General features: G+C 41.3%; 5 protein-coding genes and 2 long non-coding RNA genes across 14 annotated transcripts; 3 read left to right on the top strand and 4 right to left on the bottom strand.

The window, feature by feature from the left end:
- Positions 1-28,306: 28,306 nt before the first annotated feature.
- LOC128077547 (uncharacterized) lies at positions 28,307-30,294 on the bottom strand. The gene is made up of 3 exons (XR_008205047.1): positions 30,259-30,294; positions 28,953-29,033; positions 28,307-28,419 (listed from the first exon to the last, which is right to left on the bottom strand). It is a non-coding gene; the product is annotated as an uncharacterized LOC128077547 (long non-coding RNA).
- A 3,770-nt stretch (positions 30,295-34,064) lies between these two features.
- Positions 34,065-57,217, top strand: EDRF1 (erythroid differentiation regulatory factor 1). Of its 3 annotated transcripts, XM_052676840.1 has the most exons (25): positions 34,065-34,224; positions 34,557-34,765; positions 35,744-35,810; positions 36,436-36,561; positions 37,069-37,193; positions 37,600-37,759; positions 39,008-39,109; positions 39,401-39,522; positions 40,466-40,577; positions 41,262-41,409; positions 41,485-41,593; positions 41,770-41,881; positions 43,582-43,842; positions 44,555-44,626; positions 44,739-44,889; positions 47,171-47,359; positions 48,336-48,536; positions 48,927-49,145; positions 50,080-50,303; positions 50,881-51,039; positions 51,303-51,452; positions 52,313-52,466; positions 52,731-52,846; positions 53,498-53,661; positions 56,370-57,217. In XM_052676840.1, the coding sequence occupies exons 1-25, from the start codon at positions 34,159-34,161 to the stop codon at positions 56,539-56,541; spliced, it is 3,690 nt and encodes a 1,229-aa protein (XP_052532800.1). In that variant the 5' UTR covers positions 34,065-34,158; the 3' UTR covers positions 56,542-57,217. The 3 variants fall into 3 exon arrangements, with proteins under 3 accessions (XP_052532800.1, XP_052532801.1, XP_052532802.1); XM_052676841.1 differs by lacking the exon at positions 39,008-39,109; XM_052676842.1 differs by lacking the exons at positions 34,065-34,224; positions 34,557-34,765; positions 35,744-35,810; ... (2 more) ...; positions 39,008-39,109; positions 39,401-39,522 and adding an exon at positions 39,577-39,783 and having other exon boundaries at positions 37,645-37,759.
- A 3,012-nt stretch (positions 57,218-60,229) lies between these two features.
- UROS (uroporphyrinogen III synthase) lies at positions 60,230-72,362 on the bottom strand. Of its 5 annotated transcripts, none has more exons than XM_052676876.1 (10): positions 72,307-72,362; positions 68,711-68,800; positions 68,407-68,490; positions 67,384-67,480; positions 66,388-66,462; positions 66,200-66,274; positions 63,985-64,068; positions 63,230-63,315; positions 61,661-61,759; positions 60,230-60,973 (listed from the first exon to the last, which is right to left on the bottom strand). In XM_052676876.1, the coding sequence occupies exons 2-10, from the start codon at positions 68,771-68,773 to the stop codon at positions 60,827-60,829; spliced, it is 810 nt and encodes a 269-aa protein (XP_052532836.1). In that variant the 5' UTR covers positions 68,774-68,800; positions 72,307-72,362; the 3' UTR covers positions 60,230-60,826. The 5 variants fall into 5 exon arrangements, with proteins under 5 accessions (XP_052532836.1, XP_052532837.1, XP_052532838.1 ...); XM_052676877.1 differs by lacking the exon at positions 72,307-72,362 and adding an exon at positions 72,165-72,277; XM_052676878.1 differs by lacking the exon at positions 72,307-72,362 and adding an exon at positions 68,949-69,274.
- BCCIP (BRCA2 and CDKN1A interacting protein) lies at positions 72,361-78,464 on the top strand. Its single transcript, XM_052676875.1, has 7 exons — positions 72,361-72,506; positions 72,660-72,734; positions 72,865-72,945; positions 74,045-74,140; positions 74,661-74,848; positions 76,016-76,190; positions 78,062-78,464. Exons 1-7 carry the CDS (start codon positions 72,390-72,392, stop codon positions 78,230-78,232), a joined length of 903 nt encoding a protein of 300 aa, XP_052532835.1. The 5' UTR covers positions 72,361-72,389; the 3' UTR covers positions 78,233-78,464.
- A 114-nt stretch (positions 78,465-78,578) lies between these two features.
- Positions 78,579-96,246, bottom strand: DHX32 (DEAH-box helicase 32 (putative)). The gene is made up of 12 exons (XM_052677388.1): positions 95,473-96,246; positions 93,526-93,719; positions 91,988-92,360; positions 91,080-91,325; positions 89,017-89,116; positions 88,728-88,886; positions 83,134-83,325; positions 81,804-81,953; positions 80,553-80,743; positions 80,123-80,304; positions 78,748-78,875; positions 78,579-78,583 (listed from the first exon to the last, which is right to left on the bottom strand). Exons 1-12 carry the CDS (start codon positions 95,740-95,742, stop codon positions 78,579-78,581), a joined length of 2,190 nt encoding a protein of 729 aa, XP_052533348.1. The 5' UTR covers positions 95,743-96,246.
- Positions 96,247-109,114: 12,868 nt separating this feature from the next.
- LOC128077549 (uncharacterized) lies at positions 109,115-114,141 on the top strand. The gene is made up of 3 exons (XR_008205049.1): positions 109,115-109,498; positions 110,431-110,541; positions 114,016-114,141. It is a non-coding gene; the product is annotated as an uncharacterized LOC128077549 (long non-coding RNA).
- Positions 114,142-120,080: 5,939 nt separating this feature from the next.
- Positions 120,081-287,758, bottom strand: ADAM12 (ADAM metallopeptidase domain 12). Of its 2 annotated transcripts, none has more exons than XM_052676845.1 (23): positions 287,526-287,758; positions 272,736-272,869; positions 243,552-243,625; positions 194,591-194,669; positions 190,731-190,807; positions 180,487-180,664; positions 175,835-175,900; positions 174,873-174,944; positions 173,777-173,946; positions 172,470-172,554; positions 167,440-167,588; positions 148,784-148,961; positions 143,862-143,951; positions 143,115-143,310; positions 136,099-136,207; positions 135,793-135,991; positions 133,140-133,217; positions 130,910-131,018; positions 128,545-128,680; positions 127,774-127,882; positions 127,461-127,643; positions 123,495-123,622; positions 120,081-121,440 (listed from the first exon to the last, which is right to left on the bottom strand). In XM_052676845.1, exons 1-23 carry the CDS (start codon positions 287,629-287,631, stop codon positions 121,377-121,379), a joined length of 2,769 nt encoding a protein of 922 aa, XP_052532805.1. In that variant the 5' UTR covers positions 287,632-287,758; the 3' UTR covers positions 120,081-121,376. The 2 variants fall into 2 exon arrangements, with proteins under 2 accessions (XP_052532805.1, XP_052532807.1); XM_052676847.1 differs by having other exon boundaries at positions 123,500-123,622.
- Positions 287,759-288,358: the final 600 nt, after the last annotated feature.

Genomic DNA, 288,358 nt, shown 5'->3' with positions numbered 1-288,358 from the left:
TTGGCTGGAGTTGCCATTTCAGGTAACAATTGACAGGTCACAAGCAAATGGCCTCAAGTTGTACCATAGAAGGTTTAGATTGGCTATCAGGAAGAATTTCTTCATGGAAAGAGTGGTTAGGGATTAGGAAGGGCTGCCCAGGGTGGAGGTGGTGGACTCCCCATCCCTGGAGGTGTTGCAAAGACTTGTGGACATGACACAAGGGACATGGTTTAGCGAAGGACTAAGGAGGATGGTTGGACGTGGTGGTCTTGTAGGTCTTTTACAACCTAGATAATTCTGATTATGCCAGGGTGTCCCTTTCATTCTCTCCTGCTTCATCACATTTCAAGTACTTCCATAATAGGAAAGATACAGTGCGAATGCATAAAAAAATTCTCTATGCGTTTCCAAATACGACTCCAAAAGGATGTTGAACCTGCTTCTTTCCAGACATTTACTTACCCAGTCTCCTCTTTGCTTTCAAAGATTCCATTTGAAAAGGGGAGAAAAAGCCAAAAAGCCAAGAAGTTAAAAGTAGAATAGTTTGATCCAACCTAGTATTCCTATCTACCATTTCAGTCTGGTGCCAAAGTGGAGGCAGGGAGGAGGCTGCCCAGGCAGAAGCACGGTATACTCAGGCTGCAGAGTTCTGCAGAGGGTCCCAGTGGATAAATATCTCTGAGCCTGCCAGATGGAGCCCACATCGTGTACCAAAGTCCCCTTGTTCATATTGCAGGGCTACAAGCTGTGCATGTACCTGTTCTTCATAATAATCAATATAAATACTGTCATCTTTTATCTCGGAGCACCCACAGAGAGGTTTTTCTTTACTTGTCCTTTCTCCAGAGCAAGAGCAGTCCCAGACTTCCACCCTCCAACACGCTGTGCTCTACACGAAGTTAAAACTTCCCTGCTGCACTTGCTGACCCTGCAGGCATTTACCACAACTCCATCACATCATTGGCATGCCATGGCCAGCACGCTGGTTCACCTGCACTTCTCTATCCATCACAGAGGATAGGTTGCAAGGAATGCAGCCTCTTAAATCCTTAGTATTTCACATTCACATAGCTATGCAGATGAAATCCTTGTTCTTTCTTTGGTCATTCCCACCCTTTTCAATGGTTGGCCAATGGCTTGCTGAACAATCCCAAGAGCCAGGTGTCCCAAATCAACTCTCAGCTATTACAAGACAGCTTTCTGCAACAGTGCACAAAAAAGCCGCCTAATGTCTGCTGACTCACACTGAACACAGGTTCTCCAACAGATCAGCACTGTCCCAGAATTTGAGAATCACAGAATCACAGAATGGCCTGAGTTGAAAGGGACCACAGTGCTCATCCAGTTCCAATCCCCTGCTGTGTGCAGGTCACCAACCAGCAGCCCAGGCTGCCCAGAGCCACATCCAGCCTGGCCTTGAATGCCTGCAGGGATGGGGCATCCACAGCATCCTTGGGCAACCTGTGCCAGTGCCTCACCACCCAAAACTTCTTCCTAATATCCAACCTAAACCTTCCCTGTCACAGTTTAAAACCATTCCCCCTTGTCCTATCACTATCCACCCTTGTAAACAGCTGTGAGAGCGACCTCAAAATCTATCTGAAATGCTCTAAGTTTTTCATTTAATTAAAGAGTGGAAATTGGAATTTCCCCTGGAAATCTTGATGCAGGAGGCCCCAAAATGAGGCTTGAATTTGCAGCCCAAGTCACGCTCTTCTCTGTTCACAGGTAGGTTTGGGCACCGAGCTCCCGACATGGTGACTGCCCTCGTCCTTACTTGTGCCTCAGCTGGAGCACAGAGGAATGGACAGAAACAGGAGGAGTAAAATACTGCAGTGAACTTTTAAACTAGAATAGCAATAGAGAGTTAGATAATTAAATGGGAAACCAGACCCAAATGTCAAATAAGGAGGGAGACATCAAAGCGAAACAGCAATCTCTGATAAAGATCAAGAGAGAAAACTATAATTTTTATGGCATATGCTGACAAATGGCTGAAGTAAAATATAACAAAATAACTTGGTTTAGCAATATTCCTACAGATTGTCTGAACTGCACTGCTGCAGAGATCAAAGGATAGAGCTGGAAACAAAATACCAGAAGAAATGACACACTCGCCTTCTACCTCCCCTCCTTTTCAAATTCATATTTCAAACCAAAGACGCAGAGGGTAGAAATTTGTAAGAGTCTCTGGAAAGGTCACCCCATCAGCTGAACAAGTGGGAACTTTTTATTTGAAAATTTTTCTTCAGTGTCTTTTTTTTTCTTTTCCCCATTAGAAAGGTGTTCAGAAGGCAGGTTCAGCCTGTCGTGAGCTCAGACCTCCTCTCAGCTGAACACCAGATTGCTCTACAGGATGCACAGTTCTCTCGTGGATGTTGGTGTATGACTCAGCCACACGTCCTCAGCAGATGGGGTGCTGCATTTTTCCCAACAATGCTATCATTGTTACCGAAACTTTTCCTCTTGCACTGAGCACAGTGCTCGTTCTGCACAGATCAATCTGCTGGTTCTGAGAGCCAGGCACTTCCATTGGTAGCTGTAGCTTGTGTGCATCCTCTGCAAAAAGGACAATCTCTTATTCTTCGTCAGCTTTGTTGATTTGTTCACATTATCATACATTCAAGTTAAATATATTTGTCAATTGAGGCACTTTGAACATTGTGTTAATAAAAAAAACCCTGTAATTTACTTAAAGATTATTTGCACAAACGTGTAACCTCTTTCAATTAATATTTGTCCATCTTTTCTAATTATCTGAAAATTAAAAATGAAATTGCACGAGGAAAAGAACACTGTTGTTTTTTTCCCTTTTCCAGTGGAAAGCTCGCCCTCCAGATAGCTGCTTTTCTGAAATACCAAGAGACTGAGAGATAAAGATTATCTGTGACTGTATTCTCCTCCTACACGAGAACAAAGGCTGTTTTAATAAATGGAACTCAGATTCTTCCTCCTAAATGAAAAAGAAAAATGATTGCACTCCAAAACGAGATAGCCAGGTGAAATCCTGGAGTGTTTGTTCCATGCAAGACTAGCCTATATCTAATGACCCTTTCTGGCTTCAATGAAGCAACAGATTTGCTGGAAGCAGCATATGGGCCGTCTACTTTCTGCAAATGCGATGGTTAAATTCATCCGAGGGCAAGGTTTAGCAGTTTGACAGGAGGCACAAATGTTGACAGATAAAGTGGCCCAGCCAGTTTGAAATGCCTATTTAGTTTAAATACAAAATTACTCTTCAGTCAGTTCTTGAGAGCTGGAAAAGAGGAAGACCACAAAACGTGTGCAAAAGGCTACGGAGTCTCAGGCAGAGCTTCTGTCCTTTCCTGCTGGATCGCTGTGTTTCCCTTGGCATGCAGTGAGTAAATACCAATTCCTATCACAGGCTACACGAGAGCAAGACAGCTACAAGCTGAACACAGATCACAAGGCCAAGCTCCTGATAGCAGGAAGAGGATGTTTATTGCATCAAAGCACCTCTGCTGGCAAAAGACACGAATTATATGCAACTCAGGTTTAGATTAAAAAGAAAAATCTATCTACATTAAGGGGGCAATTCCAAACCACAGGCTTCACTTGTTGCAATTCAGAAAATGTATGCATGTGAAAGATGAGGCAATTAATTGCTCTGGTGGAAACTCCCCATCACATTCAATGATTCAATTTTTATTATCTGATGCTAACAGATACCAGGTGCATCTTAACTCTTTTTGGTCCTTCCACTCACATACCTGCAGGAAACAAAGCCCAGCAAAGTAAACTGTTGATTTTAGAAAGCTGTTTGTCCCTACATATAATGCATGCTGACATGTTCTTCCTGTTCAGTCATCTTTTGCCTTTCATTATACTCATCCAGGGCATCTTCCCTCTGATGTCAGCGCTGCTGGCCCTACTGAGTCTGACAAAACATCCTGGTAAGAATCTTTATCTTACTTGAGTGGGATGAGCCTGGGTTTGTGTGAGATCAAACTTCATCAGGTTACTGCTTGATCTCAAAACAACAGAATTTTGAGGAACCCTTAATGGCCATTTTGTTCATTCCAAACCACAAACAGAATAGCGATAGCTAATAGCTTCTGAAGCCAGTCAGCTTCCACACGTGGATACAGCACAATCTCTCCATGAAGTCAATCCCACTGCCTTGAGTGTCTCTCGTCCTGTAGAGTTCTTTATATTCAAAAATGGTTTAGAATGAAGCTTCAAGTGCAACTACATTGGACATGGCACAGTGGGCACAGTACTGACGGGCCGGTGATGGACTTGATGATCATAGTGGTCTTTTCCAACCTTTCTGATTCTGTGATTCTGCGTATTCCAAAACAGACAAAACTCCTACTAATCAAAAAAATACTCTGCATTGTGTAGAAACTCTTCATTCATGGTTGCCTACTGGCAGCCGTTCAAAATTCTAGAAGCAAGAATCTATTTTTGCTGATGACGAGAAATAGGCACTATTTGCTAAACAGAGCTGCTTTTTATTTCAGTTCCCTGTGACTTCAGACACAGCACATCAAGTGATTTTGGTTTCACACTTCACTACCATAGTTGATCAGGAAGCAGAAGAGGCAGCATATGACTGCATGCAGTATTTCAGGAGGTTTCTAATGAACAGATGAATCCAAGTTACATGTCTGGAACTCCGTAGGAAGTTTCCTACTTAATTTCTACACTAAACACGGAGTTCAGTACATGTGCTGTGTTAGGGAAGGAGAAGCGGTGGGAAATTGTTGCTCAGTGGTAACAATTAATGGTAGTAATTAAATTTCCAGACCATGAGGCAAACATTTATGAAATGTGGATTGTTGCAAGTGAAAGAATGAGTTTGGCACTGAATGTTTTGCACCTGAAGCTCTAATGAGCTCAAAACGTCGTAGATGATTTTCTATTCTCTACTTAAAACAACTGGAAAAGAAACCAGCTCCAAACAGACACTGAGTTCCAAACAGATCTCAGTTCCATTAGCATTTAATAACTTTAATACGTAATGAAATCATTTTAAACCAGTTCAATCATTTTAAAACAGTTGAAACAAGTATGAGTAGATTGAAAACTGATCATAAATCTTGTTTTCTGATCAAATGAATCATCAATGAATGTCCATCTGCAAATTTACTTATTCAGTTCAGCATTCACCAACGTTGTATTCTTCCTCTGATTTGCCCATTTTATATTTTAGGGAGAAAAAAAAGATTCTGAAGCTTCTTAGTTTCACATGATGGTTACTATTTGTTGAGGCAGGGATTTATGACTCCTCTCAATGTTGTTCAACACCCAATATTGTATTTCTAAGAAATACATGAAGTTTCAGAACGAAAAAAATACCTGAAAATGAGCAACTCTAAGAAGTTTGGAGGAAAAACAAATGGGAGAAAGGATGACAGGAAAGAAAAGCAACACGGTGTCTCTGGGGGATTTCCCAAGGCCTGACATTGGTCCTTCAGTGCTGTCTAGAGCTACTGCTCAGGGACATGATTTAGCAGAGGGCTGTTAGAGTTAGGGCAGCGTGGTTAGGCTGGGGTCGGACTTGATGATATTTAAGGGCTTTTCCAAGCTGAGCAATTCTATGATTCTGTGACTCTATGGTCCATCTGTACTTACCAAGCTCAAACTTCACCTGGGCACCTTCCAAAGGCGCTGGCCCTCACTTTACATCACTACACCACGTGGTTCCTTCATGGACGAAGAAATTACACTGTGCCAAGCACATCAGTGGCAGCAGCACAGCAGCATGCTGGATGGGTAAATGCAACCAGTCCAGGGCTGGATCTCTAGTGCTACCTAGAGATAGTCCAGCAGAGATGTGCAGATATCAGAAAGAAAGAAGAAAAAAATGGCACAGAAAGTGTTCCACTTCAGCATAGGCACATCTTCACTAAGATTCCTAGCTGTTCAAAACTCTGGAACAGGTCTGCACCAACAGAGGAGTGAATCTGAAGTTCTCCCCTCCTCATCCCCCACTTCTGTTTTATAGGCCTTTACAGTAGACTTTTCTCCATAGCCACAAAGATTTTACCTCCTCTTGCTTTATTAAATAAAAGTTGAGACTCAGAAATAAAGCAGGAATCTAAAAACCTGGAATGTGAGCAATGCAGCAAACAGAGAGAGGCTTGCAATGAAATGTGTTAGCACTGCCAGCAGCGTGATTGTCTTTGAAGACACAACGGCAGGCTGCTAGGCAATCAAGAGGGCACCAAGGCAAACTCAGAGAACACATTCCCTGTGGGAAATAACTCAAAAAAAATAACAATACAGATTTTAGGTCAAGAACTTAATCTAAAAATAAAGAGAACAGTTCACAAGGAGCAACAAAACAAGAAATATTAAGAGGAAACCTTCAGAGGAATGTAGCCTACAGTAGGATTATAGGCTTTTGACTCTGATTCTTACCATGGGTAAGGATTAGCTTTGATTACACAACAGCTCTGTAACTATTAGAGACTTGCTCACTTGCCAGTTGCAATAAAAGCAATGTAAAATACAGTTAGTCAATTTTGACACCAGAAGTGCAGCCATAGGACAGGTATTTAATCACAACTATGGGAAAGGAGACCCATTTTTATCACCTTCCAGAAGTGCATGCAGAGCACAGATTGCATGAAAATCAATATCATTACTCCTATTCTGCCATTCTTTCTAAAGTCTCCCCTACCCACAGCCCAGACAAACAGTAACAACCAGCCCTCTACCTTCCACCTTTCAAACAGTGCTTCCAAAACACATCTGTTGTTAAAAAATCCCTGTTCAGATTAAACCACCTGGTCTTCCCGTGGAATAAACCAAAGCCATTTCTGTCTGTGCACTTCTCACATGGGATTGCCTGAAACTGGACCTTTCCAGCTGCCCACTGCCCTGGTAGGTGGCTAATTCAGCTGTGCTGCAAACACACAACAGTGGGAAGTTGCCTGCCAGCATTCATCCTGTGCAAGAGCTTTCTGTATTCTTGGTCTGATCAAACTACAACAGAAGACCATCAGAAGACAGAGCTCTACACTGAAAATAGTACAGAAATCAGATAAATGCACAAGCAGAGATTCCTCGATAAATGCGTTAAGATCTGAATTGGGGATTGATGGATTTGATATCTCTTCAGAGATAGAGCAACCCAATATATAACAGGTTTTAGATTGCCTTTAGATTATCTCTCTCCTGTGTATCAAGCCAGTCACTGGGCTGAAGACAGATCCCATCCAGCACTTTCCAGCAAGTGCCCTGCGTTCTGGGTTAAAGACTCCCACTTTCACTTGCGTTCGTGGGACTAACAGCTTTTGAACAGGAAAGCTGAGTAATGCTCCTGACCCATCCCTCTGTAACTCAAATAATTCACTTGAGAGACAAGATCTGAATATCCCTATCCAAAGGAGGAAATGGAACATACATCACTCGCTATTTATGTAACACATAACATTTATTTATACAAGTACCATTTATTTGTACAAGTACTCTGAGCACAGCTATTTGCAAGACTTTTTGGGTTCACACCACTTCCTTCCTTCTGCTGCCTCTCCATCCTTCCTCAGCTACAGCTCTAAATCTTTTTGAGACCAGATCTCTTGCAGCTTTTACTTGGTCTTGCCAAAGCTCGTATTCAGATCAAGGAAGATTCTCAGCAGTTAACAAGCAAAGATAAGAAACAAGCATTTAAAGACTTGGGTACCTTCAGGCTCATATAGACAGAAAAGTTTTTTGCAAGCTGCTTTTTAGAGTTAGACAATACATTTTATTCGAGATTTTGGGATGTCCAGCTCAGTTTCTGATAGGTTTGTTCAAAGAGAGGTATGATGGGATCTTAGCAATAGTCAGTTGAAATGAGCAAATTAGGATATTGTGTTGACTTTATCTGTAATAATTATTAAAGTCAGATGGAAATGACACCAATATCTACTTTTACATACATTTCTGTTCCAAATCCATCATTCTTGAAAGCCAGTAGGAAGAACTGGATAGAAGCATAGAATCATAGAATGGCGTGGGTTGAAAAGGAGCACAGCGCTCATCCAGTTCCAACCCCCTGCTGTGTGCAGGTCACCAACCAGCAGCCCAGGCTGCCCAGAGCCACATCCAGCCTGGCCTCGAATGCCTGCAGGGATGGGGCATCCACAGCCTAAATATCTAACCTAAACCTCCCCTGTGATGTGCTCTTGGTGGTGGTGGTGTTAACATCTCCATTGACCATGCTGGATTTTAAGCGAGAGATTCAAATACTGAACTGAAAATTCAATTCTTGAGCCAGGATTTTAGAATCCCCTTCTTCTTTATTACTTCTGTGACCAAGATGAACATCTTGATTTCCAAGTAAATTTCCAGGGAAAAAAAAAAAAAGGAATGCAGGAAGAGAGACTGTTCTAGTGTCACAGACCTCATTGTCTTAGCTTGGAATCAAAGAAAAGCTACAAGTAATTAAACTCAGAGAAATGAGACAGGAGGGCTGTGTGTACGGATGCCCTTCAAGGACTCTGTGCTTTCTTTTGTACTTTGTAGCACAAAGGTGACGAAGTGAAACGTTTTTTCCTGAAGCACTACCACAGATTTATGCACAGTTTGCTAATATTGATTTCATTTCTTTTTATGGGACTTTCTTCCAGCAAAGGAAGTCATTCTTTGAAAGCATCAAGATTTATGTCTTTCTGATCTGAAATGATGGAGCTAGTATATTGCTGAGTAACTTTTTGCACTGTTTTACCAATTAATTGGCATGAGAGGCTAAAATTATAGCACTGAACACACTCTACGCTACGCTACATAAAGGCTGATTTTCTTTTGCTGAGTTTAGTTCAGTTTGAAAGGCCTCCTTGGGAAAGTTGTGATAAACATCCACTTCTGAAGACTGTGCATAAGTACAAACGGCCCCCTTTGTACCTCCCAGTGTAAGAGTTGAATTAAACAAAAGTTTACTGCAGCACCATCTACTGGGAAACTTGCTAAACTTCGTACTACGCAGCCTCCTTTCCTTGCGAGCAGAGTGGGTGAGAAGCCTTGCTTCAACTGCAAGCTGGTGTAGGCTGAAGTCGGTGCGGTACCTTTGTGTTTGCAGGAGGAGAGGGGAAAGTGATGCATCGGATGGTGTGGGAGCACCCCGTCCAGCTGCCGGCGCCGTATGGCTTTGCTTCCTAAGGAGTTCTTGTCTACCGCTTCCCTTTTTTTAAAGGAACACTTTTCTCCACAGTAATATTTGTAACATACCATGAGATGGCCGATTTAGAGCAGGGTCTTCTGACCAGAGACCCTGTGGACAGACTTGAGCTCTGCTCTATCTCCCCCTGAACAGCACACCTGTTGAACTCAGCCACTGAAATACTGGGCCTGAAATTTGCCATGCAAAAAGGAAGAGAGACGATGGGATGTAGATCCCCAAACACCTCACAGGTTTATTAGATAAAACAAGTTGCTAACAGTCTCCTGTTCCAAAGGATCAGTCTGAGAATTAAGACAGACTAAAGAATGTGGGTGGAGACAGAATAGCTATATATTAAAATGTCTTAAGATCTACCCCTATAAATAAATCCCCATTACCTAATTTAAGGGATTGAGCTCTTCTGGAAACGAACTTGCATCCTTCTAGGCCAAAATGTCTTTTACTTCATCTAAATCTCTACCATTAAATTCAACTGCAGGAAGGCTGCTCCTTAATGGCATTAATCTATTTATATCTCTGCTCTTCAATAACTGTAGAAATCTCTTTTCTCTGCAAGTAGGAGCAGAATATTTGTAAATGCATGTGAGCAATACCATGCCTGATTTTGTTTGATGCTTTCTAGAAGTGTCGTCCTCTCAGGTGGAATTAGCAGGATTAATGTAAGGACCACTAAAGGACAAAGCCCTTCTTAAAAATGGAACCAGACCAATTTGTCTTTCGGTTGCCAAGAAATACATTTAGGAAAAATCAGCCACTTTGCATTTAGAACATGAGATAACTTAGTAATGTCAACATCCAGCAAAATGGACTGAAGTGCTGAAGTGACTACTGCCATTGTGTAATTAAGACTTAAGCCTTCAAGGTTACAGAGATACCTGTATTCCACTGAGGTTGACTCCACTGCACAGCCTAATTATTTCTAAGAACAGTGGCAAACCGCGTCAGATGTCTTGCTGCTGATTTAATAGCTTTACACTTCTAGGAGACAACCTGCATCTTTCAGTTACACCTGAAGTAGCAAACAGAGCATTTAAAAAAGAAAAAAGAGCAGCTACTGGACTTTCCTCACACAAATACCTCAAAGCATGATACAAGAATCAACTTGAAGAAGTTTAAGCGTGTGCACACTCACATAGGAACACGCCAAGAGAATCACGGGGTTCTTTTACTAAATTTACCAAGTTTTATTTGAATTCTTTTGAAGGCTTTTTGTTTACTTGAGTTTGTTGTTTATGGTTGGAATTCTGTGGGGAAGTTTTCCCAGAGCTGTAACAATATGTAAACTTCTGTTTCCACAAAATCTTTTCTGATGCAGGCAGGTCAGAAACAAGTAAAGCAATGCAGGATAAGGCACTGCAATGGCTCAGCTCTACTTTCATGCGTTGCTTTGAACAGTCTAACATTTACCCACTGAAAGTTACACTTCTCAGGGTTATCTGCTCTTCTTCCTTCTCCGGACATTTGGAATTCATGTGGAAGCTATCTGTCTTATATCTCTGAGGTTATTTCTAATGACTCCTTTAAATGTGCTTTAATGCAACACCCAATTTCAGTTCTCTTAGGATGCCCAACACTGATGTATGTGGGTTTCCTCCAAGTCTCATCAGCCTCTGTAGCCTACAGCAATTAACCAGCTGGTTTCATCTGTATGTTTTTCATTCACGCCTTATTCTGAATGTTAAGAGATTGAATGAGAGGCAATGTGAGTCTTTGGGATACATACCTGCCTTGAAAAAAATAAAAAATAAAGCTGACAACTGTGATTTTTTTCAGCTTAGGAAGGAGTTACAAAAACAAAAAGAAATTTCGTTTTCTCCTTGAAAATGTCATTGTTTTGTCAACGTGTCACAGACATTTCAAAGTCTGAGTTCATTCTCTCAGTAAGTTAACCATAACAAGGAAAGATAAAACCTGAACCTCTGCTAAGCCAGAAAGAAATAACTTCCAAAGCAGCTGTATTTTACACAGATACCTTCTAATGCAGATAGGCTTACATCTGGCTGGGAACAGGAATTATTCCCAAGAAAATCTTTAAATTCTTTTAAGATAGAAATGTGGTTTTTTCACCGAAAACCCAACGATTAATTTTTCCGTGGAGAGGAGCTTGGTGGTGCTACTGGAAGGTCTGACAAGCATTGGCATTTTCCAATGGAAAACACACTGCTTTGGCCCACATACAGACAAGACTTGGTCAAAAACAAAACAAAAGGGAGAGAGTGGGAAAGAGGGAAAGCGATTTTTCATTAGCAGAAAATTTCATATCATTCCCACTTATCATTTCAAGTTGTTTCCCCATACCAAACACAGGCTTACTTAATCACTTGGATATTTCACTTAAAGCCACACGCAGCTTTTACTGAGCTCTCGTAACACAGCGCTGTGAGCTGTACAACAGACCACGTTTTATTTCACAGTTCCAACACTTAAATGTTGGAGGCCATTTAGCTTAACTTACCTGTTGGTTTGCCATTTTTTGGCTTATCTCAACAGTGTCATTTTACTGACACCAATACCCAGCACTGCTGTAGTCCGCTGGTATATTTGAAATCATTCCTTGTTTATCTTTCTATCTTCAGTTATTTACTTTTCCATTTCCTTCCTCTTCCCGCTTGACTTTTTCTGCAATAGTTTGCTCCTTCTTTCGGATCAATTTGGGCAGGATTTCCATTTTCTCTCTTTGGCTTGAATAACCTCTTAAACTTTACCATCAGAGGAAAAATCTGCTATTCTGATTGAGCAATTAAGATTCTTTAGGCATGTTAATGAAAAGACACTGACAAGTGACTGAGCTATATATAATCATGGCCTTTTAGAAAGTGTCACCAGAAATCCAAGAAAATAAATTCACTAATACTGGGTCTTTCAAACCCCATTAGAGAGCAAAGTCTACGAGATAGGCTGAACATCTCATCAGGTCGCCCAGGTTCTCTCCTGGTTTTATCTTCATGATGAGCTTTTCATTGCCATATGTGAACTTTCCAGATGAGATTCACTCATCTGATTATTTCCCTGGGGGATGGGAAAAGCACGGCCCTAATTAGAGCTCTGCTTTGATATGAAATAAATATTAATTGCCTTTTTTAATATGAAGGTGTCTACAGCTCCTGCCTGATTCTATTATTAAGAATCACTTTCTTTTCACTTGCTTTCAATCTCCAATGTTTGTTCTGCTTTTACTATTAAATAGAGCTTAAACTTGCCCAGCTTGTAACGCTTTGCACTGTGCTATTACTGAGAAAGCACAAAGTTTTTTAGTTCATTTTGAGGCAGTTTCAATGTACAATATTATGTCTCAACCTATAAGAATACAATATATTGTAGCAGTTGCATATCTTCTTCACTCATTACGCTTGCTAAGTTTGCACTGAAGAGAGAGTCTATCCAGCAATCCTAAGTATTCCTGTCAGCAAGAGATGCAAAGCTAGGAGGTATTCAGGTTCAAGGTATTACTCAGCCTGTTGTTTTGATCACTGCTTCCAGATCCAAAAATTCATCACACGTTGTGGCCTTCTTTCAGTATGTGATTTCTTTGCCTGGTGGCTATATTTCATGTTTACATATACATATAAAAATCACCTGAGCAAGGCTATATCACTTCAAATTGTGAAGGGGATAAACAAATTTCTGTAAGAAAAGACAAGAAATGTCTGACAGGTGTCTGTTATTTCACTTAATGTACGACTTGAGAATGCTTGCCATGGTGGCAAGGATGTCAGAAGAGTGACTAATGATAAGAGAATCGAATTGTGTCCTTTACCTCGTTCGACTAGCATGTGAAACTAACATTTATTGGTGAATATCTGTTACTTATATTGAACAAGGGAAGAAAACCTGCAGTCTCTCTAACTGATCCAGCTTTTCTTCCTGTTTTGAAACAGCCTTAACATGGAATGGTATTTATATCATTTTCCAATTTTTTGATTTCCACAGGAATCTGTAAGATTATCCTTGTAAAATAACAACCCAATGCCAACGCTCATTTTGATTCTTAAAAGGCCAACAACAGTAGATATTAGATACAGTATCCATTCTTGACAGTATTTTTAAATACTCATTAAAATGTTTAAGAAACGTGGACTTGCCCTTGTAAAACACAAACCTGGAATTAATGTAACACGGCTGTCACAAGAGCTCGACACGTGATGGTAAGGCCCCACTCACTGGGAAGTCAGAGAGCTGGTTTTCCAAGAAAGCAGTTTGAAGATACCAATGCTGAGGAACATTCATACTGGGGAGAGGAAATAGGTGGGACTTGGCCCTGCTGCGGGAAGCAGGGCTGGAAGAAGAAAAACATGCTGCAGATTGAAAACTGAAGTTCTCATGGCCAGTCCTGTGCTGTTTTTCCTAATGTGACCCTTCTCTTTGTATTTGCCACGCTTTTCTATTTAAAACACTATGGACGTTTCCTTACACAGCATCCATGGCAATCGCTTTCCCATAAGGAACCCCAGGAATACTGTTTGCTTTTCAACTTTCCCTGTTCAGCAGCAGCAGCCTGGCAGAAGTAAGAGGCAGGCAGGAAATCCTGGAGAGGTTTTTTTTTTGTTATCGCACCATCGCATCTGAAATAATTCCAGGATTCAAGCCAGAATCTTTGATACAAGTGTTTGTAAGCTAAAATATCAAACTAAAATGCAGTCAAGCTCTGTTTGCTAAGTAAGAAATCCACTTGTGGGATTTGCAGAGATGTCTGTCTTCAGAAGAAAAAAAAAAAGGAATCCAGAAGTTTTTCTGAACTGATAGAGCTTCAGGATCAAATGTGATCTGTAGACAAAACATTGTGTGAGGTTTTTTGTCCCTGACATTGCAGCCATTATGCTTGGCTGTTCTATTTATGTAGCCATGGGGGATTTTTAAGTTTGTTGAAACAACCAAACACATTCTTCAAAACAATACAGTGGGTCTTTCTTGTGAAAGCGAAGCTAATCAAATGCAGCATCCTGTGCTGTTGATGTCAGCCAGCAAGCCGCTCGTGGCACTGCTAGATTCTTTGCTTTTGGGCCAACAGGCGTCTTGTGGACTGCTTTCTCCATCTGTTCTCAAAGCAAATGCCAGGATGGTCAAGGTGTCAGAACATCCTGCTGGAAACACGATCAAAGAAGTTGCCATGCAAGGATTGGAGTCTTTGCAAACACAAATTCTGTAAAAATTAAAAACAACAGCCCTATAAAACCTTGACACGATACTTCAGTGAGAATAGTTCTGGGTGGGCTCTGAGGCAATCGAGCACTTTGCAACCCACATGGATCAGCAAAAGTAAAGACAAAGAGTGAAATGAACTAAGGCAGAGTTTGAGGCAGAAGTCGAATGCTTATCAGTGCTGACTAGTAAGCTTGAGTTCCTTAAATACATCTTCTATTGCTGTGCTGGTCTGCTGCAGAGGCATCCATCTGCCCCAGTCGCTTCTTAGGGAAGCACATTAGTCTTCCACGGCACTACAGTTGGCTCAGGGGTGAGGAGGGCAGCAGGCCTCCCCCAGCACAGCACAGTAAGGATGCCCAGAGCAGCAAAGCCAAACATTCAGGCCCTGCACCTCGTGCTCCTTCCTTCTGCTCCCCTTAGCACAGCAGGAGTGGCCGGGCAGTGACAGCCAAATTCCATCGCAGCAGTGCTGCCCAACGCCCTGCTTGTAGTCTGAGCCGCAGCGACCAGAAACAAACTGGCTGCAGCTGCCTGATCTTCCTGAACTTTTTGGTAGGTTTTCTTCCATAGCAATAGTCAGCAAAGCCTGTGCACTCTAAGCTTTCATTTAAATGTAAAGCACTGCATTTCCCTGACTGACCAGAATAGGCTATTAGGGTTTGTGTATTAAAGCCCGGTGTTTTCCACCTATTGAGTGCATAAACAACAGTTTAACCTTTATCCCAAGGCATGTGCACCCTTCTACTCCTAGAGAAATGAATTCATGTTAAGCAGTCAAATCGGTATCAACCTGACCTTTAAACACATCAGTGTTTCTTGGAAAAATATTATGGCTGAGATGCCTACTGTGGTAAACAATATTAGCTGCTCCAACCCATTGTCGAGCCATGCTGTGCGGAGCCTTATCAAAATAAGGGGGTGGAAGCCAGCGGGGACCACAGATCTTCTGACAAGCTCCACAGGATATGAAGAACAATGTAAATGTAAGCGTACTGGCAGATATATTTCTATATTACTGTTCCAGAGATAACAGCTAAGGTGAATCATTTCCCACCACCTACAGTACTGAATTATTTCAAATTCTGAAGGGACCATATTTATTTCATTGGTAGGTAGTAATTTACTTAGCTGAAGATCATTATATTTATGTGTCTGTGAAATCCTCACAATAATTATATATTTGAGCTGTCTCAGAAGTGCTATATATATTCTCATTAGTCATGTACTTCCAAGGATATTATCATTTTTTCTTCCTCCAACAACCTTTGCAATCTGAGTGCGAAGAACTGCACTGCCTATGAACCTCAGTTCTTACAGTTTTCTTAAACTCCAGTTTAATCAAACAGCAGGGTGGCCTACATTCAAATGCAAATGCTAAGCGTGCTATGAAATATCTTCATTTCCTTAAATGACTGCACCGCAGAGCTTATTTAAAACAGACTAACAGTGTGCAGCAGAACAGAGACCAGGGAAAAAAAATGTCCTCTGCTCAACAGAACTTTTGCAAAACTCCCAAAAAGGTCATGAAGATGCTGAGAGTGGGGTAAGGAGATAAAGGCAATGGGGATTCCTCGGTTCTAATCCTATCTGTGTCAAGTAGTTAAGTTACACCTCACCAGGGTGGCCAGAGGTCCATTTATTCTCTCCCATGCACTTCAGAAGTCTCACATGGAAAATATTTTAAAAACACAAAATGTTGTGTTAGTCTAAATGTAAGCAGTATTCCATGGAGCTGGAGATTAATAAATCCCCTGAACAACGGTCCGTTGAGTTCAGTGTGCTGAAGTTAAAAACAGTCCTCATAGCTGGACCAGAAGATGGCTTTTCCTTCGCCCCACAGCTTGTTATCCCCTGGCCTGAGGGCCACCATGTAATTTGTTTTTATTCTTTCCTTTTTCAATGCAGCGATGAGAAGAGGTGCTTGGCTGGCTGACAGCCCTGGAGATGAATATCCTTGCTTGTGATTAATGCAAATACTCCACCCTTTTTCAGAAAGTTTGAGCCAAAGAAACCCAAGGGCATTACAAATATTAATCACTCACATCACCACTCCAGTTTCTTATTTATTTGAATACCTCTCACAAGCAATAAGCAAACGGCTACAGTTTTATTTTTCCCTACCATCCCTGCCAAAACCAGACAGGCTGCACAGTTTGTTTTTCCCGGTTTAGTTGATGATTTTTTCTTTCTGACTTTTGAAAATAACCAAGTGTGAACAGTTGTGGTGTAGAAGTGTAGAACGCATCAGGTCACGATTACTCATTATCCTTAGACCTACCGGAATAATGAATTACAGTCAAAATAAACAACAAACACGCTTAGAAGACTACATGTAATGTAATAAGCAAGACTGGGTGAAGCAAACAGGCCACTCAACTCGCAGCGCAGCAGCAATGCACCATTACCAAGAGGAGGAAGGAAAAGGGCAGGGGTTAAGTCCCACCCCAGACTGTGGGAGCCCAGGTCAAAAGAAAGATAAACAGCCCTCACTCTTTTCTGCCTCAGGAAACTGAGCAGGGAAGGAGATACTGAGGAGCACCTCACCACGCTCCAGAGCACAGTGATCCTGGCCGAGTGCACTGCTTGCTGCCAGACTGCTGTCCTCTAAAAAATGGCACGGTTAAAACGCAGACAGGTAGGTCCATATGAATCAAGCACTTCGAAGCAGCACGAAAGCAGTTTAAGTAAGGAAGCAAGCTTCCCTACAACAGAAGACGTTCTGGCTTCAAACACTGGCTCCCCTTGACCATCGACCCATTGCTGCAGAAACCTTTGTTCTTCCCTTTGCCAAATTCATCCCTTAGCACAGGCAATTGCCAGAGCACTTAAAACTCTATGGTGTGACTAAAGGATCGCTGACTTTCAGATCAGATCACTGAAGAATCTATTAAAAAGCACAACAGCATTTCACTTAGCCATCCTTGTGGCAAACTCAAAGCAGCAAGTCCATCACTTTCTGAGGATGTCACTACATCCCTCAGCTTTAAATACAGAGATAGATCTAGATGTAGCTCTATATATTACACTGATACATGCTATCTCTAAATCTATCTAGATTGTCTATATAAGATCATCCTGCTGACTTCTGTGGGGCTGCTTCCATCCGTAGGGACAACAGCTAGAGAGGCAGGACCTCTCTCTTCTTTCCATGTGAGCACACATTCCTGTCAAAGCATAGGAAATACTTTTTTGCATGTTTGTTGTGAAAACAAGCAGTGAGCAAACGTCAATGAGCATGACTTGGCAAAAATACATGCCCATTGTGAAACCCATCCACAGCAAATTAATAAGCCTCAAAGACTCTCAGTTTGCAACCATGCTTCCGAATCTACAATCACTGCCACGTTTATTTTATTATGATATAAAATAAACATCACACCTTTAAACTTTTCACACTGTTAATAAATCAGCACTGGAGAGATGACTCACGAGACGATCGTGCCTGTGCTTAGCAGAGTCCCACAGATACACAAGAGATGCAATTACACCAGAACAGCCAATTCTAAGCTCTGACACAGCTTATTATTTGACTAGCAAACAAGGAACTTTTTCAACTTAATTGCAGGCTGGCTTTTCCACCACTGATCTGTTTTGTCCTTCGTTTCCCTTAACTTTGGCCTTCACAGAATTTCATTTAAGTCCTTTCATTGCTGCTGTTCTTGTTTCTTGGTTCTATTTTACACTTGGTATGGGTACGTGCAGCTTCATAATATATAAGAACAGTTGCTGATATGATTTTCCCCATTTCAACTCAATTCAGATTAAAGGAACTTGCAGAATTAATGTGAGCCATGAATTGAAACTTAGCTACAGCAGTTGACCCTTGACACCAAGCTGAGCAGTTGAGGTGCTAGAGGGAAGGGATGCCATCCAGAGGGACCTGAACAGGTCTGTGCCAACCTCATGAAGTTTAACAAGACCAAGTGCAAGGTTCTGCACACGAGTATGGGCAATCCCAGCAACAAATACAGGTTGGCCAGAGAATGGCTTGAGAGCAGCCCTGAGGTGAAGGATTTGGGGTGTCAGTTGATGAAAGACTCAACATGGGCTTCAGGCTGGAGAAGGCTCTGGGGGGACATTACAGCAGCTTTCCAGTACCTGAAGGGGACCTGGAGGAATGCTGGGGATGGACTTTTTATAAGCATCAGAATAATGGCTTTAAACTGGAAGACACTGGAACAGGTTGCCCAGTGAGGCTGTGGATGCTCCCTCTGTGGAGGCATTCAAGACCAGGCTGGATGGGGCTGTGAGCAGCCTGGTCTAGTGACAGGTCCCTTCCTACAGTGGGGGGGTTTGAACTAGATCATCTTAGAGGTCCCTTCCAGCCCAAACCATTCTATGATTCTATGAATATCTCTAAAACTTACAAAATCAGTGAATTTTTTGTCAAAATGTTTATTTTTGGATGCACCTTCAGATTGTAACAATCCCTGCCTCACAGCATGTATATTTTTTATAAGGAATTATAATCCATACAGGACTGCACTAAGCATACAGCAATAATTACTTGCATGACCCATTAACGTGTGAGAAGATCAGAGTTCCTACCAGATTTAGACCCAGAGATCTGTACATCCCCTCAATGCCCTGGCATCACTCCCAGTCACACACCAAGGGCACAGACCTGTCCTGACCGAGCAGCACTTCTGTCCCCTCCTTATGCAACATCTCCATTGCCCTGCACATAAGAAGCAACTGATTTCTGCACGGTAACCACTGGCCCTGGCACAGGATCAAGGATTCTGACAGCTTGAGCTCTGATACGATAGCAAGAAAGTGCATGGCAGAACGACTGCTTTCACCACGTGCAAAGCTGGGCCTTTACAGGTCAAGTAATTACCAGCCATGCAAATGCACAATGTGCTGTCAAGTCGACAAAGTGAGTGAGAAGTATTTGGAGCGTCCATCTTCTAACTTGTTATCTCTGATACACGGACAAAGTCTTACGCTGTTTGTATAGCAGTGCATAAAATATTAAAATTAAAAGGCTTAGGGACTTCCGAGAGGAGGAAAAAAGCAAAACTATTTTGGATTCAGAAGCATTTCATCAATACGCAGAGTATTTACATACTGGAATCAGAGAGCCTTGATTATGCATGTTTATTGATTTGGGCTTTGTTTTGATTAACGATCAAACTATGCCATGTCTTGTGAGGCAGCAAGGCTTGAGGGAGCTGAGGCACATCTGAGCGTTTGTAGTTCAGGAAATCGCTGTGATGCAAATAAGAGGATATTCTCATGCGTTCTGTCCAAGTGTGATAGTAACAAAGCTCCTCAAACGTTCTCTTTTATACAGGGGATAATGTGGGGAGCAGTGCTTAACACAAACGTGCTGCATAACAATTGTTTTAGTCTTCATTACCAGTGACTTCGCTCCCTCACCTTGGACAAAAGAACAAGCTTAAATTCCCACAGTGTCTAATTTATTGTTACTGCTGGAGATACGGTTTTGTGTCAGAGTGCATATGTTACTTCTAGAAATGCATTGCAAAAATCCTACCGGGGGGAGTAAAATGGAGTGGGGAGACAGAGGGAAGAAGTAGCAGAACGTAGCTGGTTAGAAAGGTGTTTGCTTCGTTGTTGGCATGTTAACCAACAGTAATGCCATTAAGAAAAATGAGAGAGCAGCTTTCATTATACAGAAAAAAAAAAAAGCTTTAAATACATATAACAGCGCGAGGAAAATCTGAAGACAAGCTTCTTATGTGCAGCTCACTAAGGAAATCAGGAGTCGGATAAATTTTCTCCATGTTTGATACCAACATTTAGATCATATGCTGGAGAGCAGGCTGAGGTCATTCTGAATTCACCCGAGGACACACCTGCACATCGAGAAAAGTGAACTAACTGAACATCAGCATTCTGATGTAAGCATTGTTCTTTGGGATTTTGGCAGCACCTTCACCTGTGTAGCAGCTGCCCCATTAGGTTCTCATTTCTACTCTGGCTGGAAGAACAGAATCTACATAAAGCACAACAGCAGCCAGAGGACAGGTGAGAAGGAAGGTGAGGAGGAGTTTCCTCTTTAAGGTGCTCCTTCTATGGCTTGCGGGTCTGGGGACAGAAGAATACCATCCTCCTATGACCTAAGAATATTTGCTGCAGCATGAAGCAATTCTCAACCAACAGCAAACCTGTCTGCATTCCGCCTGCAGATGCTGGGGTGCATTTGGAAAGAGACTTGGCCATTCCCAAATGGAAGAGCTGGAGTCAGCTGAACACAAAGAAGGGTCAGGGTGCCACCTGTACCTCTGTTCATTTGCATGCAGTGGTCTTAGAAATAGTGCCTCTTCATGTCTTCACTATTTAATAAGCCTGCATTTGCTTCAGGGACTTTGTTATACAAGTTAGATCAAACATTCATCTTATTCTTCCAGTAGAAGATGTTAGAATTTTTTCTCCCTTTTCAGCAGCAGCAATATTACCCATTGATAGCCTTCACTCTACAACCAGGAGGTGGTAACAGAGGAAAGCAGGACAGTCTCTGCTTAAGACCTCAGCAGCAGTCTGCCTTTACGATGCTCAGTGCTGGGAACAGAGCCAAGCAAACAGCCCGGGGAGCTCACACCTACTTCCCAGGCTGTTTCTGGATCTGACAGCCCCTCGGTGGGGACCTCAGCACAGGTCTGGTGTTTGGGGATCCCCTCACTGCAGTGGGTTCCCTTCCGATCACTCTGCGAGAAGAGACTATCTGAGCCATGGAAGTTCATACCCTTTTTTTAACTTAAACAATTCCTATTCCTTTTTCCACTTGCTACACAAGACTGAACAGAATTCAAATTCCAGATTTCATAAAGAATTTGTTAACCTAGAGGTTAAAGCTCTTCTGTATTTACGGCTGAAATTAACTTCAAGTGTAAAGAAAACTAGCATAAATTAGCTCCTATTGAAACTTCAAGCTGAAAACATAGCAAAAAGTTGAATTAAATCTTAGTAATAAATTAAAGAACTAATTGTGTTAATTTGCTGAATACTGTCATTCTTGTTAAAGTAAGTTGCATAGATTATTGGCTTTCAAAGGCAAAACAAAATAACCACAGAATAAATAAACTTGAAATTCAGAAGCATCAAAAATGAACAGCTAGAAAAGGGAGTTTAAATCCATGAAGGCATGAAACTTAGTTGTCTCTGTCTGTGTGTGAATCAAGTAGTTGCACTTTGCTGACATGATTCAGAGCCCAGCGAGACCGGTAGAAATTCACTCCAGTAGATCTTAACCTAAAGCAAAAGTCACATTTCAAAACAAAGCTATTCAACACATCTGCCCTCCTATGGTACCTAACTGCATCGCATGCTACAAAAATATTCTTCAGATTAAACATTAATTCTATTCAAATGAGAGTAATATTAATTTAGGATGAAAATTGATACATCCCATGCACAGAAGATCTTCACAGCAATGCTTAAAAGCTACCAGTGTAAATTTTAACAGCACTAACAAAGCCAAGACTAGGCGTTTTGATGGCAAATATTTTGCTTCCCTATCAACGGTCTTTTCCCCCCTCCAGGCCTTTGTTTTATAATTTTTTTTTTTACAACAGCAAAGTCTTTAAACCTGGTACTTAACTCCGTCCATGAAATATTATGCAATATGTTGATCATGCTGTTTTTTAATTTCAACTCAACTGAAGAAGCATTGTTGAAAAGAATCACTGTATCCCAGGGGAATCAGGAAATTAAACTTTATTTATTGGGTTTTGACTTTGCCATAAGTAGATACAGCCATATACATCTGATTACCATCTGAGGGGAGGCACAGCTTGAAAAAGAGCACTGCCAATGTGCCACTGGGCCATTGATTAATTAAGCAATAAGATGAGAAGGTCTGTCGCTCAGGGTCATTAACGCATGCCTAAAATGCCATTTGAGGCCATAATGTCTGGTTAGCATTACAGACCCCGATCCCACAAGAATTTACTTCTGAGCACAGTGCTTGCTACTTCTGTTGGCCTGTTCACAGAAGGCATTGCCATTGGGAAGTATCAGAACATTCTGGACTATCTAAATGTAATCTTTATTGGCTGGGACAGGGGAGGAATGAGAGAGGGAAAGTGCATTCATTTAAATTTAGAATACAGCTCTGTTAGGAAGCAGCATCCTTCAAGTGATGCATTCTGCCTCATTCCACAGAACACTGAAAGCGATCATAAAAGCATATGGTCAGCCACTCGTTTCTTAAAATAATACACAGACCAACAGCACAGCAAACCCGTGCGCAGGGAAAGGAGGCTGCTCACAGCAAGAGCCTGGGAGCGGAGTTCTGACTGTTCATAGTCGAGGCCTCGCTGCTGACTTTGAGACACCAACCTCAGCTCAGCAATTAAGTCGTCTGTGAAATGCGCACCGCTACCTAAATTCTTTGAGGTGCCGCTGTAAGGATTAATTGATTACTGTTAGAGCACCGGTTTATGATTGGCATTTTACTGTTTCTACAGATTCCTTAACAAGAAAAATGTCCTAAAATTGTTCAGTATTTATAAACTGTTTTGAGTAGCCTGGAGAGGAGACCATTCTTTACCCATCTTACCAAGCCTGCTATATTTTGAACTAAATAGTTAAATATCGATTGGCTTGAAAAAAAACACAGGCTTTCTCTAGGTCACTCCTCTGCAAGGAGGCTGACCCAAGTTCCAGTCCTTGCTTCAATCAATGTTTGTTTCAAATTTTAAATCCATGCAAGGACCTTGACTCAGGCAGCCCCTCTCCCAGGGGACGTCGTGACCCCAGGGTTGGATCACTGCGCTCATCCGTGTGCACACATGAATGTCCTCGTGTTGATCTAACAGCTGGCTAACATTACATACATACAAGAGAGGTTCAGCAAGAGGAAAGCAAAGAAAACTTGCACCACCACATATTAAGCCACAACTTTCTGCCTCAAACACTGCAACAGCAGAGGAAAGAACAGAAATTATTTCAAATGGGTGTCACAGTAATTAAGCTCTTGCAAAAAGAAGTGATAATAGCTGCTCATTATGCACCTACTATAAAACTTGATGTGTTTGAGCATTCCTCTTGATGAGATGACATGTGACAATTAATCTGCAGCTCTTCCTTTACAAAGGTTTGTGCTTTGTGCAGTCAAGACTCAGTCATGTTGGACTTCTCCAGGTGCAGCATTTTAAGCATCTGTGGAAGTCTTGTGGGACTTCAGTGTCTGGCATCCACCAGTAGATTAACGGCAGTTTAAATATATTCTCTGAAAGTGCTTCATAATTTCCACTTTTGGTGCATGCAGAAATAGCTACATATTCTCTATAGAAAGAAAAGAAGTTGGAAGTTCACTATTTAAAAACAAAAGACCTGCTTCACAGGCTTTCCAAAGATTATTTCAACTCAAAGGCTTTAAGAGAGGCTGAGACTTTGAGAAGCACTTCCTAGTAGCAGGCTGAGAAATATTATTATTCCCTGAGCAAGGAAGGCTGAACCTAGAACCCTGTTTTGGGCTGCAGACAAATAGAGCAGGATCCGGCAGAGGGCAACTAAGATGGTCAGAGGTGCACAACTTGCAAGGGCAGGCTGAGAAAAAACAGGCTTGTTTGGTCTAGCAAAGAGGTGGCTATGGGCAACCTGCAGCAACTTCAGAGCAGTTACAAAAATGACGCAGCCAAACTCTTTCTGGTAGTGCCAGTGATATGCTAGGAGGCTGTGATCACAAAGCTTTGGGGTAGGAAAATGCTGTTCATTAGGACTGCACTGCAGTGCAGTAGCAGGGAACCTGAGAGGCTGTGCAAGCTTCACCCTTGCTGGGCTCAGATCCACAAAGCATGCTGAGCTAATCCTCTGCTGGCACCAGTCTGGCCTGAGTTGGAAGCTGCACTGGGCATCTCCCTCAGGTCTCCCCTAAGAAACAATTCTTAGGTCATTTCAGAGCAATAGAACTAATCTCAAACTAGGATCCCTTCTGCATGCGGAAATATTTCAGAAAGGATAATCAGAGATATTTCACTTTCGGGAGAATATACATAAGTACAACAAACTGGGATTAGACAAGGCAGCAACCTGACAACGCTTTTCATAGAAGCTGCACAGTTGCCTGACTGAATCATAAATTGGGTGCTTTAATGGTTCCTTCACACCCGTTGTTGCCATACATTCAAAACAGGGTCAGTTAGGATTGCTTCCCTTTTGAATAGACTTCTTTTGAATTCGATATTCCAGGGAGAATATTTTAACAGCTCATTGGTTCAACACTTTGTCAGGGAAGCAGACGTGTTTGGGATGAGGCAGCCCTGTGTAGTCCTTTCCCATCTCAGAGCGGTCTCAGATTTGTCACCTATGGCTCATAACACAGCAGTGACAGAGGGAAGTTGAAGAACAAAACATGAATTGGCAAAGACTCCATTAAATATAGAGATAACTTATCCAAAGATCCCACTTCAGAAATATTAATTCTCATCAGCCAGTGCTGTTCTACTTGACAAGAGATCTGTACTTTTGATTCAGCATTAACACCATCATACAGAGACACCGATATTTTGCTTGGCCAGGGAAAAGTTAAACCAGTGTAAGAACATTTACGGAAGTTCAATATCATCCACAATAAAAACACTGTACTTCTTCACCTGTATCACTGCAAACAAAAAGCACCATGTTTTTTTTACAGATCTCCAGCAGTATTGCTACTGCTTAACTGTACAGCCCAGGGAAGCAAAAACACTCATCTTGAGTACATTTACATCACTCCAACCAACCTTGAGAGCACGCTCTAAGAAACCCCATTTGAGCTACATGAAGTGATTTGATTATGAACACAGAGTGATTGGATTAGCAGCTGATGACTTAGAAGCCAAGCTGCTGCATCCCCACTGAATTACCAACTCCACAAGCAGCACCACTCCACCTTCAATCTAACCTGCCACACAGGGTGAGGGTTTCAGGAATCGAGCATCTGCTTTCCTTGAGCTTCTTTAGGCAGCAAGTAAACAAATATACCACATTTATATGTTGCCTCATACTGAACCAAAAACAAACTCGTGCTGCCACAACACATCAACAGCTCACATATTGGAATCAAAATGACTGTATTTCACAGGCTACAGCATTCATTTTCTAAGTGAAATAATGATAGAAAGAAGGCTGGCATCAAGCTTACCAGAAGGCCGTAGGGTCCAAGCGAAAGCAGCATTTCTCAGATCTAGTAGTCAGCAAACAGGGCAGGGAAAAAAAAGAAAAAAGAAACACTTAATCATGTGGACATAACCATCTAGATACAAACATAAGACCATATTTCAATTCAGTAGAACTGATGCTATGTGAGAAACAGACTCCCTTGTACCTGGACATGGAAAGAGGTAGGGCACAAAATTGCTGCCCTTCAACTCAGACCTATTAGTTACTCAATGCTTGAGCATTGCCAGGCTCAGGTAAGTATCAATTCATTCAACCACAGGAACTTGGAGCCATCTGCCTGTCCCCTTGGTTTAAACTTCTTTGATATATGTCACTTGAATTGTGTGTATTAGCTAACGTACCGAAATAACCTTTAAACTAATGTGAGAGAGATGCTTGAAGAAAGTTGTGTAGACAGCCCCTAATCTGATGCTGGCCGAGGAGAAACAACAACAACGAAGGGTTAGCTGCTTATTGGAAAGGACTGTAGTAGAAGCCTGCTGGTTCTGTACAGGGGTTCTGGCTTGTAAACAGCTTGTTGAAAAATTTGCAAGAAACTGACTTTTTTTGTTTTCCTCCAAAAGAGGGACAAAAAAGCCTGTATTTGTCAGCATCACTTCAAGGTTACCTTCTGCTTCTCCAGAATATATCTGGCTGAGTTAACCTATAGTGTGCTCATTGTGCTGAGCCTACCTCCACCCATCTGATCCTAATTAGCTACCAGCCAGGGCTTTCCTGTGCTGACTGGGAAACCTTTATGGAAGTTAGCAGCCCTCCTACGCTCTCCCCCATCCCCCAAGAAGCAAAGAAATCATGTTGAAAACATATTTTAACTCAGCAGGGATTTCTTCTCAGAGACGTTATTATGACAAGGTGAAATAAAATTAATGATTTTACCCAAACTATGCAAGGCTATGACTTTCTGAGAATTTATCTGAGGCTTTTATCGTTCGGCTCAGAATGCGATGTGTTGTGTTTCATGTTATTTACTGGAGAAATGCAGCCAGAACGTTTGGCACGTGGGAAGCACCAATGTTCAATTCAGCACACTGCTCTTCAATTGGTATAGAGCTTTCATAAGCCCAACAGTTTCTCCTCCAAAATCTTTATCACAGTACCACTGAGAACATGTACCTAATCGAGTCTGCACTTAATTCTAAAACCAATCCGTGTTTGACTCAAAACACGAGGAAAAGATGTGGAAAAATAAAAGTAATCTGGAATCTTCCTACCGGTGTTTTAAGACATAACAAACTACAGCAATTTATTTCACCATATCCAGTTGTAATGTTAAACCATGGATAAACATTACCAATGTAGCAAAGAATGTGTTTCTTCTTCCTGATGGAGGTCCAAGATTGCCCTCTTGAGTATGCCAGACAGCATGGGGTACTTCATTCACCACGTGATTGGCACACGCTTTACTTTTGAATCACTTTGGAGATGAAATTGTTGGCTAAAGCTCTGGAAATTCTGACTGCAGTGTTGTCAGGCAGGCTGCTTTTACTTTGAGAGAAAATAATTCCTTTTAATAGCACTATGTTACTTGGCTTTTTATCTGTTTTTACATTGTTCGATGAGGTTTTGCACCTCTGCATGTTTTGCTGCACTCCAAGAACTTTAGTAAAGGGAACTGCATTTTAAAAAAGTTTGTTGTTTTTTCACGAGCATCAAAAATTGCTACATTTGGGGAAATATTCTAATGCAATCTATTTTGATGGAACACAGAACCGTCACCCCTTGCAGCCAATTCAAAAAGATGTGTCTACTGAAGAGCACAAAGCATTTCTTAACGTAGCTCATCTTCATGGCATCTCTCACAGTGCAGGAAATTCTAAGCGTTTAGGTTTATTTTTCCATTTATCTCATAAACAAAGAAAACATTCTGCATAGCAACAGGCTTATTTATAGCACGTTTTAAGATACACAGTTCTGTTTATTCTTTTATTGGCATTAATGGAAATGATCCAGAAAAGGAAAACACGTTATTTGGAGGTCTGACTCCAATCCCTCTCATGCCCTGCAGTCAGCCAGTATCTCGGGAGCAGCCTTTGAAGGATTGGTTCTGACTGCACCTCCTGAGGGACACATAAGTACAAAAGCACCGGTCCTTCCCAGAGCTAGCCCACCTCAGCCTCCACATTGCAGAGACTTCCACTTCCACCCTGAGCCTTTTTCCTTTTTGCCTTACTGCCATGAGCGACACATACCTACATGCATACGCTTACATTTTCCAGAATTACCATCTTGCACTGCAATCTCACACTCAGGTTCTGTCATCTAGTTTCCCTAACTGCAAGTAACACACATTCATATCCATACAACCTTTCAGAAAAGTTTATCTCATACCTGAACGTGCAGTTTTGGTTCTCTGCTGCAGTGGACCCTCAAAGATTCAGTTCCATTGTACAGTTCTGTCAACACAGATGCTGTCAGCTGCATGAGGTACAGTGATACCATTGATCCTGTGATACCATTGATCCTGAAGTTGAAGGGGCTTTTGTATGAAGATCACCATCAACCAGTATCAAATAACACAACTACAGTCCCTACCTCTGTATTCGTAATACAGGTATTTCTGAAAGTATGTACCATCATGCTGTTCTTCATAGTGCTCTTCTTCACTGCATTTTTTGAGCAAAGCAAGTCTTCCGAGTAGCACAGGAATGCTGATTTAATGAACTCTCAACTGTATTACCACTTTATTCACTTTACACGTGTTTATTTCATCCTTTGAGTGACAAGTAGTTGAGATCTCCAGAAAAGGCTCTGATGATGATAAATCAGTGCTACAAAGATGGTATTGTAATTAAGATGATTTATTTGGCTGCATGTTGTTTTCATTCTGAGGATCAGGCTTTGTCAGTGCAGGATTTTTCTAAGAAGTGCTTTGGGTACTGCCTAGAGATCTGTCTCTTGTCTTTCACAAACGATATCTGATAAGTGGTTAAGCCATCTTCGCTCCTTCTAACCGGTTCTGAAGCCCACTGGAAGAAGTTCTGTGAGTTCTGCTGCCTTCTGTGTGGTTCCACCTTCCTTCGGCCCAAACCCTAGAAAAAGATGGAAAGAAAAAGCCATATAAACATATGACTTTCAATCACAGTTTCACAGATGAAGCTTGTAACAGTCACTACCCCACTGGAAGCTAACGAAGCTGTTACCACAGTGATTTCAAGAATTCATGGTTGATCTTTAGCAAGTTAAAAATAATATTGCCAGACTTGCCTGTACGAACATTTTGGTTGCATATATAATGGGAAATGTGCTGACTTACCATCCAACACTACTAACAAACCACTTCCTTTTTGCACTTCTCTAGCATACTATCTACTCCAAGCTATTTGGCTGTATTTGCCTAAACTAATCTTCAGAGAAACCCAAACAATTAGGTTAACAATTTGATGTTTAGACTGCAATAAGGAAATCGAGACTACAAAATCTGAATCTTCAAAACTATCCCTTGTGTCCAAACACAGAGAGATGGAGCCTGACTTCTGCACTCTGCAGCTTGCAGGAGATTTATTGAAACGATGCTTGATCAGCATACTGAACTTTCTGATCCTTGTTAGTGCTGGGTACTTACCAAATCAAAGTACTCTCCTACATTCTGTAGACAGTGTCTGTTGTCATGAGAGGAAAATGGGAAGTTGTTGTTCACTGCACTCTGAAAAAAAAGAAACCACAGGAAAAAACATGAATTTTCACAACTTGCTTGGAATTCTACTAGTCTTAGTTCTTATATTCTGGCAGATGCCAAACTTGCAGCTGCCTACACTCTAACACAGAAGGCATTCTCATATATTAGATCTTAATTTGCACATAATTTTACTGGGACAAAATGGACCCGACCCCCTGCAGGTTCCAATGGTTTTTATTTCTCATGAAATCATGGAGAAGATTTGTGCTCCCTGGACTTGTTGAACATACACATGATTAATATAAAAGTGTGAATTTTCAAATGAGAAATGCTCCATACTGCCTACAAATAGCAAAATGCAAGAAATATGTCAGGATTGCCTTGTTTTACTCACTAGCAAGCCCAAAGCTAATTAAAATGAACTACAAAAGGGACCTCAAAACTGAACTAATCTGTGATTTATGTACTGAATGGCAAGTGCACTGCTTGTTGCAGGGGAGGTGGAAGAGGTATTGATCACATAACTAATTTATAATCTCATTTTTTAACAGCGTTTATCCAGACTGTAAAGTGGAACAAGTTTTATTAAAAAAAAAAAAGGCAAATGCAAAATTTAACATATTTCTTTAAGTTGATTATATATAATTGCAATAATTTTAAAAGAGCTAAAAAGTGATACACCAAGCATCCTTCTGGACCATCAGATGGCCCCTGTACTTCCTGAAACATTATTTTCCTGTCATGTTGGGAATCTGATTTTTTTTTTTCTGCAAATGCTGTCGTGATTTTCGTGTTTAATGTTGAGGAATGTTGTTTTTGTTTTTCTTACTGTGATATTCACCTCCAAACAGAAGAGGAAGATTTAATTTAATGAAAAATTAAAAATGCTGAGTTTCTGAAAAAAAACCAAAACAGATAAATGTGACTGAAGTGCTTTTACAGGGCTACCTTACACACAGATTTCAGACTGAAGTCAGCCACAGTACATTCTGGCATGCAGGCGTGTCTCATAACTACAAGGGAAAAGTAGCTGATGCTGGAGAGCAGCAGGACTTTGACTATCCCAAATTATAACCGTGTAACAGCAAAATACATTCCTTCCTCAGCACAGCTGGCCATCATCTCACTCCCTGAGGCACAGTCTGCCAGCCTGCTGTAACTACCACAGATACAAGTCTCTTCTTTATAACTCAGCAAATGGTGCCCTGCAAACAGCCTGCCTGTCACAGGCTGCATGTGCACAGCCACCCACCTGTTCCCTTGCCCGGAACGCGGCTGGCAGCCGATCCTCCGCGCTCCGTGCCGCCTGCAGGTCCTGGCCCTGCCTCTGCGCGGAGTGCGTGGTGGACTCCAGCTGGCCCTGGCATTGTCCAACATGTGCAAACTGCAAAGGAATGGAAATGGCGATCGTTGGTATAAAGCAATCCCACCAGAAATGTGGGTAACATCCTATTTTCCCAGTTGTTTTTTTGTATTATTTGTATTGGAGCAGCCCCTAGCGGCCCTTGGCAGAAGCGCGGGGAGCGTCCCAGGCACAGCACAACCCTTCCACATACAACAAACACCACCATTTCTCCAAGAACTTGCTGGGAATTGTTTGTATAATGATACACAGTCTAGTAAAAACATTTATGCTGTAGAGCCCTTTTATTTTTTTTTTTTTCTTTTTTCCCATGCTGACTGTATAACAGTAGATTTAAAAGCATAAAGGTTTTTGGGGACTCAGCCAAGTTTTAGGCCTGGGTGAAGGAACCCCTCCAGTACTGCCAGTCAGGATATGGGATGCTGATGGAGCTGGCAGGGCAGCAGCTGGAGGAAACGTCAGCTGGCAGTCCCAAAGATAATCAATCAGGGCTAAATATTAAGGAAGAGACCACTAGCATTGCTGGAAAACTGTAACTCTAAATAGCCAGGGCATTTTTCCTTTACAAACATCAGGAACACAAAGAAACACAGAATCACAGAATGGCCAGGGTTGGAAGGGACCTCGAGGATCATGAATCTCCAACCCCCTCACTACACGCAGGGCCACCAACCTCCCACTTAATACCAGCCCAGGCTGCCCAGGGTCCCATCCAACCTGGCCTTGAACACCTCCAGGGCACCCACAGCCTTTCTGGGCAGCTGTTCCAGCACCTCACCACTCTCATAGGAAAGAAAACCCTTGCTTCCCCTGCAGGTGCTGGTGTGGCTGAGGGCAGCCCGAGCTCTCTGACTAAAGGACAACTTCACCCTCATCACACCACTTTTCCCACAGATGAAGGATAAAGAATCCCTGTGGGATCAGCAGCCCCACAGCAGCCCCTCCTGCTGCCCTTCCCTTCCCTTACCCAGGCGCCGGCGCTCTCTGTGTTGAGGTTTGGGCACCTGCTCTTTGGCATGGCTCTGCGCCGGCTGCCAGCCCTGGCAGCTCTGAGCCTTTCCCACTCAGAACACTGGTTGCCATGGAGGGTGTTTGTCCCCCTCACACAGGGTCAGGAGGCCCCACAGCTCCTTGGAGACAGTGTGGGGAGGAAGCCTCACACAGAATGCCTTCTGAGCACTGTTCCATGCCACCCTGCCCTGCTCTGCCCAGAGCAGTGGGGAGATGCCCACTGGCAAGTGACTGGAGATTGCATCTCCTTGTAGCAAACACTCTGCACCGGGTAAAGCTTGCGGGATGTATCTGTATCTTCAGTTCAGAAGTCGATTGACAACGGTAATTATTTTGCTTTTTACAAGTATTTTTGCTGTGACTGACGTTTCTCTATTGCAACATTTACTTTTTCAGCAACTGCATCCAAGCAGATTTTGTGGAAAATCATTAATGTTGTCTTTTGAGTCTTCTGCCTTTGCCTTCGGTGAGACTGTTGTGAAGTGGTTCTGGTGTTTCATTAAGATCAACAGATGAGCAAAGAGAACGCTGCTCTCACTGGACCGCTATGCTTGCAAAAACAAGGAGCACTCTTGAGTCTGTCCTCAAATGGGAAAGAAACAGTTTGATTTAAAATGATTCATTAATTCTTCAATCACTTCAGTAACACAGTGTGAATGGTGTGTCAGAAGAAAGGACAGTCATGGGGGAAAAATCACACACGGCACCAAGTGTGCATTATTTCTAAGATGCAATATCACGCTCCTTTCAATACTGCTTTACACAAATGCATGTCTTAAACACCCAACCTGTATTTCCTTATAAAAAAGCTGATATCACTAGAGGGATTTTTTTGCCTTCAAGTCTGAGGGCTGGCCTGCAAACATCTATACTACGTAATTGCTCTGCACTGCTGGGCATGGGTAAAGGAGATGAGTAGGGATGAGTCTGTGAAGGAAGTGGGACCGTTGGGCACAAGTCAGGGACAACAGCAGGGACGGGTCTGTGAAGGGATTGAGATGTAGGTGCCCTGCCGTGTGGCAGTGGCTTTGCAACATGGCGATGATCTGCACAGTGGCTGTCCTGAGAAGTCTCAGTGTGTTCTTTCCTGTTCCCAATACAGTCTCGAAGCTGAATGTAGCAGATGTTTTTGTACACAGAAGGTTCTGTAATATATTTCTGAAGAAATGGAGAACAAGCCAAAATGTAAGGCTTCCTTCGCAGAAAGAAAAACTGAGGCAGAGAGAGTAGGGCCTTGCTTGTCTCAAGGAAGGGGTGTAGCCAAGGCCAAAGTCACAAAATGAAGCACAAAACAGGACTTTGCCTCCTGGACCTTGAGAGACTGTCAAGAAGATGACACTGAAATGGCTCCGGCACCGGCCTGCTTTCCAGCATATTGACATTCAAGGATAAAGTGGGTGGGAATCAGATGCTATAGCTGGCAAATGAAATGAGAGAAATTGTGGTACTTGCATTGGTTAAGTATGAATGATTCAGACAGTCACAGCCATTTATTCTAAAGGAAATTACAAAGTTGCTGCAGGAAATCGAGTTCTCCATCTTACTATCAGACACACATAATGATATTTGGGGATACTAGCTGCCTTGCTGCCACTTCTCAAGGCTTTCTTCTAAATGACCTACTTTGTCTCTCTAGGTTTCCACTGAAGTTTTGATAATAACTTAGATAAGAGTGAGATAAGAGTGATACTTTGGATGTTGTTATTAACAATGCCACGCTGTTAGTTACTTTTAAGCACAAAAGCAATCGACTTCTACAATGATTTACAGAGGTGAATGTAAAGTTGGCTTATGAAAAATAAGCTGTTCCATAATGCAATTTTGGTGGAGAAAACAAATAACCAAAGCTGCAAGCACGCTGTGGGATCAATGTCTTCCGAAAGGCTCAGGTGATCGCGTTGTCCTCTCAGCCTTGAGCATAATGAGCTGCACTGACGTCTGCGTGCGCCGGCATCAGCTGGGGGAACTGCAGAGATAAATCACACTGCTTTTCAGACTGAGGAAGTCAGTGACAAAAATGAGAAGGATAATGCAGAATGGGACCAAGAGAACAAAATTACAGTTTGTTCTCAATCCACGTCATTGCAGATTCAGTAACTCCAGGCTCCTCATTGCCAGCTCAGACAAACAGCGCTATGGTTTGAAGCACCTGCAGGCAGCTGTTTTCTTTTACCTGAACAGTAAAGTACCTTTCGCTGCTGTTTTCAAGCGAGAAATTGATAAAGTCGAAAACAAAAAGTTTAAGGAGGAAACATAGAAAGTTCCCACCCTAAAACCACAGAAAGGCTCTAAAGGAATGTAATAATTAAGGTGTTCTCTCTTCAGTTGGTTGTATGCAGGTATTTCCACACAAATTTACCGCATTATTGTTTCTGAGAGGTGTGCTTTGCACTAGTAAACATATGCAAAGCTAGAGAGGTTTCGTTTGGTTTGTAAGAGAAACAAGACTCGCACAACCACGCCGCGAGCGTACAAACGGACACTCAGCACTTCGCGCCCTCAGCCCGCCCTGAGGAACCGCCCGCCCCGCCTCTTTCCCGCCCATCAGCGCCGCGGCCCCGCCCTGCCCTCAGGCCCCGCCCCACGCTTTCCCATTGGCCGACTCCTTTCCTCCCCGCCTTCCGCGCCCCTGGGACTTCACGGGAAAGCGCGCGAGAAGCGCCGGCGCCGTCGTGACGTCACGTAGCGTCACGTGAGAGCGTCACGTGAGGCGCCGCGGGGCGCTGGCGGCCCCCTGACCCCGCCGCTGCCGTTACCGCCGCAGGGAGCGGGCGGAAGATGGCGGAGCTGTGCGGCCTCGGGGCCGCCGCCTCTCTGAGGGGAGACGCGGAGGAGCCCAAGCAGGTGACGGCTGGGGCGCGGCCCGGGGGTTCTGTGGGTTCCCGCACAGGTGCGAGCGCCGCTTTCAGGTGTGAGGGAGGCAGGAAGGCGCTCGTTGTGATTGAGCTGTAATTGTAGGCAGTATTCTCGTCCTTACGTTTAAGTGCGTTTTAATTACCTAAATGATATGCCGTGGATCTGTTTCTCCTTTTAAGTGTGTCAGTTCAAAGCTTTCCGCGTAGTTTAGCGGCGTGTTTTGTTGCTTGTGTCACTCGCCCTGAAAGCGCTTAGCAGGACGGGTCGTCCTGTGCCTTCAGAGCCACAGAAACGCCAACTGATTCCCCTTTGGAAAGCAGGGCTCGGTGCTGTTCCTTGGAGGCAATGAGGTGAAGAGCAGCGCTGTGGTGAAGTATTCCTCGGCCCCACCGCAGGCAGCCTTTGCCTGGCTGCAGGAGAAGACAGACCTGAAGCTGCCTCCTGCAAATTGGTTACGTGAAAGTGCCAAGCTGGGACCTGCGGGCACGACTGTTCTGGGCAACAACAAGAAGAGCACACCGTTCTCGAGGTACCTCCAGCAGGCTCTGTTGGTTTTTTCCAGATCTTTAAGACTAAATCCAATAGAAGGTTGAAGTTCAGTAAAATTTTTCCTGTAATAGCGAGGTATCACTCCTACTTTTCCATCCTCTGTTTCTGCCTTTATGCTGTCTCCTTTGTAAATGATGAATGATGCCCTTCATGCTGAAGGACTTTATTTTTTCGGGTGCGTAATGACAGCTTCCGTGATGCAGCGATGCTGACTTTGTGTCTTTGTGTTCTTCTCAGGCTGGCTGTTAAAGTCAAAATTTATCAAAATTAAACTAGCCTGCTTGAGCTAGCCACTCTGCTTTTGGTAGGGGCTGAAAGTGGTACAAGTGTGGTTTTCTTGGGCAGTCAAGGATCAAGCTTATGGCTGGTCTGGTTCTGTATAAATTGGAACTGGCTAACTAATAGCAGAAAAAAGCTTTGCAGCCATGTCAAAAGTGAACACAAAAAGGAAAACCTGGGGACAAACCCAGAAAGTGGTGTTATCTTTATGCACAGTTGCTTGCAAAACAGTTGAATGAGGTGAGTTCAGAATGTTTAGAAATAAGGGTTTTAAATCCTCTGCTGAGCAGGCAAATTCACAGTAAATCAACTAGTTAGTGAAATTTAGCAGTTTGCTGAGGGTCTTTGTTTAAATAAATCTTCATAATCAAATTTTAGGTGATAAACAGACAACAGCAGGACAACTTGTTTAATACCTATGATTTTTTGGTTTCAACAAATCACAAACTGGTTTATGGCATATTTTGAACTTCAATCTCAACTTTTCCAATAATAGCTTTGGAAAATATTTTTGTCAGAACAGTTCTGTTAACTAGCCTTAGGCCTCATTATATCTAGTAACATGTAGCTAGAGACTAGTTTTTTTAATTCTGAAAAAGCTTTCGGAGTGTTTCCTTGCTTTGCAAGGCAAGTTATTTGATGTCCCTCCACTTAATGACTTGAACTATTTTCTCTGTAGCTTTGGAATGGCATATGACTTCATTGACTCCATTGGAAATGATGTGGATGTTGTGTCTGATTCAGAGGTTTGTGTAACTTTTATCATTCAAACTTATGCCTTGTATAAACCTTACCATAAACTACTGTCCTGTCTCCTGTCGGCTTTGTGTTTATTGAGGGAAAGCAAAGATCTACTGAAACAGCTCTGCATCATTCAGATAAGATGATTCAGAGGAAAGAAGATGGGTATTGTCTTATGTGTTTCTCTTGGACAGATAACTGCTCTGACTTAGAACTCTGTTCAGGTGCCCTCTGGATACCTGACAAATTGTTATTTCTGTGGTGAAGATAAAACTTTCAGCTCCAAACCATAAACTTTTTCTTATTTGCTTTTGGTGGTACTTGGTTATGATGATCCAAGAGATAATGTTTAAATGCAGTACACAGTTTATACTGGTGACTTGGCACCATCATTTGCCATTGATTATTTTTTTTTCTATTACTGCTGTTCACATTCTCATACCTGACCTCAGCAAATGCAGCTTGTTGAGAGATGGTCTTAAAATTTCTGCCTCTATAAGGCTTTATTTTTCTGGCCATGCCTTTCCAATGTTAAGAATGTGTCCTTTGTGTCCAGTTTCCTAAGAATTCTGTCTTACAACGATGTTTAATAATATGGAAAATAATCTCTGTTCTCTTTTCTCCTACAAGAACATTAAAAAACTTCTGAAGATACCTTACAGCAAGTCACATGTGAGCATGGCCGTGCATCGCATTGGGAGGACGCTCTTGTTGGATGAACTGGATATTCAAGAGCTCTTCATGAGATCATCTCAGGTTAACTTTCCTTTTCTGATGTATACTATATGGTCAAAATGCATTCTTTTGAGAGTAGTGTAGTCAGTGAGAAAGCATATATCAAAGTTCCTGAGATCTGTCTGCTAGTACAAATGATCTACACATGAAGATCATGCGAAGCATATGCTGCAGCAATTGGTTTAGTCACAAACTATGACAGAGAATCTGATGTCTTCATGGTGTTGTAGAATTAAAATTCTATGTTTATTTTTTCTGTAACTGCCTCCACATTGCTATGCAACTTTATTCATTTAACTAATTCATTGTTACTGTGCAGTCTCTTACCACATACGTGATTTTTTTTTTAATGAGAAGTTGACTTTGTGGAAATGTAACTCTTTTAGGTGATATCTTTTCAATAATTAACCAACAGTTTAGCATTGGTGTTTATTTTTGATGTTGTAGTTGATAAGTTCATAAGGCAATGAGGTACTTTGCTTAGTTTGCAAGTGCATCTTGATGTTAATTTTATACCATACTGACTAGACAGGGGACTGGACATGGCTGAAGGAGTTTTATCAAAGGCTAATTGATCAGAAGTGGCAAAGAAAAAAGAAGAGTAAAGAGCACTGGTACCAGAAGGCTATCCTTTCCAAATTCTTGTATTACAGGTAACCTTATGTCTGCATGAGTCTTGAATTCTGCACCAACTTCTGACCAGTTTGTTATTTTGAAGTGAATGTTAGAATTTGTCCATCTTAATTACTGCTTTGTCCTTACATGGAGGAATTTGAGAGATAATATCATGAAATCACATGAATGTGTTTTTATTATGAGTTGCTGTACGTAAAAGTGTGAAATTAAGTAGCATAGCTTAACTTCCCTCAGTATTCCTTCTCAAAAATGGATTTTGCTTACGTGCAAAGTATAGCAGTGCCTCCCATGATACAGTAAAACTTGTCCTTGTAGCACTCTTCTAGCATATTAGCTGAGCTGTTCTCTGAGACTGAAGAATCAAAACAAACTTAAAAATTCTATAGAGGATTCTGTATTGTAAACTTGTTGATGTTTTGTCAGCATTAATGGTGATGGAGCTGCTCAGCCTGTTCCTTCCAGTTCAAAACAGCACGAGGAGGGTGCTGTTCCAGGTGAGAGCGATGAAGCAGGAAGGGCCTCCTGGCCAGCTCCTTTTGAAATGCCTTCTTCGTTATCTGAAGATCCAGGTGCTTCTAACCAGGTTGGTGTATTTAAATGGTGTGTTAGTTTTGGTAGGAAGTGCACATATCCCAGATAAAATGTTGTCTGTGTTAGGTTTTCAAAGGTGCTGCCATCATACTCGTTGTGTCACAGAGGCATGAAGAGTTACAGGAACTTGGCAGTGGGTGCATTTCAACTCATGCTGATGTTTCAGTGCTCAGAACTTGGAAAGTGATTTTTCTTATTTAGTATTACAGTGAACAAAAATACATGTTTTTTGAAAGAGAAAGCTTTTGGCTGAGGGTGGTTATCAGTGACTTCACCTGAAAGCAAGCTTGATATTTGGCTGATGTGTGAAGGAACTTATGGTTTTGAGCTGCTTTTTTAAATTACCTCGAAAACTCTATCATGGCCTTGAATTTATTGGTGAAGAGGAAGATAAGAATCTATGAAAATGTTTGCAAAAACGATTAACTAATGTGTACAAATGCTTGCTTTGGGGTAAAACAAATAGAAGGGAGCAATGTCAGTTATACAACAAGCTACTATTAGTGTTAGGCTCTAATCCAGAGTCTCTCTGTGGCTAGTGTTGTTTATGAATATCAATCCTAGTGGTCTTGAAGTAATGCTGTACAGCCATTGATGAAGTTTCAGAGAGGGTGAAAAATACTGTATTTACTCTACAGTCTGGATTACCTTTATTCTGAACAGTGGTGCTAATTAGTATGCCAGATCCCTTGAATAGCTAACTGCTGATGGTTGGTTCTTACCTGTGTTGACCACCAAATCATAATTTCATGTGTGCTGATGCAGTAACATTTTAAAGTGGAGGTATAATTCAGTTCTTGAATGCTCTTAGAAAAAGAGCTACTCCTTTCTCACTTCCTTGAGTGATTACTGCCAAATCACTCTGCAATGAAGCTGTTGTGCATTTGTTAAGGTGTTGGTTCTTATTTATAAATAAGGCATTGAGATGGCAGGTTTATGCTCTGGAGGTTGATAATCTGGTCCTGACTCTTGGGGAATAAAGTGTTCCTGGAAAATCTTCCTTCCTGAAGATAATGAGGTTATAAGAAATGAAGTACAACATTTCTGGGACCAGCTGTAGCAGAAGAGCCATTCTAGTTGCTGACTGGAGGCTTTTATATTTCTATATGTATTTTAATATGGTGGAGGTAAAAGTTCTTGTCTTCTATGCTTTTGTCATTCAGAATAGAAACGTAACTTTTTTCTATGGCCTAAGTTACCTCAGCAGTGGAATCACTCCTTATCCTTGTGCTCTTCACAGGGAAATGTGCCTCTTGAACCCTCATATATAGTGGGGCATGTGGCCTCAGCCCCCAAAGAACAAAACCTGACTACTTTGTTCAGTGACGGGGAAAAAAGTCAGGTATGCTTTATGTCAAATTTGAGCTCAGCCACAACTTCCCCAATTTAATCAGACACTTCAAAATTTGGTCTGAATTGGAGCCAAGAGAGAAACTGAAATCTCCTGTAGAAGTAGCTTTTGTGGCACCTGTGATCTCAGTCCTTTAAGTTAACATGAATGCGTAGCATAGTTCATTTTGTGCTGTCTTTTATTTGCTGCTTTTGCATCTTGCTTTCTCGTAGTTCTGCAGATAGTCACAGAGAAATGTGTTTATACTGGTGATTTATAGACCAATTTTTTCTCTTAATGAAGGGACTTAAAAATGACTTTGTTCGTAACATCTTGTGGACCTTTGAAGATATCCACATGTTGGTAGGATCAAATATGCCTATATTTGGAGGAGGGAGATACCCTGCTGTGAGCTTACGTCTCAGGTGAATTGATTGCGTATGCCAGCCTTTGACTTGTTGCTTTGCTTTCCTGTTTAGCTATCTGCAAGGTTTTGGTTGGCTCTTCGTACTTACATGCAGTTTAAACAATCAAACTTGTGCTTCAGGCTTAAGTGGCAATGGCATTCTAAAATCCTGGAATTCAGGAAGTCCCATAGCTAAGTCCCATGGTCCTCGTGCACTGGAACTTGAGATGTTCTGCTGCTTTTTCCATCTGAATCTTTATTTGAAAGCAGTGAGCCTTTCGTGAGTCTTCAATGTGCATTTGGTGTTAAGATACCATTATTTTAGTCTGTAACTTTTCTGTATTTCTATTGTAATAAAGGATGGCATTCATATTTCTCTTGATGGAATTTTGAATTTCACTAACTGCTTGTTAGGCACTTCATAAGTATTTGAAATTTATTTTACTAGAAATTGTGCTCTGTTTTCTGTTCGTTAGAACTTTGCTGATTACTTGGTTATGGGGCTCTCTGTTCCTGCCTGTGCACTGGCAGAGAATGAGCAAATACTTAAAACTTGTTTGAAGTATTTGTCATCTTAAGATGCATCTAGAAAATAAGTATTTTGCTTTGAAAGGAATTTTGGAAAGTCTAGGAGAAGGCTTGTGCTATAATTAGGTGCTGCCAGTGCTGCCATTCCTTTAGAACTTCAGAATAGCCTTTTAGAACAGCACTTACTATTTTGGTAATAGGGTGACATCTGGATCTTGCTCGAGTTCCAGTGTCACTGTAGGCAAAACCTCAAACTGCTGAGGAAATGTGACTGTATTCCATTGTTTGCCTCTGCAGAATATAACAATTAACCAGTCAGTGTTTCAGTGCCATCCACTAAGGTGACTTAAGTAATTAAGTCCCATTAGTAAACATCACTTGTTTTCTAAAGAGTAAGCAAAGACTTAAATAACACCAGGAATATTTGTTTCTAGGGATAACAACAAGCCAATAAATGTGTTAACAGGAATTGACTATTGGTTGGACAACTTAATATGCAACGTGCCAGAGCTTGTGATGTGCTTTCATGTTAATGGAATTGTTCAGGTAAGCCTGACTGTTTGTGCCTAGTCCATCAACCATTCTGTACCAGAACTGTTGCAGCTGTAAAAGATCTTTCAAGTCTTACTGCTCTGACAAAAAGATTACAAAATCTTCATTGCAAAAAGAGAAATATCTACACAGATAATCTAAATGCAACAGTAATCTAGAAATATCTGTTCTTTTTTTCTTCCTTCCCTGCATGTAAGATTTCCGTTTGCTCAGATGTACCAAGACAAAAAAAAAATGAAAGAATATGGCTGCAGGAATGCACCAGTTTCTTGCATCTTAAAATCTGTAGTGCATGCCTCTTAATTGTCTCAATTAAGAACCAGTTCAAAGGCCTGCAGATACTGGCTGGGTTTTTCACTTGCACTTGGCAGCATACAGTTGCTGACTAAGTTTCATTGATGTTGTAGGTAGATTTTACACTGCTGCTTTTTCATCTTTTGTTCTCCATTTCCTCAGACATGGATTTCTCTTAGCAGTGGATCTTCTTTACAAGCAGGCATAATTTGATAATACCACTCAATAAAAATCTTAAAGTATATCATAGAAAATAACTGAGTTTTGACACTGTATTGTAGTAGTAGATGATTTCTTTAAGCAGATAATAGAGATTCTGATCTGTAGATGTGTGGTAGTGGCAAAAAACCCTCCTGATCTTGTTATAAAATATATTCCTTGCAGAAATATGAAATGATCAAGACTGAAGATATTCCCAATTTGGAGAACTCTAATTTCTCTACCAAAGTGATAAAAGATATTGCTCAAAATATCTTATCTTTTTTGAAATCAAATTGCACCAAAGAGGGACATACGTACTGGTTATTTAAGGGTAAGTAAACTTAGATGAACATAGATCTGTTCTCAGTTTATGTCATGCTGCTTAATAAAAAGTCTTGCCTTTCAGCAAGTGGGAGTGATATAGTAAAACTCTATGACCTAACAACCCTTTGTGAAGAAACAGAAGACAAATACCAAAACCCTTTTACAATGCCAGTGGCAATTCTTCTATACAAGTGAGTTTTTACATAACTTCTGTTGTAACTTGTGTTATTTCTTTGTGCCAACTGCGTTCTCACTAAGTCTTGTAGACCTGTTAAAACATTTGAAAAGCCTACATTTGTAGTGGTCTTGCTTAAAGCTTTTTTCCTTATAGCCCCAAAAATTCACTATTTTTTTTTTAACTACTTAGAGTTGCTTGCAATATGATGCTGAAGAAAAACCAGAACAAGAAACACTATGGCACTATCAGAACATTGCTTCTGAATTGTCTTAAGTTACTGGACAATGGCAGACATCCTCAAGTAAGAGCATTATGTGCTTGTATCTTTGTGTAAAGGCAATGGAGAAGTTTCTTGGTGGTCAGAACCCTTCCTACTTAGGCACCTAAATCCAAAACTTGAAGCCTTAAAGCTATTACTTAATGTTTGTGTAATCATAGAGACATGTGGAGTCAGTAACTTAAGGTGGACCATAAACACTCAACATAGATTGGTTTGGGCTGGAGGGGATCTTTAGAACTCATCTGTGGAATTAGATGATCCTAACTAGTTCCAACTTAAAATTGCTGATTCCAGTTCAAGAGCCAGATGCCTAAAAGCAGGTCACTTTAATGCAGTATGTGGTCTATCATAGTTTGTTTTTCACTGGATCTGACTCAGATTTCCTAGCAGATTTGATGGCAGTGTGACTCATCCCTGAGTCTCAAAATTCCTCTTGGGATACAAAAGTGACAAGACTTCAAGCTTCAAGTAAACTTATGGTAGAAATCTTAAACCTTGATGTAAGGAATGTTTTTTGTTGTTTTTTTTTCTGACATAATTATCAGGTCTGTTTGTTCATTAATAAGCCTTTCTGCTTTCTGCAAACACTAAAAGTGGGAGGCAAAAATGTTTATATAGAATGCATGTATCTATTTCTCATCCTGCTGTACTAATCTGAGGTGTCATTGCAGTGAAGTTCAGTGAAGCAGTCTTGGCCCCACTGTGTTTCAGGTGTTCATGTTCTCTGTCGTGAGGGGGGAGGTAGGAGGTTATGGAGTGAAGTATGCAGGCCTGAGTACTACAGCAGTCTTCAGGAAGAAATTAGTTTGAGCACTGGTACCTTTTGCCTCAAGACTTCTTTCTATATAAAAAGTAAACCTAAGGGTGAGGAAACAGTGCTGGTTTTAGATCACAGAATCTTAGTTCATCACCAGCGTGCCTTGGATTTGTCCTGCTGTGCTGCTATGTGGCTGAATCTTACTGCTGCTATAGGATAGCTTTTAAGTGCCCAATATTCAGTATTTCTTAATTATAAGTGGTCAGGGTTTGAAAATATGTTGATAATATTAAAGCATGCAAATAAATAAACCAAAGCAGCAGGAAGAAATGAAATGCAGACCTCTGAGTGCTTAACTCTGCTGGGGAGAAGTGAAGGTAGGAGCTACTCTGGAAAGCAGATTACATTTTTCTCCCAAACTATAACTAAAACAGAAGAGATGTGAAAAAAGGTTCATAAAATGGCACTCAAAAGAAGAAAAGGGTGATCAACAACTGCCCTTCTTTATGAATGAAAGGAAGGTATGGGATAGGGTGGCCCTATTTCCTAATTCTTACCTTTGTCCTCTTCTGCAAAACAAGAGGCAACGGCCCTGAAAGGGCTGTCTTCTAAAACAAATTTTAGATTGGTGGAAGGCATAAGGGAGGTTGCTCTTTAGAAGCTTGTAGAGGTTTATAATTCGTTTGTAAGGTGGGTAAAAACAAATGTGGGTGAGCTTGACTGCCTGCTTTGTTTGCACGTACAATGGTTAGCTGGCCATCTCCTTTGATTGTTTCTTAAATATTGTTTAAACATTCAGTGCTCAGGCAAGGTGAGAATACAGGCTGTAATTGCAGATTATCAAATATCTGTATGTACTGTTTGCTCCTTATTCTAAGTGCAAGTGTATTGCTGTTGCCTTTCAAAAGAGAATTTTTACATGGAAATGAATCTCTGGTTTTTCTTTTTCTCCTTTTTTGAAAAGATTATTGCTTCAGCAAACTTCATGCTGTCGGAGCTCTTTCAGTTGGATGAGCCTAAAAAAGAAGACAATACAGACTTCCCTATAAATGGCAATTCTGATGAAAGTTACAGTGAAGAAGAGGAAGAAATGCCAGACAGCGATGAGAACGGTTCTTACAGTAACAGTTCTGATCCACCAGATGACAACAAAGCAGTGGCTATAATAAAATCTGTAGGAGAGTTATCAGTACCAGAAAAATACAAGTCTGTTCATCGAATACGGGTAAGTAAAGTTATGGGTTTTTGTTTAAGGAATTTCTTGAATTGATACTGCAAAATTCGGTTACTTGTTAGTTTTGTCATAAGCTGTCATCATGTGCCTGTTCTTCTTTAGTTGTGGCTCTTCATTTTTGCTTTTTTTTCCTCTGCCTCATGCTTCAATCAGCTTTTTCATTAGCTGTTCATAGAATTTGAGGTCCTCTACAAAAAAAAATAATCTGCTGCTGTGACAGGAGTAAGTACTGCTGCTGTGGCCACATTTAAGAACTGTAGATGACCACAAACACAGCCAAAAAAAATCCCAGCCCTAAGCTATTGAGCCCTTCAAAGGTGAAGTGCTGCTTTCACTAAATAGCTCTTGCACTGACTAAATAGCTTTTGGACTGTGGGTCTGCACTGCAAACAGTCTGTGTGTGTTTCTGTAATTACTGTTATGGTGTAGAAATATCTGTTCTTCCTCCTTCTCTTTAAGCTTCCTGAGAGACCAAGTATAGATGTTAAATTAAATCCTGTAGTGATGACCAGGTGTGAATTGCTGTCTGAAACCATGGAAAGAAATACCACGATGCTTTTCAATGTGGAGATCAAATGTTTTGTTATCAAGCTTTTTTTCTTGCACTCTTTTGTTTCTTAGAACCAGTAGTGTTGGTGTTTCGTACTTTGAACTTCTCTTTCTTCTGTCTTTGTTATTTTTCCCTGCTGTGCCCTCAATCAAGCCCAGTTGTGCATTTCCTGTCTGCCATGGTGCTGAAGAACGTTGCAGGCTTGTGCTCAGCTACGTCCTGGAGGTGAGTTCACTATCAGATCTGCAATGGTACTTCAGCAGCTGTACAATTCCTCATGTGTTGTGTGTTTGTGGAGTATGGATTCGAAAGTGAATTGAGGCACTTCTTCTTGCAGGGCTTGAAGTCTGTTGACAGCAGTGTTAAAAAAGAGAGTGACCTTCCTGCTGCTGACCCCAGCACACCAATCCCATTGAAATATGAAGATGAATCCACCAGTGGTGGTCCCGAGTGTCTGGAAAAACAGATGGCCTTATTTTTAGACAAAAGTAAGTGATATTGTTGTGCAAATAAGACCTTTCCAGTACCCTGCAAACTGCTGCCGCTTCATTTTGATTGACAAAACAGTGTACTTGTGTGCTGCTAATTATGCTGTTGTATAAACAAGAGAAAATACACAGCGTAAAAACAAAATTGGAGGCCATAGGCTGTTCCTCTTTAAACATGAATAGTGCATTTGGGGTGTTTTGCATATCAGAGCATCTTTTGTTAGTAAACACATAATGCTACTGTACCTTATTTACCTCTCACGTGATTTCCACAAGGGCTTGGTAGTTTGTGCTTTGGATGTGATGGGAGGAGTGCTGTGAGCTGTTTGTGGGGGGTGTGTTGGGTTTGTTTTTGTGTGTGTGTGTGTGTGTGTGTGTGTGTTTTGTTTTTTTTAATTTGTTTAGTTTTGCAGTCCTCTTTTTTGTGTGATTTGGAAGCTTTGTGAAAGAGCTTTTCACTTCTGACAGATTTCCCCCTTCTGTTTTCTGCTGGATATTACATTTACGAATGCATTACAGTTATAGGCCACATATACCATGAAGTCAAACAGGATTTCAATGTTAATTTTGCCTACAGCTCTAAATTGTGGAAGGAAGCAGGAAAGACAGGTTTACTTTGTTTAGATATTTGAAGACCAGAAGCTTCTATCTACTTCATGTTGCTGTGGAATCATAAAAGGGAATAAGAGGGACTCCTGAAAGTAACAGTGTTCTGCAAGGTGATGAGTCCTTTGTAGGACTTCACTTGTGCAAATATCAGAAAGAAAATAGAGTATATTTTTGCAATTCCTCAGTCTTTCCCATTTCTCCTTTTCTCATTTATATCCTTAAATGAGCAAGATCAGTTTTGAGTTAAGCATCAGAGCAATTAAATGATTATCTTCCCCTTCTATGATTCTCATGAATGTCAGTGAACTGGAGATAACTTAATATTTTCCTAGGTTTTTTTATCAGATACTTGACCACATAATATAATGTCTCTATTAGAAAGCTGCACTGTGTTGAGCTCCCACAAATTCTGCACAGTCCTGTTAATATGGAGTGTGTGATTCGTTTGTATGGAGATCTGCTGCAAAATTGTACTCGGGTCAGCTCAACAAGAACATGTGCTGATTTCAGCTGTAATGCAGCCAGGCTCTGTCTTCTGCCTTTGCTCTTTGGAGCTGATGACACATTGCAGCTGCTTGCTTTTTTATTTAGAAGCACGAGTTTCTTGGAAAGTGTGGGGGATAAATATTGCACAGATTGCAAAAGAGACTTCACTTCATTTCTGGATCTGCACTGCAGTTTGTGAAATAGCAGTGGTGCTACTCATTTGGGTCATAGTGATTGAACTTGGAGAAAAGTAACTCAAGCTTAAGGGAGAAATTTGAGTTTCCCAAGTATGGTTTTTTGTGCTGGTTTTTTTTGTAATGCAGATTCTGGAGTTTCTCTGTATGTTTATGTACGTATTGAAAAGACAAGCACTCCTTGAATTTTTAGTTTGAAAAGAGCCACTTCTGAATGCTATGTGCATGCAGTATATGAGTATTCTGTAGCTTTAGTTCCTTTTATCTTAAAGAAGGTGCAGTTTTTCTAGTACTCAGCAAGGATTGTCAGTTTGCAGGTCAGGTCTTGTAGGTCCAGCTGTAAGCAAAAGCCTCGATTCTGTGTGCTTCTCATAGTGTGTGCTGCTTATTCTGCTTCAACTCTCCTGATCAGGACAACAAAATTCTGTCCTTTGGCCTCAGAACTTCTAACGTGCTTGCATTCCCTAGCTGCTGCTTTCTGCTTCCATAATCACTGCAGCATTGAAGGCAGAACCATGATCTTATGCTGATGATTATCTTGGAACTGGTGTGAGGAAGTCTTTGGTCTTATTTGCAGGAATGATTAGGTTATCCAGTTCCTATAGAGCTGGATAGTTTGAGACAGTTAATACAGAAATAAAACAAATATCGTAAGGATTTGGCAGAACTCATCACAAATGCCTGCTACCAGAAGGAATAGTCTTGGTTGTTGCACCTGCATTTCAGAAGCTGTTGAGAATGTTGGAGTTTAGCTGCATTGACACTGTGCTCTTTGTATTCAGATACAAGGCATTCAGGTGAGATAAGTGGAAAGGTTCCAAATGTTGGGTCCATTTTGTAGATGAAAAACACAGTACTGTGCAAATTGGCATACTCTGGTGTGCAGAGCTGTAATGTGGCTATTTACATTCTGTCTGTCTGCTGGAGTTGGGTCAGACCTCTGGTGTATTTTATGGAAATGAGATTTACTGAGGAGGCTTTGTTTGTTACAGTGGGCTCATTTCAGAAGGATAAGCATTCCAGTCAGTCAGGAATGATTCCTGGATCGTGGCAATATAAAATGAAACTCCAGCTCATTCTGAAATCATCAAAGGCTTATTATGTCCTGTCTGATGCTGCTATGATTCTACAGAAATACGGGAGGGCGTTACGATACATCAAGCTGGCTCTGCAGTGCCACGGTAAGTTACTGGAGTTGTCACCTCTATACTGACACATTTGACAATATCAAATACTTGTATGCATGATTTACCTTAGTGGCATGCAGTGACAAATCATGTGCCTGTGTAATTAGTTAAACTAAGTGTCTAGCTCATCCTTCTGGAGAGAAGGAGGTGATAAGAATAACTCAGTCATCACCATTTGGGTAGAAGGCTCTGACCAATTTGATGTGGTGGGAGAGCTTAGATCACAGACTTGAAATTTCTGAGCACTGAAGCTGGGAGCATTCAGTCCTGGTGGCAACACAGAGATAGCCTTCTGTGTTTTTAGTGCTGTCATTGCAAACAGATGCTGACTTTCTGGGAATACCTGGTGGCTCCCTTCTCATTTAAATGTTCACCCAAAGTATCAGCTGAATTAGATACACCTCTAAAATGAATTACATCCAAGGAAAGCAAGGGGGGTGGAGGCTATTTAGGATATTAAATAATCAGAAAATGGTGTGCTTAGAGCTTTAGTGCTGCTGTTTTGCTTCTGTGTTTGTAAAGTGTGAGTTGGTGGGGTGGTAAAGCCCTCACAAAGCAAGAATGCTTGATCTGTCAAAATCTACACATACAAAGCATTGGTATGTGTAGATTTTCAGTCTTGGGAGGACTTAAATGTAAACTGCAATGCTTGCAAATTTGGTTATTTCAGACTGTATCTGACTGAAGTTAATCCTGAAATGCAGTTTTCCCTGGCTGAAGTTAGAAATCTGACATGAGCATTTGTAATCATCAGAGTTGATGCACATATTTTAGAAAGTAGTCGCTATTCCTAAGCCATCAGCTGTGTAGAATAAGTGTGATTTTAAAACAGGTTGGTGACTCTGTCTGGATACAGGGAATAAATGTGGGAAGTGACATAAAACCAATTACACTGTCAGTCTGTGTCGAAACTTAAGAACTGCGTTTCTCTCCTTCCTTCTCCTTCACCTGTGGGATTCTTTTCTTTTAGACACCTACTGCTGTCTCTCTGCCAGCATGCTTCCTGAGGTGTTGGTATTTCTTTGTCAGTGCTTAACACTTTGTGGAGATATCCAATTAATGCTTGCTCAAAATGCCAACAACAGAGCAGCCTACCTCGAAGAATACAACTACCAGACAAAGGAAGATCAGGAGATACTGCACAGCCTTCATAGAGAATCCAGCTGCCAAGGTATGGCCCAGCTATAACATAACTTGTAATTGTCTGTATGACAGGCATAAGTCACTTTGCTGTGCTTCCTCCAATCCGTGCAGCAGTATCGCTTCTGGAGGAGAATTGTTATGCCTCTTCCTGTTTTAATCAGAGAAAACACCTTGTGACAGACACAATAAGTTATCAAAATATTGTATGATATGCCTGAAGTTGTAGATGAGCTGAAGGCATTAGTTGTTTGTGTCCTGGGTAGATTCTGCTTGGTGTGAGAACTGTGTGGTGGTTCTGATGAGGCTCTTATCCTTGGTCATCTTCCTGGGTGACTTTCTCTGTACGGTCAGAGGCTTGGATTTACTTGGAAATGCTATTTGACATGGAGACCTTCTGTTTTGTTTTTGTTTTTTTTAGTGTTTGCCTGGGCTACTGATTTATCTACAGACTTGGAATGTCAACTTTCTGTCAGCTGCAAATGTTATGAAGCAGCTTATGAAATCTTACTTTTCAGTAACTTGAAGAAGCAAAATCCTGAGCAGCATATACAGGTGCTGAAGAGGATGGGTAATATCAGGAATGAAATTGGAGTATTTTACATGAATCAGGCTGCTGCTGTGCAGTCTGAGAGAGTGGGTAAGCATTCTTGTTTTGCTTGTTACTGTATGCTGTTCCGTTGACCTAGAAAAATGATTATGTTCACTAACTATGAAGGAAGCCTTGACCATTTCTGAATGTTAAGATGACACTTAAGTAACTTTGTAGTAAGTATTGTTTTTTAGAAAAACAGTGCAACTTCAATGTCCATTGTAATAATCTACAGTTGACTACTATGATTTATGCACTGTTTTAATTGAGCCTAAGCTGAATAGTGGAAACCATAGGTGTGGAGAAATACGTTTGAAGTGCATTGAATGCCCAGGAAAGAAAGGGGGGGAGAAAAAAGGCTGTTTTTCTGAATTTAGTGCTTTTCTTTTTTTAAAAAGAATGTCTTGTCTAGAAGCACTGGTTATTAAAGCTAAAACTAAGTTGATGCTGGTGGTTCAGCGTAAGCAGCTCCAGTCTCCTGAATACTTGCTGTGTTTGTCTGATTAATGGTTGAAGAATTGTGGGTTAGATTTTTAGCTTGGTGCCTGTTCCTCATTTCAGTGTTTTAGTAGGACTGCTGTTGAGCCAGAATAACAGCCTTAATGCTGAGTTTTGCTCGTCTGTGAAAATCACTTTTTGTTTCCTTCTCTAAGTTCAAAGAAGCAACTGATATCCTGAATGTTACCCAAAAGGGGGGAAAAGCACTTACTAATTGTATCTACTTTCCTTCTTGGGTGTGCCATGTTATCACAGTTCTTTCTGATGTATGCTATGTACAACAGGATGCTTCGGGTATTAATGGATTTTCATTTGTTTTGCTACTATTTTCCATGAATTTGGCTGCTCAGAGTATTTTACTACATTTAAATTCTAAAAGGGCACCTTTAGAAATCTGTGAGGAAAAACTGGCACAAGAAACAAACGTTTGTTTGATGTCCTTGAAGTGTTTGCATTAATGGAAAGCCTTGTGTTTTAACTTCAGTGAGTAAGAATGTATCAACAACAGAGCAGCAACTGTGGAAGAAAAGCTTCTCTTGCTTTGAAAAAGGCATTCAGAACTTTGAGGCAATTGATGATGCCACCAATGCTGCTCTCCTTCTGTGCAACACAGGAAGGCTCATGCGAATTTGTGCTCAAGCTCACTGTGCAGCTGAAGGTGACTTCAAAAGAGAATTTTCTCCAGAAGAAGCCCTTTATTATAATAAGGTAACACTCCACTTTTTACAATGGCCCACACCCTGTTCTGTCTTTTGACACAAAATTTGCATAAACAGCGTAGAATCCCTTAAATAATGAAGATGCTGGGATGGAGAAGTTGATTTATGTAGATACAGCAGTTGGCAAGATTGATAAGGGACTGTGGAACTTCTGGCTTCGTGCTAATTAAGTGTAATGGAAAGAAAGTATGGCACACCTGAATGCTTCCTTTTGAGTGTGTAAAAATAAGTCAAGTAGCTAGCACTGAACTTTTGCCCCAAAGTAATGGTTTTCAATCATGTTCATTATGTAGAATAAAGCAGATGCTTAGAATTGGTGCTTTCTTCTGTTAGTACATTTGGGGAATAAAAAGTTACCTAGGGCAGTGTGTCCTTTGGAACTTTGTCTTATTCTGATGGGTAAGTCAAGACTAAAATTCTAATCAGAATGAGTACAAGAAAAATATTGGTGAAGGAGCAAAGGTATTTTGAAACGCTCCCTTTCAGCACAAGTAAAAATAAATGAATTTTTAGTAGTTTATGAATGTATAGTTACTGCTTATATATATATATTTTATGATCTGTAGGCTATTGACTACTATCTGAAAGCACTGAGATCTCTTGGCAAGAGAGAGATGCATCCAGCTGTTTGGGATTCTGTGAACTGGGAGCTGTCTACCACTTATTTCACTATGGCAACTCTACAGCAGGATTATGCTCCGTTATCTAGGAAGGCTCAGGAACAGGTAATGGAGAGGATTTGTGGCATCTACTAAAATAAGCTGTTTTCTTGAAAAATGGACCTGCAAGCCAAGATGATATTGGAACAGTTCATATAAAATCTTTGTAATCTAATGAAAGTTTAAAGTAGCTGTTGCAAATCACAGAATGGTTAGTTATATAAAGATTTTTCAGTCTTCTATTGTGAAAACACGTTTAACCCTTCCGAGTCCGCGTGAAGTGATTACTTTCAACCTGGAACACCACTGCATGGTTTTCTTCCTTGTAGATAGAGAAGGAGGTCAGTGAAGCCATGATGAAGTCTTTGAAGTACTGTGATGTTGATACGGTGTCTCCACGGCAGCCTCTCTGCCAGTATCGTGCTGCAACCATCCACCACAGACTTGCTTCCATGTACCACAGTTGCCTCAGAAACCAGGTGCTAACACAAACTGTTTGGTTTTTCTGTATAGGTTCCATGTTTAACATGTAATACTTGTAAAGGCTGAAATTTATCCTCTTAACTGTAGTTGGAATATGTTTATTTAAAGTGACTTAACTGGGAAATGTGAGCTGACTTGTATTTAAGTCAGTGTGAAGTGCAGTTACTTGTGCATAGAATAGTTCATTTGGAAGAGATCTTCAGAGGTCTAGTCCACCTGCCTGAGATCTTCAGGGCTAGGTGTAAGTTAAAGTGCAGCTGTTAAGGGCACTGTCCAAATGTCTCTTGAACACTGACGTGCATAGAGCATCAGCCACCTCTTCAGGAAGGCTTTTTTAGTGTTTGTCCACCTTCAAGGTAAGGATTATTTTCCTAAAATCCAGTTGGAACTTCCATGGTGCAGCTTTGTATCATTCCTGTGCATCAGCATTGTCCTTTACAGGCTTTATGGTTCAGTCTGTTCCAGGTAGTTCCACATACTCATATTGATGATAAATACTTCGTTTGACTTTGCTTTTAAGTGACTCTCCTGATACTCCTGCTAACATTCTATTGGAGGCTGTCTGATAATGATTAATTAATGCTTGAGTGTAGACTTGCATGTTGCTTCTTGGGGTGTGTTGGGGGTGGTTTCTGGTTCTGCTTAACATGAATTTGTTTATGTTATCATTGAAGTTCCTGTATATTCATAGCTAGGGTAGTGATGGATTCTGTGAGGTTTTGTTGAATCATTTTGAGGTGAGATGAAGAACCATTTTTTGTACCTCTTGTTTTCCATAAGCATTTTTTTTTCTGGTGGATGCTTTCAGAACATATTAATTGTCTGGCATTTACTCTGTACCCTGCTCTGAGACCAGGTTGGTGATGAGCACTTGAGGAAACAACATCGCATACTTGCTGATCTTCATTACAGTAAAGCAGTAAGACTGTTTCAGCTCTTGAAGGATGCACCCTGTGAGCTCCTCCGTGTGCAATTGGAAAGAGTGGCATTTGCAGAATTCCAGATGGCAAGTAAGTCTGTCTTCCTGCAATAGTCTTCTAAAATGCTGTTAAATGTTTTATTTCCTCTCAAAATAAATTTGTTTGAGTAGGAGTAACACGCTTCTCAGAATGCAGTCCCCTTTGGAAGAAGAAAGGTATTTTTATCACAGTGTTCCTCAGTTGCCTAGGGTGTAGACACTTCATGTCAACTCCTGAAATCACTGGGTGGAGATAGAAGTGCAATCCAGAATGAGTTGTTAATAGTGTCCTTGATTATTTTTTTTCCCTTCTCAGGTCAGAACAGCAGTGCTGGGAAGTTAAAGACATTGTTTGGGGCCCTGGATATAATGGCTAAAACCAAGTGTGCGTTCCAGCTTATCAGAAAAGAGCTTGCAGCAGAGAGTGAGCAGGTAAATGAAAATCAAGCTCTTTGATTGCTCCCACAAATCTTGTGCATTCATGTAAGAGCAGTCAGTTGGCAGTTAAGTTATTGCTTGTCTACTTCCCAGTCAACTTAGTTAAATTGTACAGAAATGGAACCTTCTGCAATTCACTTCCAGCCTTTATGGTGGAAGTGGATGAAAAAACATGATCTAGAACTTGCCTTTCTCTGAGTGGTGTCAAAAGTTCCACCTCTTCCCCCAGCACTTCAGAATTAGACAATTCTTGAAGAAATTTTTTTTTGATGCTCAGATCTCTGTATTCAGAGCCTTTTTGTCCCTCTTTATTAAAAGAGGGACATTTGTATAATGCTGCTGAAATGTATAAAAAATTCTAACAGCTTGAGCAACAGATTGTCTATTCAAGTCTCTGTTTTCCTGTTTTTTATGATTAAATATCCCAGTGCATAGATTTAACATAAGCACTTGTCAGATCTTGTGTGCAGTGTGACTACAAAGTAATTACTGAGGCCTCATAACCATGAAGTCACAGTGATTGGGATGTTGGTGCCACTCCTGTGAAGAGTAAGCTAACCTGCAAAGCCTGGTCATCTGACCTGAGTCCCATTCTGCTAATTGTGGAGTCAAGTGACACGTTTTCCTGTGTTTTTCTTTTTGTAGATAAGCAAGGGTGAGAGTAATGCTGAGAGTATATCACCTAATGAGTCCTCCACTGCCCTTAACAAGGAAGAAGTAGTGAAACTGCTTAGTATTTTTGAGTCTAGAATGTCATTCCTTCTCCTCCAATCTATTAAATTGTTAACTTCAATGAAGAAGAAAACTGGGTAAGCTAAACCTTGATATGCATATGTGTGATTTGGATATGTAAATCTGTGCAAACTGTGTACTCTTATGAGTGCAAGGATGTGTGATGTTTATTCCTTTCTGGAGCAGACTTCTGTGTGGAGGAGTTGGGGTGTCCATTGGTGGTCTGAAGCTGGTGGTTTTTAGGTGTAATTGAGGGAGTGACCTTCACTTTGTGGCAGTTTTTTTCTCATATTTGCTGACAGGATTCCAGGACTGAGTGGACAAAATTGCACTATTTCTTTTCAAATAAGAAATAAGCTTGTAATAGTTATCTGAGAAGCACAATACAGTGCTCTGTGGTAGCTAGCTTATCCTTCACAGAATATACTTTCATGGGCATCAGTTGAACAGAATGGCTTGACTTGTACTGCTGTAACCAGCTGTTATACTTGTCACTGTGCTGACTCTATTTAGACACTAATTTAAAATGTAATTGTTCACTATGTTAAGGATCCTTTGTTTTATTCGCATCAGTCTTCATCTGTGACAGGACACTGGAAAGTTAGTGGGGGGGAAAACTGCTGTGTACTACTGGTGATTAGATCTATCTTGATAATAAAATGTGCTAGTGACAGCATAGGTAAGCACAAACAGTTCTCAGTATAAACATAGGCACACCAGTAGTGCTGTAAGCAGAAGGATGTAAATGGGGAAGATGCCTGTTGGCATTAGCTTTCTAATGCCTGATGGAGTGAGCTAAGAAGCAGTCTTCTGTCTTGCTACTGCTGTGATCTGCTGTGACAGTCTTAATTCCTTATGTTGCTGTTCTTTCAATTGGTTAAATATGAACGTGTTTGTTGTTTTTAGGATCCAGAGAACACTCCCCCCTCACCCACATAATAGCAGATATAGTGATTGTAGAGGTTACAGTGGCATACAGTTGTTTTTTCCATTATGACAAAGTTAATCTATGAAAATGAGGCATTAGAGAATTTTTGGCAGTTGTTGTTTGTCACTTTGAAGCAGTGCTGATGCTAACTGCTGTTTTGCAGGAAGTTGTGAAATGGAATAGTCTTGCACAGTAAGTTGCTTGCTGGTAGGAGCCTGCTAAGTGGGAAATGAGACTGAAAGAAAGCCTGTGTGCCTTTCTAGCAGTGGTTTGGGTACGTAGTTAGGTGTATTCGCTTACAGAAAAGCTCCCACAAGGTGGCAGTCTGAATATGTAAAAAGCAAAGGATTGAAGTACAACTCGTATGTAACCATGCAGCTGCCCCAAGGAACTGACTCAGCTATTCTCATCGTTTGGTGATCTGGCTAAGTGTTGTGACAAATGCTTCTCATGGAGTCTCTCGTGAATGATGTTTCCTGCTGAAGTTTTCACATAGGGAACAGGTTACACTGAGGTGAAATGGGAGTGCTGCTGTTGCATCTTACACTTCTTTAAACAGTGGTGGATTGAGGCTCAGCTTAGCACTGTCTTCTGCTTAACCTTTTGTTAAACCTTTCTGGTACCTTGTGTAAGTGGTGTGTGTGTGCCTCCTTAGTTCTGCTTTACAGAAAGAGAAAATGTCTGTCTTCTGTTTTAGTAACAGGCAGACTGAAAAGGGAGGAAATGAGCACCCACAGATGCTCTTGGAGGGCCTTAGATGTGCTTTGGCAGAGAGCAGAACGCGTGGGAAAAACTGATGGTTGATAGTGAAACTTGCAGGCTAGCAATAAAACTGAATGAAATCAGTTTTACCTTCCAGAAGTTAAATGCATAAGAGCAACTGAACTGGGCTGTGTAAATCAGGGGAAAAAGTAATTGAAATTAATACTTTGCTCTGGGAATTCTTGTAACTTATCCTGGAAATACTTTGCATTTCAGTGGCTTTTTATTGACTACCTGTTCTGCTTTATAATTAAATCTGGTTTCTGCCAGATGTCATAAATTTAATTTGCTTTACCTTTTTTGTGACTCCCTGAGTATTCACAATTAACCTGACTGCTGCTTGCACGCATGCACACTTGATTTAATTGTAATGCTAATAGCAGCATTTCCTTTTATTTTCCTGATTCCAGTCATTTATTTATTAGTCTTGGATGTTAAATGTAGGGTGGCAGTGCTGAAGTAATAGGCTAGCTCTTGTTTGATAAATTATTTTCAGTGATGTCTGTTAAATGGAGAAAACTGATGGGACATTAAACTGCAGACTGGCAAAAAGCTCTTCTGTGTAAAGCTATTGGCATGGAAAAGTCTCTAAAGTACAGAAATAATTTAGGTGTCTGGAACTTAAGAAAAGGGTGGTAAAGCCATGGACTTCAGACTTGAACAGGGAAATGTCCGTAGTGGGTAAGCAGGGCTGGGCTGTGGCAAATACAGCAGCAGGCAACTGACCAGGGGCAAATAGCAGCTCAAGGACAGTCAGGTGTCTGCTGGCTTTTAGCCAGATCAGATGAGACAAACTCTGACAAAAGTACAGGGGTTTGGCACAGAGGCACTGACTGGAGGGTTTACAATGTGAAGCTAATAAAATGGCCAGACTGAAGATATTTGGAACTCCTTATCCTTCCTGCAGTAGGAGCAGAGGCTCTGACTGCAGTGCTGTGAAATGCCAGGAAATGGCAGCGAAAGAAGACTGAACAAATCAAAGCATCAGCTATGTGGTTTCAAAGAAACGATGTTATTATTTGATAATTGTTTTGATAATTTGTGGAATAAAAATATTGTGGTCAGGTTAACAGCTTTTATTTGTTTCCTTTTTAGGGGTGTTAACGAAGAAGAAGTCACTCTTAAAACAAACAAGCAAGTTTACTCTCTTCTGTTGCGTGCAACTGCTAACAAAAGCATGACCCTGCTGGAGAGAATAGAGGTAATCTTAAACCTGCTGGAGCAGCTGTCTCAGAATAGTGAAGCCAGTAGTGGTGGAATTCAGTGACTTAAGTGCTGCAGAAGAGCAGAAACAGTGCCTTGTGAATGCATGGGATCAGTGGTATTTTTTTTCCCATGTGATATTTGGATTTATCAAAGGTGATAAGCATATACTGCCTATGGGGTTAACACAGTACACCTGGGAAAGAGTAGGAATTCCCTGTGAACCTGTGATAACTCTGGCATTGTTTGGTTATTAGCGTTTCTTTGTTTGAAATGCAGAGTTTGGGTTGTGGATACAAACTGAACATATATTTTCTTTTATCTTGGAGAAAAGCACAATTTTTCTCTTAAAGGTAATGGGCTTTGCAGCAATGCAAATATTTTGAATAGAAATATAACCTCACAGTTGTTTGGTATTTAATGAGATAGACTTTGTGAGCAAAGCTTTATTGGAATACTTCAACCAGTAACGTGAAAAAAAGCAGTGCAAGGAGATTTCTGTTGAGTGTGTGGATACATTTCTCTCATTACAGTCACTTTTCTGCACAAAATGTGTGCCTTCCTTGCTTTGATGCAAGGTTCTTGCATTTGCCATTGCTGGTATTTCGTTTGCAACAGGAGGGGAATGATCTTAGGTGTGTTGGAATTGATCCGGAATAGTGTTATCTTTTTCAGACTTGAAACTGTGAATAAAAGCATATTTTTAAATAAATATTTATTAAATAAACCTATGAATTGTACTGCATTGTTTGTTGTGCTTCTATATCAGTGAGGTAAACTTCAGAGCTAGAACCATTTGAGAAACACTAGGAGTTAGGAAAAAAACCCTATAAATGCTGCATTTTTTTCCTCTTGTAAATGAGAAGCATAACTCATAGGAGGTGGTAGAAACTGTAATTGTCAGTTAAACATATTACCAGTTTTTGTGTGTGTTATGTGTAAGCCCCCCCCCACTCAGACACATACTGAATTAAACACTTAAGCTGTTTGGAGGCAGTGATTCTTAATGCCAGTGTCATATGCAAGATAAGGGTTTGTGGTGGCTTTTGTATGGGGCGTGTTGTTTTCACCCAGGGGGGAAAAAACTTACAGAAACCTTTAGCCTAACAATATTGGTGTGGTTTTACATTTGTATCTTTGAGTCTGTTTTCAGGAGAAAGCTGAGCTTTCAGATGAAGCACAAAGCCTGAAAGAAGAAATATGCCTTGTGAAGGGGTGAAAAATGAGAGGCTTAGCGTGTGTCTCATTTCTGCTGCTTCTGCTTTTGAATGAGTTGTATGAAATGGCACAGTAGGTGCTTGGGTTCTGGTGTCTTCCCCTGCTTTTCACCTGGGGCCTGACTATATCTACCACACCTTGTGCTGTCCTCGCTTCTCCTGAGCTGAAAGCTGCAGGGAATTGAACAGCAGGTTTCTGAAGCAAGGTAAAAAAGCACTGTGCTTGAAATTGGTATTGTCAGGAAATTTGGCAGTGGTGGAGGGGTGTGAGAAGTGTGTTCATGACAATCTTTTCTTCAGAGCTGAGGGGTAACTGAGCAAGACTGCTGAGATCAGTGACTCTTTGGTGCAGAGAGCAGAAGGATATGGTTTTGGCCAGAGGATTTCCTATGGAGCTGGCCGTGGCAGGTTCCTGCTAAGGGGGAGTCCTGCTGAAACCCTCTGGATCTGATAAAGCAGGCTGTCTCAGTGCAGTTTGCACTTCCAGAGGACAAGTCCAAAAGGTCTGTCCGAGAGAACAGTGTAAGACTAGAATGTACTGATGACATGGGCCGTGTTTAATTGGCATTGCACCAACAGATCTATGCTCAAATGCGGTGCTTTCTCCAGAGCACCACTTACACACTCCTGCATCCTGCTGATTTCAGAAGCAGCAGCTCACGTAAATGTGTGCTTCTCTTCTGTGGGCTTTAAGTATTTGGCACTGTGACTGTCAGCCAGTCTAAGAACCACGGCTGCAGAGCAAGCCCTGTAACTTACTGTGTGAAGTCTGTTACTGTGATGTGGGAAGAAGCTTTGTGAGCTCTTCTAGCTTTCCTGTAACAAAACAGAACTAAAGAATTTCAGCAAGGCACATGGATGAGGTCTCCAATCTGCCAAATGACTACTAAAAGTGTTAAGCCCTCTCTGGTTTAAGAATTCTACAGTGGTTGGATAAGACAGCAGAACATTTCCTGCTTCTTGATACTACAGGCAGGCTTGCAATGCAAAGCTAGCAGCTGGGAGAGCAGTTTGTTCCTTAGATGAACCCTTATCTGCAGGGAACAGTTTTGTGTGGTGCTCTAGGGGCAGGCTGGTAACCAAGGGCCCATTGCAAAGAATGTTATCTAGGCCTTCCAAAAAGATGAATTCCTAAGTTCCAAACAGGGGAGAGCTCAGGGACGTGTGAGCTCTGAGGGAAGGATTGTTTCAGCTGTGAAAGTGTTCCTTGGATAAAACTAAGCCAGGCCTATACATCAGCTGATCTGACTGGAAAGGAATAAAAAGCCACTCCATTGCTGCAACTCTATTCCCTTTTTTAAATGAAATATATCACTAAGTGCTGCACAGTGAACCAAGCTATATATAATATATATATATTTCTGTTAACACAGGATGAATATGTCTGAATCCAAATCCCAGCCATAATGTCACCTGAGTCACACAGCAGTTTGCATGGCCTCCATGTCCCATTAAGTGTGCTAAGTACATACTGTATGGAGGTGATGGAAGCTGATATTTCTGTAGGTGTCTCCACAAGAAACTAGGACTGAACTGAGGAATTAGACATAATTAGATGTGACTTAGGATAACTAAAGAATTTGCCATACAACACGTGGGAATACAAGCTCATGTGGATGCCTTCAGCTTCCAGTCCTTGCTCTCTCCTCTGACAGACCCCATTTCCCCTTCTTCCCCTGCCCCTAGGCACTGGCTCATCTTCTCCAGCTGCCTTCTCTTTCAGCTGTGAGAGGTGTGGGCAGTCCTGTAGGGGACTTGAACTGACTTCCAAGTCCTCAATCTGCTGTGGATTTATTTCTGAATGCAAAGATGAGCACTACTGCACACTATTGTAATGACACTGCTCAGCTGTAGCTGAATGTTCAACAACTTAACTAAAATTGTCCTTAAAAGGGGGAGGGGGGGGGAAATAGTGGTAAAGAAAGTCAGCACTGGCTTCTTATTCATTCTCCTCCTCTTGAGGGCATGTCCATGCAGAGTCCTGCAGCTACATCCAGTTACCATAGTGATCCTAGTATCCTTCAGGAGGTTCTTCTTAATGATGAAATATTCCTCCCACTGCTTAACAGCATCTTCCAGCAATTAGTAGGCTTCTGAGATCCTATTTCATCTCAAGAAACAGAACTGCTCCATAAAGCACAACGGTTGTGTTACTGTGCCTGATCTGACTGATGAATCCTCATATGCAACTTGAAGTTATTTCTGTTTATATTAACATAATTGGGTTCAGTTTTAACTCTTATCCTGGGTACAAAGCTGCTTACCTAATTGGAAATTCAGGTCATACGCTCAGAATTAAGCTAATAGAAACTTACAGCAAAGGAGGGTTTCTCTGTTCTTCCACGAACCTTGTTGTTAGTATAGCACTATGAGTGACTTTCATATGGATTATAACTGAGTGTATTATGATTTACATCTTCCATGAATTTCACAGCATTGGCTGAAGGTAGCATGAGTGCTAAATAGGATTACTTCTCCTTTCACAGATAAACAATTAAAGTATAAGTCGCATTCAAACAGACAACTCTAACACCATTATTAATGGTAAGCCACTTTATTTCTCTGTTTACAAATCCTTCTCTACAGAAATAGAAATGAAACCTTATTTTTTTAAGACTCCATACTGCAAGGATGTGTCAATAACTGACCTCCTGTTAGCTTCACTCAGTGCAACAGTACAAGAATTATCCTACTCCACTGAGAATCTGCAATCATTCCCTTAATATAAATATTTCAGAAGGAGAACAATGAATAAGCTTTGCAACAGAAAATACTTCATAAGTACAATCTTCTTTTACAACAGAAGATGTGCATGGAGAAACTGACTATACACAGAAGTGGAAACCTCACCTTGTGCACTAGGAGATACCTGAGGTGACACATGGAACACAAAATGTCAATATATTACTCTGATGCACTGGTGGCCTCTCACAGTTTGTTTCCTGGGACTGCACACATAAGAAAAAGGGGCTTCAGGACGTGCTAGACAAATTTCTTAGATACGTGCTAGCAGCTCACACAAGGTGCTGCCAGGACAGTGTTGTGTATTCCCAAACAATACTTCATGGCAGGACAACAGGTCTGCAAAATGAAAAAGCCTTCTGTAGAGAACCACCAACACATGCTGTGCTCTCAGTCAGATAAAATGCAGTTCTGTGGGCAAAGTGCTTTTTGGAGCCCAGCAGTGAGGTCTTGAGGAGTGGGACTCTCTGCAGTGCAGCTTACTGGGATTCCTGCTGCCTCCATGGCTTCTGCAGTTGTTGGACCAATAGCAGCAAACTGCAATGACATTGTTTACAGCTGGAATTAGTGTGAGCAAGCATGGGATCAGCTCTTATTAGTTACTTTCTTGGCTAACACTGCCAGAAATCAGTTTGCATGTCTGAGCTCACTGCGTTGTACCATTTTGCACTGAAGACCTTCAGTACAAGTCAGCTACCAGCTGGGCTGTTTAGAAAGTACTTAGGAAAGATTTCTCCCACCATTACAAACCTTCAAAGCTTTACCTTCCCTGTACCAAAATCAGCCTTTTTCCCCACTAGACCTCAATTGGAAGACCAGTAGCTGCCACCAGCTCAGTGAATTTGAATTCAAAGAATGAATTGCAAACCTTAATGTTCTTCTTTGCCATCACAGGGGAATTATGATTTCTTATGTAAACAGAAGATTCAGAAATCCTCTGCAAGACATTTTTATTCCTCTTTATGTTGCAATGAAAAGCATGGTTATATACTCATAATTATGAATGATGTTAGAACCTTCATTATTTGTTTCTCAAATCAAGACTGCAGAACTTTGCAGTGGATGCTGCCTAACGTGTTTTGTTCAGAGAAAGAAGCACAAAGAGCCTGGCATTCCCCACAAGAAAATGAAGGTTTGGAAAGGGTATAACAGCTTTCCTCTCCCTTGGTCTCCCAACCTAGGCTTACTCCCCATTGCATTTCACCATCTTAAAAGAGCAGGTACCTTTATGTGGTTGGCAGAATCACCAGAAAGCTTCTGAATGTGCTGGAGGCAAAACTTGACACCAGATGGACTGAAGAACACGATGCTGGCTGGAATTCCCTGTGTGAAAGTAAGCAGAGGTTAGCAAAGGTTTCTCAGTTCCAGCAGCACATCAGTTCTTTCACATCAACCCCTTTAAACAGATGCTAAGCCAACAGAGGGCTCTCTGTGGTGCAGTCTGCCAAACCTCCACACAATGCTGAAGTTCAGGTGTGGCTTTAACCAAATATTTTGTCGCATACCCACTGGGTGATAAATGTACTGCAACTTTTCTCATTTCCCTGTTTAGCAAGGAAACTCATCAAGTTATTTCCCTAAATCCATTCCTGCCTACGTCAGTTCTGGCCACGTTCAGTTTCCCAGCTTGTGTGGTTTTACCCTAAGTTCTGCCCACCCAGAGGTGCTGTGACAAAGATGAGGTGATGCCTTCCAGCTGCAGATCACACAGAGGGCTTTCTGTCCCACACGAAGGCCTTAAGAGAGCCAAAAGAAAATTCTGCAAGATCTGGACCCAAAGCACGTGCCTTCTTTATCGTGATTTTCTGTTTGAGCAGAAAAATACCCTGCATGAGATGTACCCAAAGCACATCTGCTGTTGTTAGCGTGCGTGACTTGGAAGCTGGCCTGAGCCCCTGGAAAGCAGAGCGATGCTTTAGCTGCTCCCTGTCTCAGTGTGCTGAAACACTTGTATCAGCTAGCTAGGAACAACTAAAAAGCCTATGAGAAACAGATTTAATAGCTTCACACTGAAACCAGCAAATCACATTGTCTGAAATGTGTGTAAGGAGTTCCTCAAAAAGAACTCAGAATGTGGATGTATCCTCCCTGGAAGCACTCAAGGCCAGGCTGGATGGGCTGTGAGCAACCTGGGCTAGAGGGAAGTGTCCCTGTCCATAGCAGGGGTTGGAACCATGTGATCTTAAAGGTCCTTTGCAGCCCAAGCCATCCTATGATTCTATGAAAATGCCTACGTACCACGCCAGAGCCTTTTAGGATCTCCTGAAAACTAACTTGAAAATCAAGATATAATTTAACAAGACACTGATGTATAGATTAAACAGACGTGAACATGCTCAGGCAAGCCAAGCTATCCCAAGAAAGAAAGGCTACATTTTGAACACCATTAAACACAGATACAGGGGAAAATTCAGAAAGTCAACCTGGACAAAATAAAAACAATTTCTGCTAGCTTTAAATCTTTTTCTGTGCACTGCTCCTGGCTTAATAAAGTTTAACAGATACATTTGCTTTATGACCTCAATACATATGTCACTTGGAATTCAAAACACTTAAAATTATATTCATAAGCTGGATAATCAGAGGAGAGAACTCTGAGACTACGGAGGGCAGAAAACCACTGCATTCTGATTCATAAGATACAGCAAAGTTGTCCAGAGACACCACAATAACAACAATAATTAAAAAATAAAGCTGTTTAATAAATATCCTCTGGAAGGGAAGGGAAAGGTGTGTTTTGTTAGGTTACATCACAGACCTCAAAAATTCTGACATTCCAATTTGACCCAATACCTGCTGTGAGAAATAGCTGCTCAGTGACTGCTGGAGATGCTCGTGTTGGGCAGTCTGGTACACAGTCAGGCTCTCCAGCTGTATGCCTGGGATCACAAGAGGCATTCAGAACCAAACAGGATGTCATTGATTTCTATTATGCCAGGAAAAAGTTCTTACTGTATCACTTGCACTTTAAAAGTTAAAAAATAGTTTAACTATTTCAGGTTAAAAAGACACAGGGAAAAGGACATGAGGGATTCATACATCTTTCTATGCATATTATACAAGATTAGAACTTTTGTAACTGGAGGACCTCAAAGCACATGAGGACAACTGTCATGTCTCACAGCACGTCTGTGATTAAGTTCTCTTCCTTCTCAAGATGCCAACAAAGGTGATGAACAAAAGCAAGTAACCTTGCTTGAGCTGCACTACACCAAGTCCTGGAGCTGTAAGCAGCATCCCAACCTCAAAGATCGCCCAAGGAGGCTGTGGATGCCCCATCCCTGCAGGCATTCAAGGCCAGGCTGGATGTGGCTCGGGGCAGCCTGGGCTGCTGGTTGCTGACCTGCACACAGCAGGGGGTTGGAACTGGATGAGCATTGGGGTCCTTTTCAACCCAGGCCATTCTGTGATTCTAAGAAAGCCTGCACTCCCATCCTCCAATGGACATCACAGAAAATTCCATTCTCACTCAAATTTGGTTCAAAAAGGCTAGGTACAAATTGTCTCCTAACAGACTGAGAACAATGAGGCTCAAAGGGAAGTTCAACCTTTTTCTTTAAGTGCTGTAGGAAGTACTTCTCTTTTCAGGGCTCCGCAAGGGAAAAGAAGAGATGATGAACGAGGTTTCTCTCCTGTAAATACACAAACAAAAACTTGTCATTAATTTCTTTTTCAATAAAGATGCATTTAATCCACTTTAAAGGTATCAAATGCTGAATGCTGTTGCAAATGCTGCATGCTTCTCCCCCAACACAGCCCTGCGGTAACTGAAAGCACTCACAAAAACTGCATCCCAATTCAGAGGGCAGAGCTACTTAGCATGTAAATTAAAAAATATTCCATAACCAATACGAATGCATCGACTAAAAAGATCTCATGAAAGATAAACAGCATTTCTATTCCCCGTGCCGTTCCACAAAGAAAAACAAGGACTGTGCAAGTTATCTCTTCCTTCTCAGATACACAATCTTCCTCCATTTTTATATATAAAACTTCAGCCCACTCTGTACACAACAGCTCTCTGTAAGGGAAAGAACTTTCAGGCAGACAAGAGGACAGAAGCACTCTGCTGGAAGCTTCAGGCTATCTATGTGTGTGTTTTCTTGCTTGCCCAAGGAAAAAGGTTCCAATTCCAAGGCTGGAAGACTGGAAGTGGGTGTCCACACATCCTCGTATCCTTTCAAAAGGAACTGGCTTCCAACCTCAATTGCTGTTACACTGCCTGCATGTGAATGCTCCTTGCCCATCTGGGAAGAAGGACCTTTCTGGTTTGTGACCTCAGCTTTTAAGCAGCATTAAAGGCAGCAAACACCATTATCTGTTCTTACACAACAGCTTTTTGCAGCTACTGCCACTAGGAAAGTCAGATGCTCATACGGTGACTGCTTTAGGTGTATTATCTTAAAGTGTTTAATGCTCATTATGTTAAGATATTTAATGTAAAGGCTGTTCTGACAAGAAATGAATGAAAATGAAAATATACTCCAATGCAAACTGAAACCCATATTATCATTAATCCTTCATCACTAAATACAGCCAGAAGTTCAGATGTTTTTGGACATGAACTTAACAGCAGACTTCTTGTGCAGTTTGCCTTTTCTACAGATAAGGGAAATACAGAGAAAATGTTAAGAAGAAAAGAAGAAAAGCAAAGAGAAGAACAGCAAAGACAAAATGGGAAGACCTTACTTGGAGTCAACACGTACTGGCAATTGGCACAAATATTACGTTGCAATAAATCTAAAATTACTTGCCTTGTAAAAAGACTCAATGTGGCTGCTTAATTAGGAGCAAATTCCTTTGTTTTTAATTCCACTTAAGGTGGTATTGAAGCACCTGAGTAACAAAAGGATTACCCTGCTGCAGATTTTATTTTTATTCTGACAACAAATTCTAATGATAGAAAAATTTCGAGCTGTTCCTTTCATTTACCTATCATGTTAAAATAAATAAGAAAAAAAAAGACAGAGGTTCTTACAAACCACTTGATAAAGGGTGAGAGCATCAACAGGCAGCCTCCAATAAACCACCCGCTATGATTGCATCTATCAACAAGCAGTCTCCAATGATTGAAATGTGCTGGATGGTTATTAAAACTGAAGGGTATTGAAAGGCAGTCATTCTCACAGGGATAATGGCAGTGCTACAGCTCTGTGTTAATTTAAATAGCCTGCTGGTGTTCTGGTATGAAACTGCCCTCGGTGTAACGTATTCTATGGAGAAGGCTGTAAAACATACAATTTTCTTCCCCACTGGTGGCTGTCAGAAGCTGCTGCTGCTTCCAAACCGCTCTCTTTGGGTCCAGAAAAACACAATCCTCTGAAACCACGTGTTGGTGCTGAGGAAAGGAGTTGCCCTTATCCACTCTGAATTACGTGGTGGTGAGACACCCCAGCCCCAGCAGTGACATCCCATGCTCACTGGCTCACTAACAGAACCATCTCCACGTTACGACCGAGCAGCAATTTCAAATCCTTACAGCTCTGACCTTTAATTAAGAAAAAACCCAACACCATTTGTCTGCTGGGTCAATTAGTATCCAACTGCAGAGTCTAAGATGTCGGGTGAATTAAGATCCTGGATAGGAATTTCAAAACGTTGTTTATGGCCTTTTAGAGCTATTTAGGTATTCCCAGAATCTGAATCCAGAGATGTAAGATGACACAGACCACATATCCTCCTCTGTTTCAGCATACAGATGACTGTATATACAAGAAACAAGGTACATGAGCTTCATGTAAATAGAAGATTTCAGATACTCACTTGAGCAAATATATTCAGCTAATTTTTCAGCATTTCCACTCTTTTCTCCGTGTGAAGAAAGGCCAATTTCTTCCACTATAAGCAAAGACAGAAGAAAATTCCACTGAATTCAAGAAGAACAACTCAAAGTCACAGAAACACGAGCTGAAATTGGAGTCCCAATTGATCCACCTTAAACTGCAGCTTACCAAGAGAAGCTGTAGCCTTTCCTACCACGTATGTTGGTTTGGTATTCCACTGTTGTTTAAGAGATTTTGACCATGCTGTAAAACATTAAATTAAGTTTAAGCACGTGGCAACAAAATATGAATGCTAAATGAGTATTTGGACTTCTGTGCAAATCTGTGGATACAGCAAATGCCAACAACTAATACAGCAGGACACTTCTCAGCAAATCTGAGTTCACAGAATGAATTTTTAATGTATTTTTCATCGTGTAAATAGCAGCCAAAAACATGTGTTCAAAAGCTTGATTTGAGTAAATAGTTCTTCTGTTAAATAGTGTTCTTAATGCATGCTTCACCTTCACATCGTATGCAGCTTACGTTCATTTCTACTTTGGCATTAATGTAGAAGTTTAAATGGCAGCAAAGCTTCTAGGGAAGAAGAGTACACTGCAAAGATCTCAACACACAAAGTGGGGAATTTGAAATAGAAATGAGTTCTCAGCTCTGAAGAACTCAAGAGTGGTGAGGTGCTGGAACAGCTGCCCAGAGAGGCTGTGATGCCCCGTCCATCCCTGGAGGTGTTCGAGGCCAGGTTGGATGGGGCCCTGGGCAGCCTGGGCTGCTATGAAATGTGGAGGTTGGTGGCCCTGCCTGTGGTGGGGGGTTGGAGCTTCATGATGCTTGAGGTCCCTTCCAACCCAAGCATTCTGTGATTCTATGATTCTATTCTATGAATCTTAGCATCAGCAAATGTAACCACAACTGACTGCAGAAAGAAACCCACGCTGATTAGCAACTGATGCCAAGAGCTTTTTCCATTCATTTCTAAGAGCAGCATAAAGCACAGAAAAGCCAGACCCCTGGAAGCTCCATTCAGCACAAGACTTTTATGACGTCAAAACAGAATGATTTTTTTTTTTAAGGCATTCTCCAAACACTGCTGATGGATGAAATAAAAAAACCAAACTTCAGAAAATACCAAAAGAGAAAAACCAAGGAATATGAATGGGCACTTACCTTCATTTTTACTATTCTCTCTTAAACATATCTTGATGGCTTCTAATGCTCTTGGACTGGTAAAAACGAGGCCCCTGTAACGCTCTGGATGAGAAAGCTGCTTGGAAATAGGAAATGTAGGAAGCACATTAAGAATCGAGCAAATATGTGAAAGAAATAAGTCAATCAATTCCTTGTAACCTTGTGAACAACAAAACAGCACCAACAGATAACAGAAACGGGCAATTATTTACACTTATCAGCAGCCAGATTATTTATAAGAGGAATGTATAACAACTACTGGATATTTTCCTGTGTGATATTAACGCTGAAACTCTGCAGGAATAGGTAAGGCTTCCTGTCACTGCCACGAGCTGAGGGATGGACGAATGACATAGGAGATACTCCACATTCATGTAGGAAAAAACAACTGCCATTTCAAGCAGTAACACAGAGGATTGCTTGCTGCTTCTCCCCTACCTGATCAGAAAACAGTAAGACCACAAACATGCTCTAAAAGACTGGTTAAAAAAAAACAGAGTGTTCCCAGGTCAATTGTAAATGCTGTGATACACTGCAAGACCTACTAAAGAGAAATGCTGCTGGAGATGGGCACTCGAGGTAGGCTCCCTCACAAAAGCTTTCCAGCACAGGAGAACTAAATAAACAGCTGAAGAAAGAATGGGAACAGCCATTACACAGTTTGACCCTACGAGATGAGGTACACAACTTTGGTGCAATGGAAGGGTGAACTTCAGGTACGCTTTAGTTGGTACAACAGTCCTCTTTTCTTTTGCTACAATGCCTGTGACTACTGCTTGTAAGCTTTATTGTCCTATCTAACCAGCCTATGTCTTTAGGGAGTACAGACAGCATCCTTCTCATTGTGTGTAACATCACAGGACAGACTTCTGTTAGTGGAAAAACAACACGAGGTACTAAAAAGGGCAGCAATATTATTAACTCAGTGTAAGATGCTGCACCTTGGCAATCATGGCCTAAACTCTGCTGGAAATAAGGCAACTGGAATCCCTCCAAACTTACCTTTTCAAACAAGTCTTCAAGAGATACAAATTCAAATGACAAAACTGGAATCAAAGTTGCTTCAAATCCATACAATCCTAATTCCTATGGAAAAAAAAAACCCACAATTCTTGAAATACACTTGCAGCAGTTTTTGCTTCAAAGAAACGACCAGGTCAGTGCAAGTATATTTTTCCTCAGCTAAAATACACAGGCATCTTACTCATTAGTGAATCTGGTTAGGTTCACCTATCTTGCTGAACAGAACAATACTGTTACTTAATAGCAAAATAACACAACCATTTACTTTTTCGAGTTCACTCACTTTCACATACGGATCTGGTCCCGACTCTTTGTCTTTGGGGTCCTTCAGTAACAGAACCTTCATCGTTTATCAAATAATTGCAGAAGAACTCTGAAATACAATAAAAGAATTTATCTAAATTAGATCTAGAAGCCTTTTTTGCTGAGCAGTGCCTTTAATGGCTCAACTCGAGCTGGAGCAGGGCTCCCTGTGCAATGAGCCAGCAGCTAACGCACGTTCTCTGGGAATGAATACCCACCCTGATAAGAGCAGCAAATAACATGCTGGCTTCAGATAATGCTGCTTAAGGGAGAAGCTGCAAGGAAAGTCATCAAGGAGAACGCTGCAGAAGGAGGAACAACCCCTACAAGGCAGTCATGTTCAGTAATGTAAGATGTAACCTGCTTCTGGCTGAAACAGCTTTATCCCACTCTGTTCCACCCTGTTCTGGGCCAGGCTCACATCTGTTGCCCATACACAGAAGGGAAGGTTCTCCATTCCTTAAATGCTGACGTGCTGAATTCAATGACTGATTCCAACACTTGGGCAAATACAACAAGCAGCAAAGCAAACAAATAGCTGAACACAAACAGAATTTGCTAACTGCACACTGACCCTAATTACTCACGTGCTCCTTTCTGATATTAACACAGCAGCCAATTAGCTTTAAAAAGAACAAAAACGAGTACTCAAATGTATGGAATATCACTGGTTTGTTTGCACCAAATGCATTGAAATCCTCCAAGTTTCATTGAAGACCAAAAGACTGTTTGGGCAAATGTTTGTCATCACAACATTTTTAAACATTTTTCTCCAAAGAGAAAAGGCAGCTTTGGACCAAAGCAGGCACTGGCACCAAGTGTTACTGAGGAACACCTATGGCTGTCCAACACAACACCTTACCAACATCAGCTTCCCCAACGAGCAATTCCACTGAATCATTAATACAAAGCACACAAGACATGTGGCAGCTTCAGTAACTGATGGTGTATTTTGAAGTACTAGCACTATGGGAACATATTTTAGATGTCATTAAATTTAACCAAGAGAGGAATGCAAAAACTTCTGAAGAGCCAGAAGATGTTTCCATATAGAGCAGTGAATGGACTGACAGAGTCCAGCAGTGCTCAGTTTACATCTGCAAACGAGACTGTGTTGTGAATAACCTGAGCTCAGTTTTGCACTGCCAAGTTTATAGGACGATGTTGGCCTCCCACTTTTGGCTCACAAAACAAGCACACTGTTTGCATGCCAATAACTGCTCTGTGATGATTGCTCTTCAGCTGTTAAGAGAATACCATTTAGAACCCATTAGGCTTGCAAACAGCTAATAAGAGGACCACGGATTTTCTGACTTGAGCACAAACGCACACTCAGATGAAGAAAAACTTGTATGAGCCATTCTGGGGTTTGGGAAGCATCCAGTTAGCTCTGATAACAAACCATGGGAGCAAGCAGAGCTCCCAAGGCATTCCTTTGTGGCCAAAGGTACAAGCAGTTTGGTGCTATTTCTCTTAGCCCGCATTACCTAAGTCAGGAGAGGGGTAATTTTGGGTCGTGTTGTGCATTCAGGGACATATTAATAGATGTAACTGAAATGCTTCCTATTCACAGCATTAAACAGTGAAATTCACCATTGCTGTGCCTTCAATTAAAACAGAAAGCTGATTACAGTGTGTGTCTCCAGTCCCCCACTCCCCTGCATTGGAAAAGTTGTCCCCAAACTAATTGCAAACCACTTCTATGATGGAGGATGGCTTTGAGAAAGAAAGAAATGGGTCCTTCTGTTTCTGCTTCTAAGTGACACTGAAAGCTGCAAAACACATCAAACTTTAATAAAACTCCAGCCCCTCTTTTATTGCAAGAAAGTGCATGGGTCACACAGCAAGGATTGATTGCCAAGTGTAACAGGAATGTCATAAACTGAAATGGAGATGAATTACAAGACACTACTGACATATGCTAAAAAATATTAAAGAAAAACAACCACTCTGAAAAACCCTGGGCTGAGATTTTTGATGCTATGTATTTCTTACCAATATTCTTTCCTAGCGAATAGCTGGGTTTAATAACCAGAGAAGGAAAGAAAGATTACCTGTGAGGCTGCCATGACTTGTTTCAAAAGCCTACCAAACTCACAGATAACATTATATATACACCATTCAACACGAGCAATTTTTCTAAATAATAATTCCTGTTACACAGGAATCCCAAAATCCAACTGCAAAACTAGTTCCCTGACCTGGCAATCCCCTGCAGCTGCAGGACTTGGACCTTCATAGAATCATTCAGGCTGGAAATGACCTCTCAGATCCCCCAGACCATCTCCAGCCACCCATCCATCCCACTGCGCCCACTGCCTACATCCCTCAGTGCCACATTCTCATGTTTCCCAAACACCCCCAGAGATGATGATCCCCACTCTCTGGGCAGCCTGTGCCAGTGCCAACCACTCTTTCAGAGCAGAAATTGTTCCCAATCCCCAGTCCAAATGTCTCCTGGCATAACTTAAGGCCATCACCTCTTATCCTATTGCCACCTGGGAGCAGAGACCAATCTCTACAACATACTGCAGCTACATATGGCACAAATCCCCACAGAAGGGGTTTTACTGCTTCATTGAAGAATTCTGTCAATCCATCTTGCTCCAATCTCTCCCTAAGCATCAATGTTTGTATTTCAGCAGTGCTTCCAGAGCAAATACAGCTCTCGACTTCCAGCAGCCCTAACCCAACCCAACCAACCCAACCAACCCCACCTGACCCAACCCAACCTGACCCAATCCAACCTGACCAACACAACCTGACCCAACCTGACCAGCTCAACCCAATCTGACCCAATCCAACCAAACCAACCAAATACGACCCAACCCCACCTGACCCAACTGAACCAACCGAACTTAACCCAGCCCAACAAACCCAACTAACCCAACATGACCCAACCCAACCAACCCAATTTGACCCAACCTAGCCAGCCCAGCCCAACCTGACAAACCCAACCAATCCAACCTGACCTGACCCAACCCACTCAATCAACTCAACCTGACCCAATGCAACCCAACAAGCCCAACTTGACTCAACCCAACCAACACAACCTGACCCAACCCAACCAACCTAACCAGCCCAGCCAAACCTGACAAACACAACCAACCTAACTTGACCTGACCCAACTCAACCCAACCTAACCAGTCCAACTCAGCCTGACACAATGCAACCCAACCAACCCAACACGACCCGACCCACCCTAACCCAACCAACCCAGCTCGACCCGCCCTCACCATCCTAACCCAACCTGACCCAATCTAACCAACCCAACTCAACCCAAACCAACCTCAACTGACCCAACCCAACCATCCCAACCTCCCCAATGGAAGGCAGCCCCCATCCACATGGCACACACAGCTGACATCTCCCCCCCCCCATGCCCGCACTGTAGCTTGTCTCAGTCCTTTCCTAGCGACTTCATTAGCACTCACTTAACGACACGCAGGGCCTTAAACAGAACAGAGTGCGCACGTTCAAACATCAATGTAACCCGCAGTTCGGTGCAGCCTGTGGGAGCGGACAGGAGCCCCAGCTGCCCCGCACGGCTCCCCAATGCGCTGCCCCCCCACTCACCCGCCCCGCGCCGCTCCCGGCCCGGCTCCGCCCCTCCCTCCGCGCGTCCTTCCGGCTCCGCCGCGCATGCGCACAGCGGCAACATGGCCACGCCGGCTAAACGCAGAGCGCGGCCTGCAGCTCCGGAGCGAGATTCGGAATCGGATTCGGAGCCGGAATCGGGCGACTCAGAGTCCGAGGAGGACGAGCAGGTCGACGAGGTGAGCGGCGGGTTCCGTTTGGCTGTTAGGAGAAATTCCCCTGCAAAAGACGGGGCGGGGGAGCAAACCTTCGCGTTCCTTACAGCCTGGCTCGGTTTTACTCCAGCTTCTAGACAGTTACGCTTAACTTTCTGCATTCTGCTTTTTTTGTAGGAAGTGAACGTTGAATTCGAAGCGCATTCGATATCAGACAACGACTACAATGGGATAAAGAAGCTGCTGCAGCAGGTGCTGTGCGTTGCCGTTAGCAGGGCTGACGCCTCGGTTCATTAATGGAGCTGTATGCAGCCGTCAGCTCACGCCGCCGCACGCAACGCCGGGTCTAAAACGTCTGTAATCCCTGCTTTTTATTTTCCAGTTGTTTCTAAAAGCTCCTGTTAACACTGCTGAGTTAACTGATATCTTAATACAACAGAATCACATTGGAAGTGTTATCAAGGTAAGACAGAAATGGCTCTTCTGAATTAAGTACTTGAAATGCAGTTATGTGCTTCTGGATGCGAATCTTGTCCTGAACGTTGTTTGTAACTTGCTTGTTTGTTTTGGGAATAATTCTCTTGTTGGACCTGATATTTTCCATGCTGGATTTGAACCAAACGGTGAAGTTGGTTGATTATTTTGGTTGCTTTCTTTTCACATATGAATTCTCTTCAGTCTTCTTCTTGAACTTATGACCAGTAGAGCAATTATGATGAAAAGACCATGGAGGAGATTGTTACTCTCAGTAAGAAGCAGTGCCATATAGTTTCCCTGCAATCTCAGGAAATAGATGTAGATGAAGAACACCCCCATGTGCAATTTATAGAGTCATAGAATTACAAAATGGCCTGAGTTGAAAAGGCCCACAGTGCTCATCCAGCTCCAACCCCCTGCTGTGTGCAGGTCACCAACCAGCAGCCCAGGCTGCCCAGAGCCACATCCAGCCTGGCCTTGAATGCCTGCAGGGATGGGGCATCCACAGCCTCCAGTTTCCTCTTGTGGTTTCCTCAGTACTCTGCAGAGCTCTGTGGTCTTAGGAATGGACCCTGAAATGAGTCCTGAATTTTTCTGCCCAATGTTAACGTGATTCTTAGGTAACAAGTGCATGATAGCCTCTATTCTTTGGGCAAGTGTTTTCTGTGCTTGTTTCTACACTCTGTTAAAGCTCTACTTTTTCAGACTTTGCAGGTATATCTCCCTGCATTAAAAACTGAAGAAAATCGGTTTTGCGTAAGATAGTGCCATCCTTTGTACAAAGATGCTGCTTATTAAACGCAACACTCAAATGTTAATGCCATTGAAAAGATAGTGCTATAGAAGGTACATGGCCTGGCTCTATGTACACCTGGCTCTAAGTGCATCAAGCCATTCAGTGCTGTAGCACTCTCATAACCATAACCAGAATTTGTAGGTTGTGTGTTGGCACAGGTTGCCTACATAGTTGTCATCTGAAGAGCATCTTCTGAAAAAAAAGAACAAAACAAAACACAACAGATTTTGGTGCAAGGAGTGAAAATGGAATGTCAGTATGCATTATTTCTCTTTCTTTCATTGAACAGCAAGCAGAAATCCAAGAAGACAGCAGTGATGATGACGATGTTGATGATGATGAAGTCTTTGGTTTTATAAGCTTCTTAAACTTAACTGAAAGGAAGGTTGGTATTCCTGATTAACTTCTAGGCAGATGTAAGTGTGCCTATGTTCTGCTTTTCTGCCTGGAACAGCATGCTGAGATAGTTGGATCAGGATTCTGAATTCTGCCATGGAGAATTATGGTCTCAGAAGTTCTGCATCACTTAGTTTGCTTTTGCATCCAGTCGTGCATAACTTGCTGAAGGTCAGAGGATTGAAACAGAGAATCGGGGCTGGTTCTGTCAAGTATTTCCAGGGCAGCTGAGCTGTCAGCCTCTTACATTTCTGCGCTTCCATCTTGAGCAGCTTTTGAATTTTGCTTTAAATGTCCTGGTGTCCAAACTGCATTCCTGTCAGTTAAGGACTTTTGTTTGCTCTCGGCTTCGGGGCTGGTAAATAGCAGAGGAATCGTACAGTGCTTTAGGGACCGCTTAAGGAAATAGTCTGTAGGACTCTTGGATGCTCCCTTGAAGTTCACTTTGACGATTTTCTTGTGTAAATAATTGTTGTGTAATGCAAAGGAAGCATACCTTTTGATTCTAGGGTACACAGTGTGCTGAACAAATCAAAGAGCTGATTCTGAGTCGGTGTGAGAAGAGCTGTGAACAGCATGTAGTTGAACAGCTGGATAAGCTCCTGAAAGATGATACTAAGCCTGTGGGTCTGCTTCTGAGTGAAAGATTCATTAATGTGCCACCACAAATTGCTTTGCCCATGCACCAGCAGCTCCAGTAAGTGGAGTTCTCATTGTGTTTTATTTGATGTTTTATTTCATGTTTAACGTGAAGTTGAACAGTACTTTTTGCTTCATATCTTTTCAGAATTCTTATATAGCACTGTGTTAAGAGAGCTGATACTCTAAGAAAGACATAAAAACAAAGCGATGATTTTCATCTATAAAGTCTGTGGTTTCTGTAATTTTTTTTAATACCCTTGGGCTTTCAAACTATACTCTTACAAATATGTGCTATAATACTGTTAGCTGATTTTCTCTAAAGTAGCAGCTATATTATAGTTTAACTTTGTGTTACAGTCTATTTGCATTTTCACCTAGGAAAAGTAATTTTTTTTAATAGCAAGCTTGTGTTAAGCAACTGGGATATTTCTGCTTATATGTTAATGTCTGGCTCAGGAATGGAAAATTTGGCTTGAGGGATGGGCTTTTAAGGTTGATGAGTTCAGGCCCATGAAAACCATATGCAGTGTTTTGGTAAGTTCCAGATAAAGAAGTGAAGTAGATCAGGGGCTAGCTGATCTCTTCTGGATTCATGGATTTACATCATAGATGGGATGGCAGTAAGTAAAGGAGTTGGTTATATGATGCTTATGATGTTATACTAGTTTAGTGCCACACTGGAAACCAGGAGATTGTGTTGGTTACAGAGCTGCAGTGATTGGATGGAGATGACTTCTTTCCCATCAAGTGCTTCAAGGCCTGACTTTGACGTTTAGTGCTAGAATGCAGCTGTCACAACCCAAATTCGGGTCTCAGCCTCTTTGTCTTAATGTTTTTGGAGCATTGCAGTGGCAACTCATTTAACACAAGAGTGGGCAAGTGTATCTTCTGTCTGTTCAGTAATAGCTCCGTGTGAGAGTGATGATCTGATTTGTTTCCAGGACAGCTGCACTTTGACAGGCTTTTTTTGTTTGCCGTGAGCAAGATTCTGGAGAAGAGAGTTGGCAGAGGAAAAGACATCCTTATTTTTACTGTTCAAGAGTGCAAGTAGTGTGTTTAAGTACTGGGAATGCAAAATTTGTATTTTAAATCACCAGAAAACAATAGGGTGCAGCACAAATGTGCCTACTAAACCAATGTGAGATTTACACTTGCTGAGGCTTTTAATTGTGTATGTGGACACATGATTAAATGGAACATGTAAACATCTATTTCTCTTCAGGAAAGAATTAAAGGAGGCACAGAGAACAAACAAACCTTGTGGAAGGTGTCACTATTACCTTCTTATCAGCAAGACCTTTACAGAAGCCACAAAGAATTCTAAGAAGAAGGAAGGAAGAAATTGGCAAAAGGAGGAATTAATGTTTGCAAATGCAGAGGAGGAGTTCTTTTATGAGGTAACATACACAGTTCTATTAATTTGAGATGTTTGTTTTCATTGCAACACTCAAAAAGGTGTTTCACCTAAACTTCAAGGGGTATTTTTGCAGGGATAGCTGCATATCTTTAATTAAGTCCATCTTATAAAAAAAAAAGCTTGCTTGTATTGAACACAACTCCTTTTGTCTTTCGTGAACCATTGAGAGGTAGATGTAGGAACAAAATCACTGTGGTTGGAAAAGACCCTTAAGATCAAGTCCAGCTATTAGTTGGACTTGAGTTAATGCTACCAAGGCCACCACTAAACTGTATCCTTAAGTGCCACATCTGCACAGCTCTTAAACAGCTTCAAGGATCGCAGCTCCACCATCTTCATGGGCAGCCCGTTCCAGTGAAAGATATTAGATGAAGTGAGTGTCTGAACTTAATAATGTATACGTCCTAAATAAATTAGTGTTGAAGTGTATGTCCTATCCAGTCACACAGAACATTAATTAGATTGCCATAAAATGGTATCAAGTGCAGCAAGGCAGACACTGAGAGCCAATTCAGGCACAGAGATGCTACTGTGGTTCAACCCAGTGGGCAGCTCAGTGCCTCAGAGCTGTTTGTTCACTTTCCTCGGTGCAGTGGGGAAGGGTTGGGAGCAACCCAGCCTCCTTGCTGGCAAGTTGGTGTGAGAACCTGAAAAGTTCTAAGCTTAGTGTAAGCACTGCTCAGCAGCAAATAAACCATCAGTGTGTTATCAGTGTTATTGTCATCCAAAACACAGAACCATACCAAGTGGTAGGAGGGAAATCAACTCTTGTCCAGCAGGGCAGCCAGCCAGGGCTGTTGCCTTCTTGAGCTTGTCAATTGGCTGTGCTTCACTCTGGTCCTTAAAACGTTATTGAGGCAGCTGAATGGAAGTTCTGTTAGAATAGATTTGGAGCTGTTTGAAGGTTTAAGGCCTCCATTGCTCAAACTGTGTGTTCTTCAGCAAAGCCACACAACTAATTTGATGGTTTTTCCAAAATTCCATTTGCAGACTGGAGATGCTGCTAGTAAATAGCAAACCTACAGAGACAGGTACTTAACTTTCTCTACAAAGGGAAGATGTTATTTTTTATAGTTAAGAGTTCAGCTCACGTTTTTTAAACTGGCTCATGTGAGAGCTAGAAACATTCCTTAAGCAAAGTTTTCCTGTCCATCAAGCATTTTGTCTCATAAAAAGTGACTGTTCTATCTGTATGTAGTGGATGTCAGTGAAAAGATAAATAATAAACATTACAGGCTCCAGCTTAGTTGAAGAAGCATCAACAGGTTTGCTCTAATTCTAGAGTGAAACTTGTAACACTACTGACTAACACCACCAGGCACAGGAGCTTCTAGAGGTCAGCATTTCTTAATGCAGTAACACGAAATGCGGTGCTGTTTCAAAACGAGTCAGAGGGGCACTGGTTTTTCTTTTTTGCATTTTATTCTGATGCAGTTAAGCTGAAACAATGGCAATCATTTTAGTATTTCATGTGAATTTTATAAATCAGATGAAAAGCAAATAGTTTAAGGAACGTAATTCTTGGTGTTTTTAATAGTAGGTTGTTTTGGTGGGCCTGTGGTATGGAAGAAAATTTGGCCAAGGAGGCTGTGGATGCCCCATCCCTGCAGGCATTCAAGGCCAGGCTGGATGTGGCTCTGGGCAGCCTGGGCTGCTGGTTGGTGACCTGCACACAGCAGGGGTTGGAACTGGATGAGCGCTGTGCTCCTTTGCAACCCAGGCCATTCTGTGATTCTATGGAAATAACTTTCTTCCTAGCAAGATTCCACTGTTCTTGTTTTGTTTAGATTATGTATGATCTTTTTGCTGTTCAAAATGCTTAATCCTCATGCATTTATTTCTGTTGTTTAGAATGCTCTTCTGAAGTTCAGCTACTCTGTGCAAGAGGAAAGTGACAGCTGTTTGGGTGGCAGATGGTCCTTTGATGATGTACCAATGAAACCTTGGCGGACTGTCATGGTAGTTCCAGCTGATGGAATGAATGTAATTATGGATAAACTCAAAGACTGTCTCTCATTATGAACTTTCCCTTAAATGGCTTTTTTCTAAAGCAGACATACAGTGCTGTATATTTTCAGAAGACTACCATGCAGTTAATGGTTTTGTCCTGCTCAAAGCTTCCTCTGTGCACTTAAAAGACAAGCAGATGACTCAACTAAAAATATCTATCAAATGACTGTTTTAATATATTGTATCTTAGCATACTTTGGTATCATTGTTAAGCAGTCAATAAAAATCCAGTGTTACAAGAAAACTTGAAGAATTACTCCATATGTTTTGAACTGTTCTTACAATACAAAAAAGAAATGCTTGCGACTTCTTTTGCTAATGAAAGTGCTGCTTTTCTGCTGCTTCCAGTAAAAAATATTTATTCTGGAAGTTCAAAATAATTACCTGAGTTAAGGTGGGAATGCACACAGCATGTACTGTTTCTATTCATATTTATCAAATATATGATATTTCAATCTAAAATCACTGAATAATGCATCTCTGCTCAGTGGGAGTTTGGGGGTGCTTTTCATTTTCTTTGTTGTCACTGTTAGTTTTCTGTTTCTCCTTGATGGCTGAAACAGGTGACAGGTGATCAATCACTTCCTGCAGAATATCCTTACTTTCACTAGGAGGAAGATTGCTAAAATAATACTGAGGTGCCAGCTCCACGAACCTGTTGAGGAAGTAAGAGAAAACATTATTATTTTTCAATTGCGCTGAGTTTTAATTGCATTTTGAAATCTTTGTCTAGCTTTTATCAGGCTCGTATCAAAAACAAGACCAGTGGCATGCAGTATACAGCTACAAAATGGACATTTCAACTCAAAACCAACAACTGTCTACAAGATGTAGTAGTGATTTATGTTTTCAGCAGGGTTGTTGGACCTGTTGTCCTCGTATTGTATTGGGGTGAACTACTTGTAGTTCAGTTCCCAGTGCTGCAGATTGCATTAAGTAGTAATTTTTCTGGATTTGAACATGTTTTTGGTTTGATATGAGTAGGAAAAAGGCTTTCTTATAAGCATTAGGAATAGAATAGGAAGGACATTAGAATTTATGTTGTCAGTACAAATAGGTTTTTGCAGATGAAAGACTTGTTCTGAATTTGTAAGCACTTAGTATGGAATGATTTGGCTGTCTGGGTGTTAACATGGCCGAAAGAAGATTTGCTGGAAAATAGCTTTCAGGGAACAGAACTTCCCAACTAAATTAATCTGAAAGTACACAAATGTGTTAACTCCTGCTTGATTTTTGCTCTATGTTTTACCTGTTAAGAAACTGCTGCATCTTGTATGGTGTTTTTTCAGTGGATTTATTGCTAACAGTTACAGTAGCAGACATTGAGACTCAGTGCCTCAACAGATTGGTTCACTTTAGGAAAAACAAAAGGCTGATTAAGAAATGTTTTATTTTGCAGTAAAAGGGTTGTGAGGATGGGGAGGAGTGCAGTTCTTCTTTTCTTTTAGTAACTTTGAGCTCTAATGCAGTTAGTGCTCTGAATAAAAGCAGGGGAATGAAGCAATGATAAGCAGTGACAGAAGAATACCAGCAACAAAGAAAGATTTATTCACTTATGTTTACTGGTTTGTATGAAGACCAGCACCACTTTCTTCACTTCAGTGATGCCAACTCCTCCTGCCTGACTAGGTATGAAGATTGTTCTTCTCTCTTATCCCAATTTGAAAAGTTACTTCATTTTTAATACCCTTTCTCAGAGAGAATCAGTTGTGCAAGGGATGATTTCTCAGCACTACCAGGAGAGAGATGTTTTTAAAACAAGGGAAAGGGAGAGGAGAAGACACAAGTTGGCTTCTCCAAGCATTGCTCTCAATATGCACTTGCTCCCTTACCCTGTTTATGACTTATTGCTTTGCTAGTGGAGAGATGAGTGAAGAAATGGTTTCACCTTAGTTAACTTACAGATGGGGTGATATTTCAGAGACCACTCTGATGGAATTGTCTTCTGAGATACTGAACTCGTGGAATAAAACCCACTCAGGACTCCTCCTGGTGTTATAATATGATGAAAAAGGATGAAGCTGGGCTACTTGTCTGTGTGTTAGCATTAAGTAGTTACCACAGCCATCTACATCACGAGCAATCTGAAAAGAAAAAGGGTTATCCATTACTTAACTGAATGTAGAGGATGCATAGAAATTAAGCCTGTGTTCAGATAGTTGCACAGAGAGAGCCACATTTCTGTGGGAAGCCAGGGACTGCTGAGGAAACGTCAGTCTGTGTATTTGAAGGGAATATGTCTGCATCAGACAGTTCTGTGAAATGATTCTACATGAGCTAACAGTTGTATTATGAGTTAACAACGCAGAAAGATAAAGGTGCATTTCCTTACTTGCATGAAGTAACCAGATAAGAGAGCTTTCTTAATGCTCAGTATATTTGCAGGTGATCCGAAGCCCGGTTCTGAAATGGGGAGTTCAATGCGCTTCATGATCTCTACTAGTTCAGCTCTGATGATTTCTGCCATCCTCAGTGCAGAACAGCTTAGAAAATAATTACGGCACCATTTTTCATTACTGCAGTCTGTGGAGGGAAGAAGAAGAGTGTTTTGGCTTAAAGCACAGTCCTGGTAGGTGCTGCTCACAGGGAAGTTGCTCTGTAAGATGCTCATTGACCGGTGCAATAGATTAAAAGCATTTTGGAGCGCGTGGCTCTGTCAGAGATGTCCAAAATGCTGTTATCAAAAGCCATCTGAACCACTTAGGCTCATTGCTCTTGTTTGTAAGGTGAGTGGGCAACACATGGTATCCTCACGTAATATCAGATTTTAACTGTCTTTCTGAGTCAAGACATTAAAGTCCCTTACTTGGTCTGTAAAAAGTAATAGTTCTGCACAGAATGAGTAGCAACTGTATTTTCTGTTTTTCTGGTTTCAGGCCAGGACACAGAACTGAAATCAGACTGGTAGTGCTGCCCATCATCATAATGCTGTTAAAGCACAGTTTGTCTTGGACCTTTCCAGCATTCAGCATTACTGAACACGGAGCAGTCCCACGTCCTGCATCACAGAGGCACTGTGAGCAGAGAAGTTGAAAGATGAACTGGCCTGACAGTATGGGTCCCATTATCTTCAGCTTTTATTTAGTATACACAAATCTACCATTCTAAGTTGAGTGAACCTGACCAAGATGCATGAGCACAGGTGAATGTTCTGAAGACAGCCTGTCTGCTGTATTTTTCCTCCCTTTAGCCTTTCTTTATTCATGAGCTATAAAGCCTAGTGATTGTTAGGCTGTGTTTGTGTCATGTCACACCTTAAACCTGGGTTATGTGCACTTGGAGGAGGAAGCATCTTTCTGGTTTTGTACAGTGACACATAAATGACAAGTGTAGTCAGCTGCTTACATATCCATGTTGGGTAAGGTAGGCTGTCCTCCTCAGTTACTTCTAATTATGTAATAAACCAGTGTTGTATTTGCAGTGGCAGCTACCTTAGGTGACTCTTCTTGCAAATTAACGGTTCTAAAAAGAATCATTCAAAAAGTGCTCATGAATCAAAGGCCAACAATGACTGTTCCGTTAAAAAAAAACCCAAAAACATGTTACCAGTGTGCTTTGTTTGGTCTGAAATGGGTGCACTTACACTGGCCTGCAGAGTTTGTGCTGGCTTCCCTGAAGGCATTGAAGACATTGATAAGAGTGAAGTGATCTCCTGCTGGGTGTGAGAATTTTCTCCAGCAGGTAAGAGCAATCTCTTCTGTTCCAGAAGGTGCTTGCAGGAAGCAATTAGGAGCTTAGGCAAAAAACAACACAGAAGCCAACAGTTATTAAAATTCATGCACCGACAAGACCCTCCAGCAGTAACTGCACTGGTGTTTGTGTTTCTTTTTCTCAGTTTCCTGTATTGGATTACTGCTGAACTGAATACACTGCATTCATATTTATGTGGCTTTTCCTTCAATCTCTTGTTTAGTAAATCTTCACTATGAGCACTGAAAGTGAGCAGCCTTCTCCCACACTGGTGCCAAAAATGCTTTGTAATAGCCTGGTCCAATCTGTCCACATTCCAAATGTGTGGTTTAACTTAGAAAAGAAGTAAATGTACTTACAAAATGCCTGAGTGTACCCTTATGTGCTAAAGTTCTACTTCTGTTGTGATACTGTGCTACCTAACTGCATCTTTTGAGATGGTTGAGCTTCTCAAAAACTAAAATGTGCCTATGCTCAGCCATTGGTGCTTGTTTTATTTACTTCAAAACTGTATCATGTTAAGGCCTGCTCACTAAGAATCAAACCATCTGGAGCATAAAAACAGTTTGCGCTGTAAGGAGATGGATTAGTGCAGCTTGGTTTCCTGTACATTCATGATTTCCTTGCTGCTTAAGGCTTTGCTCCACTTTCTATGCCAAGGATATTCACTGTGGGCAGAGTCAACAGTTCAATACTGTTTACAATTAGAAAATCCCTCTAATTTACAGCTCCAGTCTGTAACAAATGTGTGTGAATGTAATGAGATAAAGTTTGTTTTGAAGGAACGTTGTGCGTATGCTTTCTGGAGCAGGTTGCCCAAGGAGGCTGTGGATGCCCCATCCCTGCAGGCATTCAAGGCCAGGCTGGATGTGGCTCTGGGCAGCCTGGGCTGCTGGTTGCTGACCTGCACACAGCAGGGGGTTGGAACTGGATGAGCATTGGGGTCCTTTGCAACCCAGGCCATTCTGTGATTCTATGACAAGGTTGGAAGCTAATGGAACATCTGAAGTGTGGAAGTGGAGTGCTACTGACAAATCTGTCACTTGTGCTTCATTGCATGCTCAAAGTCTGGACTTAAACAGCCAAAGATACTCATTCAGGTGAAAAAGTAGAATATGAATAAAGCAAGTTTGCCTTTGGGCTGCCCCTGTGAGCAGCCTTGGGAAGAGTCTGAGGATTTGGAGGTGGCAGAGGCCATGCAGCAAGACATGAGTTGGGAGTACCTGTTACCATGGCTGCGATGGTGAGCATTTCATCAACGCACTCAAATTCACAAGAAGCCAGAATTGATTTTGACAGCTGTGGATCCAGGGGAAATTCTGACATAATGATTCCAAATTCAGAGAGGTTTCCGTCGTTATCCAGGGCTGCTAGGTAATCAAGGTCCTCTAAGGCTTGCATCAGGCTTTCAGGAGCTAATAAAAAAAGGAAAGATGATTCAAATTCTTGAGAATGGATTAAATATTATTTCAGTTATATAATATAATATATATTATATAATATATAACTGAATATATATTCAGTTATATATAGTATATTTCTTATGAAAAGCTTCATTTCTCATTAGAATGTTTCAGTTGTATATTTCCTAGAACACAATCTCTATCATTTGATAGTGGGTGATGATGATAGGGCTGGACATAGCTTCATCTTTTGTCTATCAGAGCAGTTCTTATCAAAAGTCAATACTGACTACTGACTGATGTTTTGCAAATAGTCCAAAATTGCTCAGAGAAGACACATTTCTTCTGTGTGTGGTGTTTGTAATGGTTGGGCAGAAGTTGCAGGTGTTTGGAATATCTGTTTTTCCTGGAGTGTTGTAGGGATGAGAAAGTAAGCCTGAGAACGAAGCAGAAATTGCCAAACCTCCAAAAAGTAATTGCTGGAGCATCAGAGGCTTTGGTGGATATGTGGGCACTCGGGCAGTGTGACTCATGGCTCCTGGCTCTTTTTAGAGGTAGATTTCTATTACAGATCTTACAGTAGTAAATTTTAGTATTATTTATGCTGGTTTGGTTTGATTTACAGCTCCCCTATTCTATTGCTGCAGATTCTTTCCCATTGCTCCAGCTGAAGAGCTGTTTGGTGTCTTTTCCTACAGATTTGTGAAGTTGAACTCCAGTCCCACTGAAGATTGGTGGCAAAAATGATCAGAGTTTGACAGAGGTGATCCCTTACCTGGAGCATCCAAGAACAAAATACTTGGGATGTTTAAAGAATGAAAAGTTACCTTACATCTGATGCACAATAAGTGGCAGAAAACAGTTATCAGTGACTGAAAGTACAGGGAGATTAAAGCCATCATTCAGACATGGAGTAATTACAGGGAAATCATGGGAAACTAATTTCCAGAAGTCAACAAAGCAGTTTGTGCCATAGGTTATGAAGTATACAGTTACCCGGAGGTCAATTTCGATCCCTTGATAGCATCAGTAATTTACATTTTTATGCCCAAGAATTAGCTGCCTTGAGATGTGTAAGCACAAATTACTTCCCAATTTTGCTATCAGTGTTTTAAGAATAAATAAAGTAACTCCTGGGTTTTATTGTGCTAGAAAGGCCAAGATAATAAAGGTAGATAAAGCAGGTGAAGGAACAGTAATAAAGCACAGAATGGAGCAGAGCTTAGTCTGCATTTTGAGACACAAGCTCAATCAATAAAAAAATCTTCATAAAGGCAGCAAAAGCTTGCCTGAAAGTTCCTCATGCTTTGATGTGTAGTTTCACAAAATGCAAGCTCAATAAATAAGATCAGTACAAATGCTTAAATATGGAGAGACGTCCTTTAAAGAATGGATGCCTGCATTGTCTTTTAATGGCTTTAGAGCAGCAAGTGTTGTTTTTAGGACTGCTGCTGCCATCGAGGCCAACAGAGGGGCTTCCCCAGCTGCTGCCTTTGCCAGCACTTGAGCAGCTGCCCGCCCCTGCAAGACAGAAAGGTGTTTCCTTATCCCATGTTTTCTCTCCCTTGCCTTTGTTCTTTGGCTGCTTGAGGTTGGATTGCTCACGGCTTGTCTCAGGGAATCTGGGCTCGTTTTGTTTAATTATGCAGCCGTTCCTTGTCATACCTGGACTTATACAGCAAATAAGAAGCTGAATGTTATTGATAGGATTGGAATTGTTCATGCATGGTTCCAAGCCGAATGTAACCGATGGTCTCAGTGCCTCAGGCTTTTCACAACTTCAACATGAGCAGAGTTGTTTCTAAAGGCAGCTACAGCTTTTGCCTTTGCTGTATCTCACCCTGCAGGTTGGAACCTGAAGGCCTTACTGTGTGATAAAATGAATACACAAGTACTACTCTTGATGCAGCAGGATGGCTGATTTAGCAATTTGCCCAAAGTTCTACAAAGAATGAATCAGTACTTAAGAGGATTTAAGGTAGGGTTTTGTAGTGGAAACCCTCTGTCATGGCCTGAAACAGTGATTAAGCACCTGGTGGAAGGCAGGGCCAACCCAAGAGAGCTCAGGTGCATGCAATGACCCTGATTGATTGGAAGGGCTGGAGCCAGGATCCACCTGTTCCCAGACCACATTTAAGGGCTGGCAGTGGAGGTGAGGGTATCTATCTAGAGTTCCCTGGGTATCTGAGGTCTTCTAAAGGTAAGCAGTTTTTCTTCCTTTGTTTCTGTGTTTGTGGCTGCTGCACTGGGACTTGTTCTCATTTGCAGCCTAGGATTGTGCCGTTCTGCTAATGTTGCTGTACTTTCCATTGCATTATAGGTTTCTTGATAGACCTTTATTTGTAGAGAAGTAACTGTTAGGAAGTTAAAGCTGAAATGGATGCTGGGATAGTAGATAGTTGGAGCTCGGACAAAGACACTCATGCTATCAATTCCGTAGCTGTTCTCTTTACACTATAATTGGTCATTAAAATCCCTTTTCCAATCTCATAGCTTGTAGGAATCCCAGTTACCTTTCTGCTCTTTATGTCCCAACACACGAGCTGGCGATGGTCCCTGCAGGACAGTCAGCCCAGGGACCAACCAGCTTTTCATTATTCAATGTATAATGCTATTTAATCAACTAAATGCAGAAATTAAAGCGTCAAAGAATGAAGAACTGAACTGAGGGTATAAATCTGCTACTAAGTGCTCTTCTAACCTTCATGGTTTGTCTTTAAAAACTGTGTTAGGCTTTGTCTAATAAAAACAGCAATCTTGTCTCTGATACAAGATGAAGTTAGCCGCACTTACACAACGCTTGGTATTATGGATATTCTAGGAGTACCTTGTAGGGGTTATAATAGCACAGCTCTCAAATGCCAAGGCATCCATAGCCATCAAGTATTCTAATGTGAAAGTTGCTGATGATGCTGTGCTAATGTGGAAACTGCAAACTGCTTTCACCTTGATTTCGTGGAATTGCCAAGGTTGGAGAAGGCCTCCAAGATCATCATCCAGCCCAACTGTCCACCTACCACCAATACTGCCCCATTGAACCATATTCTTCAGTACCACGTCTGAATGTTTCTTGAACACATTTCATATGAAAGTGGCTTAGCCTGTTGATTTGTATATTGATTTCCATAGTTTCAATAAGGTTTTTCCAGTTATGTGGGAAAACACGTAATATTGCAGCCATCTATAGGAAGAAAGTTATTCTCTCCCATTATATAATGCCATAATCAGTTAGATCTCATTAACTGATAAAAATGCACGGGCATCACTATTACAGTGGCACAGGAACTCATGTAATGCACTTCAGAACTGCACTGCCAGATACATTTTCGTATGGCTCATGAATCCTAAAAAGGGTAACGAGCCTGCTGCATTTGCTCATCTCAGTTATAGCATGAATTAAACACAGCAGCTGTAAGCCTGACATGTTTGTTGCTCTCATAATGCAGTAATGAGTCAGAGTTAATCCCAGCTTTTATTTTTCCTAGAAGAGCAGGAAAAAAAACTAAAATCTTGTGCATGTTGCTGTTGAACACGAATAAAATGTTTTACTGATGTCTTTTCTTTGCTTATCTGCTCTGTGTTCTCTGCTCCACGTGCAGGGAATGGACTGAAGAAGTGCTTCTCTTTAAATTCTTTGTGCATCTTGTTAATTTTTCTATATTTCACTGCTCTAAAACTGGATTTCAGTGTATTTTTGATTTTTCTGTTCACCAGTTCGTGGCTGTACATTTGTATTTTGCCTCAGTGAAAGCATCACTTGGGTGAGGAAAAATTTACCCTGGGTTAACAGGATTCCACCTCTCTTCTCCCACCTCCCTTGCAAACAAAACTTGAGTAGGTCGACTGAACAGGAATGGTGCATGGGAAGCTTGTCTTCTGTTGATTCTATGTGTGAGTGAATGGCTGCAATGCATTTGCTCCCTTTCCTCAAAGGTAAATCACATGCATGAAGGAAACTGAGGCTCTAAAGAGCCATAGAGTAGTCAACTTCAGGACAAACCATGCTGGGGAGCAGTAGGATGGCTAGTCTGCCTTAGTATCTGTTGCTCTGAACTTGGCTCAGCTGAGACAAATAAGAGTGTGCTGAAATACTGCCCTGCCTTCTTGTTTGTTGTGTTTTTCCAGTTGATCTTATGCCATTTTTAGCTGAGGGTGGGCAAGCTACTAAAATCCATCAGCTTCTATGAACCCAAATGATCTCCTGCAAAGATAACAAAGTTTTCTGGGGAAGCTAAAAGCTGTTGCACCAGAAAGCATACTTTCCATCTCTGGTAGCCATTCCCTTCACCTTTTCTGCAAAAGTCCCTTGCAATTTATAGACCACAGGTGCGTGGCATTTACTTGAGTTGTGCCAGCTGCTGTCGTCAAACAGCTGAATCTCCTTGCAAATATCCTTACAGCACAGTCTTCTCATGCATAGTTTCCCTCTCAAAACAGAGAAGCTGAAAAAAATCCAATTAACAATTCCACTTACAATGTAGCACTATGCCCAGTGCTGGGAATTAAGCTTTGCTGTGATTAATTAGGGTGCACAACATGTAAAGGACGTGCGGCGGTTCTAATTCCAAGTGTATACGGGGAAGAGGAGAACAGTTTAGGAATTCCTATTGGCATGAGAAAATCATCATAAATGAAAAAGCAACAGGTCACGTGATCCCCAAATCAATTATATCAGTAGGTCAGAATGGAAAATACCCTTCTGTGGGAAAAGGACCCCAAATGTGAAGTCAGTGAAATAAAACAGAAAATCAGCAACAGCTTTCCTTGCAGTCTTGCCTCAAAACTGAGCGTTTCCTGTCCGGTATTGGAAGTTTACTGATAAAATAAACCCAAGCAATGTCCTTAAGCAATGGCTCATTGGAAATTTGCGGTGGGGGATGCTGCAGGGCAAAGACTCATTTCCTCTACGTGCATCCCTGAGGTAGCAGTGGTTTATTTGGGTTGTAAACCCTTGATTAAAGGAATGTATTTTGTTTGGTGTCTGTGTGATGACTTGCACAATGGGACACAAATTTTCTCTGTGGGCTTCAGGAAAATAGTGGGAAACCTAGGTGAGAAGGTGCTTGGAATTTTGATTTAAAGAAAACAGGAAATTCAAATTCCATGCAGATACATTATGATCTTTTTCAGAGCACGTGGTTCATTCTCGGAAGTGTTTTACAAAGGGCAGCTATTGCACTATGAACCATCCCAGCAGTAATTGGTAAAAGCAGTGGCAGGGATATTGCAAGTATTTCATTAAGAAATCATAGAATCATAGAATCACCAAGGTTGGAAAAGACCTAAAAGATCACCCAGTCCAACCGTTCACCTATTCCCAATAGCTCCCACGTACTGTGAATAACAGGGCAAAATTAATCCTGAAATAACCAGAAAGGTCATGTAACCTATATGGAAAATCAGTGCATCGTTACCTGGCCTGCTTAGGAATTCACAGTGTCTGAAGCCAGCTATATCCATCCTCTTCAGGAAAAGAACCATGCTGGTTAGGTTGGATTCCTGTATTTTGGCTGGGAAATCTGGTTTCATTTCTTTGTATGTAAATTCTTCAGGATACAAACAGAAGAGTTTCCCTGGAAAAATTTTTAGGAACGTTATGGTTTTTTTTTTTCCATTTCTAGCATTGTCCCATTAATTCTATGAATGGTTTAGGCTGCTGGGTTGGAATGTTGTGCTGATAACTGTTGATACTGATAACTGTACCTGATGGAGACGTGCTCAGCATTTGTTTGTGCATCTCTGCTTGGGCTTTGCTGATTGGCTGTGTTGTAACGGACTCTGCTCTGATTCTTGGATTGTACACCTTTAAATGAAAGAGACAGTGAGCATCAGATGAGTGAGGACTACAAGTGTAGTAATGGTCTGTACCGAATTTTTGTCTAGGTTATTGTACACAATCTGTAGTAACAGTCCTATTTCTCCTTATAGTGCATATTTCACCAGCATGGAAATAAGAACAGTCTGCACTCTGATAAATTGACAGATGCTGAAGTTTTGCAGTCGCTCTGTGGATGTAATCTTAAGATAAGTGTTGTTTCTAAAGAAATGTACCCTACTGAAGCATAAGGCATAGATCTAATGGTATCACCAAGAAAAGCATCAGAAAAGCTTATTTATTTCTTCCGGTGACAGAATCCCAGCTCTATCTGATAATGTTCTGCACCATAATTCCAGAGTTTTGTCTTTATGCTGAAGCTCAGGACACAGGGACTGTCATCAACACATACAAGGCCCATTCTATTTTTTCCCCTTGTTGCTTTTGTTCTTTTGTTTTGATGCAACCAAGGAGCTGATTCCCTCACTTTGCCAGCCACCAGGTGATGGCCAGAAGCTTCTGTACAGGTAATGGCTGGATAGGGCAGTTTTCTAATCAAGTCATCTAATTTGATCTTGTCTGCTTTAAGCAGAATTTTAATCAAAAAGAGAAGATGTGTTTCAGTACAAGGGACAAATCTGGGTATATTCATTATATATCCCACCTGCCAGACTTCAGTGGGAATTCCTTCTGCACGAAACCTTGCCTGCACTGAGCTGACTTCCAGCAGAGTGGATTGAATGTACATTTGATTTGCTGAGAAATGAATATTAGAGGACTGAGCTTCTGCTGTTATGACAAAGTAATTGAGTTGAAGGGGTAAAAATGGTGTAATTAATAAAGGCGATGTGACAGCCGTCAGGGCTGTGCTGAAACTGATTTGTTCCCATCCCAAGCTCTGGCTTCTGCTTCAGGCTTCAGACTGAAGTGTAAGTGAGATTAGTTTCAGTCATCACCTGGAACAACAGCTGTAGTTTCAGAAATGACTCTGTTATGCACATCCTAATTGAAAGCTGCATTTCAGCCTTTGTTCCTTTCCTACAGAGGCAGGACTATTTTTTCTTTTCCCCTTGACTTAAGGCTGAGTTATTTTACAACCCCCAAATGAGAAACTTTAAAATGACAGTGTTAGACTTGCTTTTTTTGCAGTGATAATGAGAGGGTGGTGTTAGTTCCTGAGCTTCTGCCTGAAGTAACACTCAAGGCTCATCAGAATTAACAGTCCCTCCTTGAAAATGGTAGGAACACTTAAATTCAGTTTGGGTGATTGAGTAGTGGATTATTTGAAGATACCTGATCTTGTTCCTTTGGCCTATTAGTGGGATACCCTTTTGCACAGTAGGATGTGTTAGTGCAGCCATGAAGCCAACGTGCAGCTTTCCAACACACAAAGTGATTTATCCTTGCATAGTTGGTCGTTCTTCAGGACTCAATATCAGTTTTTTATAAACAAAATAAATAAACTCCAGTTTTGCAGCTGCACCAGCTCTTCTCAGAATAGGGTGGAAAACAAGAACCGAGGACACAGAATGAATTCATTCATTCAGTGAATTGCAGCATTTTGAGATGCTTGGAGGGAAGCAGATATGCCAAAGGAGCAGAGGCAGCTTTGAAAACACGTGGTTCTGTCTGAGCATTCTTCTGTGTTATGTGATCTGTGGCATTACACTGCTGGTGCAGGAATTAATGAAACAAGCAGTGGGGTTAATCTCCTAAACCAACAGGTAGCCAAGAAATGACGATATTTTGCTCCATGCATAAGATGCTGAAGACACACCGATGTCTATCAAAGTTATTCGTGATAATTGAAATGTGAAAAATATTATAGAATCTGGCTTACGAGAGCATGGAAAAATATGTGATTCCTTAGAAGCTATTTGCACCAATCTGTACCTTTCCCTTTGTTACACGGCTCGTTTTGGGCATCCTGGTTTTGTTTAATGTTACCAACCTTTCTTCTTTCCACACCAACGTCGATGACAAAGGTTACGTTCTTAATCTGAATCAAAGATTCTCCAAAGCTTGTGGTAAGCAGCACTTTTCTTCTGTATTTCTGGTAGCATTTCTGTTTGTCTTGCTTTGGTTTGGGAATTAAGTCAATTCTTGTGGGGTATAAAGGAACTGGGATGAGCTCTCCGAGGTCAGGATTTGAATTAGACTGTTCCTGTCTGATCATTTGGGAGGCTTTCTCAATGTCCTGTAATCAGGAGAAATGATTTAGTATTTTACTCGTTAATATGAAAAATAAATATTGTTTAGTTATAAAGCACTCATTTCTAAAATAAACTTGAACCACGTATCAAACTGTAATGTTTTAATCTTAGAAGAATAGCTGTTATAGCATAAAGCCAAAATTGATCCTAAATACACGTGGGAATTTGACAGAGCTGGGAATATCTGTGCTTTTTCCTGAGATGTCTCTTTTTCCTGTGCATTTTTCTGAATGCTCATCTCTAGATTTAATCATATCCAAACCAACCTCCAGGGGAAGACAGATGAGCATCAGTGTAATGTGGGAACGGTGAGGGTGAGAAGCTATGAAATGGCCCCTAAACTTCACGTATATGGGATATGTATGCATCCATGTTGACTTAGGTCTAAAGAGAAGGGCTGTCTGCTCAAACAGGCAGGCCTGAGAGTTCTGTAGCAGATATTCCAGTGCCCCACTGGTATCCCCTTTCCAGCTGGCCCCAAAGCTGTGGATGTGGCTGCATCCCCAGAGGTGGCTGCCTCTGGGCATGGTGCTTGGGCAGAGCTCTTACTTGGGTTGCAACAACGTACTTGTAGGTTATGTGAACACACAGATGAGAATCATTTCTTGATTGAAACCATAAATACTGGAGCCAGTCGATCACTCACTTGCTCGCATGCCAGGAAGATGACGATGTCACCCTTCTCCTTCGTGTGGTGCAGCTCAAAGAGCAGCCTCAGTGCAGACAGAAAATGGTCCTTTGGCATGCTGCAGGTGTATACCACCTCTGCCTGGTGCTCATTTTCCACCCGGATGAGGGGGACGCTGCCGCAGAAGTCCTTCAGCTTGCTGGACATGTGGGGGGCAGTGAGTATCACCAGCCTCAGGGCTGGTCTCGCTCTCAAGACATGTTTAAGAACACCAAGCAGCACATCGGTGGGAACAGTCCTTTCATGCACATCATCCAGAATGATAACTCCATAAGAGTTCAGAAGAGGAGCAGACATCATTTCCCTCTGCAGCATATCATCTGTGCAGTATCTGCGCCATACAAATGGAAAACTGCAAAGTTTCATGAAATATTCAGGTTTGACTGTACAGAATTAATTCAGGGTCTTGAGGACAGCTTTGCTTTTTCTGTTCTAACAAGAAAGACTCGATAAGAACAGATACTGTCTGTTTTGTGGACTACCACAGTCTCAACAACCTGTATTCTTTAAGTGTCTGAAAACTCAGTGAAAGTCAGCGATGCTAAATGGCATTATAGTTGAAAGGACAGAAGACTCAAGGCAAAAGAAGAAATAATTCCCTCCTAAGATCATAACTTACCTTTCTTTTCATCTTCCAAGCCTTCTAAGCATATTGCACACTGTAACAAACCCTTGTGCTGTGAAGTAGTACTTTCAGGTAAGGAAATGAAGTTATGCACACACACAGGGCATGCCAGAATGAAGGTGAGGGATTGATTCGTACCATAATGCCCTCCCCACTTCTATTCCTATGACTATTTAGGGAAATGGAGATGAGGGAGGTGGGACCAGGTGACCTTCCAGGTCCCTGCCAACCCGTGCCATTCTGTGATTCTATTCCTGCTACACAGAGGTTTGTTGGCTTGTTGTTTACTTTTTTCAAGGATGTTATTTTTGCTATGTTGCTCAATAGGACCTTGAATCTTCTTGATCAAGGTTTTGACACGTAAATGTTGGATGAGAATAGGGCTCATCCTCCTTTTCCATCAGGTGTAGGGCGAGATGCTGTAGGGTGAGGGTCGCACAGTCTCCCTAAAGAGAAAGGGCACGCAAAGGGACAAGTGGCTGAGCTTGATTTGATGGAGGTGAGCGCTGTGCTTTGCACTGGAAATGTTTATGTGGCTGGGAAGTAGCTGGAATCTTGCAAATCACTCCTTTTCAATTAGCCAACACTCTGATTGCTTTTAAATTCCAGCTTTACTTCTCTTGCAACTATGAACACTCCTGTGTTCATAAACTAGAAGACAGAGAAAGAAAGAGCAGAACGATACGGAGTTTGCTGAGATGGCGAAGCATGGCATTACCCCATTAACAGCTCTACAACAGGTAAGTACAGAACACCATTTTCAGTCTCCATCATGAGGGTTGGAGCTGTGTGGCCCTTGAGGTTCCTTCCAACCCAACCACTCTGTGGATCTACAGTGAGGGTCTGCGTTAGGGGTGAGAAACGCACCAACCTGAGGATGGTTTCTGTAGTACAGCAGCTCTCAAAGGGGACAAAGTACCCGACTTCGTGGCCCACGTTGACGTCCATCTCATCAGCTGCACGCAGGGCCAGCTGCACTGCCAGCTGTCCGTGTGTCTGGGAGCACACAGCTGCACCGTGCCTGCAGCCAGCAGCCAGGCAGTGCTCAGCACACCACTGAGGGACCTGCGGTGGGCAAGGACAGTGCTTAACACCTCTAATGGGGACTGAGATGCAGAAGGAGAAGCGGGGGAGAACAGAGCCCACCTGAGCATCAGGTGAGTATCATTTCTGGTAAAATACTAGGCTTACGTGTATGTTACATCTTAACCTTGTTTTAGGAAAAACATCAGCTGAAAGAGCCGATACTTGTTAAGAAGTAGTTTGTTGGTTTTATCTAATTTGCAGTCAATTACACGGGAGAAAGACTCTCTGCTTCAAGAAATATCCCAGGCTTCTATGCGCTATCTATTGCAATTCTATTCCCATGCACTATGTGCATTTTCTGTGGCTGTTTTTTGCTTGAGAATTCTTCTCTGCTATTTGGAGTTGCAGGCTTATTTGTTTTATATAGACAGGCTCTGAGCAGCCTGGTCTGGTGATTGGAGACCCTGCACGTAGCAGGGGGGTTGAAACTAGATGATCACTGTGGTCCTTTTCAACCCAGGCCATTCTGTGATTCTGTGATATATTACTGTGGCAGCAGACTTGAATGCTCCTATTGGGTATTGGCTCCAGTGACGTGTTTTACCATTAGTTCTCTAAATTGTGCATTCTTACAAAAAAGAATTTGCTCTTAGCTGGAGTGAGAGAAGGACCATGGGGCATGGCTCCTTCCTGAGAACAGCCCCAAACTCCCTGACAACTCCACCTTCCCTTATGCCCTTCCTGCAAACCTTCTCTATGCCCTTCCTGATCCAGCATTAATCAGAATAAAACCACGCTTTCCAAGTAAGAATATGCACTGAATCCAGCACAGGTATTGCAGAGCTTACAGTTTCTGCTTAGAGTTTGGTGTGCTCGTGGACAAAAAGAGGATCAAATGGTGAGTTTAGTCAATAAAAAGGAGGAAAAAAGTCTCCAGCTGAACAGAATGACAGTCAGTGTCAAAGGAATGGTTTATTGCTGAGTAGTAAGACCTAAAGAATTTTAGCTTTGGCCTCTCTGAAGAGAGTAGAAATGTGCTATAACTTCAGCATGGGAGGGTTATATCTGATGTGCTCTGTAGCACAGTGAGAGTGTATAGTTGGAAGGATTTGAAGTTGAGGTGTGATGTATTCTGCCAACAAAGTAAAATTTTACAGAACATATGCTGATAGATATAAGAGTACTTTATACATAATTTTCTCAAGGTTATTTGTATATTCGGTTCTGAACTTTATATGACAGGATCTTATACAAGCATTCCTCAGTCAGAGTTTAGAAGGGGCTCAGTGTTTTGAAATTTAGTGTTTAGAACATAGAAAGTTGTCGTTTGAGATTTCTGTTTGTTTACAACACTGCTTTAGGCAACTGAAATGTGTTGATCTTCATGGCCCTGGAGCCTGAATGGCATTGTGTGAGTAAAACAGGTTGTAAGGGACCAACAGAAGTCAGCATAGATTGCTTGCAAGTGCTCACAAAAAGTTATTTACATGTGCCTTTATATATATTTTTGCATCTATATTTGAGTGACTGCATCTTCTGGAATAGCAGTTCACTACCAATCAAAACCAGGCTCCAGCATATCATAAATCTGGGTATTGGTATATCTGGTGTAAATGAAGGCCGGTAGCAGTGAGTAGGAAGCTGAACATGTTTCTTTTTCTGTTTAAAAATCTGTGCTAGTAGTATTAATAGATTTATTTAATAGTGTTACCACCTAATAGTAACTCTGAGAAGCGTGCAATAGTCAATGTTGTAAAGCTAAAAACCCAGCAGAGCATTTCCTAACACTCACCTGGGAGCTCTTTCCAGTCTTCGCGTCTCCCGACACAATCACAACTTGATGATGAAGCAAACTTTCCATGAAGGCACATCTCACTTTCCATATTGGCAGTTCTTGTCTTTCCTTCATAAGCTTATAGTAACGGGAAGAGTAAGGCAAGCCGTCGAAAGGATTGAGCTCCAAATCTTCTCCGTACACCAGTATCTCCTCTTCCTCACCATCGCTGCTGTCAAGTAATTCTGAAGTGCAGTGGCTCTCTGGGGAAGTGTTTAAAAACTCCATTTTTCTTACGTGTGCCACTCCCAGCAAAACCACATTAGCAGTGGAGGGGGAACTTTGTACTGATGGGTCACGCGGGCTCTGTAAACCTGGGGAAATCCATTCCTGCTTGCTTTGGGATCAGTGTCTCCCAGCTTTTCAGCTGAAAGGTTCACCTGATGCTCCGTCTTGGGGTCCAGCTTCTCCGATTGTACCACTGCAAACCTCAAGTAAACATATTCAGAATGTACTCCAAGCTTCAAAATAGCGTTGATTGACCCAGCAGATGTCTAGCAGTAGCATTTCTTGTGCTTTACCAACCACTTGAAGTAGCACGAGCAGCAGGCAGCATCTCTGCTGCTGCAGAATAACGGGAAAGGAACGTGGAACTGACAGGACTTGTTGTTGTCCCCAGGCTGCTCAGTGCTGCTAATCCCAGAACAAAGGCTTCATCCTGTGAGCAGAGCTGGCACTGCACTGCTGGGAACAGCCAGCAGCTCGGGTTTGTTGATTTAGAAAGCAGCAAAGTGTCTTTTCATGCCCTGAGTGTATTAACGCTGCTTGGGAGTCCTGTAAGGCTGTAATTAGAAATCTAAACTGTATCTAATCCATTAAAAAAAAAAATAATAAAAAAAAAATGCTGATTCTAACATTTCAAGAAAGATGAGGGAAGCACTGATGTAAAGTAACTCTGACTCTTAGGACTCAAAAATAACAAAACGGAGGTTCCTAATCTTGACTGTCTGCCTCGTAACGCAAATATTAAACAATGCTTCTAGTTGCAGAGGAAAGCCTTTTGTTGAGCAACATATTGATAATGCCTTGACAAGCATGCTATGAGCACGATGCTTTTCTACTTTTCCTATCTCAAGGTTTCTCTGTATGAAGTAACATAGTAAAAATCATTGCCTTTTCTTACAGGTTTTTCTTGTTTCGTTGTTTTGGGATTCAGTGCTGCTAAGGCGTTCTTTTACGACAGCAGCATAGAGAACCAACAAAGTAGGAGAAAATATCTTTGTTCAGCAGCTGGAATATCTCAACCCAAGTGAGTTGAGTTATGTGCTGCTCCTAGAACAGGCTGTTGTTGGCATTCAGCGTGGCTGGCAGCGAGGGCTGACTGACTGCCCACTGTGGGGGCCAAAGCCAAATGCAAGCTGAAGGAGCAGCCCTGGAAGGCAGAGGGACAGGTGAGTGATCTGTGCTGCACAATGTGCCTCGGGTGAGCCATCTGTGGGGACACTGCTGATGGATGGCCATCCCCATGAAGGTGACAGGAGTCTACATTTCGTGCTCGGTGACACCAAGTTAGGTTCATGTTCAGCTGGGGATGGAGCTTCTCATCCTGCTGTGACCTTGGTGGGTCCTTGGGCTCTTGATTTTCTGTTACATCCTTCCCTGTTAAATTGCGTGAAATCCTTCTGAGCTTGATGTCGTTTAGATCTCTGCCTCTCTCAAATGTGGTTCAAATCAGTCAATAGCGTGCAAATGTTCTGAGGGAACTAACAGAGGACATTCCTAGAGGTTGTTTCTCCTCATAACACAGCTTAAATGACATCAATTGAAGAGGCTAATTGCTATTATCCTGCATTTTTTTGCTACTCATCTTTCATATGCAGTAGCAGTGTGTTCTCTTTAATTTCTTCAGCTACAGTATAGGTCTGTTGTCCTCAAAACATAAGAGGGCAATGATATTTTTTTGCACGCTGGAGTTGGAGCTGGGTGGTTGTTGAAGTTGCTTGCAACCCATGCCATTTTTTGCTGTGATTCTATGATTGAACAAATTTGAATTTCTGATTCTACCTCAACTTTTGTTTCGTTGTTTTTACTTTTTCATACCTGTAATGGAGAGGAAAAACAGGCTACCAACTCGAGAAGAATTTTTGCTATTTGGAACCCAGATGCAACAGAACTAATGTTCTTCTCACGGTTGCACAGGTTTTAGTAGAACAAGTTGTTAACTGATTTAAAGGATTTGTCTGCACTGAAATGGGCTGTGGACAAGCTTTATCCTGATCTGCAGCCAGGTACCAATGGAACGCTTTGAGCCTCATCATGTAGCACCGGCCCAGCAGCTCTCTGCAGCCAGCATCCCTGGCATTTGAGGAGACCAAAGAACACAGCCAAGGGCTGGGCTGGGGGAGTGATCGAACATTGCCTTTGTGAATTCAGACATCCAAGCAGCAGCAGCTCATAGCTGCTCAGTGTGCCTCACTGCTGAGACTCAGCCATTTTAATCCAGAGCAAGTTTCTGAGCTTGTGTTCCTAGTTCTAAAGCGTGACCTCAGGATGTCTACCTGCTCTGTCTTGCTCCTGTTGCCCCTTTGTGCTACCTGCTCTGAACCTTCTCACTGAACATCTCCTGTAGGTCCACTTCACATGTCCTCAGGGCCACTGAGCGTGCTCCTGGCTTTGGCTTTGCTGTTGGGTGAGGTCTCTTCTTCCTCACGGAGTGTTGCACCGTTTTTTGAGAGGGCTTCTTGTTTGTCTCTTCAGATTGCTGTCATTCCATCTTTTTTGGCACAGGCTGCCAAGGAATGGTGAGGTCACCATCCTGGAGATGTTCCAGTACAGCAGAGATGTGGCACTGAGGGTCGTGAGCAGTGGATGCAGTGTGGTGGGCTGGGGTTGGGCTTGGGGATCATTGAGAGCTTTTCCAATCTTCGTGATTCTGTGATTCTATCAGGCCCTTCGGGATTTGCCAGATGTACTTTTTAACATAATACAGTGAGATTTAGTTAATTATAATAAATAACAGGAACGCCCACTGCAGATGAGTGCTTGTAGTAAATGGGAGGATAAGCTGCTGTCAAAGATATCAATGAGAACTTTGCTATTGGTTGAAATTATACGTTGTGTTCAGTGCTTGTGATAATGTGTTGTAGCAAAGCAGTAAATAACATGTTACATATTCTCTATCCTTAATAAAGCCTTGCTAATGTAGGCACTCTTCAGAGCTTTCCCATTGTATCTTTGAGAGGAGGAGGATTTTCTGTGCATGAATTATATAAATTAGTAGTATCAGTGGTAATACAATGCTCTTTCTTTCTTCCATTTTTCTTCCCTGGTTTTGGCAGCAATAGTTTACAACAGTAATGGAAATTTAAGGAGGTGACTTCTTTCCCAGAAATGTCATTTAAATACAGGGCTTCAGATTAAATTTTAGATGATATTAAATCCTCATTTCAGAGCTTTTCCACGATAAAATGGGACAGGACAGGGTGGGTGTCCTTGTATATAGCACATGTGGAACCTGTATGCACAAACCCTCTGGATTTGATTGCAGGGGGAGCAGTGCCAAGCACTCATAGATCCTGGAATTGAGGACATCACCATGATTTATGGAGTCTTATTACTAAAAACGACACTTTAATAGTCTCTGCAGGGATATTTTTTTGGTTGCTTTTTATACTCATATGAATATGAAAGTTTGGTGCCTGGCCAACAGACAGCAAGCAAATGTGGAAAAAGATCCCTCTCACTGGAAGAGTGTGTTAGCATTTCTGTTGGCCTACTGGCAGCAACACCTAACCTTGCTTACGCTGTAATGCATTACTGTTTATCGAGTACGCTGTAAAACTAAAATAGAGCATTTCCCTCCTATCCAATAGTTCTGAGTCACTCTTTTATTGTGTTTTAATTTCCACTTACGATTTTGTTGGCTGGTAAAATATTATTTGTTTTGTGTTTTTTGCTCCTGAAACATTGACAGATTGATTCAGAACAAAGTGTTTCAAGTCAGCAACCGAAAAGCCAACCTTTAACTCACTGGTTGCCCAGTTTTGAATGAGAACATTATGTTTTCTGAGCTGAAACTTTGCCATTTACGTGCACAAGCAGTATACTTGCTTGATTCTGAGTCTTCCTTTGCATATTTATTAGGGTAAAACTATGAAAGACACTTGTTATTTTTTTCTTGCTTGCTGATTGTGGATTGAGATGGGAATTCAATTAAAAATCGCAACGTAGTTATTTCACATGGTAACTTTGTTTAGAAATAATAATAATAAGAAAAATCTTTTGAACTTTCTATTAAATTTATTAAAATCAGAAAGTGTAGTCATGGAGCTGTTGCCCTGAGTGGATGTTTCTGGATTAGCATAATCCTACAAGATTTTAAAGATGTTGTGATTTTAATTGTCTGTTTTCTTCCTTCAATTGACTTCCCACAACAAGTTACTGTTATTATTTTTCTCCTCCCCACCTCAAATGAGTTAATTGTTGACTTGAATTAGATTCAGACCAAGAAAACATTCTCCTTTCACGTGTAGCCTTTAATGGCCAGAGGCTGCTTTGTCATTCCAGTAGACTCTGGTACAATGCAGTGACTTCGCTAAGCTCAGCAGTGGGAATAAATGCTGATTTCTGCCAATGGGTCATAGTGAGTTCACGTCTTAATACAGGTTATTTTGAGATGCATTTAAAGTACGTTTTGTTTTTAAAAAGGGAAGTTATACAGATTCAGTAATTTATTAATCATTTATTTTGCTCCTCATCCCTAATTAACAACATGGGCAATTGTAATTGGAGAAAACTAACATGCTTTTGTAGACCTTGTCCCACAAGACCAGTGTATGGAACTAGGCTTCTTCCTGTGCCTGGGAGTCAGGAAAAGGAGATGAGAAAGGTGGGAAACCACTGCCAGAACCACCCCATCCCTGTGTCATCTCCAAGACGGGACCACGACAACTGGCTTGGTATGGGCCACAACCTGAATGCCATGAAATTTTGGAACGAGAAAGTTCCTAAGTTCTTGTGTGTTACCATAGGTATTACCCACATGTTGTGCTTAGTGAAACCATTCTCATTGCTTGCAGTATAGTTGTGTTAGGACATTATCCCCAGAGCTGTCAGCCAGCCATCAGAGCTGTTTGTTTGCTCTTTGTTTGACTGTTGGCATAAGATGTAAGCTGGTGGCTAGGCCGATCTTTTGCAAATACTTTTTTATCCTGAGTCATTTTAGAGAATGGCTGTAAATGTTGTTTAAACACCAGGGCATCTTAAGAAGACAGATGATAGGAGTCTAAATGGAATTTTATTCTAATTTATCAATGTTTTTCTATGTAATCGGATATCTTCATCTGCTTTCTATTCTCTTTATGTTGTAGAAAAAGCAAGGCCAGCATTTTCTTTTCAAGCTGTTAGCATAACAGCCAGGCGTTCTATAGGCTTCATGCTTTCCAGAGCTGGAACAGCAGGAGGAGGAGGAGGAAGAAATAGAGATAATTCATCAGGAAAAGAATAAAGGGTATTTTGCACTTGGAACTGAGTTGAGATGAGGAGTCAGCGAGGCAGTGCTAGCACGGTTTGTTCCAAATGACAACAGAGAAGCCTGGGCAGGGGCCAGGCCATCTGACGGTGGTGACAAACCTGGTGGAGCTGGAGGAATGCCGGACTGGTTGTTGGGGCTTCAGCTCTGCACACTACTGGGAAACGCTCCCTGGAAAGTCTCTCAGAGCGAGCTGGGAACTGGTTGTGAACATTGTAGTGGCAGGGTTGTGTTTTTCTTTGAATGTGAGGGTTGAAATATGTTCATGGTCTGGAACATGACTTGTAGGGAGATAAACCGGAACATATGGAGGGGATGTGGAGCAGTGAGAGAGGAAGGTGTGAAATGCAGTGAAACACAAATTCAGCAAGGCACCTGCATTTATGGATCGTGGTAAATAGCAGCAGTGATGGGCTTATGGGCAGAGGAGAAGGGACCGCATAGTGGGCAGAATTCCATCAGGCTAGGGCAAAGGAGCCATCGTGTCACCCAATAGTCTGAGGAGGAGCTACAGAGGTTTTCCCCACTGCCCAATTCAAACCCAACAATGCTTTGGGCTGCGGAAGAAAGTCTTGCAGAGAGGAGCAGAGCAGCAGGGCTGGCATTTGCTTGCAGACTGGCTTCAGTTTTCTTTACAACTTTTGGCAGCAGAGATGAATCTTTCAGAGTGGTCATTGCTGTTGTGGTGGCTGACAGACAGAGAAGACTTTTCAGAATTGATTTTCTGTTTTTTAAGCTATTCCAGCCTCTTTAGAATGCGGTCAAAGGGGTTTGTTTTTATATTTCCCTAATAAGATAAGCGTCAACCCTTCCCCTAGCATTTTTATGCCACAGGTGTTCACCTTTTTCTATGCAGAGGTTTATTCATTACTCTGTGGTTATAGATTGCTGAAGTCTTAGATCAAGCAGAGTGGAAAAAGTATGTATAATTTAATTTACTACTTGATATAAAAAGTATTTCATATCTGCTTTTTTTTGTAAGAACAAATTTGATTGATTTTCTTCACGAGAACTCTGAAAATGTTCATTCATTTGTACTTGCTTACCTTTCAAAAGCTTTGAACTTACAGCTTAATAACCTGGTGAATACAGCATGAGAGGTGAAAACGTAAACGTTGCACGTTGAAGATGCTTTCTGGTAAATGCATACCTCAATACCAGCAGACATGATGCTGCCAATGAAAAAAGTGAGGCCTGGAGATGGGAATGCGGCTCGTGTGCTGAGGCTGGGCTTTGTCTGGGCTGCTGTTGACGTGGCTCTTTTGCTCTGCTCAGACAGACGCTGTCACGGGGAGCTGGCGGGGGTCTGTGTGCTCTGGAAAGAGAAATTTGTTTTGTTTTGGCATTAGGAGGCCGCACTCATGTGACACCACTTTGGCTCAGCGCCTCTGGGCTGCGTTCGGTCACTGTCGCGGCTGTGCTTTGTTCCAGAGCTGTTGTAATGCTGTGGTCATCTGCTGAGACCCAGGAAATCCCATTTCTCTTCTTTGGCTGCCATTTTGCCCAAGCTGCTGCAAATTTTGTACCCTAATCAGGTCAATGGGAGTTTTGTTACAAACTTAAACGGGGTCAGGCTTCGTTCTTTGGCTTTTGCCTGGCGGTTGCTATTGGAGCCAAAGCATTAGGGAAGGGTTGGTGTGGCTATGGTCTGCCAAATCAAGGCTCCTTGTTACTGCACATATAGATAATATTTAGTGTGAATGTCAGCTTCATTACAGATGCAGAACTAAATGCTTGGCCTTTGAATTTAATGGGAGTTTTGCCATTGATATCAAGCAAGCCAAATTTTCTTCCAGAAAATGTTGATAATCTATCTGTGAGACATCTGTGGTTGAAAGAATTATGGAAATGGCTTGTTTTCCAAAAGCAGAGTAACCCCTCCTGTGGGGTCAGACCTGCTTACAGTTTCCAGAGGCAAGCAGAAGAGTAAATGTTAGATAATGAGTGATCTCTTGATCCTGAATTTATTTGCCTCTGTTGAAGAAAGCAAATACAATTTTACATGTTGATTAAGAGAAATAACTGCTTTATTACTTTTCCTATGTTCTCATTAACTGTTGCTCCTACTGAGATAAGTTCACATCTTTTATTTCATCTTAACTTTGAAAGTTTCCAGAAGGATGACTTTATACTCTTTCCTTTGATAGTAGTGAAGCAGACTGCAGCTTTTGGAACCATTTTGCAGTGTGTTAGAAAGGACAGTGTGGTCGTGGCAATGAAATCCAGTGTCTACTATCATAGTAATTACTTCAATTAAATTTTTTAGAACCTCTGAAACAAGAGGTGAACTTAGTATGTTCGCACCGTACATGCATGAAAGGTAGTATCTTGCTTTAGAGTTCAGAAAAACATTGCATGGACTAAACTGCTGCTTATTTTTACAAATTACACACACTCAATGAACTGCTGAATATCTGTTTACCTAATTGTTATTTCTACACTCTTTTCAGTTACTTTCAGTTGTTCTTTGTTGAATTGAGTCATGAAGAACTCTTATAGAAGCAGGACAACAGTCCCAGCCTTGGCAGTGTGTGATGGATGGTGGGGATCTGCTGCAGCCCACCTATGTGGGGTGATAACCACTCATGTGCAATTGTGCTGCACACAATCTCTGGTTGTAAAACGATGCTCACTGACATCTGAGTGTAAGTGGGGAATACAGTGACCAGACTATGTTCTAATTTGGGATAAAACCAAACCAGATACTCATCCTTCGACCTCCTCTAATGTTCAGCACTGTGTCCATTCTGCTTCAGTTTGGAAAGCTGGGCCAAATTGTTTTAATTGTGCTTGCAGAGGCTGAGGGGAGAGTGCCCAGAATGGGGGATAAAGGTCTGAAAGAGGAGGAATAGTTGGATAACAGGTTGAAAATTGCTTCTTTCTCCTACACATCTTATTGTTCAGTGGGATTTAGAGCCCAGCAAACTGTAGGGAGACTTCAATTGTCTTTGGAAAATGTGATTTCCTTAGTTGAAATGGCAAGAATTTTTCTAATGCTTTACAGATTTTAATAATACTTCATAATTAGAATTGAAATTGTCTTACGTGTAGCACAGCGCTACTTACAGGGTAGTATTTGCTACTGTTAAAGCATATCCAGGGATAGAGATCAAGCTAAATAATACCAACCAGTCTTGTTTTCTCTCCACTTACAGAAAATGAGATTGAAATAAGAGCGAATCACTAAATAGAAAAGGTTAAGGTATGTATATGGTAACAAAAACACAACGGCTGTGGGTATGATATGCTCCTTTATACACAAGAAAACGTAGCTTCTGTTTCCTTTAGGACTAAATAGAAAATGGTGTTGTTTGCAGTGGTAAAGGGAAAAAAAAAAAAAAAAAAAGAAAATATCTGAATCAGGATGAGAGATTTAGATATCAGTGCTTTAATATTCCCCCTATTTTCATCAGGAATAGAGAGGAACTGAAGCCTGTGGCATTATATGGCTGACTGGTGCTTTCTGCCCATTCAAATGTTCTTCCCATGCGTACTGCACTGGCTTTTAAGAATTTATGTGGGGGAATTTGTCACTAGGTGGCAGAATTAGACTGTATTAGTACTACCATTTTTTATGATTTGTCTGCTTGGCTTCTTTATAGTCCATAAATGTCTCTATGACTATATCAAGCATTCAAAAATATTTCGATTTTAAAACAATTTCTAATAAACACGGCTCTTTCAGAGGAGCGATTCTGTGGAATAGCAGATATAGCCTGTTGGATGTATGTTTATGCAAGTGTGAGTAATGTTTCACTTTGAATTTGTGATTACTCTGCTCTTTGCTCCTGCGTTTTGAAAGTATGCTAGTGCTCAGATTTGCAGATGACCTCTAAATGGAGGCATGTTTGTTTGGTACTTTCTGAAGATGCATAACGTTCAACTATTGCTTTAACTACACTGCAGAGGTATTCATATGCACAAGTGTCTCTTCCTGTCTCTAAGTGCTGTTTTTCATGCAAAAATGTCTAATACATAGGAAAGTTGAGGTTACTTATTTGTACCACTATGACCTCTGGTTTAGTCGCTGCTGCTCTGGTGTAAGAATGGCTTCTGCCTTGTTAGCTGAACCCTTCTCTGAGGGACGTGAGCAGACATGAACGTGCCCTGCTCTGACTGGAGTGGTGGCAGTGGTACTTGCATGTTCTAGTTTTGATTTGTGACTTAGCTTCTATTGAGAAAAATCACTGTGTTGCCACATAGGTTTGACGGATGTGTCAGTATGGGAATGGTGCTGCAGAACTTGGGGCATGTGATTTGGAAGGAAAGTGGTCGTGCTTTGAAAACTTTGTAGAAATATTTCTGATGCCTTGCTATGTGCTGAAATGTTTGGGGTCTTTGATGTTTGTATGAGATGTTCTTTTCTGCTTTAGAGGATATCTACGTGTCATGTAGTAGGTGGTTGTGAAACAAGAATGTCCTACAGAGTTTGTTTTGAGGTCACTAAAGGAGCTCCTGTTATGTCTATCTTCCCTCCTAGTAAATACTACAGATTTTAATTTATAAGAACATCCTTAATTCAAGCATTAGGCAGATTTTAAAAAATAGGAAGGCTCAAAGAATTTAATGTTTTCCAAGCAGACATGATGGAAATCACGTAATTTAATACTCAGGTTAGCTTATATGGGCTATAATTATTATGTAGATTACAGCAGTTTCCAAAGGTCTCTCTAGCACAGTTTTAAAGGTGAAAAATATAACATTACTTGATTGTGTTTCTACTCCTCCCTTCCCTTCTATTTCTTCCTGATATTTGGGTATGTTGGAAGTTTGAGGGATGTGGGTGCAAAGGAAGCTCTGAACTTTTCATGCAGGCATTTTAGGTGTTTTGGAATAAGAATGTAATTATGATAGCAGAATTGTTTCTATCAGTGAAAGGTACAGACATGCATGCCCTTTTCTGGGGCTTTGTTAGAAAGCATTTCTATCACTTTTCAAGTGTCTAAGACACTGGTCAATGAAAACCTTGCCTCAAACACTTACTTACGAAGCATTAAAAATGCAGTTGAAGAGGTGCTCTGTGGGAAGGCACCAGCTACAGAAGCAGTGTTAAACAAATAGAAGCAAGAGAACTGCAACTGGCAGATGTTCAGCTATCAGGAGAATAACATTAAATTCATTAGTGATGAAAATAATAAATCGTTTTCTTTTCTAATTAACACTCTGAGGCTTGAGTGATGTCTGCTAGGAATCAGGCAACTCATTTTCAAGTTTTCCAGAAGTTCTAATTCAGAATATTGTCAAGAAACCAGAGCTTGCTTAAAAAATTCTTATGAAGTATTACAGCATAAGTTGTAGCCCTTGTCCAGATAATAACAGGCAACATCTAATCGCTGGCATCATCTAAGCAACGGATTTTGTTTACAAATTCTTGCTCATGGCTGGGCTGGAATAACTGTGGAGAAGCCACTATGCTACTAGGTAAATTGTTGCAGAGATTAATTACTCTAGTTAAAACATACACCTTATTTCTGGTGCATAGTTCATTAGCTTCTGTCTCCAACCTATGCATCTTATTGTGCCTTTGTTTTCTGCATTGAAGAGCTGAGACCTCATCATGAGTAGAGTCAGAGTGACGGAATCATTTGAGTTGGAAGGGAGCTTTGAAGGCCATCTGGTCCAACTCCCCTGCAATGAACAGGGCCATCTACAGCTCTTGTTTAGTCTCTGTTTAGATTCTTTCTAACTATATTTAAATTTCTTTGTGAAGCACAAAGCAAAAATCTCTTTAAGTAGTTTTACTGTAGGTTGGTTGCATCGCAGGTTGCATCCATGCAAATTGATAGCAATTCTCTGCTTGGTTTAACTTCCAGAAAGTCTTCATATAACATGTCATTTTCCACTAATATCTACCTACAGACTGCTTGTATGTGTGTGTGTTTTTGTATGTGTATATACATATATGTGTATATTCATGTAAATATTTAAGGACTAAATAGCACAGGAAGTATAAGTCAAGCCTGAAGTAATTTGTTGCTCCAACTGTTGGATTTTTTGTTTCTGACTGACATTCAAAATACTTCAACTCTGTTTTCTTAAATACTGCCCACATATTATACACAATCAAACAGTAAGTTTCTAGTTTGTATTCAGCTAGATAGAGGTTCAATAAATCAGAAAACAACTGCTCCGTTTGAAGGAAGTTTTCTCTCCCTCTTTGGTAAAGTACAAGAGAATTCTGTTTAAATGAAGCATGCAATTTTAATCAATTGTACCCTAAAAAAAAAATAAGACAAACAGCTGCTGCTTGTTAATTACTGAGTGTCTTCACCAATGGACTCATCATTTATTTGCTGCTTTCAGCGCAGCCTTAAATTCTGTAAATAAAGGTGCTACTGCCATGCGATGTGACTGCTTGTACATTTGCAACAAAGCAGCTCGGATAATACATGGAGAATTTATTTCAAAAGACAATTATGTGACCTTCACCCTCACAGATTCGTTGTTGTCATCTAATGATCACGTTTGCTGTGAAAGGTCAGATTTTATGAAGCCAAGAGAAAAGCGTATTTAATATCCCTAGCTGAAAGCTGAATTTCTTGATAATAATTATACCAGGCTGTGAAGATTTCCCACTCTGCTAAACTCTACTCTTCTCATGTAGAACCGTGGGCCTATTTGGATTGGAAAGGACCTCCAGGTCACCCAGCCCAGCCTTCTGCTCAGAGCACATCCAGGTGGAGCAGGTTGATCAAGGTTGTTCACTTGATCTCTGAAGCTCTCTGAGGATGGAGATGCCACAAATCACCCCCTCTGCCCACAAGAAGCCCAGGTTCTAACTGCTCTAGCTTCTGGCAAGCGTGGTGAACCTCTACAGGGCTCACTGCAGCACGTCAAGGTACTTGCAATTAATTTATTTTCTTAGCCCTGACGTCTTTAATCACTAGTTTTGTATCCATCCCTTACTTTGGGTTTTGAAATGAATTGGCTCTTACGAATCCACACTGATGGCTCTGGGAACTAGATGGCTCCCTGGGTGGCCTTTATAAGGAAATTTTTCAGAGATGTTTCAAGGAAAATATTAGACTTGAAAGCCATTTTTAAGCTCAGATATTTTAATATTAATAGGAAAATCACAATAGCAAGCAACAGTAGGAAGCAATCATTGCACCTTATTGTCCAGTTAGGCTATATCAGTGATTTGAGTCTGTAAAATGCAATTTGTTTGGTTCAACTTGTTCATCTACTAACTTGGTATGCTACTGCCTACCTTTCGTATTAGAAATCAAGAAGGAAGAGGGATATAAGTGTTCTGTACCTGTAATTTATCTGACCCTGTCTTCACCTTCAAATCTATTGTTTGTGTCCCATTCAATCAACACATGCCTTTTCCATCTTTAGCCTTTTCTCCTTTATTTTTTCTCTCCATAGCTCTTCATTTCATGGTATTTATTTCCTACAAGTTGTCTTTTACTTTCATTGACAGCTCCTCTTTTAGGCTGATATTGTCCTGCTGCCCCTTTCTGACCACTGGGTGCTGAGGGCTGCCCAGGAGCTCTCACTTGGCCTCCGATGGAGATGTCTGAACATGAAATAGAAGAGTTCAAGAGGTTTGGTGCTTAAAGTTTAAAAACAAACAAACAAAAAAAACAAACGAACCACAGTTTATCCTTGTGACATATTCTTAGGGGAAGTATAGCACAGTCAAACAAAGCTTCAATTCGACTGGGCAAAACTTTGTTCCTTCCTTTTCCTTTTTGTCTTTCTCCCTTTTCTCTTGCTCCCCATCACGAGTAATTTTAGCACTAATCATTACCTCCACTCTCTGTTGTGGCATTCTTATTTTTAGTTTGCCCTTGCCTCTAGGTTTCTCCTTCAGATTTCGGATTTGCAGCTGTTGTCTTTTTATTGTCTTTATTTGTCCTCTTCAAGCAAGGAGAGGCAGTTGTGGGCCTCTCCAGGTGACTCTGGGGCTGTACCAGTGTTGGGTATTTACCTGAAAGGTACCAGCTTTGGGTTGCCTAGCTGATAAATGCTGATAACTATAAAATGAGAAATACAATGTAAGATCTAGTTTAGTTCAATAAAGAGAAGTTACAATTAATTGTCAATTTCCAGGATGCAAGCACTTTATTTGATCATCTGTTGTCTTTTCAGAGCTGTTGAAGCCATTTCAAAGTCACTGTAGAAGATCACACTTGAAGTATTTTCTCATGTCTGTAGTACAAGCCCTTAGCAAAAATTTGAATGCTGTATGACGTGAAGGACTGCTGACTGATCACTGTGATATAGGACCTGTTGTTTAGGTAAGCAAGCTGGAAACCACAAAAAATTAGAATATTGTATTGTGGAACGGGAAGACTGACGTGCTACTGGAGGTAGGTTATTGCTGTGATACTGAAATGAATTTGCCCAACAGTATTTTTTGGAAAAAAAAAATATATTTGCTCTGTATTTTCCATAGGAGAACCAATGAATGGAGAACAGCTTCTTCAGCTGTTGGTGTGAATGATGAGTTGGCAACCTGCAACACTTTGCAGAAAGGACAGGAAATGCCCTTGTCTAATGTAGCAGGTAAGTGTTAAACAAAATAAATAGTGTTAATTTAGGTTACTTGCATTATAAGTAATATTACAACTTTAACATTTATATAATATCTCTATATGTTATTTACATTGTAATTGCCACAATAACGTTATAATACTATAAATAGCATGTTATTGTGCTCTTTCAAATTTCATTTATCAGTATATTCTGTGACTGTATATTTTCTCTTTAGCTGTTATCAGTTAATTTATCTGAAACATACTTTGTAACCGTTTTCTCTCGCCACTGACAGAAATTAACAGATGAGCATTTTAAATCTCTACACAATAGGTTTTCTCTGCAGGTATTTTTCTGTTAATTCCCTTTTTTTCTTTTTCTTTTTTTTTGAATGCACGTGAAGGTACACGGCCTGATAAAGCGTTTTACTCCTCTGGTGGCTGTTTCTCAGGAAGGACACAATAAGTGCTTCTGCTTTTTGTTGTCTTATCCAATGGGATTTAACTTCCACTGTTTTGCCCTTGTACTTAGATTAAAAATATAGATCAAGGTACAGTGGGAAAAATACTTACTCTATATACATCTAATATAGCTATTTGGTTATTAAATGTTACATTCACAGCAGTCTTTTTACTTTTAAAAAGAATTCCCTAAGTGACTCGGCTTCTAAACCTTCTAAAAAGGTATCAGGGCATGATGACTGCACATCCATAATACCCTTTTCAACATCTGTTTTACTGAAAAAGTCACATATAAAGAGGGAATGTTTTAAAATGAGTTTTATCATCAACTTGTGAAAACATTGAAGGAAAAGCAAACATGATCAGAAGAGTGAAAGCAAAAAGGTTTATTGTCTTTATAATACTTGTATGATGCATAGAGACTATACAGCACATAAATATTGCCATAAATGTATAGAATTACATCAACAGCTATTAAAATATACATTTATGTCACTTCAGGTCTTCTACTTTCCTCCAACCTGGCTGGAGCTGCCTGAACTGACGGTGAAGTTGGTTGGTGTTGGCTTGTAGGCTGTTGGGAGAGGATGGTGATTTCCAGGCAGCCAAGAGGTAATGAGTAGAAGAGGAATGAAAACATACGTCAGAAAACTGTGTGCCTGTGCTTCGTGTCTCTATTGTGGAGGAAACTGGGGTTTTGTAACAAAGTCCCCAGTTCCTGGGCTATTACCAAAGGCCATCACCATCCGTACATAAAATGTGGTCCTATGCTTTTAACTGCAGACTCAGCTTCTGGCGTTAGCAGTTGTCTCTTCCTCTATAAAGCCAAAGAGATACTGATTGCTGCATTGTTTGACACTTACTCAACCCTAATGGCTGGCAGTCGCAGAACTGATGACTGTGGGGAGCCTGGCAAACCTGACAGCCTCTGGCAAGCCTATATTTTAATCTTGTATTCCTTCTGATTACTTTTTTACTATTTTGGCTTTTTTTTTTTCTTTCTGTGGGGCTCTGCTCATCCATACCAGTCGTTTGTCCTTTGTGCAGCTTGGTGCTCCTCAGTAACACGTGCTCATGTTCTTGTGCTGTCCTCATCTCTCGTTATCTGGTGGGACTGCTGCTCAGCTTCTGTAGGGCTTTCCACTGGAGGAATGCATCTTTTGACTGACTTGCTGTTTATTTGTCCAGTGTTTTCAGTAAGCACTGTGGTTTTACTGTGCAGTTTCATGCCCCACAGGTTTCTGCGCTGCCCTGTGTGTTATTTTGAAAAATTGAGTAGGAAGGAACAGTGCTTTGAGATTTCTTTCATGTCCATCGTTCTTGGACTGCTTACAGTGTTCCAGGAACAGACAGGGCTCATCATAAATGCTTTCTTATACAAATTACCCTAAAGCTTACAAGACTTTGGAAGTGTGCTGTAGAACAGAACAGCTACTTTTGCTTCCTAAAGTACATTTTTTAGACTGTGTGTTTGATATCTGACTTGTTTACCCATCCAGCAAGGATGGATGAACTGAGAGCATGGCAAGCCTTCCACACCACTCCATCACTTCCATTCCCCTGTGCTGTCAGCAGGACCAGCTACCTGGGGAGGATGGGCAGCACTCACAGCTTGATTTCCTTTATTTATTTTCTTTATTACATATTTAGTGAATGAATTGATTTGGTGCAGAATAATTGTATCAGTGGCAGGCTAAGCTGGTATAATATTGTATTTTGAGTCGCATTGTGCTTTGGTATATCCAAGACAACAAGCCTTTTTATGGGATTTTAACTGTAATGTAGCTGACACTTTGCATATTCATTTCCATGGCAGTTGGTCTTCTTCCTGGTGGGATAAATATACCCTCGCACTGGGAAAAGCACTGTGATAAATACAAATTATTTCTCATTTGAAAAGTAAACAGAAAACTACAACTATTGGTAACTGGTGCTTCGTTTTGAAGTGATTGACACAGGAATTTTGTTTGTCCAAGCAGTGCATTGAAGACTCGTTAGTTGAGAGAGTCCTATGGTTTTGTTAATTGTAACCTCTGAGAGATGACAGCAGATCATTAAGCACCAATCAGACTTGGGTCTAATATACAGAACCAGAAAAGATACTTGTCTCAGGAAAAAAGAAAAAGGGTTTCTGCATCAACATAGTGAGGTTTTTGGAACATCTTTTCAGCTAGCAGGGGAAAAACTCTGATTACATTGAGAACTGTGTGCTAGAAAGGCATTAAGTTGTTGCCTGTAATAGTGAGAAGTGGGGTGTGATGACCTTAAAGTTTTCTTTAAGTCCAGAATTGTTTAATTTTTAATATATATGTGTGTATGTATATATGTGTGTATATGTATATATCAACTTATAGTATCATGTGCAAAGATAAAGGATAAAGGGTGGTAGCAGCAAAGTTAACACAGTCATCTGATGTTTTCGTAATTGAGAAAGTAAGGAATACAATAATCTCAGATACTTCTTTAGCATTGTTATTGTATTAATATATTATGCAATCTTATACAATATTAATATTAGTATTATATCAATATATTAAAACTATTAATATTGTATTATATATTAAAACCTTAATGTTAATACTATTAATGTATATTACACTGTACGTAATACATGCATTATAAAGTGCATATAATATTTTATATGAATATTATATGGTTCTCTTGCCTAGAATTTTTATTACTCCAATCAAAAAAAAATTTGCCTATTTCCACTTCCTGATATGGATTTGATTAAAGTTTTAAGAATGAGAATGATTTCAGACTGAATTAAGAAGTGGAAGGTGCAAGGAGCATAGGTGTGACTGGCAGAGTTAATGGTGTTGTTGAGGGCCCCTGAAGCACACTGGAAGGATGATAATGAAAATGCAAGATAATCTGCTGCTTTATAGAATCACCAGGACTGGAAAAAAACCTCCATGATCATCCAGTCCAGCTATTCACCTATCACCAGTATTTCCCACTAAAGCATGTCCCATAATATAACAACTAAATGTTTCTTGAGCACCTCCAGGGTTGCTGCTTCAAGGCCACAGTTGGCCACAGATAGGAATGGAAGGAGGAGTGGTGGAATCTGGGGCTGAGGAGAAGCTCTGAGCTGTGATGTGGCCGAGTGGTGGGACAGGCAGCCTGGGGGGCTGTAGCCCAGCTCCATCCTTGGAGTTGATGCCCCTATGATTTGGTGATTGAGGCACTTTTAGCTATTCACTGAAGAAACAGCACAGAGTTTAAGACTTTACTCTTTGTGCTCAAAATAATGCTTGACTGGAGAGCTGTTGGAGACATTGGACAGCTGGTGAGAGCTGTTCCACATGCACACTCTTGACTATATTGAGGCAAATCAAAGAACTATCACGGAATCCCATCTGCTGGTTTTATTTTAGTGCCACTAACCTCCAGCAATAGGCAGTACAGAGAAGGAGGAACAAGCCTCTGGAGAACAAAAGCATCTCGAATATGTTTGCTATTTAAGTATGTGAAGGGTGTTTTAAGAATGTACCCAAGTAGAAAGAAACCTATTTTCAGAGCCACAGTTTATCTCTTTTGAGATAGAGATCTAACTCCAGGTCCTTAAGGTTTCGATAGTTTCCAGCTGACATCTGGAGGCATAAAGATAAGGGCCTTGCACCAGACCGGGAGATGAGAATTCAGTAGGAAGAAGGCTGGTATCTGGTGTAAATTTGGGTGTTGTAATGACATCACCTTTTGGAACCACTGGGTAGTTACGGCAGTGGGAGAGTCAAGAGCTGAGCATGGATCTCTTGGCACTTGTTTTTGTGCTCTTATCACTCATCTTTCTGTCCTTTGGAGTGAGGTGACCCTCCGAAGGATTTCGGAAAGCTATGAGCAGTACATCAAGCTTTTGAAATATGTTCACGGTGTTATTCCCTGTCTTTTCAATGTCAGGTATTTTCACATCCCTCATATGCTGCCATCAGGCAACCACTGGTACATTTTTACTCTTAAACTCATCAGAAGTTTACATGGTAGTGAATACATTTAAAATTTTCTGAGCAATGACAGCGATGTCCTGAGTTTGCAGCAGGTTGATTTCTTTTTTTTTTTTCCCCTGTGTTTTTGATGTTTCAGCCTAGCGGTACCTGAGTCCCTGAGATCACAAGGTTCTCCTTGGGAAGGAGGTCTGCAGGTCCTGTAGTTCCCACTGGCTGCAGGTAGAAGACACTGTCTTGTTGCTGAATGGGTAATTAATGATGGCTGTAAAGTAGGTGTTATCTACGCATTTTGCATTGTCCTCAGTGCAAAGAGTTTAGTCTCTTACGTTTGCATTAGAATCATAGAATGGCCTGGGTTGAAAAGGACCTCAAAGGTCATCTAGTTTCAATCCCCTGCTACAGGCAGGGTCACCAACCTCCAGCCTTGAATGTCCTGCAGTGGTACATTTCTGAATCCTCTGGATGAAGTAGGTCTTGCTGCTTATTGGACTCTTACTTGCCTGAAAAGACAATGGAAGTGATGTGGTTTCAGAAAACTAAAGAACAGTGAAAATGTCTGAAAAATGGTGATTTGTATGAAACCCTGCTAATATTATAGGAACAAACAGAATAACCTCTAAGACAGTGATGCCCTTCACTGCAGTGGTTCTGTAATTAGATCTCTCCTTTTTAGCTGTATTTCATTAATGGGAAAATAATAGTTCTTTAATAGGGAATGGGGGATAAGGGAATTTGTCATATTAGTAGCTGATAAAGGATTTGAGAGGGAGCCTAAAACTGGAGCTTTGATATTTTCTCTTACCTGTGGTCTTCTATGAAACAAGAGATAGGTAGAATTATCTTGTTTTGGTTTTGCATCAGAGACACAAAATGCATAAGTGAGCAAAATTGGACGTAGTTAGTAATGGCTCAATAAATATTAGCAAATGAGTGGCACAATTTAATCAGCACAGTTGCAGTTGATCAGGTGCTGAAAAGCTCTGATTGAGACTGCTGGGAGGCTAAATGAAAAGCTGAAGATTCAGAGATAAGGATTGATGGACATAATGTTATTATAATTGGGGATAGCAGAGAACGTAAAGCACTGAGAAATTAAATTGATGACCTGTAAAACAAGCTTAGATGAAGAAAAAATCAGATTGGTAGAAGCCTCTGAAGGAGTGCAGGCAGAGCACCGGGCAAGAGAAGACAGCCTGTTAGGTAAGCTTGTCCCTCTAGTGAACTAAAATTCAGTATTTCATATCCAACATGGTGTTAATGATCATCTTCAGATTTTTCAGGGAGATGTTTCTTCAGCTCAGATCATGAGCACGATTCTGATGCAGCAAAGCGTTCTGCTTTAGGAGTGAAGGATTTCCAAGGTATCAGGGCATTGAGTATTCCTTCAGAAAAGCATAGTAGATTCCTATTAACTTGATTTATCTTTGGGGGGGAAAACATATGTGTTCATCTTTTTGGCTTTTAGAATTCAAAAAGTCATTTGCAACTCTACCAGAAAAACAATTGGATATAAATTACCTGGGGTCATTCAAGACGAAATTTCACTTAGCTCTGTCTGACTGTGACACTGGGGAGGTGAAATGAGTTCCTTCTACTGAATTCTACACAGAAAAAGGCACTGTTCATTTTAAAGTAAAAACATTGTTTCTTTTCTTTTAGCTTAGCCTAGTATTAAATAATATCTTAATTTACTTTAAAATATTGAACTGTTTTATGTGGAATATTTTCCTGTGCCACACGCTCATTCTAACTCATAATGCAACACATTAAATAGAGGAAATAATATTTTTATGTCAAGGCAATCTTAATAGCAGGGCCATATTGATTGCATGGAAACGGAGAAATGGTGAATAGCTATTAAAGATGAAGAATAGTTGTGTTGTTATCAAATTGCATTAAATGTGCAGAGTGGGAAGGCAGCTTAGAAGGTCATAGGACACGAAGCTTTGGGAACAGGATGTCTAAATGTTGAGTTGACTCATCTAAAGCACCACCATGTATTTGATGATTTCCTTCATGCTATAGCAGAAAATAATGCTTAATGCTCTGTGTTGCCACATGTTCTTTATTGGCTCTCAGCTCTGCCTGTGTTTGCAGTTTGCAGGGTAGTCAATGTAGCCAATGGCTTTTTTCTGAATGAGGTGTCTGCATTGGTTTAGTTGATGTTATGCTTAGCACATCCTATACTTTTTCAGTTCTGTTAAACAGAAGGAAAATGCTCTTGCAATATCTGCATATACAAACAGCGGTGACATGCCAGTGTAAGGTACGTGTAAGCAAAGATATGTTGGATATTCTTGCTTTTCCTTTGTACGTCAACTTGAAGCAGTGAGACTTTACACAAAAAAAGGATGCCCTTTTCTCTTAGCATGTTGTATTCTTGTTGAGAAAACTCTTGCATTTTCTTAACCATATGGTTAATTACATAGGCAAAACACCAAATATAATTAAGAATGTGCTTCTGGAGAGAGAATACTTAATAACAAGCAGGCAGCTCAGCTATTGAATTCTCAGATTGTGTTTGCTTGAAGGAACTTCAACTGGAAGATTCCACAAGAAATGAGTACCTCAGTTAAAATACACAACATTGGTGAAAGCCAGAGCGAAGATGGTGAGAAGCCAACTAAGGTTGGCTGAAGGGTTTGTTGTAAATGAATGGCTCATAGAAGCCACATGCTGGCATTCCTGCAGAGCCATACAGTCTGCCACGGTGTATTGACCATTAAAGTTATTTGTAGTTCTTACAACTGCACCTTTTCAAACTAAAGGATGCTTTGTGTTTTTCAGACAAATTCTTTTGCAAATAGAATGGTATTCTGACCTCAGGTGCATTTAATTACCTATTTATTTTTTTCTTTTAAAGGGGGAGGAAAAAGAGAAGATGCTGGAAATGAACCAAATCTTTGTTGTGATAATGCCATTGGGAATTCTATTTCTGATCCAACGAAATTCAAGGAGCTCAAAACTTATGTCAACATGCTTTCTTTATTTTAATACTTCTCTCTGGAGGGAATCTGTTGAAAAGGGCAGATGCCTGCGATGCATGGGACAGCTTACATCTCTGTGCAGGGTGTGGTACACTTATCTGGAAGGATGGGCTGTGTTAGTGTTCCCAAGTTTGTAAAACTACAATTCAGAAAATGCCTCTGGGATAACTATGAATTCCTTTACTGATGCAAGGTAAGTTGTTGTGAAATTGAAGAGCACTGTTATTTGATTGGAAGTGATTCAAAGGTGATTAATACTGTATACTCAAATGATCAGAAGAAATCAAAATTGAAACTAAGCAGAAAGCCACATTTCTGTTTGGAAAAGCTCTTAGAATATACTGTGGAATTGGAAATAATCATGCTACTGTGATAATTGATAGCATTAAAAAAAAAATCTATGAATACTAAAACCAAGAGATTTGATGGGGAGGAAGAGGGTAAACATGCAATTTTCTTTTTGTTTGCTGTGTCTTTATTCATTTTTCTGTTGTGGTGTTTTGTACTTACTGTTCTATTGATTAGCATAATGGCAGCATTGTTGTGTGCTGCTTTAGGGACAGCACATTGTGTTCTCTGGAACAGGGACTGTCTGGATCAGGAATACTGTGTCTCCTGCTGGGCATGGAGGAGGCTGAAAAATGCCTACAGATGAGGAGACATTGGCACGTTCTGTTCAGCTCTTGCCCACATAGAGAAATGAATCACCTCAGAAACCTGAGGACTTGGAGGATGTTGTCATTCTTGAAGGTAACAGGAAAAATGGAAGACCTTTACTGAGCATGGAGATAGATGAATGGATTACAACAGGGCTTAAAGCCTGTGCTGTCAGTGCTAAAAACCAGTGCTAAAAACCAGTGCTATAGGTCCACACACTGAGCAGCCATCACAGAGCAGTAAATGTTGAATTGCACATGGGTTTATCTGTGGTGATTTGTTTGCTTGCACTGCCTGTGAGTTTTACATCTGCACGTCTCATCAGGAGGACACTAATTTAGTATGAAAAGATGGCAGCCAGATCCTGCTCACATCCTATGGGAAAATCTACACCTAACAAAGGAGACGTTTTGATAGCTTGACTGTGCTTTCTTTCTTTTTGGCTTTTAGTATTTTGTGCTTGAATATGTGTAAAGATAATTGCATATCTGCTACTTGCAAGGATTCCAGATTATACTGCTACTTTATATATTTCCTTCTCACTTTTACTCTTAGAAAATCACCTGGCAGTGGGTCAGGGCACGGTGGTTATTTTTACAGGATGTTTGGTTTTGTTTGTGTTTCAAACAGAAAACTGGGATTTCCCAAAAATCAGAACTCTCAAGTGTTGGCCACGTATAACACAAGACAGTAATTCCTTTAGAGATAATATGTACCTGTCATCAGTTTATTTTAGAAAGGCGTTAACAGTTAAAAGACAGGACAGATACTTTCTAGGTGGTGATCAGCCTTTAGTAGCTAATTTGCAGCATGTTTAAATGCCTCTACTTTTTTGGATTGCCCTTTCTTGGAGAAAGATCAAGTATTAAAGAAAGCAGGAGGCATTTTGGTCACTGATGCTTGGTTGCCCCTGGGCAGTTCTGCTGCAGGAGCAGAAGATGTCCCTTCCCACCCAACCCATGGCCAATGGATGGCCTTTGCCATCTCCTTCCAGCAGCAGAGGTGCTGGGCATGGTGTCTTCTGCTCTCCATTGACTCAGGAATGCAGCACAGGTATGGGACACAAGTCAGTGAGAACATCCAGGCATTTTAACCTGAACACCACACTACTGCTGGTACTGGGGCCACCTGGGGATGTTTTCTGTATCAGTCCTCTTCTGTCTTCCACATATGGAGAAAAAGTTTGTTGTTGTTTCTTTAATGGGGAAGAGATTCTCCAACATCGAACTTGTTTGCAGCATCCCCAGAGAAACCTGTGAGCTGTGCTGTGTGTTGGATTCACATGGGATGACTGATTGTGATTATAGGATGCATGCGTGGACATTTCCAATTCTGCACCTTTAGGACTGCACAGGAGTTTAAAACTCAGGTTTCAGGTTGGCTTTAAAGCTTTCACTCATTTAAGGGTTTTTTTTGTTTGTTTTTATTTTAAATCTTTGGTATGGTTCAGTAACAAGATCAACAAAAGCTGGTTTCCCCCCTACGCTGAAGTGTTGGAGGTATGTAATGTGTCAGTCTGTGTTGTAAAGCGGAAAACATTTTTGATATCAGACTGCTGGAATATCACTGTTCAACAGGCTTTTCTTAGAAATCAAATGATTTCCATTCAGCTCAAATGTCCTTTTTTTTTTTAATCCAGTGTGGTACTTAAATAATGTCCCTCACAATACACACAACAATGGGAAATAACATAAAAACAAAAGCATATTTACGCAAGTCATGCTAGGCTTCCTCTAGAAAAATACTGCTTGAATGCTCTTCTGTAACATCTCAGTTGCAGCATAATGACATATACCTTTCTTTGTACAATCAGTTTCTTCTGCTGCATCAGGAAATAATATTGCTATTGCAAACGCAAAACGTATTCTAATTTCAGTAAAATCTTGTAAACACTTCCCTGCATATGCTTTATTTTTTTTCTTTACGCTATAATGCCATTGGCTTCACTTCCCAGATTTCTAATTATTACTCCAATGTACACATGCTAAGTGGTGCCATTAAACATTTGAATTCTTGGTGCAAATAGCTACGAGGTAATTTTCAGTCATTTAATTAAGTCCTTACCTTTGACTATTTACAATTTCACCTTTTCAGTGGTTATCAGAAAGTCTTTGATGCAGCATGATCACTTGCTATTCTAAAAATGGAGTGTTTGAACCAGGGAATTCAGGTCATACTCTGCTGCATGCAGCAGTGTCCCTTCCCCCTTCCCATTTAATGCACACGTTACTGTTGCTGGGAATGAGTTGAAGCATTTTAAATACAACATATCTCAACTACTTAAAAATCCTCATCTAAAAGTTCTCAATATTACCTGGAAATTTTGTTTTCAACCTCATTTCCAAGCCTAGGGTCAGCTGATATCCTCCTGTTGTAGCAGTTCTCCGTATACAGATCACCTGTGGCAATGGTGTGGCTGCTTGTGTTCTCTTGTGCTTTATTTTGCTATCCATCAACAAATTAACTATGGTTTATTTTTGTTTAGTTTAAGCACGAGTGCTATGTTGCTAAAATGGGGAATAAGTGGGGAAAATTAAATACGATTACTGAAATGATATCCAAGTTTCTATTAATGCTTTTATTTTTGCTTTAAAAAAAACCAAACAAACACAAAACTACAGGCATTGAGGAAACTAGCCTATGTAAGGTAAGAGCTTCTTCCTCCTCTGTTCCAACTGGTATTTGAAAGTTGTTTCTATTACAGCATATGTGAAACACTGGTGTTCAGCAGTGCTACTGAGAAGGTACCAAAGAGATCAGACGTAGCGTTGGCACATACCAAAGAGATGAAGTTCTGTCTTCATGTCTTAAGCTAACTAAAGGTGATGTTCTAAAATACGTATTTTGATTTCAAAACTAAGAAACCCAGAGCAATGTTTTAGAAGTTAAATACATAACAGTAGTAAATACGGAAAATACAGTTGACAAGCAGAGCAATGAGGCAAAAGAAAATAAGTATAATAGTTGATTTTTTTTTTTTTTTAAATGTTAATTCTTTGTCATGCTTGGCTTCCCCCCACCCCTTACATGTAGTGTGTCTTCAGTCTAAGCAGTACAGGTATGCAACATAGTGAGATGGTACTACCTTACATGGCATAGGTTGAGCTAATTAATCAAAAAGGCAATGACACTGGAAGGCCTGATATCTGCATCAGTATGTGCTAGCCACGTTGTCTGAGGAAAACGAGGTCAAAAATACAGTTTTGAGATATATACAGTACTTCTTCACGAAGAGAACTTGTCCAAAAGAAAGACATCCTCTTTTAGCACAGATTTCTCGACAATTTCAAACAGTAATGTGAAAACTGAAATTACAGTACAACTGCTAACGCTGAGAGATACTTTGGTAAATACCACTGGGTGCAGATATCAGGCATTTCACCATGTTCCAGATGGTTTCCCCTGACATACATAGTCAAGAGTTTGCTATGAACTACTGAGATTGAATTTTCTACACATTTGATTTATCCATGAGAATCAGCGCTCCTTATAGATCAAAACTAAACACCCTATATAGGACCAATAGAGCAGAGTTATTCAAGTTCACTGAAACATTACAAAAAAAGGCTTCCTTTTTAGGAAAACTCAGCCGTGGTAAAAATATCTACTACAGTGCACTGCACTGTAATAAATATTCAACATAAATTAATAATTTACAAGTACCTGAGCAAGTATACAGAGCACCATAGCACAGCACAGCACCAAAGGCAGTAGCTCAGAACTCTTAAAAAATAATGCTGTTTTAAACATTAAAAAGTCTAAGTATTGTCATAAAAATGAACTCCGGCTGGAGTTGAAAGATAGTGCAAACTTCTGTCTTCACTTGTTAAAATAAAGGTGTCCAATTTCCTCCTCATTTCACATCAGCAGCAGCATTGCTGGACCTGGGTACCGGCGGCGGATGCTTGGGAGCAGGTCTGTTGGAAAGAGAACAGCAAATTGTTACTTCATCTTTCGTTAGGTCTCAGTGCCAGCATCGGCTCGAGTCGTGAAGAACAAGGGTAGCACTTTGTGGTGAGGGCTATCCAAGCTGACTTGGGGCAATACTGTGGGGCTGCCATGCTGAGACAGTCACCCTGTGTACCACCACACACCCTCCAGGCACATGCATCATGACACACCAGTGGCACAGCAGCCTCCTCCTCTGAGCTCAGGTGTGAATTGCTGCCTGGCCAGGCGATAAGCTCAGTGTTTCAGGTATTGTCCTTTCTTTCTTTAGTGCCCATCAATTTTGCACCCCTTCAAAAATGCTACTCTGCATCACAGAGTAGCAGCTGGTTTGAAACAATGGAAGCAGTCAGCTGGAGATGCTATTACTTTCAGATTACCCTACTAGAAGACACAGCCTGGAGCTTAATCAAAGCACCCTCTTCAAGTCCTTTTGCTAGAAGTGTTAGAAAACTAATTTGACTCTATTTTCTGAGCAATGTTAAATGCCTCAGTAGAGGAATTCCTATGGATTAAAATGCTACTTTTAACTTCACTACAGGTCACAGAATCACACAGGAGTCACAGAATCGTAGGGTTGGAAGGGACCTCTGGAGATCATCTAGTCCAACCACAAGTACATGTAGGAATATGAAGAATTTTGAGTAAGAAAGTAACAATTACTTTTATTTTATTTTTAACAATTATTTTTAACAATTATTATTATTATTATTTTTTTCCTAAGGCAAGATGATGCTCAGATAATGTGGTAATTCTATCTTCCTCATAGGGCAACACTGTGGCACAATATCATTGTGTGATGTTTTTGGACAGCTGGGAATAGGAAAGCATACTCTAGAAGAAATGGGGTGGGGTTGTTAAAGCTTTCTGTGCTGCTCAGACTTGTGGTTTGACTTACTGCAGTTTGCCTACAACTAAGCTGCCTCTTGCATGTATTTCTTTAGGGGCTACGCATGGATTAAAAATAATCATGTTGTGTAGTTTTATCAGGCAAAGAGTCTAAACTGCACTGCCTGCTAGCATTCTTTTGTCTAGGAGATAAAATTTGAGTTTTTATATGTAAAAGAAAAAAAGCAGCCAGAAAGTTTTCATTTTTTCCTCTATGATAAAGTACAACTGAAAATCTTTGCAACTCTTCCTCTGTTGTTTTTTTTTTAACTTAGCTTCCTATCCACTTTTTACTTCACTATGTCTCCTTTTATTTACACATATACTTATATAATTGTAAATATACCAATAGGCTCTTTCCTGTATAATGGAAATCCTGCATTTCTCATCCTTTCATCTTGAGTGATACTGCACTTCATTACAATTATGGGATGGATTACCTTCTGATAGCTGTGAAATATAAAATAATGACAAAACCTCTTTACAAGCAGTGCCTGCCTGTAAAATATTTTTGATTTAGTGAAATAATCCATACACAAAACTTGCAAACTTGCATGCATTGTTGAGCCTTTAAATCTTGATTACACTTTTTTCCTCTGCAGCTCTGGTAGGGATAATCATTTCACTTCTAGATTGATTTTTGTTTTTTTTAAACATCAGCTTTCAGACGCATATGATGCTTCTGGTGAATATTTGAGGTAGTAATTTTGGATGATATAATGTTCTGCTGTGGAATCTGCAAACAGAAAACTACTTTTATTGGTGTCTGACTTGAAAAGCAATGTTCAGTTCTCAGCCTAATTCCGTAGGTGGGATGGCTGAATGGAACTATTCTGCGAGAGGTTATTTCTTTTAGAAATTGATACTTATTGACTACTTTCTCTTATAAGGAACAGCAGTAGTAATTGGGCAGTCAGACCTCCATGTGCATCATAAATGCTCTTAGTCCTGTGGCAGTCAGTGCAACTGTGCCAATATCCTCTTGGTGGGAATCCTTGGCTTTCTCATGAGCAAATGCTTTTTGTGTATCACTCAGCAACAGTCACAGTTCCTCAGAGCACGGAGGATCTGCTCTAAGATATCTCAGACCTGTCAGTGCTGTGCTACGAGTCAAGCCATGTTGAGGAGAACCAACCTTACAGGAGCAATGTGAGGCAGCGCTTTCGTGTGTCCGAGCCCTGGGCTGCACGCGCTGTTGTAACGAGCTTTGGTCAGGGGATCTGCTGGTAGAGGCTTCCGAGGAGGGTTTGGCTTGTGGTTTTCCTACAATAAAATAGAAAGTCATCATATTCGTCTCTAAAGCTGGATTTATCATATCTTTGCTCTAGCTCGGTGGTTGCTAGGTTCAGCACAGTTGTAGACATATTTAGATGAGAATACTCTAACGTATTTCTAACAAGTAGGCACCTATGTTTTAAAGAACATCTTATACTTCAGGGATTTGGGTTTTTTTTAAAAATTATTTTTTATTTTAGAGATAGTGTGTGCAGCGAGATTGAAATTTCAGATTATTTGGTGGTAAAGGAAGAACAACACAGAATGAATACATATAGATGTAAAAGAAGATGTAGAGAAAAGAGGCAGAACTAGCAATGACATTAACATACAGACGTAGAAGAGCACGGATGTAAACTGCTCAATTCCAGTTTGAACTGGGAACGTCTGTGATTTTTTTTTGTGCTGTTGTTTAGAGACGCTGTTGTGCTTTCATTTAGTGGAATTACATGATTCATTAATAGGGAACAGAAGTCATCTGCTGGCAGACATGAGCTCATGTCTCTTCTGTGTGGTCCCTGAAGCCCTGCAAACAGGGCAGGGTGTCTACTTGTGGTCTTCATTTAGAAGAACTGGGACAGATTAACTCTCCAACGTACCCCAGATCTCCAGATCCATCTGCTATGGATCTCACCACGCTTTCTCTAAAAACATTGCACAGAGTAATTTTACTCTTCGCTATTAGTTTGCTGTAACTGGTAAGGTTGACCAAGAAGAAACAAGAGCTTACAGGCATAATTTAAAGATCCCTTGAAAAATGTAATCAAAACAGACCCCTAGAGGCATGAGTTTCTCATGAATAAAACACCAGTTTTCACCATTTGTTTTGAGCATCCCTTTGTTTTCTTCCTTTTTGTGACAGATGTTTTACTCTTTCAGAAAGGGAACACAGGGTGACTATCAGTAGGCATTCTAAGAATGGATTTAAACAAAAGAAAGTAGGGAATGAAAGACTTTGTGAGCAGCGCAGAGCAGCCAAGGACTAATGGGGCTCAATCATGGAATCATGAAGGTTTGGAAAAGACCACAAGGATCATCTAGTCCAACTACTGACCCTTCACTACCATATCCACTAAACCAGGCTCCTTAGTGCCACATCAGTTGCTTTTGTTTTTTTTCCAACCATTTTATTTGGAAGAAAGCTGGCTGGAATGGCTAACCCCTGTGTGCTGAGTCTGGACAGCCCACGGAGTGAGCATCTTCTGTGGCTGAGCATGAAGGTAACCTTGAATGCCTCACCCAAGTGAATTCTTTTGGTTCCCTTAGCTCCTCACGTGAATGTTTATTCTGAAGATGCTGACCCATCACTCATACTGCAGAGGTAATTTTGGTGGGTACCAGCTGAACACCTGATTCATTTCCTGACCAACTTAATGGGGCTGGGAGGTTAATACTGACAGTGAATCTGGCCCCTTGATTAAGTGTGTTTGTATTGTGAAAGCACCTGAAAGTAGAAGTTGTTTATTAGTTTAGTTAAATACTAAATATTGTTAAATATTAAACCTGGCACCAGTTCATTTGCTGCTGCTTTTGTTTGTTTTATTATTTTTTTTTTTTAGACTATTTTAATTAAATCTTAAAGGGAAATTTACTATGAAGTAATAATTAATTCATTGCCAGCTCAATGGCCACTAGAGGGGAAGAGACTTGTCTTCACCTTATATGTTGTGTCTTATTTACCCACTGCTCTCAGCCAGAGACAGCAGGAAAGGAGCTCATGTGCAAACATCTCTCAGAAGAGAGAAGCTGAACAAGGGAGATAGAAGCAACAGAAAAGTGAATGGTTTGGGGTGCTCTTCTTCAGCAGTATATTGCAACACTGAGCCCCTGGATGATTGGTATAAATTGTGTAGCAATTATTTTTAAAGTGTTTTCTCTTGCCCTGTTGGATGTGGTTCCAAGCAATTGGTGCAGATGCAATACTTCAGGTAGCATCTACATGAACTAGACCCAAACTATTTTAAAGCTAATTTACATCCTCTAAATGTTGAGGGGGTAAATAACTAACTAAGAAAAACGTTTTCTTCCCATGCAGTCATTTACGCATCCCTAGAGCATAGAAAGTTATTTATTTTTGACAATCTTGAATTATGATTTTGAAAGAATGCACTCTTGCTTGTTCTCTAAGTTGCCTTGAGTTGTTCCCATGTTTGTCTTGCTTCTGTTTCATACAGCAACTGAAAATTGAAAACACTGTTATTCTGCTTGATGGAGTTGCAATTAATTTCAGCTGCTAAGCTGAAAAGCTGCTTTTGTAGTTTCAGCCCTGTCAGACTTGGGTCATGATGGTGCTGGAGAGCTAGTATTCTGCTTTGTGGGATTTGAAGAGGTGGGCATGTACGTAGGGAGAAGAATTGTAGTGATTGCATTTGGTCACTTGCATTTGCTGTGTCTGGCTGGGGCAGATGTCCTGTCACATTGGGAAACACACAGTTCCTTTTCCGTGGGAAGACCTTTCTCCTATTTCCCTGTGCTAGTGAGGGCTGGCTTGTATGGTGCTAAATGAACTTTTTTTAGTGAACTATTTGACAGAGGAATAGAACAGCACTTGTACTTAAAATACTAACTTTGACCAATGTGAAATATGCAGCGTTCTAAGAAATGCAAAGAAACAAAAAGTGAAACCATGAGAGCAAAAGACAACACCAACCAGTACCAGTCCAGATCTCCCATAAAACCTATTTTTGAAAGAATCAATGTTTCCCATTCCCTTGAATGGGAAAATAAATGACTAGCAGGATGGAAGAAGAAAGAACTTGAATCTTCATGGCAGATCAGCACTGTCTTGTCCCTTTTTACTTCTTTGCTCATTTTGCACCTATCTTCCAAAGCACTTCCCAATCCACCTGCTAACCCCTGAGAAAGTGCCTTGGGACCAACTCACAAGGTTGCTGCATGAAGAAAGCACTGTCCTTGGCCATCGTAGCCAGCTTTCTAGTATGCACAATCCCTCAAGCCACAGCTGTTTGAGTACAGATTTGAGGTAAGTAACTGCACACAGACTAATATGCTGCTCAATTAAGACAGCTTGGTGATAATGACATGCACTTCATTTTAATCTTGTAGTTTATCTTAAGCAGCAAAACATCTATAAAACAAAGCTAGCTGGATGCCTGACTCCTTTCCTAAGACTCAATCATGTTACAAATGTGACCAAAAGAGAGAAATTAGTGACAAGAAAAAGGCAATGTGATATAGACAAGTGCACAGACAACTTGATCTATCCTGAACACTGCCTTGAGATACATCTTATTATAAAGCAGCTCTACTTAAACAGTGGAAGAAGAGGTAGGTGTGCATGAAATAAGTGTGGACAAGCAGAAGTCTTTCTTCTGAGATCTGTGCTCTGTACCAACCCAACAAATCACATGCCCTTTAGAAGAACTGAACTACAAGCCAATACACATTTTGTTTCTGGGCAAGATAATTGTAATTTGACTTCTTCAACAATATTATTACTCCTATTACTTCTTCAACTATATTATTATTTGTCACCTTCCTAACAGCCCTGTAGCTTCCCCTCTCGCTAGGCAGGACAGGTCTGCCCATGACATGGAACTTGTTTGTACTGCTGTGTCTTCAGAGTGGTGGAATGTTGGGAGTGGTGCCTCTATTGGCAGAAACCAAGACTGCCTTCCTGGGTACAACGGGATCTTAAGGCATTGCTATTATCTACACCCTATTCCTACAGTGCAGAAAGTACAAAGACTAGACTATGGCTAAAGGCAAAGGGGAAAGATGAGAAAACCACTTCATTCCTATTCGTTATAGGTGGATATTCACACATTCAATGTCAGACAGAAGTTGAAAAGAACTCCATGGTTACCTGGGAGAGCCTGAGCGTGGGGTTGGCAGGAAGGGGCCTTTCAGGCCCTGCTTGGTGGCAGGGTGGCTGGGGAAGGGGCGGCAGGACACGCTGAGGGGTCTTCAGCTGTGGCACATGGTGTGTCTTCACCGGGTCACTGATGTCAACGATCTGATAGGGCAGCGGGCGCCTTGGGCCATCTCTCTGCAGAAACCAACAGTCGTAAGCTCCAAAAGGAGCTGATACAAGAGATACAGTTCTAAAAATCTCTGCTAATATACTATCATATGTTACTTAAAAGCTATGAATCTCATTTAACCTCTTAAAGACTTACTTTCTGCATGTTTGTATTCTGTGGCTTCATGATGAGATTTTTACTGAGAGACGTGGTACGAACGTGGCTGGGCTGAGATGATCTAGAAGATCTCGCTGGGCTCACAGACCTGCAATACGAGCGTATATGTAGTGAACACAACAGCCTGCTTCTCTGCTTCATGGCATTTTTTTTAAACAGTAATCTCTTTTCAGAATGAGATTTCACAAGGACTTGCTGACTTTTTACAGTAAATAAGGGAAGTAAAGATTCTCTAGTGCTCCTGCAAGAATAAAAATAAATATTGATTTTTTTTGGAAACCAGTGGTCTGTTAAATTAGCTCCTGCAATCTGTGGCAACGCAGCTTTGCAACGCCCAAGAGACTCTTCTAATGAACCTAGCATTTAAACAGTAATGACCTCAAATATGGAAGCATCGGCTCACTCGACTGAGTGTAGATAAAAGGCCATGCAATGTAATGAAACTGTTTGATGCAAACAGAAATAAAAGTAAGACTTCCTTCAGTTCCAAATTTTTTTTATTGCAAACGAAGAGGTATGCAGTCAAACCAAACCTCACGTTATTACTGACAATCAGTGACGTTAAACTAAATCAGAAGAACACTGCTGATAGCACTGGGTGAATATTTCTAAGGCTGGATCTGTGTAAAGCACTGTCAGGCCATTGCGAGATAAATGCTGAGATGAGATTTGCTGTGTTCACAGTTATTTGCTACTCATATCTTTAAAGATAATAATAATAGGGAGCATAGTTACAGAAACCAATCATACCTTAATTTCTCTATCGTCGTCTTCTTACTTGTAAACAGCAATCTCATGAGAGTCTTCCTTTTCAGATACATGATTGACCCAGCAAAGGTAAGGCACAGAATGGTGATCAACACTCCTACGGTTAAACTCTTATTATCTGCAACAAAACACAGCCAGTTAACTTCTACCAAGGGCCATATGTACTGAAATTTGCCCCATAATACTACTGATGCCCAGCCCTGGTGACTGCTGTTCCAGAGTACTTTAAGCTGTGAAGTGCATTGCTGGGACCTAAGTGAGGCTCAGCAGAGATGCAAACCCTGGCTGGATGACTTCCAGCTGGAAGCAAGCCTCATTTTTAGAAAGAGGTAAGCAGCAGCTCTGATACTGATGGCTATGGGATGTGATCATCGCCCGGAGGAGGGGATGTTGTGGTTCTGCAGGACTGCTGACCTAGAAGTGCACCCTCCCACAGCAGGAGATGCATATTTAAACTTTGCTCTGGTAACCTATCATCACTGTCTCAGCCTTATCCTGGTGGAACTTTGGTCAGCTGGCTCTCACCCTGTATCAGGGCAGGGGAACGCATTCAGCAGCAACATGGGACCTGATGGGTGTGAAATGCTGCAGAGCAATGCATCCCCCACCATTTCTAGAAGATGGATAAAATTATTACATTTGATCATGCAATGTAAATTAATTAGCTTCTCTACTTAGCAATTATATATTTAAGACTTCTTAATAAGAAAAATACATGGTCAAACACCTGGGTTTACTCCAAGTCAGCTGGGAGAAATCAGTTACTAAATGCTAATGAGGCCACGTGCTATGTTTGACGAAGATAAACGCATTTTATTGAGCTAATTCTTCAGTAATTTGATTTAGAGATGTGCAAACTACTCAGATCATCCCAACCACCCTGTCAAGAGCTCATATTGAAATCCAAATGTCAAGGATAGAGAATTAGGTCCTCTCACAATTTCCATATTTGTTTGTTCCCATGTTATTAATTGCAGCGCTGTCTTTAGAGAATAACACACTGAAAACAGTTTTCTGTTAAACTGAAGCATTAGCTTCTGAAACACAAACTGCAAGAATTACAAAAGATAACCTGTATTTGTCTTCAGTTAGCATTGCCTATGCAGCAAGTTATTGTAATATATTTGTAGCTCCCTAGATACTTTGATACAAGATAAGCTGAAAAGGGAATACAATGCTTTAGAGCAAATCTGAGCAGAAGAACATTTAACACACAGGTAGTCACACTTGTTCAGTGCCTCAGCACTGCTCCTTTGCTATCTTACCAGCTGGTAGGTATTTAAAAAAAAAAAACAACAAAACAACCATTCAGCAGAGGAATCACATGTGGTGCTTTGTCATGGAAATGACAGTGATGTCATAAAGCCAACATTGCAATTCAGAGCAGGATCTGGCATGGAGAGAATACAATCCTTTTTGGTTTTGGATGGCATTATTCATGTGAAAATGGGCAGCTCGCTTTCCAGCAAGTTTGAGGTTACATATGGATATATGAGCAGGCTGCTGGCCCAGTCACTTGCTCAGACATAAATCAGAAATATCTCTGTGGAAGTCACTAAAGTTACAGTACTGTGGAGAAAAAATTGGCGAGTGATGATTATCAAATCCTATAAAATTGCACTACGTGTAGAAATAATTCCTTCTGAGACTGGCCAGAGATGGAGGGAGATACTAGTGCCAATGTTCTGCAGACTGAACAAGGGGAAGCTGAAATACAAATTACAGAAAATCACTCGTCCTACTGCTATCATATGGGAAGGGAATTTCTGCTTAACTTGCAGAAGCTTTCTACAAAATATAGTTAAAATCCGATACAATCAGAAATCACCTTTGTTCCACAATGCAGAAATATTAAACAATAACAAAATCTTTCTAGAAGCACAGTATCAGATAGACTTCTGATTTTTCCATGCACAGAAATGCTGCATGTCTCATCTTTGCAGCTTCCTGCTTGCAGCTTAGGCCAGTACCACATCCTGCACATTTTTGGGGAGCTAATAAGGCATGGTTGGAAGGGATATTAAAGCCAAGCATGCCTCTCTGGGCAGCCTGTGCTCTCTGAGTAAAGAATTTCTTCCTCACTTCTAACTCAACTTGATCATATATCTTGGAAAAAAAAAAAGAGATGAGATTTACCAGGATTACTGTGGCTTTAGCTAAGCAGGAAGAGCAATGCACTCAGCTGGCTTTGGCTTTTCTTCACCAGATTTGCAAGTTGGTAACCAATACATTCAGAATAAGCTATTTTCCAGGCTTCCTGCAGTCCTGCAAGCTCATTGCTCGCAAGGTGACATTTTGCATTTCCGTTATCGTGGAAGCAAGAGCTAAAGCATGAATTATTACCCACCTGCTTGCCTGATGGGCCCGCTGTCCACGCTGCCACCAAAGCCTGGCTTGTCACAGTACGGAGGAGCCCAGTCAGCCTCACAGTGACAGTTCTTTTTGTTGTTGCAAACCTTCAAAAGAAAAGACAGACGGCCAAACATGAAAAGGATTCTGCTGTATAACTGCAAACAGCACCGGCCAACAGTGCCTCTTAATCAGCTGGTGACACAGCTGAGCGAAATAAAGCTCATGTCACAAAGAGATGTACTGATATTTGCTCCTTGTCACAGCTAGGATGGCACAAAGCAACTCCAAATACAGTGGGAAGGAAAAAAAAAAGTGTTATTTATGTAGCAGGTAATAGTTTGAGTTGCATCAGCCTACAGCTTCAATAACCACAGTAAGGATAATCAGACACCTCTTAAGTCTTGTTCTCTCTTTGCTTCCAGCAGCAACATTGTCTGCTTTCTAACTTCTGTTCCTTTTACCTTCACAGGAAGAGGAGCTGCTCCGTGTTAACACCATAAAGCTTTGTCAGCTCAGTTGATCTCTCCTATCCATTAAGGTCTCATGTCAGACCACATGCTGATTTCTACACTGCTCAGACCCCCAGCTCTGAGATGCAGCAGTTGCTGGAAGAACGTGTGAAACCGGGTGCAGGGCAGAGGAGATCTTCCTTCTAGTATCATATTTGCATGACCCATACAGACACATAGAATCACACAATGATTGGAGTTGGAAGGGACCTCTAAAGGCCTGCAGTTAATGGGGAAACCCAGAGCTCCATCATGTGCTCAAAGCCCATCCCCTGACCTTGGGTGCCTGCAGGGATGGGTACTTCCACCTCCGTGAGCAGCCTGTGCAGTGCCTCATTACCATTACTGTACAAAATTTCTTCCTTAAATCCAATCTAAATCTCCCCTTCTTTAGTTTGAAACCATTTCTCCTTGTCCTTTCACAACAGACCCTACTACAGAGTCTGTACTCTTCTTTCTTTATGGCTCTTAAGATCTGCCACCACCACGGGGAAAACACAACAGATCAACAGACAGATTTATAAGACACCAGTTAGTTCATGGGAGTTCACAGATGCTCATTTTCTGGCAAGGTCAGCTGGCAGGCTGTCAGAAAGACCATACTGGCTGCGTCTGCAGACTATTAAAACATCACGCAATAGCTTAGCTTTGCTATGGTCACATAAAATGCAAAAAGAAATGATTTACTTTTCAAAAACAGCAAGATAGTTGAAAATATCATTTGTTTTTTGTTTTTAATTACAGATCTACAGGAGTTCCCCTCCACAGTTTCATGAGGTCCTCTCTGGCTCCTTGGAGTCCCTGTAGACTCTCCATAACGCAGGCATAAAGATGCTCCCCTAAGCTGACAGTTACCCCAGCATAATGGTAAGATGCAGCACCATCAACACTGCAGTTTTATGAATTCAAAATGATAAATTACAGAAAATTGAAATCCCCTCACAGGAGAGGACAGAGAATTGTCAGAGCTTTTTGCAGAAACAAACAGATCATTAGAAAATCAAGGTTAATAAGGCATATCTTGACATGATTAGCATTTTCATAACATAAAACTAGCTTTCAGAAGACTTTGCTCTTCCTGGTTGATTTTTCATTCTGTGTCACCATACCATTCAACTCATCAGTATGTTTTTACTTCAGTACTTTTGAAAATACTTTCTTTCAAATATCTTAATTCAAATGCATATTTTAGCTTTGCTGGGCCCACACAGAAACTGTCTTTTTTGAAATGTTAATGGAAACTCTTCATGAAGGAAGGTTAGACAAAATTTCTTTGAAGATGACAAAATTCCTTTTTATCACAGACTGTTAATTAAGAGCAAGATAATTGCTAACTGATAAATATTCCTTTGTTAAATAAAAATAATTTCACTTCTATTAGTTCATATAAGGGACACTGAAAATTGAAATACATAAGAAAAAAGCACTGCAATGACTTTGACTGATGTATTATTACACCCTGGAGACTTTCAAGGCAAGGCTGGATAAGGCCTGGGCATCCTGATCTAGCTGTGGGTGTCTCTGTTCATTGCAGGGGAGCTGGACTAGATGACCTTTAAATGTCCCTTCCAACTTCTATGATTCTATTCTACAGTTACAAAGAATCATAGATCTCAAAGGCATTACATAAAATCACTTCTTGTCCAGTGTTCATTGACTCTAAAAAAATACAAAACAAAACAACAACAACAAAAAGGATTCCTATAAAATGCTTACTCCACGTCCATGGCACTTTGTTGCACACTTATGCACACCAAAAACACTTGTATTCTGGCACCGGCGATTAAGGCAAATCTGCAAAATAAGGAAAGGGGAATTTTAATAGGAGCAGAACTGCTAGTGATCATCATAGAAACCTTAAGGCTGGAAAAGACCACTAGGATCCTCAAATCAAACCCCAGCCCACCTCACCATGCCCACGTCCCTCAGTATCACATCTACACAGCTCTGAAGCATCTCCAGAAATGGTGTCCCCACCACTCCATGGCTAAAGCCAAACCATTCTTTCTGAGAAGAAATTTTTCCTAATATCTGGCCTAAACTGTGCACTGCGTCCCTCTCCAGCACTATCTATCTGTTCATCTGCCGATGGCTGTTTTAGCACTTACAAAGGTCTCCCAACACACGTGCTGTACCGACAGCATTCCACTGATGAAAAGGTAAAGATATCAACCTTAGATATTTTCTTCTCTATAAGCCCTTCTAGACCACCTGGGTCAAAATCTCTGAAATTTGTATATTACTCTTGGTTAGCACCTTGGCCAATACTGAGTTTTGACATCATAGCTCACGTTTGGTTTTCTTTCAACATCAATTAAAAACTTCCAGCATTTTGCCTTTTTTTTTTCAGGAGTACGAATGTGAATGCATTAAGTTAGGATTTGATTCAGGTCCCCTTTTAAAATTGCATATCTCTGTTTATACCAATGGCACGGTACTCATATATACTAGAGCAGAATGTGGACCCAGAACTGCCTGAATATCTCACCTGGCCTCATTGATACATATGGGCTCATTATTGTTCTTCAGCAGAACCGAGACTTTTCTGACAGTTTTCCCAAGCTAAACAAACTTTGGTGTCAAATATAAAACAGCCATACATAAAACGTAATAACAACCTTCTAGGAAATGGAAGTAAACAAACAGTGCGTGTAAAGTATTCAGATGCACAGTTTTTTGTTTTCCAATCTGGAAAATGTTACTCTGTCAATACAGATGAAAACTGGGGCACAGCAAGATTAGCATCACCAAACAACACCATTGAGCAGTCAGATGACTGATGAGGATGTCAGTAATGAGAAGTTATCCTACTCAAAACTGCAAACAAAGAAGAAATTAGGACTAGAATGACTGTTACTGTCCTATATCGACTAAAAGTAAAAGATTAAAATAAAATAAAAATCACTTCACAATTTTGTTCCTCTTTAACTGCAGCTCAGTTCAGTAGTACTAAAAGTCAGTCAAAAGAATTAGCATTAAGCAGGGGAAAGTGTTGAAGGAGACGACAGGGATGCTTAATCAGGGCACTTATCCCCTGAGGAGAAGGAAAAATGGAAAAGAAATTAGAGTGAATTGGCATCAACATGCAGGCATGTAGAGAATATGGTCTGATTACAGCGGTATTCACCATTCAAGTATTCAGAGTGCAGCAGCACACAGAATTCTGATCACATTAAAATGGCTGCATTGCAAATGGTGTATCTTCAGCTTAGAGAACTCAAGAATATTTAAATTCATATTCTTAATCCATAATACAAGTGCTCTAATGTCCTCAGAGTAAAACATACAATTTCATAAGTATTAGCGTGTGCGTTCTATGGTGTGTATGTGTATGATTAGATAGATTAGAAAGATTAACTACTCATTAGTAAAACATAATGGGGTGCTTTCCCAGCATTGAATTTTCCTTGAAAAAAAGTTCTGTAACAGACTGACTTAGAAATGTTGTGTAAGTGTTGTTTTCCTGCAGTGGAACTAGAGTTGCATGAGGGATGTGCTCTCAAAGCAATGTGATGCTCCAACGTTACTCAGAAGCATTCAGAAATTCAGTGGCTTGTTTGAATCCACGACAGATTATTAAAGTGCTTTTTCTCCTCTTCGCCACTGGGGGTAAAGAAACATTCTCCATTTCAGTGGCCACTGGACTCTTTTCCATTTCTCTCCCTGTTAAGAGTCTGTCTCCCACCTTTCATTCAACCACAGAATGGTTTAGGCTGGTTCTCTGTTCTTTCTCTCTACAAGTAAATCCTGTGAATGTGCCATATTGAAATTTGGCCTGTGTTCACACCAGGTAACTCACAGAGTTTGCCGAATATGATTGCAAAAATCAGTTTTGAAGGCTGAATGTTAATATGGATTAATATTTTTAAAATAGAGCGTACAGAAACAGATTTTCATCCAAAAAGGGGTGGGAGGCTAATCAGCAGAGTTAAAGTCTAAAGTGACATCAAAGAAAATTCTGCAATGCCACAAACATTAAGAAAGTTAGCATCACTGGTAGAAAAAAAAATATGAAAATAATAGCTTAATTGCAATACTTCCAAGGTGAATACCATGAGCTCCTCAGAATTTCATAATGTATTTTGCAAGGAACCTCTAACCTGACTGGACAGATACTCAGGACTGTCCTAAAGAAAAAGGGCTATGAACGTAAGCAACTTGCAATGCATCTGTAAATCCAGAAGAGCAGTCTGAAGAAGAGCGTAAGCACCTAACACAGTGAGACAGGAGAAACAATAAGAGCCCGCCAGTTCTCTTGTGAAGAATTAAAACGAAGATCCAAAGCAAACCCCAACCAATTTAGTACAGAATAGTTTGTGTCGTGAGGGCAGTGATGTTCTTCTTGTCCAAGAGTATTTCAGGTCCTTACTTTTCCATCTTCACACTTGGTTCCTGACAGCACGAGACCAGGGTCAGGCATGTCATCCCCTAGATACACGTGGGTGCCACGACACAGGATCTTGCCACCTTCCTGAAGTGGGATATTGGTTTCTATGGAAACAGCATTGGTACCAATTACAGGTCGATTGGCTCCTCCTTGACACTGAATTTTTCCACATTTAGCATCTCTGAAGGAAACAGACAAAACCAAATATGAGTTAAATAACTGTAGATGGCACGAAACCATTCCCACCACCATCACAGCAGTTCCTGTGCTGGCAAGGAGAGGCCCTACCTGGGCTCACACTTGGCGAAGGAGCTCTTGGAGTCTTTGCCACAGTTGCCATATGGATCGCCTGCAGAATTGACTCTCTCAAAGCAGATCCCAGGAGCGGGTTTGGCACCTGAAACAAAACCTAATCAGAACTTTCATCTCATACGAGGTGTCTTTAATAATTTTCTTTGAGCTCCACCGACGTTTTAGGGGAAGGCGGGACGTGATGTGCATGCCGATGAAGAGCAGCAGAGCCCTTGTGCTGGATCAGCATGCTAATGGAAGGGCCCAGACACGCGTCTTTTCCACAGTTCTCTGTCTCCCTTGGCAGTGCTGAGCAGCAGACAATGCAGGACTCGCTCTCTTTCCGAGTTTCTAGATGATGGCCCTCTAGTGAATCCTCCTAGGACACGAAAACTTTCAGCAAATGCCAAATCTAATGAAGAAAGACACAGGCCAGCTGGTAAGTGAACTCCCTCTGTTTTACAGGAGTCCATGTGATTCAAGCAACGGCCCAGGAGCTGAAGCCAATGGAAATAGTTGTCAAGAAAAGCCTTTTTAACCGCAGCTCAGAACAAGACATCAGAAAAAAAAATCTGGTTGCTAACAAGAGTGCTATATGGGCTGTATGGCCATAAAACCACGACACTTGACATGCCAGCTCAAGCTGACGTGCTGGGAGGAGGAAGGAATCCATGCCTGAGAGGAAAGACTGACCTGAAGGGAGGATCCTTTATGCCACGGTGGTGGAACTAGGAATCTGAGAAGACAGGCAGCATCTGGTTCTTATCTACTGCAGCCTTTTGCAATGGAGACATATCCAAGCAGCAAAGGAACTTCCCTAATGGGAATAGTACTGGAAATGTTTGTGCAGACAGATTACTCATCCCTACATTTCAGAAGTCAAAAGGTGCCTATTAGAACACGTATTCTAATCTCTTAAGCAGAGATTCTCCCGTCCATCGTTTTTTGTGTGTTTGGCTTTGTTTTCCCCAGATTATCACCAACTACGGGAAATCTTCTTGGGTAGCATTCATACACGTATCTGATGTCTAAGAGGTGGGGGATCTATGTTCATGCTTTGACTGTGCAATGTTTAATTAGCCCCTACATTAGAATTTCATTCCTTTATTTTTAACGTGAACGGTAGCTTCTATTTCCAGCAAATAATTGCTGTTCTTTGATAGATAAAAGGCCCTTTACTACCCCATATTTTCTATCCATGAAATAATTCATAGCACAATTGGGTCATTGCCAACAATTGCCAACATTTCATCTACTCCAATGCACAGGCTTCTTCTGAGGAGACAAAGTGGCAAGGATGTACATACATTAGCTAAAAATCTTAGCATTTATCTGCTGGATACATTTTGTACTTTTGATAGATCAGCCAAACTGAAACAGGAACACGAAGCAAATTCTGTGATAGCCTAAAGGCTGAGAGTTTGCCATTTTCACGGTGTTCCTCAATCTTTAACAGAGGCAGAATTAATGTTCCATTTTTCAGATGATCTGAACCACTTGCATGTGTGTATGCCTGTAACTGGGAAGGCAATATATAACCCATATAAAGTGTCCTGAAGATTTCATTATAAACATTCAAAGAAGAAGGAGGCTTAAAAAAAAGGGGGTCCAATTCCTGAAGAACATACAAATATGATTGTAAAACTCCCAGTTAGTGTGGCTCTTTTCACTGATAACTTGGAGATTAAAGCCTCAATTAATTATCTGCATTTCACAGTCAGAAGCTTGACTAATAGTCCATACTGCCAAGCAGCAATCTAATGCTATTAGGGACAAAAAATTAAAACGTGGAGAGGCTTAAGATGGCACCCTTTTTTCAGTCTGAGATTTGTACACATTGAAACTGGAAAACCCCAAAAGGAGGGCAAAGAAGGAACAGAATGTGAGCTGCTGGTTCCCTGGAGAGAAGGACAAGAGCCTGAAATTCCTTGGAAGATTATTATCAAGCTTGCTGAGTTCAGAATTTTTCTCAAATCTGGAACTGTTAAAGGGACTCACCCAGGATTCTTTCACTTCTTTTCATTAGACCACAAGCAGCAATCAAAAAATCAACAAACTCATCCAGACAAGGCACTGCGCAAAAAGCAACAGTGAAATTTACATTTTCAGCATATAGATCCCCCTTCATCTTTCCAGACCAGGCACATTAACTATTCAGATGATGCAAACATTAACATATGCATACACTACTCCAGTTTCAGAATGCAAAGGGAAGGAAGTAAAGAAAAACATACTGTAAGTGAAAGCCCAAGTAAAGCACCTTGCTTTTTTCTCCAATATCTGCAATGATTGACCTCCTTCAGACCCACCTCACCTCACCAAAGGAGTAAACCACCCATCTACCATGAGTGCTACAGGTCTTCTTTTTCCTGCTGCCAAAAGCAAAACACATGCCTCACATCCTGCTTTTTGACCAATAAAATACTTACTAAAAATGGCTGAAATATTGAGATTTTAAAGTATTTGCCTTCTCTTTCACCTGCTGAAAGATTTTATTTTTTGACTTACAAGTCAAGGATGTTACATGTGATGGAACGCAGCCCACAGGAAGAACACATCTGCAGCATCCTTACAGGGATCAGCCAGCAAGCTTTAACTCCAACCAATATTACTTGACAAGGAAATGGGCTTCATGGAGCACAAGGAAATGCTCCCCTGCCAGGCTAAGAGCAGTCTGGTTATGAAACACCTGGTACCCAACAATCAGCTGGGGCCTGGAAACAGAAGTCTAGCGTCAATTCAATTTCATCTCTATCAAACCAAAACACATGGTAGATTGGGATTCAGATGGCTGTTCCTTCTCCTGACTGATTTCTCACAATATTTGGACGTTTTTATAAATGAAAACACAGACTCTAAGAAATGGAACAGATGGAGCGACCAAGTTAAAAGGAGATTTTCAGAGGATGCTTAAGGATGAAAATTGTAATGTCGTGTTTCTGGAGGAAACCTATTTATCATGATTGCAGCACATAAACTGCAGCAGAAAGTCCTGTCTTTCTCTATTTCACTGCCTCTATGGGCAAAGATAAGATGGTTTGTGAAAGATCTCCAGTGGATATTAAGTGCCTTGAACTTGATGAGCAGAGTTTATTTCACTTTGCAGTTGATAATTACAATATCGTCACATGGTAATTAAGGTTCTGCTGGCCTTTGCACACAGCCTTATTTGGGGGATTAAATCAGCCATTCGAAACTGCAGCAGGTCAGAGCTCAGCACCTCAGCTGTCATCCTGGAGACATTTTTTTTCCCTCCAAATGTGTGTATTGAGGAGTGCACTCTTTCCACCATCAGCTTTCATAAACGGAGATGTTCTGCTCTCTTGGAAGCGGTGCAGAAATGCTGTGTCATTTCAGATCACTGCAGGACCTGCTGCAAGGAGCCAACATCATCTCCCAGAAGAGAAGAGAGAAATTCCTGCGGTGCTGATTGCAAGAATGCAGAAACACCATTTACCAGGCTGTAAGTGAAAATTGAGATGTAGACTCGGGTGCCAACAATGTCTTATTAAAAAACAAATTATATGGTGCGTGTAGGTGAGGAGGGAAAGAAAACCTCACTCAGATGAGAGTTTTGTTACTCACAAGCACCGTGACCAACTGTATAAATAAATATAAGCATAAAAACACAGCTCTGTGTGTCATGCGGTTTGCACCTGGATTCAATATCTCATTAAGTCTGTTTTACTGCACCAGTGACGCAAAGCAAACTTCCTCAAGCCCCCCTTGGCCTTTCTCTTCATCTTGGTGATCCCTGCTGTTAAATCTGTGAAGAGTGAGATGGGGCTGAGCCGGTATTTTTGCATTTAAGGAAGATGCGAGCTCTCACTAGCTCTGAGAACAATGATTTATTCCTTTCCCATCCCTACAAGCAAGTAAAGGCGTTGCCATAAGTCTATGATGATCCAAACAGTTTGATTTCACAGGTTATACTAAAACACCATAAAATCTGAATCTCGTTAGGCAAATTTGCATTCTTGCAAAAAACCAGCCACAGGCTGGTCAGTTAAGTGGGATGGGGAACCCATCTGTTCTGCTTATAGGGCTGTACTTGGAAAAAATGCATCATTGACAGGGCTTTGTCATAAATATTGACAACAAAATTAAGATTGTTTCCGCCTAAACAAATGGCCATGTCTACACAACAAATTTAAACATGTCCTAATTATTAAGTCGATGTCTGCGCCATTGGCTGCCCCAAATCATTGCTTTTTTTGCCTTGTGTGAAAAAGCAGGAAAACACACTGTCAAAGCTGTCCTTGTTTTTCCTCAAGAATCATTTTCTTGTCCATGGAGAAAACGCCAAGAGTTTAACGCTGATAATCTCCTACTGCTTGATAATCGATAATTTCTCTCTCTTAAATAGCTTCATCTGCATTGCTATTTGCTCCCCCAGAATGCCAGTGGACTACTAGGCATTACAGAAATGCATTCCTGTTGATGCACTGCTCAGTTGCTGCTACCAACAGGTCAGATCAGTGCAATGCCAACATTTTGAATGGGAAACAGGAAAGGTTACAAGTTTTTAGGGTTCTCTGAGCTCTCTGGCCTATTGCAGATAGGGAACATCAAGAAGTATTCCTCCGTTTGAACTGAAATTATCTGCTGAAAGTAACAAAGAAACCTGATGAAATGCAAGTACTCCACTCTGGAAACAGATCCCTGCTGCTCAGTCTAACGTGCAAGCTCCAACCAAGCTCAGTATTTTTCTTTGGTGCTAAAAATATTAAGGTTGACATGTATCATTGGGCATCTGTAAGCCTATGAATAAAGAAAGATAAATAAGAGAACACACTGATAAGGAATTCAATGTGCCGAATATGGTTTTAAGAAAAGTTATTGTATTTTGTCCTGCATGGCTTTCTCCTGCTGAGAAGAAGAAAAGCAGAATTAATGTAAAGGAATTAGAGTGTATTTTCTCTTTATGGTATAAAATTTTCATTTAAGAACATACAACTGCTCTTTCATCCAACCTCCAACACACATGGTTGTTAAAAACAAATTTAAAGCAATTATAGGAATCTAGTAAAAGGTTCAAATAGAACTTTTTCATACAATGCCCAAAGACAACATCTCAGTCTGTCAAGTCTCTTCTTCAGCAAGCGAGCTGGAAGGAAACACTTTTCTTATCTGACCCTTCAGGCAGATGAGATTTGGAATCTCTGTTTTCCAGCCACATGGCCCATGCAGCCCATCTCCCCCTCTTCTCACTCTTTATCAGCTAGTCCATGTTCCAGCTAGCCAGTGTGAGCAGGTGGGGATATCCACAGATATTCAGAACACAGGCCTTGTTTTTCCACGCATAATCTAGTTTGCTTGAAGTTGGAAGGTTTACTGACATGACGTCTAATTCATACCTGCACCACTGAGGTCAGAAATAAGACTTTTAGTTTAGGTTCTGGCATTCTGGTTAAAGTCTGTTGTGACCATTTGAGCTCTGCTCGTAATAAAGTTATTTTTCTCATAAGGAGACCCCCACAGCCGTGTCTGCTGAGGCTCCAGGCACAGCAGTGCCTGCTCAGTTGTCCAGAGAAGAAAGACAAGAAAGATGTGGGGGAGCTCGGGGGTGCTGGAAGACGTGCTTTGTTCGGAAACAGACCTAGCAAGGGAGCTGCAGTAATTCAGCTTCTGACCTTTAGCTGGATTTTTCTCAGCGGCTGAAATTACTAACAGTACAACTGAAGAACTTTCCATGGCATGGGAAAGTGGTTCACAAGGAGGGTTTTGCTTTATAGAAGAGAAAACGTCTCTGTATCCAGGGGATTACAAATCCCAGCATGACTCAGGCTGGAGGCTATAACTGTACATGCCTGTATCAGCTCTTATTACCTCTATGACATGAGAGGGATTTGGAGGAGTGCATCAGAGATGCAGTTTACTCCACGTAGGCAGTTTAGTTATGAGCAGGAACTCTTGCTAGCATGCTTGTAATGGGTACAAGAGTGCATTGTATCTCTCCTGCTTTCCTTATCCATGGCATTATCTCCCAAGATGCTATAACAGCCTTTTACAAGTTTGCAAATTGTCTGAGTTCTTACACAGATAGCAGATAAATCCTTAGTGGACTTCTGATGGGGGCTCTGACCGAGGGAAACATCTGTGTGTCATTAATTAGACTGACACTTGAGTTTTGAAATAGAGCAAAAGGCAGTGTGATACTAAATTGAAAGAGGTTAAAGGAGCAGAAAACGTTAACATAAAAGAATCTAGCACTAAATAGCACTCCTCTTTAGGGAAGTTCAAAGAGCTTCTTCCATTTGAGAGACGGGCTCAGTGAGAAGCTGAAGATGTGACTTGTCCCCAGCGAGGCAGCAGCAAAGTGCAGAGTTAATATTGGTGTGTCAGGACAGAACAAGGAGGTGAACAGCTTTCCTGGTTACCTGCTCAGGATAACCCAAGGGCTCACTGAATGAGATTTGTGCAAAAAGTGAGTGAAATCCCATGGGAAATAAGACCTCCTGCTTCAGAGCATCCTCTGCTAAGAGAACTGTTGGGGGGTAGGTTTATAGGGTGATATCCATAGACTGTGTGCACTCAGTGCTACAAGAATCTTATGTTAATGTTAAGTGCTGAACTCTATTTTAGGAGGTCAACAGACACGTATGTTCTACGGATGGAGCAATTCAGAGCACAGGTAGAAGCTTACGTACTGGTCTGAGAAGGGATGTGGCTTCCATCTGTGTCAGGAGCATTAAGCCGTTTAGAAGGTGAGACAAGGGCATGTCAAAGTCAGTACTGAATTATTTGCCTCAGCTCACCTGGCCATGCATGCCGGTGCTGCAGAATGAACCTATTTACTGCTGCTTTCTACCTCCTGCTGCAAAGAATGAACACGACTGCAAATCAAGGGGAAAATGAATCACAAACTGATTCCCTCATTGTTCGGTTCTCTGTTTCAGAGAAGAATAGGCGCAGATTGGTTCTGTATCAAATTCCCCCAAATCCATCCCTAATCACACACAACTTTTCCTCGAGTCTGCCTGAGGAACAGCACTCCTGGTGCTCAGACTCACCCTGGCCCCAGAGGGTGATGCACTGCTGCTCGTGGGTCTGGCAGATGCCGTTGTAGCAGTAGCCATCCACCCCGTGGCACGCATGCCCATCGTGCAGGTACACATTAGCTGGGCAGTGAGGGCTGGCTCCGGTGCAGAACTCTGGCAGGTCGCAGGAATTGCTCGACTCTCTGCAAGAAATCCCCGCTGGTTTTAACTGCAAAACAAAGATAACCTTGGCTGCTGTCATGTCAATTAATAGGAGCCACGTGGTGGTGTAAGCCACGTAGCCATTGGCTCTGCATCAACTGAATGCAGTGGATGGCATAAAGATTACTGGCCCGGTTGCCCAAAGAAGCTGTGTGCCCCATCCCTGGAGGCGCCCAAGGCCAGGTTGGAATGAGATACTTAAGGTCACTTCCAATGTAAGCCATTCTGTGATTCCCCATCCATACACTGGACCTCCCCAGTACCCAACTCATGGGGGCCAACACCCATGTAAGTGTGAAAAACATTCAAGTATAGAAGTTCATGAAAAAGAAGTAGCCACAAGTAGCACAGGCCTCCTTAGAGAAGTCAGTTGCTCTGCCTCTTCAATAACTGTAAGAGTTTTGTTTTTTTGTTTTTTAAACTGCTCACAAGAAATGCAAATGTCTTAATGGTTAATGGCATAATTTGTTGGTTCTGCACCCTTGCTTACTAGTCTGCAGTTAGGAAGATTATGATATTTTGCCTGCCCCACACCAGTGACCATTTCCATCAGCTCACCTTGCAGTCTTCGCAGCAAAGTCCATGTGCACACACTGCTCCTGGCCTCAAAGTGCAGGTGGTTGCATTGCAGCACCGGTTTGTACATTCCTGGATGGGAATAAATTGAAAGCAGACAACTTTCAGTTGCAATGAGCTGTAAATCAAGAGAGGCTGCTTATCTCTGAGAGGTGCTATAGCCCTGCCAAGAAAAGTTAGCCCTGAATTCATGAATTATGCATAAAATTCTATAACCTGATCCAAGCAGCCTTGTCTGTCCTCAGATCCTACAACTGCAGTAATTGTAGTAAAACCAGAGAAGCCATTGAGGAAGGCTGGTTTATCCTAGCAATGAATCTAGTCTCAAATATCACAAACGACACAAGTATGCTGCTACCAATTCCCACACAATAATATGGCATTTTATTTCCAGGAAACCAGTGGAATTAATTCATTGCCTTCAGTGGGGTTCACCCTAGCTGAGGATCCCAAGCTGCAGTTACTGAGCATCACCACTGCAGCTCTCTGCTCTGTGCTATTTGCTCAGCTCATTTCTTGTCTTGTGTGGAAGCTGATGTCTGCCACAAAGAAAGACAATGACACCACTCCATGTAATCTTCTCTTGGGGTATTCCACTAACAGAGCTTAGAGAAAAATACGAATTCCATTATTACTTTTACATCCCAATTTCGTAGTTATGGATTAGACAGTTGTACGTGGGCTTTTACGAACCTTATTCTCAGTAGAACAACGTAATAAGAAGTTTCAGAAAATAACGGAGCTGCTTTTCCAAGCTGATACTCTCAAGCTGCAAGTTACATCAGCTGTGCTGGAATCTCAGCTCTCTAACAAAAATAGCAGCAGATGAAATTGCTCTTCAGTTGCATTAAGACGATTTGACTTCACAAGGGATCACTAACAATGCAGGGAACGCAAGAAAAATAAATGGGTGAGAATGATGCTCACAGCTCAAGTATTTTCTTGACTTTTGTAAAGCCTTCTAACTGGAAGACAGGTCTACTGCTGTACTCCCAAATAACCAGTGAAATAATTCTCAGCCTTTCCCTGTTTTCTGCCTGAATATACAAAGATATCTGCGCTGCTCTGAAGCAGCGGAACAACTTCCTGCACCTATTTTTGATCATGCTGGAAGGCAGCAGGCAACACAAATACTTCTGTGCAGCTGCTGTATTTAAGAAGGAATGTTCCTCTGCACAGAAGCACATCTTATAAATTCATCTCAAAGGCAATCTGAGAAAAGCAGAGTGGAGCAAAGCAATGTCAACCCAATTAAAGTGCTTCTGAAAGAGTCAGCTCCTGCACCCCATCATCAGGCCATCCACAGAGCAGCCCAAGAAAAGCAATTGGCATTCCACAGACAGCGTGGGATAAAGACACAGTTTCTTTGAACGATGTTACTGCAGCCTTTCAGATTTCCAATTGCTCTCTCACTTATTACTCATTGCAGGGGATGAGCTTGGTAAATAGTTTTTGTGCCTAGGCTATTAAATTGTCAGGGATGGTTTTAACATAAACAGGCGAGCAAACAGAAAGGGTTCAGGAGGTTTTTGGAGGCTGGAAGAGAAATGGCCACCATCTGAAAGTATTGCTCTCAAGTAGTGCATTATTATCAGTCACTGTTAGTAGCAGCAGTAGTGAGGGGAGGTGGGTTTCTTGGTGTAGGTCTCCTGGGCTCATCAGAGCACCTCAACCAGGCAAAACCAGCAACTATTCTAGCATCCTCTGCAGTGGCTTTGGACAGGATATCTTGGTTTCACCCCCACTTTTCTAAGGACACAAAGCAGACCACCTTAAGCCAGACGTTGTCATCCCCTGACAACAGCCAGCAGAAAATGCTTACAGACAACAATATAAACACAGATGTGTGATATGTGTGATACCTCCCCCATCTCCTGGTTGGATCCCCACACATTTTTAGCACCTGAAACATTTGCTGGAAAGGAACTCACAAGTAGGTGACTGGGTCCCAGGAGCAGCTCCTCCTGCTTGTTTGCAACCTGCCATTTGCTAACTTCATTTGCACAGCTGTTGCCAGAGGCAATTGCTCTCTATTCTCTCCTTCCAATTCACTCATGATTTTATCAGCTTCTGTCAAATATTGTTTTATTTTCTATCTTTCCAGGCAGAGCGCCTCCAAAAATTTGAACATCTTTGTTGCTTTTTCTTTCAGTCTTTTCATTCTGCTTTATCCTTCTTGAAAGCAGGGAAAGGTAGGAAAAACTGTACACACAGTTTCAGTCACAACATGCTGCAGATTTATAGCAGCCTACCAGTGGTTTGTTTTGTTTTCCTATTTCTTCCCTAGTAATTTCTAACAGCCTATTTACCCTTCAGACTGCTCGTGAGCACTGAGCTGACATTTTCATGAGACTATTTATTGCAATAAGAAGTCTTGTTCCTCCATGGTCAGAGTCAGTTCAGAGTCCATCATCCTATATGTGATGTTTGGATTACGCATCACTCTGCACTGACTCCCATTTGTCACCATAATGCCCAGTCAAGCTGTCTCAGAAGGTTCTCCTGCAGTTCTTCACAGACAGCTCTCAGCTCTACCATCCTTGCTAATATCATCAGCGAGTTCAAGACCATTCCTCTTCCCAAGCTGTTTATCAATATGCTGCATTGTGTTGTTTTCCAGAACACATCTCATGGACACATCACTGTAGATCTCCTTCAACTGCTGAAATTGATTATTTATATGTGCCCAATACTTCCTTTCTTTTAACCCATTTTTGTCCAAATCCTACAGATGCTTAGTCTTCCAATGAGGCCTTGGTCTAAAGCCCCTTTGAAGTCCCAACAGGCAGTAATCCCTTCTCACCCACTCCTTAAGTTATTCAGAGCACTGTGATAAGATTGTAAGGCAGGACACCTGGCACAAAAGCTCTGTTGACTCTTCCCTGGCATGTCACAGCTATTCAGACAGCAGCTCTTTATTACATTTGCCAGTAATTTGCTTGGAACTGACTTCTCATTTATTGATTTGAGGTTTTCTGATGTCCCTTGCAGCTTATTATAAAATTAGCCACATTTGTCACCTTTCATTTCTCAGGGGCCAAGGATATAGGTATATATAAAGATAGATAGATACAAATATTTGCCTTCCTCTATCTTTGCATTTATCTCTATCTTTACATTAATCATCCTTCCAGAGACACTGAGCACACTGGACGTTATTGGTAATATAATCCAAAGGTAGGTTTGCAACATCATCTCTTAGTCAAGACTCTTGGCCTGGTGATGGGCATGCTAACACCCATTATACTCAACAAGATGACTGTTGAATATAATCAGTTGCATCAGCACCTGATGCACGAGGCCACAGTGTGGGTAGAGGCGATCAGTCAATCCCTATGGCATTTCCAGGGCTGTCCAAAGGCTGGGAGGTGTGCTCTGATCATGGTTCTCTGCCCTTATGAGTGCACTGCTGTCCTGCTGGGGAATCTCAACACAGGGCTGATGTTTTGCCTGGGGAATATAGCAAAGCTATCGTTTGCTTGGCAAGTAATACACTTCAGCACCTCACCAAAATCGTGAGGGTAGAACATTCTTTGGGAAATATCCTTACCCACAACCTATATCTACGTATTCAGATGCACTTAATTCTGAACAATGAGAAAACAGCTACCATATGTCATTGTACAGCTTTCCACACCATAACATACTGCACCACTGTTGACAAAACTCAGCTGATACAAATGACTGGATAGTGAATTATTAAACGCTCTGGTGGTTTTTCGGCACAACTCAATTTATAGCAGTAAAATCCAAATTAATTTAATTGGGCTCAAGGTGCAGTTTTCCAATATAACTAAGAAAGAAAATCACAGAAAGAAGAGGCAAATCAAGTCAGTGCTTGCTGACATTAACTGACTTTGACTTGGAAAGGTATCGCTATCATTCAAAACTGAAAATGAGAAAGATAACTGGGTTAGAAAGACATTTGCAAGCTGCTTGCACTCTATTGACTTTAAACTAGAAGATAAGCCTGTTTCCTCCAACCTTGTTACCCTGAAGAATGAGTGAACTGTCAGGAAATCCTTATGGCTTGTGTAAATCCAATACACTGTATAGACAGGATACAGCAATATCTCGCTGTTTTAACTGCCCCAATCTATTTTGTCTGCAGAGCAATATTTATCACAGGAAACAAATCCCTCATCTACTGATGTACTTAACTCAGATAATCTGGGAAAAGTTCAATACAGCCAATGAATATGGGAAGCCAAAGGGATATGAATGCGTGCTTATATGTTATTTGACCTCCAGATTTTGCCTATCTCCTCCTGATCTGAGCAGTTGTCAGACACACTCACTAAACTAAATAAGATAATCTTTGAAGTAGTAGCAATTTTTCTGGGAGACAGTAAAGGCTATTTTGTTACTGGGGTAATTGGCTAGCAGCAAAGAAAAATCTCACAGCAGAAGAAGGAACAGTATTGTACCTAAAACCTGAAGCTGACTTCAACAGAAGAACACCTAAGCAATGTTAATTAAGTGGCTTTGCACTTACAGAAGCAAAACTTCTATTAATGTTCAGTGTCCTGAGAAATCTAAGCAACGTTAACAAATTTATTTTGGATTTATCTTATACTAGCTAGTACGTAATGGCATTTCTGTTGTTAGGAACATGACAGTTGGCCACGGCTGGTCTGCTGGACACACCATAAAGACTTTGTTCCCCAATAGCAAATGGAGCATATGCTTAAATTAATGCCCTGCCTGACCTTCAGCAAGAAGAAGACAAGCAGAAACTCCCTGCATTGCTGAGGATTAAGCTGATAGATAAGATAGAAAGCAGAGAAGGGGAAGTTCTGCTTCACACCAAATGGTCTTAAACACATCAAACCAACTCTGGAACTTCTCCACTGTTAAAACCCTGCAGACAAGGGATGAGTAGTAATTCTCAGGCACCGTCTTACATCAGGCTCCCCACAGTCGCACTCCTCTCCATCTTCCACGTAGCCATTCCCACACTTCTGTCCACCAAAGGACTCCTTGACTTCAGGCAAGTTAAACAGACACATCCCCACTCCTTTCTCCAGGCTGTTTTCCAGGTCCTTTCTACTGCAACTGCTGAACACCATGGGAAATGGATAGCTGGAAGAAAAATACATGAAAAGAATTATAAAAAAGAAGTACTATCAGATGAAAACATCTCTTCTCAAGCCAGTGACCTTTCAGCACACCTGTGCACAAATAAGACGGTGGCATTCAAATTTTTAACACTTTCACACCACACTGAGACATAGCATTGCACTGCACGACAACAGCAATTTCTGACTGTAAGGAAGTGACTGATAAGGACTGGGAGCTTTCATACTTGGGATTCCTTCTCCCACTTCTGCACATGTAGTTACAGAGCAAATTCTGATCAAGACCCTAGAGGAATGCTGGGTTTGCAAAGGGGATTCTAGCATTCGGAGGACTGCAAAACATCCTAAGCTTTCTCAGAGAATTTCACATCAGATGGTGTATTCACTCATCTCTCTTGGCAGCATGGCAAACTTCCTGTGCTTTTTCAGGAAAAAAAAAAAGAGAGAGGAAAAACAATGTTATTTGATAAGAATCTGCTTCTGTAATTCAAAGTCCAGCTTAGAAACCATGTCATTAAAGCAAATGCAGTTCTTATTTTAAATCTGGGTGACTCTAAAGACTACTGAAAATACTCATGTTTTGAATTTCCACTGCTGGGAGCAGAGTTTGGCCCTGCTGTCCAGGCACACAGAGCCTGCGATTTATTTTGCACCATTTGCAAAATGATTCAGCGTAGTACAAATGCCTCCAAATATTCTGCATTGTTCTGCTAGAGAACTTTACTCCATTCTCATTCATGAATGTTTGCAGTTAGACTCAAGGAAACAAGACAAGTAGCACCTGGGTCCAGCCATCAATATCATATCCTAAAGAAATCTGCCATGCCCTGTCTGTACTGAGCTGTGCACACAATTACATCGAATCTGGATCACCACCAAGAAGAAAAACAGCTTTCAAGTTGCCTTATCTCCCCTAAGACCCGAGACCTTCCTCACTGCTGCTCCAGAGCCAAGCAGTAATTTAACATTACAGCAGCACAGGGAGACAACCTGCTAATGACTGGACTTTATTCACTAAATGCTTTGTATCAATCATGTATTATTAAGGACAGGGCATAAGCCTTGCCAACAAGCCAGATAACAGATGGAAGTTCTGCACTGCTGAACTTCAGACTTCAATGAATCAACTGTTATTTCTAATATTCCGAAATGAAATGCTTGCTTCGTGGATGGTAATGCTGATAGCTATTAAAAAGGGATAATTCCTGTTACAAAAAGAAATGCTAGACAATTTCAGGTGCGATATAGCTTCCGATGCCTGGGATTAAGGACAAATAAGCTCCAGAATAGCACAAGGTAAGAAGCAGGCTGCTAGCTGCAGCTCCAGCCCCAAGGGGAAGTGAGAAGGTACGAAGATGAGCGGAACTTTCTACCCACCTTTTCTATACTGCACAATTGGAGGTGATCTCAGCTGGACACCAAGACCTCCTCCCCCACTGTTAGTTCTTTTGGAAAAAAAGCACTCAGTTCTGCATGCATCACGTAGATGGATGCGCACTATCAAACACCAACAAAAACTCAGGAACCACCAACATGCCTAAGCGATTAATCCTGAACAAAGCATACAAGTGCTTGATCAGACATGATCCTCATATCAAAGTGCAAACAAATGAACACTGCATCACCCAGACAACTTCCTTTACCTCAGCAGCACAGATTTACTTTGATATCCAGAGATGAACGCGGGGAGACATACAGACCTTAGACTTTCTGAAGTCAATTCAGGAATACAAATAACGCGTTTTGCCCTGTGCCAGATGTCTGAGCCACATGCAGTGCACGAGAACAGCTTGCCGGTCAAAACTATCAATATTTTAGGGCTGCTCCTTTGCATCCATGAATGCTCAGGGTCATTTGCATGAATGTGAGATGTGCCTGTCCATCAGGAGGAGAACAGAATCCCTACTCTTAACCAGAGGTGAAATAATGTCATTGTTAATGAATGAGGTTTCTGTTTCCCCTCAAAGGAACTTCAAGCTGTTTCCTATTTTGAACTAAGAGATCCATTCATCTTCTGGCTTTTCCTGCTCTTGACACTGATTTCCTCAGCTGACATCAGTGCAGCACATGTTATTTGATGAAATTTTCTGAATATCTTTCCTTTACTGAGTAAGCTCAAAATAAAAACGTAAAAACAGAGGGGAATGAAACAAGTGGAAACAGTCAGTGAAGGGAAAATATAGTGCAAGACAAGATACCACATCAACTGATTCCAGTTAGTGTTTCACTGGAAATATAACTGGTATTTAATACCATGATATTATGACACACAATTATTCTTTTTTTTTTTTTTGACAAAATAATCCCATGTACCAGCCACAGCATTTGATCAGTGTGATTTTAACCTACATTTTATTTGCCTTTGCAATTCTTAAGCTGGTTCATCAGAAGCCTGCAAATTCTGGCAGATGGGAAGGGTTATCAGATGTTGGTTAGCATTCAGCATGCCATTTAAATGAATCTAGAGCTTATGAAAAATGATGAATAATCACATGAAGGATACTCATCCTCTAAAAAGTGCAGCTCAACCCTGTGAATGAGCTTCAGACCTCATCTGGAAGGACTGCCTTTGGGTGGGAAAAGGCAGTGGAGCATCCAAAGCAAAGTCAGTCCTTCACCTGTCTCTGTGATTTCAGTGACAGAATGTAAATATCCTTGTTTGGCCATACGTGATACTCCATGCATTACTTCTTTTGGAACAGCTCTCAGACACCAATTTGTACTGGCCACTGAAAGACCTTCCAGATGTTAAAAAAAATAAAAATCATTAGCAATCACTAAATGCCAGCATCACTCACAACACTTCCTATTACAGACCTATATTACTGCTCTGAACAGAACTTAAATAGCAATTTAGTCCGACTATTCCTACTCTGGCATCCTGAATAGCCCACACACTGGCTACATCATTTGAATCTGTACATCTAACACAAAATGGATCATTTTGTTCTGGCTGTGGATACAACTCTGCAGAACTCAGATTGTGCCTGGCACTATTTCAGTCTTTTCAGTAGATTTACAGTAAGAAAAATCATTATAGAGCCTTTCTACCCCTCTTGAACCTGCAGCATTCCTCAGTGTCTCCTCAGTGCTTAAAAGATGTATGTAATATCAAGCAGTGTCTGTCCCAGTTCCCAGCAAAAACAGCCCTGACTGCTCCTGCAAATGAGAGATTCACAGTAGTAAAATGATGGCTGGTAATTGATTCCTTTATAAACAGAGTCTGGTCTTGTCCCACTCATTTATATTTTGAGCACTCAAGCCATTCAAATGCCAGTTTCCTCTATCTAATTCTGCATTTAGCCTGTATTAGATGGCTCCTTTCATTAACAAAGTGAAGCAACATCATCACGGGAAGCGTCAAGTCCCTTTTAAGAAGAGGATTCTTTGTACTAGCACTACATTGCTCAGCACAGTTTCTTTTTTTGCATGAACTCTAAAAGTTCATCTCCATCATCTCCTTTTCAGAGGCATTCCCCCTCCTAATGGACTGAAGAACAAGAGAGTACAAGCACAGAAAAAGACAGAATCACTGCCCCAGAAAATTGCAGTTTTCAGAGATAAGACAGCCAAAGCATTCAGGAGGAAGGCAGTGGCTGCTGATTGATGCATGGTAGCACAGTAGGTCAGCTACAGCCCTAGCACAGGTCCTGCTGAGGAGCAGTGTTTGCCATTGCTGTCAATGTCATTCCAATCTCTAGCTTGAACAGGAATGGCACTGGCTCAGGCTGCAGGAGATCCCTGCTCCAAGCAAAAAATCCCACCACAGGATTGCAGAAAAACCTCGGGAAAGCCATCAGAAGTGGAACTCCCTTTTGCTCTCCCAAACTTCTACATGTCCACCTACACCTACTGGTGCCTGAACATTTAGCACCTCGGGTCTGCCTCCTCCATGTTCCTCTACCATCAAACAAAAGATTTCCTTTGAGACATGTTTCGCTGTTTCTCAAGAGCCACTGAAGCAGCAACTCCATCAATACTTCTGGCAATTCTCTGTGTATGGCACAGCTCACCATGTCTTGGAAATGAACATCATGATTACTATGAATATTGTTATCCTATCCAATCTCAGATGCTTTTCTTATTCAAGAATAGTAGGGTATTTATAAAGTAACTGACTTGTTCTCTCCAAAATGTTGGTATATATATACACACACATACATTATACAAATGCATACAGTATATATCTATTTATAGGGTTCATTTATTCCAGTTCATATCACAATCTGATTATTCAGCATTATAGCAACGTTTATACAAAGCCTTTTACGTAAGGCCCTGAAGTGTTTTACAATTATTCACTCAATTAAAATGCACAACAGCCCCAAAGAGCTCTATTAAGTACCACAGGGCCTTCTTCCCTGAAGTAATACGATAATTGGAGATTATATTAATTTTAAAAGGGCATTTTGATTTTCCTGTGCATGCCTCTTGAAATCACTGTTGACTCACTAATTTCCAAAGGTGCAGAAAATGGGATCTGGATTTGTCCAAAATGCTAGAAAAATAACCTGAGAGGCACTACGTGGAACAGCTCAGGCACCAGCAATGTTTTTGTGAGCATGAAGGTCCTCAAAGACCCCAGCTCTCAGCCAGAAATTTCACTAGTCAAGCATCTGAATTTCCAACACTTTTCATGATAACTCTGTGTCTTAACTGAACACCTCTGCGTCTCCCATCAGCCTGAGAACTCCTTGGGATACACAGCTGCAATGACCTTGTTTTTTCTCTTAAGCAAGGGTCCACACCAACAGCAATGTTCAGTCGAGTAGGGAGAGGCTTTCACCTTCCTACTGAACACAAACCTCTGGGTGGAACAGAAGACAAAGAAAAGGATATGTATTTTTTATTTGTCAGAATAGCCTATGTGTAATCTTTTCTTGGAAGAAAAGATTAGGGTGTTAATGCTGCACTCCAAATTGCATTTTAATTTTATCCGGTGAATTATTAATGTAAAAAGTTGCCAATGGTAACAGGAGTTCGCTCTTTAGAACGTGTTTTAAGCAAACCATAGAATCAGAGAACTGCAGGATGTCTTGGGTAGCCTTATATGTTTTTACTTATTCTCTTTAGTCTGCAAAACTGTCAATTTTTGGCTGCAGAGTGGCTCCCTTTCAGCTGGAGAGGAGGAGAGCAACTCAGGTCCTACTTCTGGAGGTAGAAGATGAAACTTTGAGCTCCCTCTTTCATACTCCACAGAATAAGAACCAACATGTCAGTTTCCTATTGCAAATCCCAGCCTTACCTGTGAGCCTAAACCCAACTTTTTAACCTTAAAATATGGAGATATTTTTGCTTCTGTTAATTCATGTACAAGTGATTTTTTGTACTGACACACTGTCAGCGGCAGAGAGGGTAAAACAAAAGGCAGAAACTCAAGCAGGGAAGGCAGAAACTCAAGAGAAATCCATGGTTCCAGGCCCACTGAGGTGTTGATTTCAAGGAGCCATGACAATTTGCCAGCCTCCTCTATCTCCCAATCTAATTGACATAATTGTACCTCACATAAAGGCATCCTCCTCAGTTTTAACCCAGACATAATTATTACTCTCCATCTCTTGAAAACAACTTTTCAGGTCTCCTAAGAGATATGAGCCTAGTAGAACAAAACGGAATTTGCTATTAGATGACATTTTTAGACACTTCAGCTGTTCTGTGCAGTGTCTTACGTTAATGAATTAGTAATCATAGAGAACCTCACAGAACAAGGTACTGAGCAAGAGAGAAATCCCATTTCCTTTGATATTGAAATAGGTTTTCAAATGCTATAGATCTCTCAATGTATAAAGTTCTGTCATTACCCATTATTTCATACCCCTCACATTTCAGCAGCAATTGTTTAAAATTAGGCAAGCGCCATAAAATGGAGGTCGTTATTTAAATAGATTTAAATCTATTATTTAAATAATGGCTTTGTTTGTAAGTACTTTTGAGGGAGAAAGACAGAGTTTTAAAGTAGATCTCACAAGCATATTGTAGTAAAAGGAGATCCTAAAGGTAGCTGCAGATTCCCTCCTCGAAAAAAATCTTGCAAAAAGCAATTTTGTTTTAATCTACATAAAGTATTGAAGTAGGAAGTTTGCTTCAAAAGCAATTAGATGTGTGGCAACTCATGCTTCTTTTTTCCAGCCTATTTTTCACTATATAGCTTCTTTTTTCTAGTTTTAATCCCTAAAGCATCAATAAAGTAGAGCACAGAATTGGGCCATGTAGTTATACATGACATCAAAGCTCTTGCTGTCTGAGTTCATGGTCAGTGATTTAAAAGCAAGCCTGGATCTCCCCCACAGCTTTTGTCATGTTCATTCTACGCTAGTTTTTACACTTCCAATAAATAACCATGAACGTCACACCAGTGATTAAATTAATTGATATGTAGTGGCAATTGCCTGTTGTGCTACAATGAAATTGCCTTGGTTATTGAAATAAAGTCTTTCCAAATAAATGTTTAAACTTCACTCACGAATGCTTTCGGCTCACTGTCATTTAGCCTTGGGAATAATGCAGATTTCCAGACTTCGTTCAAGCAATATTACTTCAGGTGCCCAGACAGGATTGTCACAGTCTCAGCTGAGATTTGACCTCTCCCATTAAACTGAAGGTGAAAATTTAACTCCCTGAAATACTTGGAAAGGCAGATTTATAGTACTGAATGTTGGACTTCAGGGCAGGAGGCAGTGATGAAACAAATGGCTGAATGGTCCAGAAAAAAAAATAATAAAAAAAATACTTTCTGCAAAGGAACAACACTTAATGGTTTTATACAGTATACACTGTCATGGCCTGATATTTCTGCAGCCACAAAACTGCCAAATAAAACATTATTAGCAGTTACTTTTACTTTGATGAATGTACAGTCAGAGAAGTTTTTTCTCGCTGATAGGCCTGTTGTGACTTTCATTCCTGTTCTGGGGTGAAGCAACACCGAACCGATTTATCAACCTTGACAGTACTCTGACGATACGGCGGAGTTATCTGCATTGCAAAGGCTCTATGGGAATTGAACTCAGACAACTCTTCTTCCTGTTGGAAACCAGACAGCCAAGGAAAGTAGCTATAATCAGTCTGAATTTGCCTCTGGCTCATCTTTTGCTCTGTTTCCTTTTAGACCGCTACCTCATTAATAAAAATTTGCTGGATTGCTGAGAGTTCAGGTTTCACAATCTACCGCTTAGAATTTGAGGTTAATCCAATGCAACAAATAACACAGGGAGGGATAAAAAGGCCAGGTCAGGTCTGGTCCCAGGCTAAAGGAAATCAGGGCAGCAGGCATCCCGTGCCTCCAACCTCTGCCAGCCCTGAAAGAAACCAGAGGCAAGAAGCACCACCAGCATTCCCTACATTTGCAGCAGAAAACTCAGCATCCTCAGCATGTAATAAGCAAATAAACGGTCCATCTCACTGCTCAAAATACCTTGCTGGAGGTCACCTTCCCATCAATTTTTTGTTAGATAAAAGACACTGTTTGACCCTGCTTGAAATACTAAGGACAGCATTGTGTCCTGGTGACATTTCATGTATTCCCAACGTGATTTTATAATCAGGTTTCGTTGTAGGCAGTTATATTCTGATTTTTGTCCTTTGAAAAAACCCTGGAATTGCTTTTTCAAATAGGTCAAGAGCAGCTGACAAAAAAAATATATATATTTAAGTCTGACATTGGGAACAGGGGTTTCAGAGGATCCCTTCATAAAGCATATGTTCAGGTGAAAGAGCAGAACAAAATCATTTTTCAAAAAGCAAGCCAAACCAAACCAAAGGAAGCAGCAAACCAAAGTGCTAATAGAGGAAAAACAACCCATGATATTTATGCACATTTACCCATTTCACCTTTGCAAGCTCCTGTTCTGCCAAAGCGTACCTAACTACAACTTGCAATGCATCACACTCAGAAGAACAAAAGAAGCACACTTATCCTCCCAGCTGGTTCTGGGACAGTCTTGAAATCCACCCAAGGAGGTTTTCAAGAACCATGGAGGTGTAGCCCTTATTGGCATGGCTTAGGGAGCACGGTGGGGTAGGCTGACAGTTAGACTTGATGATCTTAATGGTCTTTTCCAAATTTAATGATTCCACGATTCTTTGATTTAAAGACCTGCCATAGTTTGGTACTCACTTGGCTTCAACAGATGGGTTTGGCTAGGATAAGCCTGCACATCAAGTGTAGATTCAAATGACAGCAGGACTCAGAGAAGCACAAAACCCTCTGGAGGAGGAAGAGGAGAGGATATTTGGGAAGCATCTCTGAACAAATCTCACAAGGAAGCAGCTCACTGCGAAAAGCAGCAGCAGAAGCATTAGCAGAAAGAATCTTACAGAAATGACAGCTGGAAAGACAAGAGACAAAGGTCCTAGAGAAAAACGGCTGAGCTTTGCAAAACACTAGAAGGAATATACACCTGGGGGACAGACTGGCATTGATTTCACCTAATGGCCGTACTACCCAGTCTCTTAATAAATCAGGACTCCAAGACAGAAGTATCTGACTTGCAAGCACCTTGCCTCAATTTTTTCTCTTTCAGAAGATGCAGAGGAAAGATTAGCGAGGCATTAACAAGGCCAGGAATCAGGCTGCAATCCCCCAGCATTTCCACCTTCCTACTGTGCATTCTGCAAGATAAGAGCTGAGAAAAAGCAGATTTTTCCCCACATCACCTGTATCACATCAGGCAAATAGAAGTGAAAATAAGCTAGTTAGCATCAGCATTGCATGTAATCATCATATCGAGCTAACAGAAAAGAATAAATTGACTCGTATTTGTGCCTCAGGGATCCTTAAGCAAGCAAGTGAAAAAATCTGAAGGGATCCATAGGAGCCCTTGCTTTCCTGTCAACTTTGATGGAGCTTGGATTTCTGAAGCCAATTGGCTGCCAGGAGAATGTCAGTGATGAAGATGAACACAAATTCCATGCTACTTTAGAATAAGCCAGGAAGGCTCCTTAGGAGCCCACCTTATTTCACATCTCTATTTTCTGTGACTTCCCATTAAAATTGGTGGTTGCTTATCTCCATCCCACCACTGTGACTGCAGCATTCAGTTCTGAAGAGTCATTGTTGGGGGTAAAACAGACATCTTCATTCTCTGAATGTTAAACTTTTTGCACATTTATCTCAGACAAAAAAGGCTCTGTGATTCCCATGACAACTGTGGCAAAGGCAGCTGTAGGCATCATTTAATTACAGTGATTCAGACTTCCAAGTCAACATCAATTCCTTACAATGCTTCAGGGCATACAACACATGTTAAAAAAAAAAAAACATCACCAAAAAGCATTCATGTGACCTTCAGAATATGCCCTTTAAGGTATGTTTCCATTTATACTCTGGGAGTTTGGAATTTGTCAACACCAATTATAACTGGACATTGCACACTTAATTCTTCATGCACTGCACTACTGGTTTATCCTTGCAGTCTGATATGTGGTGCTTTGTTGTTTTTGTTTTTTTTCTTGAAAAGAGAAAGCCAAGATAAAGCAAAATGTCCTTACATGATTTCTTCTTATGGGTCATGGCAACAGCAGTAGTACAGGAGACAAATGTCCCTTACAGAGCTATATTTTGTATAGGTAGTACACTGACAAGACAAAATGCAGCTGAACTCTCACATGCCAGCATCCAATCCACTAAAGCTGTGCCCATTCTGGATACATCGCAGGGTAGAAAACATGACTTGTCCTAAAGTATCTGCTATAAATAATCAGACCAGAAGTAAAATGTGTTTTCATCTGAGAAGTAACCTCTCTCCTTGTCAGCTTCACTTACAGAAAATGCATGCTGTAAATCTCTATGAGTCCTCCTCTAGAATACACCAAAAAAGAAAAATATTTTCATTTCTAACAGCACATCTCCTGAGGTGTGGGATTCTAAGCTAAACTAAAAAGCAAAACCTTTTTTTTTTTTTTCCCCTTTTTTTTTAATATATATTTTTATAAGGAGCTGCCCTGTAGCTCTGTGTGCTAATTGCTAACAGTGGTTTGCTCCTGCAGAGGACTAAAGAACAGGCAAAGAATTGTAACCCATGCTACTAATGCACAGATCTTATTTACTAAAACAATTAAATATATCTGTAATGTATGGAAATTATTAACCAAAAAGGGATGCCAAATGGGCTGCAGACATGAGGCTACTTGGAGTTAAGGAAAGGAATGACATAAATCTGGTTTGCAATCTCATGGCTGTTTCCTACTAAAGGAAGGACCAGAATTCAATCTGCTAAATTACTCAGGCTGAGCTCAGACCAGTTTGGAAACATAAGCAGCTTTAGAGTTTAATTAGAAACTGTTTATATCTTAAAGATAATTTCATTTTCTTCAACTCACAACAGAGTTAATTGCAGATAGTTCTGCTGACTCCACAGATTGAAGTCTCCAAGCTGCCAGACTGAAAAATGCAAAATAAGAACTGTACAATTGCAAACAAACTGAGAGGGGTCAGGAAATACCGTGCAACTAATGATGGCTTGATTAGCTAATGCTTAAGAAGGTACTGCGAGATGCCAAGCAAGGACAAAAGAGCACCAGCCAGTAAATTAAAAAGTCCTTTCCCACACTGTATTTCTGGTCTCCATCCCATTCATCACATGACTGTCTGTCTTCTTATTTATTTTTTTTAGCACTTCAACTATGTGTGTATATTGACTCCAACAGACGTGTTGGAGTCAATGCTTTTTGCTTCAAGTTGTGTTTGGCACCAAAGCCAAGATGCTGTATTCATGGCATGCCTGGCTGGCTCCTGAAGCTACTATGGATCTCCAAAGAGTACATTCTCATGTACAGCTCCATATACTCCAGAAACTGTATTTCAGCAGTGAAAAACCAAGGGAACCCATTATCCTGCTTTCTTCAGGTGATTTTTTTTTGTAAAAGAACAGTGATTGAGACTAATACTGAATGTAGCAGAGTTTGAGTATGGTTAGTTTTTTCCTATCTTGTCCTTAGTAAATTTTAACTTGTTGTTTTATGTACTTAGCTGCATGCTTGTAACACAGTTAAATGCATTTTGTTCTATGCTGATTTGAAAACAACAAAGAAAAGCAGATGACAAAATACAAATTCCCCATAAAAGCCTTTGAGAGTTGAATGTTCTGTGCAGAATGGCTCTCCAAGAGACACCAACCACCTATCTATCATGCAAAAATATATTTATGCGTTATAAAACCATCATTACTGTCACTAGCCTTCTTTTGATGTGCAGTCCTAAGTCTCATCAATGGCAATGGGTGATACACAAGGGAAGAATAGACCTCCAGAATCACCTAAAGACAGGAACTACTCAACAACACGCTTTAGAAATAGGGTGCTGGTCCCTTGGTGGGGACCACTCTGGGGAGCACTTCCAGAGCACCCTTGGACCCTCATGGTTTGGGGAAGAAGATGCAAAGCGATGGCTCGAACGCCTCAAGAGCCAGTTTACACACAGAAAATTCTGCCCTTACACAGATGACAACCACTGGAAAAACCCTGGAGGCCTGAACACGTAAGAATTTGTATCAAAAGTTTATGCATGAAAGCAAAACACCAAATGTTACCTTTAGTTTCTCACTTGCAGGAAAGCTGCCTTTCAAGGATAGCTGCATCTCCTAGATCATACAGAGCTAGTTTCAAAACAGCTGGGAAATGGCTTAAAGCATTCATCAAAGAACAAATGCTAACAACCTAATTCTTGGGTGCTTAGAGCACTTGCACAGCAGACCCACAGACCAACTTATCACCAGGGGCAAGTGAGAAAACTTTCACTTATGACATCTTCTGTGCTACGAAGGGTCTTGGTTGGCATCACCTTTTAGTCACTCATGGAGAGGTAGACGCTTTCACTTAAATATTTCATTTAGCTTAGTTATAGCTAACATACTCAGCATTCAGTACAGAATACCTAATTGTTCCCTGGGGGAATTAAAATATAATATGTACTGATGCTCTTTTTCACAAGTATTTGAAAGAAACTCTCCTGACGGTCCTTCCTATCTTTAACTTTTCTCCACCTCTCCTCAGCAATACTTCAATTAGTTTAGTTTGGGAATGTCACTCAGACAATTCTTAGTAAATCGTGTTTTGCTCTCAATTCCATTCACAAATCCATACCTTCTTGCTGGTTTTTATTCTACTTCTAACCATAAAGGTGTAAATTTTACCTAAAAACATACTGGTAATAGTGAATGCATTTTGGATTTGTTAAAAGAAAGTCTTCTGCAAATTTCTACCGTAAACAAACCACTGTTTTTCTACCTCTCCAGTTCAACTACTACTACGTGCTCTTGACTGTCCTCCTCCCCCAGATCCTGCCTCCAAAGCTTAATAATTAATGTGAAATTGCGCACTGCAAAGCAATTACTCAGAATTAGTTTTTCTTTTCAACTGCAAGCTGCAGTTCCACAAAAATCCTCTAAAATTATGGCCAATATCTGAGAAGTTTAAGAATTGATTTAAATCACATCTCTCCTTTTCCCTCACTTATGATCACCACACAAAAACTTGGTCTCTGGCTGCAGTAGAACCCCAAGGCATCCTGCAGCAAAGGCAAAACACAGGCATTTCCACCAGCACGGTCACAGACCGAGCTCCACTTCCCTGTAACAAATGCAGTCATATTTATCTGAGCAAATTGAATTTAAAACCTGACCAAATCAGAAAGATATACTGCCTTTAAACTCCAGCTGCAAAAATGGAAATGGTAACGCAAGATCCAAGATAAGAACTGGAAAAAAGAGCCAGGCATAGAGGGATTCATCTCATTCTTTGATTTTTTCTAAAGCAACATCACAGTAAAAGGAACATGACAGAGAGGAGTTGCTGTGCAGAGCAGTTATCACGAAAGAGCTGCTTCCTTGTTTATATTACTGGTGCAGACCTTCCTGCGTGGCACCACACATCTCCCCATCCCTATCACTACATACATGTCATCACTGGGATGCAAACCAGCACACATCCTGGACAAGGCAATTATCAGAACAGAGGAAAAGCAGGACCGCTGAGGAGCTTAGATTGAAACAAGTATTGATGAAGAGATATTCTTTTATTTAAAAATCTGTCAGGCAAACAGTAATGGCCAAGCCCTCTCTCAACAAGTTGGGTTTTGTAATTCCCAAAAAAACCCACAAACTTGAATCCATGTCTTGAAAAAAACTGTTTCAGTAACACAATATTTTTATTTTCTGAATGATTTGCTATTTTCAGTTCTTTTGCATTTCATCTCTTCATCACGGTCGCTGAAGAAAAGCAGCACAGAGCCAAGATAAAAAACAAAAAGTCAGGGTAGACTTACATGACCTGCTGCCAGGCTATGCTTGGTGTGTGGCAGGACCTGGGAGACTGGACACACAGTGCTGTTTCTTGATCCTTGTTTTCAAAGGTTTTCCCGCAGCGAGATGCAAAAGGGGCTGGAGGGGAGAAGAGCAACCCTTTCCCAGTCATCCCCTTTTCTGTCTGCATGGTGAAAACCTACTACTGTATGTGGAAGTTCAAAAAGAGATGAAATGAACTGCTCTACCCTAGCAGCCTGCCTGGCATTTCAATTACCTTTGGCCGAGATGAAACAGCAACAAGAATTCTCCTGATCCTGATAAGAGCAACACATTTCTGGGAGATGACAAGGAGAGCAGCTTTCCTTGTCACCGGGCTCAGAGAAGGGTTAGAGACTACAACAGGTTCAGCATTTGAATGTGCTTAGTAAGATCAGTTATCCTTTGTGGATTCCTGGGCTCTCGTTAACACCTAAGCTGCAGGAGGAACATGGGGAAGCATCAAGGAATACTTTCTGTTAACTGTAATGAAGATCACATTTACAGTACACTCGTCTGCCCTGAAGAGCAGTTGGCTGTGCAAGTCCCCCATATATAAATTAGAAGAGCATGGTCTTGGCAAGGACCCAGACATGGGTGAGGTGAAGCATAAACCATTAGGTTTATTGGAGGGAAGATGGATGGCTAAAAATGTTTGGCTCCCCTTAAGGCTAGGCTAGAAGCTTCAAATGTATATGGAAGCTTTCAACGACTTTGGGGAAACTCACCTGATTTCAACCACCAGGGAGATAACAGTGCATCATTTTGATGAAGCAGCACATGAACAGTACATTTTCAAAATCATTAAAGAACTTATCACAGGTAGTTGGCATAATTTTGCTCCGCAGTTTGTGGTAAATTCTGTTTAGTTGCAGTGATATAAATCTGGAGCAATGCCTTGGATTTCACTATAACTCTCCTGGTTTTATGTAACTGTCAGGAAGAATATTTGCATTCCCAAGAGCGGAAAATTTAGGGAGATACTTGGAAAACAAGCAGAATAGTGAGATGGCCTTGCTGACTCAGCATAGTCCCTTTGTTTTCAGACACTGCAATCACAATAAAAACATTTGCAAGTCTCTTTTAAGACTCCTTATCACCTTCTTTTCACTTGAAACAGTTTATGGTCAAAACAACTAAAAGAAATGAACAAATAACATTTAAACATACACATAAAAAGAGAACAATGTGATAATACTAAACATTTCCTTGTTGATACTATTTTTGCAGTAATAACCCACAACGGGATTTATGTGGTTTCCATAGGAGATATTTGAGTCTCTAAAAGATCTGGAGTGCCACAAATTGTGGGTTTGGTTTTCATACGCTTAATTCCATGCCACACAAAATATATTCTGCTGAAATATTGGGTCCTTAAGGCATTTGTTGCTCACACAACAGAGGTACACATCTTGCTGGTATCTTTTAGGAGTGAAAGCTTTAAGAAGCTCATTAAAGGATAGATCCAACAGTTTAAATTCCAGACTGATCCCTGGAGATTTTTTCCACCAAGAAGTAATTTCCAAGATGACTTTTTAATGCTAACCTCTTCAAAGACTGAAACATAAGAACTGAAAGAAGATGGCAATAATTAATGAAATCACTTTTAAGTAAAAAGTCTTCAAACACTCCCTTTTGCTGCAGAACCACACCAATGACTCTAAAGTCAAGTCTGCAGAGGCATTTTTGTTACAGCCCAGATATTTCCTACCCTTTTTAGAGATTAGATAAGGACTTCTCAGCAGCTCATGCTTTTTACTTCAGCCCAAGGATTTTTTTTTTCTCCTTTTCTTTTACGTATCAAATTTAGCTTAAACCAACAGAAATTAGAAGGGCACAGTGTGAGTGCCAGTGAGTACACTGAGAGAACAAACTTCTCTCCAAATGTATTTAGCTTCCTTGACAAGTTCTGTGTTTTGATGTTTTTCAGGTAGGGAATATCACATATTCATAGAAAAATCAGGATGGTTTGGGTGCAGAAGGGACCTTAAAAACCACCTAGTTCCAATCCCCTGAGGTGGACAGGGTTGCCACCCACTAGGTTCGGTCGCCCAAACCTGGCTTTGATCATATCCAGGGGTGAGGCCTTCCAGAGCATCTCTGGGCAACCTGCTCTGATGCCTCATCACCTTCATCACAAAGATTTGCTTCATTATGCCAAATTTAAGATCTGCCTTCTTTTAGTTTAAAGCCATTACCTCTTGTTCCTATTACTACATGCCCTTGTAAAATGCCCCTCTTCACCTTTCTTGACTGCTCCTTACAGGTTCTGGAAGGCTTCAGTGAGGCATACCCAAAGCCTTCTCTTCTCCAAGCTGAACAAGCCCAATTCCTGACCTTTCTTCACAGGATCAGTGCTCCAGCACTCTGACCATCTTCATAGCTTTCTCTGGAATCACCCCTACAGGTCCATATCCTCTTATGCTGGGGGCCCCAGACCCAGATATAGTTCTCCATCTGGGGTCTCAGGGAAAACAGAAGGGGACAATCATCTCCCTTGCTCTGCTGCCACCCCTGTCTTCTGATGCAGCCCAGGATACAATTGGATTTCTGGGCTGAAAGTGCTAGTTCACACTGAGCTCTCATCAACCAAAACCCCGAGTCCTCCTCAAGGTCACTCTCATTCCATTTTCTGTCCAGCCCGTGTTTGTGCTTGAGAGTGCCCTGACCAAAGTGCAGCATCTCACACTTGACGTTGTCGAGCTTCAAGAACTTTGCCCTCACATGTTCCCCCTGGATGGCATCCTCCTCCTCCCGTGTATTGCATGCACCAAACCCTGTAGCTTACTGTCCTCTGCAAACTTGCTGGAGGTGCACTCAATCACACTGGCTGTGTCACTGACAAAAATGTCTGAATATTAATTTGACCTTCTCTTAACTGACTCTTGCAGAGTTGAGAACTGTTCGATGTTCCTTGAATAATGGTGCTCAGAGGAATACTACTGTTGGTCAGATGTTGGGTAAATATTGAAAGTGTTAATTTTAAATTGGTAAAATGAAGTTTGGCTTAAGGCATAAAGTATTCACCTGGAATACTTATTACATATCGACAGCACAGCATGAAGGTAAAGCCTAAGGCTACAAACCCAATGTTAAAATCTCCATTTATAATTCACTAATCACTGCAAACACACCAGCACACTCTTTTCTGTGAATGTCACAACTCTTCCTTGGGCGTAAGTTGTAGACAAAGTTTGGTGAAAATCCAGAGAGCGCGACAAAGCTTTGGTGCACCTCAGGGCTCCATACCTATGAAGTGCTGGTGTTGGGTAGAGCACTGTTAAGGCAGCACAGCTGGTAAACCACCAGGGTGCTGCTGAAACCCTGGGATAAAGCGAGCTGAGGTGCTTGGAGGAACACAGTGAGCAGGTACAAAACCTTGCTCTGACCATGCCCAGAGCCAAGTGACTGGACTGGCATACCAGGGACACCTTCTGGTAAACCCACTGGGCTGCACTGGAACAGGTTGCCCAAGGAGGTTGTGGATGCCCCATCCCTGCAGGCATTCAAAGCCAGGCTGGACGTGGCTCTGAGCAGCCTGGGGTGCTGGTTGGAGACCCTGCACACAGCAGGGGGTTGGAACTGGATGAGCATTGTGGGCCTTTGCAACCCAGACCATTCTGTGGTTCTATAATTCCATGGTGCTGAAAGCAGAACCACAGAAAAGCTAGCTAACCTCATGTTAGAGATACGTCCACAGGCTGAATTCGGAAAACATCTAGAAGCTTCTGTCCTGATTGCATCTCCAGTATTTATTCCCCAAAGCAGAGCAACTGGACACCCAGCTAGCAGATCAGCTAGATGACAAAATCTTGCATGCCTCGTTCTGGAGCTCAGAGCCCAGACTTGCCTGCCCACTGCATACCTACCATCATATCACCTCTCTTCAGAGCCACCTTCAGTTTGTTTTCACAGTGTGTTTATTAGCCCTGACTTGCTGCAGAATGCAATTCCACAGGGATATTTACTACCTATTGTTTCAGAAGAGCCAAGCTATTTTTCTCTCCCAAACCACTCTCATTCTCCTCTAAGCACACAACTCTCTTTTTCATTGTTTGTCTCTTAACTTGCTGTGTTTGGCCTCTGGCCAGAATCCCTTTTTCTGCCTTGAAGGAGAGTGACAGCTTGCCTTTGAAGAAGTGCCAAAGCTGTTGTTTGGCTGACCAGCAGGGAGCAATCCTGCCCAACGCTCCCTGCCCTCTCCCATATTGCCCTCCTTCCTCAGAAACATGCAGTTTCCCAGCAAGCTGAGCTGATAAAAAAAATCCCAGAAGAGATTTTCTAAGCAATGTATATATAAGGTTTAAGCACACACAGAGTGTTGGAACTAGAAGACACATCAGAAGATCAGAGTAGACCATCCACTCGCCCCATGGCAAATCCAGCTGCACCTACCAGATGCTACTGACACATATTTGCCTCATTGGTTGCAGCTTCCAGTCAGACAGTGACATTTCTGTGGGCTATCCAGTCCAGCGTGCCACTTTCCAGCAGAAAACTTTGGTAAACCTCATTTTTTCCTTCAATTTAATGTTATTGGTTCTTGTCTGAACGTGGACACGAAGAACTCATTCATTATATTGCTCATTTTTCAAGTAGTATTTTAAAATGCAGAGGAGCAAGCTGTAATTAGTTACCTGGTTATGGCACCTGTGCTTTTCATGTCTACAAAAACACCAAACTTCTCTGTCCACATATCTGCTCATATGCTAATACCACTGCACATCAACAAAGGGTCAAATGCCAAAGTCTGTGCAAAACTAAAAACCTTCTCAGCACAACACAAAGACTTTACAGAGAATCTAATAATAATAATATATTTCCTGCACTGCTTTATTTCCTACACAGTCATCTTAGTCCTGGCCTTGGGACATCGTTCATTTCCTATTATGACTATGAAAATCTGTTGGCAAGATGAGAGAGGCTGAAATTCTGATTCACCACTTGCAATGCAGCTTGGTTTTTAAGAAAAGCTTAACCAACTGCTTGTAGCATTTCTGTCTGTCACACTGGTAATATGGAAATAGAAAAGTACAAGGGTACATGTCTTGCACTGATAACAAGTATAATTGTTTCAGCTTGAGGGGGATAACTGCAAAGAGATTTGACAGGTCTTGAAACTCTTCATTTTTCCTTTAAAAATACCTGAGACACAAAAACCAAACTGTTTTCCACTCTAAGTGCAACATCACCCCTCACACTTACCCCGTGGAAGGGTTCATGATGCAACCTCCTTTGTCAGTAGATGCTTTGCAGTTGCAGCCCCTCTCCAACGTATCGTGATTCATCCCAAAATTGTGGCCCAGCTCATGAGCCAGGGTGACTGCTGCACCTAGAGGGTTTTCTGAATGATCCTTAAGAAAAAAAAAAAATATATATATATAATAGTGGTCAAAATATGAAAGCAACTAAAAATACACAGTCCCATTCCAAGGTCCTATTCCTCATAATGCTTTATGAACTTACCAGCTATGGTGATACTGTTGTTAAAAGCACACAATTTAAAATCCATTCATGTATACCAGAAGCAGATTGGGATTTTCAGAGCAGCCTATCCGTCCTGGCCACCCAGCTTTCTCAGCACATCAAATATTCAAGGCCATCAGGCAACTTTGAACATATGGGCCATATCTTTATTGAGGGCTTTACATTTCCCTGCTGAAAAACTCCCCAAACTTCCCAAGACATGGCAGTGGCAGAAAACAGTAACTTAGATGTGGAGCATGGGGAAGGGCAATCATTTATGGGAGAGGATGAGTGTGATGTGATTTTTTTTTTGTTTCTTTGTTTGTTTTTTAAATTAAAGAACAAAGCAAGATGAAATCTTCAATGCCCTTCAGTTAACACCTATGAATATTCAAAATGCTGCAAGTATCAAGATCGAAATATTAACATTATTCCCTGTTGAAATGCTGGATTTTTTGGACAACTACTTCTGAGAAATTCCCTGCACGGTTTGATTAAAAGCTGCTGATCAGACTGATGTTTTGGCTGAACCACAAGAAAGAGACATTTCCACATCGATCACTTTCCTTGAGGGAAAAAATATCCACTGTACTCACATAAAATCTTTCCCCAAAGGCATAAACATGTAATATAAATGCATGATCCACTATTTATCAGTCAGTAAATGGAATTACTGTGTACAGCTGCCTGCTCTAAAAGCATATATGAATATATTCAGTTTAAATAACTCCTGGAATAATCTAAGTCAATCTTCAGACTAAAAAGAAGTGAAAGGTGAAAGCGTCCAAGACATCAACTATCTATAAATGAAGCTTTTCATCTATGACTTGGGGAGGGGTTCTGATGGTTGGTTGGCAGCCCTGCCCATGGCAGAGGTTTGGAAATAGATGATCCCCTCCAACTTAAGCCATTCTGTGATTCCATGACTTAAGAGCTTCTCCTTCCATCTGGCTGTGCTAATATTTTCAGTAATTCAATCCTTATATAGGAAAAAGAATTAAAAAAAAAAAAAAAAAAGAGAATACAATTGAATTCCAGCAACAAGGAACTACTTTTTCAGCTGGAATAAACTCAAAACAATTTCATCTTTTAACAAAGATTTCCCTGCTTTTCCTGAATTAAAAGAAATAACAGTATCAAAATGTCGTGACTAACATAACAGCCAGTTGGTGTGCAGTTAACTTTTGAAATGTTTGTTTGAAGAAAGGAGCTGTACCACGTGTTCTAGGAAAAGGATCAACATGGAAACGTATGCAGCAAAATAATCTGTAATAATCAGGAAAATATTTACTCCTGCACAGTGCCTACGTATGGAGATGTCTTATCTAGATACTGGTCACATACAGATTGATGTGTCTTCGTTCTTACAGTAAATGATGAAATACTCAGGGAATTCAGTTCAATTGAATCTGGTGTCCTAAAAAGAACACAACCCCTCACACAACTGGAAAACAATCCTGTACTGAAGATTAAGAAAACAATTACATAATTCCACATAATTTACTGGCGAAGCAATGGATGGATGCCTTGAAATTATTGCTGTGTTGTCCAGCCTCAGAAATTCCTCTGAGCTGTGAATCAACCATATAGACAACAAACTGAGATCAGCTCCTCAGCCTGCAAGGCTCTGTGCTGGTATTACAAAGGGGCTCTGCTCATCTGAGCATCTCCAGCACTGGCAATTAAAAATACAAATAAGAGTTCATGCTGTCCACTTCAGTACTGCAGCAATAAATGACCTGAAATGTAATTTGGGACTTGAATAAGCAAACAATTATTACATCCCATGCGGTTCTCATTACTAGCTCAGATCCACTTGGAATGCAATTTTATCAGTTTCTGGAGTGGGTTTTTAAAACAAGGAATGTGATGTCTCAGCAACAGAGGTTATTTGAAGACAGCATAAATGGAGATTATCAAAACAAACAGTAAGATGTCCCCCATTTGATACTGAGACCACTTAAGTATTGCAACTACTAAAGAAATGAATAGCAACGTGACTGATTTATTCCACCTCCTACTTTTAAAGCTAACTTGAGTAGTAAAAGTCATTACCAAACAGTTTCACAACCATTGTTCAGACATTAAAAGATGTTGCATAAAACAGGCAGCTGCTTTCAGCTGAACTCTGCTTCATTCCAGTGGGATTCAGTTGAAACCTCAGTAATAAAATACTGTCACCTACAGCTAGAACACTTTCATACCCCAATCCCTGTACTTTTCATGCAAGTTCACTCCATTGTAAAGAATGTAAGTTTTCAAAAATATACATTTAATTTCATTTCAGCCATTCATTGCTTCTGTTCCACAGTTGTTTAGCTTAACTGCCTACTAAGGTCTATAGAGATTAGGTATGGAATTCAAGTGGAATTTAGATCTTATGGTAGACCTGGATAACTGCAAAAAGGGTCAGGATCATGCATGGTTCTGCTCTTCCCAAATTTACATTCAAAAGCTTCTCATTTGGTTTCTCACGCACTTACTCCATTTTCTCTTCCTTCTGAACTGTTTTCAAAGCTGGGAACTCTCTGAGGCTGGACGTTAGGATTGGGATGGCTATTATGAAATTATCAGGGCTGCTCAGCGTTCAGTGTTGAGATGTTACAACTCCGTAGCCTCCCACGTTAAAAGCTATTTCATTTGCACATTTTCCAGACTTAGAGCTTTTTGTCTGCATGTATGTATCAAGACTTTTCTGTGCATACCTCAATCAACCTTTGTTAATCAAGAGGGGTGAGGTTGGAAGCTGCCCACCTGGGTTTTAGCGTGAGAATTTACTCGGTTTGGATTCGGCTCCTTATTGATGACTTGCTTGAAGAAGAAAAACATCCCTAGCTATGCTGTGCAAGCCTCAGGTTAATTTGCACCTCAAACATTTCAATTCACCAGGGTGGGAGTCTCTGGGAAACAACGCGTTCCACTGAAGCTGCAGCCTGGTTACGATTTCCCCACAGACCCTGGGTTTCTCCTGGACATATGAATCAGTCTCTTCTCTGTCAGAGCCCTGGGAACACTTTAAAGAAATACTGGTTCCTCTTTTTTGGTTACTGGAATGAATTTTTTTTTCCCCCTGTTTTGTTTTTCTTTAAACACCAGTTTCCAGAGTGAGGAGGATGGGATTTGCTGTAAAATACTGCAGCGTATTTTAAAGTTTATGCTATAAATTAAAAGAACAAACAGTCATTGTTAAGAGTATGACCAACTGCAGATAAAGCCAAAGCAGTGACTGCTACCCTGAGGGAGGAATGGGGAAAATGGGGCCGGGTGGCTCATTTATGTCTTTGCCAAGAGTTGGAAGTGCATTGGGAGACTTCTGCAACTTTCCCTTCCTCTCTGCCTCCTTTTCCTTTCATACCTAACCTCATGATACACAACAAAAAGCTGTAACAAACACAAACTAGAGACTTGGTTTCTAAAGCCAACAAGAGACTGAAGCCTTTGTATTTTCTACAATTTTGATGTGACTTTCTCCACCTGATTTGATTGTTTTCCCCGATCTTTCCTACTCCTCATCTCTCCTGCTCACCACATAAACCCTCCCAATCTGGATCATCAATATATCATATCTCATGAATGGCTTCTTGCCTGATTGTTTCAGAGACCACAAAGGAACCGTTCATTATGGGCCAGGCTCAGCCTGGATGCTAGTTAAGAAGAAACACATTGGCTTCAAGGAGCTGTATCTCTGGGGGTACTCTGCTGTGTGGATTGTCCTGAGGCAAAAATCTTGGTGTCTTGGACTCCAGGTTGGCCTTGCAGTGCTCTGAAGAACTGGGAGGTTTGAGACCATGCAAACTCAGTGCATAGTGCATTCCTCAGCTCCTCCTCACAGATACAGGAGAGGATGACTAAATCAACTAAAGTGAGGGAAGCCTAGACTAAAACACAGAAAAAAACCAAAAGTTTTCAGGCACTTCCAGCACGAACTCAAAAATAAAGAACATCTTTGAGGTTTTTAGGGCTTCCTGGCTTTCGGCTCTTGAGCTGAGGCTACCAGCAGAGCCTATTAGTGGCCTGCAAGCTTTTGAGTACACATCTTATTTCATTTCAAGTACTTGTACTGAAAAGCATAGTTAATTCAAAACTGCTTTCCCCTCCCTTGCACAAAACACTGCTCTCAAAATTCAAACCATTCTTCTACATTTCCCTCTCCCCATGCCCCTCCCCCCCAAAGAAAGCATCCCAGAGCTACTAGCAGATATTGGTTAAGATGGCTGCTTGTTTGTTGGTCACATCCAGCATCTAACAACACTACCTGTAATACTCTCTAAGAGAGATTTAGGTGGAATAAATGCTGCTATTGTTTATACTCATCTGGCAACATAACAAAAACACTGTGCTACAAAGATGGAAAGTAATACCTTACATAATGAACTCTGCAAATACAGAATAAAATCAATATAATAAAAGATTCAGGATAGACCTGTTGTTGCCTGTAACACTAGTATACTCAGGTGCGTAACAAATAGATCCTCTGGTTCTCTTCCTTCATAGTACCTCTTCCTTTGACATAACGATGACCAGAAGCAGAGGATTCTTGAAAGAAGGTCATGCTATGTTTTAACACCATATTTCAGTTTCATGCTTTCCACGATGCAAACTACGAGTTAAAACACTTATGCTCAAGCTGCTCGTTGATACGGATATTATTGAGACTGAAAATGTGACTAAAAGGAGCTGACGTTCTGGTACTGAACGCAGCACTACAACACTTGAGATCACATTGCAGCAGCTGGGAGAGGTTCCAGCTCTGTGCTTTTGCCACTTACCATGACGACCCCTCCAGACTGCTCTGCAGTACACATGCTCATGATGGGAGCCATGCCAATGGTTGTCCCCTGGAAGTACACCCCGCTGCAGAAGGGAGGAAAAGGAAAAGGAGAATTGCACAATCACCACTCAGTGCCAAGATATCACCCTCATTATTTAAAGTCTTGTGTTTCTGCCAGCCTCAAGTATCCCATTTCAAATGTGTCAGCTCCAGACATTTGCAGGTTTGAAAACAACAAAATGTGCAGATTAGCTTTGCCAACTTGCTAAACTGACAGTGACAGAATCCCTGCTATGAAAAAGATCCATTTGATCACCGTCCTTCGGATTTACTTCTGTAATGTGACTCTTTCTTCTTTTCCTTGATTGAAGTTGGGAATAGAAATGCAAACATAAAAGTACTCTCTCTCAATCAAGGAAGGGTTACTTTAATGCCATGGGAAGTTTATATGCTACTTGCTGTAATACACAGCAGAGAATTTAGTTTTTGCAAGCCAAGTATTAATACACATACAGAGTAATCAGATGATTTGTGGCAGTTTGAATAATGTCAGAATATAAATGCAGTGAGTAAAGAGAACTTTTAACTATTAAGTCTGTTTATAGCAGAGAGGATTGTTCATTGCTTGAAATAATACCTGGATCAAGACAGATTTGAGACAGAGGTGTTTCTCTTACTCATGGTTTTGCCTTTTTTTTTTTTTTCCTACTCTTGAGCAGCCAGGTAAAAGGTTACTTAAACATTAAGTCATAAGTGGAAATCAATTACCCTATCCAGAATGTATTTTGAATTTTTACTGAGATCATTCTACTAAGGAACAGGATTCAGATGACAGAATAACAGAATGGTTTGGGTTGGAAAGGAGCTTTACAGTCACCTGGTACAGCCCTCCTGCCATGGTGAGGGATGCTTCCACCAGATCAGGTTGCCTAAAGCTCCATTCAACCCAACCCTGAGATGTCTATATCATCTCGACAATAATATCCCCTCAGCTCTGCTGCAGTGGGGAGGGCAGGGCTGCCTTCTTCGGTAACAGTTCACACTGAGATCGCCTTAAACTGACTGTAAATTCACACCTGAAATATTGCTTATTACATATCCAGCCTGCCACGTGTGTTGTATCCAGGAAAGCTCTAGAACTAAGAGATATTGCTGAGGAAGCAGATTTGTCTGGAGCGTCTGAAGGGTTCAGCAAAACACTTTGTGATTGCAGAGAGGAAAGACAGCCCTTAAGGAGCACAAGCGACCAACCCAACAGCTGAGAGAACCCAATCCAGCCAATGTTATTCATGGTATAAACTCTACCTTATTAGCTGTGCATTGTCATGGGGTTTACGAGGTAGTAGTTTTAGCTTTCTCCAGTCCAGAAACTCATGGAGGCTGGTGAAAGGATCTTGAGAAATAGAGCACTTATCCATGTCATTCCACACTTCCACTCCGACCAGGGCTACTCGAATATTTAGTGGCCTATAAAACTAAAGAGAAAACAGAAACAACAATTGTTGCACTGCTGGACACTGCTATCACAGCGTTAAATGTCAGCGTTGCCACAAGGAGGGAGCAGATGCAGCGTTAGGGATGGAGCAGATAAAAATTCTAAGGTAGGAATAAAGTAGAGAAGGACTCAGGGATCGATCAAGTCGAGATTTGGCTGACAATCTGAGAAAAGCATATACTAGATCTTTGTCTTGTTTATATGCATTATAGCCATTTGGATAACTCTGCCATTTTCTGAGCATAAATTAAGCATGAAACATAAATACATCATAACATGCAAAATTAATTTTGAGCAGGTAACATATAAACGCCTGTCCTGCAGTAATAAGTCAGCCAGACAATTATGCAAGAGGTGGAGGTGTTTTCAGCAGCTTGTTTTTAATCACAAATGCTTCTCCTTGAGTTAATGTCCTTGAGAACTTGTTCTGGTCTGAACTATACTTCCTCTGTCATTATTTCACTACCAGCACATGGGGAGCTGGGCTGGGGGACAACAATTACTGTAGGAAGGAAGGGGTAAGAAACGTGTGACTCGCTCTTACCTGGAGGTTTTAGCTTTAAGCTCCTTTTCTTTTCATACAAGGTATAAATGTAAATTTTAGAAGCTTAATTTGTACTAATCACAGAATGGCCTGGGTTGCAAAGGAGCACAATGCTCATTCAGTTCCAACCCCCTGCTGTGTGCAGGTCACCAACCAGCAGACCAGGCTGCCCAGAGCCACATCCAGCCTGGCCTTGAATGCCTGCAGGGATGGGGCATCCACAGCCTCCTTGGGCAACCTGTGCCAGTGCCTCACCACCCTCTGTGAGAATACAAAGATTTTCCAACAAGTGCTGGAGATGAACTTTTCCTTCAGAAAGTGCAATAACTTCTGAAAAAGAGAAATCATTCTCATGTTCTTACCTTATCAACATAGTTTGCAATTTCTATCAGCCTCTGCTTAATTTTTTCCACATCCTTGCCTTGTCTCTGAAACTTGGAACATAAAGGATCAATGTTCTAGCAGCACAAACAGTAGTGTTTTCCCACAGCAGCCACTTAGCAATATTTGGTCCTTAGTCACCCTCTGTAATCCCCAACTGCACATTCCTGCTGGCTTCCACGGGACGACCAGAATGTGGTGCATAATAAGCACAGGCTATGGGATGGGATTTGTTTTTCACATAAGGACTTTAAAATCCTTAAGTCTTATATTGCAATCTGTCTGGGGCTGATGTTTTGTGAAAATGAAAAGACTTTCCTGTACACTGCTTTGGCAGCAGAGCGATTGTTACTCCCTAACTAGCTGTGTTCAAGGAGAGTGAGAGACCATCACATTTGCAAATGAAAATCAAATGCAAGTAGCAAAATAATCCAATCCAAGACTTCATATCTTTGGTTGCCATTCAACTGACTGGAACATTTCTACAGCCTGTCCTGGCTCCTCGCTCCATAGCTCTGTTTCCAAACTGTCAGGAAGGCTTCATGCAATGTGATGGTAAAGCACTACTTCAAAGGGAAATGCAGGATCCCACAGCATCCTCCAAACAGTGACAATCCTGCCAAGGGCTGTCACAGAATGCAGTGAAGATACAATCAGTTCATGGGCTGTGAATTTTCATTTGTCACATCTTGAATTACAGACAGATATCCCAATTACCTGTGGGTGTCACATTCCTTATGAAATATTGCAAGAGAGATGTACAAAGAACTATCAGTGTTACCCTATCTTTAAGGGCCTTCTGTTGCCTAGCTCTGTAGAAGCATGACATGTGAAAGCCCCAATATATATATCTTTTTTTAAATCTGAAGCACATTCCTTATAATTCCATACTGAAACTGAAAAGAGCTACTCATTTCCAACCTGTGTTTCCCATGTCTCTTACCTCACGATTATCTGCCACAATAACAAGCTCCACATATTTTGTTGTCTTCAGAGTCTCCCTCTTGTACTGTCAAAAAAGATGAAAACAGTATTCTGTGGGATTTTTTTATTTTTTGTAATAAGTGACCCTTGGAATCAGCTCTTCCCCCAGTTCAACACAGTGCTTGCAAGAGGAGATGCAACACATCTCAGATTTCGGCCTTCCTTTTATCTACATAACAGAAATAGTCTATGTGGTGCCCACAGAAAAACCCACAAAACCCCAAACCAAACAACTGAGATTCGATCACAAGAAGAAAAATGATGCAAAGGATTGATCAACCTTCTGGGTTTCTGCAGTTACAATGTTGGAGTTATCTTTCCTTACAGGAGAACATCATCTCCATTGGAAAGAACTTTCCAAGGTGCTCTTAAAGAAATTATTAATTGACTTCAAGTAAATATTTTGCACAAACGTTACTACGGAAAATGAGCAATGAAGGAATACTGAGTCAAGCAAATGAGAGATCAAGTGGTCAACTGAGCAATTACATAGAAAAAAATAAAAATAATAATAATAAAAAAAAACAAGACCAAAACTGCAGAAAAAAGAATCTACCTAAATGAATTGTCAGTGTCCAGAGTAGAAAACTGTAATGCTTAAAAAAAAGAAAAAAGAAAGAAAAAAAAAAAAGGATGGCTTACTTTTAATTTTGTATCTGTATATTCACATAAAAGAGCTAGTCACGTTACCAGCAGTTCCAAATGCAGGTTTGAAGTACAATGCTTACCTCAAGAAGATAAAATATTGTAATATTACTAATCACAGAACTCCTCTGATACCCTAATTTAAGAGACATTCTGAAGCCCATAAAAGTCCTGTGATTTATGCCAGCTGAGCATCTGTTGAATTATTTCTCCCATGTCTCTGAAATAAGACAGTTAGGAAACAGAGGTTCCAGCAGCACGCCCAATCTTTGTGCCAGAGTTTAAGCAACTTCAGCAGTTGCATGACCTACTAACAACCATGATGCTCTTTAACCTAAAGCAAAACAGAACTTCTCAAAGCAAATGGTCTCTAAGGCAAACTGTGCAATCTCTTTTAAAACTCTGTCAATACTGGATGTCACCATTCCGCCAAATTTTACAAAGTTTTCCTGATGTGCTCAAAATGTTTCTCCTTGCTATCTGCAGATTGATTTGGAATACCTAGAGGAAAATAAAAGATGTAACTCTCACTAATTCCAGCATTCTAATGTTAAAACACTCATGTTTAATAGAGCTACGCAGCCTTCTAACTACAATAACTGGAAAACATTAATTTCCATTTAGACTGTTGCTGAGAAAGCACTAGAAGCTATCATTAATCAACTAAGAATCAGCTGCACTTCGTGTGGTTAGACTTATTGCAGGCCTAGCAAATGAGCACATGTAGATATTCCTGTAACTTCTCTTGGTACTGGGTTCTCTGCCATCTTCTTCTGTTCTACTGGACACAACCATCACCACAATGCAGGCATGATTTGCTCATGGACCTGGTGCTTCCTCTGCCATGCAGGTCATCAGGCAGCAGGACACCCAAGAGCCAGCACATTCCCTTTGCAGCTTCTGTACCAGCAGTAAATGGGGTGTGAAGGATCTCAGTAGAGCTTGATTCACCTCTCCACTACACATCAGACAGAGCTACACTACACATCATAGACATGAGCGAGGTGTTATGGAAGGCAAATGACTGTGTGGGTTTTGTTTGTGACAGAGCTGGTCCCTCAGACACTGAAAATCTAATATAAACTCAAAATTTATTATGCAGTCTTTGTTAGAGACTTACCCCTAAGATGCCTCTGGTCTTCTAGTGAAAACTGAGATGTCTCCCAGGTGTGAAGATATAAGGGCTCTGCTACCCTAGTCAATAAGCCATTCGTTTTTCACCAAAAGCAAAATTATTTGGACAGGAGAGAGTTAGCCTGAGAGAAGTTGGCTAGCAGACTGTAATCATATTAGCCTCTGGTGACTGATTTGCAAAATGAATCCATCCCTGCAATTTGCCCAAAGGCTATGTGTATTCCTTGGATATGATATTTATTTATAAGATGTACCTAATTATTGCTTCTTTCAATCTGCTTTCTGCAGCCAACTGCATCAACACACAATCCATTCCCTGATTTAATCACTCAGAATTAAAATGAAGAGTCAATAATACAGCCATGACAGAAATACACGAGGGGAGATCAGATACCTTTTTCAGCTGATTACTGTCCTGCTCCCCTGCTTCTTCAATACCTGATCGTACTGCAAAACTGCTGTCCTATAACACCATATATTTTCAGTGCTTCCCTTCCTGGGAACTGGCTTAGCTTGGATTCACAGTGCAGTGTTGCAGCCTCACTCTCTCTCTGTGATCTAATTCCCTGGATCAGCTGATATGTGATCTACCAGGACCACTGAAATGGTTATTTTGTGTGGCTAAAGAGAAAAGCCATAATATAGCAACTATATTACATGCAGGAATTGCTTTCTGTAGGATCCCATACCAATGGAGCTTATCTGGTTGGCACACTCCCTGCTGCAGTTTGAGGGCCCCCTGCATTATAAAATGGCTCCGAATTTATATATACACAACCCTAACGGAGCAAAATGTGTCTGCCCACACCTGCTGTACCATCTGACTTGATCTAGCAAACCTCACATTTGGACCTGGGAAGCTGAATCTATTGTTTTCTCCATCATTTATTCGTACGTATATATAACCCAAAGGCTGGTCTAAATTTGTGCTACATTGATCTAACATTTCAGGTCTGCTCAACAAGCATTTAGTGTATGCAGATGGGTGAAAGGTCAGTGAAATAAACTAAAAACTACCTCAAGCCTGCCAAGAAACCTGAAATTTTCATTATGCCCTAAACCCGGCACTGTGCTTACTTCTGTGACCCAGCATAATGTGGAGCAGCCTTGTGTCTCAATAATTTGCAATTCATCATTATTCAGTGTATCCTGACAGTCTGCTTAGTTGATGACAACACCGAAATGTGAAAATTCAGTCCACATATTACATTTGACAACTTCCAGAATTCATACATTAAAAGCGTATCCAGCATACTCATTACAAGCATTTTACCCAACTCTGTGATGTGGCTGGTGACAGGTTTCATATTTATGCCCAGTGAACCATTGCAACAATATCTTTCAGATATGTAAGGTGAATTATAACACATAGTTGAAGCCATCAACAGAATGTGAGAACCACGAGGGTAATGGTGAAATTGTTTTGAATGTATCAGATAGTTATGTGTATGCTTTTCATTTCAGTTGCCTGGCGTTACAGATTGCCTCTCCAAACTTCACTTGCATGTCCCAAACGTTTTGGGGAAACCTTAAAGATTCAAAAAAGTTCATTTCCACACACATGAAATAATTTGAAAATGCAGTTTTTAGGGTGTGAAACACTTTAGCTTAATGGAGGAACCTATTTTTGAAACGTCACTGTAAGGAAGCCCGTTTTGGTAGAGCTGCACTTATAGAAAAGCAGGCTGGAAGGCCATGGCTTTGTTCTGCTATCTTGTGTTTCCCAGAAAGGGTTCATGTCACAGATATGTTGATATTAATGAGCATTAATATGGAGTATTTAAGAAGAAATCATAAAGAAAGCTTACATAAATTACTGTCAACACTTTCAACCTACAGTCTTCACACCTTTTCAGAAAAATGCTTAGCCCATAAAGTTGCATCTGTAACAGCTAACCCTATATATACCTATATATAGGGTTTTATATAATATATATATTTTTTTAACAAAAGGAAATTTGGACAGATAACGCTTGATATTCCTAAAATACAAAATAATTTAATTCCACTACATAACTAAAATCTGGTAATGCCATTTAGGTTGCTTTCCTTCACAGTTAACTTGATACATGGGCTTAGTAGCACCCGTAACTATGAAACACAGAAAGTGACATTTAATGAAATATGAGGTCAGAATTGTATCACTGTATGATTTCTGGACACCTAAAACAGTGTTTTCCACAATCCATATCCAGTATGCACATTAATTTGTTACAGTATTTCTTCATGGTTTTCAGCTCATTTTCTACTGTTTCCATTAGCGAGATGCATTTCACATTAAGTGCACTCCTTACATAAAAACAATTACTATAACACATCTGTAAGATAATACTGTGAGAATTTGTTTTGTCTGCACAGGATACTTTCCTGTAAGAACGTATAGGTTCATTTAGGTTTTAAAACACTATTCTCAAAGCATCACAGCTCTCGTGTTCTTTTCCACCTCGGCTGGCCAAGAACTTTTCCAGACATTGCTCAGCGTTCTTATGGGGTCCTAAATTGTTGCTATAATCATACATGAACCACAATATATTACCATGGTAGTATGAAACTTTTCCTGTGCTATCTCATTACCAAAAAGAATGAGAAAAAGCAATAAGGGAGCGGGAAAAAGTAACAAAGCTTAAGCAAATCTTGTAAGCATGTGCTCAGCTTTAGGCATGTTCTTAAGCACGTGCCATCAGCAGAAGCTGACTGTGTGGTTTAGTAGTCTGTTCAGTAGGGATATAGGAAATGAGTCTGGAAAAGAGAGTTATGGCAGACAGTGTTATGGAGATGCTACCAGGAAGGTACTTAACAAACCAGAAACACGAAAGCACAGCATGCACCTACCCTGCCGGGTGGAGTGCGGTGCGACGTGTCAGCGGCCCTCGTGGCAGAGATGTCCAGCTGGTGGCCACAGGACCCTGGAATTATTTCCAAGTTCTCTGCTCGGTAGATCTTGTGTTCACTTGTAGCATCTTCTAATGGCTCCACAATGTAGCTTTTGTTTGCAAACACAATAATTCCCCTGTTATGGAAGACAGCAGAGTAAGATGCGCAGCTTTCAAGAACAAACCTATGTTTGTCTTCAACAAGGTTACAACAAGCTTTAATAACAGAGGAATATGAAAAAGCAAAATGCTTATTTACAGTACCATGGTTGGGTGGAGCAGGAAACATCAAAGCTGTACATTTGTCATTACAGCACACTACACCTTACAAAAAGCTATGGCTCAAAGAAAATTTTCCTTTTCTGAAGTGTCGTGCTGTAGAACAAAATTACATTTGTGTTTTATGTGTTTTCCATTCTCCCAGTGATGCATTGCCATTGCTGACTAGAGTAATGATGTGAGTACTTCTGAGGACCTGTTGCAAACAGGAACGAACAAAAGCATGGCGAAATGTTTTCATTAGGAAAGGTAGAGAGCAAAAGAACTTATTATGATCTGTAGATACCTTTTAAACCAAACGCTGATGCAAGCATCAAAGCTGCCAGATGAAAGAGGCATTTGAGTATGAAAATGGGTTATTAAATACTGCACTGTGGGGCAGTAAAATGAAGTTCAGAAATATTAACTAAAGGATTCCTGTTTAAAATAATGCCTCCAAAATTTCATTTTTTACCACAATACCATCTGTTGTCTGAGGAACCCAAAGGTCTTCTACTGAGAAATGCACTCCTATCACATTACTGTCAGCAGCAATGTGCAAAGAGGACATCAGGATGGCATAATACCATAAGAAGGCATAGGTTAGGTTTACAGTCATCTCTACTTGAGTTGTGTCTGCAAGAGGAAAGCATTTAGTATTCAAAGTCTGACTTAGAATTGTCTAACTTGTATCCTGAGCACGTATTGTCAACTCAAGATGGTCTTAGTTCCTGCATCAAACTGGATATTGAGTTTCCTTGGGCAATTATTTGATCAAAGAAAGGCATCCTTTAAAATTCTTTTTTTCCTTTTTTACTTGTGTTTACTTGTTTTTACCTTTTTTATTTTTTTTGTTAAATATTGATAAACATTTGCTTATGTGGTATAGCAAGTACTCATCATTTAGACACTACATTGAACATGCTGTTTCCATATCTTTAAATTATGAATGCATAAATCATTAACAATGGCAAAGTTTCAGCAGGAATATTACAATCTACCCAAAATCCCTCTGAAAATTTTGATTGGCTAAAGTGTTCTTCCCCAATTCCTCCTCTACATTGCTCTACACTTTCTCTATATGCTATTAAACCACTATTATTTTTAGATTAAAGCTGGCTATGTTATATTGGTTTCTCTTTTTCCTCTATAGGTGTCTGCTCTTCTGTCTGTACTACAACAAAGGTGAGGTACTACAAGTATTTTAAGACCAGTCCATGTCTCTATACAGTTCTACAGAAGGTTTAAAAAAGGAAAAACGTGGTGGAAGGAGCCAGAAGCATCGTAAAGGCTGATACAAAAATAAAAAGTGAAATTATTTGGAAAAAGCTGTCCTAGCTATTCCAACCTTACAAAGATACAATGAAGAAAGTCCCAATCAATTACCTGAAACTTTGGTTTCAAGCAGGCAGTCCATTTGTTACCAAACACCCTTATTGTTGGTTCACCCAAGCTAACAAATAACCATTTCATGTGAAGAGTAATATCTAGATGCCCAAGGTAAAACAAGACTGGTAATCCATGATATTAAAAAGGCTGTGCAAAAGCATTTACAGTAACATCCCCAACAAAAGGAGAGTAGTGTACTGATTTGACCCAGAGTCAGGCTCTGGTAATCCATCTGCAGCTTCCTCAGTACCCTTGGCAAATCAGGTAAGATGCATGATTTACCATCACACAAGCACGCTTTGCGTGATGGATGAGAACTGGAAAAGCAGGACTGATTTATTACAGCAACCCTTGTAGCAATAGCTAGGATACACGATAGGATGAATGACATATGGGGACCTCCAAGCAGGTTGCACTGTGATTCAGTATCCTTACAATCTGCAGTTCTAAGAAATTATTTTAAGATCTGCCATATTCCTTGAAGAATTTAGGAAACTAGGACAGCATATTCTCTTTACTCCCATAATCAGCAACTCCGTAATCAGCATAATCAAGTAAGGGTTGTTGTTTTTCCCTTGTGCAATAAATTATTCCATTCTGGAGGCCTTCTGGAACCAGCAGTGGAGGCAGAAGTCCATTAGTCACTGTTTGAAATGGGACAGCCTGACCATCTCCCTTATTAACAACTCCCAAACAGCATGAAACCATGAAGGTTTTATTTTTAATGTTAAACTTCATTCCTCTAGAACCTTAACTTAAATAAAAAAAAAATCTATATCTATAGATATGTAGTTTAATTTTATTTAATTATTTACACTGAAGATGGAGAGACTTAATAGCATCCTTTTTCTGGATAAAGCTTACTCACCCCTTTATTTTCTCCCCCTCAGTGATCGCTGGGTTTCCAACACATCCTTTGTAAACCCAGGTACTGTCTAAATTGACTCATAACTCCGTTTTCTCTCACTGGAGGGCATACAGACAGGTGAACAGATACCCAAGTGATTAATTTTGTTTTCAATTGAGCAAATAAGTGCTAGGACAGCCTATTCAACTACTCATCAAAACTCCCAATCCTTTAAGAACGGTGCCACCCTTTGCATATGAAGCAATCCCATGGTAAAAAAAAAGAAATCTGCAGTTTTGGCATAAAGGAAGGAATAGCTTTAATTTAATGCATGTTTTTCTTTTCAGTACTGCCTGCAGGACACTTGCACCCAGCTTGTGACCATCTGTAATACGATAACAAATATCAAATATGAATTCTCTTGGCCAGCTCTTTTTTTTTTTGCTAATTTTCTTTTCCTATAATCACATTTTCCCCCTTGATTATTGCCAAGCACAGCACTTACAACTGTAACTAGTCAAAAAAAGTTGGTTTCTTTCTCTTTTAGTGTGGCAAGACCTGATAAACGATACCTAAAACCAGTCTTTCACTACTGAGAATGTGATGTCAATTGAATTAATCTGTAATTACTTTTTCCCTTATATTTTTCTGTTTGAAAGAAGCCTCTGTTTCGGTGGTTCTACTATGCTCCTCAGTCAGCCCATGCTCCCTAATGACCAAGGTGAGACAACTTCTTCTCGGGAGACGTTAACGTTAAATAACACAGTGCTTTTCAAAAAATGAAAATGCAGTATATTGAAATAGAAAATACCAGTCAAAAACAACATGAGGAACCCCAAAGGCATTGCAAAAGCAACTCCATGTATGCTTGAGAAGCAGCTATGAGCAGACAAAAGGCCAACTCCTAACAGAAATCTGTGAGATTTCTACCGCTACCTCAACAAAAGATTACCAGAATTTCCAGACTTATAAATATTGGGGAAAAATGCAATATAAAATATAAATTTTTTGGCTTCTAGTTATCTAACCCATGGTACATGTGTTTGCTTCAATCTCACACGATAGTGATACTGAAAACTCAGAAAGACCTACAAAAACAGTTGAGCAGGAAAGCTGAGTCAATTCAGCTCCCATCTAAAACAATCAGGCTTTCCACCATCAGTAGCAGAGAGGGGGAAAAATAAAATCTACATCGTGCAGCATGTCCAGACATCAGTTCATGGGCTTCAAGCCAACTGGAAGCAGCTTCAGTGCAATCTTGAGGCCAAGCTGATATTTCACTCTGCCTCTGAGCAGGGTTTGAGCCCTGCTCATGTCTGGGGCTCAGCAACAAACCAGCCACATCCTCACCGCTGCAAATCAGCTCAAATTGTGAACTCAATTGGTATCTGCCTAATACATGCCATTATATGACAAATGGACAGATGGGGATGGGTTAGGATGAGAGCTCTCACACTGTCTCAAGGCAAAAGAAATTAAAACATTAGTAACTAATTCAATAACTAATTTGTTATTAAGTGCTGCTTACCTTGCAAAGAATATCTCATTTAGGGAAATGTAATTTGATGGAATAAATCCTCTACTTAAATCAGCATTAAAAGCAAATAGGATATTTTTTTTCCCCTCTTAAAAAAGCAGGACAAAAAAAAAACCCAACAAAACAAAACCTAACGCAAGGCCAGTCGTATTTCATAAATCAACAGGCTTTAGGAAATCTCAAAATATAAATGGGATTTTTCTTTTCCAACTTGTCAGCAGAAGCAAAGTCCCAGCCAACATAAACCATCAATGCATACTTGTCTGAGAAATTGTGATGCTGAAGTAAAACTTGGCTAGGACAGCACTACATGAAACCGTGATAGATTATTCTGCTGCAGTGTTAGGAGAACGTTAAGTAAATCAATAAATCTGATATCCACGAATGCAATTAAACATTTGGTTTTAATGAAGCTCAGAGTTATACTCATTGCTAAACAATAATAATAAAAAGCCCTATTACCACTGGAATGTAGATGCTTTCAGCCTGTAAGAAATTAATTAGACTGGAGGGCTGTCGTGCTCCACACCACATACTGACATTGAGTCTGCCTCTGTCCACAGTGAAAGGCTATGCAGGACTCGTGTGCCATTCAGAAACCTACAGGTCCTTTACTTCATAATTAATACTTCAGCTTCAAAAGTAAATGGTCAGATCCCACTGCTGTGCCACAGAGTTCAATGAGTTTTAGCCACACAGATAACAGAAGCTGAGCCTTCTGGCCCCAGAATATTGTGCCGATGCCTGAGATGAGGTGTGGCAATGAAGAACTGCTGCATTCCTCAATGTGTGCGATACCAGAAAGTGATCTGTGAAGGGATAGGGCATTTTTGTTTGTTTTTCCTGTAAATCCTGCATTCCCAGGACTTCATCTAATGAGTTCCCAGGCACATAAGCAGGCAAACAAAGAAAAGGGGAAAAAAAAATGCAGTAGTGAATAAAAGCTTTCACTTTTACTCTGCTGTAATTAGTTGCAGACGAACACAATTGGGATAACTGAATGAAGTGGACTGCTCTTCTAATAGGTTAAGTAGTCTTTAGATATAATCCAAAAGGCTTGGCCATTTTGCTAGCTTTAAAAGACTGGGAAATACAGAGCATGGGAGCTGGACTCCAGAGACAGAAGACAGATACTTTCTTATAAACCAGTGCTCTGCAGGCAGCCTTGGCCAGGCAATTCACCTCTTTCTGTGCAGCAACCCAGCTGCAAACAGGGTAAATTTTAGTAACTGCACACAGTAATGATGTGCTGAGGAAGGGCATCACATGAGACTCCAGTAATACTGTTATACCGCACATTAGAATTCCTTTAAAATAGCAGGCCTGACCCACATCAACAAAGGCCAGCATCTCAAAGGGAGGTCATAGCAGCAGAATTACTGCTTTACATACTGCAGCAGTAGCAGAGGTTCCCCTGCTCAGATACGTTGTTAGTCAAATACATGTTTTATTCCAGCCTGTGCCTTTCATTAACCTGAAAATACATTCTAGAGCACAGTCAAAAATGTAGTCATACCCAGAGAATACTGTAGCATGCACTTAATGCTTCCTCCTCACAAGACAGAAATGCCAGAGTGAATGTATATTGGTCTGCAACTTCTGATGCCTGGAATTTAAGCAAGGAGATACTTGAATCAAGAGTGAAAATGCAATTCCATGTCCAACATTTGGGTGGTAAGAAACAGTAACTGCGTTGTCGGAAGTGTCACTTGTGTGCTTAGTGGGGAACGTGACCAGGCTGACGAGTGAAAGCAGAGAAAGGTGAAGGAGTAAAGAGAAGTTGGCATTAGTGCCTATTTAATGAACACATTGAACAGTATCGTGTAGTAAATACTATAGCAAAAAAAAAAGAAAGCTTGATTGAAAGTTGCACATCACATTAAGGTTTGTAAAACATTTCTTCAAGTCACAAAATGTATTACATTTCATTTTTAATAAATGCTTTTAGACGTGACAGGGGGGAGAAGGATTAGACTCAGCCTATTGGTGGGGATCATCTCTTATGGTTGTGCCAGTGATGCCTAGGGACATTAAAGTGTACCCAGGGACAACAGGCACACAACTGTCTCCTTCAGCTGTGTCTGGGATGCAGTGAGTTTGGCCAGCTCATCTGACAAGTAGATGGCTGTAGTACTGTCAGCCTCGTGCCACATAACCGTGTAACCCCATAAGGAATTACTGCCTACTGCAACCCTGCTCCCACCGCTATCACTGGGCGCAGTATCTTCCTGTTATGGACAATGACTGAATACTTCATACACACAAATGAGCTTATTACCTGGCAATTAGGGAGATCCTCAGGATTTTCAAGAGCATCTTGGTGTTTTAGAACAAAAAGGCTTCCCATGAGATTTGCATCCCTAAAGTACTAAGGCATTTGTGAAAGCCTCCCATCATGGAGGTCACAGCAGATGCTCCTGGTCCTGCATGTCTCCCTGCTAGCTCCTGCACTTCAGCACAGACCATAGAGGCTGTGCTCATCTTCAGGCTGCATTTTTGTGTATATACCAGCTTCTGCACTTGCAGAGAAAGTAACAGGGGAAAAAAAATAAGAAGAAATCACTCGACTGTATGCAGTTTTATCAGAGAAGAGTTGTGTGGTGGCTGCAGGCCAAAATTATTTGCTAAAACCTTGAAGAGCCTCTGAGCTAGATAAACAGAAGGGTATTTCCACAGGAGAGGAAGAAAACGACTGTGTTTGGTCAGATGTTCTCCTGCCCAGAAGCTCTGACAATCTAATTGGCTTTCTAGACAGAAGCACTGATTGCCCATTGTTCCCATTCAGCACACACATCTCCTTTCCAGCACTAAGCTCTTCCTCCTCTGGAGGACCCAGCAGGACACAGATTGGAGCACAGCCATCCTCTCCTCTAACCTGCATTTCAGGCTGCTGTTGGTGTCAATTCAACTATTTATGCCATGGTAATCTTACATAAAATGAGCCACTCAAATGTTATGTCTGAGAGGATGCAACATAGCTGCAGTATAGAAGTGTATGAATATAAGAACTGTGTCTGCCTCTCAGTTATCTTTATATTACTCTCCTCTACCTCCCTGAAAAATGCAAACTAGTCAAATGTGTCTCAGCCTGCAGATTTCACACTTCATTCTTTCTGCATCTGACGACTGGCAGATTAATCACAGCATATTTGTAAGCTAACAATCCTTCTCAGATGTGCAACCATACCCCATTAGCACTTAGTGGTCATATTTGATCAAGAGTAAGGTTCCTCCAGACCAGCACTCTGACTCAGGCTCTGGCCAACAGCAGATGCTTAGGGGTAAGATAGAAGAACATAAGAAGAACTTGACTGTTGTCCCAGCTCGACAGTGTAACTGTATGGGATGTCTCAGGGTTTGACAGGCCGAGAGGCTCCCTCTGCTCCACTCCCTGCGTTGCCTCATCATGCTTTGAATTTACTGACACTTTTGCCACTTGTGATCGTGAGTTTCAAAGCTTCAAGATGTGGTGAATTAAAACAAAACAAAAAAAAAAGTGCTTTCCTTTACTCTAAAACTTCGTTTGATGACTTCTAATTTTAAGGTTTCAGAGAATATTCAGTAATCGTCCCCACTCCAGCATGACATTCAGTCTAACTTCTTTTCCCCTTTTCCCCATCATCTCCTTTCAAAACTGACAAATCCTGTTCTATTTTTTGAATAAAAGCTGTTCCATACCTTTGATCATCATTTTTGCTCCTCTCTATATATCTTCTGGATATAATGCTTCCTTTTCTGAAATGGGGGTAAAGGAGGTAGGAACAAGAACTGCATGAAAATTCAAGCAGTAGGTGCACTACAGATTTATAAAAGTGGTAACGAAGAGTTTTGTTCTATCCCCTATTTCTGCCTTGGTAACGGTGATCCTGTTTTGCTTCTCTACCACAAAACACTCTGGTTTCATGCTATAATCTATCTGAAATCTGTCCTTTATGATTAGCTTCACGTCTTTTAATGAACTTGGAGGGAAAAGACACTGCTCCCACCCCTCCATGCCCGGAACACTGCCCAAGGTGTCTGTCCCGTGGGTGTGGAGGGATTTGGGTGCTTGGAGATGTTGGCGAGCCAACAGCTCACGCTTCCTTTCACTAGATGTGTTTCAGGCACTCTGACCACAGCCGTGTGAGGTAGGTAAGAATCATTAAATGAATTTCACAGATGGAGAGAACGAGACAGAGAGATACGTCCAATTCAGCCAGGAGCTGTCACAAAGCCAGAAACAGCCTCTCTTAGGAGAGCAGCATTTCCTGCCAACGCTGCTGCCGGTGGAAGGGCTGCCCCAGGGATGGTCCTCATGTGGCCTGAGCGACGGAGCAGTTCTCAACTCTTCTATTCCCCTGATGTTATTTCAGACTGGATCGCATGCAGTAAAACTATCCACCGACATTCTCGAGGGACACAGTGCTACTGTAATGGTGTGGTGAGGGAGGTGTATTATAACCTGCAGGCCTGGTTCTGAAAGATGCTCGGTGCTTCTGGAGCCTCAGCACGACCATTTGGGCTCTTTTTCCCAACCAGTTTTAATGAGGGCCCGGATGTTTCAAGAAGCTGGCAGTGCATTATGAAGCTGTACAACGAAACACCCCTGGCTCAAATCAAGCATAGATGATGACTAGAAGTTATTACTGTTGGCTACGGGCTGCCAAATGAGTTCTGTGGAATAACTCCACAGGCACCCTTATCACATGCTGTCATCACTCATGGACGCTGTCTTGAACAACCTCAGCATTGAATGCAGCAGTTACATGGGCATAGATGGCAAGATACGGCCACACTTCTGCTAGAGCAAAATTTTTGCCTGAAAAAGAAGCTGCTGCCCATTTCCCATGGAGAATGAAGCCTAATAAAGACTTGCACTTTGAGGGTTAATCTGCAGTAGTGCCAGATGAGAGAAAAATGTCACTGCTAGCATCTTGCCATTTCTGACTACCTAAAACTGGGAAAGGACTCAGCATGCTCAACATTTTTAAGAGGAGGATGAGCAAATTAGAGAAGAAGTAAAATGCATTCAGTATGGGGAAATCCTTTGTCCTGAACAGGATTTCTTTTTTTCCTAGACAGCTCTAGAACAAGAGAACAGCGCAGACCCTTTCCTGCAGAACGCACATGTTCCCTGTGGACCTTGCAGCAACCCAATCCATTCAGTGATGCAGTGCGTCACGCGCTGAGAACATGCACTTTATTTTTGCAGACCATGAGAACAACTGCTGAACATCAGCTAGCATGGTTCACGCAAAGGGTTTGTTAAAGCAAACCTGTGGAAGATGCCAGATACATACTGAAGCACCCTGAAAAATCCCTCTCTATGTGGAAATGAGCCACGGGAACCCAACACGCTGTAGAGAACAACAGGGAGAGCTGTCCTGGTGGCAAACTGCTCTGATCCTCTCCATTCCAGAGCTCCAGTATAATAGCTGTGCTAATACTACTACTGCACAAAATGCAAAGGGAAAAAGACTCCAGCTACTCCTGCTGTTTGTAGATAAATCAAACAAACCCAGAAAAAGGTTGAGACAGCTGGAAACCTGACAGGAAAACTAGGTTTTCCAGGGAGAACACTAGAGCCAATTTACAGTTAATTACAGTGATTTGGAACAGCTCTGTGAGTAAATACCAGCCTCTGATTGTCCAAGTAAGGAAGATAATTGTTTCCTGAACTGTGTCCATTGCGTATTTAAAATGTTGTCAGCTTGTTCCTTTCTCCAAATCAGAAGAGATTTTCTTTTCAGCAAGACCAATCTGCTACTTTTTTGTTAACAAGTAGCTACAGTCTGAACAGTGAGCATCATACCTGCCATCATCACGGTTTATTGAGTTCCACAGCCACTTCTACAGAGCAAACTCTCCTAGCAACTGAACTGCTGCCCAATGCACCAGTTGCAAAGCAGTCCTGCACTGCTGGTGAAATAGCTCTCACCAGCAGGGCTGGAGGGCCCTGAGGCACTGCCAGTCACAGAACACGCCAAGTACTTCACTGCTGCAAGACCCTCCATGCATTGCATGGACATCCCCAGCATTGCGTTTTCTATTCCATTTTTCTTCGGAGCAACAAGGTAGATGAGTTTACAGAAATCGTGGAACCATTTGAAAAGCAAGTATTGGTAAATCAGAACTTAGTGAGTATGAAGATGACTTATTAAAGAGCTGAAATGTTACTGAAACATTGGCTCACCTGAGTCCAGAGCAGGTACTCAGACTGACTGACGAACTGGGGTAGCCTCGTACATTTCCATGGTAATAGCAGTGACCCTGATTGCAAGAAAAGAGAAAATATTTTAGCATTCTTAAAAGTCTTGTTTTCTCAGGGTTTCCCACCTCCTTTGTACGAAAGCTATTTTCAGTTGCAGACTACAGCATTCAGAAGCCCACTGACAGGACCATTCCTTCTCCACTAAATATTCACAGCGTTGACTTAACACTCAAAGGTGATCCTCAGTTGAAACCTTGACTGTATTTAGATGATAGAGGATTGGGGTTATTTTTGTTTTTAAAGAAGACCAGCAGAGCTTAAATTTGCATGTCTGTGATAATCTTCTTTTCTTCTGATATTTAATATAAAGCTATAGTACAGAATACCTTACAAAGTTACTGACATACTTTCCCACTTGCTTTAAACCCACATGTTTGTCTTCAAGATCTTCTATGTCCATGTATGACCACAGGAGATACTTCTGTTCAAAGGCAGGTATAAAAAAGACAATCCCAAACACAGTTTGGGAACAAAAAAATAAAAAAGTAAGCGTAGGGGAAGGGAAACCGTTTGGAAAGGAAACCTTTTATTGAATTACCCAACCGACTGGCTGCACATTATTAAGAGCAACCACGACTAAGAGGTCTTCTATTTTGAGAGGCAAAAATCCAATTTCATTTTGCAGCTAGGTTATTGTATTTCCTTAATAATTCACTGCTTGCAAAAAGCACCCACAGCAGAGATACTTTCTCAGCATAGACGTATCTGTCTGGAATCAAGGTTAATTTTATTGTTGACTAAAGGTTATATTACACTGCCAATTATGTGACTGACTGGAAAGCAACAATTGTGCCACGTCCAGTGTTTCTCTTCTCATGGCTCCCTTGAATGCTACTTGGAAACCGAAAATACCGTTGTAAAAGGTTTCTTCCTTATTAGTGCAAAGGAAAGTTATCACTCGTGCTCCAACCTGACAGTCATCTCACTGTGCTTTTTATTGCTTCGTTCATCCACATCTATCTGGCTGCATCAATTAACCTTTTCAGCACTGGGGCATGGCTTTTACTTACAAAGCTTCACATAGATTTCTAAAGAATGTCTTGATTTGGTTATAGAAAGCATTGTCATAGAAAACATTAGGCAAGAGGGAATGATTCAGACAAAATCTTTCTGCAAATAAGGATATACCTTCAAAAATATTTGTTTAGAGCATTTGTGTTTCCAACACGAGCAACAGAACAGCACAACATCATGAGGCTTGTATTTAAAAAGCCAGGATAGCTTTTATTGGTGATCAAAATGACAGTAGCAGGGTAATGGTATTTTACTCTCCAGTATTTTTTTTTAATCATTGGTACTCATAAAGAGCTGGTAGCTTGTTAGCAAAGATAAAGCCACAATAAAAGGCAGGAAGTCATAGACTGAATTTTTGGGGCATGATTGCTTCAGTAACAATTGCTGTGGACACCAAGGCTTTCAGCATAAGTAAGCTATATCACTATTTCAATATTAGACTCATCTAGCTGATAAGAGTGAGGAAATAGGAGCCCTCTGAACAAATACTGACTCATGCAGTATCCCTGACGTGCGAAAACAAACACAAAGTCACTTTATTTGTGTCACTTAAACCAAGTCTAAGGCAGAGCTCTTAGGAAACCAGCCACTGCTGTCAAGCAAAGCACTCAGCAAAATCTGAAGGCTGAGCTGATATCTCGACCCATGCAGACTACAGCTGCAGTGCAGCTAGTTGCCTTTATCAAAGAGTGAATTATGACAAAATTCCTGATTTTTCCCCTCTCTGCACACAACCTGCTATTTTATTAAATTTGAGCTTCTTGTGGCCCATTTCACAGCTTCTCCAAGACCCACATGCTACACTCAAAGTTCCTTTCAGTTCCATACTGAAAATGTAAACTTAACAGAGCATGTCCTGCAATTGGACTGGTAGAAAATTGATTTCTAGTTCAGTAACTCCACCAAACTGCAAGAGGTTGCTTTTTTTCTCCACTCCTGCCAAAAACCCTTTATTCCTGTACCCTAGTATATGAAACGGATGACTCTCTAAAAACAAATAGTAACCACAGCTGATTTGTCACACTTGAATCAGTATTCTATCCTTGCTTGACATCATTTCATAGCAACTAGTTTTTGACAACTGCCATTTTTTTCCCCAAGTGCTATGCAGCAGAACAAGCTGGGCTCCAGCACATGTGCCAGGGAAATCCCCAGGCTGCCTTGGTTTAACCTTCCAGCACAATCTGACTAAGCAACTTTCATTAGGAAATTGTATTTGGTTTCAACTACAGACTATTATAGAATCATAGAATGGCCTTGATTGAAAAGGACCACAATGCTCATCCAGTTCCAAGCCCCTGCTGTGTGCAGAGTCACCAACCAGCAGCCCAGGCTGCCCAGAACCACATCCAGCCTGGCCTTGAATGCCTGCAGGGATGGGGCATCCACAGCCTCCTTGGGCAGCCTATTCTGATATATATATGTATGTATATACTGTATCTGCCCACAACAATAAAATCTGAGGCTTATCTCTTTAAAATCATATTGCAGTACTGAGTGGAAAATTATTTCTCTATTCCTCTTGAAATAAAACAAAACAAAACATCCTTTAGGCAGCAAAAAGAAACACTAGTGTTATTCATTACTTACTGCCCTTTCCAAAACAGAAGGTTTTTAGGCCGCTTTTTTTGTTGTTGTTGTTTGTTTGTTTGGAAGAGAAAGCCTAGCTATCATTAGCTACACTCATGCTCATGTTAATGTTTGCTACTCTGATCATGTGCTGTGTGCTTTTTACTTCCTTAGAAAATCTGTGCAGCTTTTCTCTTCCTAAAACAAATGACTTTACTGCTGAGCAGATCTGGAAGCAGATACGAGCATCCAGCAAACAGGAAAGCTTTCACAGTGATTGCTTTACTTGGGAGGTCTGGGCGGTAACGAAGATGCTTCTTCAGAAGTAAAATGTAATGCACAGAAATAATGCCTTTCACTGACACCAGCAAAGCCCATTATGGATGGGAACAGAAAGCACAATGCTTCTTCCAGCAATGTCAATAAATAACATCACATAACAAATACTTTACAGGAGCTGGGATTACTCAGGCAGATAAAAGATAAACTTCATAATTAAAATCACTTGCTGCATTGCTTCTAATCAAGGCGTTGATATTGCTTAGAGGACAAAAACTTTACTGGCTTAAAGCGCCTTGTATTTATTAAAAAAAAGCAGTTTAAATTATTCATGATAAAAAGCATTTTGTGCTGACTTTAACCAGGAGCAGATTAGCCATACACACACAGAGATATAAGTATATCCACAACAGCTGCATGATCTGGATTCAAAAACAAACCCAACTCACCCCCCTACACCCAAACCCAGCTTTGGATTCCAGTGCAGAAACCCACCCAGGCCTTTGAACCCATTGGTGGCAGCTTCTGCATGACAGCAATCATACAGTGCATCCTCACTGCCAGAACCCAAGGCCTTTTCTCCTTAACACCACAGCAATGGCTGCCTTATTTCAAAGTCTTAATGGCTATACTTCCAAGCAGCTGAGTAAATCTTACAGATTGGGAAGGGGGGGGAATAAGAATAAAATTTGTTAAAAAAAAAAAAAAAAAAAAAATCACATGGTTAAAACCCCACAGTTTCCCTTTGAAGTCACACTCTGAAAATTCATGCGCAGGATCACAGCAGTCAAAAAGGTACTGAAGGCAACAAGAAGAAAAGATCACTCGTGTTGCTGTTTCATCCCGCGGCTCAGATCCCAGCAGAGAGCACTTTGAGCTTTAACGATGAAGCATCATCCAGCCACGCAGCGCAGCCTTACCGTGTAATTGCGTGCGAGAACCACATCAGTACCATCCTTCAAATAATGTGTTTCTGTGAAGCTGCTGGCTAACAGGCCCCTGGAAAAAAAAGACAACAGAGCACACCAGTCACATTAAGGCCACGTCACCTTGACTCTGTCCTTTAGTGGTTCCATTGGAGAAAGCAACCAAAGGAGAACATTAATGATGCAGTGACTACCAGGGTGTGCGTGCAATAGGAGAAAATATAGCTCTGTAGTGAAAGCTGCAGTGCATGAGCACTTCCTTTGTTAATTGTGGAAAGCATACAGGTTTCCAAACTGCCTTCTCTTCCAAATGAGGTCTGAGTGCAGCTCATCTCGGTATTGCATCATTCGTATGATTTTTACCGTATTTCACTTTAAATCTGTAATCTAGAGATGGGAGTATTGTTAAGAAGTGGTAGGTTTTGGAAAAAGAAAATGTTTTCCTACATTACTATACTACATAAAGTAATCATTCACTACCAGAACCCAAAGACTTGGTTAGCGCTCAGTAAACGAAACAAGCTTCCACTGACAGTCAGGGAAGAACACTACAGAAGTCAGAGCGCTGGATTTATTGTCATCATCTGAAAAGGATATTCATGAACGGAAATGTAACAACTTGAAATAATGTCTCAGCAGATGATGAAAGACCACGTCTGTGATGAGACATCCGTGCTTCCCCTCTGCCTTTGACAATGCTATCAAGAATATTGACTTGCAGTGACTGTTTTTCAGAAACACCCAGAAAAGAGCATGCATGCGACAACTATGGAAAGATCTTTTTTGTAAGAAACACGTGGAACAGGGAAAGCAGCCTCTGCCTTTGTAACAGTCCTGCTATTGATCTGTTTTTCAATTCTTTACCTAAAGAGCATTTTTAACAAGGCCAGAAGGAAGAATATGTATGCATGTTGACTCTCAGGAGAGGGCTTAGGCTACGACACTCCAGTTTTGACAAACATCCTATTGAAATGCAAAAGCACAATATAGAAGAAACCAAAACTAAGTGTCCTGAGAGACACTCAAAGTCAGAGATGGATGGGGCTGTGAGCACCTGATGGAGCTGTAGGTGTCCCTGTTCGCTGCAGGATGTTGGACCAGATGGCCTTTAAAGGTCCCTTCCAACTCAAATGTTCTATGGCTCTAAATGCCACCACCACCTGTAAAGGACTCAAGAGACTTTTAGTAGTCTGAAAAAAAGTCTGAAAAGTAGTCCAAAAAGTTCTGTTCCATTCCAAATACATTTCTCCTTCGCAATGGTTATTTGAACAAATGAGACGCCTTTAAAGTTGAAACCTGGTTAACGTTGCACACATTCATCTATTTTTTGTGAACTCACGCAGAGTGTTGCTGCATATTTCTTGTACTATGTATAAACTTTACAACTAAAACATGAATATTTAATTTTCATTGTTCTAATGACTTATCTGCATTATGTTAATATACAACAGCTCAGTCAAAATCAGGACCTTCAGGATCTGGTTTTGCTAGGAACTGTATTAGCACTCATTAGAGAGCTAACTGCTTGAAAAGCTCGTATCTTAAAGTATGAGGGGAAAACAAAAAGGTGAATTAAACATGACGGAGAGACAGAAATAAATATCAGCATAAAAGCATGAAGATAGCAAAGCTTAACGCACACAGTAAGCACTCAAGCACAGATTCTCTATTCAGAGTTTTCAGCTTGGGGGAAACATCAGAATATTCATGTGTAATAAATGTTACAACGCCGCAGCGTTAGGTGGGTCGTACAGGAACTGCTCAGGATCTCAGCCAACCCCAGCACCCACAGCAGGATTTGGTTGCCTAACCGAGCACCCAGCACCACTTCAGATGCTCTGTACATTTCACCAAGTAGCCCAGGACACCTCAGCCAAGCTGTTCCAGATGGCACTTGGCACCCACGCTTATCTCAGCCCTCGTGCCTGCTGCCTCTGGATGGCCTGCCTGAAATGAAGTGTGCTCTATCTACATTTTCTACCGCCATTCTCATTATCATAAAGAGCAGCTGCTTTCTTAATTATCATTATTATTTATATAACACCACTACAGGCTTTTTGCTTAGAGGGCATTCATAAATTTTGTAAAGGCAAAAGGTAAGTTCCCATTCCTGCTTAAGCCAAGTTGTGCACTTTTTGCAAATGGGATTTTACATTGGGTACTGGGGCAATTTTTATTCAGTGGGACAAAATGCAGGCAAGGTATAGGGTAACAGATATGGCATAAAGGCAGAGGCTGAGCAATACACTCACCTTGTGCTCTGCTATTTCCAAAATGTTTGACAGCAGTGATGATAAAGATGACCTTTCTGCTTCTGCTTGCTCTACCCTCGGGTAAAGGCTTAGAAAATATTTCATAGGGTCATAGATTTTAATACCAAGAGGGAGCATTGTGATCAGCAAGCTGACCTGTCACATTACATAGCTCATTTGACATGACTTAGCCTTCTGATACAATAACAGTGATGGAACCAGACTGTTCATTCCTTTACTGCATAGATCTCCCACGATGAAGAAGCTGTGACGAGGCTGTTAAGTTTCTCACTGTTAATTACACTCAGTGTAAAAAGCAGCACACTTCGTACCTCCTCGCTTGGCTTTGTCAGCGTTCAGTTTCCAACCACTGGATCTCATTCCTTTGCATCAATGCTGTCTGTGAGCCTCTCGTAAACACTTCTCCTTACTAAAGTGAGGAACTACAGCAGGTGAACAAACTTCTGATATCCCTGTCATCAGTCTCCCTCTCAGATGTGTTTCATCAGGATGAGATCCCAATTTAGACCAATGGAAATGCCAATTGAACACTAAGAATTCCCTGTGTGAGCAGTTAAAGGCTCGCAGGAAGAGCAAGATGATAACGTACCACTGTTGGGCTGACCAAAAACTGAAGTACGTCTTCATGTAGCCAGACAAAGAAGGAATTCATATCATGGAAGTTTTTCTGGAGACTGCATTAACACTCCTAGTTTAGTAACTAAGAAATCATTACTAAGACATCTGTCTTCCTGCCATGCAAAGTGCTAGCACAGGCTTGAGAGTGAGCCAGGGGAAAGGTACCTCTGCATTAAAGATGTTGGGGACCTACACAAAACACAGCACCAGGGAACCCAACAATTTCTAGTAGGGGACAAAGCTGTAACCTCCCCTTCCAGAAATGCCTAATATCCTAAAAGCTCTGCCACTGAACAAGCACACAGCAGTAGTATCCAGGGACAGCAAGTCAGGCACTGGCATTTCTTGAAAGCTTATCAAAGCTAAGTGTAACAAGCACTCCAATTCCACTACTGAGCGTGCACCACTTCACTTTGCAATTATGGCAACAGTGTTTAACATACTGAACAACGAACTTAACATGTGTATCTACTCAGTAATTTAATTACCTCCCTCAAAAAAAGATATGCAATGTAACAGATTGATTTACATTTCTGTTTCTGACCCACAGTACAGGAGATTAATCGAGTAAAATAAATTAATTTAGATGGCAAGCTACTTAACCTAATTGGATCAATGTAATTCTGAAAGAGCAGGGATCAAAATAACATTAATATATCATAGCACAATTCATCACCACGTCTGGAGTCTCAAATGTTGCCAGCTACAATGCTCAGCAGTACCAAACAACTACCAGTTTTTTGCACTGCATGGAGAGGCAGAAACAATTGTTAGTTATCAAGAATAGCACCAACTGCTGGATATGATTAAAAAAAAAAAAATAAATAAATCAAAGGAGCACCACAACTTTCTAATTAATTCCAAAAAAAGAAGCAAAAGTATGGCTCTCGAATTAAACAACTTAAGCATTTAGTCAATGTGCCTGTCAGTATCTTGGATATTTTCATGTCCCCCAGAGCTGAATTAACAAATAGAAGCATTGATGGACCAGAAGGGCTGGTTCTACCCCTCCTGATCTATGACAGACACAGCACAGCCTTCCTCATCCTCTGTAAATCAACATTAATATTACTTGCTGCGTTTGCTAAAATGCTTTCAGGTGCCAAGCAGCTTTGCTAACCTGAACCTCAGGGAACACGATGAAGAATGTTTAAACTTCTAACCCTCACCTTTTCCACTCCCAACCCAAGTGAGTCTCGGGTGGTTCGTTTGAGATGGGGAGAAAATGTCCTATTTTAAACACAGGAAACTCTTTTCTCAATCCATTTAATAACAGGCACAGTAATTTAACACACCGACTCTCACTTGCAAATGAAAAAAAAAAAATCACCTCTGCTCTCCAGGCACCGATATATTATTTCAAAAGGTTATAATGATATTTCATCACCCAGGGATCGTCAGGAAGATGGAGTTGCCAAAGCTAGAGATGGAAAAAACCTACCGGATCACACAGACGGCCTCCCTGGAAGCCAAGTGCTTCATAGATCAAACTATGTTCTGTCTCTTGGAGCTTCCAATGTCAAAAGCAATGCTGATCCCACCATTTTCTAAGGGAGATTACTCTGTGTTCCAACAGATGTTACTGTCACAATGCATTTCCTGATGTTCAGTCTTTTCTAGTTTTTCCTAGTTACACTTTTACTCTCTGAAACAACTGCTTTTCCTTCTTGGTACATATATCATCCAGATAGGTACAGATTATTATCACATTCCCCCTTAGCCATCCACATGCCAAGCAAAGCATGACAGACTATTAAAAAAGGACAAGAAGTGTGTACTTCTCATACTGGTTGCTACTCAGGAGAAACCTCAGCTTTATCACAGCAGGAGCAGACACCAGAGTTTCCCTTGGTGATATAGAAGAAATAAGTAGCTGAAACTCTAAAGAATAAATCTCTTTCCAGAAGCACCAAAGAACACAATTATTCCTCAGTCTATCTCCTAGGACGAAACTTCTTTGGTTGCCCACTCTGTATCAGGATGTCCCCTGGTGATACAGACATAGCAATGTCATTTCCCAGCAAAACAGATCTATGGGCAGCAGGCTCTGTCTCTCAAAGCTGCTTTATGAGACTGAGCTCATTCAGCAGCACTGTTTTACAGCCAGACGTGATGTCTGGATGCTCTGGTAGATGTTTCCTCAAAGTGCTGTGTGTCTCACTGTTGCATATTTTAGAAGGAACATGACTTGTTCTGGCATGGTATAGAACATAAAGCTTGGATTCTGCTTTAGAGGGGAATCAGGGTCAGAGGATGAACTTCATGCGCTGTGAATCTGTTGAATTTTAGAAAGGAATGTGTGCTTTTACACTTCTGGTGTACATGCTCTTAGTTTTGCTTTTCTGCTTAACTTTTGTTTTGACTAACAGCCCAGTGTAGCAGATCTACACCAAGAACTGGCGTTTTAGGAAAACCTTCAAGTACTCCTATGACTTAAACAGAGTCAGCTGCTACTCTGTGGAAGCATTGATCACATTAAGTCACAGGTAGCACAAGGCTGTCTCAAGCCCAAAGCTTCCCTTCTCACTGACATGCTGCTTGCAGCTCGCACACCTGACCTTTACTTATACTTGTTACTCTCTCTCTTCCTTCTGAATGATGAAATGCTTCTTTTCCTCCCCATCCAAGTACTGCCTCACTCTGTCATACAAATTCTTATTAGAAGCCCTCCTACATTTTAAACCTTGCTATAAATGCAGGTGAGGAGAGGGAGATAGATAAAACAGAGGATAGAACAAACTAGTATTCTATTTCTCTGTCTACTGACACCAGCACACTCCATTAATTCTTCAACCTAATTCAGGTCATCTTGACCTTCATACTGGAACTAGTTGTTACTTCTTCAATTGTTATATTTCTTCAAAGGAATAAACACGTTTGTTAAGCCTGCTGCTTCTGCAGTGGTTATCTCAGTACAAGTGCCTCCTGATATTCACTATGCGAGCTCAGCAGTGGCATTTTTCAATTCTTCTGTCTCGTTACAACACAACAAATGAGTGAAGCATGGGTAATGAGCTCCCCATGCATAAGCACCTATTCGTAAAACCACCACATATTCTTTGAACGTGTCACATTCCTTCCCCTTGTTTAATTATCTTAAGTGACTTGAAATGCTTTTGGACATTTTCCCACTGACTGTCTCCACTTCATGATATCCTATCTGCTACACTTCAGTGTGCTGCCATGGAGGGAACTGCCATGTCATAATTGAAGAACCTGAGAGACTAAAATTCACAGAGCTTAATTAGCACAGCAATTCTGAAGAAAAGGGGGGAGCAAAATAAAATTATAATAGCCAGGGAATCAACCAAGCAGCCAAAAATTCAATATTAAGTCTATGGCTGTAGACTCTGGCCTATTTGACTTTAGCTTTGGATAGACAATTTCAGTTGGTTATATGCTACATTTGAAAAATAGATCTTTGTACCTCTACAGAGTTCTTCCAATGCAGAAATTCATACAATCCTCTGCCTACTGGAGTCCACATTAAAATCCCAGTTGACCAACACCAATACTCCAGAGCAGCATTTGACAGTTTCCAGCATCTCTCCCACAGATTTATCCTACAAGAACTGCTTGTGAGGAATATTTCATATTACCTCCTTAAGCCTCCCTGTGCACCAGCATAATAGAAATCATGTTATCAGCTCAGCTGGGCAGCGTGCCATGGAGAGCAACCCCCTTCAGCAAAGGGGGTTAGAATACCACTGGCCACAAATTGCTGTCAGCTAAGTAGAGATGACAGCTCATTGGCTAACTGATTTTTGATGGAAAAACACAATTTTGTACATTCAGGGAAACGATGTAGCTTGGCTGCTTTAGAGATATTTTACCATTAGCTGCACTGAGTACCTTTAATTTAGAGTAATGGCAGTGCCTGCAAAGCCCTGAAGCAACATGCCAGAAGTTAAAGAATTATTCTGGAAGTCACTACTAAACTACTACATCTCTGAACTATCTGTGGCAAAGATCAAAAGTAACGTGCACTGCTATGCTGCAGGTTGAACCCAGCCGGATTTACACAGCTCTGAGTACTCTGAATTGGCTTTGGCTAGACTAAAGACTAACAAAGCTCTGAGATTCTGGCTCCCGTTCTACCGATCTAGTTCTCAGATGACAATATTGTGGTTTCTTATGAAATGCATACTTCCTCTTATTATACTTCCACTAAAACTTGTACTAGATAATGTAGGGGCCTTTTTAACATGCTAATCTTGCACACAGAATACACCGCTTCAGTTACAGATTCAGGCAACACCAGAGAAAACTGTGGCTCAAAAAGATTCTCTACAAAATATTGAGACATATGTATATATAGAAGATTCACTGTATGTAACAAGTGGCAGACATAATATTTTAATGCATTCTTTTCCAACATCAGTGTTGTCTTTCACAGAAAAGCTTCTTCGCAGTCCCCGCAACACTTGTAGGATGGCATATTTTCATTAAATAGTAAGTTTGGAGATGCTGGGCTGGAAGGCTGTCAAAGTTGATTTGAAACATTTCATTCAATTAAATGTCACTGGTAGCCAAGTAAGATTATGCTGCTAAACAGATGTCATCAGGCAAATTGTTTAAATATGCTTTCATCTGAATTTTTCCAGAAAAGCAGAGACATCTGCTTAAAGCATCCAGGAAAAGTAGACAATGTGGAAATTCTTGTAAACATGGAAAATTAAGAAACACCAATTAAAAAAATAAATCAGAATGTATTAAAAACTTACAAGATAGAAACAGCACCACGGGATTAATAAGGGTTCTATGCAAGTATCTACAATGCTATTGGAAAGCCTGGCTCTATTGTCAATGAAAAGTCACCGAGCCCAGGTTTGTTAGTACACTCTCACTGAAAAGCACAACAATCTTGGAACTGTTTCCTCACTTTTGAGTGCATGCCTGCAGGCTTGCATTTGCATTTTTAATTTAAATTTCTGCCAGCTTGCTGAAACTGGAAATAGTAGTTTCATTTTACTCAACCCACATTTTTTCCTTGCCACAAGAAAGAGCTATTTGCCCTGAGTAGGCTTTGTTCAGATTTCAGTTGCCCAGCACCATTAACTTTTACAGATACATGTTCATCTTGCCCTATGCATCACTGCCTCTCACTAACTTCTTAAAATCTAGGATGAAGGAGGCAGAGGCGTGCAAGAAAGCCTTTGTGCAAAACCTTTATTTTGGTCTCAAGTTTACAGTATGGTACACAGACTCACTTAAACATAAGGAGTGTAAAAGAAGAACGATTACTGTGAATTGCCAGAGTATAATCCTATATTTCACCTCCAACAGTGGCCAGTACTTTAGAAGCAACATGTGAGGAGGGCAAGCATGCTGAGTCCCCCACATGCAGAATGGATCATGGCCACCAGCTGACACTCCTCCAACCCAACGAACTCCTCCTGGCTTCAACATTTCTTGCACAGTGGTGTAACTTCAATTTTTACGAAGCACTTCTTCTGGGAGCACACCTCCCATCATCAGCCTCAAGGACTGAGGGCTGCCCCTGCCCTTACTGCCCCATCCCAGCCCCATCAGCAACTGGCATATGCATTGCAAATGACCTGGGAAAGCCCAGAGCGATTTTTAAAGCAGCATTAAGTTACACTCTCATAGGATGATGGCTCCTTTCCAACTACCTCTGCTACAACACATAACTTGGAATGGAGATGAGGTAATTCGGGTGTTTGCAGAACCAAAGCACGGGCCAGAATAATCAAGCTACTAGAAAGTTTATAGGGTGGAGGCTTATGAGAAAAAGAATGGGAGTTGAAATATTTCTCCTCTTTCCTCTTCCTTATTCATTTTAATTACTTTTCCTACAATCCTTGTATTCTACCTCAGCCACTCTTTACCACCTTTCCATTTCCCCCTGCTGTCCCCCATGTTATTTCTCCACAGTCCTCCTTTCATCTCCTCTTGCATACCACATTTATTACTGCACTGTTAATCAAGTAAGCAAGACATGTAAAAATCAACACAACCAAGTCACTATTTTTCATTAAACAAGCCTCAAATCCAGGGCTACTCTGCTTCAGGCTCCACATTCATGTTTTTTTGAACATCAGAGAAATAATTGTGAGCAAAATCAGGACACAAGGGTAAGAGAACACTTGCCTATTGTATCTAATTCCTGTTATATTTCAGATAAGCATCATATTAATGCCTGTGGCTTCGCAAGGCAAGCTGCTCACCAGGACTATAGCAGAGAGACACAGGAACATCCCTCCTTCCCATTCCAGCAGCAAGTCTACAACCAGAAACATGGAGAAGAAACAAACAAACAAAAACCCCACACCATCAGCTGTTTCCACTTCTACTTATTCAAGAAGAGATTAACATGTGTATCAAATAATGACTTTTTGCTACCAAGGTTGATGTTTTACTGTTGCTGGCCCAGTTCTCTGCACGCTCATATTGAGGGCATCTCACTGCAACGGTTTCTGAAGTTGCTAGCAGTGAGCTTGGGCAAAAGGAGGATCAGACACTATCTGTCAGCAGTTAAGACACAAAATTCTAATTTTCTTTTCAATTCAAGGAAGTAATTAGTTTACGATAACATTTAACATTTAGTTGCTGACAGAGATATGACACTTATCTTACATAAGTCATTTTAATTATTTCTACTAACCAAGACCTCAAAAATATTGTGTAGTTCAAGCTAACAATGCCTTCCCAGATATTTTTGGTTCTACTGTCATTTGAAAAATTGATGCCTAGAGCATCAGCATTTATCCAGCTCATTATAGATTTCATCCAAATGACTACAGATAATTAAAAGTATGCTTCAATTTTATTGTAATGTTTTCCTCTCTAACACTGCAAAGCAATTCTCTTGTTGCTCGGGGTTTTAGGAATTAATGTAGATTCATCCCCATAAAATAAAGATTCAAAGGATTAGATACAAACTATTCCTATATAGAGACGTAAGAGTCACACATGCAGAAATACTAAACGAATGTAGACATGCACAGAGAAATATTTTGGGGCACTGGGTGGGGCATTCATAGAATCACAGAATGCCTGGGTTGGAAGGGACCTCAAGGATCACGAAGCTCCAACCCCCTGCCACATGCAGGGCCACCAACCTCCACATTTCACAGCAGCCCAGGCTGCCCAGGGCCCCATCCAACCTGGCCTTGAACACCTCCAGGGATGGACGGGGCATCACAGCCTCTCTGGGCAGCTGTTCCAGCACCTCACCACTCTCATAGTAAAGAACCTCCTTCCATACTAAATGCAGGACTGCTATGTAGATGTAAGCCATACATCTCCACACAGCCCTGAGTTAGCATTAATTCAGACGTTTTGTTCTACTATTCATGCACCTGGCAATGTCTGCCATGCCTAGAACTGCCATGAGAACCGTTAGTAATGTTCATGTAAAACATAGATGTGAAAAAAAATTGACTGTTTATCAGTTTGCAATAATTAATATGGCACTGACTTCAATAGACATGGGTACGAGGAGCTGCACATAGAAACCTGCTTCATTCCAGGATCCTTAGCAGTACTTCAGTTAAACAGTATCAGGTATGATGAATTTTCCTTGGCACACCTTTATCACCAAATACTTTATGTTTTACAGGATTTTCAGGTTACTTGGAAACTAAAATTACCCATGAATAGCAATGACATTAAAAAGCAATTATAGATACATGCCTTTTAATGCCTCTGTTATAATGCATATTCTGTTAAATCAGAGAGAGTCTATTTAAGAACACGGGCACAGAAAAAAAACTCTGTAATTCAGCATTAACATCCACACAAATCAGTGCTAACAAGGGCTTGGTGAGGTACCTTCAGACTAAAGTAAGCAAAAGGAAAAACCCCAAAATTAACAGAATACGATGTAAATATTAAGAGATGGATCCATATTCTATAAAGGCCACTTTACTCAAGACAGCTTAGGTTTCCTCCCACTCACAGAAAGAATCTGCAGCGAATAAACCTTTGACTCACGAGGATATTTCACATGCAGATTTGGATTTTATGTAAATTATTTAAGCTTGTTTTATAAAGTCCAGGCAGCAATGCGAAAGCATTCCCCTGCCTGTGTGCATCAGTCAAAGAAACAGCATTCATCACCAAGCAACTCTCATGGGTAGGAGTTCTGCCAACAGCCTTACAGTTAGAAAAGGCAAGATCCTGTTATTATGCCCCTTATATTTGCTTCCTCCTGACCACAGAAGTGCCTTGGAACAGGCCATGCTAATGGTACCCAAAGCACTGCCCAGCAGCAAACTGGGAATGTGGAGCCATATATCAATGCCTGTCTATTGCCTAACAGAAATACATTCAAACTTGATACTTGCAGTATCAAAATAAAGATTAGAAGAACACATGAGATTTTTCTTTGCTTTATCTTGTTATTTCCAAACCATTCACAATTATCTTTACTGTACGTATTAGACTCGAGCAAGCACACATTACTCCATGTTATAGCACTGGATAGTATCAGATAAAGCAGGAAACCTCTCTTGACAGCAGAGAGGCAAAAAGGAAAAACCCCAAGAGTAAGCCCCTCTGATAGAGGTCTCTGAAGGAGAACTGCCAAGTCACAATAAGAGGGTCAAGGTAATCAACGCGTTATTGTCTACTGTATTGTAGAAACACACAAAATTATGTATGCTCTTCCTGTTGATTACTGAATTTTGACACTATCTAGTTTGATGAGAGATGTTAGACCATGTTCCACTGCATCAATTTGCAATAACACTTCCAACAGCAAAAAGCAAGAGATAAAATTTTATCAGTGCCGTGCCAGCTGCCCAAACAACAAAAGCACACACTGAACGTGCGAGGCTTTCTACTGCTTGTGTGTGTGTGTCTGCCACCTAAGGCCAGACAAGTCTGCAACAACATTGTTGGCAAAGGTTAAAGAGGAAGCCAGCACTACAGAGGGGATGCTAGGCTGTCAGGGAGAGCCAGATAACGAACACAAAAAGCTTTAACCCAGCTCCCTTAGGTGAGGGAACAGAAGACAACCAGGGCTACTAACAAAATAGCAGGGAATTTAAGTTTGGGAAACATGTAACGGTGTATTGAGCCTTTCCCCTCTAGGCTTCTGGCTTCAATTAGATCCTTGTCTGAAATAATGGAAAGCTTTTTAACAAGTGATGGCTGATGTGTAGATTGAGGAAAAAAAAAAAAGCTGGTTGCAGATTAGACAGTGATATCATAGTACAATGCACTCAATCTAGCCACATTCCCCTTTCCTCCCTCAGTTCTGCCAACTGTCAGCCTGCCATTTTGTTATCAGTCTGAGCAGGAAAGAGATACTGAACAAATTCCCAGCTATTCCCACGGTATTAGGAGAAAGGAAGCAGGGCAGGATTGAAGTAGCTAAGGTGGGCAGAGTAAAGACGGGTGCAAGAATGTTGGCTTCTACAGTCTGCGAGCCAACCTCAACAGTTCCAGGGTTGGCAGGGCAGCACTTCAAACAGCTAACTAATACAATAAAAAAATAAAATAAAAAATAGAGATAAACACCCAGGAAAAAAATAAAATCAACAACTACCAAGGAAGAATGCTAAATTTCTCTTCACTGCTAGTGATTATCTTCTAGATGTCACTAAGGTTTTGAAACATTTTTCTACTGCTCAAAATGTTCTTTTTCATTGCTTTTTGCCTATTATCAGAAGTGTTGTTTTTACTTAATTGAATTTTCACTGCATTCGTGTTTTGACCTAATTTTCCACATGGGACTCAGGCCCTGTGTTTCAGTAATAAACCACATGTACTCTGCCATGGCTTTTAGGTAAGGTAGGAGCTTTTATGAGAGCTGCTGTTATCATAACCCCGCCATTTTCAGACACCATTAATGAAATACCTCTACTCGATTTCGCACTTTAAGGTCAAGCTGCTTGGTCCTGGATTTCCCCCTGGTCTGCTCCAGTTTGCCATGTTCCAGAGAGGATGGATGCTTCAGACATACTTGGGAAAGCTCAACAGCTTGTGATTTGCATGACCTTCTGGGACATGCCGTTTCCCCATACTGTAACAAGGCTTATCTGTTTCGGCCTGGCGTGCAACCCAAGATACTTGTTTTCTCAGCACTGAGAGCTGTAAGGAAGTTTTCCTCGAAAGGCAGTCCTCAAGTTTCTCTACCTTGATCCAAAAGATCTCTTCAGTCTTAAAGTGCACCAACTGATGAATGCAGATACTTAGGTTCACAAGCGTGCTTTTTGACACAGGAAGAGATATTTCATAAATATTAGCGCAAAGCAGCAGAACCTCACTTCTACCAAGCCATGGTGATTCATATCAGCCCAAATAAATTTGGCAACAACAACAAAAATAAAATGTAGAGAAGACTGAATCCTTGGATTAAAATCAGGTAGCAAACAAAAGAAGCTGAGTTTTGAACTCAAAGCAAGACAGTTATTGTAGCGTTTCAAAGAAGAAAAAGCATCACAGCACATTGGAATTCCAGAAATCTGCTCTCCTAAGAGGAATTTTCTCTTATCCTTTCTGATAGATGAGAGTCTCAAAGTACAGTGTCACTGAAACAGGAGAGAAAGAGCAGCTACAGAGACCCAAATCTGCCAAGATACGGAGAGAGCTGCCAAAAAGGCATTTAAAACTTTAACAAGACCTGACCAGAAAGTCTTTGGCTCATCTCAGCTTCCTGATGGTTAAAAGCTGGAAAGGCTGCAGAACCTCAGTAAGAATACCTTGAAAGTCTAGGTGGCAGAAAAATAGAAAGCAGCGTGTCTGGAAGGGAGTGGACACAGGCACATCCATTTTCCATGATGTTGTGCCACTGGAAAGCTTGCTGATATCTACAGACTAAAAAAAACAAAGTTTCCTTGGCAGATTTTTAAAAAAACTTTCACGTAAAAAACAGAGTGGCTCTGGCTGTGATGCTGCACTACATAAACAGTAGGATCCCTCTGCGTCTCACTGAGGGATTTTTTGCTTATATTTCTGTATTTTTATTTTGATGGTCTAGAAGAAGAGTTCTGAGATGCAATTTTTGAGATGCAAATGGTTCCGGTATGAAAGTAATGACCAAACATGCTACGAAAGCATCAGTAAGGAAACGGTGACGTTTTGTATGTTTGTTTCTATTTGAAGAATTCCCATTGCCAACTACAGTTGGCTGCTGTCAGAGAGCATTACCCCTAACAAGATCTCTAGAGCCACACAATGAACATGATCTTAAAGTTTCCAATACTCCAGATCAGTAGAAGGGTTGGGGACAGCGATACCACGCTGCCAACAGCTGTCATAAGTAGTACGGTTTCATCCCATCATTGGCCTAACAACTGTCTGTTTCTTTTTTGTTTCATGCTTCAGCATATCTTCAGCTGTCATAACAGATACGTCAAGCTATATTACCCTCCCAACAATATCAGTTCAAATTACTTCTCAGATTATTCTTCTTCTGGCGTCTTGAAGACATGAGTCTATTTTCTCAACTCCAGTCAGTGCAATTCTAAAGCTAATTCACTTTACATCAGAGTATCTTGTCCATAAAGTGCCAAATTCAAGATGTCAAAGACGAACTTGAAAGGCAAATTCACATAAAATTGCTAAATCATAGCACTTATTGGCTGAGTTTCTATGGAAAACTTCCTAACTACAGGAAGAAAACCTTCAACTTTTGGCATCTATACCAAGGTAACAGGAGAACACACTCTGCAATCCATACTGATCAACCACCTGCACGTTTTTGCCCACCAGCAAAATTAAGATTGTGCCATGCTCCTTTCAAGCTCCACTTCTTCTCAATAATTACCTGCTTCTAGATTCATAGATGTGAAGAACATAGTGGTTTATAGAGAAATCCTCAAGAAAGCAATGCCTTTACAGCCGTAGAGATTTAAAACCATCTACAAACGAGACCATCTACATTGGAAGAGGAAAGAAATCCATCATTCTAAAGGCATTAAAATCAGAGAAAGCTCCAATGCATAATAAATTCATCACAGGTCAGCCTGCATTCTGATGTTTTCTGCCCCTGTGCAAACATCAGTGCTTCAGAATCCTGTTCCTTCACACAGACACAGCTCTTGCTGTAACAGAGCCTTGATCCCATCACAAATTTACTGGAAGGTGTCAGCTGGGGGTGGCGGTGAAGAAGAAAGGCTGACAAATCCTCTTCCTTGCTGCACGCCTCCGTGTTAAAAAGCAGGTGTGCCACAGCGTGAATGTTTTATTTCCACAGAGAAATTATTTCCCTCGTTATAACATGCTAACTGCTCTACACGGCTGATTTCACACTTGGCTGCTGCAGATGATGCTACAGGTTGTGCAGTCGCTTTCTGACACACGAGATAAAAACCTGCCTGCTGGAGTCAAAACCCAAGCTGTCTTCATCAGGGTCAGCATTTCACTAAAGCATTAGAGCAAATCTGGCATATCTGTAGGCAGTACTAGAAAGGGGTACGCCAGACAGGGCTGAATTTAAGATGGATATCCAGGAACACATCATAGCAGATAATACATAGGAGAGCTAACCTGTCTTTGTACTGGGGTGGGCATTCATCAAATATCTCAACAGAGAACTGAAGCCAAGAAAATGAAGTCTAGTTGGTTTGAATTGCAGTGAAGAGTATTTTCATTTTTTCCTCTTTTCCCTTTATTCTCCTGCCAAATGTGTGTATGGGGGTACAATTTCATTTTCATGTTTTGAAAAACATCTCCTCCTCTTCCCAACGGGTAAAGCCTAACAAAACTAAATGAGAAACTGCAGAATCATGGCTAGTATCCAACTGAGACTTCAGCACCTGTTTAAGCAGAAACACGTGCTCATTTCCAGCCTTCTTCTGAGAAGGCATTAAGGACATGGCTTTTAAAGTGGCTCACAACAGTGGCCCATTTAACAAAGAAAGAAATCATCCTTCAGACACAGAGTACGAGTTCTCAGTGCATTTATGAGATGTAAGAGCATTACTTGGACTGCAGCAGCTGCTGCATCCACACATCAGAGAAACTAGAAATGCTCTGAATTCTCCAAGAACAAAAGCAAAAGAAACGCGAGGAGAAGAGAGTATGACAAGTGCTACCCTATCTGTTACAAAGGAAACATGGTCAAGTTAGTCAATCTGCAAGCACAGGCAAGAAAAAAAGTGTTGTTCATTTAAAAACAAAACAAAAATGGTCTGGCTTCTCAATTCTTACAGTTTTACCTATTCTCTCCATACAACCATCCTCGGGTACCTAGCAGTGGGCCCAAGCAGATGAGGAACAGTGTCCTATGACTGCTTGCCTCCTGCCTCCCAAACACCAGGCAGGCCCTAAGCTGCTGAATGCCAGAGCGATGGGTCAACAGGATGAAAAAACACCATGCAAATTGGTGGGCTGCTTCCACAGTCCCTTAATTTCCTCTTTTTCCCAGGTTAACCCCACACACTGCCCAACCCAGCAGCCTGTGGTGGCAGTGATCTCCATAACATTCAGATTCTCCAGTTCTCCATTCTCTTCAGCCAGTGTAGAGGACTAACAGGAATTGTGGTACTGTACAAGAGAGGATTGTTATCCTATGTAAGTGGTCCAAATGCTTCTCTGAGGAGTGAGTGGTTACACAATTTCCAGATTACAAGTATCTTTTCCATGTGGTCTCCTGAATGTTCATAGCCAGTTCAAGCCAACCACTATGACTTATTAAACATGCAACCACAGCTCGTTCCCTATTTCTTACTGCTTTGTGCTGTAAAGTTAGTATCTCAAGCTTCAACAACATTTGGCACAGTATTCGGACTGTGTGTTTGTGAAGTGCTAAGTCACTCCAAATGGATATAAAAGATCATTTGATAATAGAATTTTCAACACCAGAATGAGAAAAAGAAACAATAAAATTGTCAAGAAAGGCCTTTAATCTAACTGCTATGGACTGAGGTGGCTGTTCATACTTGGGGAAGGTTTTTGTACAGGTACCAATCCATCACTGTGAAATGGAATAAATCAAGGGTTAAAGTATAAAGAGCTACCAGCAGACTTTCATTTATGGGACTGTCTGTGCTACGGTAGTATTCACTGTGTGAAGGTGAATGAGTTTTGCTGTCTTACCTGAAGATTGCTAAGGAAATTGAAGAGTACATTTTTTGGCATAACTCTCTGTCCTTGCTGAGGTTTAGATATGCAAGGAATTGCTATGGTAGACTTAACCTTTCTATCCCTTACAAGAATAGTTATTTATCCTCCATCTTTGAAACGTGCACTGAAGTTTCCCTACAACAAAGGAATGAAAGAAATAGTACATGTGATATTTAAAGGTCAACTAGAAAAGAAACAGCTGAAATAATACTTAAGAATAGTCAGTAACAAAGCAGACAAGAGGGAAAAATAAGCAGATAAGAACACTGGACCTACTCTGACATCTTTATCTTTGGAAGCTTTCTTCATATGTCTTATTCCTCAGTTTTTTCATCTGTGAAAGGACTTACGCTCTCATGTCCCAGTCCTACAGGTGAGACACTGGCACCTGCAGGTCTTCACCATTTACATCACATAGACCTGTACAGTCTTCACAATGTGAAGAGTTTCATAACCAGGTTCATCAGATCTCTAAAGCAAGACCTTAAAGACAAATTGAACTTTTAATTAAAATCTAGGCATCATCTGGACATAACTTCAAGAGAGGAAAAAAAAGAAAAAAAATCTGAAAAAGGTGAAAGCGTTAGGGGAAAAAATAGAAGCAAGAACCTTATGTGGTCAGATGAGGAAGCCTGCACAACAAGTCTAAGAGAGCACAGGGAAATGGAACGAGCTGAACTGTAGTACCAGGTAAGAGAAAAGACAGTTACAGAAAGTAAAACACTTTAATAAATGCAACTGCAAATGACCTGATTAATGAACAGGAATTGAACATGTATTTAAGGCTGTACGGAAATACATATCTTTCTACTGTTGATTCGTTTTAAGATTGCATCAATGCCTCTGTCTTTACCTTTCCAATAAAACTCCAATGTAACCTTTCAGACATTTGTCCTCAAGCTAGCACGTTTCTGCTGCAGGGTAGTCATGCTGCAGCACCAGTAGACAACCTTCAACATCTACAATATTCTATTCAAATACTTAGCAATCATTACCTTCAAAAGATATCATTTGGGCTGTAAATAAGAAGAGCCAGAATCAAATGGCCTCTGTTTTGTTCTTCATCACAATAAAATTCCAAATAATCAACTACAAAGATTATTATTACATGTTCACTCTTACCCAGAACCAGGTCCCAGTCCCACTTAATTGAAAGACAAAGGTCAGATTCACAGGATGAGTTACAAGCAAACAACCATCATTTCTACTTTCTGTACAAAGTATTTTTTGAAAGGGCATTCTTTCAAACCATTTATTCTTCAGAGAAGATTCTCAAATTACTTCTAAAGTTTTAAAATCTATTCAAAGATTGAATGAGAAATTTCTGCACTACCAGATAAAATACGTTAAACTCGTAACTCCTCTTGCCTACCTCAGCATTGCAAAGCATGTTTTTAACATATGTTAAAAATCGTACTCTGTTCTTTGGAGGACTTTCAAGTCATTTGTAAGGTGCAGACATTCAATACAATGGCAAAGCAGACAGACCTTGATTCTGACATTCTTTAATGGCTATGTCTCCAGCTCCAAATTTGCAAAGATTCTACAGAAAGACACTTTGTCTCTTCTTATACTTAAAGATTTTGTGATCTTATCATCATGGGTGCATCTTGCCAAAAAGACTTCTTCAACTTCCTATTGTACTCTGCCTCATACCTTGAGCACTTTATTCTTCTCTACTGTATTCCAGCCTTTCTTCCGCACACTTTTTTTTTTGCTATTGTGTCTATCTGAATGGTACCCATTTGCTTCCTACATTAAGGAACTGAGATTTTAAAAGAGAACTTGTGATGAAAGCTCTGTCACTGATACCAAGGGGCTCAGAGTTGGACCAACTGCTGAATACAACTTAAAACCGTAAAATAAGCCAGTCAGGCCTTGTTCAACAGGTTAAAAGTTACAGGCAAATAATAACAATAATGCAACTGTATTTCAGAACAAAACAAGAAAGCAATTAACAAGTCTAATTCAACTGGCAAGAGCAATTTTGATAGGCCTATATTAAATCCAGACTATTTAATATCTAAGCCCTCAATAATTTAAGATCGTATCTTTGCAGACCATTTTTTAAAGTAGTGTTGCAGAGGCTTCCATCCGCTTTTGTTTTTGTATCAGGGCATACTTCACATCTAATTGTCCTCCCCTTCTTTTCTCCATTATCAGATGGCTGCAGAAGGCATTGAACTAAGCATGACTTCTAGCTCACCTACCTCCCTTTACAAAGCAATATAATAGCATTATGCCTGCAGGGCTTTCACTGTGAGCTGTTCTCCCTATCAGGAATGTAAGAGCTTAACCTGGATCCAGGCAGAATGCCACCAAACTAGCATTTCAAAAACTCTGAGACCCATAAAACAATTACAAGGAAAAGGACATTTTGTAACTGAATCTGTCAGCATTGTTTGAGGAAAACAGGTCATGCTGAACAGACCTGATTTCATTCTTCAATATGATTACATGTTTGTTTTTATAAAGATGATTACACGGTTTAAACTGTTGTAAAGCATTTGACCTAGTACTGTGCAGTGCACTGATTAGACATCTATGTTCCACACAATCAGTGAAGCAGAAGAACTCAAATAATTACTGCCATTAAAGAACGCTCTTCTTAAGGTCTGAATTAGATCACCTGGAAAGTCAGGGAGCACTGCAGCAGCTGGGGCTGACTGGCACTGGTCAGATGGGAAATGGCTGCACTGGACATCATGTTCTATACGCACCGGTGTGTAAATATCCAACAGAGAGGCAGAAGGATATGCTTTTAGAGAAACTCTTGGAACTAGGAATGAAGAGAGCAGATGTGATAACAGTTCAAGGAGAAAAAGGTTGTTAGAAATGGATGAGTTAGGAGCCACGGATGCAATATGCTCTGGCCCTTGTTACTGCACCCATGGAGGGGATGGGCAGCAGTGTATTTAGGGGCTTTGTAGAGTGCTTACAACACTACAGAGTGACAAAGATTTTATTTTTAAATTTTTAGGAGTAAGAGCTCAACTCCTACGTCATAGCAGGCCTTTCTGAAGGCTATGAATTTCTTAATCAGAAGACACATAAATGAGGAGCACTGCTTGCAATAAGTCTGGTGAATCCCACTCAGGAGCCTCCTGCCTCTGTGGGCAACCCCTCTCAATTGCTGTTGTGCCCATTGCCTGCAATTGCTAAACAGCTGTTAGGTTTTCGTGATGCAAGTTAAAATATGGAAAGGAAAAACTGTTTTTATAAATACACACACATACAGGTATGTAAATAAATATTTTTTTTTAAATTAAACCACAGTCTGAAAATGTATTTAGTCAGCTTCATTAAACACTTCAGCTCAGAATTAATGCAAATTCTCCACAAACACCATTCTTTGTTTGGATAAACAAATTGGACATTGCTTTTCAAATGAACAAGTAGCAGATAGTGATCAGAGCGCACACTGACTATGCAGGAATGCAGGGTATTCTGGTTTAATGAGATACTGCAGGCCATGAGACGTGGTACTCAAATAAAATTACATTTCTCTGACATAAGACTTTCCAGATTAAGTATATGGAAGAGCTACAATTTACGCAAACAAAATCTAACCAGCCTGTTTCTTTAAACTGGCTGTATCTACTTTCCATCTAGCCTGTAATCCAAAAATATCTAAACCAGCAGGTTTTCCAAGGGTTAGCCACCATTGCTTGTACTGAAAACTGGGATGGTGATTTTCAGGAAAATACATATTTTCAATTACTCCTAGTTTGACAGCGAACTTCTTGAATGGGTTTTGACATATTTTAAAACCACTGATCCCTGTTGCAGCATCTCTCCACTGCAAAATTCACTAAGGAGCAAGTGCAATGCTGTGGCACAATGGAAAACACAGCAATGATAGCTGAGAAGCAAAGTCCTAGACTACAGAAAGCGAGGATATGGTCAAATACAGCAGCAAAAACAAAGGGAAAAAAAAAAAACAACCAATCTGCTCACCCTTAAAAGACCTCAAGCATGCAGGGACCTCCAGCAAGATACCCTCACCTGCACTGCAAACCTTTAAATGAGATCTGGGAAGGGGTGGATCCTGGCTCCAGCCCCTCTGGTCACTCAATGCAATGCACCTGAGCTCCCCTGGGTTGGCCCTGCCTTCCACCAGGTGCTCAATCACTGCTTCAGGCTGTGACCGAGCATTTTTGCTATCAGCAAGTTAAGAAAAAAAATAAATTAAAGAAAACATCTATGTGCCATTCAAGTAAGATGAAACCACTGGTTCTCACTAAATACAATCCAACTTGTCAATTTTATGTACGGCCTTGGTATTTGACCTTCACCCCTCCAGAATTCATCCTTTTCAAAAGTCTCCCCCTTACCACTGATGTGGACCATAAACTCTTGTACCATTCCAAGTTTTATCATAATTCAACATGTATTTTAAAACATACCTACTCCTCCTCCAAGTGCTCACTGAAGACATGATTTATTACCTCACTTTTTATTTCGTCAGCTAATAATCAAATTCTTAATACCATAATATTAATGCCAAATAGATTTCACAGGAAGAAAGATCAAAACAACTTCCATATGCTTCATTATTCCTGTTTCTTGACCCTCACCAGCTGACAGAATGCATTAAAACTCTAAAAATCAGAACATACAACACTCCTTCCAAAAGCTTTCAGTGACGATGTAAAGTACAAAAAATCTAATAAAGAAGCTGAAGATTTTTTTTTCCTGGATACATTAAATATGAAGAAAGAATGTTTAAAAGTGGTTATATATTAAATAACTCTTTATAATATAACTCTGCCTTGAAACCACAGATGACAGCCATGGAAATGAACAGATTTCTATCTGTGTAAGTGAAAAGTTTCATAGAATCATAGAATGGGCTGGGTTGAAAAGGACTACAATGATCATCTGTTTTCAACCCCCTGCTATGTGCAGGGTTGCCAACCACAAGACCAGGCTGCCCAGAGCCACATCCAGCCTGGCCTTCAATGCCTCCTCACATACTGGCCAAAGGCATTTTTGTTCACTGTTGGAAGATGTCACATGAAATACAGTGTCTATAAACATATTTAATGCCCTGTCATCTATCACAGTAAGTAAGAGCTCTCTGTAGGTTGGCCCAAGGAAGTGGCAGAATGCAAAAGGGGAAAACTACAAGTGTAGCCAGAAGTATCTAATGGAAGACCCCAAACTTTATATAATTCCCCATTTACTGTGGAAAGAAATCTGAGGGTGGGCAGATGCAGACACTGCTCTCCCTGGCCCTTTCAGTGAGACGTTTGCCATCTGGTTCGTCAAAGTAAAGCGAGTTGAGAGAAAAAGCCAAGACCTCTCTTTGAATGTTAAATGAGTTGTTTCTGTTGGAGAGTAGATATTAAACTTAAACTGCCTTCGTAGAGGGTTCTTTCTCTTCCTTTAAACTACCATTCAATTGTTAAAACGCGATTCAATTACAAGTAATGCAGTATATATGAGAAAATCCAATGATACTATAACACTTATAAGTTAAAAGCAAAGGCATCATATGCTGGCAATGAATCTCAATTTTTATCGCAAGGTATGTATGCTTCCTCTTTTCCAATGTTCACTTTCAATTCTGTAAACTATTTTTTCACTTTTCATGTATATTTATGAATATACTATTACTGCCAAATTCCCAGCTTAGCTATCCTTGCGGAGCTTAATACATATTCAAAAGTCACAGCTGTGACTAGGAGGAGATGAATATTTTTGTGGAAACCAATTTTTCTCACATATCAAAATGTATTTCTTTAATTTATTGTCACATGCTTGTTAAACCATATTTTAGATTTTTTTCCCTAATCCATACTTATGCAGAATACGTACTGCAGTTTAGAAGGCTCCTACAATTGCAGTCCTCACTTGCTTAAAGAAAGATTTCCTTCAATTATGAAATACTGTGGGCAAAACACCGGCGCTTAGCAGCAACACTTGGAAAACCAACAAAACTCTAAAGCTGCATTAACATGCAGAGTATTAATGACCGTCCTATAATATCTGTGACAGTTATTATGGCTGCTCTCAGAAATTACTAATTGAGTAACGCAGTAATAAGTATAAAGGATGACAACTGAAACAGATTTAACTCGTGATAAAAATCCCTCTGTACGCTACAAAATTTACTTGTGCTTTATAAATTTTGGGGAAGGCTGTCTCCAGAAGAGAAGAATGGGAAATTTACTGCTTATCATTCAGCCTTAACCGAACAAATGATTTTTTAAATCTTGATTTCACTGAAAAATGTGACTGTTGGGAAAGCTGTAAATGTCTGATACGCGACGCTACTCATAGGAAGAGTGAAATGGCATTATTCCCTTTGGCAGTGATCCCATATAAAGGGAAGATACAAAGGGAGCTCCAAAGGATTGAGTAGTTCTGTGGAATATGGATACTAATCTTCCCTAAAATTACATCTAAATGTTTAAAATAAAACAATTCGAATTTCAGTAAAATCTAGGCTTGGGTTTATAACAAAATGGAAATTCTTCAGTGCCCTTTGCTATCACTTTTTTGCTATCACTTTCATTCAGGTAAATGTTGCAGCAGGGACAAACGTGACTAGTGAAGCCAGCAGAAGCACCTCACTTAAGTGATTAGTACCTATGTCACTTCCTATCCATGGCTGTCCTCAAAAGCTCGGTTACTGCGGTAACCATGCTTTAAGCACTAGTATGGGCCAAAAAGTAAAAGAAAAAAGAAAAAAGAGGGTTATTTAGGCAATATGAATGACCAGGAGATAGCTGGCAGACAGACCAACCAGATAAAACCCCTTCTGTCTGCACCAGATGAGCCCTCAGCTAGGACATCTAAAATACACATTTCTTTTCCTAGCCTGGACAAACTCAAAATACAGCAATTGCTAAGTTACAAGAAGATGTGCAAAGAATAAAGCATCTGGCATTAAAATACACTCTGTTCTGAAAAACAGTATATATGTAATGTTTCTGCATACTTTGCACGTTTATAATGAAATGGCACTATCTCTAGAGTAAGGATTTTCCCAACATCATTTTCATCTGGTGAGCGAGCCAGAGTTTGTTAACCATCTGCATATGTGCAGTATTGATTTTAAAAGTAATTATTTTTATGGCATTCCAAATTGCTCTTGCATAAAATAGCATATATTTTTCAGCTAAACAGCCGGAGGTTACGTAAGTCATAAAATACCATTTTGTATTCGTTTTCAGTTTAGCTGTTGTGCAACTGTACGTATGTTTTGTCTCAAAGAAATGCAAACACTTGGATCGAAGCTTCCCCCCTGGTGACAACAACTGCAGGAAGAGCATTTGGTGATTAATTTTCATGCTTTTGGAGATGCACGTGGGATGATGTCCACTGCAACCAAAGTCTGCAAAGATTTAATTCAGATGGAAGTTATTCAGGTGGGGTTCTGTGGGATGAGAGGCTTTGTATATGACTCTTTTCTCTCCTTCTACTTGTTCCTACTGAATGAACACCAGTGAAAACTGTACTCCTTTACAAAGGGCAAAATGTAATGTTTGCAGCACCCTAATGCTAACCATGGGCTGCAGGTTTGTTGTTTGCTTTATTGATTGGGAATGCTTGAGTTTTGTGTGGGAGAGGTGGATTTGGCTTAAAACTTTCTGCTGTATAATTTGGGAATTAGCTAAATTAGAAATACTCTCAGCTTCTGAAATATTTACAAATCCAAATAAAACACAGCAGAATTGCAACCAAGTAAAAAACACTTGACTTCAAATGGCAACTTTCAGCAGGCAGACTCACGAAGGCAATATAATTAGAGCCATAGTTAAATGTTCATAACAAAACCTCCACTGAGTTCAGTCTAACGTGCATTTAAAATTTTCATGTACCAAAGACAGAGCCATTTCTCTTCAGGACAGCCCCATCAAACCAAAGCAGCTGCTCGATGCACTCCCAGGCTGGCTGAGCTGCACAGCCACGAGGATGAGCTCCTCTTGAAAAGATCTCTGCAAATATTTGAAAGGCCAGAACGAGAGGGCTTACCTCAGAAACCACTGAAAAGAAGACAAGTTTTACCGAAGGCTCTGATTTTGTTTTTACTTTGTTTTCTTTTGGAGAAGAGCATGGCTGGCAGTCAAATCCACGGGATCCAGACAAGGTTAGTGTCGGCTTCTGATAAGCGAGTCTTGCAAAATGCTACACTTTTTTAGCCTTAGGCAAACAAGTTTTTTTTCTGGTGGGTAAACAATATCATCCTACTAACATGTGTAAATTCTATTTCTTCATGCACAAATTCCATAATTATTTTTCAGGCTTAGATAAATAGCATGAACTCTATATTATGCATGGGCCTCCCCAGTAATGAATAAATTTGCTTTAAAAACTCCGCAGCCCTAACATTGTAAAAAGGAAGGAGACAAGGAAAGCAGAAAGAGCAACTGCTTCAACATGGTGATTGTAAATAAGGTTTAGGAAGAAGAAAAGCAAAAAAACTCCGAGGTGTATTCCAAGTTTGATAATGGCATCCAAATGAACTGTTCTAAATATAACACCTTCAGACAGCTGTAAATTTGATCTACAGCAGTAACAACTGCAGCAGTGATTTCTAATCAGGAATTACTAGCCCTATCATGTCTGGTACAATTTTAGTTTTATGTTTTTCTTTTATCATCCATTTACAGTGATTTTTATTTTTATTTTATTTTTAATTAAAATGAGAAAACTGTACTGTGGCTCAATCAATTTAGATCAAATACAGATATTTTCACTCTGGAAACGCTGCTGAAGCAGAAGTTGATTTCTCTAACAAAATTTTTCCCTCTTAAAAAAGTGTAAAGATTTTAGATCCACTTCTATTACAGATGCATTCAAATGCCTCCATTCCTCTGGCCTCACCCATGCACCTTGAGATCAGCCTTGAACTTTAGGCTGAAGTTCAGAAAGCTAAAAAAACTTTCGAGCCCTCAACACGGTGAGATTACAAGGAGTGAAAAACTGCTATGAGTCAGACTGCAAAATTAGGAATCTGAATTAAGAATTACATGACATGAGGTGCATTGAACGTATAGATAAGCACAACCTAAGCTCCTCTGAGCTCTGTGGGTTCCAAGTGCTGAAGACATCAACCAATTTGGTAATGGAAAAGTGGTACACATCAAGTAATTTTCTCCTGGATGCTACAAAAACTTAAACTAAGGATCCTAAAAATCTCAGTCAATGGGCCTGAGCGTTCTCTCTTTATCCTTGAAATCTCCCATAAAAATGTTGGTAAAATACAGGCACCCAAGAGAACTTGCACAATGTAAGGCATACTTCAAAAGTCAAATTACTTAAGAACTGTTTTGCTTACAAGAACCCTGTTATTTGTAAACATCAATGGTTTCTTCCACTCTGTAAACCAAGTACTTATCTTCAAAATCACATAAAGATAAGGACAAGAAATAAAAACAGCTTCACTCACTGGAAACATTAAGAGGTTGGTGCATTTAAATCTGATCAGAATATCTTTTTTTTTTTTTTTAATTAAATCAAAATATCTCTTTTTAATGCAAGAGCTAACTGCTTACATCTATGCAAGCTAAGGTCGCTCTGTAGTTTTCCCCCTCTGAAAAAGTAACGCAGAAACCAAGCCAGGAAATGCTAGTAAAAGGCTGGTGATTCTTCCCTGATGACCACTTGAGTGCCACTCCAAAATGGTGCCACTGCAGTGTAAGGTAGTGTCTCTACAAATAATATCTTATTAAATCCACATCAAGTTCAGCTCCATCTGTTTTCCATATGATTAGTTCACTTCACTGGAGAGAAAGGATTTCCCTCCTCATGTGCTTGATACAGAAACTGTATGCAATGTGATTATTCAGCAGTGAGAGATGACACACCATTCAACTCTTGCTCAAACAACCCTATAAATCTCCGTTCATATCACCCAGATCAACAGAACATGACTCTTGAAAGCACTGCCCTTAGTTCTGCTTTCTTGGTTTCATTCTCTTTCCTTGGTTTCCTGTTTGTTCTGGGATTTCTCTCTCTCTCTCCTTCTGCATACAGATGTATGTGCATGTGAAAAGGAGAAAGGGCTGCCAAGGGACTCTTACACCAAGCCCCGCACTGTAGAAAATAAGGTAGAAAAGAACTGCCACCTCTGTCCTGCCTATCTTGCAGAGCAAAAAGTTTTTGGAGGAGAACTGGAGGAGATAACTGGAGTAAATACTGCAAAGGTTGGCCATATCATACAGCTGCAGCCTTCTGAGCTGGAAAGGACTCATGAGGATCTGTGAGTGCAACTCCTAACTCTGCACAAGGCAATCTAAGAGTCAAGCTACGTACCTCTGAGCAATGTCCAAACAGGTGAACCGTTTGGGGCAACAACCACCTCCCTGAGAAGCCTCTCCCAGTGCCTGACCACCTTCTCAGTAACATCTCAGTGGTTATATCCCCTCCACGCAGAACGAGATTTTCACTTTGAAGCCATAACAGTTTTAAACCAATACATCTCCATTCACCTTTTGACTGCCCGTCTTTTGGGAATGCCCCGAGGGCACTCAAGTGCTGAAAACCTAAATGAAGACATATTTCTAATGACACTTGCAATAAGATTTCTAATGACACTTGCAACGTTGCCTCAATGCGAGAAAGAAAACCAAGTGAGTACTCTGCAGAAGAAACACTCATGCTCCATTGGCAAACATCAGGACAGAAGTGCTACAGCAACCACCAATATCATTGTCTATGATAGCACCAACACCTGCATTTCACACAATCACAGAATTGTACGTATGAAGAGACCTCCAGAGATCACCATATCCAACCCTCTGCTGAAGCAGGTTCCCTCCAGCAGCTTGCACAGGTAGGTGCAGATGCAATGGTCCTTTTTGTTTCCCTTCCCCCCCACTGCATGCACTTTGCCTTGAGGAAGGTGGAAATGCTGGGTTCTCCATGCTAAGCTCATCTCGCACAACTCAGGAGGAAGTTCTTGGAGTAGCTCCAGTGCAAGTGAGTGGCTGCACCCTGAGCACCCTCAGTCCCAGCATCCTGCCCCAAACCAGTTGTTCACTTTCTGGGATCTGGGTGCAAAACCATGGTCATCTGTACAACACAGCACAAAGCTCCTTGTTCCCATCCACCAAAGTATATAAAGCAATTACAAATGACATCTGCTGATGTCTACAGAAACTACATTTTTTCTTCTGCTATATTTTAGTCTACAAGCCAAAAACAGCATTGCAAAAGTCCAAGGGTATGAAGATTACAGTAAATTAAGGGCACTTCACATCTGAATGAAACTGTCTACGGGAGGCTGGGTGGTGCGATTGGAATGTAGGTATTTTCACTTAGCCTGTATTAACTTCGTATTTTTGATTAATTCATCTTATGATCTCCAGCTTCCCTGTGCACAGAGGTCCCCAGGGAACTTGCAGGAGACTGTCACCAGTGCTGCTGTAGCAGCTGCTGTCACTGGAGGGCACACTGTTGCTGCTTTCACAGGCTTCTACTAGCTCATCACATTTTTTGGAAAGAAAATCTTTTTTTCCTCTGGAAAAATGGTATTTTCTCCCCCCAAATTACCTGAAAGCACAAGTCTTCCTTTTATAGACCTCTGACTACTAAATTGTGCAAGAAAAAAATGCCAAAACGCCAAGAATAAAAAGACGAAAAGAAACAGAGATTTGATTTCCTGTATAGAGTTCCAGACAGTGTAACTATTCATTAACTTTAAAGCATACAGCTTAATATTATGTTTTTCTTTTGGTCTCGGCTTTATATTCCAGAGTTCATTTAGAGCAAAACCAAATCCCTGGCTCTGTCTCTACCTTTAATATTAGGAGAATGGGGCTTGCATCCATGCAGGCTCTTATGCTTACTCAGCATTTCCTCTAGATACTCAAGGAAGAACCTGATCCAGGTAAATCTCCTACTGAAGGTATGCGCTGAACTCAACAGAAAACCTTTTCTCGTGATGCCTGTGTCCCATGGCAGCACTCTGCTGAGCATCCAGATAGCGTGAAACACTGAGCTATAGTGGAAATTACAAATGAATTCATAGAGGAAAAGAAAAAAAAAGTCCACTTAAATGTTTAGTGTAGTCAATAGTCCCAGACTATCTGTCTCATGCACCACCCCTCTCCAGCATGCAGGGCAGTTTGTAGCAGAGCAGCCTCACTACCTCTTTCTGCCCAGATCTTCTGCATTATGCTTTTCTTCCACCAGACCCAAAGAGGGAGATCGCAGAGGCAAACGCACAAGCGGATGCTTCTGAACTGAGCCCTCTGTGTGCTTTGTGCCTCCTACCACAGCCTTCCGGGTGCAAATTTGAGCCATCCAAGGTCAGAATAAAGGTTTCACAATGTTGACAGGCTCCTCAGTACTTCTGAAATCACATTGCAACCCATAGCTTGGAATGGTTGGACACAACTACTGGAGTAGCTTTCTGGAAAGCAATTTCATTAGCACACAGTATTGGCCTGACTCTGCCTGAAAAGTCCATGGCAAAACTCAAAGTGATTTTAATGAGAGAAGAAGTAGGTCAGCGCTGGAAAATCTCATGCACTGTCTTTGTATTCTGTCACTGATTCCCTGTGATCCCCAGAGAAAGAGGAATAATTCTGAATCTCCACAAGGAAGACAGGGAAGCCAGTTTTACTGCCCTCCCTGGACTTTTAAAGAATCTGTAGAATGTTACAGCATTAGAGCTTGACTGATACTTTCAAATAAACAGCAACTGCATCTCTGCTACTGTTCCAGTCTTTCACACCATCTCGCTGTAATACTTTTCCTTTAAAAAAAATTAAGAGCCCCACATTATGGTGAGAGGGTTTTAGATGAATGTTTCTGAGTGTGCAACGCAGTGTCTCACATAGGTGTAAAGGCTGCTGGAAGACACAGAAGAGCCCCAGCAGTTCGATGTCAGTCCCTAAAAGGATCAGTTCTTAATTCCCCGACCAAATCAGGTTATAACACAGCCCACACTGCTCAGACTTGGAGTGCTTCTTAGCTCCATTTACAGTCCGAGTTTGCCTTTGCCTAGAATGTGTGTTATTCGATCCTGCATGCCTCTCAGCCAGACCCTGAATGCTTCATTTATTAATCTGGTATTATTTCCTCTGTAGGCAAACGAAAGGATTCACAGCTGATGATTCGGACTGCTTGCTGAACAGCTGGGTCTCCTTCCAAGCCTTTTTCACGCTATGCCTTCTCTCATGCTCGAGAGTCCAGCTAACTTATACAAATTCTTCAGCTGAGGGAACAAATTAAGACACTGGAATCCAAACCACTTTAGATTGGCATCCACATGCAACTGCTGAATCTCCTTAAGCCATAACAAAGCTGTCATGGAGATTAGACACCTATTTTCCAAACCTTTATGGAAGTTGTCCACCCCAGCCCAGCTGGTCACGCTGCTGAAGTGTCACTCCCTATGTCCTTCCAATAGAGCCACACACCATGGTCATCACTCTAATTACAGACTTAACCAGCACGAGGATGGCTCTCCAATGCTGTGATTTGCTGAGCATACTTTGCACTGTAGGCTGCTTTCCCTGCTCTGTCTCCACGTGGTCCCTCCGTATGATTTCTCATTCCGCCAAGCTCACTTCTGAAGAGGCCACTGGAGAAAAAGCAGGCAGACATGGACTGCAGGTCTGCCTCGGAGGTCACATAATCCCCTGCTGGATCTGCATTTCCAAGTCCCAGCTTCCTACAAATGACAAATAGCACAGCAGAATGCCTGAAATCGAATAAACTTGGCTAATTATCAAGGGAATGATCACTGTGACAGTGAAATATGATGATTTATGAGGTCAAGTGTTTTCTTCAAAGAAACGTGTTTGAAAATGATATTAGAAGCTTGACTTAGACAGATTGCAGGGAACTGACCAACACTATCTTCAAAGATTTTCCCCCAAAGAAATCAGTCATTGTACTACACAAGACTTGCACGGACGCAAATGCAAAAATAATTTAATGCTTATTTTGACTTCTCTTCCTGTACAAACATAATTAGTACTGATCCATACTGGAATACTAATCAAATTTGTGCACACCTTTTCTTGCAAGCTGAGGTCTTAAATTATGAAATGTTAAGTTTAAGACAAGTTGAAAAAAACAAAACATTAGCGGCAGAAATATTTTAAAGTATCACCTCCAGATAATTTGAAATTGATAAAGTAATATTTTCCAGTGAGCACTAAGACTTCCTCATTAAGTATTATAGATAGATTGTATCTTTGCTTTCAGGGAGCTCAACATATTTACGTGCTTTGACTCCACTCAAATGCAATAGTATGAAGGACTGAGTTACCACTTACTGGCCATGCAGCCTGAGACGTACCTCACCAGAGACAACAAAAGTTCACCCAACATCCTGAGTATCTGACCTATTATTGACATTTTTTCCCTCAAATAAATGAAGTATGCTGTTGCTTCACAAACATGACATGCTAGATTGTGAAAGAACCACAGTAATGAATGACTGCAAGGAATCACTTGGTAACGAATGCTGACTACAGAAGAGTGCATGTAACTTCAGTTCAGTTCATCTCAGATTGAAAAATTCCCAGAATCTTATAATAAACCAAAAGCCTCCAAACTAGAAGCCTAGAAGTCATACAACTCTCTTGTGCCACAGAACAGCAGGAGGGATCAAAGCTTTGCCAAGGCCACCTTAGATCCCTCCATCAGCAGCAGGTTTTCTGGCTAAAAATGACCAGATCTACCTGCAGACATTTGTACTTATCTACTTCTGTGTTATGAAGGAGAACCCGTGTTACTGGCTATCAAAATCAATAGAGCTTTATAAGATAATAAAAAATATTATGTTCAAACAATCTAGATAATGGCCTGCTAGATACAATATTCCTCATAAATTAAGAACAGTTCCACCCAGATAAGTGTACAGATGTGTATCATTACCCGTGTCCATCCAGATGTTCTGGAAATCATTCACTATACTTACATTCCATAACTATAGCAATAGTTACGTTCTGTAAACACCCCATAATTTATCGTGCTTTTAATTGCTATAGGAGTGAAACTAGATGTTTAAAACATGTTCTTTCTGGTGATGTCATGATGCAACAATCTTCAAATGTGACCAGAATAACAGCCATAGGCATGAAGAAACCACTCATACTGCAATTAGTAGGACAGTGCCTATCATGGCTACAGACCATGATATGATGGACATCTTTGGATATCATGATTATAAATTTACTATGCAAAGGTGGGCAATTAATCATTTAGTTAATGTTGAATGCTAGGCAATTATAGCTGTTCATTCTAATATACTTTCTCTAATATGTGTTGCGTGAGATTACCAGCTACTGTAAATCAACATAGCTCAGTTAAAATCAATGGCCCTACACCAAATTATGTCAATGACAGATATTCTCTACTGGCTCCATTGGTCTTATTTTCCAGCTCTGTCCAACTTGTACTACTCACTTTGCCTGCCCCTGCCATGCTGTCTAAGACTGTAATATAGTGTAATTGTGTCAAGCTGAAGCATACCTTATAACAGAGAAGAAATAAGAAGATGGAATTTGTTAAAAAGAGTGATGGCAGCTGCAAGATGTCAGCTGTACTTGTAATAATAAAGCATTCTTCTGGGGAGCACAAAACCAAATTTTTCAGTAATTAATACAGAAACCAAGCTAAGTCAGGAACACAAGCCAAGAGTGATAACATGAGCATTTTTTAGTAGTAGAACATAATCCATGTATTTTTTCTGGCTTACAATATTACTGCTTACATTCTTTCAAGGCATTTGAATTTATATTATGTTCTTAGATACTACTCCACCCTTCAGGCACTGAACTTCTCTGTACATCTTCAAATGTCTATCTGTTCTTTTGACATATCAAACTTTCACACTGGATAGAGAAGTTGTTTTTTCCAGCTGAATTCTCACCTTGAAAGTGCCCACTTGAAGAAACCTTTTAAATGCATCCAGCACCAAAGCATGCTACAACAGTGCATCACCCTTCCAAAAGGGTACTCTAAAATCCTGCTGAACTGATGACTGAAGACTGCTCCAGGAAAAAAAAAAAAAGAAAAAAAAAGAAAAAAAGGCTCTTGTAAGAGATAAAGAAAGCTGAGATTTCACATTAATATCAGCAGACTTTGATCTGGCAATATATCTACCAAATGTTATTCCGGTATCACATTCTAAATCTTCGTCTCTAAAATGATGTGGATTGTCAGAGCTTCATACATAAATTCATAATAGAACATCTTTAATTTCACGCAAATGACAGTCCTAAATGGCTCTAGTAAAACAGTCACTGTCTCTTTCTATTGTAAATTTCAAAGTCCTTATAGTTTTTCATGAACTCTAAGGATGAGTGGAATTCCATCTTCTGTCATGGGCTTGGCCTTGCACTGCACCTTCACACCAAAACATAAGGTTTCAATGCAAAAACAAATGATAGAAAGGAAAAGTTTTAGAAGTTCTGGAATAAAATTCTCTACTAAAACATGACACGAAACATACTAACTTATTCTAGATGGCCCTTTCATTTCCTCAATAAAATCGTGTGTCTCATTCTGTTCAAATTCATGATTGTTCTGGAGTCCTGTAAGCTGTACTTTGATTCATTTTTTAGCAAGGATACTGCCCAGCTATCCCCTTTTTCTTCTACTCATGACAACTGACTGAATGGCTATGCATTTTGATTTGAAATATCTTCTCTAGAGAAAAACAAAGGCTTTAGGGATTTTTCCAGAAATGCTTGTAGGACAGAGCATTTGGAAGCCAAGGTATTTCCCAGCTCTGCTCCTGTGACCATGCTGCTATCCTACATATTTTGCTCATTTATCATGTGGCCAGGTTGTAGCTGTAGTGTGAATGTACAGCGACGGACCTCAAAGTGCCCATAATTTGGAATGCTTCTTGCTAAACATCATTAGCATCACAGCAAAGCACTCGTAGAGTCAGAGTTTCACCAAGGCTGGAAAAGACCTCCAAGACCATCCAGTCCAACCTTCCACCTGTCACCAATATACCCCACTAAAAGATGTTCCTCAGCACAATATTTAAACATTTCTTGAACACCTCCAGGGCAGTTTCTCCATCAGCCTCTGGGGAGCCCATTCCAGTGCCTGATCACTCTTTTGGAGAAGCTTTTCCTAGCATCCATCCTGAATCTCCCCTGGTGCGACTTGAGGCCATTCACTGCCTACTGTTTTGCATTATAAGGACAAACACATGCTGCCTGCTGAGCTGCAGGGTACTTACAGGATATGAATCAAATATGACAAGGATGTCACAAGTCTGATCAGTTCATAATAAATGTAACTCTGACATCATTAAATAAGCTTTATTGGGGAGTCAGAAACGAACTCACTGCTGCTGACACAGGCGTTCAACTTTCCTTTTTTCCCACTGAAAACCACAGACTCAATTGAAACATTAACAAAAGTGGGCCTTGGAAATCACCACTATATAATTAAGATCTGTAACATAGGATAAAATTACTACATTTATAGTTCAGAGTCCATGTGAACACATGCAATGAACTCCCTCATGCAAGAAAAGACTTTCAGAGATACAGAAATTCAGGAATACAGAGCCAAGAGTGTCTGTGACCATTCTTAAACAGTAATGAGTAATTCTCAAAAGTGAAAGACAAATCAGTGGAAGAAACAAATGGTGCTATTATGCTTCTTGCATGCAACAGAATAGAAACAGGACAAATGAAATTCACCTCTGAGAACATTAAAATGATAAAGAAATCATAGCTAAGTGTCAGGCACACTCCTCATTCCTATTGACCCATTGGAAAGATTCAAAAAGGAAACATTTCTTAAGTGTCTCTTGATGCTTTTATTTCAGAATAAGAGTGTTATGGTCCTGCATTTAGGACAACACTGCTCAAAATATATTTGTGAGTGTGAATGTAAGAATCAGCCCTTAAAAGTTTTCTTTTAGGTTGATGATAGATGTATCACATGAATTAGCTGTGTCCTAGCAACAACATAGTCTTGCTAAACTCAGGCAATTGGAAAATCAGTCAAATTCAGAAACAATTAAGATTAAATGTCATAACTGACAAGATATGAAAAATACTAGGCCTTTCTAATTTAACCTTCTTTTATTATTCCCATCCCCATATATTTTGCAGTGATTCATGGAATGACATTAGTAGTACACAGAAATAAATTAGAATTGACTTTTGCTAAAATATCTGAATAGTACATTAGCTCTTCTCAAAGTGTGTCTGAGTGGAGTTCTCATTCTGCTCTGAACTGAATTCATGCAGCCAATACAAAGCATCAATGTACCCAAGCTCCTAATCGGGCTGCCTTAGTGGCTAACATTATGTTGCATCCTAAAATTCTTTCTAAGCTTGAAGGCTTCTAATTTTTCCATGGCTGGACTCCTTATCGTTATTAGGTCTTTGTTCAGTTGCTAGCGGATGCAAAGGCTCCTGTCTATGCTCCATTTGACAGAATCCTGTCCTTCTAAATCTTATGTTTCTAGTCTCTATTTTTGCATAGAAAACAGAGTTGCTTCCTCTTCTGTACAAGCGTCAAGAAACTAAACCTGCCAGTCCATCCTGGCTTCATTAAGATTAATTCTTTATGACCCAAGAGAAAGTTAAAAATTACACATTTCTACAGAATCAGCATATTTTGAAATCTATTAAGTCCCATTTTGAAATCTGTTAAGTCCCATTTTATCTTTCTGTTATGACATATTTTCCAGTACTTTTCTCTTTACCATGGATTTTGTAAAGCAAAGAATCTATCCTGTGACCAGCCTGTTCTCTCCCATTTTCTACATGTTGTCTACCTTTCTACCTCTTCTCTTTAAAAAACTTTTTTTTTTTTTTTTTAATTCAGAAAACTGAAAATAATATGGAGAACAGAGAGGAGTTTCCCGTGGCTGATGCTATCACAGATCTACAAGCTAAAATGACTTTAGATGAGTAATGTGCCCCTATGACCTGATTCTTCCTGTACAATATTAAATTAGGCACTGCCACGTCACGTCGGTTTCCTTATATCTTATTCCTGATACAGCTTCCTAACAGGACAGACAGAGTCTCAGCCTCCAATGCCAGCTGAGCACTCTACATCCTATGTGGTGAAACAATTCTGCTGCTGTGTTGTGCACATTTCACTCCTTTAGTTGTATTGTCAATCACATATTTACCACTATTCATTTGTTTGTACTGAGCTATTATCTTAATTTCTCCTTATCTCTGGATTGCAGTAATCCTTTCTTAATAAATTCAGTTCTTAGAACGCCTCTGGGAGTGAAAATCAAAGCAAATTTCAGCAGCCTGGTTGAGTGCATCCGTGATCTTCTGATTTCCAAGGCTCACATGGTGACATTGCCTTCACCCAACAGAACTTCTGAGGTTTAAGATTTAATTTCCTTTTTAAGGGAAGGAAGAGTTCAGGTTGTAGAATGCAAACTCATTGACCAAAACTCACTGATTTCTCAACAAACAAACAGGGAAGGAAGGAAAGAAGCAAGGAAGGGAGGCAGGAAGGAAGGAAGGCAGGAAGGAAAAACAGTAATGCAAAATTTTAGGGACCTGCAGTTCTTGGAGATTTCCACTATCACTTTGAGATACACCTGCCCTTGGATGATCTTCAGGAAATACAGCAGAAGCCATAGGGCTGGGATCAGACCTCGGGATCTGAGTCTCTTGCAAAACATGCAGCTCTGCATGTTGATAACTCTCCCCATAGTCTCCCCGTTTCAAAAATCCATACCTTTTTTAATAAGAGGATTATGGCAAAGCCAACAAAAGAGAGATTTTCTCCTTCAGCTCTATTGCCAAAACTGAGGATGTTCTCCTGCTGAACTGAGACTAGGTAAGGATAAAGCCTCTCTTTTAACTCTCAAACACTGACAGACTGCTCAAAACCTACCTGGTGAAACTGTGTGCGAGGGATACTATGACTTCAGCTAACTCTGAGAATGGGTGTAAGCATGAATAAAGAAATGAATAAAATGACTACATCTCCAACTGTCTTATCAAAACATTGGTGTATATCAGGGAAATCTATAAAATTCACCCCACTGCAAAAAGCCTATGTGAAAATCCCACGCTGCCAAAACCCTGGAGATGCATTTTCAGTACAATGCACTGTCTGATACAATTCCTTTACTCTTGAAGTGACTTTTACCCTGCTTGAACTTCATTATAAAATGCATAAAGAAGCAAAGAAGAATATTTGAGATGAAAAGAGCAGCCACGCTATGATTGAATGTGTGTGGTTGTGGCAGAGCTTGTCAGTAAACAAGAAAAGCAGCTTTCCAGTAAGCCAAAAACAAGGCATCCACCTCTCTGCAGACTTCTGATATTCTAAGGACAATTTCCAAGGAGAAAGCTAATATCCCTCCAATACTTCCTGTTTTCAAGTAAAACATCTGTACTTTTGCAGGACAGGATTCAGTTCTGAAGATGTAGCAACAAGTAAATTATTCATGCCTGAAGAGATAAAAGACAGAACGTATCAGACAGAGTAAAATATTTAGGCTCCCCTTGGCTCTGTGAGTGTGATCACACACATACACTAACTGGTCATATTGGGAATCAAAATGAGTTAAATTAAATGGTACAAACTATGAATATGAGATACAGAAAGATCATCAAAAATGAGAGCCCTGCTGTACCTACATTCTGCCTTTCATGTTGAAATAGTTCAAACAGAATTAAACAAAGATGCAATTAATCAGTGTTCTTAACATTGTGCAACTCATCAATATGTGAGGGTAAAACTTCAATGAATCGGGTTGCTTAAAGGGCTGCTAAACGCATCAATATTCAATTAAATACTGTTAATAAAGCCATTAAAAGAGAATTAACAGGGGTTTACACAAGAAGTGCCTCTGTCTGACATCAGGTGGCTCTTCAAACATTTTCCGAAGAAATACACTAAAGAGCTATTAAAATATTTATGCAATGTTTGCATTAGTTCTATTTAACAGGCATAACAGAAAAAAATATCAGCAGTTTGCAATGCTTCGTTTCTCAGAGCCACATCATTATCCACTAGTTACAAGAGATAAAGAAAAGTTTTAGAATATTAAAGCTTTTTGTTCCCAAGACAAGATCTCTAAATCCTTCATTAAAGCCCCTCACTCCACCAAAACTGGATGTTGCCAAATATGTGTTGGGAAGCCACTATCAGAACACGCTGCAGCAGGCACCTGAGCTGAAGCTGGCCACCAGGGCTCCCATCTGCTGCTTCAGGTGGCCCCAAAGGACCCCAAGGCCCAATCTGTGCTTGCTGTGAACTCCGGCCTCCCAGGCAAACCCTTCACCAGGAGTTCACAAAGTAAGGAGGATTATTTCATTCAAGGAGATTGTGCTGGTGCAGCAGTTCTGGGCTTCGAGGCTCCTCCTCTATTACCGAGTAACAAAAAGCCCCATAGGACTTGTTAAATTAGCCAAGGTAATGAAGTCCAATTCTGTGTTATTTGCACAGGGACTGGAAAAGATTTCACATTTCCATGTACATAAACAAAACCTGGCTCAGCACACCAGGGACTTGGGAGGTTTATAAAATATAAAAGACATTCGCATTAATCTGTTTAACAATTTATTCTCTACCCTATCCTTTCCTACTAAGTGAATTCATCACTTACTCCATTTATTTACTTGCCCCTGGCCTTACGGCTCCCAGTGCTGGACCCCAAAGCAGTGGGGCTCATCAGAGGGGACAGTTTGCGCCCTCTCAGGACATGGCCAGATGGGGAAAGTGTGCTGCACACAATCTCCTCTTCTTCTTATGAGAATCTGAGTCTACAGCAACATCACTCTTTAAAGCAAGAAGGAGAGCAAGTCTTTGGGACTGCATCATTGATCTGAGTTAAATTACTATGAAACAAATACCTCCCGGAAAACAAAAAATAAAGCAGTGCCTCTGATGCTGCTCAGGCAATGGAGAGAGTCTGTGTTTTCTTCCCAGGAATTGCTAAACTAGCAGAAAATGTTTTTTTCTTGCAGAACAGCTCAGGCAAACCTTATCAAGATAAACTTATCTTCGCATTCAGGCATCTGTGTCCCTCTCTCTCTTTTCTCAAGGAATTGTCACTTTCAATTTTTAAAGACACTGTTCTAAATTTTTTTATTCAAAAAGTATTTTCTTTTGAAAATAACAGGACCTATTATTTAAGGAAGATCAAAAAGGAGCAACCAGATAAAAATCTCTTACAAAGAACTATTTTCTACAATAAAATTGTCATACCAAATCACCGCACCTCTGAGTTCAAAAAAGTCAACTGCTTGTACTTGAGCAGCATTCCTGCAAACACTTTAGAAAGACATTGATTTGCTGCAATTTACATTCACTAAATAAAGCAATGAGGATTTTAAAAGGCACTGCAATTCCTTTATTAATAGAGATGGCACTCAACTTAAACCAAAGTAAAATGAAAATAGCAGCTCCAGCTTTTGGCTGCTGTAATTTTTAGTAGGCACTAAGAACTACCAACTTCTTTAACAGAACAAAACAAAACAAAACAAAACAAAAACAAGCAAAGAAAAGAAAATTCCTTCCACATTCCCCCTCAAATATTCTGGGAACCATTCCTGAGTGCCATCTGATGCTTCCCCAATGCTACCTCATGGCTAATAATGTGGCATTATCTACTCTACATTTTGGGGAATGGAATGGAGTTGTTGCTAATATTGGGATAGGAGATGTGTTCTTCTTCTCACCTCCTGTGTGGCACTTAGAATCCCTGCTGTTTCCAGCATTGGAACGGGCTGCCCAAAGAGGAGTCCCCATCCCTGGAAGTATGAATGGGGAACTAAGGGACATGGTTTAGTACTGGAATTCAGTAGGTCACTCTGAAGGATGGAATGGTAATCTTGAAACTCTTTTCCAACCTAGATGATTCTATGTTAATTTTTTATTTGTTCATCTAAAACTGCATAAGCTACCCAAAGGATTCATGGAACAAGTTAAATTGCTATAGCTTCCTCCAATCCAGGCCAACCTCTAAATAGATGAGTTGCAAGTCTAATCAAATTATGGTACACCTAACATTCACCAGCCAGTCTATAATGGGAGATGTGCCCATGCTCCAGACAAATGCAGTGGGTCTGAAGACTCTTATTTTCATTTTGAATCCTCTGCCAAGTTATTGTGCAGTCATCTTTCACCCAGAGATGTAAGAGTGTCTTTTTTAAGGCCTGTATCCAGCCAGGGGACACATCTAACACAGGAAATGATGTTGCACCGGACTTGACACGCACTGCAAAGAAACAAATGTGTACATTGAATTTATGAGTCACCCCAATACATTTATTAAGTTGTGCTTTTACAACTGGTCTTCATCAAAGATATTTCATCTGTTAGCCAAAGCGTCATCCTTTCTAATGACTCATAATGAAGACTCATTCCATGTAGCTTGAATTTACTGGCTCATCAGCCTCTTGTTCTCAAGGGGCTAAGCTGTTCTTTTCAGCATGTTCACCCTACATACAAGTGGCCATTAACTATACTTTCTCATTATGTAAGAATCAGCTAATCAAGACTGACCAAGAAATAACTGATGTGATTAGAGAAAGACATCTGCTTAGAATTACCCAGATCGCTGTTTCAAAACTGATAAGGCATTTGCTGCCTTAGTAGTATATTATAGCAAGAATAAATGATTTGGGGGGGAGGGGTGGGGAGAAATAGAGTTTGCTTTACCAATCTCTTGGAAGAGAAGAGATGGAGAGCAGAAAGGGCGAGCAAGGACTTGTGCTAAGAAAAGGCAGGACCTGTCAGTAAACCACATATCACAGAGCAAAGCAGAGAAACGTTCTAGGCTGTATTTGAGGAGCTGTGTTAAATGTACAGAGTGCTGTTACTTCCATTGTTCTCACAGATGCAATAAATGCCAAATTGTAAAAATATCTCGACTAGTATTCTCTAATTTCCATTCTGTTTTTATTTTCGACTATCTAAAAGAAAAATAACGCTCATATCTATCAAATCCTTCTCCTAGCTAAATCCAAGCAATCCCCTGAAGTCGGAGGGCTGTATATATGCCTTTCTGATTAAGCTGTACAAGGCAGCATGCTTTAACATCTTCATAAATGCCACGTACAACTTTTCTGAAGCCAGAAGTTTACTTATTTTGATCTGAAAGCTGGAGATGCAAGCTTCTTCCTTTCCCTCCTTATTACAGAGAAACTGTAATCAGATACGATCATTTCATCACAAGCACTAGAAAAGTGCAGATTCCAGAGCCCTGGTCTGATAAAATACGTACCACGATGGAGACAGCACTGAAACTGACCCTGAAGTAGAACTGTAACTGAACATAACTCTTTATTCTTTTCCTTAGGGAAAAAAAAGGGCATCAGATAGGAGGAGGGCAGTGTGCTTTTACTGGACTGAACCACACTGAGAGAGTGCAAATATGTGGGTCAGATGGAGGAACAGGCAGGCTCTGCTCTCATCCCGAGAGGACTCGGGAAGCGTGAATTGCCAAGTGCAGTCCCATTTAGGGAGAGAGCTGCAGTGTACTCAAGTTACCTTATTCATGCAAAAAGCACAGTTCTACACACAGCCAGGTATGCAGAATTTTTTCACAGCTCCTTCAACGAGCAAGTAGCAGGTAGTAAGATAAAAGCACAAAAGTAAGTTGGACCAAATTTTGAAGGAATCTGTCTGGATTACTGAGGCTAGACATCAAAGGGGAGGGGGGGGAAGCCTCCTTTTGCCAAGCTCATGTTTCCATATATGTATTTCCTCCACAGTATGACTCTTCATATAGGCTCTGCTTTTTGAATCATCCCTCTTGGCCGATACAGCCATACTCAGTGTTTGCACACCATTTTTCACCTACAGAATGCAAATAGGTGACCCCTCACAGCTCAGCAGGACGCAATGCAATGCCAGGGCTGCACGTCCTGCTGCTGCCCACAGCACTGAGCTGGGCAGCTGTTCCCCACGGTGCTTTCGGCCGTCCTCTGCCGCCCCGAGAAACTGCGCTGTCACTTGGACAGGAACTGACATTTTCTGGAAAGAGCCTGGGCTTTCGCGTCCAGGAAAGTATCTGCTTCTCTGAATCCAGCCCCATGCAGGAGATTCTTGTCCTTAAATACCTCGCGTCTGAGTTTTTCCTTTCTTTCTCTCCCTTTTCTTCCTTTTTTTTTTTTTTTCCCCCCCTCATTTTTTTTTCTCCAATCTCCTCTATTTTCACAGAGAGGAAAGCCAGGCGGTGCAGAGGCCCTGCAGACATGCCTGCAGCCTGACTCACCGGCATCGCTCCAAAAGTGCCACAGAACCATGACATCAGTGGGGCTGAGCAGGAGCTGCCCCAGCAAGCATCCCCACAGCTCCTGCCAACATGGAGCACTCAGTTCTCCTCCTCACCAGCCCTCCTGTTTCCTTGTAGTGTGAGAAGTGAGGACTCAAATAGCTTTATGGCGAGGCGTGCCATACCTGCCCCTACACCCAAGGCAGAAAGGGAAAGCTCAGAAAGCTGAATTCTGTCATGTCCTGTTGATGGAAATTTGGAGTCACCAACCCTGGAGGTGTTCAAGGAACATTCAGACGTCTCGTTGAGGGACATGCTGTAGTGAGAACTATTGGTGATAGGTGGATGGTTGGACTGGATGCTCTTGTAGGTCTTTCCAACCTTGGTGATTCTATGACTCTATGAGCCTTAATTATTGCAAACAAAGAGAATGCTAAGAAGTCCCTCCAATCCTTCCACTTTTTTTTTTACCACATTTTTTTTTCCAGTTTGCACTGATGTGGACATGCACAGCCAGGACATGGCTCATCCCCTCCTTCTGGCAACTCCATTCTGTCTCCTCCACCAACCAGCTAACACCTGGAGGGCAAACACAGGGATGGGACGGCTGCCTACAAGGACTGCAACACAAACAGGTGAGAAATCAACGACGGTGGTGCAGAGCCTGGGATGTTCAAGGACTCCTGCAACCACACAGACATGGAGAGCAGCTATCAGTGCTTCTAGAAACAATCCCTGCAGATTACCCCAAGGATCTGCAGAAAGTGCTGCGACAAACTGGAGATCAATCAAAGTCCAGGAAGCCCAAATCTGAATTGTTTCCTTTGATCCCTTCATTTCTACATACAACATGAAATCACCAAGAATCCATCTGAAGTACTGCAGTGTACTCTGTGTTTACTAAACCTCTAAAAATAAATACATGAAACAGGGAACACTTCAAGTGATTTAAGTAGCTGGCACCTTTCCCTATAACATTTTGCAAAGAAACACTATTTCTTTCTCTCTGCAAAGCCTTCAGGAGAAGCTGAGATCCTAGGAACTGAGCGTGTGCCAGCAAAATGCCACCAAATGCAAAAATAAAGCCAATTATTGAGACATTAGACATACTGTCACATTCCTGTACTCATCCAAAGGCACTGGATACCTGGGACTGAGCATCAAAGTAAAAATGTCTAATAGGAAATTCAACATGAGGAGTCTCAGCCTCAATTTTGACTTGAAAACCCAGTTACAGTCATAAAATCATAGACTCATAGCATGGCTTACGTTGGAAGGAACCTCAAAGATCACCCACTTCCAAACCCCAGTCCTCCCTGTCCTTCTGAGACCAAGCAACATTGAAAAAAATGTTTTACAGCAGGAGAATCCTCTTGGTTTTCACAGCACATGTTGTGTAAAGAAGACCAGACATCCCGGGTAATGATGGGCCATGTGATGCTGCTCAGCAGAACGCAACAATCTGCTCTTTGCTGCTATTGACACGTTGCTTTCTCTTGTTAGAAACAAATACAGAAACCCAGGAAACAAAAGCAGTGTAAAACCTGCCTGAGCAGCAGATAGCAGAAACGTGAGGAACACCGGGAGCTCTGTGAGCAAAGCCTGGGTCCAGCTGGACACAGCCCTGTTTCTCCTGCCAGCCGGCAAGGCAACTTGGCATTGGCCATCGCTCCACGGGCAGCAATGGACCACGTGTGCCACATGGGCTGGCTGATGACCGTCAGTGGGAGATGGCAGGCTTTTTAGAAAGCTGTTTTCTCTCTTGTCTCCCCCCTAATTATTTATTTTGCCGTCACAGATGATTACACTCTGCCTGTGTTTCCAGTACCATTACGACAGAGCTGCCTCCAGCAGGCAGCACAGGTCCTGCTGCCCTCTGCCTGCCAGCTTTCCACCCCAGCCTCTGTTGAGCAGTGCTGGAATGAAATGCTGAAATCCTCATACGCTTCAGTACATGAGGAGATTAAAACAGTTCTGAAAATATCACATTCTGCTGCTGCTATCTAGGGAACGAAATTTAAAACAGGCACTCTTATTAATTATTTTTTTTTTGCACCAGCAAGGGTGTTTTCCTCCCTATTATTGTTATATATTTAATTGGAAGGAGCAGATCTAAGGTTCCTCTGAGTGACAGACACTGAACAAGAAGAACCTTGTGTTAACGTGATTCAAAGCTGTCAACTGAAGCAGCCTTGGAAAATTACCATTGTCAGGAAAGCAAACGTACAGAGGAAGCTGCCCTACTCATCAGACTTGCTCTCTGCATGCTGTCCAAGCAAGCTCTATAATTCAGTGATAAATGCAGAGATCTTGAACTTCTTGTGCCTCAATTTTCCATGTGAGAAAGAGGGGTGGTTCCCACTGCCCCTGTTTTCTGGGACGTGTCAGAGAAGCTGGTGATGTTGGAGATGATGACATTCAACCACAACAAAGAATACAAGTTCCATTCTCTCTACTTCCAGCATATTGTATCAGTATATAAACATCTCTTGTTTTCCTTACTTTTGGTGTATTTATATAAGGAGAGGAAAAACAGCTCAAGAAAACAATAATTTCTCCCCTGGTGGATCTGAATCCTTTCACTGTAACATACAGCTCAAAAACCACACTGCAAAAGGTCACCCCAACCACACAAAGCTGATTCCCACTGCAGAAACCAGCCCGTGCCACTGCTCAAAACTGAGCAAATCTCAACATTTCAGTGCCATTGTTATGCCATCCTTACACCACAAAGCTGTACCAAATGCCTGTCCCTTAGTGTCACAGCTCAATGCCAACATCACCAGAGCTGCAGTGCCTGAATCTTTGCATTTTGGTGTGGAGAAAGCTGGTCCTGGGACGTATAGGAAAAATTGATACTGCCATTGAAGAAGCATTAATTGACATTTTTGTCAATTAATAAGAATCCCCAACTGTCAGCAGGCACTGAAGTGCTGCAGTACACTGCTGGCCCCACGTCTGCAGATAACACAGTCAGGGGTCAGTGTTTTTTGGCTAAGTTACAGCACAGACAGTACATTGTGAGACGTCCTACTTCTCTAGTTATATTTGTTTAGCTTTGTTTCCTCTATCCGTACTTGTAGCCATTGATTGTATATAAGCAAGTCAATTCATTAACAGATTTTATCAGCTATTTTCTTTGGCAGTGGAAATGGGTTGTTTTCCAGCTAAATTAATGAAGCTAGAATGTCACTTGCGTGCCAGTCAGCGTTCTTATTCAGAAAGGTCAGGCAGGAAGAAAACAGAGAAATTTTTTTTCCCCTCTCTTTCTTTTTCTTTTTTAAATCAAAAGGGAATGCAATCATTTCTGAACACAACAGCCTGATTGGAGACAGCTCAGCTTAGCACTGTGAGTGAAGATACCTTGAGTTCCACCTGAAGGTTCCCTGGGCTCTGACAGCACCAGCCCAGTGCTCACCCCACTGCTGCCTCCCACCCGGAGGAACCAGGATGCATTGAAGGATGCACTGCTGCAGACATCCCTGAAGCCAACCCATCCCACCTCCATGCTGCCTCTCGCGAACCCTCTGCATATCTCAGCTTTTCCTCCTTGCCCTTCAGGCAAGTCTACGTGGCTCTGGAAGAGCTCGCTAACATCTGTTCAAAGTTATATTCCTTTGACATCCATAACTATGACCTTTGTCAGCAAATCATTAAAGCGTGAAATTAATTTTGAAAATCAGTAATTCCGCTGACTTTACCTGGATTACTCATATGTTTAAAGTTAAAAGCACACTTAAGTGCTTTGCTGCAAGCAGACCCACTTCTGACAGTGCAAAACGTTTCCAGTTGCAGAAGAGCAGCCAGTAGTCGCGTGCTGTTCTCCTCTCCAACTCAGATTTAATCTTATGGGGGTTTTGTTTCACCTACACGCTATCAGGACAACTTTCTTCTAAGGCCCATATGCTGCCACCAACCTGAAAGGAATTGCTCTGAGCAGAACTCCCCTGCCCTGCACCACAGAGGCACGTCGGTATCACGGCTGCTTTGCACACCAGTCAGCCATCTGCTGCTAGGGCTGGTTTGCTTTGCAGCTGATAGATGACTTGCTGATTCTGGAAATCTCTCCATAAGACAAGTGTTTCTAAAACAGTTAAGGTACTACAGAGCTCAAGGTTCTCAAGAGTGCAATCATATTTTGCAAATAAATCATGGTAAGAAATGTGCTTGCAACTCGCTGGTCGGTTTTCTATGATTGACAAGCTTAATTCAAAGCAAATAATTTAGGTTTTGCAATTACAAACGTGCAGTGCCTGAACATTAATCACTGGATTATTTAATGAATAAATGCAAAAGTAAACTTAACAGCTGGAAAACATTGAGAGGATTTCAAACCTTAAGCTGTGAAATTAGGCACCAGCAAACCTCCCAGAACGAATATGTTGCCCTACAACTATGAACACATCTTGCTGAGTCTAAAAATCAGACATACACCAAATTGATATTAAATATTTCCATAGATAACAGATGGTTTAACACATCAGTCTTCACTTGGGGTTGCCTAATACATCTGAATCATGTTTTGAAATATAACTGAAGGTTTGGAAAATCTCTAAGGTTTTCAATAAATGGATTTTAATGTCAAGGCTACTCAAAGCAGCTGTTTCTACTAAGTATGTAAAATCACATCCAGTTTTTTGTTATTGGCTTTTTTTTTTTTTTTTTCATGATCCAATGCAGAAATAATGTAATTAGGGGTCTCATCCACCTCCACCCCTACCACCCTCCAAGGAATAACATGCTTTACATGAAACTACAGTAAAACAACAGCACACGTCTCAGAGCTTCGTATGCATTGTCACTAACTGCTCAAGAAAATATGTTTGCGTTCAGCACACTACTTGCACTTAAAGCAGTGGCTGCTCCAGTACTCATCATCATGGCTTTCAAGATATTTGAGCTGCGTGGCTCGTGCCGATGTCAGGAAGATGGAGCAGGCTGCAGCACACAGCTCCTGCCTTGCTTTGCAGTGCTTGGCCCATTATTTGTCCTGAAAACAGGGATCAGTAATACTAACTGAAGAAAAGGGAATAATGATTCTGCAAAGCCGTGACGAGCTTCTGTGGTTTGGGATCTGTAAGCTGTCTTGTATGCTACAAACCCCAAACACAGGCAAGGCTAACCTCAATGTCTTACAATAGCACGTTGAACCTCATGTTGGCATCACCATACAGAGCTCTTCTAGAAACGAGCCTACTGGGGGGCATCCCACCACAGAGATAGGTAAACTAGAAAACAGCCATTCAGAAATGTTGTATTTCTGAAGTAGAGCTCAGAAATCTCCAAATCCGATTAGTCTAACAGATGTTCATAAGAGCTAATTTACAGTCCTGTCGTCCTCTACTTTTAAAAGAGATGGAGACTGCATGTTACAATTTTCTAAATCTGATTTATTATAGGTACAAGAGAATTTGGTATGTTCAGCAAGGCCCATATTAGCAATTTTATGTTCTTTTAATCGCTGACATGGAATGCAAATAGTTTCCTCAATTGCTGCATACTTCACATTCCTAAGGGAAGGCACACCCTTTGACAAAGATTAAGAGAATATAAAGTTAAATCCCTGTTTACTAAATGAATTAAATCCTCTTTTAGTTGCTGAAGCAGAGCAATTTATGCATTGGGGATCTACGTTCCCTTCAAGGATAGGAAATGAACAACAAAGAAATATTGAAAATAACATTAAGGAAGCTCACAGTTTGGTCCTAATGTTGAATAATAAAGTGAACTTCATTCTATCCCTGCTGGGTAATGTTAGAGTTTCTCCAAATGTCTGGAAATAAAAAGCATTCTGCATTGTGTCAATACTCTGGAGAGGTGCCCCACCATTTTGCAGTGAGGATAGCAGTCAACAGCCCAAGGCAGTGCATTTACATTTGCTTTCACATGCATGTTTCCTCCTCCACCACATCTAAAGCTGCACCTCTTAAATCTTTGGTCTTTCTACTACAGTAAGAAAACACCTCTGCTGCTTTAACATCACCAGGAAGGAAACCTCCTGAAAACACGTTTATCCTTACAAACATTTTGGGATAAATTTTCCCTACGTCATGAATAATCTTTGATATTTCATTGATGAGTTGCACGTAGCTGTCCTGATCTGGATTCCCACAATGTACTCTTGAAGGAATGGTAAACTAAGAGTTCAGTGACTTTGGTTCTGCTTCTCATGTGCTTCCAAAGAGAAGTGGCTTCATTTCTGGATGGTTCTGTACCACTGGACCCTCCCTGCAGCATCTCCCAGAATCTACCTCTGAGAGCTTCAGGACACGAGCAGAAGTTGTTAGGAACACGTCGAAGAAGATGCAGTATTTACAGCCCACCAAAAAGTGTTCAGGCTCAACTGTGACTGTGAGCTTCATGAGCAGTGCAACCATCCCACCACAGCACGTTGCCAACAAATCCACTGAGCTTGCACCTAATGGTCCAGCAGAGGTTAAGCCTCATCACTTGGCTCATGCTTCCAAGCAGACAACCATGGTTACTGCACGGAGGTGACCATGGTCACACGAAGCACCAGGAAGGTAGAGTTCTCAAAAACATTCTGAAGGTTGTAGGATTTTCCACATTAATGTAAATAAAATGCCCTACTACTGCAGGAAAGGGGGGCAAATCCAAACAAAATAAGAACAACGATCAGAAAGAAAACACAGAGAAGCAGCACTTCTCTGTGCCCACTTAAATGCAATCACAAATACCAGTTCATGCTTTCTAAGCAGAATGCAAATGCACACAACCCAAACTGCAAAACATTCAGTTTAGGGACTGGGAGCAAACTTGGCTGGGGGTTGGTTTTAAAACATCAGTGTAAGCATTACAATCTCTCTCTAGAAATGCCAGTGCAAAACGAATATGCATCAGAGGTACTCACTCGTTCCTCTCCAGGTGGATGACCAGACGTTGCCCTTCAGCTTGTACCACCAACTGCAGCAAGGACGGGTGGTTCTGCAAGAAGAAAACAGAGCTGGCTGAGCCCAAACGCAGGTCCCATCTCCATTTCTGCAAGCTGTCTGATACAGTTGGGAATTGTCTCTTTTTTTCCTCTCCATATAACACACACCGAGATTAAACACTGATACAAACTCTTAGTAATGCTCAACCTTCCCATAACCCTTTGTAAAGTAAGGCAGAGATAATCAGATTTGCACTTCACCTGCCCATCTCTGGTTTAAGTGACCAGGCTGGGAGCTGGTGGCTCTCAAACCTCCTCAGTATGTCACATAATTGTGTGCAGGGCCCCACAAGCAACGCAGATCTGAGACCCTCCTGGAAAGCAAACAACAAGCACAGTCGTACTGAACTACTTGCTCCCTGTGAACACCTACATATTTTAATACATGCTGCATAACTTTTCAGAAGGAACAATTCATATTTTGTAAAAACTACAAGAATTGGTATTGGAGCAATCAGAAGTACGGCTAAAAATATTATTCAGGATCACTGTAAACAACACACAAGGTACTTGCATGTACACGATATGCAAGGCAATGATCTAAACAAGCCATCAGCAGCAGAGCACACACAAATCCCAGTTCACACCATGCGAGGCAGGGTCAGGACATCTGGACTGCATTTCCAGCCCCAACACGACCATGTGCAGTCTTCATATCCCTGCACTCTGACCGTCACACAAGTTGTTTTTCATCTGCGGTGTCTGAAGGTGGATTCACTTCTTTTGGGGCAGAGGGGCCAACCCTGCATGCACTTACACGGGCCCTTCATGCACCAAACAACAAGGCACAGTTTACCATATGTGTTACCCTTAATCCAAAAGTCTGCGCTCCCAAGCACGTTAAGACTGTTTACACTTAGCTTACATTTCATTAAACAAACTTACTAGATTGCGAGACAGTATTTCCTTGTTTTGAAACTCTACAGTAGCTCAATAAATCAGTTGTTCCTCTGCAAGCTCAGTACACTTTTCTGAATATTTACGCCAGCCAGTTGCAGAACTAAGGCTGTCTAATCTGTAGGGGGATTGTGTTTAGTTGATTTATTGAGAAATAGGTTGGAATCTGCGATTGCTGCAGCGGTGCTGTGATGGAGCCCTGGCTGTGCAGCTGCTGGAGCACCCGCACATGCAGTGCCAGGGTTTGAAAGTGGTTTGAAAAACTGTGGATGTTTATTAAAAAGTGAAATTATGAGGGGAGTATCACAGACTAAACAAAACGTTAAGTTTTTTTTTTTTACAGTAAAATAGCTGACAACTCCCTGGTGCTCTCAAGCGTTATAAGTCATAGAATCACAGAACAATTAAGGTTGGAGGAGATCTCTGAGACCTCCAAGCCCAACCCCAGCCTACCCCCACCATGCCCCTCAGTGCCACATCCCCATGGCTCTAGAACACTTCCAGGGACACTGATCCCACCATTCCCTGCACAGCTGTGCCAATGCCCGACCACTCCTAAGCACAGATTGTGACTGAAATACCATCTCTTACACAAAACAGAAACAATATTGAAATTCTGCATCTCCGTAAACTTTGCAGCAATGAGATCCCACTAGAATGCTAACTAAAAGCTTCAGATGATGCTTGGCATGCAGAGAACACACGGGAGTCATTTATTGGCATGAGTATTTAGAGGCGATGCCGATTAACACTTTAATATTAGTGCATTGGTTCCAAGCCTCATAAGATATACACACTATTGAGTTTTGAGAGTAGGATACAATTAATACACAGTAGATAATAAAGATATTGCAGGGTTCCTTTCAGTTGAAGGCCCTCTGTTAGCACGTAAATGATAACCATGTTTACTCATGAATTCTCAGTGGTACTCACTCCACAGTCAATTGATGTTACCACATAGTAAAGTTAGAAAGGAGCTGCAGAATAAGGCAGCCTGTTACAGGATGAAAACTATCTCCTGGAGAATTCCTGAAGCTGACACTTCAGCACAATGCCCTTGGTTGGGCTGTTGGACTGCTTTGCTTGAGACCCAGGTTTGGATCTCTTCTTTTTCACAGAAATAGTGTTCAAGCAAGCGGCTCATTTTCTCTTTTGCCCCCCAGGAAGAGATGTAACTATATATATTACAATTCTGTCTGCTAGTCATAAGCATGATGAAGCAAAAACTACAGACAGCTCTGGTGGCATTTGGAAACACAAAAATTGTGTTAAAAAGATAAATTGCTAATGTGAAATAAAAATGATCATCCAAGAAAGAGTATTTTTTGCCTTGCTAAGGTATACCTTTGTGAAATGAAATGAATGAATATCTTTGTCTTTCCTTTTTCTTTTCCGCACTGGTGAACTTCTTGCCCACTTTTGCTGCTAGACCTTAAAAACTCATTTCCAGTCGCATGAGGCATCATAGTATTCTCTCCTTATAATCAGCATTTTCAAAACCGAGTTGCAAGATGAAATGGGAATTACTGTAAACACTGATATTCGAAAGCTATTTTATATCTTCTGTTTAGAATAATGAATAAAAGCATATTGTGAGCGCACACTCTTCTGCTTAGATCCTCTTATCAAGAACCACTTGTTATGACTTCCTTGAGAATCACAGAAAGCAACTTCTGTGTCAATACCAAAACTTACCCTACATCTGATTGCTTTGAAATTATCAAGTGGGGAAAAAAAGTCAATTAAAATTAACCTTATCAGGCCCTTTAGACCCTAACGGTTAACACTGTAAAAAATATCATATTGATGTAATAACAGAATCAGAAATGTTTCGACCTTTATTTCCCTATAGATTTGTGTTTTCTAGTTCTTTCCACTCTAACTACAATTTGCTCCTGTCCCATTGGCAATACGTATTTGGTGGCATATTTCATCAGTGCACACAAACTGCTCCTTGATATCCTAAGAGGCAGAGCAGACTTCAGGATGATCAAAGTAATACTTTTGGCCATTTTCCCCTCTTATTTAGAGCATTTACTTGCAGTCCTCACCAAATTTTATCAGTGGAGAAATAAAGGTATTTGCCCTATTAATGTGCTCCTTATTAAGGGGCACATTGATTTGAATTGCCATTGAGTGATGTTTACTCAATGTGTTGAAATAAATTAACAATGCAATGTGATGCACTTTCAGCTAACACCAAGCAAGAGCTCTCTCTGACAAAGCACACGATAAATGCTTTCTTGGACAACTGGAGCCCCATGAGGCTGTAGCCTGTTTTGAATCAGAGCTGCTTGCTTGTTGTCTCACAACAGAACACAAATCAACGCACACAAATGAAGGTAGTTTAATTAACACATGCTTTTAAAAACTTTTAAGTGCTCCTACCCCTCTTCCATTCACATCCATCTCTAGATCTTCAGTTAGAAAAAGAAGAGAAGGGATGTTCTGGGGACACCTGCTGATGGTGTCCCAGTGCAGCTCTACCCCTGTTGGAGCACCCACGCTCCACTGTGGGAGCAGCCAACTTCCAGCTGATTGGAGTTGCTGCACCCTGGATTATTTTGCACTTTGCTTACCCTTTCTACCACTTTGTTCCAACACGCCTCTGCAAAATGGACCAGTTTTCACCCTCTTGTCTTTCTCTGCTCACTATGTAAACTGTTGTAGAGCTGGGAGTTGGACTCGGTGATCTTTATGGGTCTCTACTAATTCAGGATATTCTATGATTCTGTGTTTTAAAGGTATGCTGCCTAAACACTGGTGAGCAGATAAGCACCTTCCCTCTGGTGAAGGCATCAAGGCGTTACAGGAACAGTAGCTCAAAAATAGCAACAAAGTTTTTTCCTTGGCTTCTCAGGTTTTATCGCATCAGTATGAATATCAACCCAGAATCTCAGCAGCAGGTCTTGAACTTTTATTGCTTTCATGGATTGCTTTCTAATAATGTTGATAAAATAACCACCCAAAAAAATTTCAGTTTTTATGCCCGAAAGACTGGTAGCAATGGACTTGGAGTAGATTTGTTCACCTTGGTGGGATGCCCTTTCTAGAATTTCAATTCAAAGTAGTTGTCACTGAGCATATTTTTCTGCACATTAATCTAGGAAAAAGTCTTAATCACTGCTGGATCATCTCTTCCTTTGGGCTGTGGATTTGGCACGCACTGCAATCATGCTGCAGCGCTGTTAGCTTTTCCCTTGATACTGACTGTTGAGATGGAGATAGAATATTTTGAGTCATTTCTCATTACATCTGCAGAGAGAGAAAACTGATGAAGTGGACAATTGTAGTGCATATGATTTTACACCTTCCTCTCTATAATGGGTTTTCATTGGATTAAGATATGCGAGTTCAACTAGTACATACAACACTGAAGGAAAAAAATATTCTAGCAAGCAAATGATAGAAATGAAAGGAAATACCTAAAGAAAAGACAAAGTATGTAAATGAACTCAAAGTAGAAACATTAATTCATTTTCAAAGACAAATGCATTTTTAGCTGTCTCAGATGTCCAAATCCAGTATTCAAGAATAGGGATCAGCGTAAGAAATAGAACTAAAAGGGATTATTTTGTTTCTCTGGATTCAAATAAAGTTTTAAATAATGTTCTTACATGGTAGATCGAAACAGCAATGGTTTCCACTCCCTCCAGAACAGCTGCTAACTATGCTAAAGCCAACCTCACAACGGGGACAACTTTGCATGTGCCATTAAGTTGGCCATAGCCCGACCCATGTGATGTGTCAGGCGACAGTTTGCATGAACTGTCCCAACTCCTCACTGGTGGGACATTCCTAGACTGAAATGGGTTGAAATGGGCAAGACTGGAAAGAAATGCCTTCTAACTTCTCACAGAATCACAGGAGTCGGAAGGGACCACAAGAGACCATCGAGTCCATCCCCCTGCCAAAGCAGTTCCCTACAACAGGTCACACAAGCAGGCTGCAGAATATTTTCATGGAAGGAGACTCCGCAATCTCTCTGAGCAACCTTTTCCAGTGCTCCATCACCCTTACCATAAAGAAATACTTCTGCACGTTAGTACAGAACTTCCTATGCTCAAGTTTTAGGCCACTGCTCCTTGTCCTATAGCCACACTCCACCGAGAAGAGCCTGGCTTTATCCATTTGATCCCACCTCCCTTTAGAAATTTATAAACATTCATCGGATCCCCTCTCAATCTTCTCCAGGTTGAACCAGGTTAAACCAGGTTACTTGGCCTTTCCTTATACCGGAGATGCTCCAGGCCCTTTAAAGATGTAAGAGGTGAGCATGATTTGTTCTGACCAGCTCCCACCAAAGCAGCTTGGCTGTGCCATGAATGTTGTCATGGATGGTGGTTTAACACAGTGTTATACAAGGCAGCTGGATGCAGAAGCAAATCAGCATTTGTTTATGAAAACAGATGAATAGTGAAGAGACATCTTCAAAGGGCAGAGAAACCTGAGTGCACTTCTGAGCCTTCAGCACGCATTTAGACTTAAGCTAACTACATTGCTCATTCATGCAGACATTACCTATTGCCTAGTGGAGACTGTTGCATTGACACACGTCACGTGAGAGTAGATGATGCGATAGTTCAAGTACTCTACACAGAGAAAAACTGAGGAAATTTGTTTAATTCATAGAGCCTTAACCTGTGCAAAAGGCACCAAGACTTAATACAAGAATACGATCACATTTATTTTATCCTCTGTGTTTCTGAGAAGATAAATTCCACCACACATACACACACACAATGTTTATGTTATATGTTATAGGCATACCTCTGAAAATGATGGACGTTTGAGATGCATCAGATAGTTACACTCTGCAGAAACCTAGATGCCTTTACTTGTATCTGAATAGCTAGCATCAGGAATTAGAAATTTCATAACCAGGGAAAGAGTACATTATTTCCAGTAGGGATAAATTCTATACCATTTTGTACTAACTGCATGAAAATATGTTTTTGTCCATTATTTGTCACACACTGATATTCTGCCTTGTGCCTCCACAGGCAGCAAAGTATGCTTATAGGAACAAAATCCTGGAGCTGGTATTACTTCTCCACTATCTGTAATATGCAAGGAAGGAAAAGCTGGGAAATCTATAAGAAATAAAGCCACCTGGGGGATCTTACCCTGATAACAGGAATTCAATCCAATAAGCTGCAATGCAAGCTGCCTACAAAGTATATACAGTTAAGCTAATTACAAACAGCAAAGAATACAGTAGATTGCATGCACTGGTTTTAAATCTATAAAGGTTCCCTCCTTTCTTCTGGCTTTTCTTTAGAAGTGAACACAAGAGGCTATGTTTCTTGTAAACACCTCCAAAAGCAAGTGATATTTCACGCAGACATGAAAAGTCTAAACATTTAATTCATATTCTTTTGCAGGTTCCTCAGGGCAGTGATCTCAGCTGTGCTTTCCTTACTGTCAAATGACAAGCGTGTATCCCTGTGGCTATATATCATAAGTAGCAGCACAAGAGAGCAGAGGGGTTTGCAGCAGATTATTTTTAACTGAGCAGCAACAGATCACAGCCCCTTAACAAATTGGTTGAGCCACTCCAGTAATGCACAAAACCGAAGAGCTCCAACTTTGTTCCCAACATTAAAATACAGTTACTCTTTGAAAACTGTACTATTTGCTTTCATGCTGGCAATGCAAACAGATGTAAGATCCTTCTATCTGGAAGGCATAATTTCTAAAGAAAACCTTCCCCCCCGCCCCAATTTATTCATTTTTCCTTCCTTGCAGAGCAAATCAACCTGTTGCTTGCTGGCAAGCCAATTTTATCATCCCCTTCTAGACAGTTTTTGAGGATCTTTCCAACCCAAACCATTCTACGATTCTATGACTCTTCTGTTTCTTCTTGCACTGCCAGCCAGCTCCATGTGCACAGCTGGCCACCAGAAGGCACAGCAAAAGCCATCTCATGTGAAGGCAAGGACAGGATAAGGCCTCATAGGCTTTTCTCCAGGCATTCCTAATTCTCTCAGGCTTCTCTAGAGGATTTCACCATGGAGTTCACTTGATGTGCATAGAACATGAACAGTACTACAACTTTGGGAATGACCCAAAACAAATCAGTTTCTTTTCACAAACAGAAACCAATTAAAATAATAATAATTAAAAAAAAACAGTTTAGGTGCACTGCCTCTCACAGTCAGCCTCAAAGTTCTTGGCAACATCTGACAAACTTCTTACAAACCAACATGAAGAGCTTTCTAAATTAACAGATTCCTGGTCATTGCTGGTGTCCCAGGATTCCAATGCAGAGTTAAAAATTCAAGCAAATAACACTCAAGAAAAAGGAAACTGAGAAGTTAATTGTGCCAGACCAAAATCAATAAAACAACAGAACTCTTACACACAGCTTCCTGGTTTCTGTGCAGCAATACAGGTTTAATGACTGCTCTGGGAAAAGCAAAGCTTGCTTAAAGTTTAGCTGCAGTCCTTTTGTGAAGTATTCCCGATTTACATTTTTTTTAAATTAAAGAATAAACTAACTAAAACACGTTGAAAATGTCATAACATTACAGATCAAATATTCCAGGAGCAAATCCAAAACAACCAGTTTGAAATCTGCATCTTCTGAGGCTGACTCATTGTGCTATGAATTTATTTGGTGTCAGTAGAAAGCCAAGCGTGAAAGCCGAGTTCAACATTTATACCATATTTTCATTATCAGGCACAGGAGTTGCACTAAAACATATTTAGGTGCATATAGCCAGTGAAGTAGGGATCAGGCACTACACAGCTTTATGCATTAAAGAAGTCAAATGCTTTCTCTCCTTCTACAAAATTACATCTAAGCAAGCAGGGTAAATAGGCCAGCTTTGGCTTTTAAAGCAGTTATCCAATTATCTGCTGAAATATATTGGTTAAAAATAGGTCAAAACCGATGCTCTCTTCACAGAGCAAACTTAGAAAGAAAACCTTTCAAAGATTCCTAAAAACAAAACTGAGGGAACAAACTGTAGTGAATTATGAGAACGGGGCTGGTGTTGCCAATACTTTCAAAGAGCCGATGGGGAGCGAGCTGTGTTATCCTCTGCTCCAGGATGTGGTTTGGGAGCAGGACGCCCGCTGTAGCACAGAGCAGCCAAGGCGAGGGATTGAAGCCCTTCCTGTATCTTTGCAGCAGGATGGATGCAGACCAACACAAGCCAACATGCAGTGTGTATTTATTGCACTTCCCTGCGTGCCTGATGACCTGCAAGGAGTCTGCTCGGCATCTGGGAGCAGGCAATTCGTTGGGCTCGTGATTCACAGAGGAAGGAAGAAAGGAAAAGGAAACAACATATGTTTTTGACTGAATGGAGATGACTGCACCAAACTGTGAACTCAATTTTGTATTAGGAACAACTAATAAAAACAAAAATAAAAAACGCATCTGCTCTTAGCCAGCCCTCGTTTATTGCGTGCATCCCAACCAGACCCCCCTGCAGTGCTGCACACCCAGACTCTGAAGAACTATCTCCATAAAGCTATCAGAATCCACCAAATGTTATCAACCAGGTGCTGACCTAGCTTCAAGGAGCAGAGGAATTTCTACTCAGAGCACTGGGATGGTGGGTAGACTCCCAAGATTTTTATGATAAGGGTGGTGATGCAGTGACACAAGTTGCCCAGAGGTGGTAGTGCTTCATCCCTGCAGGCACCCAAGGTCAAGCTAGACAGGCCTCTGAGCCCCTGACCCAGCTGACCCTCCTGTGAGGGCCTTTGGAGGTCCCTTCCAACTCAAACAATGCTACGATTCTATGGCCCATCCTGCTGGTATCCACTGTGCTTTTACCTTCAGCCCTGGGAAGCAACGGGTTGTTCTGGTAGAGGTAGGCTTAGCACCTGAAAAGATCAGAAGTCTTTCCCTAACTCAAAAAAAGACTAAAGCCTGGCGGAGGAATGAAATAACCTGGACTTTGCTCAAAGTAAACCCATAGTCATTATACAGTATTTACACTGTACGTAGGAATCACAACTGTTCATTTTGCTATCAAACAGATGGGAGCAGAAAGTACCTCATTGTTGGAATACATTATGTGCTGCTTAAACAATGCTTTGTGGAAGGCTGTACAGAGAAAACAAACATGTCTTTTCTATAGTAAACTGTTACAAAACAAAACTTAATAGGGCTGGCAGCTAGAAAGCAATTGCAGTGGGTCTGGGTAGTCCGAGTTACTAAATAGAACATGTTGCAAACAGTCCTTTGCAATTTGGGTAATTATAATGTGAATGAACAGCTGTTGATATTTGCCAATTCTAAATGTAAGTGACCTTCTTTGTGGACTATGCCGTGTGGATTTGGGTTTAGTAGGTTACTCCACTACAGAGTTTTAAAAGTAAAATTCTTCCTCTCTGTAAGAACAACAGGGATGTGACCTCCTTTTACTTTATAACAACATCAAGGTCTTTTAACTTTCTCAAAAAATCAAGGTCAAGCACGGGCTCTGTCAAAGACTATACGTCAACTAGCTTCCCACTGTAATCATATTTTATGCACTTTGCTCCCTTTGTCCTGACATGCTCTCTATGCGTATTCCCATCTAGCAGCTCTCCATTTTACCACCCACACATCCACGGTGCCCTTACTAGAGCTGGAGCAGAACAGCAAGCCTTAAAACATCTCCTTTCTACATCTACACATGCAATTACTGCAACCTTAGAATCACAGAACCATTACAGTTGGCAAAGACCTCTAGGATCCCCGACTCCAATTGCAACACGTGCCCACAGTATCCAGTGATCACGTCACATCTCCACAGTTCTTGAACATGTCCAGGGATAGGAACACTTCCACCTCCCTGGGCAGCCTGTGCCAGTGCTTCTGTGCTCTTTTTGAGAAGAAATTTTTATCTTATATTCAACCTGAACCTCCGCTGATGCAACTTGAGACTATTACCGCTTGTGGGGAAGAAAAGTAACTTGATATTTAATTTTACGTTTGTGATGATAAATGATACAAGCCCCAGGTTGTTTCTCCATTGTAAGAGCTGTCTGGCACACTGAGGAGGACAAAAGTAGAGGAGATGCTGTATTACAAATAGGTGCCACAGCCACAATGGATTTGTGGATGTTGAAGAAACAGCAGATCAAGAGAACTCTGTTTCAGTTCATAGAAAAGTAAGTCAGCTCAGGTGGCCAAGAAGGCCAATGGCATCCTTGCTGGTATCAGAAATAGCATGGCCAGCAGGAGTGGGGAAGCAGTCATCCCTCCGTACTCAGCTCTGGCACTGGATTCAGTTTTGGGCTCCTCGCTATAAGAAAGGCAGAGGCCCTTGAGTGTGTCCAGAGAAGGGTAATGAAGCTGGTGAGGGGTCTGATGCACAAGGTCTATGAGGAGGAGCTGGGATTGTTCAGTCTGGAAAAGAAGAGGCTCAGGGGAGACACAGCTCTCTACAACTATCTGAAATGAGACTGCATTGAGGTTGGGATTGGCCACTTCTCCCATGTAACTAGTGGTAGGACTAGAGGGAATGGCCTTAAATTGTGCCAGGGGAGGTTCATATTGGATATTAGGAAAATTCTTTTCTCTCAAAGAGCCATCAGGCACTGGAACAGGCTGCTCAGGGATGGTGGAGTCCCCATCCCTGGAGATGTTCAAGAGACATTTAGATGTTGTACTGAGGGACATGGTGTAGAGGGAAATACTGGGGGTAGGTGCATAGTTGGACTGGAGGGTCTTGGAGGTCTTCTCCAACCTTGTTGATCCTGTGATTATAAGTCCATTCTGAATCCTGCTCATCATGGACATTACCTGAGCTACCTGACCACTCCTTGCATCCCTTCCACGTCACAGAATCCCAACAGCCTGCTGTAGCTGCAACAGCCCCAGGATGGAGCTTTCTCTGTTTTTTCATACGAGAGAGATACAACACCACTGAGGGGAAGGAACAAAGGGCACAAGGAGGGATGTCTGTATTTCCACAGTTCAGGTAACTCATATGGAAAAAAATAAAACAAAGTACAGTAGTAACTGTGCCCACTGAAAACCAAAGTTCAACAGCCACCCATTTCATTGAACTGAAAGTCAACTGAGAGTGCTCCGAGAAAACCCATAAATTATTCTATCTCTGAAAGAGGGTTTCAGATGCTTTTTGTCTCCCGTCAATACAAATCTGGCTGTGCTCAGTGAGTTATATTAAATGCACATGTATCTCCTTCAAGCCACATTTCATGCTCTCCAAACATCTTCCTCTAAATTAGATCCTTTCATATTCCTTGAAACACTCAGTTCTTAATGAGGAAAGAGTTCTGATTTTCCATTTTCATTAATTTACTTGATTTCAAGATTCTGGAGTAAAGGTAAGTAAATGAATCCTACTGAAAGTCAAAAAGGTACAAGTGGTTTCAGACAATGAAAAATGTCATTTAAACGCAAGTACAGGTAGGTGTGTGAATCCTGGCTAAACAGAAGCCTGACAATGCAGCAATCTCCAGAGAAGCACTGATACATACTTTGCTTCTCTGAATGAACTCAGAGGGTTGGCCCCATTAATGCTTAAATCACTTAATTACTTGGCTTAATCCACATGCTGTTCCTCACTTTCGGATTCCTCCTGCTCCCCTCCAATCAGACTGCACCCAGCCCATGCCAAGGCCCTTAACTCAGGCTTTGCTCTCTCTAAACATCTTTTCATATTATGTGGCTCAGATTAAATCTTCTCCGCTAATTTGTTATTGCAATCACAGATGTGCTTCTGGATTCAAGTTCCCTTTTGCATCACAGATACTGGAATGTGAACCAGAAGTGAGGGGTTGGTGTCTGATTTCTACTCTTTCAAACAGCAATTTGTCTCTGATGATCTTTTGAAGATGATGAATGAGTTATGTGAGAACAGATCAAATATTAACAATTTTTAAACTAATGGAAGGGGAGATTTCACCCCAATCTCAGGCTACTCAAGATAACTTGACAAACTTTCCAAAGCCTTAGTTCAAAGACACATTAATCATTTTTACATCCTGGAATGTGCCCTAAGAGAAAGAAGGATCTGAAGATTTCCTGGTAAAGCACACAGTATTGCCAACCTCTGTGCAGCATCTCACATTTTTTCTACGTAATTAGAAAAAGAATTAACTATCAGATGCCACTTCTATACATATGCATTCTTGTAGAAAATGAAAGGTGTAAAGTAGCAGGGAAAGCTCAGAAAACCTAAGAAGCACACCTTAGAACAAAAACGTATGTTTTGTTCTGAATGATTGCCCAGAGATTTAAAGTATTGATAAGCAGTGCATTTCTTGCTACAAAGGCAAAGACAAAAACACTGTTACCATTAATATACAGATAAAAGACTACAACCATAACGTTTCTATTAATTATAAAATACATTTCATAAAGTAACTAAGAGGCTATCTAGGATACTTAGAAGGGTGTAGATGGCCAGGATGCAGAACATGCATCTAATTCCTCCCTTTGAGAACATCCTTAAGTATTTTCAATTGCTAAATGGTCTTACAGAAAATCTGTTCCATTCATTACTGTTCATAGGTTCAGTAAGAAAAGCCATAGAAGGATATTTCTAGAGCAAACTCCATTATGATGCATTAGATAAACTTGTAGGTCTGAAAAAATAACCCCTGAATCAAGGTTATATGCATTGATATAGCAGCCCTGCACAACTCTCCTTTACACTAAATCATCTGGAAATAGCACACCCTCTCTCTACTGAAGGGCATGAGGTAAATAACTGAAGAGGAGGCAAAACCAGATAATCAATGATTTCACTTGGCTTCAGGGTTACTGCCAGAATTTTCAGCCCCTCAGAGAAAAAAAGCAAAAAAATCAATATAACGCAGCATTTGAAGATAACAAAGAAAGAAACATCTCAAAGGCATTTGCAACATGTGATAAAAGCGTGCAGAGAAGTTTGCTGTCACCTTCAGCTGCTGTGCCACGGGCAGAAAGGCTCCTGCACCCGCTGCACTGATTGCATGGGTGGGAAAGCTAAGAAAAGAGTAAACTGCAGAAGGCTCTCACAGAACACTGCAATTACATGGACCAAAGCAATAAAAGAGAAGGTTTTTCAGCCTGGTCTGTGGACACAGGAGCTGAACGCCCATGGGATGCGTGGGGAAATGGAGCTGAGAGCAGTGCTGAAGTAAGGATGCGAGAAAGCAGCAGTTGTCAATGCAGCTGAAAGCGAGGAGGATGGGCAGCTGTGAGCTGCAAGCTGTTTGGATTCTCCATGTAACAGGAGCTCAGCTGAAGCTCTGCCTGTGCAAAATCCAGGCCATCGCATCAACTCATCCTGACAGGAGGGTTTCGGTTTCCTTCCTGGACTGCTTTCACTTGCCTCTATGTTAACATATCATTTAAGCACTTTTTTACAATGCTTCTTGTAACTCCATTTTTTGTATCACTTCTGCTTTGCCTTTGCCAGCCTGCCCAAAAGTTAGTGAATTAACACAGGTAACAGAATAACAAAGAGTATCAGACACCTATACTTTATGCAGCTTTGCTCGAGCAAATGCAACAAAGATCTGCAGCAAACACAACGTACTGAACAAGGGTTAAAGGTGATAGTCTCAAATTCTCTGCTTCCTATTTGAGTTTTAGGCATTTTCTTTCCAATATGAAACCCCTACAGAAATATGAGTACATCCGTGTGCCCAGAGCTGGGCCATAATACACAGCATTTTGGTGTCTGTACAAGATGGATCTGATGTTAGTAGATAGATTATTAGATGGATCTAATACTAGATACTAAGGTTGGCAGACCTGCATGCGTCAGGGGGATTGGGGCTTGATGATCCTTGAGGTCCCTTCCAACCCAAGCCATGATTAATATGCCACATGATACCGACTTCTCATCAGCACTGTAGACTTTAAGTCTTCTGAAGGAAAATACTTCCATTCAGACACATAGAGGCATTCCCATCAGACTTTGAATGACAAGCCAACCATCCCACGTGGAGATAAAAAAAAAAAAAAAACCAACACAAAAAGGACAAACTAGATTTAAAAATCCTTCAAAATTAAGGGTAGGGAAGCACTGCATGGGCTGCCCAAAGAGGTGGTGGTGTCCATCCCTGAAGGAACACTCCTACTAAAAAGAAAAGAAACACCAAAAACCAACCAAACCCAACACCACGTCTCTGTTCACTGCTAATTAAAATTAAAACAGCTCTGCAACACAACCCATGTGATTTAATAGAAGGGCTTGACACATGTTTTGAGTTACTGAATGCTTATTGTAAACAGTTGAAATTGTCATCTCAGGATTTGGTCTATTTATGATGCATTGCAGTTAAATCCTCTCCTCCCTTCCCCCTTTCGGAAAACCTTTTGAAGTTTTGATGCTTCTCAGAGTAACAGATGATACAGATAGGAGCCTGCTGCTGCCACCCACCCTTCAGTATTGTTTATGGCATTGTACTCCCAGAAAGCCATTGAAGGGTCTCTGGTGAAGCCTGAATATCTCTGCATAGCACATTTTCTGTAGAATACAGAAAGATATACAAAAGAGACTTCACCCAGCTTTCAAAAGACAAATCTTTCCCTTCCAGTTCTGTTCATGGTATTTTATACCATGTGCTTTGGAGAGTGGCAATCAGGAAGTGCTGCTGCAAGACATAGCCAACAGTTGATATGAACGTTGTGTTCTTTTGTAACCTGTCTCAGCATAATGGCTCACCCATCTCTTTTCAGAACCTCTAAAACGCCTCAAAGAAAGGATTTCCTTGGGCTGTATACAACTTTTTTTCTAAGTGTCTTGTTTATAGCAGCTTCTATCACTGCTGCATCTCGCCGTGTGTAAGACGGCACCAATTTGCAAGACTGAGATGTAACACCACTTCCATTTCAAGATGATCCACTGCAGCATGGAGAGGCTAATTGCCTTATCCATGACTACAAGGGAAGCACAATGCAAAACGTAACAAGTTCTACCAGGGCCCTAGCTAATTTGTCCCTACATCAAACTCCTTGGGTCATAAATAATCCAGCCTCCTTGGCATCCTGACCCACTTCGGTGATTTGAATGTGCATCCTTGAGCTAATGAAAAAACAAGAATGTTCCAGCAGAAGTGAGCCTTTTGTTCTTTCTTCAACCAGCTCAGACAGCACTGTAATTAATGTTTTAGTTGTCTGCATATTATTTAGGATTGTGTTCTAAGCTGTACTAAACTAATAATTGGAAGAGAAAGAAAAGCCAACAAAGAAAAGTCAATGATGTTGACAAAGTCTTCATCTTAAGTAAGAAGTTGAAAGTCTTCTCTGTAAAGCTTCGTGCATCTAAAAACTAAAAATACCCAAATCTTATTGAAACCTCAAGATGCTAAAAACACACAAGGCAGGTTTTGATAAAGGAGAAAGAATGATTTCTGCTTCACACTGAACCATAGAAAATGCGCCTTAAGGGAGCTAAGATATCCCTTCTGTGTGTCAGGACCAACTACACCTCTCTCATCAGCAGCTGTTTTTCTGGTGTTTCAGAAAACCAAGTGCAATCTGAGAGACTTCAAAGCTTCCCTTCCTCACTGTATGTATGTACATACATCCTTTTCTCATTATCTTCGTTACTGAGCTCTTACTTGCTGCCTTGTAAGGCCATTCTTCTCATTGCTGCCAGACAAGGAGCATATCTAACAGTGCCATTGTAACTGATTACTGCCTCTGACTTTCCTGCAGCCTTTTCATACTTGAAGATTCATCATGTCTTGCCCAGCCTCTTCCCATCTACACTGACATCCCAGTTCTCTGCTCCTCACCACAGGCCGTGCTTTCCAGCCATTCCCTGCACTCCATCCAGCAGTCTCCCAGGTGACCTATCTCACTCGTGAAGAGAACTGCCCCAGACTACATAGAACACAGCAGTAGAAGCTATAGAGACATTAATTCACAGAAGGCTAATTTGTATAACCAGTAGCCTTAACTTTCTAAGGAACAACATGACAAACCAGAGTGAGCTCAGCAGCAGCCAACAGGATGCTCCAGAGCTGATGGACCACTGGGTCTTCCCCGGGGAAGGAGAGGCTTGTGGTGGCTGCTGGCAGCCTTACACTCCATGAAATTTTTACATGCATTCTTTACTTATTCTCCTTATCACTCTTACTAAAAAAAAAAAAAAAGCAAGCTCTCATCACCTGCATTGCACAATATGAAAAAAGGTAATAATGTACCCTTACTGACTGATAACTTAAATAAAAGGACAAATGATGATCTTTAAGCAAATCCCTTTCACTTTATTGCTCCCTGCAGTCACGTATTTTAATAACTCCTCTCCTTCCCAGTAGCTATTCAACGAGGATCTAGTATGAAACACGTACAAGTCTCCAGGGCTGCAGTCTCCTCTCCTGTGAGATTTGATGGATTCAATGCATTGAAGGTCTCTGAGACACTCACATCCACAGCCTCCCAACTGCACTTACAAGTTCACCAGCCACGAGACTAGTAATGGATAGCACATCTCACCAGCTCCTCTTCAGACACTCAGCACTTTTTTCCCCCCACAGAAAGCAAGAAGTCCAAACTTTCTCTGAAGTATGCACCTAAATTACTCCATTATATTCCTTAAAAAATATATATATATCTTAAAAGACCACTGTTTAAACATAATATATCGCACCAGATCTGGTTTTTGTATTCCTAACTCCTACAAGCAGAAGGCAGAGAGGAGAGCTTCTGAGAAGGTTCATTAGTGTCTCTATAAACAGCAAGTGTTTGCAGATAGGGGTACCTCTGCACTGTATTGCAAAGTGTCAGCAAACACAGTGTGTTTAGAACAGGACTTTAGGGCACAGGAGCACGATAGAGTCTTCTGGTGAGTTTAAAAATACAGTGCATCTTTTTGGAATGTGCCACCCAGGCTCAGTAATGTGTGAGTTGAAAAGGGCTCAGCAGGGTTTCCTCAACAGCGCCAATTCCCTGAGCTGACCAGGGAAGGTGGGTTGCCAGGCTGTGTCACAAAGCTTACATGAAAACAGTCACTTGTCAGTAGACTGATGACTTTCAGAGAGGAGCTCAGATGTGCAACTCACTGGGATGCCCTCGCCTGCCTCCTGAGCCCCAAGATGAGGGCTGCTGCCTTGCTCCCTCACAAAGCATTATTTACTTTCAAAAAGAAACTCTTTAGAGAAGCCCACATTTCACCACAAACTGGATCATGAAAGTATATCAGCTGCCCCCCAAACAACTCAAATTTTGGCGTCCAAATCAAAATTCACAGATGGGAATGCCTGTACAAATGTTATCTTAGGGTAAATATATACATACAAACATTACCTTGGGCTAAATACGTGGGACAAGCTATTACTTCTCCCCGTATCAAGTCTGTGATGGTGACATTGCACCAACAGACAAAATAAAGCTCTCTAAACATGAAGAATCAAATTTCTGCAAGTTCCCAGAGACGCAGGAAACAGTTTTGTGCGAGATCAGTAAAGATGGCAATAAATGCCCATAAGACTTGATTTTATGTTGAACAAACATCTCACAGTGGACTGGCAGGTGCCAACCAGCTCACCAACGGAACACAGCACAAGAGATTTCACTATTGCTCCTGAGGAACTTTTGAAACTGCCAGCGTCATGACAGGAAAACACACATCCGAAGTGCAAAAGTGTGGAATGTACAGATATCAAAGGACGTGGTGGCTGCTGAAGTAGCAATAGAAGTGTACCATCACGTTTCCAAACCACTTGGCTTGACTGTGATGGCTAATTTAGGAATTCACACAAAACAAAACAACCTCACCCCAACACTGTCATTGAAGGCTCTAAGCAAACTGGACTCCTCCTCTGATTTACAGATATTAGTGACACTTCCAATGATTGAACACTTTATTTTTTTTTATAGCACACTATTATTTTTTTTTTTCCCCACAGCCTAATCCTAAAATTAGAACAACTTTGTCTACACAGATGAAGCTCATGCCATTGGCAATGTAACAAGGACACACTGACAAGAGCTCGGATACTGAATGCAATTCCTGCTCAATAACACGTCCTAACAAAGCAGAAACACTGACAGGCTTTGCACTCCATGGTATCTATTGCCTCTGTCAACTACTTGATTTTACACCTTGATTTCAATAATCTTACTGTGATCCAACCCAGGCACTTATCCCCACATAAAAATCACAAAAACCACTCAAATTATGATTGGACAGTTGAATCCCGAGACAAGTCTAGATAGAGGTCATCTGTACACATGTATATGCATGTATATATGAAAATATATATATATATATTAGTACCAGAAATTATCCACATGGCTCTGGGCTGACTGGTCTGGTGGCTGGCAAGCCTGCCCGTGGCAGGGAGGTTGAAGCTGGATGATCACTGTGGTCCTTTTCAACCCAGGCCTTTCAGTGATTCTATGATATGAAATTCAGTAATGCAGTGAGAAATCCCCTTTAAAGGAACGACCAAATCCATCTGTCATTCTCTCCTATCTCAAACGCACAGGTTTGGAGAAATTGCTAAACACTGGATGTTCAAAGGCAAAGGCTGAAATGGGAGTTGGTGTCAATCACTGAAGTTTCCTTCTAAATTAGCTAGCAAAATACAGAAGTGTATTACAACTAATAAGTCTTGTTTTAAAAATAAATTAATGCTCGATTATTAAATTGTACATTTGAGAGCACTAAAAGTGTGCACGTGAAAGAAAAATACATAATACTCTAAAAAGCCATTTCTCAAACGTTCCTTAAAATAAAGTGTTTTCATGTCAGTGTCACTTCCATCAAAGAAAGGTGATCGTGCTAAAGGGGACTTGGACTGATTTATGGAGCTCATCATACACTGTAAAAATTCCAATTAATGTTCTTCATAGCTCTTACAAGCTGCTCTTAAACTGCCTCCAAGACTGTAACACTGAAACCCTGGTACTCAGCATTGCAAACGCTCCTCCTCTTTCATTCTTTGAAAAATACAGTCCTGAAAATATTTGTTCCCTTGTCCTGACAGCACACAAGTGATTTATCCACACGTGCAAGACATTCATCTCTCCCCCAGAACAGCAAATCCTTGCTCCCTAAAAGTCGTACAGTGTGCAAGTATGAATGCAAATAATATTTTTAATCTGAAAAGGCCATTATTAAAATCAAATCGATGTCCCATGACTTGGATTAAACTTTATTCCCATTTTATAGATGTAAAAGGGCAAGACAATAAAAGGAGAGATGCTTGACTGTAAAAAGCAAGCAATTTAGGTTTCCATCCTTAAAAAAAAAAAAAGAAAAAAAGAAAAAGGGAAATGTTCTATCCATATCTTGAAGTTGCCCTCTGCAATTCATGCTTTTCCCAGGCTCTTGAGGCTTTGTCTCCATCAAGCAGCATTTTCTTTTCCTTTCTCCTCCTATGGGGATCCTGGGAAACAACCACTTGTGCTTGGAGGGCTCTCACAGATCAGAGCTTAAACCAGTCCAGCACTACTCCCTTTCTTCCTTTTATAATCAACATACCACGTCTGTAAGCAATTCTGCACTAAAGCTTACAATAAAAATGGAGGTCAGTGTTTTGAAATATCTTTTTCTGTTGCAATTATGGCCTTTTACAATCAGAAATGGTAAAGTAGTAAAGAGGTACTCAGGAAAGTAAGCAACAGAACTTTATATTCCATTACAAGCACTTAAATTGATTCAAATTCCTCTCTAAGGGAAGTGCTTTGGTGATCCTGTTTTCTTTCTTATGTATGTCACTCACTTAATTTACAGTAATTTATAGGCCTTGATGTATCTCAATAACTCCTTCTCTACCGAACATGACAATGCTTGGCAATAAAAGGTTAAAATTCACTTTGCCCTCTGACTGCAGCAGAAATACCTTTGCAACTAATGACTGTAACAGGCTGGTCTGTTCCCGAATAAACATCCTAGGGATTTCCTGAGGTGTTTTGTTTTGTCTTTTCTTTCTTTTTTCTCATCTTTTTAATTGAGAGAATAGGAATTGGAGGGCACAGACAGCTTAGATGCTATTTCAGTCAAAAAAGAGTGCATGTTGTCCCTCTATATGCCTTTTAAAGTTAAGAAAAATACATTTACACAGCTTCTGGATATTCATTTTATAGAAAAAAAAAAAAATCTTTAAAGCTTATCCAACTCATCTCCTCCTGCCAACTTTTCTCGCCAACTCTTTCCTAGTAATGCCAGTAAATGCCAAAAAAGTCTGGTTTAAACAATGTTTCTGTCTGTTGCAACCAAGAGAAAGGCACTTTCTGTTGGAGATACTCGGTTTAGGAATCCCACTTCTTCTTTCCTTTTGCTCAAAATGTACCCTGACCACACCAGCGTGGGCTGGAGGGAGCGTGCAGTGCTAAAACAGCAATATTCTAGAAGCAACTGAGGACAAAATTACACAGTTCCTCTTATTGGCTTTTCCCGCAACAGATTCATTTCCAGCAACTCCCTTCTCACTTAAAAAAGGCAGATGCAGTATCTGCCAAGGAAACGGCCCTTTTTGGGGCAGGGATACTACGGCTGTTTACATTAACACATCTCTGAGCTTTTGTCTCATCGTCATTTGCCAGGAGTCGAAGCAGACCTCCTTTAGCAGCGTCTCTTTTTCAGTACAAGATGTACTTAATGTGAAAACATCTAGGGAAAGATGATGGAATGGGTGAAACTGAAGTAAATAATGTCATCTGAGAGACACCAGTATAGGATTTCATCCAAGATTGCTGCCTGAAAGAGCCTGCCATCTCCAACACTCACACAAATGAAGTGCACCGGAAAATAGCATCCACCAGCATGCAAAAATTAGGCATCTCAATGAAGACCTGATCCTCCCCTAGCTCAGCAGCAGCTTTGACATAAAACGTTTGCTCCTGTGCACAGCTAAGCAGGCTCAGGTTATGAATATCCTTCTCCCGAATATCCAAATTATATATGGGCTTCGATTTCAAGACACCATTTTTGAGCACCAGGAGGAGGTTAAGCACTGCAGAGGGCGATGGCTGCCAGGAAGGCTTTGGCAGGTTCGCCCCAAAAAAGTCATTTCAGCACTGCATTGCTCAAGAGCTCTATAAAGGACGTAGTCAATGGGGAGAGCAAAGGGAAAGAAGATGCCTGCCAAGGAGCCGCCCAGTAGCTTCTGGTGAAGGGAGATGGCCAGAGTTGGAGAAGGAATGAGTTCATTCTGCAGAAACACTGACCCTAAGACAGAAGACACAATTCCCTGAGCACAATTCAGACCTCAGAAGAAATAACAGACTTGCATCCTGGGACCTAGGGCAGTGAAGGGAAGGTCCATCACAAACGTGGAGGTGCAGAACTCATCTGAGCTCAATGCACTTTGCTTTGCTGTGAAAGAAGAGTGGTGACAAGACCTCTCCTCAGACTCAACATCCCCCTAAATCACTACTGAGCATCTACATGCTCTACTGGTTGGGCAAACACATGCTCCTGTGCCACCAGTATCACCAGTAGACTTGACATTACATTGACCAGAAACATCACAAGCACATTCTTGTGGAACAGGGATGAACTCAAGACTAGTAATACATCTACAGACCCTGGTGGCACCCTGTATGCATCATGCAAATTGAAAGGCATCCACAAACATCAACACAAGCATTTTGTCTCCTATCTTGCTGATCTTCATCACTCCACCGTGCCATAAATCGCAATCGTTTTCTTAAATTAAGCTTTGATGGCTCAATAATACTTGGAAACTGTGTCCTTGAGGAAAAAAAAAAAAGGCACAAAAGGGACACAACTTCCTCAGGATAGAAGCAAAATACAAACTTTCTGCTACCATCTCAAAATGACACAGACAATTTTTTACCTCAACTATATGTGCTTTTCAGAAATAATTGGCAGGATTTTTGGAAGTCATTCTTTCTCCTGAAAAATGGCAACACTTAAAATCCTTTTCACTGTCAAGATACTATGACCACCTTTAAAAAAGGCTTATTATCAATTCTAATTATATTTTTCTTATCAAACTTTAAGCTGCACATTACCTCAATGATTTTTTTTGTTACAATTCTGAGGAATGAGAAATTCCCTATAGAAAAAGTAAACCACCCAGGGCTTGAGATAAATCACGTTCAAATAGAATTATAATTCAACAACAAAAGCACCAAGCTTGTAACAATGGAACTTTGTGGATCTACCAGCTACATTTACCTCTTCATCCCTAAAATATATGTACATTGAGGACAATTCAATTTACTTCAGCTCCACAAGATAAGGATCTCCATCACGGTGTGTGCCAATGGTTCTTATTTTCCATGGCAGTTCCCTTTAGTCCTTGGAAAGACCCCAAATCCCACTGCCACCACCCAGAGGGCCCCGTTCTGTGGGCCTGCTGCAGGGATTGCATTGCATTCAGCTCTACTCAAGGCAATTGCAGCGAGCGCCGAGAACAAGGGAGATTCTCCTTTTTCCTGTAAAAGGACGATCACGTGTTCGTAGCTGGAAAGTAAAGCATTGTTTTACTCCAACACTGAAATTCATACCTTACGCTCACAAGATCTGTTGCAAGAGAGAACGAAATAGCCAAGTATAAGCTAAATTAATTCAATATGAAAGTGCCTCAGTACAAGCACTTCACAAAACTGGCATTCTACTGCTTAATTGCAAGGACTTAACTTTTGATTTCAGCACCACTTTAAAGGGTTACTGCACCATTAAGATCAAAACCTTTCTATTAGTTGTCTTCCCCCAAAAAATCTCCTATGCAAGAACCTCAGCCCCATCACCTTATGGAGGCAGATTCCTCAAGCCCTGATCTGAGACACTACCTCATTGCTGGTGGGCCATGTGCAGCAAGCAAGGAAAACGCTTCTGCAGAGCCCGTGGCACACAATTGCTGGCAGTGGAGCTGGGCTGGTATGGGAGACAGCTCACCCAGGCCCATTACATCACAGCAATCCTCACTGGCCAAATATGACAAAATCCCTCCCGACAGCCCGGTGTGATGCAGCCTCATGGAAGGGAATTTCACCCTACAGAAGGCTCCAAAATGCCGAGGGGGTTGAGGTGGGGCAGACGGTTAATAAAAAGCTCCAGGTTTTCTCTGTATTGCAGTCTCCCTCCATGCTATCTGCTATTTATCTTGCGATTGAACTATCCCCACAGAACTTCACACACTGTATCACTTAAGCTAAAAATGAAATGGACCATTTTCTGGGACGAATCCCAATTGCTTAACACGTCCCAGGATGCCCAGGCGTCTCAGGCAGGAAATGAACACTGGTGTATCTCGTTGAAACTAGGGCACTGATTCAGTGCAGACAGAGGAAAGAATTTCCCTTACTCAATCAGCAACACGATGTTCTTATTGGTGGTCCCAGCTCCAGGAATTCACCAGACTCGCGGCTGCAGTAGAGATCAAGCAAGTCCCCAGAAACAGGATGCGTCTCCTGGCATTTTGTTTTTAATTTCTTAAATGAAATGATCAAAAGGAACGACTGGCTGAAGATGAGAGAGGTCTGGCTAAGAGGACGTGTTTCCCTTCGCAAGAACCCATCCTGCACAAGGCAAATGGAGAGGGGCAGCACTAAGCTGATTCGATCGCTCAGGGCTGGGGAGAACGTGGGCATTTCCATCCCACACCTCACTCCTGAATTAAACAAACATGGAGGAGTTATTAAATAAATGGCGCATTTCTGAACTAATTAATCCTCACAGTGGCCCTACAACGCAGGGCTGCATGTACAATAAAAAGCCAAAGAAATAACAGATTGTTTACTGGCTGTTGAATTAATGACTGCCAGGTTACTAATTAGAAACTCAGGGGCAGATCTCCTGGAGAACTTCACTGAGGATCAGTGCAGTGTCTCACACTGCTGTGGCTGGCTGTGCCAAGCTGCATTCCCAGCTGATGACACAGCCCTAGCAGCATGCACAGCACTGCCTCTTGTATTCGGTACTCATGAGTCATAAAATTATGGAGAGCACTATAAATTCTGTTTATGCCTCTCTCTCTTAAGATATGTAAAACAACTATGTAAAAGAGCTCTGAAAGCTGTCCTCTCAGCCTTCAAAGCCTTGTTTAAGCAGCGCTGTATGATTCCCCTTAATACAATTGTCTGGAAGTCTAAACTTTGGTAATTATTTCAAATGAAAAAGAACAGCAGGAGGCTCTGTTGGAGGGAATATAAACAATTATCACTTGCACGAAGGCTATGCCAGTTATGAAATAAACTTGAATGGGCCTGCTCTTGAAAAGCCTGAGTACTACATTACTGATCCGACATGCAGGCCTCTTGGCTGGGCTTCACGCATCAAACGCTGTGCTTGAGCCACAAGCAAACTCATGAGATGCAGCAAGAGGGGAAATCCCACTACACTGGGGTATTCTGCTGGGTAACCTCATAGCAACACCAGGGGCAGTGCGCACACAGAGCTCAGGGTGATGGGGCTGGTACAGGCTGCCCAAAGGGGCTGTGGATGCACCATCCTTGGAGATACACAAGGCCAGGTTGGGTGGCAACACTTTCCACAGCAGGGACTTGGAACTGGATGATCAAGGTCTGCTCTAACCCAAGCCATTCTATAATTCTATGGCTGTACCAGCAGACCTGCCTTGTTAGTTCGCAAGGCAAAATGCAGTCCTGTGAGCACAAAAGGTGGGAACTAATGGGTAAGGCTCATCCTTGCTTGGCAGTTTTCAGTAGATTCTCGAATCTTCAGCACAATTCTCTTGTTTTTTTTCTTTTTGTGCTTGTTTTTTTTTGTTTTTAATTCAAAGTTTCTTCTTGTTCCTTCCAATTATTGTTCGTTTCAACGGCAATAAAACCTTTCAGTAAATGTTGGGTCAGGTCCTTACCATTCAGTCATGAAAAAAAAATTTGAAAAGAATCAGTGCAACATCTGATAAATCTCAAGAACCATAAACATGACTAACAGCTGTCTGAGGACTCGATGCCTTTGAAGACAGTGGAGACTTTCACATGAGATTCAAGCAAGCAGTGTCCAAAATGACACACCAATAATCAGACTTCTGATGTTTATGAGAGCAATCCATAGCACAATGCTTCATGAACAAGGCAGGCAGAAAAGCTGCTTCTCTGAAAGCTCAATGGGACACAGTGCATGCTAAGCAGTAAAAATGGTAATATTCTGCCACTTCACATGCAGAATCCTTTGAGCTGTGACAACCATACAGTTAAAAAACAGAAGAAATATGCTCAAAGCATATATTTATAGATGGCCTTCACTTTCAGCTTTGAATTTCTTTGCTAGAGTTAATATTCAAAGTATAACATAACACAAAGAGCACTGCTACAAAACAAGGATCTCTGTCTTCTCATCTTCCTCCATTTTTTTTTAAAGCATTTCTTTAAGATTACAATTTGCAAACCTGACTTATAGCAGCCAAAGGAAGGAAACTGAGTCACACCCACTAATTATTTTTAAGAAGTTACAGAGCAAAATTTGCTCATTTTCCCCTTTGCATGACCCAAGCTTAATGATGTGATGCCTTACGCATCATTCAAAAGTAGCCTGGACTGACAAGCTGCAAACTCAAAGCAACCTGATGGACTTTAGGGCTTTCAAGTTTTGTATACGGCTTTTCAGAAACTATTCACAGCTCCACACTGCATGGCTCTGGGTCCTTCAATACCTGCCCAGGTTCAGCTACACTCAGATTTACACTCAAAACTAAATGAATTGGAATCATATCCTGATCGGAGCATACATGTGTATTGAACAGTCTAACATTGCACTCAGATGGACACGAAGTCCAAAATCACAAAGTTACATGCACAAGCACTGAAAAGACACAGAGCATCACCCAGCAGGGAGAGCTGTACTCTTGTACACGTTCTTGTAAGCTTTTGGAAACCTCAGATGACTGAATACTCTAAGATGCTCAGCCTGTGGTCGTATTTGAGCCCTTGCAGGTGCTGGTGATGACATTAAGGATGCTGCATGGCCACCACCAGAGAAAAAACAGAACTGCACTTGAGTGATGGGTGCCACCAGACCGAGGAAAGAAAAATCTGTGCTCATTTAGCACGACCTCAAGACTCTACGTTTACCTGCATAATTCACTATATCTGCACAAAAACCCTTCAATTTCCCAGAAAATCCATGCATTTTAAGTTCTGGACCAAGCTCCACTTAGAGGAAAGAGCCAAGTACACAGATGAGATGTCAGTCCATGAGAATGAACACCAGCTCAGGGCAATGTCACATGACGATGCACCCAAGCATTACAACCATCTTACATCTGCCCTGGAAGATCAGGTACCCAGCAGGGTTTCCCCATCGTTCAAACCTTTCAAATGCAGAAGGGAAGCCAAGAAACCCTGAACACCCACATAACACTTGTGCCTACACAAGGAATGCGCTCCAAAGAACCACACTAAGACAGCAGCATTACCTGACCTTCAGTTCCTGTGATGCAGGGATCTGGCACACACTAACCAGTGTGTGCCCCTAACAGAGTGCAAGGATAAAAACTGAAGCCAAACAGATGGTCCTCTGAAAATCTTCCCTACAGTGTTCTGTGTACTAAAACATCACTTACCCAAGTCTCATCAAACTTGGCTTGGTTTTTAAGTCTCAAGCCAAGTTTGAAGAAAAATATTCAGCAGGGAACAAGTGGGGAAAAGAGTCTTTTTCCTGTACTTGAATAATATACAATTTTTTCAAACACTGTTCCAAACTTGGAAAAAAATTCAGAAAAGTAGAACCCAACTCTTTGGGTTCAGATCAAGCGCCGTGAAAAGAGTTGACACCAAATGCAGAATTATGAACAAGTGACAGAAATAAAGAGAAATGGAAAGGGAACTGGAACTAGTCGTTAAGTATAAAGACCTATCAACACCTTCTATAATGCACACAAAGCCTCAAACAAGGAAATCACATCTGCATAGAATATGGGGCAGCTATTGTTTGAAAGGACATACAGACCTTGCAGACTTCAGCATCCCGATTTTGCCATCAGATAGCCAACAATAGAGTTACTCATCAGTAGTCCCAAGTAGCAACAACTGGGTACTCAAATTAGCAGCCACTAATTTTAGCAGTGTGTGCAGGATCAGCAACAAAATATTATATCCAATTAATGAAAGAATGGGACCGAGCACCACTCAAATAGTTCAGCTGAAAAGCTTTTTCCAAATTCAGCAGAAGATGCCAAGAGAGGAGTTAAGAATCATCAACTTGATGAATAAAGAAAACCTACACTCATTTCCATAGTTAATATATATGTTAAGCATAGATCATAGAATCATAGAATGGCCTGGGTTTGATCGAGTTCCAACCCCCTGCTATGTGCAGGTCACCAACCAGGAGCCCAGGCTGCACAAAGCCACATCCAGCCTGGCCTTGAATGCCTCCAAGGATGATGGGGCATCCACAGCCTCCTTGGGCAGCCTGCTCCAGTGTGTAACAGACATTATCTTTTAAGTCCTTCAAAAATTATGCCCTAAGTGTACTACAATAAAAGTAGGTTTCAGCTAAGTAAATTTTTTCCCTTGCCTTTCAGTAGCCCTAGTGAGCAGGATGGTGATTGTGTGAGTGATCAGCAGGACTGCTGTCAGCAAAAACATGGCTGGGCATTTTGCTTCTATTCTGCACAGCATAGGTGGCCCTCAAGAAGAAAGTCATTAGCTTAATAATAATTCATGACAGGCTCTGAAAGAGATATTCCAGCAGATAGCACTGTGACTCTTCTGGGGTAAATAAAAGGATGTTTTTATCCCCAGGATAGGAATGGAAGGGTACGCCACGTTAAATACCAGTGTGGTTTCTGAGGGACTAATTGTTAAGAAAGAGTATTTATGATCAGAGGACCGTAGAATGGGGCTTTCATTGAGAGGCAATTAACCATACACAAATAACTTTAATACTTTGGCATTTTTATAACCACTACATTATTTATTTTCCTATATATTCTATTGAAATACCATTCCCCTGGTTACAAGTACAAAGTACTTGGTACTTTTTTTTTTACTGCATTAAAATTAAATTAAAATAGAGGAACACTTTGAAATAAGCTGAGGAACAATAGGTCCTATTTAACCATCGAACACAACAGTATTTGGCTTTTGTGCTTTTGATCAATATTTATGTGACAAGCTATTCATTACTCTTCTCCTCCACCAGTTTAATGCTGTTGTTCTTCCCACAGCCTGATCTGCACTTTCATGTATTTAATTTATAACAGTTTCCATGGAAAAGAAGTATTCAAAGAAGAAAAAAAAAAAGTGCTGATACAGCACGTGGATCTTTCTACCAAACCACAAATCTTTTCTAATGTTCATCTTAAACTGAAGGCAATTCTGGGAAACAAATTAATGATATAAATCATATTATCATTACTCACGTAAAGATACTCTGTTGTAACTCCTTCAGAGAGCTACAACGAGTCGCTGAAAGAACTCTGTATGGAGAATGCCTGTTCCTAATTAAATGACCTAAAAATAGAGTTGCATACATCTAGGACCAAGCCATCTGTGTTATCTCTCTAAGATAAGCCATTATACACCCACAATGATATCCCTTTCATCACTGCAGATACGCAGACTGAGGACTGGCCTTTCTCTCCAATTTAGGAGGGGGGAAAGGAGCATGAAAGCAACTTTTTCACCCAGACAATCTATCTGAATGTCAGGTCTGTTGTTCTGAAATCTCTTCTCATATCTATTTCTGTCAGTCAGCTGCCCGACACAAAGCAGTAGCCAAGGAGGACTTCTCCACCAAACACCTTCCCAATGCAGCAAAGAAAGGCACTTCTAATGGGCAACTGGAGCTGTTTTCATGGTTTCTGTCTGTGTGTTTTAGTATTTTCACAATTAAAAAGTTTAATTTCCCTCTGCTTACACTGATGATTAAAAGAACAACGTTAAAAAGAAACTGGAACAACACTGTACCTAAAAATCTGGGTTAGAAAGGTCAGGAAAGAGACCCTCATGACATCTTTGGTGATAACAAAGGCAGCAGCAGCTTGTCTTAGAGTCTGGAGCTTTGGAGACAGAAAGCAGGCCTCTTCTCCTCAAAACAGCTTCCTATTTCATCAGCCAATGGCTGAGGAAAAGGAGGAGAAAAGCTTATCAGAGTCTGTCAATGAAGCCATGTATGTTAACTTCATTTAAAAGCACTGCTGCCCTTCCACTTCTGCCATCAGAAATAAGAATACTACTTTACAGTAACATTCAATTTCTCGGCTTAGGAAAGTAAAAAATCATACACTGCAGACCCTCTACTAAAATATATATACTTACAACAGCTACAATGAAGTAAGTACACACTTCATTTCCCCTTCCAGCTGAATACCTTGGAACAAAATAACAGCCACACAAAGACTAACCTTGGAATAAGTGCTGTTTGCTGGTCTCCACTGTTCTCCATTCAAAAGGAAGGGAACTGTTATCTCATAGTCCTTGGACTGGTCCTTCAGCATCTGCTGTCTCAAGGACTCCAACTTGCTGTCCACATTCTGACCTAGGAGAGGGAGAAGCACTTCATGTTAGGAGGGAGCACGGTGCAACAACCTGATTGTTGTTATTTAAGGGACCTGGCAGTCCATTTCAAAAAGGGGATAATTCAGGAAAAGCATTAGACGTTAAAACATCATGCTTTCATGCAGCTATTGTCCAAACCTACACAATGTTGTAGGAGAGCTGGGGTTCAGGGAGAGAAGATTGGAGATGGTTACCATTTTCAATCATATGCCCTGTGCAAAGACTGCACAGAAAAGCCATAGAATTGCTGGTGAGGGAACAGCAAACCAACCCACACAGCATCTGAAATCCAGCTTTAAAACTATACAGAAGATTTTGGTTCCTACACTTTGAGATATAGAAAAGTTGCTTTTATTTATGAAGATGCTCATATATTACTTTCTGCTTTAACTAGAACTTCAGTATTGCTGTCAAGGGCCCTCGGAATGGTGTTCAACACTGCACAAAGACAGAACAAGATAAGGAGTAAAGACAGAGCACAAAGACAAGGGAGCTGGGACTCAACATCTGACTCAAAAATATAAAGAGTTATTGGCACCAGCTATTTAAAGTGCTACTTTAATAAACATATTAGCGCTTCACTTTTTCTTTTCATTGAAGGTGACAGCAGGGGAAATGCAATGAAACTGTCATTTCAGTGTCATCACTAAGACTGTAAGCAAGCTGCAGGGATTTAAGGGAGATGAGACTTTATCAGGACTATTTTTTCAGTAATTAAGGTAAGAAGTCAGTCTCATTCATTTCAGTCCCTTGGTTCCTCCTTTCCTTGTTCTTCCCAGACACAAGCATATTGGATCCAATCTACAGCAGCAGTGGCTGAAAAGAGGAAAGCATATGTGGGGTGTAACTGGTGACATACTTCCTCTAGAATAAACAGACCTGGCTGTGGCACAACACAAGCTCCAAAGAACAGACAACAATCCCAGACTTTCCCTGTGTCTTTCCCATTTCAGTTGAGTTGCCTGGTCTACATGCTTTGCAAGTCTGAGCCACTGAGCACAGAGGGAACAAGCCTATTACAGGTGCCTAAATATTCCAGATTGATTGCACATGACAGATTAACTGTTTTAATCCTAGGTACTTCATTACCCCCTAAACACTTCTTCATGTGTCACCTTACTCCACTAAATGTGGCAAGGTGTGGTTGCACTCCATTTCAACAAGTCTGAGCTGTGTACAGCAAAAGACTTAAGTATTCACTTGTCTTCATAGCTTCAGTGTTTCTATACAGACTGGCAGGAGGTCATGAAATATCAAGAATCCCACAACATCAAGGATGCAGATTCACATTAGGAAAAATATATTCTGGAAGAGAATATAAATTCTCTCTGAAACAATTCCCTACTTCCACACGTCAGATGACTTCAGCCCGTACTATAATACCAAAAAGCTATTTGCATACAACATATATCAACTGTTTCTCCTCTCACTAAGCATACTAATGGCATCATGCCTGTCAGAGCAAAGAGGCCTAAAAGAAATAAACCATAATACTGGTACTATAAATGGTACTGAGCATGAATCTTGAGAAGACAAGGATGGTGTGCAGGAGCCATAAGAAAGTTGGAAGGCTGGTGGGGTTTATCACACTTGCCCTACCAACACTCTGAGCCCTCTGGAGCACTCAGATCCCGAGGATGAAGAACGTCCATGCAGAGAAAGGGTTCTTCCCCTGTTCCAGCAGAGCCCATTGATAGGCACTTAGCAGGATGCAATGCCAGCACAGGAGTGATAACCCAAACCCTGCAGATTAGGTTCACCTCACAGAGGGGTAGAGGATATCACCTCACCAGCCCAGGAGGGTCTAATTATTACTAATTAGATCTATCTGGACAGCACAGATCATCACAGCCCTTTATTCTGATGATCAGCCATGAAGCTCCCTCACAGAGCACAAATTTATGAAGCATCTCTCAGAGAAATGAGAAAAGCTTGGCCCCGATTTCTTTTTCCTTTCTTGGCTCACTGGAGCAGTCTCAGCTCTACGAATCCAATGACTCAGGCTCTTCCATTATTTTACAGGATTTGCACTCTGCAAGCTCTGTGCAGCCGAGGCTTTAAGAACCCCTATGAGCACAATTCTCCTTCCACAGACACACTGTCTGCATCACTTCCACACAGCCCTATGCCATGGGCTGCAGCTAGATATCAGGAGGCTTCAGTCTTCTGCTATTCTACATGTGCAAGTTGCCTTTCCTATTAACTCTGTAAGTCATTAACATCACAGCACCACCCAAAACAGACAAAAAAAGGGGAGAGGGGAGACAGCATTCACAGACACACAGATATATTGCTCCCTCCTTACATGGCATGGGCTAACAAGTGTAACTGCGATGAAAATACCATGTGAAAAGTGAATCATGTCTACACAAAGTATGGGTTTAGCACTGCCCCTCCTACTTCTACTATTTGGGAACACTTACACGACAGAGTGATGCTTCCGGTGCATGAAGAATAAGGTTACAATGAGCAAATTTAATCTTACACACATGCTTATTTATCTGCACACTGGAAAATGCACGTTGCCTGCAAGTGTTGATAGTCTGGAGACAGACATCAAGACAGGTTTATGGGCGACAGTAATATCTTTATTGGGAAGGATAATTTATTTGGGGGAAACAGAACAGACATGCTTTAGGGCTTGCAAAATCTTCTGAAGCCACAGATTTATAAAATCCGAGATCAATTTCTGTCTCGATTCTCTCCTTCAGTCAAATGTTTTGCTGCTTATCTGGATGCTGTTTCTGTTTAAGTTACTGCAGGTGATAAAAATCACAGCTTTCTGCACAGATAGAGAAAACAATGCAGCCAGGTGATGTGGCCTCTCTCCCAAAAAGCACTCCAGCATGTGCCCAGCACTGCACATTTGCTCGGTTCCCAACTGTTAACAGCATCTCAAAGGACAACAGGACCCAGACACACAAGCCTTAGATAAAGACCCAAAATCAGACAAAGGAGAAGAGTCCCAACAAGACAGGCTTGAAAAAAGAAAAAAAAAAAAAAGATAAATGTGGACGTGCAGAAAAAAATAGAATAAACTTCAGTGCAGCCCCAGAGCAGCCCTGAATCTGAGCAGTGGTTTGGGCTTCCATGCAGGTGAGAGGGCTGCTGGCAGCTCTGAAGGGTTGAAGCAATCACACAGCCCTTGCCCCGGACCAAGTGGAAATCACCATTTATCCCAGTGAGGGACACTTCATCCAGTTTCCTGCACGACGACTGAATAAAAACACCTCCACTGCTCTGCTGCTTATGGGCTCAGAGCACCAGTGCAGCCCACCCCAAAGGGCTTCCTAGGAGAGGAGCCCAATGCTCCTCTGTGCTAATGGAGGGTTTCCATCACCTTGGTACCTTCCTACAAACTCCTAGTGCCATAGATATTACAGACACAGACACGCTGATTTTTCCTCTGCCACCCTTTGTCACTTCTATACATTTTCACTACGATTTCTTTGAAGCTGCAGCCATTAGAATTGTTTGAGTTACATTAATAATGAGGCCTCCTCTCTACAGGGACTCTTGGTATTACAACAGCATAAACAGCGTAATAATTGAAATTAGAGAATTTAGATTTCTGTAACATGCCATTAGAGGGGAAGAAAACCAGGCCATCAATATTGCCAGGCACTTTTATTGGAGCCAGGTTTCCTATCTCTTGTGTCACTCGCACCTTCTGACTCAAATACTCATTTTCCACTCCAGTGAAATTCCACATGGCTCCTCTTGATGCACGCTTGTCTCTCCCTTGTTCACATGGAAAACTTCACCACTGTGTCAATCTGATCCCTATTTTTAGCCTGCACTAAAGGTAGTGCTTTTGATCCTGGAGCAGCCATAAGATTGTGTATTGCCCCTCACTCTTCTTCTCAATAATACAAAAGACAGTTTGTACAAATAGCAAGATGAGAAGATATTATCTGTCAGACACTTTTGTGCTTCTTAGATATTTTTCATCTGCAATGTACATCTACAACTCCTCTTTGCACGTTATCGTGCAAGGTCTTGTTGGCCAAGCACTTGAAAGAGTTGTCATCTTTTTCTTTGCATTTCAGTTCCCTCAAGCTGTGTGCAAAACTCCACATACATGATGTGACATCTCAGTTTAAGGGCCACTGCCTCCTGAAAAAGCCCAGACGCACTTCAGATTCCCCTCTACTTAAAATTAATAAGCTTTTAGTCAGGCCGCACAGTGTATTTCTCCTCATGATAAACAAAGAGACGAGTGCTCCCCAGCGCAGGCAGGACTGGATGAGATGAGCTGATGGAGAGAGAGTTGCCTGGCAGAGCACAGAGCCCAGCTCACATTGCTCATGCACAGCACACTGCAATAGATGGCTGAGCCAGTTCATTTACATCACCCATCTCTTCAACTATACAGGTTTACAAAGCCAAATCGTGGCACTCTGCCTCTTTCCTGGGCAGGCATTGGGAACACCACCTATGCTTCTCACCCCTGTCACTCCCAGGCAATACCCTCAAAGCCCCAGGGACACCCAAGTGACCCCACATCTTCACCACCATCATCACCCACCCCAATGCCATGTGGGGTCCACCTGCAGCCCCACTCTTTCCCACCCCTACCCCTCACATTCTCTACCACAAAAATCAAATAACAGCCAGAGGGGGAAAAAAAAACAAAAAACAAACCACATTACTGAAGCCAAACATTGTCCAGGCACAGATCACAATTTTTTTGCTGACGTCATCCTTAAGAATGGTGGCTGCACCATTTGAAATGGGAATTGTAATAAACAGTGGCTCATTAATATAACAATAAGTCAAATTAGACTAATGTATAATAATAAATATCGGGAGTGCTGCAAAATAAAACATACTGAGAACACCAGTGTGCAAAGGTTAAAGAAAGGAAGATTTGCATGGGGCATGAGAAGGAGTAATTTGCCTTAAAAGTCAACTGTTTTTCTCAGATTCGACACTAAACATGTCCATAAAAACAAGAAGCAAAAATCAGAAGTCCCACCAGACTAATTCCTTCCCATCACACTGCTAACAGCACTTAGCTTCAGAAAGGGCTGCACAGTGTGCCAGCTTCTGCCCTCATCTGTGTGTGAACACAAAGGATGGGCAAGGGTTGGCTGAGCATAAAATATAAGCCTCATCCCCCACTGTAAAGCTTGTCTTAGTTCAGAGCCACAGATGACTTTTTATCCTAATCTTTGCACATCTAGGCAGTACATCAATTCTCTTCACAAAGTCTGGTAAGACTGCTCCTTCCACAGCCTGCCTTGAAAAAACAGGGGTTTTTTTGTTTGTTTGTTTGTCTTTTAAAGCCATATAACGACACACTAAGTTTTTCTTGTTTTTTAACTCCACCCTGATTCCCAAACCCAAGACCTCAGGCATGTGAACACAAGGCACTTTCGGCACACATTCCACACACCTCCCTGGGCATGAGCCCTGACCTCTCCTCCACTTTGCAAAATTACTCCTAGTTCACCAAATCTTTGGAGCATCAGAAGTAAGCAGAGGTCTTCGATGAATCTGAAGATAGGCAGCAGCTAGAAGACTTGAGACATTTCCAAATTTAATGTTCTGTTCAAAGAACCATAAAACCATCAAGGTTGGAGAAAACCTCCAAGACCATCCAGTCCAGCCATCCACCTACCACCAATATTTCCCACTAAACCACATCCCTCAGTACAACATCTAAATGTTCCTTGAACACCTCCAGGGTTGGTGACTCCTTAACTCCCTGGGCAGCCCATTCCAGGGCCCGACCCCTATTTCAGAGAAGTTTCTCCTAGTATCCAACCTGAACCTCCCCTGGAGGGACCTCTCATCCTATTGCTGGTGTAACTCTATAACGTGATGGAAAGCACAGCAACGACAGTAGGGTGGCACAGCCCCAGGCTGGAGAAAGTGAGGATGTACCCAAACACAGCAGCTGTAGACACAGAAACAAAGGAAAAAAAAAGCTGTTTACCTTTAAAAGATCTCAGGTAGAAAGAATCTCCAGCAAAATACTTGTGCTTCCACTGCCAGTCCTTAAATGAGGTCTGGGAAGAGATGGATCCTGGCTCCAGCCCTTCTGGTCAATCAGCTGCACCTGAGCTGCCCTGGGTTGGCCCTGCCTTCCACCAGGTGCTCAATCACTGCTTTAGGCTGTGACTCAGTGTTTCCACTACAGCTGGTCACACAGGAGAAGATTTTGACCCCCACCTTGCTACAACTGCCCTTCAGGAGTTGCATAGAGCAGTAATGCCTACCCTGAGCCTCCCCTTCTTCAGGCTGAACAATCCCAGCTCCCTTAGCTGCTCCTCGTAAGCCTTGTGCTCCAGACTCCTCACCAGCTTCGCTGTCCTTCTCTGGACATGCTCCAGGATCTCAATGCCTTTCTTGTAATGAGGGGCCCAAACCTGCATGCAGTGCTCGAGGTGCAGAGCTCTTTCTGTATCTAACACTCTCTGTGTCCAGCTGGTTGGGTGCAGCTGTGCAGAGAGCCCATGCTGTGCACACCTGATCCTTCACACCCACAGCTCAGCTGAGAAATAGGAGCTTGAGACACACTGATCCCTCTAACACACAGCACCACAAACATGCTTTTTCATATTCCAGCTTTATAAATTGAAGAACTGTCTCCTGTCAACGCTTGTTCTTCCAGGAGCTATTCCCTTCCTAAACCCCATTCTGCCTGATGTGCAACAGGAAGCAGCCCCCTCCCCCATGACATCCTATAAACTGGGGAAAGCCATCAGGGCAGTGTTTTAACCTGGACAGAGCAGTGAGCATTTCCAAGAGAAGGACACTTGCTGCTTGGCAGCACGGTCAGCAACACCGTGCCACCAGCTGAGCAAACCAATGACACATTTGAAGGCAAAAAAGAGAGAGAGATGGGGAAAATAAAAAGGGAAAAACAAAATGTTCATTGTGGAACATACCCCCTAAGCAGTTGGATCATCTTAATCTTCAAGCTTCTGTAATACAACTGTTGGGAGGCTCTAAGTCTGTGCACAATAAAGTGCTTTATTCGGGGAACCGTATGACTCCATCAGTCATTCCAGCACATGTTTGGCACGAATTGAAAGTGAAAAGCATAGCTAAGTCAAATATTTCAGAACTGAACTTGTCTTTCTAACACACATGGTTTATATATTGGTGTAATATCTATATAACTTTTCAGTTCTCATATACAGCAATGTCATGGCTAAAATACAAAATGATGTCTGCTGCACTCGGCAGCATCGCGCTCCTCTGGAGTTAGCACATGTCAAAAAGCCATTTGCTGGAAAATTAAAAGGGAACGATCACACTTGACAGGTCCTCAAGAAAACCTTAGAAATAGCTTTTGTTCATTCTAATTCTTGAATGTCTGCTCCCCAAATCGGGATGCTGCACCACTCTCAGCTGTAACAAAGCCAGGACAGGCAGTTCCTTCCCAGGCGTGCACCCAATATTGCTCTCCTCTGTTTGCAGATGAAATACTGCTCATCACCCACAGTCACTCCAGCTGATGCAAATGAGATTACAGCAATCTTGGGAGAGCATAGTGTGATTAAAGCAGAAATAATGTGAGGAGGATTTGGGTTCTCGTTACACAAAATACATATTGAAATGCATTCAAGGAGAGAAGCCAATATATCTCAATGTCTTCCCTGTTCTCCAAAAAAAAAAAACCATGTGACAAACGGCGTTTTGAGAACAACGTTTGCAATTGACTGCAGGAGGGGGCAGAGAGACTGCAGGGCATTTCAGATGGTGAAAACCAAGCTTCATTGCTGCGTGTAGAATATATCCATATACTTTATTTGAGAAACAGCTGTCCAGTCTCATTTGAGATGTTATTTTGTCTGACTGAAGAATTACTATTAGGATCAGTCCAAAGAAAGAACTGTATTTTTTCTTTTTCTAGAAGAGAATATTTTGAAATTTGGGAAATATACACCAGAGAATCACTGACCTAGAGGGCATTTTGGCACACCTGGTGGTGGGTGGGAACCAGAGGTCCCCATGGAAGGGCCCAGCAATGAGTGTTTGCAGCAAAGGGCAAATCATAAATGCCAGATTCAGACCCAAAGCAGTTTTGAAAAGGAAGCAATATAATCCACAATGATTGTTTGATGATAATGGCTTTGGAGACCTTTTGTCCTCTTACTGGAAATCCCATCTTAAGTGCGCTTTGTTTCCAAGTCATGATGCACACCATTAAAAATGACCTGGTCATCCTCACTGATAAAAACAAACAGGAAAGGACTAACAAGAGGTAAAAAATACTAAGGGTTGCACCCTGCTTTTCCAGCAGGTATATCCAGGATGCCACAATGAAGGATGCTCTACCTGAACTCAACACCCTCCTGGCACAGGCACTATTGGGACACATCATCTTCTTCCTGATCTGCTGCCCCTTCCCCAAAGGATCCCAGTCCCAGAGATTCTGAGTCCAGTTACAAACTCAGCCTTACACCCTTCAGCATCAGAGAGACAGTGCCTAAATTATCACCTATTCAGGTAGAGAAATAATAACCTGTGCTTTACGAGAACAGATGCAACCAAGCCACAGAGCTCTGATATCAAAGAAAACATATTCACTTCGATGAGTCCACATCATTGCAAGAAAATCCAGATACAGCATTCCTATCCAGCTGCTCCCTTCCAAAGAAAGACTGCTTGCCATTGAATTAAGTTCAAAATTACTCCCCAATATACAATTTCCTCTCAGTCTTTTAGAAGGTACCGGACAATCCTTTCTTTCCAATGATTTAATAGCCTCCCCCACCGAACACAAGGAATCCTTAGTGTAACCATATTGAGGAGTGTTCTATCCTGCATACAATATACAATCACCAGTGAATAAAGTTACTGAGTGGGAGTTTCGGTTTTGCCCATCACATGCACACAAATCGCTCATTCAGATGTTCCCTGAGAAATGGCACTGAAAGCAGAGCAAACTCAGCTGAAGCAAATTTCAGTGCTAATTTAGGTAAATGTTCACAGGAAACCATCTGTGGTTCTTTTCTGGTAAAGGGGCTACTGAGCTGGGGAGCTCGTATCCATCATCGTTTTTTGTTTGTAAGGGAAATACCTGCTCCTTGCATTATACAATGCAGGACAAAGAAAAATGAAATGCACCCATATTGAGCTATCACTGAATTTTATCATCCACCTTTCAAACAATAGGAAGAACCATGAGAACTGAGAGTTGCTTAATGCTTTTGAGGGCAGCTAACCTGCTCTGGTCCACACGTGCAGCTTTGTGACAAATGCCATTGGCACTGGATAGGTCCATCACTGACAACTTTGACACCTTTGGGAATAATGAACATTTATTTTTATTGTTTCCTCAGGGCAGGGAGAACATCCAGGATACCTTTCCATGCCACCAGCACCAGCAAGCCCTCAGATCCTTTCAGGCAGGGTTCACGAATAGCCTCAGAGGTTAAGCTAACACCAGGCTGCACAAAGGAACCAGATCCACGCAGCCCATTTATCTCTGGGCTGAATTGCCCTCCTCTGCTGATGGAACTGAGGCTCTTCAGCCCATGACAAAATGCATTGGTGCATACAGACAGCACTGCCAGATGCAGATACTGCTGATGCCCAGCTCCACGTGTGGCCATGCCTATGTGCTCACCGCATTTAATGGAGCATGGCGATGAAGCTCAGAAGTAATTTTCTTTTTTTATGTGACTACATCAAAACAAAACCCCAAAACACTTGAATTTGGTAGTGTTCATGTTCTGATGTATTCAGGAAATATCTGTCATGCATGAAGTCTATCACTTTCTCCTAATCATCTACTTTCAAAATTAGAAAACATGCAGAAGCAAGAGAACAGCCAACTTTCACCACTGTCAGAAAGTTTTTCAGTTTACTTATCTGACAAATGGTACTGCACTGGATTCGTAAGCACCAATGCTACTTCTTTTAACCAAAATTGCAGAATAAACTTGTTAAATCATAGAGTCATTACTTTGGGATGAGAAAGGACATGTTCATCCAGCTGATGACTTTGTGACATCCATCATGTGGCAGATGACCCACTCTAACCCAACACTTCTCATCTTGTTAGCAACAGCAGTGGCGTTTATATGCAGCATAAAAAAATCCAAAACTATTAATTAAGCAACACAAAGGGATTTAATAGAGGAATAAGCATTTCTGATTAGGTGATGCAGCTGGTCAGGTCACTTCTGAAGCACCAAATGCCAACACAACATTTGGTATCAATGCGTTCTTGAACTCCTGAGTGACACTAAAAACCCAATGCTGAGTATATTCTTTTCAGCATGCAACATTAGGCCTCTCCCACTGCTAGTGAAAGGGGAAAAAGATTGTCCAGCAGCAAAAAAGACAGGTAAATATCAGTGCAAGAATGAAAAATCCAAGGAGCCCAAATGCCTGGGGGCACATGCCCCAAGTTAGTGGGTGTTATGTGTCTGTAAGGCTGCTTAAGTCATGCCACTACCAATAGGAGAATGCATGCTCTTCACAGCTTATACAACAGTCAAATAACAAGATTTTATGTCTTTTCCTTAAGAAAAAGCTTTGCGTGTGCTTTGGCTGCATATTGCTAACTCAAACCCTACGTGCACCTCCAGTATTTGTGGTACTGCTGTACCGCTGCCTGGAGCCAGGTGTGAATTCACAGACATTAAGGTGACTCTGCAGTTTAATATCATAATTAGACAAGGCTTCTCCTGATAATGTTAGCACTCAGCTCAGTAATGGATCTCCTAATAGTAACTTCGCCAGCTGACACACCATGAAAGACAATCACAAGCATAAAAATGCAGGTAAGAAAATAAAATACCAAAAAAAGGCATAAAAGCATTATTTTGAGATGACGACAGTGATAGATATAAGACTGGTCAGAGTTACAAACATCACCAGTTCCTTCTGATGGTCACCAAAATCACCCTGGGGATAAACAAAGCCTCCAGGATCGGGAGTCTACTGAAAAACACCACTTCTCCTCGGTTATTATGTGATCCTTTTATCAAAGGGTATGGATTTAACACAGCCCAGAAAATCAAAGAAGCCTTTGGCTTGGCAGGAACCCAAGACCATCGGATGGCTTGGGTTGGAAGGAACCTCAGAGATCACCCAATTCCAACCCTCCAGCAACGGGCAGAGTTGCCCCCCAGCAGATCAGGCTGCCCAAGGTCTCATCCAGCCTGGCCTTGAATTCCTCCAGGGATGGGGCACCCACAGCTTCTCACCTAGTCCAGCTCTGCTGCTGTGTTTTGTTCCTCCAGAAACAACAGGGATTGTCCTCTGTACTGTGCTATTCTCTCCAGAACCAGCAGCAGCCCTACAGCACACCAATCCAAGCCACGTGTTTCAGTTTGCCATAGAGTTGCCCTGGACACTATGCAGGGGCTAAGAGCAGCCTCTGCAGGTGTGACTTAGGCCATGGGCACTGTAAAATGTTGTGCACGTGAATACTGACAAAAGGAAACCCATGTGGGCTCTGGGAAAGTGCACTGGCAGCATGAGATGTGTTAAGAGCACAGTGATAAATCTGTCAGGATTAGGATGTGAGAGGTCTGACCAAGGCTGGTTGGAGGACCAAATCAGCTCTCACATGAATTCAGATTTTTAAAAACAGAATTTCAGGATCAAAAGCATCGCTGGCAGCTGACAGTGGAAGTAACAGATAAACATGGAAAGCAGCCCAAAATGGAGCCGTGAGGTTGGGGATGCTCAGTGCGTCTGGATGGCGACCTTCCCAAAAATCTCAAGGAAAGCAAGAGGTGAGAAAACATCAGCAGCAAGCCGGCGGCTCGCCAGGGAGCGGAGAGCTAATGATGCGAACACGATGGGAAGAGTGGGCATAATGTCCTCAGCTGGTGTATTTTGGCAGGGATCTACGGAGCCCCGCGGGCAGGGCAGCCCGTGCCAGGCTGTCTGCAGGGGAGCAGATAGGGATAATCGTCAGACAAGGAGGTGATTATACACAGACCATAAATATCTGCTCGGACAGTGTGAAAAAAGACAGCGTTTGAAATGAGCTCAAAGTATGTGGGAGAGATCAGCCCTGAAGTGAGGGACAGGGAAAGATACCTCTGTAATTTGTTCCCGTTACGGTCAACGCGGTTGAGATCAGCAGCAAAAATACAAGAAATCTGGCAGAAAAGTTATTTTAATGGAAGGTAAAGAATTTTGGATTGCAATTTTAGGATTTTCTCTTTTCCCGCTGCTCTGCCAGCTAATACCCAACACCTTAAAGAGATTTAGGAGGTTTCCCAACATGCACTGATGTGGAGTTTGCCTTCATACACCATCTCTTCCACTGCCTGCAGATACACAAAGACCTCGATTCTGCAAAAGCTTATACAGAGATTGAAATTTAGGCATCTGACTAAACCTATGGGATCAGATCTTATCCTTCTAGATACCCTCCATCAGGATAACAAAGCAGAATCAGCTTTGCTGTCTTGCCGAGGCCAACACTGCAGTTAGCTCTCCATGCTGTCCACGAGGACATTCGAGGCAATAACCACGAGCTGGCAATTTTGGCAGCTGGAAAACACAATTGTGAAGCTGGAATAATTGGAAAAGGAATTCACTCTGAAAGGCGAGGCTACTCTAATTTTTCTAGCTGTAACCCAGTAATTTCTATCCGAGATTGGAATGGCCACCAGGGCAGCCCCATGGGACTCGTGCCTCTTGCTTTTCCAACAATCATATCTCAAAACTGATTTTGGAGGCATTTCACAAGGGAGACGCTTGTCTTATCACTATTTGTAAGGGACTTCTTTTGCACCTTTGTCTCCAAGCTCGCTGAGGAGCACTGATGGACAAGTCCTGGTCAAGGGTTAAGAAATCCTTTGTCTAGAGGACACAGATGGACAAGTCCAGGCAAGTGCTGGTAAAAGTTGAGGAGATCTTTTGTCTGAAGATTTGCAGGTGTAGGCAACGACAGAGAGAGATAATTAGCAACTTAATGGCCGGGAAGCAGCCTTTTGTGCGGGCTCATCTCGAGGGATATAACCATTGCAGGGGTGCTGCTCTTAGCAAAGTGCCTAGGAGTGCCACGTTGGCAGAAGAAGGAGGATAAAAAAGGGATGGGGGATGTCCTGGCAGCACTGCACAGTGCAAACACTGGATTCGGGGCAGCTGAAGCAGATGTGCAGGGCTTCCAGGTGCCCAGGGGGATGTGAACCAGCACAGCCAAGGGCACTGTTTGTCACCAGGCAGCCCTGCTGGGCCCAGCAGGTGGCTATGGCTTTCAGCACCTCTGCCACCAAGAAAGCAGTAAGGCTGAAGCAGTTCTCTACTAACACAAGGGAAAAGAAAAAAAAAAAGAAAGAAGAAAAGTTATGAAGGGAGAGGATGCCTAAATCCAGCTGAGCTGCAACAGTCATTGGACACCATTGCTGCTCAACATCTGCCATCAGGTGGACAGATGGACACTTCCCAGAGAGCATCAGTGCAAACGCAACCTTAGAAACTCGGCTCTTTAGGAATCCCATAATGCAGGTCATAGGGTTTCCACACCACTCATCATTTCTCTCTCATCTTAATGCTAGATCCAATCTCAGTGTTAGACACAAGCCACCCACCTCCTTAATTTCCCTTTAATTTCACTGCAGGGTCACCCATTTGGGGGTATGCTCATATCTCCATTGTTGTGAGTACACGAAGCAGCCCACCCCAAAGCTCCCAGGCACAGCCAGCTGCACCCTGCAGCAAACTGCTTTGGTGCAAGGTGAGAAATACAAACGGTGAACAGAAGTTCAGTTCCACACCAAGGCAAAGCAAAGCTTCTCGTCCTGTTAATCCATAACATAAATCATAGAATCACATAATCATGAAGATTAGAAAAGACTTCTAGGGTCCCCAACCCTAGCCCATCCCCATCACTGCCTACATCCCTCAGTGCCGCATCTCTGCTCCTGAGCACCTCCAGGGATGATGACCTCCCTGCTCCCCAGGCAGCTGTTCCAGTGCCTCACTGTTCTTTTGGAGAAGAAATTACTCCTAATACCCGACCTGACACCCTCCCGGAGCAGCATCAGGCCATCACCTCTCATCCTAAGTAATCAATTAAATGCATTAACTTCCTCTGCCCACCCTGGGATTTCAGGCTGAAGCATCACCATATCCTTCCCCTAGCAAACACAGTCCCGGGGAAAGTCACCGTGCATAAACGTGGAGACAACCAAACATTTACAGAGCTTAAAGTTACAAAGAACAAAAGTTTGGAACAACACTCAGAGACCCACGCACAGCTGAGCGCTGCTCCGTGCATTTAGGAGAGGATCTCTCCCCTTCTCTCTGCCACAAGAAATCTGCACTGTCAGCTGCGGCTGAACGGCAGGCGGAGGACGGGGCTGCGACCCACGCAGGTCTCCCAGCAGCCGCAGCCCCACTCCCGGCCGTGCTCACACGGGATGAAGCCAAATCCCACCAGTAGGGCAGCTCCTGCCCCGGAGCTGGACTGGGAAGCACCGAACCCAAATCCGTTCGCTGTTCTGCCTTTCCCCACCCCCTGCCCGGGGCCCGGGGAGCGGAACGGGGAGCGAAGTTGGGGGGGGGGGGGGAACGCGGGAGTTCCGCACGCACAGCGCCCGGCACCGCGGGGCTCCGGGACGGGGAGCGGCGCCTGGAAATGGAGCTGGGGCTGAGGAAAGGCTGCAAACCCTCCCCGCGTCCGCCTGCGGATCTCGGGGACTTACCTCGCGCTCGGGGTGATGCTAGGAGCAGCGCGCTGAGGCTCAGCAGCAGCACGGAGGGGCGCGGAGCGGGGGAGCGCTGCCGCTCCGCACGGAGACGCTTTGACATCTTAGCCTGGACTGAGGGAGACAAACTTTCATCAGCTGGGGCTGGAGAACAGCCCCATCATATACAGTTACAGAGAGGAGCGAGCCGGGACTCAGGATGTGAGAGATTTCCTGCATGCAGTTAACTCCAAACCCCTCCTGCTCCTGCATCAGCCGCTGATGAGTTGGGCTCTGCTTTCTTAGGAAAAAAAAAAAAAAAAAAAAAAAAAGTTTGGTGCTTTTTTTTTTTCTTTTTTTTTCCCCTCCGTTTAAAGAGTCCCCCTCTCTCTATTTATTTATTTCTTTTTTGCAAGGCTAATTCTGTTGACCAAACGAACCTACCGGCCGGGCTGGGCTGCGCTCCCCGCACCGAACAGCTGAGCCCCGCACGCTGCTGGCACCGCCCCCCGCACCGCACCGCAGCTGCCCGGTTTCCCCCGTTCCCCCAGCGCTGTGCTTTAAGTACCCAGCAACACACACGCAGAGCTGCCAGATACATTTGTTCAAATCTTCCTCCTTCAAATGATCGTTACCAACTGGGAGCATAACATAACGGGGATCATCTAATCCTTGGTGTGCCACCAAAGCACACAGAGTGCCCACACACTGCATGCTGCTGCAGAGGAGCAGAAAGTTCCCAGTCCTGCAGACCAACATGGAACTTTATAGTGCAGTATTATTTTTGGGTCAGTTTTCTCGAGGTTTGGGCATTGATGTTGATTTCTGCCTGTTGATCCCTTATTCCTTCT

The sequence above is a fragment of the Tympanuchus pallidicinctus genome, unplaced genomic scaffold, assembly GCF_026119805.1.
Source record: "Tympanuchus pallidicinctus isolate F22 unplaced genomic scaffold, pur_lepc_1.0 scaffold16, whole genome shotgun sequence".
Lineage (NCBI taxonomy): Eukaryota > Metazoa > Chordata > Aves > Galliformes > Phasianidae > Tympanuchus > Tympanuchus pallidicinctus.
The sequence above is the reverse complement of the archived record's forward strand: the minus strand, read 5'-3'. Positions and strand labels throughout refer to the sequence as shown.

Coding starts and splice junctions, on each gene's coding strand:
- EDRF1 (XM_052676840.1), top strand. CDS start 34,159: ATGGCGGAGCTGTGCGGCCTCGGGGCCGCCGCCTCTCTGAGGGGAGAC. Junction 39,523..40,465: donor GCTGTGAGCTTACGTCTCAG/GTGAATTGATTG, acceptor ATTTGTTTCTAG/GGATAACAACAAGCCAATAA. Junction 51,453..52,312: donor ACAGTTGCCTCAGAAACCAG/GTGCTAACACAA, acceptor CTCTGAGACCAG/GTTGGTGATGAGCACTTGAG.
- UROS (XM_052676876.1), bottom strand. CDS start 68,773: ATGAAGGTTCTGTTACTGAAGGACCCCAAAGACAAAGAGTCGGGACCA. Junction 68,491..68,710: donor GACCAGATCCGTATGTGAAA/GTGAGTGAACTC, acceptor TTTTTTCCATAG/GAATTAGGATTGTATGGATT. Junction 66,463..67,383: donor AGAGAATAGTAAAAATGAAG/GTAAGTGCCCAT, acceptor AATGTTTTACAG/CATGGTCAAAATCTCTTAAA.
- BCCIP (XM_052676875.1), top strand. CDS start 72,390: ATGGCCACGCCGGCTAAACGCAGAGCGCGGCCTGCAGCTCCGGAGCGA. Junction 72,507..72,659: donor AGGACGAGCAGGTCGACGAG/GTGAGCGGCGGG, acceptor CTTTTTTTGTAG/GAAGTGAACGTTGAATTCGA. Junction 76,191..78,061: donor AGGAGGAGTTCTTTTATGAG/GTAACATACACA, acceptor TCTGTTGTTTAG/AATGCTCTTCTGAAGTTCAG.
- DHX32 (XM_052677388.1), bottom strand. CDS start 95,742: ATGGAGTTTTTAAACACTTCCCCAGAGAGCCACTGCACTTCAGAATTA. Junction 88,887..89,016: donor GCTGAGCACGTCTCCATCAG/GTACAGTTATCA, acceptor AAATTTTTCCAG/GGAAACTCTTCTGTTTGTAT. Junction 80,744..81,803: donor CACAAACTCTGCAGGCCAGT/GTAAGTGCACCC, acceptor TTCCCTCCACAG/ACTGCAGTAATGAAAAATGG.
- ADAM12 (XM_052676845.1), bottom strand. CDS start 287,631: ATGTCAAAGCGTCTCCGTGCGGAGCGGCAGCGCTCCCCCGCTCCGCGC. Junction 180,665..190,730: donor AGTACCTGCTCTGGACTCAG/GTGAGCCAATGT, acceptor CTTCCATAACAG/GGGAATTATTGTGTTTGCAA. Junction 131,019..133,139: donor CAAAGTGCCATGGACGTGGA/GTAAGCATTTTA, acceptor TTTCTTTTGAAG/GTTTGCAACAACAAAAAGAA.